Source organism: Lampetra fluviatilis, chromosome 60 (genome assembly GCF_964198595.1).
Source record: "Lampetra fluviatilis chromosome 60, kcLamFluv1.1, whole genome shotgun sequence".
In the NCBI taxonomy this organism is placed as follows: Eukaryota; Metazoa; Chordata; class Hyperoartia; order Petromyzontiformes; family Petromyzontidae; genus Lampetra; species Lampetra fluviatilis.
In genome coordinates this window covers 8,131,424-8,397,871 of record NC_136334.1, presented here as the reverse complement: position 1 = coordinate 8,397,871, position 266,448 = coordinate 8,131,424, and the positions used below count along the sequence as shown (strand labels likewise).

At 52.9% G+C, this 266,448-nt stretch overlaps 10 protein-coding genes, 1 long non-coding RNA gene and 1 other non-coding gene across 20 annotated transcripts in view; 6 read left to right on the top strand and 6 right to left on the bottom strand.

Annotated features, from left to right (window-relative positions):
* Window positions 1-1,427, bottom strand: part of LOC144951020 (uncharacterized) — a 9,540-nt gene extending 8,113 nt beyond the window's left edge. The window contains exons 1-3 of one of the 2 annotated variants that reach the window (XR_013640449.1): window positions 1,137-1,427; window positions 874-1,052; window positions 250-338 (exon numbers count right to left, since the gene is read on the bottom strand). This is a non-coding gene — a long non-coding RNA (uncharacterized LOC144951020). The other variant, XR_013640450.1, reaches the window with a different exon arrangement.
* On the top strand, window positions 261-14,699 carry RS1 (retinoschisin 1). 2 transcript variants are annotated; one of them, XM_078881249.1, is made up of 7 exons: window positions 261-346; window positions 2,841-2,881; window positions 5,264-5,381; window positions 8,605-8,746; window positions 10,255-10,450; window positions 11,906-12,050; window positions 13,061-14,699. In XM_078881249.1, the coding sequence occupies exons 1-7, from the start codon at window positions 301-303 to the stop codon at window positions 13,873-13,875; spliced, it is 1,503 nt and encodes a 500-aa protein (XP_078737375.1). In that variant the 5' UTR covers window positions 261-300; the 3' UTR covers window positions 13,876-14,699. The 2 variants fall into 2 exon arrangements, with proteins under 2 accessions (XP_078737375.1, XP_078737374.1); XM_078881248.1 differs by having other exon boundaries at window positions 2,838-2,881.
* Window positions 14,700-16,973: 2,274 nt separating this feature from the next.
* On the bottom strand, window positions 16,974-56,706 carry CDKL5 (cyclin dependent kinase like 5). The gene is made up of 18 exons (XM_078881138.1): window positions 56,664-56,706; window positions 52,451-52,660; window positions 47,491-47,525; window positions 32,764-32,809; window positions 31,454-31,590; window positions 29,418-29,538; window positions 28,301-28,360; window positions 27,621-27,711; window positions 26,970-27,159; window positions 26,331-26,411; window positions 25,181-25,332; window positions 23,190-24,285; window positions 21,938-22,018; window positions 21,187-21,304; window positions 20,458-20,548; window positions 20,063-20,189; window positions 19,656-19,853; window positions 16,974-18,703 (listed from the first exon to the last, which is right to left on the bottom strand). Exons 2-18 carry the CDS (start codon window positions 52,509-52,511, stop codon window positions 18,278-18,280), a joined length of 3,111 nt encoding a protein of 1,036 aa, XP_078737264.1. The 5' UTR covers window positions 52,512-52,660; window positions 56,664-56,706; the 3' UTR covers window positions 16,974-18,277.
* A 7,606-nt stretch (window positions 56,707-64,312) lies between these two features.
* On the bottom strand, window positions 64,313-68,346 carry LOC144951010 (uncharacterized). Its single transcript, XM_078881241.1, has 2 exons — window positions 67,074-68,346; window positions 64,313-65,741 (listed from the first exon to the last, which is right to left on the bottom strand). Exons 1-2 carry the CDS (start codon window positions 68,344-68,346, stop codon window positions 65,614-65,616), a joined length of 1,401 nt encoding a protein of 466 aa, XP_078737367.1. The 3' UTR covers window positions 64,313-65,613.
* A 616-nt stretch (window positions 68,347-68,962) lies between these two features.
* Window positions 68,963-81,120, bottom strand: LOC144950954 (uncharacterized). The gene is made up of 8 exons (XM_078881137.1): window positions 81,020-81,120; window positions 78,005-78,130; window positions 76,972-77,043; window positions 74,570-76,324; window positions 73,634-73,948; window positions 71,757-72,071; window positions 71,052-71,176; window positions 68,963-69,937 (listed from the first exon to the last, which is right to left on the bottom strand). The coding sequence occupies exons 3-8, from the start codon at window positions 77,021-77,023 to the stop codon at window positions 68,969-68,971; spliced, it is 3,531 nt and encodes a 1,176-aa protein (XP_078737263.1). The 5' UTR covers window positions 77,024-77,043; window positions 78,005-78,130; window positions 81,020-81,120; the 3' UTR covers window positions 68,963-68,968.
* A 4,946-nt stretch (window positions 81,121-86,066) lies between these two features.
* FANCB (FA complementation group B) lies at window positions 86,067-95,727 on the bottom strand. Its single transcript, XM_078881227.1, has 12 exons — window positions 95,674-95,727; window positions 94,266-95,360; window positions 93,655-93,807; window positions 93,432-93,530; window positions 91,844-91,972; window positions 91,141-91,209; window positions 90,557-90,657; window positions 89,796-90,026; window positions 89,211-89,509; window positions 87,492-87,792; window positions 86,777-86,967; window positions 86,067-86,310 (listed from the first exon to the last, which is right to left on the bottom strand). Exons 2-12 carry the CDS (start codon window positions 95,355-95,357, stop codon window positions 86,075-86,077), a joined length of 2,901 nt encoding a protein of 966 aa, XP_078737353.1. The 5' UTR covers window positions 95,358-95,360; window positions 95,674-95,727; the 3' UTR covers window positions 86,067-86,074.
* A 2,847-nt stretch (window positions 95,728-98,574) lies between these two features.
* On the top strand, window positions 98,575-113,804 carry MOSPD2 (motile sperm domain containing 2). Of its 2 annotated transcripts, XM_078881228.1 has the most exons (14): window positions 98,575-98,819; window positions 100,937-101,104; window positions 101,507-101,593; window positions 102,259-102,404; window positions 102,937-102,997; window positions 104,122-104,160; window positions 104,749-104,873; window positions 106,285-106,470; window positions 107,112-107,242; window positions 107,633-107,732; window positions 108,135-108,231; window positions 109,542-109,674; window positions 111,391-111,547; window positions 112,524-113,804. In XM_078881228.1, the coding sequence occupies exons 1-14, from the start codon at window positions 98,627-98,629 to the stop codon at window positions 112,707-112,709; spliced, it is 1,809 nt and encodes a 602-aa protein (XP_078737354.1). In that variant the 5' UTR covers window positions 98,575-98,626; the 3' UTR covers window positions 112,710-113,804. The 2 variants fall into 2 exon arrangements, with proteins under 2 accessions (XP_078737354.1, XP_078737355.1); XM_078881229.1 differs by lacking the exon at window positions 111,391-111,547 and having other exon boundaries at window positions 98,576-98,819; window positions 112,524-112,677.
* A 5,425-nt stretch (window positions 113,805-119,229) lies between these two features.
* TRNAP-CGG (transfer RNA proline (anticodon CGG)) lies at window positions 119,230-119,301 on the bottom strand. The gene has a single exon. It is a non-coding gene; the product is annotated as a tRNA-Pro (tRNA).
* Window positions 119,302-119,536: 235 nt separating this feature from the next.
* LOC144951003 (C1GALT1-specific chaperone 1-like) lies at window positions 119,537-126,270 on the top strand. Of its 2 annotated transcripts, none has more exons than XM_078881224.1 (4): window positions 119,537-119,564; window positions 123,688-123,748; window positions 124,628-125,403; window positions 125,962-126,270. In XM_078881224.1, the coding sequence occupies exons 2-4, from the start codon at window positions 123,718-123,720 to the stop codon at window positions 126,223-126,225; spliced, it is 1,071 nt and encodes a 356-aa protein (XP_078737350.1). In that variant the 5' UTR covers window positions 119,537-119,564; window positions 123,688-123,717; the 3' UTR covers window positions 126,226-126,270. The 2 variants fall into 2 exon arrangements, with proteins under 2 accessions (XP_078737350.1, XP_078737351.1); XM_078881225.1 differs by lacking the exon at window positions 119,537-119,564 and adding an exon at window positions 119,921-120,118.
* Window positions 126,271-131,695: 5,425 nt separating this feature from the next.
* Window positions 131,696-160,299, top strand: LOC144950953 (phospholipid-transporting ATPase VD-like). The gene is given in 27 exon segments (XM_078881136.1): window positions 131,696-132,498; window positions 140,768-141,031; window positions 141,933-142,127; window positions 142,479-142,683; window positions 143,790-143,875; window positions 144,585-144,691; window positions 145,176-145,307; window positions 145,818-145,893; window positions 145,895-145,949; window positions 146,366-146,618; window positions 147,028-147,233; window positions 147,475-147,685; window positions 147,977-148,281; window positions 148,284-148,642; window positions 148,935-149,089; window positions 149,563-149,669; window positions 150,059-150,185; window positions 150,368-150,552; window positions 151,029-151,092; window positions 152,518-152,796; window positions 153,119-153,195; window positions 153,414-153,539; window positions 154,302-154,502; window positions 155,284-155,364; window positions 155,610-155,714; window positions 155,973-156,160; window positions 156,268-160,299. Coding segments are annotated over 27 exon segments (4,407 nt in total). The 5' UTR covers window positions 131,696-132,493; the 3' UTR covers window positions 156,521-160,299.
* Window positions 160,300-174,141: 13,842 nt separating this feature from the next.
* Window positions 174,142-189,049, top strand: LOC144950968 (gamma-aminobutyric acid receptor subunit alpha-6-like). Its single transcript, XM_078881156.1, has 11 exons — window positions 174,142-174,195; window positions 174,344-174,492; window positions 180,743-180,846; window positions 181,577-181,704; window positions 182,685-182,752; window positions 182,972-183,192; window positions 183,644-183,726; window positions 184,503-184,646; window positions 185,567-185,719; window positions 187,006-187,406; window positions 188,374-189,049. The coding sequence occupies exons 3-11, from the start codon at window positions 180,791-180,793 to the stop codon at window positions 188,755-188,757; spliced, it is 1,638 nt and encodes a 545-aa protein (XP_078737282.1). The 5' UTR covers window positions 174,142-174,195; window positions 174,344-174,492; window positions 180,743-180,790; the 3' UTR covers window positions 188,758-189,049.
* Window positions 189,050-199,430: 10,381 nt separating this feature from the next.
* On the top strand, window positions 199,431-257,909 carry LOC144951009 (gamma-aminobutyric acid receptor subunit alpha-2-like). Of its 5 annotated transcripts, none has more exons than XM_078881238.1 (10): window positions 199,431-199,538; window positions 212,831-212,958; window positions 216,642-216,766; window positions 224,104-224,171; window positions 229,672-229,892; window positions 243,921-244,003; window positions 246,068-246,214; window positions 248,320-248,472; window positions 256,452-256,654; window positions 257,456-257,909. In XM_078881238.1, exons 2-10 carry the CDS (start codon window positions 212,870-212,872, stop codon window positions 257,885-257,887), a joined length of 1,521 nt encoding a protein of 506 aa, XP_078737364.1. In that variant the 5' UTR covers window positions 199,431-199,538; window positions 212,831-212,869; the 3' UTR covers window positions 257,888-257,909. The 5 variants fall into 5 exon arrangements, with proteins under 5 accessions (XP_078737364.1, XP_078737366.1, XP_078737365.1 ...); XM_078881240.1 differs by having other exon boundaries at window positions 216,639-216,754; window positions 246,071-246,214; XM_078881239.1 differs by having other exon boundaries at window positions 216,639-216,754.
* Window positions 257,910-266,448: the final 8,539 nt, after the last annotated feature.

Genomic DNA, 266,448 nt, shown 5'->3' with positions numbered 1-266,448 from the left:
AGCCTGGAGAGCCGCCGGTACGTGTGACCACCGCACGCAGCACGCACGCGGCACGCGGGCTGCGTGGCCCGGCGGCGGCGCGTGGAGGAGGCGCTCACCTTCAGGGCCCACGACATCGGACGGCGGTCCCAATCCGGATTAGCGGATGTCTTTGGGACTTAGCGTGCGGATGTCTTGGTGGCTTCTCTAATCTGCGGATGAGCGAGAGGTCTCCACGCTTGGCTGTCGCCGAGGTCGGGCAGGAGGTTCGGGCAGGAGGCGCGAGCAGCAGCAGCAGCAGCAGCAGTGGCGGCGGCGGTGATGGCGACACGGCGAGCGGTGGCGCTGGCGCTCCTCACCTGCGCAGGTGAGAGACGGCACGCGGTGACTTCGCCACGACACGGCAACGCCAAACTAAACTAAATGTTTATTTTATTTTAAAAAACTGAACCATGTCTATCCATATATAAATGTGTCGTTAAATCCGCCACCACCCGACACAGCCAACTAGTAAGGGCTGTCATCAGGCGACAGCCGGATTTGTGGTGAAATCCTCCTGTAGATGCGATGGCATCACTTATGAGCCCTTCTTCTTCTTACGTTTGTTTTGTTTGACCAGCTAAGGCGCCACTGAGCTGCGTAGCTCTAGAAGCGGCCTGGCCATCACGCGTGATAGTTCAACGGAGTAGCGCATTATTATGAAGTGGACATTTATAGCAGCAGCCAAATACTCCAAATAACTCTCAATTATAAGATACTAAAAATGTCGAGGGAAAAACCAGAGGACCTGGAGAAAAATCCACGCGAGCACGGCGAGAGAGACACGCAAACTGCAAGTATACAGCAGCAGGCGTTGTCCGGAGTGGGGATCGAACCCACGGCCTTCCTGAGTACCAGGCGAGGGAGTTCACTTCTCCGAGGCACCGCGGCGCCACTTGCACCGGTGACCTCCCCTGCTCGCCGCGTGCCGCGCGTGGTGCCAAGTTGCTGCTGGTGCCACCGGGGCGAGAGCTCGGCAGGCCACGAGAGAGAGGAGCCTCCGCTTGAAGCCCCCCCCCCTCCCCCGGGGTAACCTAAACGGCAAAACATAAAACATAAAGCGGAGCGACGAAGCCACCGATCCGTCTCGCGTGGGAAATTATAAATATTGCACAAACCTGCGGGCGGTGTTGAACAATCCCTTCCCTGCGGCGCGAGTTGGCTCGGGCAGACGACGTTCAGACCGATCGCGGCACGACTCGAACAAAGCTACAGAGACGTGGAGGTGTGGGGGCGACGGCGGTACGGACATGCCAAGGGGCGGTACGGACGTGCCAAGGGGCGAGGGGGCGAGGGTGCGCGAGGCGGACGCAACCGCGCTCGCTCCACCGCACCCACCATCGTGGGTTCGATGCCGTGCCCTGCCGCGGCTGTCCACCCGCAACTGTAAAAGTGGACGCACCCCACAGTCCGCGTGTCTGGCGAGCGTGGAAGAGTAGGCCAAAGGCACAGCGGTCGCCGGGCCCTGCGTTTGCTGCCGGCGGAGCGTCACGCGTCGCCGGCTGGCTGCGATTGGCGTGTGCGAGCGATGTGGACAGCCCTCGGGGCTTTTCTGCGTCATGATTCACGTCGTGCCAGCGAGGTGAAAGCGAATGGTTCCCTGTCGTGCCGAGCTGCGGTGGACGTGAACTCGCCGGGGCGGCCACGCTGCCTCTGACTTTCTGTGTTGGGTCGTGTCTATAACTTGGCGCGAGGGATTTGTGGAAAAAAACAACTTCGCACATTTGCGTGGAGACAGCTACCAGAGCAGTGTGGTTATTCTCTTTTACCTAACCAGAGCAGGGTCTGTCTAATATACTGACACCCTATTAGTCCAGTGTCTATCTCATATACTGACTCTATGAGAAGAGAGACTCTGAAGAGACCCGTCCTATGAGCATTGTACACAATGTATCACATTTATAACAATTATAATAGACACGCGTGTATCTGATCACGAAGAATACATCAGATCAAAGTGAGGTCCGTCAGCCTGGCGACCTTCCACACCCATTGTCGTTGCGTCGCGTTCACGGCCGACAAAACCTTTGGCGACGTGGGCGGTGTCCACGTGTTGTGGGAGATTGAGGCCTCAATCACTGCCGTGTGAGATGGCCGTGTCAGGGAGGCGATCCCATTGATTATCGGGGGCACGGTTTGGGGTCGAGCCGGTCATATACAACTCAAGCGGAAGGTTTTTGAGTTTCGGTTAACCACTTTAAACGATGAGAAATCTGTTTTAGATGTTTACCAGGTAAGACCCCGCTGAGCTCTGTATCTTTTCTCGGAAGTGACCCGGCTATGACAAATGATAGCTCAACGAAGTGGCTTAGTATCATGTGGAAATGTAGAGCATCCAAATGCTCCAAGCGCGTGTTTCTAAACGTGGAGGGACAAACCGGAGGACCCGGAGAAAAATCCACATGACCACGGGGAGAACACGCAAACTCCAAGTATACAGCAGGCGTCGTCAGGGTCGGGATCGAACCCACGACCTCCTGTAGACCAGGCGAGGGAGTTAACATCTCACCACAGAGAGAGAGAGAGACACACAAACTCCAAATATACAGCAGACATCGTCAGGGTCGGGATCGAACCCACGACCTCCTGTAGACCAGGCGAGGTAGTTAACATCTCGCCACCGCGGCACTCAACGGTTACAACCGGTAACCCAATCCAATCCGTTCGTTTCGGAGCGTGCAATTTAAAACGATGGTCCCGTATTTGGTTTCAGTTTCTCGAAAATGAGCGGTGAACACCGGGTCGCCTGAGTTGGTTCCCGGCTCCGGTGCAGCGTCACGAGCGATGTTGTCTCCCCGTCTCTCCCCGTCTCTCCCCAGCAGCGATCTGCCTCGCAGGAGCCACGGACACCTGGGACTCCCAGGTACGCACGAGCCCCCCGGCACTCACACGGCGACGTCCTCGTGAGGATACCGCCATGATGCAAACCTCGACCCGCACACGGCCGTTTCGTCACAAAGACAAAGATCCCCCGTGTAGCCTTGAACAGACTGTAGGGGCAAGTGCCGTTAGCGAGCACCTATGAAGGCCGGCACGGCACCCGAGGGGGTGGGTGGCCAACATCACGTCCGGTCGCCTTTGCCTCCCTGGTGACGACGTTTTTACGCACCGCACCGGGTACTCGTTTGAGGCTGAGTAGACCTAGGGAAGGCCCAGGACCGGTTTGGATAATCGTCACTGGTGATGGTCACGAGCGGGAATTGAACTCGGGCCGCCGGGTTTGTAGCGCAGTGCGCTAACCGCGACACCACCGCTCCCCACGCACGCAACACACAAACACACACACACAGACACACACACAAACACACCAACACACAAACACACCAACACACCAACACACAAACAGACCAACACACCAACACACAAACACACCAACACACAGACACACAGACACACGAACACACCAACACACCAACACACAAACACACACACAGACACACACACACCAACACACAGACACACAGACACAAACACACCAACACACAGACATTAGTTACGGGCGCTCCTCGACACACGCAAGTTTGGGTTGCGTCTTTGAAAACCTGAGCGTAAAGTGAAAAATCGCACCATGCATCGAAACGTGTTTTCCCACAAGGTCCCAATATACAACCTAAAATGCGTTGCTAAGAAAATATTTTCTGACTCAAAACCTACAAAACAGATATTTTCATGCATAAATACGGAGACTAATAACTCGGCCGGTGACTATAAACGAATGCTGTGGAGGTGTAACTTGATAGCCAGGCAACGGCAGAGCACCTCGCGTGCACGAGCTTCTGGGGGTGCACCACTACATCAGCATTGGTTCAGTCCAAGCAGACGCTGGGCCGGTTTCGACATTCAGAGTCTCATCGGGGGAGTGTTGGCTATCAACAACAAGGCAACTCCTATCACTAATTGGGAATGGGACGCAAGCGTAGGATTGATCACCCTGTCGCTGGCCGCCTTTGGGGAGGGTGTATAGTGTGAAAGGCCGAAACACCCTAGGAACCAAAGGTTCACTACTGACGATGCGCTCCCCAAATTTCACCAGGCTCACTGTTCATGAACTCTTGGAAGTGCTTGCACAAAGGATAGTAACATCTCATCCTGTGTTCTTGGAATCAATCGGGGCCGTCTTGCGTCAACACTGGGGAACTTCCGGGCGGTCTCCGTTCCATGCGGGTCCTCGTTTGACGCAAAACTCGCTGACACACAACACAGACTCGCCACTTTCGTCGTTGTGAGTATTCAAAGTAAAGCATCAGGGTCGTTACAATGAGGCTATTTGCATTACCGGTAACCGCTTGAAACATCGGCAATAGTTTATATTTTTTTTACCAGCTTGGCCTACAGATATAAGCGTGTGGTGACGAGGAGAATACGGTGACCTTTTGAACCGAGAGGCGAATGTTTAATAACAGCGCACCGGACTGACCATCCACACACAAGTCGGGGTTCGATCCCATCTCCCGGCACGGCAGTTTAAGGAACGGGGCGAGATTCTTGGATTCTGCCTCCCCACCCCACCGCCTCCCCACCCCACCGCCTCCGTCCACCCAGCCAGAGTGTAAAGACAACTTCACTGTTCTTATCTTACCAGGCAAGACCCACTGCGCTATGTAACAGCTCTTTTACAAAAGCGGCCTGGCCACCAATGATAGCTCAACGAAGTGGCTTATCACGTGTGCAAATGTATTGCAGCCACATACTCTAAACGTGTGATGTGGATTCTAAATGGGAAAGAAAAAAACGGACGACTCGGATAAACATCCACGTGACCACGGGGAGAAAGAGATACAAACTCCATAAATACACAGCAGGCGTCAGGGCCGGGATCGAACCCACGACCTCCTGTACACCACGCGAGGTAGTTAACATCCCGTCACCGTGATTATGATGAGAGAGATACACGCAAACTCCAAATACACAGCAGGCATCAGGGTCAGAATGGAACCCACGACCTCCTGTACACGAGGCGAGGTAGTGAACATCTCCTAGCCACCGTGGCGCCCAGTAAAGTCGATGATCGGCAGGTGGCGAGCGGTGGGGGAAAGTGTGGGGGATATCCCTCCCTCTTCCAAGACATCGGTACAACTTGGAAGAGTCGGGCCGAACACACAGCCCGGTCGAGGCAGGCTCCTGCGTCGCGTGCGCCGCGCCGCGCACGGACGGCGCCCCCTTCGGCACCGCGCCGCCGCCGCGGGACATGCCGAGCTCCCTCGGCACGGCGCCCGCCTGACAGCGAAACGTCGTCTTGCCTCAGGACAACCAGGTGGGGCAGCAGCTGGGAGACCAGGTGGGGCAGCAGCTGGGAGACCAGGTGTGCCAGTGCAGCTGCCTCGAGTCCGGATCGACGCGGGCGGCGCTGGACTGCATCCCAGGCAAGTTGCCAACGCGAGGGGGGCGATGACCTTCGGCCCCCGACCAATTCACGGTCCACACTCCCCCAACTGCGCCTGCATTTAGCGCGGTTGGCTACGCACGGCGCGAACCAGGTTGGGCAAACGTGCACACAAGTGAATTTGCTCAAGTGACAAGTGTCAGGCGGAGGTTGGGTGACCAAGTGAAAACCGCCGAGGGACTACAGAACCAGAATGTTGATTTGTAGTGGAGGAGGAATCCGATGAGCTATGAAGCTCTTTTCCACGGATGTCCACTAGGGGCGGTCCCAACAACAAGCAGCACACAACCACGATAGTAGTGGACAAGAAAGGTAAACAAATCACCCAAACACAGAATCGAAACTAAACCATCCCCATCCTACCAGGCAAAGCCCACTGAGGTATTAACTTGTTTTTCAGAAGCGACCCGGCCACAAATTATAGCTCAACAAAGTGGCGCATTATTTGGACATTTATAGCAGCCAAAATAATCAAAATAATATGAACGCATGTTTATAAACGTGGAGGGAAAAACCGGAGGACCCGGAGAAAAATCCACGCGGCAACGGGGAGAGAGACGCAGACTCCAAATAAACAGCAGCAGGCATCAGGGTCGGGATCAAACCCGCGACCTCCTGCACACCAGGCGAGGAAGATGACATCTCACCACCGTGGCGCCCCATTAATAAGTGAATAAAGCACATGAATTATAATTGCATCATCAATTCCCAAGCTTCGGAAAGGAGGCGGCAGTAAAAACAACAGCAACAACAGTGGCAGACCACACCAAGACAACACCGCACAGTCCCTCGATACAACATTGTACATTCAAATTGAGTCTCAATACCTTGCGAAGGATCACGTTTACAAATGTGGCTGTATCCTGGGGTGACCAAAATGGGAACACCAAAACAATGTAAACATAATAAGTATTGCTCAAACATACATCCACATGTCGTAATCATTTCCCTTGGAGCGTGCGTCGCCATGGACAGAACATATTCAGACTGATCACGGTACAATTACGTAACTAAGCTACGGAAACGTCTCTGTATCTAGATCGGCTCGCATTCCCCTCCAGTATAAATACAGATTCTGATTCTGACAAGTAAATTTATATTCTGATTCTGACAAGTAAATTTATATTCTGATTCTGACAAGTAAATACATATTCTGATTCTGACAAGTAAATATATATTCTGATTCTGACAAGTAAATACATATTCTGATTCTGACAAGTAAATACATATTCTGATTCTGACAAGTAAATATATATTCTGATTCTGACAAGTAAATTTATATTCTGATTCTGACAAGTAAATACATATTCTGATTCTGACAAGTAAATATATATTCTGATTCTGACAAGTAAATACATATTCTGATTCTGACAAGTAAATACATATTCTGATTCTGACAAGTAAATATATATTCTGATTCTGACAAGTAAATACATATTCTGATTCTGACAAGTAAATATATATTCTGATTCTGACAAGTAAATACATATTCTGATTCTGACAAGTAAATACATATTCTGATTCTGACAAGTAAATATATATTCTGATTCTGACAAGTAAATTTATATTCTGATTCTGACAAGTAAATACATATTCTGATTCTGACAAGTAAATATATATTCTGCTTAAGAGCTCAAGCCTCCCGTATATCACATGACCCCCGAGTGAGACTAAGGGATGCAGGGACAGGCTTGAGTCAAAAGACAAACTGAGAATGAGGAGGGGGTGATTTGATAGCAAGGGCGCCACGGTGGCTAGGAGATGTTGACTACCTCGCCTGATACGCAGCAGGTCGTGGGTTCAATCCCGACCCTGACGCCTGCTGTGTATGCGTGGAGTTTGCGTGTCTCTCTCTCTGTGGTCACGTGGATTTTTCTCCGGGTCCTCCGGTTTTTTCCCTCCACATTTAGAAAACACGAGTTTGAGTATTTGGCTGCTATAAATGTCCACGCGATGATTAGCCGCCATGTTGAGCTATCGTTTGTGATAGCCAGGTCGCTACTGCAACAAGAGCCACACAAGCAGCTCAGTGGGCCCTTACATAATAAAATAACAAAAATAAAAAGTTATGTTTAGTGACACGGATGTGGAATGACACAGACGAAGACGCAGAGATCGAGTGGCCTGGGCCCGGAGCCCCTCGGGGCCGTTGGCCCTTGAGTCGTTACACCGCACGCCAGACGGCCACGCCGCGGCGTGCAGGCGAGGGCCCCGAGGCGGCACATCACCGGCACATCACCAGCACGTCGCCGGCACATCACAGGCGCATCACCGGTGCATCACTGGCACATCACCGGTGCATCACCAGCACTCGGGAGCTTAGGGACCCACGCCTAGATAAAGAGGCGCTCGCTAATCCCGCTGAGCCGCTGAGCCGCTAAGCCGCCTCCTCCTCCGCGTGGTGAGCAAAGGGCACGGCAATTACCGCAACACAGCCACCTCCACCAGCGATGTCATCATCATCATCAACAACATCAACAACAACATTACAACCACCGCGGTTACCTAACCCAGAAAGCCACACAGAGTCTCGTTTTGGGCAATGGCCCCTTCTCCATGGCACAGGAATACACCACACACACACAACGCATGTGTGTGTGACATGATGTGTCACACCACACACACAGCACACACAACGCGTGTGTGTGACGTGATGTGTCACACCACACACACCACACACTCGTGTGTGTGACGTGATGTCACATCACACCACACCCGTGTGTGTGGTGTGTGACGTGTCACGTGTCACACAACGCGCAGCCGGTGCAAGCACGGGTGGGAAATTTGGAACTTCCACAATGAAGGTTTTTATTTTTATGGGTAAGATCACGTAAATATAAATGTGTCGTTAACCCATCAGCACCCGACACAGCCAATTAGTAAGCTTTGTCTGAGAATACGCAGTTCATGTTACAGGTTGGATTCTCAGATTTACATTAACCCCCGTTTGGGGGCGGGGCGGGGGGGGGTATGGCCAGCGTGGAAGAGTAGGCCAAACACCATCAAGTGGGGGCTCTCGATAGCTCCTCTAAGCGGAGGCGCTTCCGCCAGCGGTGGCGACGGAAGGGCTGTGCCTCTACGCGGTGCTCCGTGCCTCTACCCGGTGCTCCGTGCCTCTACCCGGTGCTCCGTGCCTCTACCCGGTGCTCCGTGCCTCTACCCGGTGCTCTGTGCCAATCGTCGCGTGTGTCTGCGTGCGCCAGAGTGCCCCTACCACAAGGCGCTGGGCTTCGAGTCCGGGGCCATGAAGGACTCTCAGATCTCGTGCTCGCACGAGGATCAGTACACGGGCTGGTACACCTCGTGGACTCCGCAGCGGGCCAGGCTCAACGCGCAAGGCTTCGGGTACGAGAGACGCCCGCCCGCTCGCTCATAAGCAGAGAAAGACAAAGATCCCCGGATAGACTTAACAGACTGTTGGGGCAAGTGCTGTTAGCGAGCACCTATGAAGGCAGGCACGGTACACGAGCGGGTGCGTGGCCAGCACCACGCCCGGCCGCCTTTGTCTCCCCAGTGGTGATGTTTTTACGCACCGCACCGGGTACTCATTTGAGGCTGAGTAGACCTAGGGAAGGCCCAGGACCGGTTTCTATAATCGTCACTGGTGATGGCCGTGAGCGGGAATCGAACTCGGGTCGCCAGGTTCGTGGCGCGGCGTAGCGCTAATCGCGACGCCACCGCTCCCCATAAATAGACAACACACACACCGACACACACACAGAGACACACACAGAGACACAGACACACACACAGACACACACACAGACACACACACAGACACACACACAGACACACACACACAGATAGACAACACACAGACCCACACACACACACACAGACACACACACACAGACACACACACACAGACACACACACACGGCCACGCGCCGAACCCCTGAGCGAGCGTCGGCTCCTCGTCTCTGAGACGCGGGATGTCGTAGACGGCGAAAGTGGCCTGCCGGTTTCCTCTCGACTGGCCCAATGCCTCCTTCATCATCCAGGTCCGGAGCGCGTACCCAAACCAGCCACAACAGCTGCATGACCCACACAGTCAGTCTTGAGTCAGTCTTGAACCTTACAAATTTCCCCTCGCTATGACAAGGCGGGTTGAAGGGCGGGGGGGCATGACAACCCCAGCTGCGGTGATGCAATTCTCGCGAGCAGCTTTCATCAGCCAACCAAGACCAGCGCATCGGGGGTTTAAATGAGGTCCTAGGTGGACGCCCACCACGGCGGTGGGAGAATGGCGAGCCCAGTGCTCAGTACGCAGATAAACTCCGCAGTTGAGTCCAGCAGTGTCAAGGGCCCTCACGGGCACTGGGCAATAGACACTGAGAGGCAGGCACATGCAGACGGACAGCGACAGGCACCATAACAGACTCAGGCAGTGGCCACGTGTGTGTTCTATGTCTGAATGTCTCGCGCTCTCGTCCCCCGTCTTCTCCTGAACTCGCCCTCTCACCTTCCCATCCTCCTCCCACACTTTCATCCTCCCATCTTCTCCTCTGCCCACCAGCAGCATCATCATCTTCCGTTCTCCTGTCTCCGCCCTCTCAACTCCACTCTCCCTTCTCCACGCTCCCCATCTTCCACATTCTCCTCTGCCCAACATCATCATCACCGTCATCTCCATCCTCTAATCACCTCCTTCCATCCACCGCTTCACCTATCCTCTCATCTCCACTCTCCCAAACCCGACCGTCCCTTACACCCACCATCACATATCATCGCAACAACCATTCAATCTCATCACCAACATCAACATTATCACAAACGTCACGACCATCACCACGATCACCATCATCATTCAATCACATCGCCACCACCGCCACCGCCGCCCTCTCTCGGCACAGCTGCGCGTGGCTCTCAAAGTTCCAGGACATGGGGCAGTGGCTGCAGTTCGACCTGCTCGAGGAGCGAGTCATCTCGGGCATCATCACGCAGGGACGCTGCGACACGGACGAGTGGATGACCAAGTACAGCGTCGTCCACCGCTCCCATGAGGCGCTCAACTGGGTCTACTACAAGGACCAGTTCGGCAACAACCGGGTAGGCCGGGGTTCACAACGGAACCCTTGTGGTGGTGGTGGTGGTACTCGTGTTGATGTTAGTGGTGGTGATGATACTCGTGTTGATGGTGGTGGTGATGGTGGTGGTACTCGTGTTGATGGTAGTGGTGGTGATGATACTCGTGTTGATGGTGGTGGTGATGGTGGTGGTACTCGTGTTGATGGTAGTGGTGGTGATGATACTCGTGTTGATGGTGGTGGTGATGGTACTCGTGTTGATGGTAGTGGTGGTGGTGGTGCTCGTGTTGATGGTAGTGGTGGTGGTACTCGTGTTGATGGTGGTGGTGGTGGTGATACTCGTGTTGATGGTGGTGGTGATGGTGGTGGTGCTCGTGTTGATGGTAGTGGTGGTGGTGGTGGTGCTCGTGTTGATGGTAGTGGTGGTGGTGGTGGTGCTCGTGTTGATGGTAGTGGTGCTCGTGTTGATGGTAGTGGTGGTGGTGGTGGTGCTCGTGTTGATGGTGGTGGTGATGGTGGTGGTACTCGTGTTGATGGTAGTGGTGGTGGTGGTGGTGCTCGTGTTGATGGTAGTGGTGGTGGTACTCGTGTTGATGGTGGTGGTGGTGATACTCGTGTTGATGGTGGTGGTGATGGTGGTGGTGCTCGTGTTGATGGTAGTGGTGGTGGTGGTGGTGCTCGTGTTGATGGTAGTGGTGGTGGTGGTGCTCGTGTTGATGGTGGTGGTGATGGTGGTGGTACTCGTGTTGATGGTAGTGGTGGTGGTGGTGGTGCTCGTGTTGATGGTAGTGGTGGTGGTACTCGTGTTGATGGTAGTGGTGGTGGTACTCGTGTTGATGGTGGTGGTGATACTCGTGTTGATGGTGGTGGTGATGGTGGTGGTGCTCGTGTTGATGGTAGTGGTGGTGGTGCTCGTGTTGATGGTAGTGGTGGTGGTGGTGCTCGTGTTGATGGTGGTGGTGATGGTGGTGGTACTCGTGTTGATGGTGGTGGTGGTGATACTCGTGTTGATGGTGGTGGTGATGGTGGTGGTACTCGTGTTGATGGTAGTGGTGGTGGTGGTGGTGCTCGTGTTGATGGTGGTGGTGATGGTGGTGGTACTCGTGTTGATGGTAGTGGTGGTGGTGCTCGTGTTGATGGTAGTGGTGGTGGTACTCGTGTTGATGGTAGTGGTGGTGGTACTCGTGTTGATGGTGGTGGTGGCAGTGGGTGGTGGTACTCGTGTTGATGGTAGTGGTGGTGGTGGTACTCGTGTTGATGGTGGTACTCGTGTTGATGGTGGTGGTGGTACTCGTGTTGATGGTTGTGGTGGTGGTTGTGGTGGTTGTGGTGGTGGTGGTACTCGTGTTGATGGTTGTGGTGGTTGTGGTGGTTGTGGTGGTACTCGTGTTGATGGTTGTGGTGGTTGTGGTTGTGGTACTCGTGTTGATGGTTGTGGCCGCGACCACTGTGTCACTGACGTCCGTGCCGCTGCCAGGTTTTCTACGGGAACTCGGACCGCTCCACGTCGGTGCAGTCGCTGCTGCGGCCTCCGCTGGTGGCGCGCTACATCCGCCTGCTGCCGCTGGGCTGGCACGTGCGCGTCGCCGTGCGCCTCGAGCTGCTGGAGTGCATGAGCAAATGTTAGTGCCGTCCGCTCCCCCCCCACGCCACTCGCCGCGTAGCCCCCCACCCCCCGCGCCCATCACCGGGGTCCATCGGCGATCATCGCCGTCGTCAGCGGCACCGGCGGCGTCGTCATCAGAATCACCGTCGTTGTCACGATTCACGTCATTGTCATCTCGATCATCGGCATCGTCGTCAACAGAATCGTCATGAATACCAAAACCAGTCGTCACTAGCGCCATCATTACCAACAACAACACCGCCAGCATCGCCATCGCCGCCATCATCATAATCACCACCAGCCCTACAAGCACGACTGGCAGCATCATCACCATCATCGCTATAATCAGCGCCATCATCGCCGCTATCAGCCGCACTCCAGGCATCATCTTCATTGTTACCATGATCATCATCATCATATTGTCGTCAGTGCTAACACCATCACAGCATCGCTGCCGGATCCTCCTCGCACAAGGTGGATCTGCATTTTGCGACCTCCTCAATCGCTGTCAATGTGGAAAATTGTTAAGACGGTCAAATCGCAAACACAACAGATGCAGCGTGTCCTCGAAACACCGCGCCCCTCACAAACACAGCGCCCCACACAAACACCGCACCCCGCGTGCCGGTACCCCCCGGGTGGACCCCCCGATGCCGCCAAGCAGCCAGTGCAGCGTTGGACTGGGCGCTCCACGATTGGCTTGTTAGTTGCGCTGTTCGATGGTGGTGGGTTTTTTATTTTTTACAACCTTGGTGCTTATTGATTTTTATATGTGTAGTGACTAAATAACGGGGTTTTGATAACAAAAACGGATATAGACCGGTGTGCCCCACGCCTACCCCCAGAGACGCACCGGCATTCCGAGGACACGCTGCACACCACCAACAGACACCCCTAATGTACCCGCGTTCTCATTCAAATAAAAGTCCATTAGTCCAAGCGCGGTAGCACTTGAAATGATTTTGTTGTTTATCTTACCGCCAGGCGCTCTAAGTTATTTTGACGTGGGGAATCTGCCCTCCTTAGGTAAAGCGGTTAAGAAACACGCGGTCTCGGACACCTCGCACTCAGTCGCAACGCTACACAGCCACCATCACGATCACGATGAGCGTCGGCAGCAGCGGCAGCGGGAAGCGGAAGAGCAGAGAAAGCGGGGAAGCGGCACGAGTCGCCCGCAAGCCGAGCCCGGCAGCCAGAACCTCGACCTCCAGACGGCCCAGATCGCTTGCAACTGCTCCGGCCGTCAACCAGTCTCCCGCGACGACGACGACGGCGAAATCCGCCGGAGGTTCGCGGAGGAGACGGCGGCGACGGCCCCTTACGAGGACGTCGCAGGCGGCGGCGACGCGGGCGGGTTCGCCGTGGACCCTCCCGGCGACCCTCCCGGTGACAACGCCGCCGGTGGCGGCGGCGAGGAGGGAGACCCGGTCGCCGGCGGCAAAGGGTCGGGGAAGAGGCCCGAAGACGGCGACGAGGGGACGCCGGCGGACGACGTCCAAGTCGCCGGCGCGGACGTCGGGCCGCGGCGGGAGACGTCGACGGCGGGCGGCGCCGCGTCGACGCCCGGCCGGGGCGTGGACGCCGACGGAGCGGAAGCCTCGACGACGACGACGGGGGAGGAGGAGGAGGCCGACGAGGAGGAGGGACGTGACGGGGACGCCGCCGCCACCGCCGACGAGGAGGAGGAGGATCGTGACGGTTTCCCACCCGACGGAGACGACCAGGAGATCCAGGTGGACGTGACCCTGAACCAAGACGGCTTCTTCGTTCAGGTCGACACGGACGACAAGGAGCTCAAGTCCATGTTGGAAGGCGCTCTCAAGCAGCCGTCTGACAACTAACCCGAGCCGTGTTCACGCCGTTATGTTGTCATCATTTAATGACGACCTTTATTTCATTGTATGCTTTAGTGGCGTTTTTAAAGTTCCCTCTGCCGGTTGAGAAAGCTTTGTGCGTGCGCGCTCAATATTCCCGTCTTCACCGCACAACAATAAATGTTTGTTGACGTGCGATGGCAATCGCTGCGATTAATCTGGCACGGGTAGTAGCCGGGGTAGGTCACGAGGCATTTTTGATGTTACTCAAACGTGCTTGGGCTGGCACTCTCCTATATCTGTGGCCCTGTACCCAGTTGAGGAAATTCCACATTCCCATGGCAAGAGCCATAACTTCTGTAGGACAACCATAAAGTGGTGATACGTGTTCTCCATCCTCGAGGTGATGACATTGATGGTGATGATAATAGATGGTTGATGATCCATGAATTATAAAGGTGATGGAAAACTATTGATTATAACGATGATCATGATCGATGGAATGGTGATTGATGATCAAGATGATCGTGTGATAAATGAACACATAAGTTACGTATCGAACGTGAATACTTTGCCCAGTTAATTAGTATATGGTCAAATTATTGATTCCTGATTAAAGGTGGATAAGAGATGATGATGACCAATGGATAACTGGATACATTTATGACAGTGATCTGATTATGATGATGAGAATCTGAAAACAGTGGTGGTTGTGGTGATAACATGATGACCATCAGATTATTGATTACAACGATGATCAGGTTACGAGAAGTGAAGATGATGATAATAAAAGGTCGCGTTTAACCCCCGAACGAAGCTTTGAACTGTGACCTTCCGATGGCGAGTCCGGGTCTCCCACCACGGCACCATCTGCCCAGACGTGCAATGGCGGCTTCCTAACTGTGGGGGGGGGGGTCCACGGAGAATGAAAAGAACGTAGGTACATTAACTCGCGGTAACAATTCAGTACAATGCGCTGTTGGCGCCGTGGGCCCGACAGCACAGGGCGATCGTGACGAAGGAGCTGGTGGTTTTCACGGAGCTTTAGCTGGAGAGGGCCGATGCTGCTGATACCGCGCGTGATCCCAATCGAGTAGTTTTGAGGTGCTCATTTTGATTCATTTCGCAAAAATTTGGACCGTGAGCCTGCACACGGCTGGGGGCCTCCTCATTTCGAATGACGTCGCCGGATGAATTTTTTTTGTCGCCTCAGCGTAGCAAGACGCCGCGGTAATAACCGAGGCGGCCTGCCAAGGTTCGAACCGCGGAGCTCTGCAACGAGCGGCGAGAACAAGGGGAGACGACATGAAAGGACGACTCAAAAGACGTCGTGTTACCTCGTAGAGACGCACACCTGGACCGGGTGTCCCAGCCTGTCCAACGCCGGTTCAAGTTACGATTAAGGTTAAAAAAATATATACTCCAAAGTTAGGGTCAGGAGACATCACCAGGATATTCATTCCCTAGGCGTCCACTACATTCCATGCACTCTCCCGGCGGACTCCGACACGGGACCACGTGCTTGGTACCGTATTCTCAAGATTGTACGGCGCTCCGGAGAGCGTAAGATTTACCCCAAACAGGTGCCCGGTGCCAATAAGTCGTCATAGAAATCTGGTCTCGCATGCACACGCATCGGATTATCAGATGCACCCTCCAACCTGTTCTTCAAAATATGGGGAGCACACAGTGCATCTTCCAAGAGGGAGAATACGGTAAATACTCCACACAGCACCTACCTGCAGATACAAGCTGATTGTGTCACTCCATCTCCCCTTTCGACGACACCTCGGAAGCGTTCCCACCTGACCACCCTGCGTGGCTGTCTGTGACCACCGCCCGTGACCACCCCAACTTAGCAGAGTGTGTCCCGTGGCTCTTGGCCACATGGGGCGTTTAGTTTGTGGCTCGTAGGAGTCACGAGCTTTGGCCACTCCCTGGTCAATAATAAAATGTGGTGAGTGCCCAGTGAAATCAACGTTTCCTTTTACAAACACCCACAAACAACCTCGCATTGGAAGTGAGCATCAGACACGTGGCATGTGTTTGAGTGTCAAGGCAGGTTCGGGTGAGCAACTCGTACGTTTGGAATGAAAACTCACAAGAAGGCGCTGGAGATGTAATCAGGAAAACGAGGTTGTGATGAGTGGAAGAGGTGTGCAGGGTGGCGGAGGAGGGCAGGTTACCGAGGCAAACACTCCAGAGGTTGCGATGCAAAGGGGAAAAGACAAAGCCAGATTGGTGGTGGTGGTGGTGAGAATCTGAGCAGTCTTTGAAAGGACCAAGAAGAAGACCTAAAGTCACACAGTGGCGACTGTAAAATAGCTGAATCTAGCAGAGGGTAGGAAGCGATGGTGAGGTGTGGTGACATCAATGGCATTGGCTGTCGATCGATTGTTTTGCTAATCAAAATGCTCATACGAACACAAACGCGCACGTGTGATTCAGAAACAACCAGCTCTTTAATTGCATGACGTCTTAGTAACGCTTTACAAAACAGGAGCGAAGGTATATTTGCTATAGTAACAATAATAGTTCTGCCAAGGTAAACATCAAAAGCTATACTTGAGTGCACTTAGATATTATTGCTGTTCAAAGTATCAAGTAGAACACAAAACAGCTCTTATGTTGTAGCCGCATGCCTCGGGGCCACGAGCCTGGGCTGATCCATGCACGAGATCGAAGCTTCGTTGTTGAGCAAACTTCGTTATGAAGATACCGAGGCAATGGTGGAGCAGCGACACCGCACTTGAAATGGCCGGCAAAGCAATATTCATCTCGTCACCATAAGCATCTTAGTTAGCCGCACTGATCGTGACCTGGGGGAGGATATTTTCAGGGCGTTGACAAGGCCCACTGGGCAAGCAGCAGCGTTCGCCGCTTGTTGAAGAGGTTCCCGGTTTGAAATTTGGCAGCCGCCCCCGGTTAATACTGCAGGGTGTATTCACTGCACAATACTACGTGCCGTCTGCCTGCTTCAGATCACGTGTGATGCCTTTTCGAAAACGGTCGGCCACTGCATGCCGGGTCTACACGGTCCAAATTTACAAATGTACCCACAAATTACTCAATTGAGATGAACCGCCTGGCAATATCGCCCCCCCCCCCCACCCCCACCCCTGTGTAACTACCGCAGCAGAACCGGCGGCGCCTTCCTTCGTGACAAACCCTGTGCGGTAAAAGCGAGAGAAACACCGGGGTCTCGTTTGACTCTCCAACACACCGGTTGTATGTTGGAGAGTAAACCTACATTTACTGAAATTGTAAATATTGTGGTGGGTTTACTCACTGACACACGAGCGGTGTGCTGACTAGTCACTAATTAGCATGTTCTGTTTACGTAACAAACCTTACTAATTGGCTGTCGGGTGGTGGCGGGTTTAACAACACATTTATATTTACGCCAACTATCCCAAAAAACCTCTACGATGCAGAATAAGAAGAGTCATGACCTGCAGTGCGGTGAGTTGTTGTGGCCTACGGCATGGTGGCTGAACACAGACAGCACGGACGGGACGACACGGTCACGCGATGCCACACAAACACACACGACTTCTCGGTTAACGACATTTCAAACGCCGGACGCACAGCCTAGACTCGTGGCTCCGCGACCCGTCCGTTTCGCGGATTGGTGCTTTCATTCGGTCAAACATTATTGCAAAAGTGCGTGCTAATTAAAGTGATAAACAAAAGATGGGACGAAACGAAGTACATTAAAAAAGGAGGGTAACAGCACACCGCATAAATAACTGTACGAAGAGGAGGCACACACGTGTGCGTGTGCGTCGCAGTGACAGGCAACACACGAAGCAAAGACGCGAACAAAAATTACCGCGAAAACCAAACAAATCTTCCCGTCGCGATATTTACAAGGATTATTGCAGAATATTTTTCAGAGAACATTAACGATTAAAAGCTTTTTTGCTTCTTAAGGTCGGACTCAGCGACTTAAATGATTCGCATCCTTGAGGAATGCAGTAATTGAGAGTTGATTATCATTGCATGCTTTAACGAAATTAAAGGAACAAAAACTCCAATATGTTCAATAAATGTTAAAAATAATTAAAAATAAAATCAAATTTTTTTTTTTTCAAACACTTGTGCCATGTGTGCGGAGTGGTGCTCATCTCCACAGCGGGTGCTGGGTTGGAAGGGAAAAGTCCACATTCCTATGGCAAGGACCAGTCTCCCTTTCGAGCACCCACTGCAGACTGCAGAGATTGGGGCAAATCATTTCATCTGCCCCTAAGGTGATGATGATGGGTAGATGGATTGATAATGATAATGATGGATTAATGATACTTCTCCTGCTGATCATTATTATTTGGCAGCTGCTGCTCGATCAGCCACTCTCGGGAGTCAATCCCTGCGATTGCAAAACACCAACCCCCACTGCCAATACTCTACAAATCACTCTCGGGCTCATGGCTCACAGCGCCGTCTCTCTGAGCTCGCTCACGCCGTGCCTCTTGTACTGGGCGCCGCCGGCAAGGCGGGCCTTCACATCCCACGGCTTCTTTGGCAAAGTTTCCGGCGCCACGGAGCGCTGCACGGGCTGGGCGCCGTGACTCCCGCCGCCCAGCGCCGGCGCCGTGGACGTCGCCAACGCCGGCCTCTGCGGTTTTGCGGCATGGTCGCCCCACGTCGCTTGCCTTAGAGGGTACGGCTGCAGGTGGCGCCGCTCGCTCCGGACTGGCTGCTGCTGCTGCTGCTGTTGATGCTGCTGATGAAGCTGCTGATTATGCTGTTGATGATGGTGGTGGTGGAGGAAAGGTTGTAGGCGGGGTTCTGGAGCCACGACGAGATTGGCGGATGCTGCCACCGTCGCAGAAGGTCGGCCCAGCAGTCTGATTGGCTGTTGACACGAGACGGGGGAGAGGATGAATCTTGAATCAAGATAACCAATTTGCTATTTTAAATACACATCTCTTCCCATTTTATTGTTATTCTTTTTCCTTAACTAATAAATGTTATGAGAAACTTCTGTTCCTCAATTAAGATCATAAATTCCCTTGGTTAAATCCCCGGAGAACAAAACCCACAGTGGAACCCCAGATGTCTGCGGTGCCAGCTCAGAGCGGTATAGTTTATCACAGCTCAACTCTGAATCGGCCTCTAACACTCAGGCGAGGCTCAGGCTGGAGCCGTTCTGGGTTGCTGTCTAAGACACACGAGCGGCTCAGCCGTGGATCAGCTCAGGCTCAGCTCATGGGATCCTGAGCACGGCTGGGACCATGCTCAGAGCCGGTTCAAATTAAGGGTGGTGGCTTTGAGCCGGCTCACTTGCGCTGGGAACCAAGCCTGAGCTGAGCCGTGACTCAAGAATGCGGGCATCAGTGTCTCTGCCCACTGATCCACCCAGGGTTATTCTTTGTTTAGAGATCCACTTCAGGGTGTGCGGGCAGGCAATCTAATATCATGGCTAAAATAAATATTTTTTTAATTGTTATTGCGAACCTTTGTTGTTTCATAAACTTTTTTTCAAGGCATGAAATATTTAATAAAACCGATATGAAAAACGGATATTCATGTCATGACGAATTTTAGAAAATCGGACGACCCGATAATCATCAGGATTTATATCGTACAACATAACCGAGTGTCGCCAAATCGCAGCAGCCCTGGTGCCTCTATTCGTGCCGGAAGCTCACCAAAGGACAAACAAAACGATTACAGAGTGAAGGGACACTGAAAGCGCGATAACCATCAAATTGTGAAACGTACGATTGTATCGTTAGAACCGACGCAAAGCCAACCCTAGTGCAGAGAGACGCGGGCGGCAGTGTCACCGCAAGCTGCGCACAGACCTGTGCGTGCGAGGTGGAGGAGGAGGCCGTGGAGGCGGTGGATGAGACCGAGTCGGCGCTGCGCTCGCCGTTATAGCGACGCATGCGTGGAGGTGGATCTGTCGAGCGGCACAACAACATGCTGCCGACGCCGCCGCCATCGCCACCGCCACCACGAACAGCAGCGCCTCTGTCCCTTAAGACATCCGGCTCAAGAACCTAATGCACGCAGGGGATTCAGAGACCGGGCGATTGTGAGTTTGTCATGGCCGATGGCAAAATCACCCAGAATCTATCCTGATCTCATCAGCTCTCGGAAGCCAAGCAACAAATACGCAAGCGAACAAATTCTCGCGTGAAAAATCAAGTGCCCAAACAGAAAAATGCGTTCACTCTTCGTGCATTTTTTTGGTGTAGATCTTCCAAACCTGGCTCTTAGTCTTCTTGCGGATGGCCTGCAGGAAGCCCAGCCGCTCCTCTTTGGTGCGGCAGACGGCGGCGGTGGTAGTGGTTGCGGCGGTGGCACCACTGCTTATGGAAACATCCAGTCCTCTCCTGCACACACCAATGGGCGGAGAGAGTCAGACTTGCAGAAGCCAGAAATGTTGATATCCATTCATCATCAGCCACGATCTATCCACTGCTGAATGCACCCCCCCCCCTCAAGCTAACGTCATCCCCCCCATGGCCCATTGCTGCTACCGCTGCATCTCGCTCCGGCACGTGAATCGATGCCGCGGCTCCATCTCCACGGTGGAGTCTCCAATGGATGCAAATACAGGATCTACACGGGAATTATTACCAGAGGGCGGCCCACACTCACCAGAGGTCAAAGGTAGACATCCGTTTGGGGCAGCCGTGCGCGTCCGAGTCTCGGCTTGTGATCCTGGTGGCACCATCCAATGCAGGCAAATCTGAAGGGGCGAATGAGTGAGCAAAATGAAGGGAATAGTAGGTAGGCAGGCACCGCCAGATACGCGCACTGGCGACTACGCTGCACATGGATCTCCATAAGAGTTTTTTCTTGGGTTTGATCGCGTAAATTTAAATGTGTCGCTAAACCCACCACCACCCGACACAATTAGTAAGGTTTGTCACATAAGCACAACGTGCCAATTAACGACACATTTATATTTACGCGATCTAACCCAAAAAAAACTTCTTACGGATAATATTGGTCGTGAAAGCCTATGTGTTAAACTGCACAAGGCATGTAATCTATGAGAAAGAAGAACTGGATCGGACACAATGAGAATCACAAACTTTATTTAAACTGCAGGAGGAATCCGATGAGACTATGCAGCTCTTTTTGAGAGATGACCAGTAAGGGCGGGAGACACAATGTACGAGGGGATGGTCCGGTGAAGGCATTTATTACATCGAAGGGAAAGGAACGAAAGGAAGGCCGTGGATCGTGATGTTGGAGGGGCTGAAGGAAGGGGTCGAGAAGAGAAGGATGATGATGGTGAAGATGAAGAAGGGCAGCCAAGGCCCTGCCCACTAAGGAAGGGTGACAAGAAGACGTAGAAGCAAAACAAAAAGTCCGCCTTGCCTGATCCGAGTTGGGGCTTGGATCTGTGAACCCCGTTGCTCGATTCCCGACACACCGGAGTATTCTCTTTGGAGGCTCCCGCCAACGCCAATAAATCAACGTCGCCCGGACAGGCCATCTGAAAATGACATCATCATCATCATCATCATCCACGAACAAATCCTCTGCTGGGTGAAGGCCTCCCCCCCAAACCGTCGCCAACTCTCATGGTTTCACAGTGTAGCAACCGGGAGAGAAATACGCGGATAAGCTTCGCTGTGGAAATATACAAGTAACAACAAAGCAAACAACATTGGGAAGGATGGCCGCACAGCCCTGTGCACAGCCTGCACACACGGCGTTATCTATTTTGTCAAGTGGGATAGGGCAGGACGATGCCCGCCGGTTGAGGCTGAACGACAGAGTGGCGGCCAAGCAGAGAATGCGCCCAAGAGGACGTCCACGACAGAGATGGAGCGACTGGAGCGGCTCGATGTGCGCCCATAACAGAAGGTAAATTATCACGGAGGTTTTCACAGCCAATATTAATATTCAGTAAAGATGTCTGGGATACTGGGTCTCGCCATGTTTGTGTAAAAAGACCCTCCTCCCCACCCGACAGAGCCAAACAAATCAAAGTGTATACAATAAAAAATCTAGATGAGAACCGCTTGCTCTTCAGGTTGGATCTGCCATTATTACCGTGGACTAGATTACAAAAAGTTCAGCGATCATTGTTATAAAAGGGGTGGGGGGGGGCTCTCATCCTCACTGTGTGTCGATGATGGGGGGCCCGCGCAGGCTGTCGAGACAGCACCCTCAGAAACGACGGCTTCACGCGCCTCTGCACAGCCTGCGTACACACAGCACAACGCAATCAAGTCTTGATCCCTCGCCGCTCCCCCCGTTCTGGGACTGCGCTCCCCCCATCCTAGAACCTCACCCAGATGCGGGAGAACGGTGGCCAACAGTGGAACAATGCAGACGTCCAGAATAAACGCCTCATTCGAGACCCCACACATCGTTCCTCAAAGACACCGGTGTAACTATCAACCGCAACAGAACAGCAACAGGCTTGATGCGCACATCCACTAAAGACAAGCCGCAGTAATGTGATTGTGGCCATACAACCCAAACAATGGACCGAATGGTAAACCACTGTAGTCTACACTGCTTCAGTGAACAGCAACATTAACCCAAATTGTCTCCTGAAGCCCTCTTGTGGCGAACATACATTGATGTAGTGACATACGACGTCACTACTGTGTTGGCTCGGTATGGATGCTGTAGGAGGGTGTCACGGAGGTCAGGTCAGGCCGTGAACCCAACAGGACACGTGACCGGAACAAAGGGGGGCTAGGGGCCCCAGGGCAGAGCTTGGGGGTCACGCCACGGCAGCTACAAGCGGGGTGTGAACAGAGCGCTGGGCTGTTCAACCCCGGGATGAAGACGCCATCAGCGGCCCTCGAGTCTCCGATCGTCGTTCGTGACCAGGCAGCCCGTCACCTGCCCTGGCCACGCTGTGTAGTACTCCCCGAGTGTTAGTGAGACTAGGAACGGTGGTCACCACCCTGTATATAATGTTCACGTTGGTTGTTATGCGTTAATAGTGTTGCCTCCAAGTTGAGTGTGCGCCTCAATTGAACCCACTACATTAGCATTTAGCTCCCGAACATGTTGCCATAAGAGAATAGCATATCCCATTGCCATGACTTAAACCATTACAATGCCCTGTAGCAGTCTCAGGGACCCACGGTGGCAAACATCTCTACGTGGCACGAGTTGTACATTGCACAGGCCTGCAAATGAGCAGTCTGCCAGTAGGGGGCAACGTTGCTATGTGAATTTCCCCATTTAAGTAATTGGCAGATAGTTTTTTTTTTAAGTTGGTAAAGTTGCCTAACCATGAGGCCAGCACACACAGCTATGATGAACCTCCTGAGAGAGAGAGAGCGAGACACCCAGCCCTTGGGCTCACACGCACGGCCCCAGCAGTGCCGGCTCCGTGTCTCCACGGCGACTACCTTCGCATCTCCCGCACCACAGTCGACGCAGGAGCAGGAACCGCCACCCGTCAGCGTCCCGACCGGCGCCTCGCACCGGCGCCTCCTCGTCCCCTCCCTCTCGCTCTCGGCGCCGCCGTACGAGTGCCGCGTGCCGGCCGCCGCCTGCCCCAACGCTCCCGGCGTCACCACCGCCACCGGCGCCGGCACCGCCGCCGCCGGTCCAGCATTGCGCCACCTCAGCAGCCGGCCCTCGCCAGCGACTCCCACCTGGCGCCCGTTCCTCACGGCGCCGCCAGCGCCCGTCAGCGGCGGCGGCGCCGCGGGTCGCCGGACGGGAGAAGCCACCGACTCGGCGAGGGCTCGCGGCTCGTCCCTCGGTTCGATCGGCACGTCGACCCGCAGCAAGCGCTCCTCCGCCGTGGAGCGGCCGTAAACGTCACGCCTCTGGCGCTGCCCGCTCGACTTAAGGTACCGGCAGCCGGCGCCGGGCTCCGAGCCTCTCGGCGACGTGGCGATCGACTCGGCGCTTTCCTTCCACAAACGGACGCCGGCAACGGCACCGGCGGGATTGGCGGCGGACGCAACCTCTGCGGCGTCGCTGCCGCACGAGAGACGCTTCTCTCGTCCGCCGAGGCTCTGCTCCGAGCCGCTGCCGGTCAGGGTTTTGGAACCGGTCGACGCAACCGGGACGGCGCCCAGCGAGCGACGCTTCTCGAGCGCAGGCGCACGTCGCGTAGAGAAGGGTAGTGGTGCGGTCGTGCCGTCGATCGGCGCTGGCTCCCCCGACGAGCCGTGGGACCGCCCGCTGGTTCGGAGTGACGGGAGCTCGCCGTTGAGTTGCTCGCTGGAGTTGGCGCTTTCGTGGTGCCGCGGCGGGTGCGTGCCAGGAGTGAATTCTGAACTGGTGCCACTGCCGGTGGTGGGAGGATGTGGCAGGGAGGAGGGCGATCCTGGGCAGCGATTGTTGTTGTCGCGGTCGTGGTTGTTGTTGTTGTTGTTGTGAGCGGGGAGAGTGGCGGAGGTGGCGCTGGCAGTTGTAGCCAGTTGTTGTGCTCCGCTCCTGGAGCTGTAATCCACGGAGGGGGCAGTCCCGGCATCCTCGCTTTCCCGAGGGCTTTAATAGCAAAGGAAATAAAATGAGAGTCTAAAATGAGAGAGAATAAACGATAGGTGCCTAACTATTAACCACCCCAGTAGCAAAGCGTGGTTGGCAGGGGCCCTGGAATAAAGGCTTAATAGCAATAATACATTTGGTGTTCTCGCAAGTTGTATAGCCCAATGCTATAACAGAGCGGCTATGTTTTGCAGACAATCAAGAATAGTTTAACAGTAGGGAGCGATAAAAAAAGACAACTTGAAAAACAATTATGAAGCGAAATTAAACCGTCAAAACTCATCTGGGCGATAATGGTTATACAGGACCTTTCTTGCCAGTATCAAAATATAAGAATAGGTTTTATCCGTTCTGGCAATAAAACAGTTGTGTTCAGATGTATATATTATCAGAGCGTGTTTTTGTTTGCATGTTCACCAAAAGTGCGTGTGGTTAATGCAGACAAGATTCCTTGCAAAAGGCTTCTGTTTGGTGTCTTTATTTGTACGTATTTAAGACCTCTTTTACTGCCAGAACGGGTAAAACCTATTCTCATATGACAATTGTCATATTGCAGAATGTTATTTCGTATCGCGGTCGATCGTGACATTATTACATCGCGGTAACAGTAGAAATGGGTCCCGCTGTAACGGAGATAACGGAAACCGCGACCGGTGCGTGCGTGCGTGTGCGTGCGTGCACGCGCGTGCGTGCGCGCGTGTGTGCATGTGTGTGCATCTGTGCGTGTGTGCGCGTGTGTGTGCGTGTGCGCATGTGTGCGTGTGGAAGTGCGCGTGTACGCGCGTGTGTGTGCGCGTGTGCGCGTGTGCGCGCGCGTGTGTGCGTGCGCGTGTGTGTGCGTGCGTGTGTGCGTGTGTGTGCGTGTGTGCGTGTGTGTGCGCGTGTGCGGGCGGACCTGTGCTGTGCGGGAGACCCGTGCTTGTGGCTGGGATGGGCGGGGGGGCAGTCCCGCGTTGGGCGGTCCAGCAGGCGCTGTGTGAGGAACGCTGGGTGGTTGAGACCGAGTCCCGCGTCGAAACGCTCCTCCGGGTCCAACCGCAGAAGGTTCTGCGTGCGCAGCGACACGGCGCGCACAGATGTGCAGACGCGCGTGCATATATAGGCACACAAAGTCAAACTCCGACCCATTTTATACGAGCTAATGACAATTAATATAATTCTAATGAAATAAATTTGGTATTCGTGCATAGTCCGAGCGCCCTGGGCTAGCACGAAGGCGCTGTGCTTTTTCTCTCCACTGGTAACTCTTTTCCTTATAAACACTTTCTGTGTTTAGGTTGTTATCCTTCCTCCCGCGCTTCTGATTAGCACGACTGGCTACGTACGGTGCAAAAGAACTCAAACATATAAATACAGGGTGCTTCAAAAATATGTTAATGCTTCGGATAATTTCCAACAATACCACAATGTGCCTCCGGTCTCTGGAGACCACCTGGAGAAGATTCCAGGCCATGTGTTGATGGTGAAGAAGTGGAGACTCTGACTTGTTTAAGCTATTAACAAACATTTGCTATCATGTTACAGTGCATCATCCGTTCTGTTTCCAATAAAAACGATAGTCCCATGTAAGTGTTAACATGTGTTTGAAGCACCCTGTATATGTTTGTCAGATCGATGTAGTCTGCCAGGAGGAAGCCGCGTTGCTGTGTGTAACCCCAATTGAGTAGTTTGCGGGCGATTCCGACACACAGACTGTTGGGGCTGGCGCTGTGAGCGAACGCCAATGCAAGCAGCCATTGCACAGTGGGGCGGTGTGACACGTGGTGACACAAGGGGGGTGGTGACACAAGGTGGTGGTGACACGTGGGGGTGGTGACACGTGGGGCGGTGTGACACAAGGAGGGGGGGGGGGTGGTGACACGTGGGTGGTGACACGTGGGGGGTGGTGACACGTGAGAACTCTACGCCGTGTTGGCCTTCATGAGGTGCTTGCAAAAAGCAACTGTCCCAACAGTCTGTTCAGGCTATAATGGGGATTTTGTTGTTGCTGATGTTACTGTCACTGTGGTTGTTGTTGTTGTTGTTGACTTAGCAAGAGCCATTACCTTAATGAGGTCGAGCATGACACCACTGAGCACACCGAGGTATCTGCGCTCCAGCGTTTCGGGATAGACGACGGTGGGGAACTGGAAACACAGAGACCGAAGAAGGGACATGAGTTTAGATCCCAGCCAGAGGTCAATTCATTACAGAATCAGAAGCGTTATTTACACTCGAGGAATCCCTGAGCTACGAAGTTCTTATTCACAGTTGTCTAGTAAGGGGGCGGGCCAGCAAGTTACGACAAACAATACAAAATTAATCAAACTCTTCATCGTTATCAAAGATAGCAAGGCACGGTTCTGCCCACACCCCCGTTTCGTGTATGTATCACCGTGGCGTACACACACACGTACACACACGTACACACACGTACACACACGTACACACAGCTCTCCGCACCTCCGATGAGCATGGCCGGCTACGTGCGAAAGAAGTTCAACATAACGTACAAAGATGAAGACCTCGTTTTACATTGGCCCCTGGCCCTGCTTGGCCCCGAGCCAGATTCAGACATCTTGTGAGGCCACAGCAGCACGGTTTGGTTCAGGCTCGGCTCGGCGAATAGGCCGCGAGGGCCCCTCCGTGCCATCCCGGTTCGGACTTGCCGGTGGAGGAGGGGTGTACGTGTGTGCGTCTCCCACCCTCAGGCCATGGAAGCGTGGGTTCCTGAGGAACAGCTGCCTCTGGTCAGGCAGCAGAGGTCCCAGGACCCGCTGGATGGTGTAGAGCTGATCGATTTCGCTCTCGCCGGGAAACAATGGCTGCCCGTCGCTCAGCTCGCCCAGGATGCAGCCCACGGACCACATGTCCACCGACTTGCCGTAGGGAGCGCTGTCGGATCAAATTAAAACCGTCAGTGCGGTGCGGTGGCGGCGCTCCTGCCTCACAGCAAGAAGGGCCTTTCGGTGTCAAGTTTGTGCGCTCTCCCCCTGTTCTTCGTGGGCTCCCCACCACCTCCCACACATACAATGTAACTTTTCTTGGTTTAACATCCAAACGCTGAAAAATTAGCTGGAAATTACTCAATTGGGATTACAGGTAGCAACATCGTCATTCTATGGGCAGGACTTCCGGGATAGACAAGTGTAATAACAAAAAGTACATTGACATTTGCGTCTTTGCTATCATAAAGGTGTGACGCTTCATAGATGAGTGTAGTTTGCAGTCGTTTCAAAGTAGCACGGCAATGTTCTTACGTGGAGGGGGTGAGGGGGGGGGCGAGGGGGTGGCGAGGGGGGGACGAGGGAGGGGGGACGAGGGAGGGGCGACGGGGGGGCGAGTGTGCGACTCACTTGAGCAGCAGCTCTGGGGAGCGGTACCAACGCGTGGCCACGTACTCGGTGTAGTTGGCGTTGCTGCCATCAGACAGGTTCCTGGCGAAACCTTGGAGATGAGAGGAGACGTGTTCTCATCCGTTTAGTCGTCATCGCTGGGAGGTGGCCGGCTGACATGAATAAGACCCGCGCTATAATGGCACATGAACGTGTGTGTGTGTTGCTGTGCATGTCTACGTGTCTCGGTGCCCGTTTGTATTTCTCCGTGTCTCTGTGTGCGTCTCCGTGTCTCCGTGTCTGTTTGCCCAACTGCGCATGCACGACCGAGGGAGCCGAGAGGGCCGGAGTGGGGGCCGACGGCTGATCTCTGCCACACTGCGCCACAGCCAATGGAGGGGGCAGTGCGGGAGGTGGGAGTTGGATGGGTCACTGAACACCTGGGACTTTGTTACGGCAGTCTACCACCTGTTGCAAATCACTGATCTACGTCATTAACAACTGATCTTAATTTGAAATTTTCATTCATCCATCCTTGGACCTCATTTTTATTCAGGGGACATGACTTGAGCCACGTTATATCGGGCTCTTACTGTACATTCGTCAACAACACTGTGGCCTTGAATGGAAAATTAAAATTCTAAAAATAACATTCTCAGTATTAAAATCACGTATCATGAGACACACAGATGAGAGCTCACCAAAGTCACACAACTTGAGGACGTCATCCAAGCCAATGAGGAGGTTCTCTGGCTTGATGTCTGCAACAGATTGTAAGAAAAATAGATGGGTTACTTTCCAAAACAAACTCAAATAACTTTTCAAAGACACATTCGTCAACAACACACAGAGACAATTGCGATCAAGCGACTAAAGTGAATGATAGTGATGGTCTGGAAGGGCTAGGAAGCTGACATTTGGACAACTGTAGAGAGACGTATGCCTCCCCTCAAACTTTGGGGAGGCCTTCATCCAGCAGCTGATTGTGGCAAGATGTTAAATACATCGCCTGGCATACAGGAAGTCGTGGGTTCGATCCTGATGCCTGTATATTTGGAGTTAGCATGTTCTCCCCGTGGTCGCGTGGATTTTCTCCGCGTCCTCCAGTTTTCTCCCTCCACATTTAGAAACGTGCGTTTCGAGTAAATTGGCTGCTATAAATTTCCACGTGATAAGCCACTTCGTTGAGCAATCATTTGTGGCCAGGTCGCTTCTGAAGAAGAGCTATACAGCTCAGTGGGCATTACCTTGTAGTTTTAGATTGCAAAACGACCACAAGAGGTGAAGGAGGGAATTGATGGTCAAAGGGTCACTGACATCAGCTCAGCGGTCAGGGTTAAGGGTCTGACGATGGCTGATGAGGGCAAAACATAAACATCTGAACTCTGTCACTTAAAATGTCCTTGGTTACGTTTTCAATCTAACTCACAATTTTCCACTGAGCTGTCGATTCTTTGTAACATCGCTCACATTTGACATGCATCCTTGTCTATTTTACATATTAGTACAATAGAGAGTGTCTGTTCCATGTTTCCGTAACTTAATTGACCGGTCAAAAAGAATCCGCCCAAGCCAACATATACGCTATGGGAAATGCATTATTTAACAATTGATTTGTGTTTATGTCCTCAAAGTGTCCTCAAGGTCAAAGTTATTTCCTGCTCAAATGACACATTGAGGGCAGTGGAAAATTTGGAAGAACCCTCTTGAAGAAGTCTTGAGGATTTCGCGGGTTAACCAAGCGCGGTAAAAAAATAATAAACAGGAAAGATAATCTCAGCTCCCCTGCTCTGCTCGCAGCAGAGGGGTGTGACTTGCCTCGGTGGATGATGTTGTTGTGGTGGCACCAGTGAATGGCCTTCGTAAGCTGGTAGATGTAACTTCGGACCTTCTCTGGTGGAACTCCGTTTGGCAACTCCTCCAGAAGTTGCAGCATATTCTGAGGACGGGAACGGTCGTGGGAGGGTCGGAGGTCAGGCAATGGATGCGAGTCATCATCAACCGTGATCAATCCACTTCTGGATGAAGGCCCCAGGGGGGGGGGGGGGGCAACCTGCCACAATCTCTCACGATCCTGCGATGCAACAATTCCGACATCTGATGAGATCGAGCACATCCCAGGTAATTTGGTCACGGACTATACAACAGTAAAATGACCCCTATTGTGATTGGTATTATTGTTGTTCCCTACTATAACGTGACAAGCTTGGTTACAAGGGGGCGAAGGAACAAATGCTTGTTGCCACGCTCAGCGGACCACACCGATGGCTCTGAATGCACTAACTCACCTGTTGAATATTTTCCTTCTGACTCAGAAGCAACACGAGGGCTCGCTGTGTAACACACACAGGCATCTTTTCAGAACTATCGTCAGCAAAGGAGAGACAGCTAGAGGCGCTGGTGTGTTTACTTTTAATTAGAAGTGTTTGGTCCTCATAGGTTGAAAAAGCCAAATAAGTAAAAAAAATGCAGAAAATGTAACATGAAGTGTTTTTTTTGTGTGCAGTGGTTGTTGCTCTGAGACCATCAGCTCCCCACACTTAATAACTCAGTATAATCAGAGATGGCCGAACCGCGGGCTTAAACCCAGCATCTCAATGATGCTCACAAGGATATAATGAACACCCTGAGAGTGTTTACAACACAGCTTTTATGAATCCTGTGAGTAGAAGACTCAGTTACCCAGGCCATACGCTTGGACGCAGGATCCCAGCAGTGCGAGCTCAGTATCTGACACAACCATTACGACGAGAGAGAAACACCCAGCTCCAGAGTTAAAACTTACGCACTCAATCGTGCCGACACGGCCATCATGAATCCAGCAATCCAGCCTGAACTCATTATTCCTGCGATGGAAATTCAGTGGCTCCAACACCACGTGGCCAGTATGAGCCCAATCAGCTGCCTTGCTACCTCCCATAATGAAAGACACCTTGTAAACCCCCGGGCCAAGCAGTCAAGCAGACAAAGAGGCCGATGTGTTTGTGCGCGTGTGACAGGCACAGTCACGCAACTCTGAGCTGCTATGAAATTAAGCGACGCGTCTCACACACACACACACACTCTCTCACGCTCACACGGCAAACACCTGCCCCCATGATTAAGAGTGAGCCGTTGTTCTTCGGCAGAGGTGGGCAATTTTTTGTCGCAGGCTGCCAAGTCAACAAGTTTGTGTGTGTAGGTGGGTCAGGGGGGCTGAGAGCCCTGCGGTTAAAACCTTCAGATTGGGTGTCTGTCTCTCAGTAGAGTAGTCGTGTTAGAGAAAATAGTGATGATTGTGGTGGTAGTTATGTTGGTGATGATGCTGCTGTTGATAAGTATTATTAATTAAAACAATGGCGGTGATGATAATGATGTTGTTGTTGCTGATTATGGAGATGTTGATAATGACTGATGTTGCTAAAGATGCTGCTGCTGATGATACTGCTGCTAAAAAAAATGCTGCTGCTTGTTATGAAGATTATGATGCTGTTGGTGCTGATGTTACTGCTGATGGGGTAGAGTCAACTCCCGATTATAATACGAATGAGCGACTGCGAGTCAATCACTCTGACTAAAGTGACATCCGGCCTGGTCTCTATGATCTCAAGGGGTTCGCAATGCATGTATGTCTCTACGTTGAACTTTCTTTCGCACCGTACGTAGCCAACCGTGCTAATGGGAGGAAAACAAGTATTTGAGACTCCGTGAAGATTTCCTGGATAATTAAGGACAATAGTACGGTGTACCCCTTTTTACAAAACCCCATCATTTACATCAAGGCCTACTTCATAGCCCTATTAAGGCTTCCCGTACACAGAGGGGGGACACGAGCAATCCAATGGATGTCACGGCGTGGAGCAGCGGCGTTTTACCTTCTCTACGTACTCGAAGACGAGGTGCAGCTTCCCTCGTCGCCGGAACGCCTCCCGTAGCTCGACGATGTTCTCCTGACGCAAGCGCCGCAGGACGGCCAGCTCACGCGCCGTCGTCGCCCGTACATCATCGCGGTCTGCGGCATAGCAGGGAAATATGGTGGGGGGGGGGGTTGATGGGTCGCAGAGGGATATTTCAGAAGGTGCAAGAGACTTCTGCTTTGCTCGCCCGTGAGTTCGGGAAGTAAGGATTCTGGCGGCCTGCGATTCAGCGAGTTGTCAAATTTTGATTCAGAGCGGCGATCATTTTATTTTGAACCACAGCTGCTGAGCCACGGGCCCAATAGGCCCAAAACGTCTAGCGGCGAACAACCAACAGCACTATCCAGGTTATAATAGGTAACAGTTATGAACACGTTTCTTGAATCCAGCAAGGTTATTATTATAAGAGCCTGGTGACAGAGACAACGGGAGGGAATTCCAAAGAGGGTCGCAGTGCGAGGAGATGGAGCGACGAGATGAGTGCATCATGTGCGGATGCCGCATGGATTGCTGCATGAACGAGATCACGGGGTCTGGCAGCGACTTTAGGCGGCCTTCATCCGCCAGTGTATTGATCACCGCTGAAGGTGAGGAATTCTCGAATCGAATCCTGTTTGCACCCCCCCCCCGACTCGTGACGATGAACCGAACTGTAAAAGGTGAATGGACACAAAGCTGTTTGACAAACTCCCAGCATACGTGAGCCAGCACAACACAAACACACACCCAGAGAGCAGTGGAAAGTGTAAGCAGTGGAAATACACCCACATTCCCAGGACCTCGGGGGGTTTTCAAGGCTCGGTCTATAAATAGTTATGGCGAGCTGCATTTCCTGCGTCAGGGCCTGGCTGTAATCGAGTCCCCATGTAGGTACGGCGCTGCTGTTCAGAATGCGGCCATGTGTGGTGGCGCGCCACTTGCGATCCAGCGCTTGGAAGGCAAGGGTTGGTGGATCACGTGGAGATTTGTGAAATCCACTTGGCAGCGAGGTGGTGGCCCAGAGGAAGGCGGTGCGGCAAGAGGGTTCGTGAGGCTGCGAGCGTTAACCCCCTCACATGCGCAGTGGGTTACCTCTGGGCTCTCTGGTTTTCTGCCACGCGAAGCCAAATTCTTGACGAATGGAATTGGCCAAACATCCCAATGTAGCAGCACCCTCTCGAAATAGTCAGTCTCGTGACTCGGTGAGGTTTTCCTGGGTGAACGAACGACAACTATGATGACAGAGAGTAGCAAACAGGTGTTGAATTATATTTAATAAGCACGGGTACCTTCACTGTCTTTAAACTTCTTGATAGCCACAATCTCATTGGTCTCCTGCAAATAAACAAAGCATTTATTAAATTCGCTTGATCAAGAATTGGTTTAATACGTAGGATTTCGCGACCAATATCATCCATAATACAGGTTTTTTTTGGTTAGATGGCGTAAATTTAAATGCGTCGTTAAACCACAAATCTGGCTGCCGCCTGATGATGCTGGTTATAATTACTGGTAAAACGTCGTACTCGGATTGAAAATGTTGTGGATTTTCTCTCCAACACACCGGTGTGCTGTACTAGTATACAACACTATACACTACACTATACACTACACTATACACTAGTGCTGTACTAGTGACGAATTGTCACGTTCTGTTTACGCGACAACCCTTACTAGTTGGTTGTGTCGGGTGGTGGCGGGTTTAACGACACATTGATATTTACTCGATCCAACCCATTAAAAATCTGCATTATGGATGATCAAGAATTGCGTGTCTTTGCCACAGCGACCGGGAGATATTAAAGAAATATATGAGTTTCACGTTTACTTTGTTTAACCAGGCGAGAGGACTCCAAGAGGCCGGGACGAGTTTTATTTTCAAGAGGGAGCTGGGGCAATAAAGGTTTAATGTGTTTGTGTGATTTGTTTACCTTTCTTGAACTTTGCGCTCCTATCGTGCTTTTGTATTGTTTGATGTTGTAACGTTATTACCCCGTGCCCCGACTGGACATCTGTGAAGAGCTTTACAGCTCATCAGATTCCTCCAGTACGAATACAGATTCGGATATGATTGCTTTGTTTAAATCCCAATTAAGTTACTTGCCGTGACATTTTCGAACGTGGCAAATTTGGACCGCAACGCCCAGGACGGAATGGCCCACTGTTGCGAACGACATTGGGGGATCTTTAACGTCCGCCGTGATTGAGACGGCATGAATCTTACAGTTTTTACACCTGCAGTCATGATGTACGTATGCATGTTGAACTTGCTTCGCAGACCGTATTTAGCCAACTGTGCCTGGGTCTTCTTGGGGGTTATTTGATCATTCAAGAGGCTGGCTAGTGTGGGTTTGGTGAGGCTGAGGAGCATAGACGTGGGAATCACAGAGTACAGTACAACAATTTATTTTATTGCACTGCCCTCTGCTGCCCGCCATCTAGGCCCACAAAGTGGCAGAACCATTGTAACGACCCAGATGGATGATAAGTATGATTACAATGATGGGCTGCGTCGAGCCCTGACCAGATTCTGAACGTATGAGTGTGTTCTCTAACAACAGCAGCATCTGGCAGATTTTATCTCAGGGAGCTCATAATGACCGTGTCAAAGCCACTGAGCCAATATCGCTAAGATCCACTATTTAAGCCATAGAGCTGAGTGTGCATGTCTCTCTCTCTCTTGCAGAGGTTCACAAAGGCCATGTCAAAAGTGCCGAGTAAACAATGCAGATAAATACTGAGGAATTCAAATACACACTACAATATAATAATAGGCAGGAATCCTGGAAGAAGTTGATAACAAACCAGTTCCGTGCTAATGATAATAAGCACACGATAACAACTGAAAGGGCCGCACAGATCGTCTTCAGCAACCCACTTGCTGTACTGTCATGTGCTAGACACTGCACAAAGTTGATTTGAAGCTTTTGTGATTGCAGGAATCCATACTCTTTCGGTAAAGTCACGTAGATATCAAATAAAATACCCACGTGACTTTACCGAAAGAACCAAAGAGATCTGCACAAAGTGTTTAACCTGAGCAAGCATCACCGAGTCTCGAGATTATTTACGTCCGAGGGGGATAACGCTCAAAGCGCCGCGCAGTTTCACAAAACCCACTTGCCCTGTCATTCCCTTGGCCACCATTCGGGAGTTTCACAAAGCTACGTTTTGCTTCCTCGCCAACATGCGTCGACAGCTTTAGGGCCATCTTCTTGGTTCTTTCGGTAAAGTCACGTAGAATGGAAATAATAAAATAATAAAAATAAAACATAATAAAATAATTCTCACGACGTTTCGGCCACAACGCAAGTAGCCGTCCTCAGAGTCTCCTCGACAGACCTGTTCTCCACCTGAGGACGGCTACTTGCGTTGTGGCCGAAACGTCGTGAGAATTATTTTATTATGTTTTATTTTTATCATTTTATTATTTCCATTCTATGTGACTTTACCGAAAGAACCAAGAAGATGAATCCCTGCAGTCACGAAAGCTTTAAATCGAGTTTTAGGGCCGTTGCTCGTGAAAGACCACCCAATCTAAACAGACACGGTCGGAGTTCAGCAGGTGCAGCGTTGCGAGTCGACAATTATTTAATTTCGTGCTGCCCTCTACGCGCGACCCCTGAAACCCCTTGAGATCCATTAGCGGAGGGCGCCCAAGAGGTGAGAGTCCCCAGTCTTTAATCAGCAACCCTTAACAAAGACGACGACGCCGCCGCCGCCAAACACAGCAGGGCCGTGACTGGTGGTGGCACAAGGGGATCCATTTCGATACTTAATACTTTCCAGCGGCGTAACAATGCACACGAAAAAAGAAGCGAACGCACTTCCCGGTGGCACAGTTGCTCCCTGGCAACCGGTTGCAGAGGCGTCCACACATACGATAGATTCAGTTGCACGCAACCGAGTTGCGCCACTGACTGCTCAGGCATGGATCCGGCCAGAGAGCACGAGCACTTCCACTTCTGCAACTCAATCCACATTGCTGGACATTGGAATGCGATTACAGTACCAGGATATTTGTAGTGATATTTATTTATTTTTACAGCGTTGCTCACATGTCCGGATTGCCACATTAATAATTTCTATAAATTGATGAATTCAAGCAGAATTTCACCTTTAATCATCACCATTATCCGTTCAGTCTACCAGAATGACCGTTTAATATACTGCGGCCCAGTGGATCTGGGAGTTTGTGAAAAAGCATTTCTTTTGCACAGATTTTTGCGTTTAGTTTTGTTGTCCTTTCCCCCACACGTCCAATTAGCACGGTTGGCTACACACTGTGCGAAAGAAGTTCAACATACGTACATCCATGCTGTGTTCAACCGCTATACTGTAGATTAACACGTAACACCCAGTCCACCACCCTGCAGGTCACCTCACTTATATCTACCTCGCCTGGTATGAGGGAGGCCGTGGGTTCGATCCCGGCCCTGACGCCTGCTGTAATATTTGGAGTTTGCGTGTTTCTCTCCCCGTGGCAGCGTGGATTTTTATCCAGGTCCTCCGGTTTTTCTCTCCACATTTAAAATCAACGTCACACGTTTAGAGTATTTGGCTGCTATGAATTTCCACGTGATGATAACCCACTTGGTTGAGCTATCATTTGCTGTAGTGAGGTCGCTTCTGAAAAAGAGCTGAATAGCTCAGTGGGCCGTACCTGGTCAAATAATAAGAGTTCAGTTGTCTGCTTCTTCCCTTGCACCGTTCCACACTTTTGGAATTCCCTCCCATCGGCTCTTCACCTCTCATGCTCTTTCTGTAAACTTGCTCAATTAAAAAAAAAGTGTTTACTCTTGTCTGTGACAACCCCGACACGCCGTTCGTTTCCGGATAATTTGACGCGTTTGGGGCCTTTGGGCAACAGTGTGACAAGGAATTGGTTTTACCCTTTCTGGAAATAAGTACTGTTCGTCTTTTGGCGTTCTCTGGTCTGACACTGGTGAGACTAGGACATAAGGAAGACTGTCTCTGGTGTAGGCCAATCAGTTTCACAGACAATGCATTTCTTACCAGAGCATGTTTGTTTGCATGCTCACCAAAAGTACGTGTGGTTTGTGCAGACTTGATTCCTTGCAAAAGGTTTGTATTTGGTGTTTGAACATCTTAACACCAGTTTTATTGCCAGACTGAGTAAAACTCCATTCTTATTTTTCTGTACTTTAATACCACCAACAAAGGCCCCACGGTATAGTGTGAAAAGGGCGGTTTTATGCAGTAGCAGTAGTAGTAATAATAACCGCTTCTGACTTGTGTAAAGTCCACAGACAGCCAATCACCATGCGAGGCCAGGGGCCAACGACAGCAGGATTGGCATGAGAGCTGTGTGTGCACGTAAAGAACGTGACATTATATCATCATTACTACTATTACGTTTGTTTACCCAGGAAAGTCTCAACGAGTCTCAAGACTCCTTTTCAGGACGCTCCTGCTAAATGTGTTTTTCAGTAGAGCGAGATGTTGCTCTCTGTAATCTCAACCGAGCCATTTGCATTGGGTTGCTTGGCCAATACCAGTTACATTGTGTACCCTCTCAACACACACACATAAACACAAAGATCCCCCATATAGCCTATAACAGACTGTTGGGGCAAGTGTTGTTAGCGAGCACCTATGAAGGCTGGCACAGCACACGAGGGGGTGGGTGGCCAGCATCACGCCCAGCCGCCTTTGTCTCCGCACCGGCGATGTTTTCACACCGCACCAGGTACTCATTTGAGGCTGAGTCGAACTAGGGGAGGCTCAGGACCGGTTCAGATAATCGTCACTGGTGTTGGCCATGGGCGGAAATCGAACTCGGGTCTCTGGGTTCGTAGTGCAGCACGCTAACCGCTACACTACCGCTCCCCGCACACAGACACACACTCGCTCACTCACTCACTCGCCCACTCGTTCACGCACTCACTCACTCACACTATGCACAACAGGGAGAGAACATACAATCCGCGTGCAGAAGGACGCCTGGACCAGGACTCAAACCCAGGTGGTTCTTGCTGCGAGACACGAGTGCTGCCACTGCACCATCCTGGTCTTTGCCCACAGATAAGAGAGATGACGGCGTTGCCCAGAAGCTTCCCGTTGGCTGCGTGGCTCAGGTAGTGGCAGTAACGCGATCCGGGGCAGATTTTACGCTCGACTTCCCCGCTTTTGACGCCCGTGTAGCAGTCGCTCAAGCGAGACGCAGCCAGGCTCCCGTTCCCAGCGCCCGGATAGTGAAAGTCTAACCCTGGCAACCACGCGCAGACGCTGCCCTCTGCCTGCGCTGTCGGAAAAGATGATGAACACCCTGTTCTGAAAGACCCAACGCAGATAGATCCCTGGGTTTAATATTCCACAAAGCACTATGGTCCACCCTAAACTATGGCCAATGCGGATGCCTGATGCAAAAATAGAAAATTTAAAACTCTTCAGGAGTAGTGCGACCATGGTCATCCAGAACAGATCGTACAACGTATAATGACGCAATGCCCCGATCCACAAACACGAAGGAGACGTGGCAGTGATGATACACTCCGCTGTCCCTGATGCGGTTATCTGGAATGAACGCCTGAATGTGAAATTGTAGTTGTTGCTTTGCATCTACATCAGCCGTACAAAAGACCAAGGGAGAAGGAGAAGGGAGATGAAGACGAAATGTGTCACGGAAAGTTTGTTTATTTCTTTCTCTGATCCAGGAGACTAAATGGAAAACAATTAGAAATTATATTTCGTAAAGTACAAATTTCCTAAAAGAAGAACATTTTCAACCGGTTCATATTCCCCGCTATGATGAGGATCAGAAACACAGATAATGATGAAGAATATGGAACACAAGTAAAAAAGTACGCGAAATATATTGCTTGCAATGACACCGAGAGCCAGGGGAATGGTGTAGATGAGACGCTATATAAATACATGAGGGGGCTTGAGTGGGACGTTGCGACAAGGGGCGATGGCCGGTGGTCGAGACAAACGATGGAACGGGTGTCAAAGCAGAGAATGCGCCCAAGAGGATTGTCAAGGAGACGGACCAATGAGACCAGCTCATGAGCATCAATGAGACGGGTTGTTGCATCGCGAGACCTTGAGAGGGGTGTCGCAGTGACGAGACGTTAACTACCTCGCCTGGTATGAGGGAGGTCGTGGGTTCGATCCCGACCCTGATGCCTGTTGTATATTTGGAATTTGCATGTCTTTCTCCCCGTGGTCGTGTGAATTTTTCTCCGCGTCCTCCGGTTTTTCACTCCATATTTAGAAACATGCACTTAAGAGTAGTTGGCTGCAATAAGTTTCCACATCATAATGCCACTTCATTGGGCTACCATTTGTGACGAGGTCGTTTCTGAAAAAGCACGATATTGCTCAGTGGGCCTTATCTGGTAAAATTAAAAAATGTTTAATATTTTAAATGGTTGACAGATGGCAATGCTTTGGGGAGGCCTGCATCCAGAAGTTGATAGTTCATGGTTGACGATCATAACAAAGTAGATGGCACTACAAATGTTAATCTAAGTTGCTTTAGTCTCTTCCACGCATCATTTCCGTACCCGATGGACACACACGGTTTAGATACTCAACTTAATAATAATTACTTACTGACCCAGGAAAGCCAGACTGGGCCCATACTCCACTTCAGGAGAATCCTGCAATGGGATGTTTGGCCAACACCAATAACATTGTATGCTTTATCAGCTATGAGAGGAAATAGGAGAACCTACAAAAACCCCATATGGAACAAGGCGAGAACATACAAACTCCACTCAAAAAGATGCCCCAGTCAGAAATCGAAACGAAGTTATTCTTGCTCCGAGCCACGGTGCCACCCTGTCTTGGTATATTCAAAGAACGGGTGCCCTTACTCATCCCCTACGTTAGCTCACACACGCTTCATTCCTACTCTTGTCCGTCATCCAAAACCAACTTACCAGCATGAGCTACAGCGGCTGGAACTTGAGGCATCATCAACAGGCCGCGTGCGCGCACGTACGCACGCAGGCAGGCACATAGCGATTGCAGCTGTCCGCCAATTGGTACGGGTTCAACCAGGTAAAGTTTAACTGTTGTGTTGGCCGACTCTCTGAGTTGCATTACATTTCTAATTTTGGACAGATGGGGCGTAACATCATTGTAAGACTAAAAGAACACCAAAGAAATATTAAACTATCTCAAACACAACTGTCGGCAGTGGCAGAACATGCTTGCCAACAGGGACACTCAATTGATTTTGATAACGTTGAAGTGTTGTGTAAAACTAATTACTACTGGCAAAGACTAATTAGAGAATCCATTGAAATTGAGAGAAACAGAAATAACTTTAATCGCTCAGACAGCTGCAGACTTAGTGCGGCCTGGAAGCGTATTATTAAATAATACATATTACAATTCCTTATAGGGGAAACAAACACTAATTAACTGATTACTAACGTAGCATATAATTACAATAACACACATTACAACTGATTACTAATCTACAACTCACATCGTAACAATTGCCTGATGACCAATCTAGTATATAATTCATTTTGCACATTCTTGTATGACATGTTTTTAGGTGTTTTTTTGTGTTTTAAATATTTACTATATGAATTTGGAATAAATAAACATTCAAATAGACAAAAATAATTATCCGACTTTAAAAAGTTACTGTATTTACTGTACCGTACTTAACACACCAATCCCAAAGACTCTGCATGGGGTGATGTATATGGTGCAGTATTTTCATTGTTTAAGTTATGTGTCGTGTATAATGTACCGTATATATTATTTGACACTGAAATCAAGCATGGATATTAGTTTTGTCATGCACATGGTGCCGATTGCCGGACTGGTTACAGCCTTTGGAGCGGTTTTGACGGTTTCGCCGGTTTCGCCGGTTTCGCCGGATCGGCCCGCCGAATAATTCTGGAAGCCAGATAATTGCGGGCCGGATAAGCGATGATCACAGCTGTAATTAAATTATCATTATTTTTCATGATTTTGAGCCGCGCGCGGCGAGCGAGACTGTTCCTAGCAAGCGCGGGGGTTCGATCTACGCTCGCGTGAGAAATACTTTCGTTGCAAAGGTCTCTTGTCACGGAAGCCAGCGAGGACAAGAAGGTGGATGAGAATGGAACGCGACGAATAATAATATCGCGCGGTCAATCCTCTCAATCCTCTCAGTCCTCTCAGTCCTCTCACGGAACGCAGCGGTCTCCGTTGACGCGGCCAGGGTTGTACCGCCGGCGGAAAGGTGAGCCGAGCGATTGAAATATGATTTATTCATGCTAAAAATACACGGACACCACCCCTGAAAGATCCTAACATGGATGCTCGCGGGCAAGAGTAAATATGCCAGGGGCTGCATTTGGCAGCGAGCTTGCGATGTTAATCCTGCCGGGTGGCGTTGTGCTCAGAGCACTCGACGCGCAAATTGAAAGGTCAGGGGTTCAACTCCTGGGTCAAGGCTTGACAGCAGCCAATCATTAAAATCATGATCACCATACAATTAGCAACATCAGCAGCAGCATCTTCATGATTATCCCAAAGATGTTGATAAATCGAGTAGCACCACCTTGTTTGGAAGTTTGTTATATGAAAGCCATGGTCCCATTGGCAAAAACTCATTGTCTTTGGCACAGCCATTTTGAACTAAGTGAGAGCGAAACCCAGACTCAGGACATAAACCTAGAACTCAAAGGTGCTGGCTCAATGTCTCCAAGACAGCATAGAGAAGGGAGGGCATAACTGTGGCCAAGAAGACCCAGACGAGAGGCTGGGTAGCTTCCACAAAGCATCATGCAGCTGATGAATATATGCCACTGCACTGATTCGGAGTGAGACCTTTGCTGCCAAACTGGAGTTAGTCATAAGCACACTGAATGTAAACTTCTGCACCCTCTGCACAACTGCCCCATAACTCATGGGAAGTTGAGGGGATCGAGTATTTGATGACATAAAATACACCGGCAGGTGCTTAGTTTTGGTGGGGCTGATGGTAAGGCCCATCTCTTAGTGGCATACTCCAGGTTCAGCAGCAGAGTCTCCAACTCCTTCTCAGAGTGAGCAGCAATCACCAGATCATCAACAAACGTAACATGGTTGACCAATAGGGAGCCTTTCCTTGACTGCACCCGGGCATCGTTCAGCCTCCCACTGTATTTGTACCAGATGTAAATTCCTCTGGTACAGCCATGAAAAGATTCTCGAACTACGTGGTCAAAGATGATGCCAAATAATATGGGAGCCAAGACATCCCTGACTCCCAGCTGTGCAGCTTTACCTGGGCCTACCCACAATCAGGGTCCTTAATTATCCTGAGCAAAGGGTCAGCGACCCTGAAACAATGAATAATAACCAAGTGCCCTTGCCTATTGATTGTATCATAGGCCTTGACCAGATCAGTAAAGCAGGGATGTAGCTCCCATTGAAATTCCCTACACATGCGCACATGAACACACACAAACACACAGCAACCGAGGCTTACGGTGCGAAATAAATTCAACAAGCATACAAACCCAGGATTTCAGCAGTACTGGCTCAGTGTATTGGGCACGGCCATTTGCGAGCCCCCTCGAGTAACTGCCAGCAAAGCTCATCACTCTCCATCTTCCACACAGGCACGTGTGTGTGGATGTTTGTCAAGCTGCCAGGGACGTCCTCTCAGGCAATTGACTCGGCAGCAATGGAGCTGCAAAGGCACGGGGGGAGCCTCCTGCTGCTGCTGCTGCTGCGCTCTCTCTTCAAGCACGGCAGGACATGGGGACGTGGGCATCCTGGCATTCAACGGCAATCCGCCTCCTCAAGGGCTCACCCCGCCACGCACCGTTACCCCCAGAGTAAATAACCGAGAGAGCAAACGAGCGTACGCTATAAACGAGTGCGTGTATTTGTGCGAAACCCAATGTGGGGGAGTGTGTGGTGTAGTGCTGCGAACCTGGCGGTCAAAGTTCGATTCCTGGCTATGACTAGGCCTCCCCGTAGATTTACTCAGCCTGAAATAAGTGCCTGGTGTGGTGTAAAAACATCAGCGCTGGGGAGACATAGTTGGTTCGGAGCGGTGCTGGCCTCGCCACATTCTCATGCTCCTTACCAGCCTTCATAGGTGCTTGCAAACAGCAAAAGTCTATGTTGGCTACATGGGGGATCTTTGTCTGTTTTTAGGTTAGGTCAATCAATTCTGAACCATGTATGTGTGTATATGTATACAGAATGAGAATAAAAATACGTATTTATACAATTGTAAAAACTATATATGCTTATGTTATTTGTGTATACAGTATGTTTGTGCGTTTGCCTCCGGAAGTATTAACGTGTGCACGTATATGTGCATATTTTTGTGTGTGTGCAGTGGTGAGCAGTAATTTAGCGGTTAGCGCGCTCCGCTACGAACCCGGCAACCCGAGATCGATTCCCACTCATGGCCAACACCAGTGACGATTATCTGTACCGGTCCTGGGCCTCCCCTAGGTCGACTCAGCCTCAAATTATTTATTTTTGCGGTTTGTAACCATGTCACTGGGGAGACAAAGGCGGCCGGGCGTGGTGCTGGCCACCCACCCCCTCGTGTGCTGTGCCGGCCTTCACAGGTGCTACTCGCTTACAGCACTTGCCCCTACAGTCTGTTACAGGCCGCTATACGAGGGATAGGTTTGTGTTTGGGTGTGCAGTGTATTTTGACACGCAGGTGGTGGGGGAGCAAAGTGGTGCACCTGCAATTACGTCAGTCGGTTAACCCTAACAACACCTGGGGGTCTGTCCCTCGACTTACTGCCAAAGAGGCTTCTACACTTCACGTGACGGCCTCAACGTGGAACTGGCCTGGCACGAGCGCCGTGGTGACATCATCGTTGCTTCGTGAATGGCGGTGTCTGCTGCTGTTGTGTGTGGGGCGGCTCAGTGGTTTGCGCACCGCTTTACGACTTGAGTTTGATTCTTGGCCACAACCAACATCAGCGGGCGAGTGGTAACACAAACTCTCCAGGACCACGCCTAGGTCGACTCAGCCTTAAATAGCTACCTGTTGTGATGTGTAAAATATTATCACTCGTGCACATTCTGACCTTAATAGGTGCTTAGCAGCATTACTCCCAATAGTATATATATGCTACAAAGGAAGATCTTTGTCTTTTCTATACATGTGCGTATGTGTTTATGTATCTGTGTCTGCATGTGTATTCATAGATGTGTGCATACGTATGTTTAACTTCTTTGCACCGTACGTAGCCAACCGTGGTCAGGATTAGGGCAAGTTCTGTCATGGTGAGGGATAGTGTCTAATAGGCTAGTTCGGTTAGGGTTAGGGCAAGGGACACTGTCTAGTTCTGTTAGGGTTAGGTGTTAGGGTTCGTTTGCCCGGTTTCAGAGTTAATGGTCGTGCTCGCATTACAACGGGTAGCGCCGTTTAGCCACACCACTCTCGCCTCTCTTCCTCCGTCACCGGGCACTGCACCCTCTTCGCCATCTGTTCCACCTATTGCTTGCGGCTTTCAGAGCGGCACCATCCATCGGTGTTGCTGCCAGCGCTGTAAGCCGAGCCCCGGAGCTCGCGGAGCTCACGGGCACAGGCAGAGGGTGAGGGGGGGAGGGTGTTGTTGACATTCCTCGTGTCGCTGTAGCGATGGCCCCCCTCACACTCTCCCCTCCGCCCTCACCCCTCCCCCACGCAGAGAGGTCACGCTTTGCAACTGTTGACTGGAAGTCAGGGGTCTCGTAACCTTCCCGCAAGGGTCATGGTTGCTTTTAATTAGTAAAGTCAACCGAAGGCCGGCCGCCCGATTGGTCGCTTAAAGCCGACTTCCAATCAGCAGCCGCAGTTCCAATGGGGGACAGGGAAAATTCAGGCTTGCAGTGTTAATTTTGTTTGACAAAATTCGTGATAAAAAATATTCATCCACCAAGTTGTTGTTTTATATTTTAGTCAATGGTGACTATGAGTGCACTGAAATCGTCGAGCGTGATTATGACTACAACTACCCATACACTCTCTGTCGACCAGGCTAAACATACATAAACCAAATCTACACGTCCAAGACCCGACTGAAACGCTGCACGCCTGTGATGATTCAACCCCTGCCCAGAGCGACCTGACGAATTGTCTCGATTCAAAATTCGATTATTCTGCCTTGTTTATATATTTGTGAATATGGCCCGTCACACGTTTGCTCCATTAGACCACATGTACATCGGCATTTTTACGTTACCAAGGTAAGGCCCACTGAGCTATCATAGCTCTTTCTCAGAAGCGACGTGGCTATCACAAATGATAGCTCGACGAAGTGGCTTATCACGTGGATATTTATACTCGCAGCCAAACACTCGAAACGCATGTTTCTAAAAATCACACGCAAATCCCATCTGTCAATTCATTGCTGGATGAGGGCATCCCTCACACACCGTGAGGGGAGTCGAAGTTATTTGAGCATACTTCACCACGCTGGTCAGTGCGGGCCAGTGCGTCAGGGACCACAATACAGTACAAAAAAAATATTCCTGCTGTTCACCCAGTTGTCGCTCCGCAGCTGCCTATAACAATCTGTTTCGCGAGCGGCGGTCGCTCTAACCAAGCCCGTCTCTCTCTAGCGTATGGCAAGTCTGTGCAAAACACACGCCCGAGTTTAAGTCTGAGCCACGCAATAGCTTCGGGAGTTGGCGCGAAAAATATCGCTCAGTCCGCCGGAGAGCGGGCGTAGGATGCAGTTGGTTTCGATATGGTGGCTGCGTTGTCTGGTTCGGGTGGGCCACAGTCACACTGTGGGCCATCCTTAATTCTCCCACTTGTGGAGGGGGGAGTGTGGGCACAGCGACCAGTTGGTGTTCTCAAGCGGTTAATGGAGCACCGTAGTTTTCGTGGCAGATCAAAGCTGTGCGGAGCAATGGTGAGGTCGTCCATGAGGATTTTATTTGGGGCCTCCGCAGAAATCCATATGAAAGCCTCATCGACGACCCTGCCATTGCAGTGACACAGCTTAATTCTGCCAAGCTTCCGAGACCTGGGCGAGTGTTTTTGCACGCAATATGCAACCGTGGATAATCGGCTGTCATATGCCCAAGTTGATGGGGTGTATCTATCTGACCGCGTGTCACAGTGGTGGGTCTCCTCCAACTCACAATTGGAGAGTGGCGAGGTAAAATACTGGCCCTGGGGGTGACTCGGCTCATCATTAACATCATCATCCCTATGCATTTTTTCAACAAGCCCAACTCTACTGATGAGACCCAGAAAGTTAAAACCAGCCCATAATCTGCCTGCTTTAATAAATTCTGCTTGGTAACATCGGTCTGGAAAGCCAAATAGACTGATCGTTTGAAACATAATTTTTTGGAAATGTGGAGACAGAACCGGATGTGCCACCCAGCTTCTATTTGCCATGCCCAAGCTTCCAATGAACTGCAATACTTTGTGCCAAGTCAACACTTCCCGTCCGATGTAAAGACCGGCTCCTGCTATAGGAATGTGGAATTTACAACGCTGGTTCAGACCCCCCCCCACCCCCCATGGAGATGAAAGCTACCCCACGCTCGCTTGAACAAGGAGACGCTGACTTTGACTGCCAGACCAAATGGTCGCATTGTATTACATCGATCCGTTCTGAAAATAGCCGCGGTGGCAAACAGACAGCTTGAATGTCCCTATGCTCTGTCACCGCAAATCGGGCTGCAAGGACATGAGTAGAGAATTAAAATATACTAATGCTGCAAAGACATTAGTTTAGAATTTAAATATACTAATGCTGCAAGAACATGAGTAGAGAATTAAAATATACTAATGCTGCAAGAGCATGAGTAGATAATTTAAATATACTAATGCTGCAAGGACATGAGTATAGAATTTAAATATACTAATGCTGCAAGGACATGAGTATTGAATAAAAATATAGTAATGCTGCAAGGACATTAGTATAGAATTTAAATTACGATGACGCTATCAAATGAAATCACTGTACATTTGGCATTCACACTACTCTTATAGCACTATTATGAAGGAATGTGCTGTCTCACAGACAATCATTTTAAGTCGTTTCATGGATATGGGTGGGGCAATGTTGCTATGCGTAATTCCAAATGCGGTATTTTGTGGATACAATTTCAAATTTGGCATATTTAGACCACGAAGCCAGCACACGATGAGCCAACTTTTTTTCCGATGGCATCACCGGATCTTTCACGTGAACCCCGAATCGGACAGCAGGCGGCATTAATGGTAAATACACACCAGTGTTAACCAGGGCAGTCGTTGCATCCCAACCGCGAACCTCCGTAACAAGCGACCAACGCGCTACCACCAGGACACGTCGCTGCCCCATCATCAGCGTGCCAGGGAATGCCCCCCCAGAAGACGACGTCACATAACTACTTCTGAGATTATTTCGACAGGCATCCCTCGCCCAACATTATTCGGGGCTCCGTACTTCTCCACGCGCCGTGCCGCAGAGACGCTGGTCACACGGCAGAGTCAAACCAACCGTGATGATTCTCACAACCAAATTTCATGGTCTGCTTTGTTGTGCAGTCAATGTTGGCCCGGCGGAGACCATCAACTGGCTACACTTGAATACCCGGTTCAATTATTACCCAGTCTACGTGATTCCACGCGTTTCTATGACACTGGTTTAAGTCTCTAGGCGAGTCTATGGATCTCTATTAGAGTCGATCGGTATATGTAAGTCTTTGGGCTTCTTTGTATGTCTATGGGTATCTACGCAAGTACATGGTGACTGGCCTGAGACCGCCAACTCACGATACACTTGAGAATCCGGTTTAATCACAACTTGGTCTTTGTGAGTCCATGGGCTTCAATAACAATCTTTACGTTTCACAATGAGTCCATGGGTCTCCATGGAGGTCTAAGGGTATCTACGCACGTAGCTGATGACCGGGTTGAAACATCGGCTCGCGAGACTTGAGAACCCAGTTTAATCACGGGTGACTAAAACCTGGATTCAAAGCTGGGCACTCGGTGGTGGCACCCCAGTGTCTCCAACACGGCCATTATGAACCCCTTAGCCACCCGTCATCCACGTTCGTATCAGGTCTCACAGCAGCGCGGGGCAACTCACCTTATGTCGGCATTTCATAACCACTCCGTAGGCACCTACGTGGGAGAGAATGTGAGTGTTAATTATCTCATAGGATACATCACCGACAAACTAACACTTTCATCGTACCGCGTGGGTGAATGCACAGATGAACCGTTGATCTCGACCCAATACTCACACCATGGGAGACGGGCAAGGTGATGAGGAAACTAACAAAGAGACGGGTCGTGGGGGTTACTCGACCGTACTTCACCACGCTGGTCAGTACGGGTTGGTGAAGGCCGGGAGGATGGATATAGATGTGGCAGCATAGAAGTACAGCAATGGATGTTGCTGCACCACCCTTTACTGGCCACCAATGCAGTCTCACAGCCCTACGACCGGAGCCGCCCTCTAGGGTATACGGCGAATCAGGTGCGACTGCCCTGGGCCCCGCGCTTTGGGGGGAGGAGGGGCGCCACGCTTTGACATCATGGTGTCAGACGTAGCACTTCTGCCTTAGTTTGAAAGCATCGGGCGGGGGCCTATACGGTGGAATTTTGTCCGTGGCACCGCACTCCCCCTCCTTATGGATGGGCCCTGCCTATGCAACCGGTGTGGACATGGCGGTTACCCGTCCAAAGCACTATACAGCCTCAAGCCTGATTAGCTGCTCAGACACGATGAGATTACAAGAAGAGGCAAACGCGGTCCCGCTAAAGCCGCGTCGGCATCCTGATGCCGTCGTCCGCAAATTATTACACTGGAAGAGGAGTTCCACGCCAATCGCGACCAAACAAAGATCCCCGTATAGCCTTAACAGACTATTATGGCGAGTGCTGTTAACGAGCACCTATCAAGGCCGACACGGCACACGAGGGGGGTGGGTGGCCAATACCACGCCCGCCAGCCTTTATTTCCCAAGCGGCGATGTTTGTACACCGCATCAGGTACTCATTTGAGGCCGAGCCGACCTAGGGGAGGCCCAGCACTGGTTCAGATAATCGTCACTGGCCGTGAGCGGGTATTTAACTCAGGTCACCCAGATTCTTAGTGCAGCAACCGCTACTACTACCAAACCGCCACATCAAGGCACGCGTTTTAGAAAAGACAAAAACCACACAAGGTAGTAATTCATCACGAAACCGCTCGTGGCAACCACAAAGCTCAAGCCGAATTTACAAGTGTCTTCGTTTCGAAACTGGACCGGAGAAGAGTGATGCTTTGCGACTCAGAATAAGTCAAATTAAACGTGCACTCAAGAGAATTACAGCGGTAGATGTATGACGTTTAATGCCCTGAAAGGCTTCTGCACTCAATTCTTGTGTCGTTAATTTGTCGCTTTTTTTACTTGCCCCAAGCTTCAATGGTTATCTCTGCATCATCATCATCATCATCCAATTTATATACACTGCTGGATGAATACCTCCCCTCACGGCTCTGCGACACCGAAATTCACCTCACTCCTGCACAACAGCTGATCTTGTCGCTCCATCCCAAAGATGGGTGTCAAGATTTTTACAAAACCGCTCACCGATAGGAAAAAACGTGAACCATGACAAACCGGCTAATTGTGTGGAGGTGTCATGGGACCTCCTTTGCCAGTGTCAATATATAAGAATAGGTTTTCCCCTTTTTTCTGGCAACAAAACAGCTGTGTTAAGATGTAAAAACACCAAACTGACACCTTTTGCAAGGAATCATGTCTGCATTAACCACAGATACGTGTGGTGAAAATACAAAAAACATGCTATAATAATAGTGTTTTTCCCCTTTTTTTCTGGCAACAAAACTGAAACCTTTTTACAAGGAATCATGTCTGCATTAACCGCAATACTTGTGGTCAGAATGCAAAAAAAAACACTGATAATATATGCATTGTCCTTGAAACTGATTGGTCCACACCAGAGACGGCTTTCTTTAGAGCCTCGTCTCAATTGGCGCTAGACCAGACGACGCCAAAAGGCGTACAGCTCAAAGACAATGCTGCACTATCAAAGTAATGAGGGCTCTGGGTGAGCAGCTACATAATGGGACCTCCTTTGCAAGTGTCAAAATAGCTGTCTCTGGTGTGGACCAATCAGTTTCAAAGACAATACATATATTATCAGAGGTTTTTTTTGCATTCTCACCACAAGTATTGTGGTTAATGCAGACATGATTCTTGTAAAAAGGTTTCAGTTTGGTGTTTTAACATCTTAACACGTGTTTTGTTGCCAGAAAAACGGGTAAAACCTAATCTTATATTTACGTGTGGAGGTGGTTCACTTTGTCCGAGGGGGTTCATAACGGGCTGCATTAGAGCCAGGACCAGTTCAGACGTTGCTTGCAAATTCAGATAAAACACCGGGTCGCCTCGGCACAGCCACATTAAATGGGTTAATCCACTTGCCAATCAGCAATCGGTTTATCCAACCGAGGGCTGATTTCACAGGAAAACCGGTGCCACAGCTGCCATGAACCCCACGCGCGCACACACTGTGAACAAACGTCCATCACAACGTTGGAAAAACGTCCATTACGGCGATGAGACGATCTCTAAACACTGGGTCACTTCCTTCATTTGATCCTCATGGCGGTACCCCGGGGTACCAAATAATACGAAATGGCCGAGGCAATTAAATATTTTATTTCTGGGACACTATTTTTTCCAGGGGTGTACTTAACCAATCAATCCGAAATCTGTGCCACTCTGCGAAGTCGAAACGCAGCGAGGACGATTGCGCTGAAACCCTGAACGCTCGTACGCACCGGAGTGATGCATCGTGCACAGCTCATCGAGATGAGTCAATTGCCGCATCGCCGACCATCAACAGACTAAACATGACTGCATCACGGACATTATGCGAGAGCCGGGGTACTATGGCACCCAAGGGTAACGCCACGAGATTCATTTGGGACAGGGTGACGGCTCGCCGTGCTGCCCGGTGGCAATCTGGCCGAGGGCTTAGACCCCGAAGCGTAAGGATGCGAGTTCACACCCCAGTCTGGGTTTAACTTGGGCTGTCATCATCAATCATCATCATTCATCATCATTCATCATCATCAATCATCATCAATCATCATAACCAATCATTATCATCATCATCAACATCAATATCATCATCAATATCATCATCAATATCAGCATCAATATCATCAATACCAGCATCAATATTATCATCATCATCAATATCATCATCATCAATATCATCATCAATATCCATTATCATCTATATCCATCATCATCATCATTAATCATCATCAATCATTGTCGTGGTCATTATCATCACTCCCTGGGTTTGTTGGTAGGGATTCGATGATTTGTGCTCTTCGTAACCTGAATTATAACTACAATAGGAAATTAGACTCTAGCGCTACTCCTAACGCCAAACGCACGAGTCAACCAGACCTCTGTCCTAACCCTATTGACGCCAACCAAGGAAACATTTTCTCCAAACATTATAGCCAACCACACCCTAAGTGCTACACCAGATCACACTAGCCAAGCATACACTAGCACTACCCTGAACTCGAATTTAACTCACCAACCAGACCCTGTCACAGCCTCCAACACTCACCTTAATACAACCAGACCCTATCACTTCCCATACCCCTCAACCTAACTAACCAGACTGTCACTAGGCTTACCAATCACTCAACAAGATCATATCACTACCCAACACCAACCCTAACGTAACTCTACCCCATCATATTCTTAGGTTTTTTCGGTAAAGTCACGTAGGTAAAAAATTAAAATTAATAGAAGTAAAATAAAAATAAAATCACGACGTTTCGGAGGCAACACAAGCTTCCGAAACGTCGTGATTTTTATTTTACTTTTATTAATTTAAATTTTTTACCTACCTGACTTTACCGAAAAAACCTAAGAATATCTACCCCATCACTCACTCTCCCAAACACTCTACCGCAAGCCTAACCTAATGCCCTACCCCAAACAGCCCCTATCACTATCCCTACCCCTAACCCAACAAACTCAACCAGCCCTTATCACCACCCTGACCCTTTTACGATGCCAGATTAGGCTTCATAAACCACACTGCTCCACTGCTGCCATTGTACAGGCTGCTGCTGCTCTGTGCATGCTGCTGCTGCTGCTGCCGCTGGCGTCGTCTTATGTGTGTCTGTGTGTGTGTCTGTGTGTGTGTCTGTGTGTGTGTCTGTGTGTGTGTCTGTGTGTGTGTCTGTGTGTGTGCCGACGCCGCGTGCTTGCCGCCGCGTGTTTGCCACTTCACGGGTCACCTGGGTCTACAGTGGGCGGTTTGCAGAGTCGCAAACTGCGAGCATCGCTTCTGTACTCGACGGTGACTTTTACCGTAGTGCTACACTGCCACTTATTTATTTCACCATTTGCCTCCGCGGCTGACGGGAGACCGGGCGAAGGGGGGGCGGACTTGAGCAACAACTGCCAACGCGGTTGCGCCCGCGCGGCCATTCCCGGACAAAGTTGGCATCTCAAATCATCCTCCTCTACGCCAACTCTCTCGTGCAGTTCTTCTCCGTCGCATTTGGGGTCCGTGACGCTGAGGACCCGAGCGGTAGCGCGTTCGCTGCCTGTTGCAGAGGTTTGCGGTTCGATTCCGGCAGGCTGCCCCGGTTATTACCGCAGTGGGTGTATTAACCAAAACATAGCATGCTCTGTCTGCTTCACAGTGAATATTAGAGATCCTGTAGCGTTATATGAAAAGAGAAGGCCGTTGTCTACCGGCGTCAATCTGCCAAATTAGAAAAAGTACACCGCAAGTTACTCAATTGGGATTACAAGCAGCACCATTGCTTCCTACTTTCAAACTCGTGGAGGTCATGTCTTTAAAACATAGCGCCTTCACGAGAGCCTTGCTCTAGGACGGGAACACAAAGTGTAGGAAACTATTGCGATTAAGCGGCGCATGCAGTCACGTCCGGGCACAGGTGAAATAATAAACGGTCTCCTTTCTGCCTCCCTTTGACGATCCTTCTTCTCTGCAACATTTCCCCACGGGTTCGCATCCAGTCAACTCACCTTCTCCCACGATCTGCAGGAACTCGTATTTATTCATCACATTACTGCCCGGCAGCTTCATGAGTCATCCGAGGAGAAGGGGGAGACGGTGGTGGCAGCGGCGGCAGCAGCGGCGGCGGAGCGACGGTGCCGAGCTGGTCTCTCTCGCACGGCGGCAGCGGCGGCGGCGAAGTCTCCCCCCCTCCGCTTGCGACACGAGACGTGGAGCAGCTGTTGGGGGGGGCAGTGTGGCACACACACAAAGAGAGTCATTCTCGTGCCGGTTGGCCCCCTACCCCCATTCACGGGCGCCGATCGGCAGCATCAGCAGCAGCACGGTGGTGTTGGTGGCGGCGGTGGTGGCGGTGGTGGTGTTGGTGGTGTTGGTGGTGTTGGTGGTGGTATTGGCGGTGTTGGTGGCGGTGGCGTTGGCGGTGTTGGCGGTGGTGTTGGCGGTGGTGGGGTTGGTGGCGTTGGTGGTGGTGTTGGCGGTGGTGGTGTTGTTAGTGGTGTTGGCGGTGTTGTTAGTGGTTTTGGCGGTGTTGGCGGTGGTGGTGTTGGCGGTGTTGATGTTGGCGGTGTTGGCAGTGTTGGTGGTGGTGTTGGCGGTGGTGGTGTTGGCGGTGGTGGTGTTGGCGGTGTTGGCGGTGTTCGTGGTGGTGATGGTGTTGGTGGTGTTGGTGGTGGTGGTGGTGGTGGTGTTGGTGGTGTTGGCGGTGGTGATGGTGTTGGTGGTGTTGGTGGTGTTGGCGGTGTTGGTGGTGGTGTTGGTGGTGATGGTGTTGGCGGTGTTGGTGGGTGTTGTTGGTGGTGTTGGCGGTGGTGGTGTTGGCGGTGTTCGTGATGTTGGTGGTGGTGTTGGTGGTGTTGGCGTGCCAACAGTCGTGGCGGCGAGCTGCTCGCCGTTCGTGGAGGCGGTGGGAGCCAATGCAACCAAAGAGACTTCAACTTGCAGCGCGTCGCGAAGTAAACCTGTTAAGCGTCGTGGGTTATGTGCGCCTCTTTATTTTTATCTAAATATTAGTTTGTTATTTATTGCGTTTCAACAGGAGCCCGGTACAGAACACAAAACGAGACGCGGTGAGGAGGTTACAGAAGATCCGCGAGCCTCAGTCCTGAACGCCGTGCACACCTCTGGGTTTAAAGCGGAGGAGGAGGGGGGAGTGGGCTCGCCACATTTTTAGGATTCGTTTTAACCTGCGGCTGAGCACAAGCCCACATGCCCAAAAACGGCAAGCAGCCAGCAACACATTTTGCTTCCGCCAGGTAAGGCCGACGGAGCTATGCAGCTCTTTGTAAGAAGTCACCTGACCACAAATAACAGCTCGACACACAGTGGCTTATCACGTGGACATGTCGAGCAGCCAAATAGTCGTAAACGCGCGACGTTCACTCGAAATGTGGAGGGCAAAACCGGAGGACCCGAAGAAAAATCCACGCGACCATGGGGAGAGAGACACGCAAACTCCAAATATACAGCAGCAGCAGGCGTCAGGGTCGGAGTCGAACCCACGACCTCCTGTAGACCAGGCGAGGTAGTTAACATCTCACCACGGAGAGAGAGAGACACGCAAACTCCAAATATACAGCAGCAGCAGGCGTCAGGGTCGGGATCGAACCCACGACCTCCTGCATACCAGGCGAGGTAGCTAACATCTCCTAGCCACCGTGATGATGATGATGATAGAGACACGCAAACTCCAAATACACAGCAGCAGCAGCAGGCGTCAGTGTCGGGATCGAACCCACGACCTCCTGCGTACCAAGCGAGTTAGTTAACATCTCCTAGCCACCGTGATGATGATGATGATGAGAGAGACACGCAAACTCCAAATACACAGCAGCAGCAGCAGGCGCCAGGGTCGGGATCGAACCCACGACCTCCTGCAGACCAGGCGAGGTAGCTAACATCTCCTAAGCCACCGTGATGATGATGAGAGAGACACGCAAACTCCAAATATACAGCCGCAGCAGGCATCGCTAGGGTCGGGATCGAACCCACGACCTCCTGCGCACCAGGCGAGGTAGTTAACATCTCCTAGCCACCGTGATGATGATGAGAGAGACACGCAAACTCAAAATACACAGCAGCAGCAGGCATCGTCAGGGTCGGGATCGAACCCACGACCTCCTGCGGACCAGGCGAGGTAGCTAACATCTGGCCACTGCGGCGCCCATCAAATCAAACGGCACCATCAGCGTTGTAGCGGAGAGGATTTAACACGTTTCTTAAACGGTGCAAGGTCGCCGTTGCCGTTTTTATTATTCAGAGAGAATTTGAGGAGGAGAGAAAAGAGAGGGAAGGGAATTTGCAAAGCGGAGGAGCAGTGGATGAGGTAAGAAGCAGACAGATGTGGAGACCGGTGACGAGGTGAGACTTGTAACGAGGTGAGTGAGACGAGGTGAGTGACACGAGGTGAGTGACACGAGGTGAGCTCAGTAACGAGGTGAGTGACACGAGGTGAGTGAGACGAGGTGAGTGACACGAGGTGAGCTCAGTAACGAGGTGAGTGACACGAGGTGAGTGACACGAGGTGAGTGACACGAGGTGAGCTCAGTAACGAGGTGAGTGACACGAGGTGAGTGAGACGAGGTGAGTGACACGAGGTGAGCTCAGTAACGAGGTGAGTGACACGAGGTGAGTGACACGAGGTGAGTGACACGAGGTGAGCTCAGTAACGAGGTGAGTGACACGAGGTGAGTGACACGAGGTGAGTGACACGAGGTGAGTGACACGAGGTGAGCTCAGTAACGAGGTGAGTGACACGAGGTGAGTGACACGAGGTGAGTGACACGAGGTGAGCTCAGTAACGAGGTGAGTGACACGAGGTGAGTGACACGAGGTGAGTGACACGAGGTGAGTGACACGAGGTGAGCTCAGTAACGAGGTGAGTGACACGAGGTGAGTGACACGAGGTGAGTGACACGAGGTGAGCTCAGTAACGAGGTGAGTGACACGAGGTGAGTGACACGAGGTGAATGACACGAGGTGAGCTCAGTAACGAGGTGAGTGACATGAGGTGAGTGACACGAGGTGAGTGACACGATGTGAGTGACACGAGGTGAGTGACACGAGGTGAGCTCAGTAACGAGGTGAGTGACACGAGGTGAGTGACACGAGGTGAGTGACACGAGGTGAGTGACACGAGGTGAGTGACACGAGGTGAGTGACACGAGGTGAGTGACACGAGGTGAGCTCAGTAACGAGGTGAGTGACACGAGGTGAGTGACACGAGGTGAGTGACACGAGGTGAGTGACACGAGGTGAGCTCAGTAACGAGGTGAGTGACACGAGGTGAGTGACACGAGGTGAGTGACACGAGGTGAGCTCAGTAACGAGGTGAGTGACACGAGGTGAGTGACACGAGGTGAGTGACACGAGGTGAGTGACACGAGGTGAGTGACACGAGGTGAGCTCAGTAACGAGGTGAGTGACACGAGGTGAGTGACACGAGGTGAGTGACACGAGGTGAGTAACGAGGTGAGCTCAGTAACGAGGTGAGTGACACGAGGTGAGTGACACGAGGTGAGCTCAGTAACGAGGTGAGTGTAACGAGGTGAGTGACACGAGGTGAGTGACACGAGGTGAGTGACACGAGGTGAGCTCAGTAACGAGGTGAGTGACACGAGGTGAGTGACACGAGGTGAGCTCAGTAACGAGGTGAGTGCAACGAGGTGAGTGACACGAGGTGAGTGACACGAGGTGAGTGACACGAGGTGAGCTCAGTAACGAGGTGAGTGACACGAGGTGAGTGACACGAGGTGAGCTCAGTAACGAGGTGAGTGACACGAGGTGAGTGACACGAGGTGAGCTCAGTAACGAGGTGAGTGTAACGAGGTGAGTCGCGATGTTTCGCGCTGCGAGTTGGCCGCCTCACAACGAGAAGCTTCGCTTTTAAAGGCGGCGGCAGCAGCCTGCAGCAAATCCCCGTGAAGAGGCTTTCTTGTACAAAGTTCCCACTTTATAAACAACAGCAGCAGCAAACACTCCAACAACAAGCACTCCAACAACAACAACAGCAGGGTGGCGCGAACCGGACGGCTGTCAAACTTTACACTCGCGTAGCGGGAGGCAAACAACATTACATTAAAATATAACGCCGCGTTAAATTACAAAACGAAAAACGTCCACAAGACGTGCTGGTTACTTCACGCGCTCGCCGCCTAAAAAGAGGAATTCATGTTTGCGAGTTTAATTGTTTTAAATCGTCGTTAAGATGTTTTGTTGTTTTACCTCAGCGAGCCCGGAGCCCACGGCTGAGGGAGTTCGCGTGTGGGGACGGGGGGGGGGCTACCCCGCGGTTCCCGCCATGCCCCGCGCGCGCCCCAACTCACGTGACCGGTGACGTCACCCGTGTGAACAGGAGGCGGGAAAGCGGGCATGGCGAGGCACGTGTCTCTGTCATTATGTCAAGATCGATACATTATGTCAAGATCGATACATTATGTTCAAGCTTTAGGCCCATTTGTGGAGTAACTGGGTGTGACTTTGCACATACAAGGACCACTGGAACGGGAATCGAAGTATTTGTAACGATCCAATGTCCGATGAAACGGGTATCGACCGGTTTTTAACGATACAAAATTGATCCATGCTCGAACGTATCGGCACTTGCATTCAAAATATCACAGCTTGATCCAATGCCCGAACACTGATAGGCTTATTTCTGTATTAACATAATTTTACATTCATTCTCTTGCGGATTCATTGTATCCTGTCACAGCGTACGTGTGCCGAGACATTCATTGCACGCGCCATACACGAATACAGCGCCGTATACTGTAATACAACAGATAAGCAGGCAATGTCTGTCTCTCTCAGCCGGTGTTGAGAGAGAGAGACAGACATAGAGGCCCTGCGGGCCACTGAGTGGCCTTTTAAGTGCAGCCCGTGATCACCCAACATCATCATCATCATCGTGCTGCCGTCAAATCCACTGAGATGGATTATCGGCGAAAGTTCCCACCTTTGAAAATTAGTGAAGGACACTCCTCTAAACATTAAAAATACATTGTCAAATTTCGATTCAAAGCTTTCGTGACTGCAGGGATTCATCTTCTTGGTTCTTTCGGTAAAGTCACGTAGAAGGGAAATAATAAAATAATACAAATAAAACATTGTAAAATAATATTATATTACTTTATTATATTATTGTATTATGTAACTATATTATTTCATTATTTTATTATATTATTTTATTATGTTTTATTTTTATTATTTCATTATTGCCCTTCTACATGACTTTACCGAAAGAACCAAGAAGAAAAACATTGTCAATTTTGTTTAAAGACACATCCTATCAGCTCCACGACTTTCCGGGAACGAGTGCTTCAATTCAGTAATTGTCACTGTACATGATGTCTATGCTGAGTGACGGGTGCGTGAAGGACGTGGTTTGCGGTCTCGGCTTTTTTATTATTTTATTTTGTGACTTTAAATGCCCCACGAGCGCGCTCCCGCTTATTTTGTGTCGAGTACAGGATGTGCTGGAGTGTGTTGAACGAGTTTACTGTGCACGCACAGTGGGTTAGGGGCCGGCCATAAATGACGTCACGTGATTTTGGACGATTTTTGACCCCCCCCCCTCGTCACACGGCGTCACAAAAAGTCAGACCCCCCCCTCAAATATGACGTCACAAAGCTGTACCCCCCCCCCCCCAAAACCTTATTTCCATTTTGAAAATAAAACATGCTTAAAATCGCTTTAAACTAGTGTCATTGTAGTGCGTATTTAATGTGGCGCTGCACTCTGATGTAAGAGTGTTGTTATAACAATTCTATATTTATTTAAAGTTGCGCATTTTTATGTGACGTCACATTTCTCACCCCCCCTCGTCACAAATGTCTGACCCCGCCCCCCTAGGTACGTGACGTCATTTATGGACGGCCCCTTTGTCACTCACACTACTTGGTGAAGGCTTGCGACCCACATCTAACAAGAGCGACGTTTCGGGCAATGGCCTATTGAGAGGCCAGAGTGGACGATACGAGTCAGTTTTTTTGTTTCGAAATAAGATGAATAGTTATCGAAGTTCACTAACGCAGTAGATCATCGAATATCCGGCGGCGCCGGATTTTCAAAAACGCCGGATAATCACTAATCACATCATAATTTAAAACAGCTTATTTTTGCACATTCTTGTATGGCATGTGTTTAGGTGTTACGTGCTTTTATGTTAATTATATTAAATTAGCATAAACGTTCAAATAGACAAAAATAAATATCCTACTTTAAAAGGTTAAAACGTTTACTGTGCCGTTCTTACCTCTCCAATCTCGAAGACTGCATGGGGTGCTGTATACACGTGCAGTATTGTCATTGTTTAAGTTGTATGTAGTGTATAATGAACCGTATGTAATATTTGACACTGAAATAAAGCGTTGCTACCTTTTTTTGTCACGAGCGCGGTGCCGATCGCCGGACAGGTCATGCAGCCGGTGTCGCTGGATCGGCCCGGGACCGCCGGATAATCGATGATCACCTCTAGTTATCGATACATCTCCAGTGAACCTTGATATCATGTGGCCAGGATGTCCGTATAGGCGTGTCCTTTACGTAACTTGTGAATCTTGTGTTATACTCCTATAAAAAACTTAAACATGTTACCGCATTCGTTCGTTTAAGAAGATGAACCATCACAGTTGAACGTGAAATTGAACGCTGAACAGATCACGTGCACCAGCGTGAACGCAGCCTTGCAGTGAAACAATGCAGCAGCAGCGGCCTCTCGTGGCCAGCAGACGTCGCTAGAAGAAAAGAATAAAATCTTGACTTAAAGCTTTCGTGAAAAATAATAATAGACACTACAGTATTAGGTTTTTTTTTCGGTAAAGTCACGTAGATAAAAGGTAAAATAAATAAAATAATAATAAATGAAAATAAATCACTGTTGACACAGTAAATTTAGCTGTGACGGTCCCACTTGAAGACGGAGACTTGTGTTGCCTCCGAAACGTCGTGATTTAATTGATTTATTTTCATTTATTGTTATTTTATTTCTATTACTTTTTGCCTACGCAACTTTACCGAAAAAACCTAATAGTATGAATCCTTGCAGTCACGAAAGCTTCAAATCCAGAATAAGAATATAATTAGTACAACCAACTTTCTCACTGGTCAGATAACAATAATCTTTATTTGTATAATCGTGTTCAATCATAATAAACTGAATCGTACGCGTGAACTCCTCGTTGATGTTTTATTTTCACGATGCACGGCATTGTGTTTGTGTGTTCATATCGATGAACGCTATAACATTTGCTTGTAGGAAACAACAAGAAAAACCTTGGCCGTTTCGTATGCGAGCGATGGGCTCGGTTCTTTTGTTTGGCTCGTTTAACGGGCTAAGGGATATTCATCTCGTCCTTGTATTGTAACACGTAGGCTTTCACCACCAACATGCAACAAAGTAATACAACCACTCGTGATAACGTTTTTTTGTTAGATCGCATAAATATAAATGGGTTTACTCTCCAACACACAAGCGGTGTGCTGAACTAGTAACTAATTCGCACGTTCTGTTTACGTGACAAACCTTACTAATCGGCTGTGTCGGGTGGTGCTGCTGTTTAACGACGCATTTAAATTTACGCGATCTAACCCCAAAAAACCCTTATTATGGATCACGCATGAGCACTGCAAACAGTAAATGCGACGTTTTTATAAGTCGAGTCAGAGGCACAAATTTTCGCTAAACATTGGACGAAAAATACTTTTTTCTCACACACGAATTCGGGTTAAATCGCGTAAATGTGCCGTACACAAATACGTCGTGCGGCGCCCGCAGATCCCTAGGGTTACAAAGCCCCACGAGGGCTGACTACGAATAGAATCGGCGAGCCCGTGATGGCAATCTTCCAGTTCGCCTTCAGCGGCGACTTGAGTCACGCGTGCACACGAGCGTAGAGGGTCCCCTGGCGGTGGAGGAGGAGGCGGCTGCTCATGGGAATAAAACTCTTTGGTACTTTCGGTAAAGTCACGTGGGTATAAAATAAATTAAATTACGACGTTTCGGGCGCAACACAAGCGTCCGTCATCAGGTAGGAAAGCATGGTCTGCTGCTGTTACATGCTAATTTCTCACATTAACATCACTAGCCCCGGCCACTTCTTTATGACCCTTAAAACCTTTTAAAACAGTCTGCATCAGCAGCAGGCCATGCTTTCCCACCTGATGACGGATGCTTGTGTTGCGCCCGAAACGTCGTGATTTATTTTCTACCTCGTGACTTTATCGAAAGAACCAAAGAGTATAGATTCCTGCAGTCACGAAAGCTTCAAGTCAAGAGGGGTAATAATTCAAATGTTTTATGCACTGGCTTCCAGTTTCACGTAGAACAGTTTAAACCATATTGTTAGCTTCTTATACAGCAGTGAACCACTTTGACCCAGCCTACATCACTGACATGGGATGCAGGTCTTCTCTGCAATCACAGGTCGAGGCTTCGGTCTATGGGTGACCGAGATTTTTCCCGTGTCGCCCCCAGGCTATGGAATGCTCTTCCATGAGGTATCAGCGATATCCGTGTTTGTGGACATTTTTTGAATCCACCTTAAAACCGATTTATACGCATCCTCTTGTTAAACTTTGTTTTATTTAGTAAATTATTCTTAAAGTGTATTTATATTATTTTTATGCTGAGTGTCTGCTGCTTCTGTGTCCTGTACCGCCCTTTGAGGTCCTTGGTGAAAAGCACTAAATAAATATAATTATTATTAGGGTCCTAATTCGCAATTCATGAAAAGCTGGAAACAAAAACAGAACCAGGACAACCGACCAAACTCAAGAAGGCCACTTTAAAGAGATGGGGTGTTCACAGCAGACTTAAGTATCTCTACCGACTCCGATTGCCTGACTTCAAGTGGCAAGGCGTCCCATCGCTTGGGTGCCACGCTAACAAAAGCCCGATCGCCAAAAGCGCGCAACCTGTAGACCTGGCGGTGCTGAGCAGTTGGAGATCAGAGATCTTAAGGACCTTGATGGAATATATACATGTATTAGTTCCTGCAAGTAATGTGGGGTGAACCATTTTAAAGCCTTATAGGTTAATAGTATTCTCTTAATAATAGCATTATCTTAATATTATCTTAATAATGCTATTCGAGTGCTTTTCAGGAGGTGGTCACAGGGTGCTTGTTTGACCACCCTCCACCAGACTGACCAGGACGGGTTGGTGAGGGGAGGCCCAAGGACTGGCTAAGATGCTGCTCGCCACTGATGTGAGCCGTGGAAAACTAACAGCCATGACAAGGAAAACAACCGCTTCTCCAAAACCCGGGACAAAATCGGCAAAACGATGTCCTGAAGCCTCCCGCAGCCTGCAACACCATCGGACGCGACGAGGTTGGAGGTTGGACGTTGGCTTCCAGTCTCCATGGCAGCCGGCCACGCGCGGCGTGGCGCGATGGACGCAATGATCCAGCGGGGATGGGGCAGGGTCGGGGGGGGTTGGTGGATCATGTCGAGATCGCCGTGATGTGCTGCCAAGAGGGCCAGGTTGGTGAACCCATCTGTGCGGACTTCTCGGTGCTGTCATGACACGGGCAGCAGGCGGGTGCCGTGGTGACGCTTGTGCCTCGCAGCAACAACGGTCGAGGTTCAATTCCCGACTCGCGCGACATTCTGTGTGGAGTTTGTGTGTTCCGCAGAGTGTGGGTGACCGTGAGTTCGTGGCTTGTGTTCTTCAGAGCGTGTGCGGACGCGTGCGTGTGTGTGCGTGTGTGTGAGCGGCTGTGTGGAGTTTGTGTGTTCTGCCCTCCTGTCCTGCATGGGTTTCCTCCGGGTTTTTCCCGTTTCCTCCCATAGCTAAAACACAAACAGTCTCATTCGTCCATAAGAGGTTTTTTTACACCCAAAAACGCCTGGATGCACATAATGTACAAACGTAATGTGCATGCATAATATGAATGTGTAATGTACACACGTTATGTACATACAATATGTACACATATTATGTACATGCATTATGCACATGCATTGTGTGTTGAATAACCGTGAATAACCAAACCAATTACAGATCATTTATATAATTAAAATTATTTAAATATCTTTTATTATTATTTTATTATTTCCATTCTACGTGACTTTACCGAAAGAACCAAGAAGATTAATCCCTGCAGTCACGAAAGCTTTAAATCGAAAGATAATTTATATTAAATAATTAACCCCCCCCCCCCTCTGGTCCTCGCACCTGATTGGCTCACAAGTGGCAACGTCACATTGATCTCTTGACTATTTAAGACCGAGGAGGCAGGGACATCTTCTTCTCTACAACTCTGGCAGTCGCCTGATGAGGTTGGTCGTTGTGATAACCAGAGAAAAGTCACGGTACTCGAATTGTAAATGTTGTTGTGGGTTTACTCTCCAACGCACAACCGGTTCGTGTGTGCTGCACCAGTAACGAATTTGCACTAATTGGCTGTGTCATGTGGTGGCGGTGTTTAACGACGCATTTATATGCATGCGATCTAACCCAACAAAACCTCTGTTACGGCTATTGGTCACGAAAGCCTACTGACTTAAAGCTTTCCTCCGACTACATGTTAAACTAATGTCATTCGTGTTGGCCAAACATCCCAAAGTGACAAGGCCACCCTGAGTTCAGGACCATGTGTGGCTTCCCTGGATGAACACCTCCCCGTGCCGTGGTGGGGTTGTTTGACCATACTTCACCACGCTCGGCTAGCGTGGATTGGCCCAGGGCCTGGTCCAGATGTCACTCGCCACTGACGCGGCTGGGAATCAAACTCAGGTCCGCCTGGCTCCTAGCGCGGCACGCCAAATCACTGTACGCCATCGCTCCGCCGATAATAAGTCAACGATGGAGCCACCGCGCCGGTTATTTACCCCAGAAGGCCTCATTGAGCCTCAAAGACTCCCTTTGTCAGGAGGGTGCTGCTACATCAGGATGTTTGCCCACGAGCTCCGTGAGTGATGAGAATGAGAATCTTTATTTAGACTGGAGGAGGAATCCGATGAGCTATGAAGCTCTTTGATCACAGATGACCAGTAGGGGCACGGGGTGAGAAAGTCACAACAACAATTAGTTTGATCATCTTGGTTCTTTCGGTAAAGTCACGTAGAAGGGAAATAATAAAATAATAAAAATAAAACATAATAAAATAATTCTCACGACGTTTCGGCCACAATGCAAGCAGCCGTCCTCAGGTGAAGAACAGGTCTGTCGGGAAGACAGCGTCTGAATTCAGACGCTGTCTTCCCGACAGACCTGTGTGGCCGAAATGTCGTGAGAATTATTTTATGTTTTATTTTTATTATTTTATTATTATTTCCCTTCTACGTGACTTTACCGAAAGAACCAAGATGATGAATCCATGCAGTCACGAAAGCTTTAAATCGAAACATTTAGTTTGCCTCCGAGGTTGGGGAGCAACAGGAGACAACCCAGCACGGCGGCGCACACTGCAAGTGCCGTCGAGCTGACAACATCCGGCAAGCCCTGGTCAGCTGACCGCACCAGAGCTCTGAGAGCGATCGCCGACGGCGCCTCAGGGTCGGAGACAGCCCCGGTTGACATTGGACACCTGCTCAAAAAGAGCTCCACGCCTCATCGGATTCCTTCCGGATGAACACAGACAACAAGAATTCTGATTCTGACAATGGACAGTGCGCACGATGGAGGCCGATCTTCACCACCGCCACCGCCAACAGCAGCCTTGGCCGGCACTCGGCGTGGCGGTGAGTGGATCGTGGGGCACCGCTACGCCCCAAGGGCTTCACGCCTCATGGTGATGATGAGCATCATCACCACGAAGCGCCTCCGGTTGGCATGGTTGGCTACGTACGGTGCGTGATGAAGTACTCACCAGTCTCAACTCTGCTTAGCTTCCAAGTTCCAGCAAGATTGGGCACATGCACAGTGTTTGTTCATGGGTTTATTCTTATGGTTAAAACCACTGGGCTTGTTTCCGCAGGTTCTGTCAATAGCGACGGACGCTGGGGTGCCTCTTACTTTCCAGAGCTTCTTATAATCGGGAGAATACGGCGAATATCCTAAGCCAAACGCAGAAGACTAAAATATTAATTTTTTGTTACTGGATACTCAGTGTTATTTTCTAATTGCTTACGTCTCAAAAGTACAGACAATGGCTATTATTCCCCACAAACTTTGCTTTTGTGACCAGGACAGTAATATTTCGAAATTTACCTATTTTCAAGCACTTTCAGCCAAAATTCAAACAAAAAGACAACTCTAGGCTCTAAGAAAAGCTGTCTCGGGTGTGGACCAATCAATTTCAAGGACAGTGCATTCATTATCAGATTTGTCTTTTTGTTTGAATTTTGACCGCAAGTGTTGTGGTTAATGCAAACATGATCCCTTGTATAAAGGTGTCAGTTTTGTTGCCAGTTAAAAGGGTAAAAACATATTACTCTTTTCTATACTTTTGAGGCATAAGCAATTAGAAAATAACACTTACTACCCAGGAACAAAAATCGTGTTACATAGTGAATCAGCCGTCCGCTGTAAAATGATGGAAACATCACAGACACGACAGAATTAGCGAGCGTCTTTCACTGAGAAACCGCCGGGGTTTGTGAAAATACGGTGAACGTTACCCGCGTGTTATTAAAACAAAACCGGGGCGGTTCTGAGTGACGTGAGATTAGTTGTGGGCACAGTGGCGGTGCAGCAGCACTGTCCCACGAAGCCGGCGACCCGGAGTTTCATTCCCGGCCGGGGCCAGCAGCCGTGGCAAGCGATGTGTCTGACCCGGTCCTGCGCCTCCCCCTTCTCCTTCCAACCAACTGGCACCGACCAGGATGGTGAAGTATGGTCAAACAACCTTCATCGGGAGGCCTTCATCCAGCAGTGGATTGAGGAGGGGCTGTGAATTGCTCGGGATGAAACAATGGCGTGAGTTTGTCATCCTCCCCGCCACCTCTGTCCACGGCAGTTGATGATTGGCGGGTCGCGTGTGGTGGTGGTGGCGAGGTAAATTGTGGGGAGCGGTGGTGTAGCGGTCAGCGCTACGAACCCGGCGACCCGAGTTCGATTCCTGCTCACGACCAACACCGGTGACGATTATCTGAACCGGTCCTGGGCCTCTCCGATGTCGACTCAGCCTCAAATGAGCACCTGGTGCGGTTTGTAAAAACACTCCCACTAGGGAGACAAAGGCAGCCGGGCGTAGTAACAGCACTTGCCCCAACAGTCTGTTAAGGCTATACGGGGGATCTTTGTACTCCCAGTTCTTTCCAAGACGTCAGGCCAGCGGCGAAGAGTAGAGCTGTCTCCAGCGGAGGCCGTCCGGCCGTCAGCGGCACGGGCACAAGCGGTTTCACGGCTGCGCCTGGACCACCACCGCACGTGCACATCGCGCGTTGATTTGTTGAACCGCTCCGACCGCACAAACGGGCGTGCGGGCGTGCGGCGTGCGGACGGTTGCCATTGAAACCTGAGGGCCGCGCCGCGTGGAGGAGCGGAGCGCACGCGCGAGTGGACGTGCGCGTGACACGGGCGCTCGTTCGCTCGCTGTGATTGGGACCCGGGGGAGTGGAAGTCTCCGCGCAAATTGAGGTGCCAATTACCCCCCCACGGCCTGAGGGCGCAGCCACTGCAGCCGCTCGCTCTAGAGAGGCCCTCTCGAGGGAACTTTGGCCTACTCTTCCACTCTGGACAGACATCATGGGACCTGCACATCGACCAATTGCGGTGAAGCCAATTACAATAATGCCAGGTGGACAGAGGCAGTGTTGGGAGGGGATTTAAGAAACTTTCCCAATTGTCTCAACTGCTGGATGATGGACTCTTAAATCTGTCAGTCATGGGGCTTGTTTGACCATACTTCACCGTACTGGTCAAGTGTTTGTTTGTTCAACCAGGTGAAAAGAGGGGCCTGGGGAATTAGTCTGCCGCCAGGAAAGGGGGGCGGGGGGGGGGGCGACGTTGCTGCATTTCGCGCGATCCCAATTGAGTGTTGAGTCATCTACGGTGTTAATTGTCGAATTTGGCAAACTAAGGACCGTGACTCCGGGGCACGATGGCCCGCTCTTGCGAATTACGTCACGGGATCTTTAGCGTCCGCTGTGAGCGAAGCAGACGGCGGCGTAGCAGTCGTCGCATTATTACGGCGATTACGCACGACGTGGTGATGACCGGGGCGGCCACCGGATCGGCGAATGCGCTAGGGCCGGGCCACCGCGCCACCGCCCAGCGTGTGTTGGTGAATCAGGGTGGCGGTAAAACCCGGGACCGGCTCAGATAGCACTCGCCACTGATGTTAGCCGTGACTGGAAATCGAACTCGCTTCGCCGGCTTCACAGCGCACTCGCACGCGCGCGCGCTCGCGGCCACACGCACGCGCGCACACACGCAAACTCAATCACACAAACACGTGATTTCACACGGACACACACAACCACAATCTCACGCGCACACACACACCGTCTCGCTCTCTCCCTCACACACACACACACACCGTCTCGCTCTCTCCCTCACACACACACACCGTCTCGCTCTCTCTCTCACACACAGACACACACACCGTCTCGCTCTCTCTCCCTCGCACACACACACACCGTCTCGCTCTCTCTCCCTCACACACAGACACGCATGCTCTCTCCCGCTCTCTCTCGCTGTGCACGGCCAGCATGCTGCTGACCGTGCTCTTCGTGGTGCTCACCGTCCTCGGCGTGTGCGGCAACTCGGCCGTGCTCGCCGCCTTCTCGCAACTGCGCCGCCCGTCTCCCGCCGACGTGGTGGTCATCGGCATGTCGGCGTCGCACCTGCTCTCGTCCGTCTTCAAGAACACGCCGTACGTGCTGGCGTCGCTCGACTCGCTGGCGCTGGGCGACGGCGCCTGCAAGGCGCTCCTCTACTCGGTCAACGTCCTGCGCTCCTGCAGCCTCGCCTTCACGGTGATCCTCAGCGCGCTGCAGCTCGCGCGAGTCAAGCCCCGCGGCCGCCCGCGCCTGCGCCGCCTCTCCGCCGCGCTCTCGCGCCTCCTGTCGGGCCGGCGCGGCGGCGGCGGCGCCCGCCTCGTGGGGGCCACGGGCGCCCTCTGCGCGTTGGCGTCGGCGCCGCTGCTGGCGCTCGACGTGCGCTCGCGAGGCGACGGGCGGGCCGGCGGCTTCCTGCACATCTCGGGCTGCGTCGTGACGCCCTCCGACGGCGCCGCGGCCTTCCTGGAGGCCTCCAACGTCCTCGACGTGGCGGCGCTCGCCACCCTCCTCGCCGCCAACGCGCTGGTGCTCGGCTTCGTGCTGCGGCACCGGCGGCTGGTGGCGCGGAACCGGGGCTGGGTCGGGGGCGCCGGCAACGCGGCCGCCCTCAACGCGGCCAAGGTGATCGCGTGCCTCATGGTCGTGGCGTTCGTCTGCTGGGGCGTCAACGTGTGCATGCGCTTCACCGTCGTGCAGAGGCTGAGCGCCGAGTGGACGAGCATGCAGGCCGACGTGCGCGCCTTCTTCACCTCCGTCTACTACTCCCTCAGCCCCTACATCATCATCTTCGGGCGCTCGTCCATCCGCGGGAAAGTCGCCCGCGCCGTCCGCAGGTGCCCGTGCGTCGGCCCGCAGCGCACGCGGGTCCTGCGGCTGGCGGTGGTGGACGGGGGGATGGGCAACAGGGTGTGGCCGGGGGTGGCGGCGCGCTGAGCGAAGGGCGGGCCGTGCGGTGGACCCGGCGCTATACGGCGAACGAAGACGGTTCGGGGATGAGGGTCGTGCGAGGTCGGGTAGCGCTTGACAGCCGGCCTTGCTCGTGCTGGGCCTGGCAGCTGCACGTCGCTTGATGGGCCGCAGGCAACGGGGCAGCGGAGCCGGGAGGGTTTTTGTCTGCGGTGTCAGGAGAGGAAATGTCTCCCTGGTAAAAACGAGTGTGGGGTGGCGATCATCTCTACTGGTGGGCCCCCCGGGCCGGTGGTGGACATTCCACATTTCCATGGCGGGGGCCATGACATCCACAGGACAACCACTGTTGAATTCACGCAAGTGGTCACTTGATCTAGCCGAGACGGACGGTGATAAAACTGCCGATGATGATGATGATGATAATGCTGCTGCTGATGATGATGTAAACGACACAGATGATTATGATCTTGCTATTAAAGATGATAATGAAATCGCTGATGATGATATTGAAAGTTATCTCGATTTTCACTCGCGACCGTCCGCGAGCCAAGCTCTCTCGCCGCAGTGACCACCGGTCAGATCTTTATCACCTCGGGCTGCACAGTGGCTGAGTCAGAGGCAATGAGCCGGCACCACCGAGACCCTATGTCCATTTCCTGGGTCTGGGTGTCTCTCTCCGTTTCTCTCAGGAGGTTCACAATGGCCATGTCATTGACATCCTAGGTTCAGTCTCTTCTCTATTTCTCTCATCGGGTTCATAACGGCCAGGTCTGGTCATGTCTCTCTCGCTCTCTCCGAAGGGGTTCACAATGGCCGGGTTAAAGCCACGGAGCGGTCACCGACACGGGGGCGAGGCTCTATTCCTGGCGCTGGGCCCCTCTGTTCCTGTCTCAGGGTGGGTCACAATGGCCCCGTCGGAGCCAGCCACTCGCCACACTCGCCACACTCACACCTCGCTGTGAGAGAAGCTGGGCCCCTCCAGCCTCTGGTGGATCCGGTGAAGCGGCGACCGCTCTGCCACCGATCCCTCCGATCCGGCGCTCGTGGCCGCCGCGGAGGATTCCGAGCCGGCGCCGCCAGGCCTTGCCGGCGCCCGCGGGAGCGGCGGCAGCCTCCTGGCGGCGCCTCTTAGGACGCCGCAACTGCCCTTCCTCGGCCGAAACTGCTGCTGCTGGTGAAGTGTAGCGCCGTCGACCGCGCCCAGCGAGTGTCTCGAATCGCCTCGGAACGCCGGGTAGATCGCCGGCGCCACAACCCGCTCGTCGTCGTCACCGTCGCCATCGCCGGGAAAGTACAGCGGTCGCCGGCACTCTCCGCAGAGCGGCGCCAGCCCAGCGGGGGCGGCCGCTGCCGGCGGCGGCGGGAACAGTTGCAGCGGCACCGCCCAACCGCCGGCCTGCCCGCTGACCGCCAACCACTGCGCCATCGGCACAGCCCCCCACGCTTCCCGCCACATCGTCGGCGGCGGCGGTGGCGCCGCCAGCGCCCAGCGGGCGTCGGCCAGCGCCGGGAGGCTCAGCTTGCGGTGGCCGGCGCCGCGGGACTTGCCCGGCGACGGCAGCGTGAACCCGGCGGCGGCGAACCCGGCGGCTCCGGCGGCGCCGTTTTCGGAGTCTTCGTCCGACGCGAGGCACGGGGCGCCGTTGGGGCCCGGCGGCGGCGGCTGGCGGGGCACGAGCCGGTACGTGCGCACGCCCTCCGTCTGCCCGTCGCGTCGCATGCGCCGCAGCTGCCGGTGCGCGAGCGAGAAGCTGAATGGCGGCGGCGGCGAGATCGCCGAGATCGACGACGGCGCCGGTGACGCCGGAGAAAGGGGAGACGGCGCCGGGAAGACGCCGGACGCGGAGGCCGAGACGTTTGTGGCAAGGAGTCGGGACGAGCCGTTGGGTAGTTCCGCGGCGCGTCTGCCAGGCGCCTGCAACAATTACAACTGGTTGAAGAGAACTACCGTGGGGGGCTACACTCACACACAACGTGAGTCACACCCCTTACTAACACAGGGTACACTCACATACAACGTGAGTCACACCCCTCACTAACACAGGGTACACTCAGACACAACGTGAGTCACACCCCTCACTAACACAGGGTACACTCACATACAACGTGAGTCACACCCCTCACTAACACAGGGTACACTCACACACAACGTGAGTCACACCCCTCACTAACACAGGGTACACTCACACACAACATGAGTCACACCCCTCACTAACACAGGGTACACTCACACACAACGTGAGTCACACCCCTCACTAACACAGGGTACACTCACACACAACGTGAGTCACACCCCTCACTAACACAGGGTACACTCACACACAACGTGAGTCACACCCCTCACTAACACAGGGTACACTCACACACAACGTGAGTCACACCCCTCACTAACACAGGGTACACTCACATACAACGTGAGTCACACCCCTCACTAACACAGGGTACACTCACACACAACGTGAGTCACACCCCTCACTAACACAGGGTACACTCACACACAACGTGAGTCACACCCCTCACTAACACAGGGTACACTCACACACAACGTGAGTCACACCTCTCACTAACACAGGGTACACTCACATACAACGTGAGTCACACCCCTCACTAACACAGGGTACACTCACACACAACGTGAGTCACACCCCTCACTAACACAGGGTACACTCACACACAACGTGAGTCACACCCCTCACTAACACAGGGTACACTCACACACAACGTGAGTCACACCCCTCACTAACACAGGGTACACTCACACACAACGTGAGTCACACCCCTCACTAACACAGGGTACACTCACATACAACGTGAGTCACACCCCTCACTAACACAGGGTACACTCACACACAACGTGAGTCACACCCCTCACTAACACAGGGTACACTCACACACAACGTGAGTCACACCCCTCACTAACACAGGGTACACTCACACACAACGTGAGTCACACCCCTCACAGGATACACAACGACGGTGGTGAGTCGCGCGAGCGAGTAGCGGCAGTAGCGACGGTGATGACGAGAGACCTCGGTGACGACGAGCGACGACGCTTCGGTGAAGGAGGTGGACGCCGGCACCGTCCGGCCGGAGGAGCGAGCGGCGACGGTCGACTCGGATTCGCGGAGCGCGTCCAGCTCCATCTCCTCCCCGGCTGCGCACCAGACAGACGTGTCAACCCCCGCCGCGTCCTGCCGGGGCCTTCCCTCGGGTCGCCTTAAATGAGTACCCGGTATGGAGTCACAAAGGTGGCCGGGGCGCAGTGCTGGGCACACCACCCCACTGTGCGCGTCAGCATGTCGCCGTGTCACTGCGGCTACCTCGCAGTGTCAGCGCGTGTCACTGAACCGGTAGTATCGTGCGTAACGAACCCGGCGACCCGGGTTCGATTCCCGCCCGCGGCCAACATCGGTGACGATTGTCTTAACCGGTTCTGCGCCTCCCCTAGGTCGACTCTGCCTCAAAGGAGTACCTGGTGCGGTGTGTAAACATCGCCAGTGGGGACGTGCTGCCCACCACCCACCCGTGTGCTACAGTGTCAGCAGCCTTCGTAGGTGTTCGCAAGCAGCACTTGCCCCAACAGCCTGCAAGGCGACACGAGGGGTCTGTGTGTTTGCGTGCGTGCGTGCGAGCGTGCGTGTGAGCGAGCGGGCGTGTGAGCGTGCGTGCGTGTGAGCGAGCGGGCGTGCGTGCGAGTGAGCGAGCGGGTGAGCGTGCGGTCTTAGCGGACGCACACGGCAGCAGTTGGGAGGATCGACCCGGGGCGACGCCCCTGCAGGCCCCTGCGACACTCAGGGCCACCCCCCCTGCTTCAGCGCCACAGCCACCGCAGCCATCACCGCCGCCGCCGCCGCCGCAGCCGCAGCCACCGCCGCCCGGCTTGAAGCGAGCCACGCATGCGCGTGCGGCGGCAAGGAGGGTCGAGACGACGACGCACGCACACACGCACATCCCAAACACCGCCACGGCGCTCTCCACCACGCCGTGTGGCGTCGACGGCGGTGCCGCTGGCGGTGCCGGCGGCGGCGGTGGTGGAGTGTCACGAGACGCTGTGCGGACAGGTGGAACGCACGGGAGCGGTGGAACACAGAGAGAGAAACAACATAGACACGGGGAGACACGTAGACATGCTTAGGATTCAGAGTAAAGCACCCGTTGATGCACTCCGGTCAATCGCGAGACATTCGCCTGCCTATCTCTCTTCTATCTCGACTACCATCATTACTGTTACCGTGAACTTGAGTTGTTGATTCCTCCACCAGGGGACAACAACAGTGGTTGTGCATTCAACCACCACACTTTAGGTCACAACAACTCACTCACGCGCTCACTAACCCACTCACTCACTTACTCAGCCACTCAGCCACTCACTCATTCAGCCACTTACTCAGCCACTCACTCATTCAGCCACTCACTCATTCAGCCACTCATTCATTCAGCCACTTACTCAGCCACTCACTCATTCAGCCACTCACCCACTCACCCACTCACTCATTCAGCCACTCACGCACCCACCCACTCATTCAGCCACTCACTCAGCCACTCACTCATTCAGCCACTTACTCAGCCACTCACTCATTCAGCCACTTACTCACCCACCCACGCACTCACTCTCTCCACACTGCAGTTCACCTCACTTCTCTTTCTGCATCTTCGCTCACATCGCTCCCCTCTGGATTTCCCTCCCATCGTCCCTTTTCCCCCAAGCTCTTAACAACAATAACTTTGCTCAGTTTAATACACGAGTCAACTCTTATCTCTTACAACTTTGATGCAAGTGTTGTTTGTCCCCTTGACGCTTTGGGCCTTTTGGGCCTTCTCAGCCATTGTAGTAAAAAGAAGAAAGTAGAATGTCCATTGCGTGCGCATGCACGTCTTTGTGTCAATCCACTGCTGGATGAGGGCCTCCCCTCGCTGCGTGGGTCACGGAGGTCACTTGACCATTCGTGCCGGGGTGGTGAGGGCGGGGGACAAAAGAATGATCCTGCTGCCGATGCCGCTGCTGATGGCGACGATGATTACGCACGTAGAGTAGACTCTCGATTATCCGCGTGCGGTTTATTCGATTTGCGGATTAACCGCGCAGCTGAGATTTTGACAAATTAGTCAAATAACTCATGGATTTTCCCTTAAGCTCCAAATTAATAATCTAAAAACAGTTCTACATTATTCTTGTAAAAGTTTTTTGCACGTGCTTAAACCGAACAAATATGTTGCTCCGGCTAATCCAAAATCCACGTGATCGCCTCTACAGTACAGTAGTTGCATATATTGACAACAGTGGGCGTAGCTCTGCAATCCACTTAGTGGGCCGAATCTTCTTCGTGGGATCAGGAAAATGTTGTTATCACTGAGCACGCACATTGATCGGTCGATCGTTTGTCTTTTAAATCGAAGGAGTATTTTCTTCACTTCACTTACATTTGTGGTGTTGGATTATCTGCGATTTTGCATTTTCCGCGGCCGTCCTCCCCGTCATTAGCACGGATTATAATCGAGAGTGTACTCCATGTTGAACTTCTTTTGCACCGTACGTAGCCAACCGCATTAATCGGAGGTGACTATGATGACGCTGACGCCACCGCCCCCGACGCCACACAACTTCACTCACCGTTGCGATCGTTCACTGCGGTGCTCACTCTCCTCCCTTCGTTCTCATCACCGACTCCGCCGCCGCCGCCGCGACACTCCAGCAGCGAGCACGGGGAGCTCTCGCGCTCCGACCACGGCGCATCCGGCTCTCCTCCGCAGGTCGCCGCAGCTCCCCGCTGCCCTGCCAGGGCGGCCGCCCCTTCCGTCGCGGCGACGGCGGCGGCAGCGCACGTCCGGCGGCGCTCTCGCGTGCCCTCCCCGCACGACGCCGAGCAGGGAGACCAAGGCGACCAGGGACCCCAGATCCCCCCCTCTAGGGGACCGGCGGTGGGCGCTGTGATTGGGTGGGAGAGAAGACGCGGGCGTTTGGGATAGAGCACGAGCCAGGGCCGCGCCTTTACGTCGGATTGCCTCTCTCGCACGCACGCAGCAAAGAAAAAAATCCCCCGTATAGCCTTTGACAAACCGTTGGGGCAAGTGCTTTTGCCGAGCACCTATGAAGGCCGGCACGGCACACCGATGAGTGGGTGGGTAGCGAACACCATGCCTGGCCACACTTTTCTCCCCAGGACAGATGTTTACACATCCCATAAAGTACTCATTTAAGACTGAGTTGACCTAGGGGAGCCCTAGGACTGGTGCAGATATTTGTCACTGTTATTGGCCGTGGGCGAGAATGGAACTCGGGTCGCCGGGTTTGAAGTGCAGTGCGCTAACCACTGGACTACCACTCTCCATATTTTGGAACACAAAAGACAAAGATCCCCGGCATAGCCTGAGCAGACTGTTGGGACAAGCGCTGTTAGCGGGTAGCACCTATGAAGGCCAGAACGGTACATGAGGGGGTGGGTGGCCAACACTACGCCCGACCGCCTTTGTCTCCCCAGTGGGGATGTTTACACACACACACTCAGTCACAAACTCGTGCACAAGTGTGCGTGATTGCAGCACTCACTGCCATTTGCCGGGAGATGCAATGAGGCCTGCACACACTTGGTGGCCCTCACGTCTCCTTCTCCACCTCCACCTCCTCCTCCACCTCCTCCTCCACCTCCTCCTTCCCCTCTTCCTGCATCGTCTTCCACCTCCGACGCGATTGCCCGGAAGCAGTAGAAGGTGGACGCAGCCTCGGCGGCGAACAGCGAGCAGTCAAACTCGGCCTCCCAGCTGCCCGCTCTCATCTCCTGCTCTCCCAACAACACCTCCTCAGCCACCCCGTTCTCATCACCATCGTCATCGCTCACGCCGCCTCGTCGCCCAAAGGGCCACGTCCTCGCAAACGCCGTCACCCTCCCGCGCGCCGACGGGCGACACAGCTTGGGCTCAAGCGCCGCCACGACCGTCCCCTCGCACCACCGCGGGCGGTGCCGGCGGGCGCCGCCGTCGCGCGGGGGGCGCCGGCCGAGGCGCAGCGCGTGGCCGCGCCGGGTTCGGTTCACCTCGACGACGCCGCTGGCGGCCAGGACACCGTCGCCGCCGGCGAGCAGCAGCAGCGCGCGCGCGCGGCCCGACCGGGGGAAGGGCGGGCACGCGAAGCTCACGTTCGCCGAGCGCCGCCGGTAAGGCGGCGGCGGCAACGGCTCGGACGCCACGACGGCGCCGGAGCCGAACGCCAGATCAACGCGCAGCCCCGGCGGGAGGGGGCCGTCGGACGAGACGACGGTCACGACGAGGGCGCCGCCGCCTCCGTCGTCGGCAAAATGCGACGGCGCCCGCAAGAAGATCGTAGACCGCGGCGGCGGCGATGGCGACGGTGACGACACCGGACGGTCGGCGGGTTCCCACACGGCAGCTGGGCTGTAGGTGCGAGCGGCCGAGGAGGAAGAGAAAGTAGGGCTGGTTGCCGATCCGGTCGTCGGTGTTGCCGGTGATGTTCTGCCGAGCGGTGACAGCGTGCCGGTGAGCGAGCCGTCACGTGCTCTTGTAGATAGGGCCTCCTGCGTTCCGCTCGCCGGCTGCTCAATATCCGGGGGTCGAGTGGAAGTCCCGCCAGATGTCCCGCCAGATGTCATACTGGGCGAGGTGTCTGTTGATCTGCCAGATATGATGGGCGATGTTCCAGCAGGTGGATAATCGGACGTTCTAGGAGGCGGCATATCTGTCGGTCTGCCAGATATCGTGCTCGGAGTCCCAGATGAGACGTGTTGTGTTCCACGAGATAAATGCAATATTCCACCAGATGGCAAACCAGAAGTTCTACTGAACGGGATGTTGGTTGCGTCTGGCATTCCACCAGATGTTCCACCAAAGGCAGCACTTCCCGGCGTAACAGACGTACCCAACGGAAAACGAGACATCGCGCCGGACGGGACATCCGGCATCTCGCTCGATACGCTTCCCAATAGTCCGCCAGCCTTACCATCAGACGTTCCGTCAGGCGGCGTATTCGACGGTCCACCGGATGAGCCGTCTAAGATTCTCACGGACGGGGTACTGGAAGTCCAACCGAGCGTGACACCGGGTTTCTCGCTAGTCGGAGCATCCGGCGGCCTACCGGATATTCCGCCCGTCATCCAACCGGGAGGAAAGCCGGCTGGCGCACCGGATGGGACGTCGTTAGATGTCCAACCAGACGGGGCGCCCGGCGTCGTAACGGACGGGCCGGGAGGCGGTGCGCCGTCGAGGGGTGACGCGCCCGAGGTCGGCGGCGACGTCGTCAGCGGCGGCGTCAGATGGCGCCCGCCCGCGGCATGCGACGAGGTGACGCACGCTTGCACACACACGCACGGCGGACAGACGGACAGACGGACAGACAGACAGAAGGACGGGGCGTTTTGTTGAACTGCGGTCGCCAAGGGGTGTCACGCGCAACGGATCTGCCGAACGAAAATTTTTTAATGCATTCCGACTGCAGGTATTGTGGTCAATGCAAACATGACTCCTTGTAAAAAAAGGTGTCAGTTTTGTTGCCAGATAAAAGGGTAAAAAACCAATTATCATATTTTGCTACTAGCAAATGAGGTTCCAATGATAAAAGTTTTTGAGCGGCACGGTGGCTCGGTGGTGAAGCTCGCGTCTCACGGCAAAGAGAGCACCTGGGTTAAACTCCCGACTAGGGCGCCTTTCCGCATGGACTTTCTACGTCCTCCCCCTGTTCTGCGCGGGTTTCCTCTGGGTGTTCCACTTTTCTGCCCATAGCTAAACACATCCCAGTGCCAAAATGTTTTTAATTTACATGAAAATTACTCAATTGGGAATAAACACAACATCATCTCCCCCGCTATACGGCGCGAGAGCGTGTTTAATGAGCGCGCGCCACCTGCTGTGGATGGCTTGGGGAGTCTTTTTATCCAAAAGTAGTCGTAGTAGCAGTCGTAATAATATTATCGTCAACAGAGAAACAGGGAGGTAACAAACCTGTTGCTAGGCACCAGAAGAGAAGGGCCTGAGCCGTGTCGATCGGCGACATGATGTACACCACGTTCGAGCCTGCAGGACGCACACAAGTTATTCATTCGCCGATGCTCTGTCCACTGCTGGGGTCCGAGTTCTTGTCCGATTCTTAAATAAGTGACATCTCGATGGATCTTGTGAGGTCAAAGAGTCATTCAAGTTCAGCAGACCAAGTCACCATCGCTCCCCAAGCACAGAGACGAAGACAAAGGTCCACTATGTGGCAAGTGTCGTGGGCAAGTGTCGTTAGCGAGCGCCTATTGAGGACGGCACGGAGTACAAGGAGAGGGGTGGGTTGGCTCGCACCACGCATGGCCGTCTTTGTCTCCCCGAGCGGTGGTGTTGACACACCAAGACCAGGTACTCATTGAGGGCTGAGTCAACCAAAGTGAAGCCCAGGGCCGGCTCGGACGCAACTCGCAAGTGACGTTAGCCGTGGCCGGGAATCGAACTCGGGTTTGCCAAATTCCGAGCGCAGCGCGCTAACCACTGCACCACCGCTCCTCAGCACACATACACTCAGCCGTACCCACGCACTCACCACACATCGTCAACCGCATCAGATACGTCGACAGGCCGATGCGCACATCCCCTTCATGGACCGCAAAGTAAACCCACAGAGACACATAGAGCTCCACAGAGATACATGGAGACCCATAGAGATGCACAGAGACCCATAGAGACACATTAAAGGCACAAACACAGCAGTGCGATATTGTCCGTGCAACCCGAACTACTGCGGTCTGCGCTCATTCAGCGGACGAGGGATAACAAAACGACACAGACTCTCTCTCCTGAAGCCCTCTCGTTGTGGCCAATAGACCTTGACATTTGGCATCTAACTCATATTGACATTCGCAAGAATACAACCACACATGCACACTAACCCTCTCTCTTACACTCACCCTCTCTCTCACACACCAGCCACACACACTCACTCTCTCTCTCACATCACACACACACTCACCCTCTCTCACACCCACACGCACAAACTCACCGCAATCCCATGCTGCCTCCACACGTCCCAACTCAAACTTCTGTCGTGCGAGTTAAGATTCGGCGCCCACCACCGCCGCCGCCTCCTACAACTCGTCCACCCTGTGGCCCACTGGCCATTGTGAACCTGTGCCAGGCAGGGAGAGAGACGGGCATAGCTCTGCGCCTGGGCACGTCTCCTCGGAGGCGGCTCAATGGGCCCGCGACGTCGCGTGGGGCAGCTCTGAAAGCGGCTGGCACGGGCGGGCAGGGAATTCCGCTTCCCTTTGCTTCCCTTTGTTCCCTCGCTCTCCTTTATTTGGCCGTTTATGCCGTGCGAGGTTCTCGTGCGAGACAGAGTGCGCGCGTGCGTGCTGGTGCGTGCGTGCTGGTCCGTGCGTGCTGGTGTGTATGTGCTGGTGCGTGTGTGTGTGTGCTGGTGTGTGTGTGCTGGTGTGTGTGTGCTGGTGTGTGTGTGTGTGCTGGTGCGTGCGTGCATGCTGGTGTGTGCGTGTCTGCTGGTGTGTGTGTGCTGGTGTGTGTGTGTGCTGGTGTGTGTGTGTGCTGGTATGTGTGTGTGCTGGTGTGTGTGTGCTGGTGTGTGTGTGCTGGTGTGTGTGTGTGCTGGTGTGTGTGTGTGCTGGTGTGTGTGTGCTGGTGTGTGTGTGTACTGGTGTGTGTGTGTGCTGGTGTGTGTGTGCTAGTGTGTCCGTGCTGGTGTGTGTGTGCTGGTGTGTGTGTGCTGGTGTGTGTGTGTACTGGTGTGTGTGTGCTGGTGTGTGTGTGCTGGTGTGTGTGTGCTGGTGTGTGTGTGTGCTGGTGTGTGTGCGCTAGTGTGTCCGTGCTGGTGTGTGTGTGCTGGTGTGTGTGTGCTGGTGTGTGTGTGTGTGCTGGTGCGTGCGTGCATGCTGGTGTGTGCGTGTCTGCTGGTGTGTGTGTGCTGGTGTGTGTGTGTGCTGGTGTGTGTGTGTGCTGGTATGTGTGTGTGCTGGTGTGTGTGTGCTGGTGTGTGTGTGCTGGTGTGTGTGTGTGCTGGTGTGTGTGTGTGCTGGTGTGTGTGTGCTGGTGTGTGTGTGTACTGGTGTGTGTGTGTGCTGGTGTGTGTGTGCTAGTGTGTCCGTGCTGGTGTGTGTGTGCTGGTGTGTGTGTGCTGGTGTGTGTGTGTACTGGTGTGTGTGTGCTGGTGTGTGTGTGCTGGTGTGTGTGTGCTGGTGTGTGTGTGTGCTGGTGTGTGTGCGCTAGTGTGTCCGTGCTGGTGTGTGTGTGCTGGTGTGTGTGTGCTGGTGTGTGTGTGCTGGTGTGTGTGTGTACTGGTGTGTGTGTGTGCTGGTGTGTGTGTGCTGGTGTGTGTGTGCTGGTGTGTGTGTGTACTGGTGTGTGTGTGTGCTGGTGTGTGTGTGTGCTGGTGTGTGTGTGCTGGTGTGTGTGTGTACTGGTGTGTGTGTGTACTGGTGTGTGTGTGTGTGCTGGTGTGTGTGCTGGTGTGTGTGTGCTGGTGTGTGTGTGTGTACTGGTGTGTGTGTGTACTGGTGTGTGTGTGCTGGTGTGTGCGTGCTGGTGTGTGTGTGTGCTGGAGCGTGCGTGCTGGTGTGTGTGCTGGTGCGTGTGTGTGCTGGTGTGTGCATGTGTCTGTGTGTGTGTGTGCTGGTGTGTGTGTGTTGGTGTGTGCTGGTGCGTGTGTGTGTGATGGTGTGTGCGTGCTGACGCGTGCGTGCGAATGAATGCGTGTGGCTGGACGTGTCTGTGCATACGTGAGCGTTGTAAAGTGTGTGTGTGTGTGTCTGCACGAGTGTCTGTGTACGAGTCTGTGTCTTTGTGAGCGTGCTCGTGTTGTGGGGGGGGGGGCGGCACAGTGGTGCAGCGGTTAGCGCGCTGCGCTTCGAACTCCTCCACCCGAGTTCAATTCCCACCCACAGCCAACGCCAGTGAAGATTATCTGAACCGGTCCTCAGCCTCAAAATTACTACACGGTGCGGTGTGTCGTAAACATCGCCCCTGGGGAGACAAAGGCGGTCGGGCGTGGTGCTGGCCACCCAACCCCCTCGTATGCCGTGTCGGCCTTCATAGGTGCTACTTGCTGTATAGAGGGAATTTGTCTTTGTGCGTGTGCTTGTCAGTTTCACACGTAGTAAGCTTTCGCGACAATATTATTCATAATAAAGGTTTTTGGGTTAGATTGCGTAAGCAAACGTGTGCTTGTGTGTTGGGGAGTGGAGAGAAGAGGAGCAGTGATGAGCACACTGCACTCAATACCTACCATCGTTTCTCACGTGATACAAAGACAAAGATCCCCCATGTAGCCTTAACGGATTGTTGTGGCAAACGCTGTTAGCAAACACCGATGAAGGCCAAAACGGCACATGAGCGGGTGGTGGTGTGTTTAGCACCAGATCCGGCCGCCTTTGTCTCTCTAGAGGTGGTGGTTACACACGGCACCAGATACAGTAGTAAATTAAGGCTGAGTCACCCTAGGGGATGGCCCTGATCGGTTCACGAATTCATCACCGATGTTGGCCTTGAGCAGAACGCGAGTGGCCGGGTTCGCAGAAAAGTGCGCGAATCAGTGCGCCACCACTCCCCACGAAGATTACCCCACACAAACATAGACACGAAGAAGCACACAAGACAAAGATCCCCCGTATAGCCTTAGCAGACTGTTGGGGCAAGTGCTGTTAGCGAGTACCTATGAAGGTGCACCTACACGCACACAGAAGCACACACACTTACATGAACTCACCTACACGCACAAAGAAGCACACAAACACACTTACATGAACTCACCTACACGCACACAGAAGCACACAAACACACTTACATGAACTCACCTACACGCACACAGAAGCACACAAACACACTTACATGAACTCACCTACACGCACACAGAAGCACACAAACACACTTACATGAACTCACCTACACGCACACAGAAGCACACAAACACACTTACATGAACTCACCTACACGCACACAGAAGCACACAAACACACTTACATGAACTCACCTACACGCACAAAGAAGCACACACACAGACACTTACATGAAGCCACCGTGCACCGACTCGCCGCCACTCGCTCTCTCCGGCGACGGGCGGCCTGGCTGGGTGGGGTGAAGCGTGGGGAGCAGCCGCCACGCATCCTGCCCCGGCGCCCCCAACGAGGAAACTCGGGGGTGGAACACGGGAACTCAGGGGGTGGAACTCGGGACCCACGCCCCCCGCCCCCCGAGCTCTGTTCCCGACTGTCTGTGGCTCGCCATCCCCCTGTGCGCACACAGAGACACAGGCAAGCAACACACGTGGTCAGCAGCTTGGTCAAGTTCACCGTCGTCCTCGTCATTGGTCATCGATCATCACTCCCATTGTCACCGTGTCCCGTGTTGAGGACTCGGTCTCGCTGACCGACTGCGCTGCGTCATCCGCATTGCAGGTCACAGCAACACACCAACTCACCCGCTCACTCACCCACCCACTCATCCAACCATCACACTGCAGGTCACAACACACCAACTCACTCACTCACTCACCCACCCATCAAACCACAACACTGCTTGTCACAGCAACACACCAACTCACCCACTCACCTACTCACTCAACCACTCACCAACCCACTCACTCTCCACACTACAGGTCACAACACACTAACTCACCTATTCACTCAACCACTCACCAACCCGCTCACTCACTCTCCACACTGCAGGTCACACCTCACTTCTTCTTCTACCTTTTCCCTCGCAAGGCTGATAAGAATAATAACCTCGCTCAATACAAAAAGAGTGCAACGCGTACTCATCCCAACCTTCACTGTGCTGTTTGCTGATAGCCACCACTGGACACGTTGGGCCTTTGCTCAGCAGCTGCGACCCCCACAACCCTGATTAGTATCAGTATGAGCCAGTCTATCCACTGTGGATGACGACCTCCCCACCCTGTCACTACATCCCCCACGGTTCTGAAATGCCACAAGCCACCTCCCTCCTGCATAAGAACACATCTAATTGCTCCACCCCATTAACAAAAATAATTAAATTTTCATATATTTCGGTTCATTAAACGTAATTTTGCTACATTCTGCGTTGCTCAGTGCTGAATTATACATCTGTACCAGATGGATGTTTCTCTGGTAAAACCGTGAAAAACTTATCAAACTAGGTGGTCAAAAACAAGTCAGTGTTGGGGCCAGAGGACATCCCTGCCGCTCCCAGGTGAACAGGAAATGGCTCCTACCCACGATCATGGAGTCTCCTGAATGATTGTGAGCAAGGGGTCAGCGACTCCGAAAGCACGAAGGGCAACCCAGAGCCCTGGCACACAAAGACACACAGATACCGCCAGATCGGCGCAGTGACACACCGATCGACACACTTTGAGATAGGTGCAGTGACACACTGACACACACTGCAAGCGAGGTGGGTGCACCCTGACACACGCTGGCACTGTTAGATAGTGACACACAGACACACAGACACACACTGACACACGCTGGCACTGTGAGATAGTGACACAGTGACACACAGACACACACTGTAAGCGAGGTGGGTGCACAGAGGCGTCGCACTCTGCCTTTGAAGCCCGGAGTGAAACAATTGCTGGACAGGAAACAACTCCTTTCCTGCACCAAACAGCCGGGATAGCCCTCTTTGCCACTTCCCCGTGTGAGCACGTGTGTGTGTGTGAGCGCGTGTGTGTGAGCGCGTGTGTGTGAGCACGTGTGTGCACGCGTGTGTGTGAGCGCGTGCGTGAACGTAAAGTGGAGGAACCTACGGAGGAAGAGAGAAGAGTTGGTGCTGGGGTGCCTGTCTGTGGAGTTTGTATGTTCTCCCCCCTTCTGCAAGGGTTTCTCTGCTTTCTTCCCATCGCAAAAAAAAACCCTCATACAATGTAACTGGTATTGGCCAAACGACATCTTCATACTAACAAAAAAATAACTGAAATTTGACTTCATTCTTGATTACACAAATCAGCAATGCACACCACCCCTACTACAACAATTTGGCAGGACCATCCTGAAGAATCGTCTTGAGACTCAATGAGGCTGTCCAGGGAAAACCAAACATGGTAATGTGAATATATGGGGCTAACACTCAAAGCTCAACAGAAACATCGTGGCGACGTCCTGCGCCTCCTCAACCTCTTTGTGACTTCAAAGGCCGATCAGGTTTGGGAGTCTCACAAATATACACGTGCTCTTTGGTTCTTTCGGTAAAGTCACGTGGGTGAAAATAAAAAATAATAAAAATAAAATAACTAAATTTAATTACGTTCCGGAAGCAACACAAGCCTCTGTCAACAGGTAAGACAGCCACAGCAAGAAAATAATTTGCTGGAGTGGACGCTGTGACGGAGACTTGTGTTGCTTCCGAAACGTCGTAATTTAATTTAGTAATTTTCATTTTTATATATATATATATTTTTTTTCATCTACGTGACTTTACCGAAAGAACCAAAGAGTATGGATCCTTGCAGTCACGAAAACTTCAAATCTAGAAATCTACATGTGATCCACCAACCCTTACCTCCAAAGCATTGGACCACGGGGGCGTGTGACGGTGCCATGTTGTGAGAGGCACAGATAAGCGTCAGCGTAGAACCGAGTCGGAGATACTGAGCCAGCGCCGCTGAGATTCTGTGTTCCAGCCCTTGCTCCGAGTGTCTCTTCCTCTCTGAGGGTTCACAATGAGATCTTGAGCTCAAGCCCCAGGGTCTGGGTCTCTCTCTCACACACACACATGGAGGTGTTTCATCATGGCTATGTCAAAATCACTTGTGGAGCACCGCTGAGAATCTGGGCGCAAGCCCTGGGTCTGGGTGTGAGCCCAAAGGTAGAGGGCATGCGCATATCATCTGGATCAATCCCTACACATGTGATGTCATTACATTTCCTGTTGATCATCAATTATCCGAGTATGAAAACAGGTTTTCCCCTTTTTTCTGGCAACAAAACACGTGTTAAGATGTTAAAACACCAAACTGAAACCTTTAACAAAAAATCATATCTGAATTAACCACAATACTTGTGGTCAGAATGCAAACAAAAAACATAATCTGATAATGTATACATTGTCCTTGAAACTGATTGGTCCACACCAGAGACAGCTTTCTTGAGCCTAGTCTCAAACGGTGTTAGACCAGAGGACGCCAAAAGGCGTACAGCGTCCTTGAGACTAGGCTCAAAAAAAAGCTGTCTCTGGTGTGGACCAATCAGTTTCAAAGACAATGCATATATTATCAGAATGTTTTTTTTTCATTCTGACCACAAGCATTGTGGTTAATGCAGACATATTTCCTTGTAAAAGGTTTCGGTTTGGTGTTAGCTTCATAAATTGTAATTACTAGCGAAACGTCGTGCTCAGATTGTAAATGTTGTGGCTTGGCTCTCCAACACACCAGTGTGCTGTACTAGTATACTACACTATACACTACACACTACACTATACACGAGTGCTGTACTAGTGACGAATTGGCCACGTTCTGTTTACGTGACAACCCTTACTAGTTGGCTGTGTCGGGTGGTGGCGGGTTTTAACGACACATTTATATGTTTACGCGCTCTAACCCAAAAACCTCTATTAAGGATGATATTGGCCGCGAAAGCCTACTGCGTGTTACACAGATAACGTAGTGATTATCCGCCGTTTTTTAAACCCGGCGCCCCCTCTCCTCCCTCGAAGCCGCCGGATAATCGATTATCTACTGTATCACAAGTCCAGTGAACACAAGAAACTTACATATTGCTTCCCCGCTGCTATAAAAATGTACAAATGTGATGAACACAATGCCCCATGCATCACATCCCCGAGTCGTACAAACACAAACGATGTACAATCACACAGAGGGGTTATTTATTTCACATCACAAATATACAGAGGCACCTATATACACGTACGGTATACTCTAGATTATCCGCGCTAATGACGGGCAGGACGGCCCGCGCATAATTCAAAATCGCCGATAATCCAAAAATAGAAACATTTTCCGCGGATCTCTTTGCGAAAAACCACGAATGTGGGTAAACGGAAGACAATACTCTTTCGATTGAGAACGAAGGCAAACGATCGACCGAACGATGAGCTTGCTCAGTGATAATAACTCTTTCCTGCTCCCACGCAGAAGACTCGGCCCACTGAGTGGATGAGAGCAGAGCCACGCCAATCAGCAAAATCAAACTGTTGTAAAGATATGCAACTACTGTGGAGGCGATCACGTGGATTTCGGATTAGCCGGAGCAACGTCGTTGTTCGGTTTAAGCACGTGACTTGTAATAAAGATTTACAAGTAATAACAGTAAGTTTTTAGATGTTTAAGTAAGTTTTTAGATGATTAAGTAAGATTTTAGATGATTAATTTGGGCCTAAGGGTACATCCGTGAGTTATACATTTTTGTCAAAATCTCAGGTACGCGGTTAATTCGCAAATCGGATTAACCGCATTCGGATAATCGAGAGTCTACTTTATTATAATTACCCCTGTCATAGGAATGTGGAATTTCCATCAAAGGCTCATGGCCATGAATGGACAGGAGCAACACCCCTCACCCAGTTACACTCAGATTTGTTTGTCTCTCCCCCACCAATTTCATCGCGATTTGTGCTATGGGCGTCACGTCATTCAGAACCCGTGCAGAGCAGAGAATGGCCTACGGAAGCGGATATCACAGAGCTACCTCCAAAATCCCTTCAAGTGACCGTTGGTCCACGCGGTGGATGGCAGAATTTCCCCAGCCACGCTGTCAGTGTTTGTCGCACGGCAGTCAAACTGAAATGTTTATTTTCCAGAGCTGGAATACAGGCAAAGTTCTTATAGCAACACATTTAATACCATGGGGTTTATTGTGCACTCACCAGTGACTGGGCTATGACGATCAACGCACTGCACATGAGAACCCAGCTTAATCACAGGCAGCTGAAACGTGGATTGGAACTCATCTCAGTATTGCAAGCGTAGATTATTTGCTCTGCCTCGTGTACCACCCATTGAATACAATCCCCTCGCGCCCGCTCCCGCGTGTCCCACTCCTGCGTTCCACCCGCTTGTGTCCCCCCTCCTCGTGTCTCACCCCTTCGTGTCCCACTCCCTCACGTCCTCCTCCTACCCGTATCAACACTGCCAGCGTGCAGCGCCGCGTCCGATCGTGGCCGCGAGCCGCGTGGCGATGGCGTCCGTTGCCGCGCGCGCCATCGCCGCCTTCTTCCTGCCGAGTCTCAGCCGCTCGGCCGATTCCTCCGCGGCGCCCCGTCCCGCGGCGCCCCGACGCCGCTCCGTCTCCCGGGCGAATGCCCCCCGCTCGGACTCCAGGTCACGTGCGACATCGCCGCCGCCGCCGCCGGCCCCGCCTGCGAAAGACGGGTTAAATTGTGACGCGAGACACCAGACGCGGTGGGATGAGTCCGGAGTGGATTGTTCACAAAGTCATCCGGGACGCACGAGCATTACGAGCGATTGTTACCTTTGGGCTGAAGGGATAAAAGAGATTAAACAAATGAGACAGTACAGACAAGACGCAACAGACAAGACGCAACAGACAAGATGGAACTGGAGAATAGGAACGAGACGGGCGTGATGAGAACATTTTTCAAATGAGACGAAACAAAACAAACGAGGCATAAAAACGGGTTAGGAAAAACCATGCACACGCATTGGTTATGCAACGCGTTTCTCTAATTAGCAGGCAACAGAGAGCTGCAGGGGCACAACACATTGGCATATTTGTAAGGAGTTTTAAGTCTCCAAGCACACGGGTGAGAACACAAGAGATAGGCTCCCTTAATGGACTGGCGTAGGGGGGCTTGTTTGTATCACCTCGTGGTTCTGGCGGGAGGCAGGGGCCCAGAATGAGACGTCCGTGAGCCAGGGAGGCGGTGATTTCCACGTCGAGGCAGCGCGAGAGCGAGAGGCCGAGACCCGGGGACGGATCCGGAGACGAGAGGTTGGCACCGCATGGCAGCGAGGACCTCACCGCAGCCATCAACGCGCACAGAGACGCGGACGAGCTGACGATGCGGGCATGGAGAGGTGGGGGCGGCAGAGGGAAGTGGTGAGGGGTGTGAAGGTTGGTGGCGGAGGTGCAGTGTCCACGCTCGTGCCCCACAGAAACAAGGGCCTGGGTTCGATTGCGGACTTGGGTGCCTTTCTGTTCTGCAGGTTTTCTATGGTTTGCTCTCATTGATGAAAAAATACAAATGTTTTAACTGGTATTGGCCAACATCCCAATGCTGAAAAATTACCCGCAAATCACTCTATTGGCATGACACTGAGCTATATAGCGACCTGGCCACAAATGCTAGCTCAATGAAGTGGCTTATCACGTGGAAATTTAAAGCAGCTAAATATTCGAAACGCACGTTTCTAATTGTGGAGGGAAAAACCGCAGAACTTGGAGAAAAATCCACGCGACCACGAAGAACATGCAAACTCCAAATATATAGGTGCCATGGTCGGGATCAAACCCATGACCTCCTGTATACCAAGCGAGGCTGTTAACATCACACCACCGTGGCGCCTTAAGACAGCTCACCGAGCAATGAACTCTAAACGAGCATCGAAGGGTCCCTTCTGGGTCCACAGCACGGCCGTGTCTCTGAGCGGCCCGTGGCGCCGCTGAGAAGTCAGAATGAGCGTGGGCCGAGACGATGATGCGGAAGCTGCTGCTGCCGCCGCCGCCGCGGAGACAGACGGAGGTGTCGCAGGAATGGCGCGGCCGAGCGTGGAGACCAGGGAAGAGAGGGCGCCGCCGAGAGCAACGTCGCGAGAGTGCAGGGACAGGGAGCCCCACGGCCGGACGGCCGACAGGGCCTGAACGTCGTGGGCGGCCTCGTCTGAACGGGACACGAGCGAGTGAGATTGCGAGCGTCAACTTTTATTTCACGGTCAAATCGGCGCCACGATCGTGGAGCAAATCACGAACCTTGTCCCCTCGCTTCTTTTGAGGAAGGAACGGAGCTTCACTCGGCGTCACCAGAAGCTATCTCGTGGCTCAGAACGACTCTTGAAAGGTTCATCAGAACTGGTGACCAAGAGAAGGCAAGAGCATCGCACTGCTGCAGTCCCCTGAACTCTGCATGAATAAAAACGTGAGGAGGACGTCACTGCAGTCGTGCCTTTGTTTCACTGCTGCCATTTAGAATGCCCACGAGTTCTCAACTCTGCGAGTCAGTGGTGTAAAACACGGCCACACATACAGTTCTTTGAGCTGTGGTCTGGACAAGGCCAAGAGCTTATTATTTACACACAATGCCGCGCACCTTTGTGCGTGGTTAAACCAGCCCGTTATAGATGGAACGAACAAATTAATAATAATTTACATTTGTAAGCCACATTTCATCCAAGGATCCCAATGCGCCGTGTATGAAAAGCAGGAAATAAGATAAGAGCCAGCGGAAAACGACCAAAACTATAGGGAAAAGGCCATTTTAAAGAGGTGAGTTTCAGGGTAAATATAAATAGCTCTAAATATTCTCATTGTCAGAGGCAACGCGCTCCATAGTCTTGGCGCTGCACTGGCAAAAAGCCCGAACACCCCAGGAACGCAGCCTTGACCTCAGAATACGGAGAAAGAGATGTGAAAATCTCAAGGACCTCATTGGTGGTGTATATAAGTGGATCAGTTCCTGTAAGTAATGTGGGGCTAACCCAATGACAGCCTTGTAGGTCAAGGCTGTCAATGGGTCATGTAACAATACAAGAGAGAATTGAGGAACGCACACTGCTACGGTCCCGTGGGCAGCATGGCACCAAACAGCAATCCCGAAATCGCAATGGCAACGATGCTAGCGGAAGGCAGCAGAGGATGACCGGGACAGAGATGGACTGATGGATCAGAGGAGGCACTTAGAGTGGAGAGGAATGACGTAGAAACATCAGCACAGACAATGATAATGATGACCAACAGTGGAATATTGCTGACGTTGACACAGACCCAGCACCCTCTGTAACACCGCTGGATGGAAGATGAAGGCTGTTAAACCCACATGCAGGAGTATGGTTGTTCCTGCCCTGTTCTGCTTGGGTTCCCTCTGGGTTCCCGGGCTTTCTTTTAGAGCAAAAAAAAAAACATGAAATGTAACTAACTGGCAATGCCGAAAATTTACCTGCAAATTACTCAATAGGGATGACACGTAGCAGCATTGCCACCTACTGCTAAAACTAGCCAGGACCCTTCAGAAAACGTCTTGAGCTTCAGCAAGGCTTTCCTGGGTAAACAAGCGTCATCATAATAATATGATGAAATGGTCACCTTGCGTCAAGTCCTCTTCCTCAAAGAGCCGCGGGGCGAACTTCCCGTCGGAGACGTCGCGAGCGCCTAGGGTCACGACGCCGCACGTCCAGGCCTTGGTGGCGTCTCCCTCGACCGACTCCCGTATCGCGCCGCTCCGACCATCGTCGTCGTCGTCGCCGCCTCCTCCTCCATCGGCATCGAGTGCCAGCAGCAACAAGCGACTGGCAACTTCTCCACCTCCTCCTCCTCGCTCACCGACGCCCGTGAACACGGGGAGCGGAGTCACAGCCACGACAGAGCCGCCGAAGCCGCTACCGCTAATGAGACGGCGGAACGTGGAGCAGATGCAATCAATTAAGTCAGGGGTGAAAGTGAGAAAGGCTGTGGTTAATACATGGCCCATCAGCTGTCTGATTTACTTTAATCATTCCTGGTGAACTGCCAAATCTTATAGGCTGAGAAGAAGCATTTTTCAAAATTACCCGTGACTTCAAGGGAGCATTCAGGTTTACTTCTTAACATACATTTCACTCATGCAGTGTCAAAACTATAGCAATAATCAACTCAAAATCTCAAAATTCTCATTCGGAGCACCAACTATACCGGTCAAACGTGGCTTCGCCCTGGATTCGCCGAGAGTCGGGGACTTGGCTCCTTTTAGCTGGCGGTGAGCGGAGACCAGCGGCCCCGGAAGACGGGGGTTGGATGAACGGGGGGACGACGGCGGCGTCGTCAGGAGGGTGCAGGGGGAGACAACGCGAGGAGAGGATGCAGCGTGGAGAGTGTGGAGAGGAGGATTCATCGAGGAGGAGCAGCCGGAGGTGACGGGGGCGGCTGCAGCGAGGCAGGGTGGGTGCGGCAGGGTTGGAAAACATTTTTACTGTTTTCAGCGACGTCGCTATTATCATCGTTGTTGTTGTTCAGCCCATCTGGATCGCTCGGGTAAGAAAACACAGAAGCCAGAAGGCAGCCACAAACCGGTACCATCCACTGCTCAGGCTATGAGGTCTACCAGTAGTGTTGGAAGCAATGACTGCTTATTTGTGAGATCCCAATTGAGTAGTTTGCAGGATCTTGCAAAATGTAGTCAAGTTTGAGCGTGACGCCAGCACACAATAATGACCCACTCTTTTTAAAGACGTGGTTAATTTTTTTTATTTTGGTCAATACAGCCATAGCATTAATCAGGGCGGCCGTTGGATTCGAACCGTGAACCTCTGCAGAAAAACGACGAACGCACGACTGCTCGGCCACGTGACCTCCTCAAGGCTTCGTCACCGTACAGAAGCGTCAAAGCAGCTTCTGGAGGTGCGTTAGCAGTGCAGCGACCTGGCGCAACGCAGCGCAGCAAGCGGGGGACCCACCGTTCATTCGTCCACTCCAGGTCAACGCCGATGACCCAGGAATCATCAATCACGCGCTGCCAGATTTGTTTCACCCGGACAGTCAGAGCAACAGCAGGCTCCTGCAACAGCCGAACGCACACACACAGCAGCACAACGGTGTTCTTCTTGCCAGCGGTGGAACCCCAATGAGGCCTAAAAAAAATGGCGTTTATTAGATATTTACCAACTATATAACGTTGAATATTTGTATTCTTATCATGAATGTATGGCCCCCTATTTAAAAAGCTTGAAATGTCAGGGACCACCAAAGCTTGCCCTCTGGGAAGATTGCAGATGATCTCAGCGTCTCAGCGGGGAGCCGTAGGGGCCTGCCGTGGCAACGGCGACGCTGAGATATGCATCGTGTGATGATCGTACCCGTCCCATTCGCTAAGGGGCATTATGGGTGTTCTAGTGCAGGCTGTTGTTGTGAGTGCTAGGAGGTTGTAGATCTGGGTGTAGTGGTAGTGCTGGGTGGTGTAGTGGTAGTGCAGGGTGGTGTAGTGGTAGTGCCAGGCGGTGTAGTGGTAGCACTGCTGGGTGTTGTAGTTATTGGGCGTTACTTGTAAAACATCTTCAAGGACACGGTCTTCGTTCCCCACTTCATCGTCAAACATCGACACCAACCCTGACTGCAAAGAAACACAAACAATCATGTCCTGCAATTACACGACCCGGTAGAGTCCTTTGGGATCACCCAGTGACTAAATCTCAGTAACCAAATGTGTCTAACAGCCGCACAGCCATTATCAACCCCCTGAGAGGGAAAGACACCCAGACCCAGGGCTTGAACCTCGAACCCAGGATCTCAGCAGTACCGGCTCTGTCTCTAACACGCCCATTATGAATCCAGCTCGAGGAGTTGAGCCGTGAATCTGGGTTCTTAGCGGTGCCAGCTGTGTCTCGAACATAGCCGTTGAGAACCAACTGAGACGGAGAGAAGCACCCTAGTCCGAGGGTTTCCACCTTAAACCCAGAATATCAGCAGTGCAGTGCGGGCTCAGTGTCTCTGACATGGCCATTATGAACCCCCAGAGAGAAAACGCTGGAGCGGCAGCAATCTCCAGGACTTGAACTCAGGTTCTCAGCGGTGCTGGCCAAGTGTCTCTGACAACAAGGCCATCAGCGTGTTGCCAGATTAACGCGGTTGGCTACGTACGTTGCGAAAGACGTTCAACATACACACATACTTGAACCCCCTAAACCACCGGGGCCACTTCTTACAGAACCGTTAATTTTCCCGCGAGCGAGTGAACCCCCTCTCACCGGCACCGCGGCGAGGCTCGGCGTGGAAGCGCCGTCCGGAATGGCGGCGACGGCACCGGCTGCCCGTCCGATCACGCGCTGCTTCTCCTGCGACAGCAGCTGTAGCTCCCGCAGCTCCGACAGCCCGACCTGCGTGGACAGCAAACGCGCACAAAAGTTAGCCCGCCAGGTAACCACGAGCGTCGACGGAGAGGAAAACAAGTAACGCGTAAGCAGGCAACACTCGAACCATGTTGGTGATTGGGTTGGCCCACGTGGTAGTGGCTTCATACCAAAGTTATTGTCGTGCCACTCCACCACCCGGCAAGATTGTCAGATTCACGGCACGGGTCAGTATTTGCAATTTGGGCTGAGCTGCTTTTAAATGTTTTTTTTTTCTTCAAAGCAATTAATCTCATTGGTCTACTTTAAACATGTTAATTATTTAAAACATATCTTTAAAATAAACTTTTCAAAAGACTTTATTTTTCCCATGTCTATCCCTCCCCAGAACATATTAATGTATTTTGTTACACATCTCATTGGCCACATGGCCTTCTGGGAGTTATTTTTTTTCCACTTGCATTGGTTGAATACAATCAAAACTCTGGGCCAGTTTCGACATTCAGTGTCTCATCAAACGTCAGGCAAACCTGATTAAACCAATGCTGGAGAACTTCCAGATCTGTCCTGAGTTTTGCTCGTATTAAACTAATGCTGCTGAAATGTTTTTTTTACTCCAAAAACAGCCATGTGGTGGATAAGATTTGTCAAAGAAAACGCCTGCATTCTTTCCGTGGGTGGAGGGACAGACATGTGAAGGAGGCGTGCTGTCAGCTTATTTTTGTTTCCCCCAGGGTTGCCGCGATGTCAATTCTTCACGACATGATATTAAAGGTCACGAAATGGCAAACATCACGATGGTCGGTTTCCTTAAACTTTGCAACTGCGTTTCGCTTTGCGAATCCACAATATTTCTGCTTTGCTCTACTTCACGTGCAAAATAACCGGCACTCGCCACTGTGAAGCGTGGTCAAACAAGCCCCCACGAATGACACACCGTAGAGGCCTTCATCCAGCAGTGGATTGCTAAAGAGATGTACAGTAGAACCCCTCTTAACGACCACCCCTGTTAATAACTAATCCCTTAACGACGGGCCTCAATAGAGCCAAATGTGTAGTGTATAGCGTAGTGTGTCGTGTATAGTAGTGTAGTGTATAGTGTAGCGTATAGTGTGGCGTATAGTAGTTGTAGTGCCTCCATAGAGCCCAATGTTTGATTACTGACCATTCCCCTGTAAACGACGGGCTGTTGTAGGTACAGTAAATATTAATGAATGCATTTATGAACCGTGTTTATTTAATATTATGCGTTTATAATGTTGTTAGTATTTTTATGTATAAATATCCATTGTTTCATTATTACACATTTTTCTTGGTGAAAAAGCCTTTAACGTGCATTTCCTGTACTCGCTTAACAACCGGTGTCGTGGAACCAATCACTGTCATTAAGAGGGGTTCTAATGTATACGATAATTATCATAATCATTTCAACGTTTATAATTATGTGCAGGGTAATTAAGAATGCGGATTGATTGGCGAGCGCCACCTGCAGTCTTGTCTCCAGAACTTGCACCATCTGCTCACACTTCTCCAACGAGGACTCCTCCATCGCCTCCTCCTTCACATCCTCCGCGCTCTCCACACTCTGCCAAAAGAGACAACATTCGTCGTCGTCATCTTCTTTCTTACGGCCCACGAAGGGGCAACCGTTTTTCGTGTTGCCCACCCGGCACAACTTGCAGGCGCGACCGTGCACGCGCCGGTCGTACCGTGTAAGCGACGGGGCCCAGGTCGGTGATGGTGAATTCCTGGAGTGGATTTCTCGGTGCGGAATCGCCGTGGAGCAGCATGGCCTGGTCGCACCCTGTGCCAGCAAAGTCTCCCACGAGCACGGCCCTCACGCCCTCCCAGCAAGCGGCCACCTGCTCTCAGGTTAGGGTTGGACACAGGATTGCGGCGTTGAGTAAAATCAATGTTAATGCAGTCATAGAAATTCGTCGGCCTATGAGAAAATCACCTTGAATACGTCCGATCTTGGCGGATCTAGAAAGCCAGGTAGGGTTGAGCCTGAACAACCGTTGGATGGCCAACTTCATCTAAACTGACAGGTGTTATAGGCTTCTGCGGGGCTAAGCTGTCAGCAGAGGGCTGATATATTTATTTCTCAGAGCTGGAATTTAGCAAAATAAACTGCATAACCAGACACAAAGTCACGTTTTTTTTAATGCAGTCATTAGTGCCCAGGCTGAGAACATTAACTCGCTATACCTGATAACCTGATTTAATTTTCTCGGATTCAAATCCAGGTTTTCAGGGCTGCTCGGTAGTGTCTCCGACACGGCCATTATGAACCCCACCCCCAGAGCAACCCGCCCCTCACCTGAAACGTCTCCCGCCAAACGGCGCACATGCCCCCGCCCTCCGACTGCACGAGCAGCGCTCCATCTCCACACCAGCCGCTCCGCATCTCAAAAATCCCTCTCGCATCGCCAAACGGCAAGGCACACATGCGCGGCGCTTTCCCACCGCTGGCAAACTCCAGCAGCTGTCGCGCGCTGGTGGCTATCACCACCACCACCATATCATCACGAGCATCAACATCATCACCCTTTGCGGCCACCACTGCCAACCCGTCCTGGCGGTCAGACGTCCACAGGCAGCGAGTGACGCCTGCGTATTCGTGGGGCACAGGCAGAGATGGCGGTACCGATGGTGGCAGTGAAGAGGTCTTCTGCAGAGGCACAGAGATCCACTCTGCTGATAAGACCCAGTCATTGCTGCTGATGATGCTGCTGCTGCTTGACGTACGGCCCAGAGCTGTGAGCTGCCCATAAAACTCGCCAACCCAAAACACATCCATCGTTGACAGCAGCTCAAACGTCTGCACAATCACATTGCTGCTGGTGCTGCTGGTGCTGTTGGTGGCAGTGGCCACGTAGATTTGCCCATCACGCCACCACACAACCGTAGAGCCGCTCACCAACGCCACGTCGGCACCACGTGGCCCCGACGGCGAATCAAACTCCAACCTCGTCTCAAAGTGGTCAGGGTGTGGGCTGCATCTCCCGGTCTCGAGTGACAGCACCACGTAGGACCGACACGTCCTCCTGATCCCCATTCTCCTTTCAGCATTGTCCACCTCATCAACATCGTCAACATCGTCGTCGTCGATGACGACTGGGACCTGCTGCACATGCAGCAGCACGCACGATCGCACCGCCCCCCGAACTGGCGAGCGGCCGCAGAACAACACGTCTAGGGTTCGAGTCCGGCTTGGGGCCACCCAGCGAGGTCCAGCTGAGCTCCATTTGAAGACATGGGTCCCTGGGTCGAACTTGGCTGCTTGAACCTCGAGGGATAGTCGCTCTCGCTGTCCGGTGGCTGTTGTGGCTGTTGTGAACAACACCACGAAGTTTCCGTGCGGCAGCAGGAATGGCCCCGCAGCTCTGGTGGCTGAATCTCCGATACTCATGCTCTGTGGGGTGGGGGGTAGAAAATAGAAAAGATGGCGGAAGCATTAAAGTGGTAGAATGGCGGTGGTGAGAATGGTCAAGAACAGCCTCTGTGTAGGCTCTAGAACAGTGGTTCTTAACCTGGGTTCGATCGAACCCCAGGGGTTCGGTGAGTCAGTCTCAGGGGTTCGGCGGAGGTTAAGACACACACCCGACTCCTATGATTGTGCACCAGTAAAAAATATACCTATGTTTTTAATTTGAAAAAATCATATTTCATTTTTACAATTAAGAAGGGTTCAGTGAATGCGCATATGAACTGGTGGGGTTCGGTACCTCCAAAAAGGTTAAGAACCACTGCTCTAGAAGGACGCTGATACTGGGCAGTTGAGGCAGTCGCCCTCCAACAACAACGAAGGGCAGAGGAGCGACGCTCACAACCAACGAGCGGAACGCCGGGCAGCAAAAATGCAGCAAGTTGGCACAGTAGGGGGTACAGCTGGTGGTGCATCGGGCAGTCATCTCAGTCAGCCAACCCACGGCACCTGCTGGGTCTGTCCCGAGACATCCTGCACCTAGCCTGGCACAGTAGGGGGGTACTGCTGGTGGTGCATCTGCCATTCATCTCAGTCAGCCAACCCACGGCACCTGCCGGGTCTGTCCCGTGACCTCCTCCTGCCACCGAGGCTTCGACACTTCACGTGGCCTCAAAGTGCACCTAGCCTGGCACGGGCTCCGTGGTGACGTCACCGTCACAACTCCAGCGACGATGATCTGAACCGGTCCAGGGTCTCCTCTAGACGATTCAGCCTCAAATGAGTACCCGGTGCGGTGTGTAGTAAACATCGTCACAGGGGAGACAAAGGCGGTCGGGCGTGGTGTTGGCCACCCACCCCCTCGTGTGCCGTTCTGGCCTTCACAGGTGCTACTCGCTAACAGCACTTGCCCCTACAGTCTGCTAAGGCTACACGGGGGATCTTTGGACTGTATTTGTTTGCAGTTGGGGGTGATGGTGAGGTGGTAGTGGTGGTAGTGGTGGTAGTGATGGGGAAGTGGTAGTGATAGTGAGGTGGTGGTGGTGAGGTGGTATTGGTAAGGTGGTAGTGATGGTGGGGTGGTGGTACTGGTGAGATGGTAGTGATGGTGGGGTGGTGGTATTGGCAAGGTGGTAGTGATGGTGGGGTGGTATTGGTGCTGAAGTGGTATTGGTACAGTGGCGGTGATGGTGAGGTGGTAGTGATGGTTGTGGTGGTGAGGTAGTGGTGATGGTGAGGTGGTAGTGGTGGTGAGGTGGTAGTGGTGGTGATGGTGAGGTGGTGATGGTGAGGTGGTGATGTGGTAGTGGTGGTGAGGTGGTGGTAGTGGTGATGGTGGGGTGGTGGTGAGGTGGTAGTGGTCAGGTGGTGGTGGTGAGGTGGTAGTGGTGAGGTGGTAGTGATGGTGGTGGTAGTGATGGTAAGGTAGTGGTGGTGATGGTGATGTGGTAGTGATGTGGTGGTGGTGGTGGTGAGGTAGTGGTGGTGATGGCGGTAGTGTTGGTGATGGTGAGGTGGTGGTGTTGAGGTGGTAGTGATGTGGTTGTGGTGGTGATGGTGAGGTGGTGGTAGTGAGGTGGTGGTGATAGTGGTGAGGTGGTGGTGGTGAGGTGGTAGTGGTGAGGTGGTAGTGGTGGTGGTAGTGAGGTGATGATGGTGAGGTGGTGGTGAGGTGGTAGTGGTGGTGAGGTGGTAGTGATGGTGGTGGTGAGGTGGTGGTAGTGATGGTAAGGTAGTGGTGGTGATGGTGAGGTGGTAGTGATGGTAAGGTAGTGGCGGGTGATGTGGTAGTGGTGGTGGTGAGGTAGTGGTGGTGAGGTGATGGTGAGGTGGTAGTGGTAAGGTGGTGGTGATGTGGTAGTGGTAAGGTGGTGGTGATGGTAGTGATGGTGAGGTGGTAGTGATGGTGAGGTGGTAGTGATGGTGAGGTGGTAGTGATGGTGAGGTATTGGTAGTGATGGTAAGGTAGTGGTGGTGATGTGGTGGTAGTGATGGTAAGGTAGTGGTGGTGATGGTGAGGTGGTAGTGGTGATGTGGTAGTGATGGTGGTGATGTGGTAGTGCTGGCGAGGTGGTGGTGATGTTGAGGTGGTAGTGGTGATGTGGTAGTGATGGTGCTGGTAGTGATGGTAAGGTAATGGTGAGGTGATGGCGAGCAGGTGGTAGTGAGGGGACTTTTCAAGTCTCCTCGCGCCCTCACTTCACGCGGAGTAACGCGGCCGAGGGAACGAGCCCCGTGGAGACGGAGCGATGACGAGGATCATCTCACGGTGTGTGCAGCTGCTGCTGCTGCTGCCGCTGGGTGTGGATTGTATCGCAGAATCGAGGGGGTCTTGAGGGGTCAGGCCCTCAGCCCGCGGGGGTCGAGCGCGGCTGACCATACCTGTAGTTACCTCACGTAAACAAAAACATAACTCAACGTAAAAGTTAATTTATTATGCACGCATCTTTGGCTCATGTGTCGATAGCGTTAACAACACAACAAACCTGGGGTTTAATGTACAACAAACCTGGGGTTTAATGTAAAACAACGCGAATGTGTTTACGTGCCGAGAGACGCGCATTTCCCGCCCTTTTCCCCCGCGCGAGGGTCACGTGATCGACTCGCCATTGGCCGCCCGCCGCCCCCACCTTGAGACGCCCCCCCCTCTCCCCCCTCCCCTCTCCCCCCTCCCCTCTCCCCTCTCCCCCCTCCCCCCTCCCCTCTCCCCCCCTCCCCTCTCCCCCCTCCCCTCTCCCCCCTCCCCTCTCCCCCCTCCCCTCTCCCCCCTCCCCTCTCCCCCCTCCCCTCTCCCCCCTCCCCCCTCCCTCTGAGTTGGTCTGTCATACGGTCGGGCACTGAACAGGAGGGGGGCATGGGGGGTGAGTGGGGGAGGAACAAGGGGGGGTGAGTGGGGGGGTGAGTGGGGGGGGGCGAGTGGAGGGGGGCGAGTGGAGGGGGGCAAGGGGGGTGAGTGGGGGAGGAACAAGGGGGGGTGAGTGGGGGGGTGAGTGGGGGGGGGGCGAGTGGAGGGGGGCGAGTGGAGGGGGGCGAGTGGAGGGGGGCATGGGGGGTGAGTGGGGGAGGAACAAGGGGGGTGAGTGGGGGGGTGAGTGGGGGGGGGTCGAGTGGAGGGGGGCAAGGGGGGTGAGTGGGGGCGGGGGGGGTGAGTGGGGGGGGTGAGTGGGAGGGCCAAGGGGGGTGAGTGGGGGGAGGTCCTGGCGGCCACGTGACGCGCGTGACGCGACGCGGAACAGCTGATCACTCGCCTCACCATGGCCGCGGATGGCGAGGGCGAGGCCTCCGACTCCTCTCCCGACTCCTCCTCGCCCCCGCCGCCGCCGTCGGCATCGTCGGCGTCGTCTCCCGGCGCCTCCCGCCTCTCGCTCGCCGCCTTCGCCCTCTGCCCGGACGAGGATCCGGCCGTGAGCCAGCTGAGGCAGAGGTTCATCGACGACTACGGATCCAGTACGTGGGCTGTGTGCTGTGGGGGCCCTCTCGCGGTGTGGGCGGGCGAGATGTTGACTACCTCGCCTGATGTGCAGGAGGTCGTTGTTTCGATCATCGCCCTGACCCCTGCAGCAGTATATATGGAGTTTGTGTGTCTCTCCTTGGCGAGATGTTGACTACCTCGCCAGGTGTGCAGGAGGTCGTGGGTTTGATTCCGACCCTGCCGCTGTGTAGTTGGAGTTTGTGTGCGCGTCTCTCTCCTCATGGTCGCGTGGATTTTTCTCCGGGTGTGTGTGTGGGTGAGTGAGTGTGTGTGGGTGAGTGTGTGGGTGTGTGTGAGAGTGTGTAGGTGAGTGGGTGAGTGGGTGTGTGGGTGAGTGTGTGGGAGGTGTTCACGCGTGTGGGTGAGTGAGTGTGTGGGTGAGTGAGTGGGTGAGTGGGTGAGTGTATGTGTGTCAGTGTGTGTGCGAGTGAGTGTGTGAGTGCTGTGCGCACACCAAGCTCATCATCGGCACGGACAGTACACACGAGTCGGACCGTACACGCGGGACAAATCAATTATCCGATCAGCACGGTTGGCTATGTACGGTGCGAATGAAGTTCATCATACAGTACGAGAGGTACAGTATACACGGGACGGACGAGAATATATCCTCGATTCGAATCTGGACGCCTCGCCAAGCCGTGGAGGAGGAAGTGGGATTGAGTCCTCCAGAGGCGCTGCCGTGTCAACACCGTGTCAGAACTCGGGTATTGTAACATCTCTCCACATGGGGGGTTGGCCCTTCAAATCATTTAGACATCATCATCATCATTAGCCATGGTCGATCCACTGCTAGATGAAGGCCTCTCCAAGCCGTCCCCACCTTGTTGTGATCCTGCAATGTAATCGCCCAGCACCTGCCCGTGAACTGATTTCATCGCTCCATCTCTTCCGCGGTCGACCCTTTCGGACGCGTTCCATCTCTAGGCCGCCACGCTGTTTATTAGTCTTCACTGTCGCCCATCGTGAGTGAGAATTGTTGTTCTCTAGCTCACCCACGGTGAGTGACATGGTGAGTGCTATGGTGAGTGACGTGGTGAGTGTGGGTGAGTGACATGGTGAGTGACATTGTGAGTGTGGGTGCGTGACTTGGTGAGTGTGGGTGAGTGACATGGTGAGTGTGTGGGTGAGTGACATGGTGAGTGTGGGTGAGTGACAGTTGAATTAGTTTTGGAGGCGTTGGGGTGTTGGAGGGTTCTTAACAACACAGATTTGGGCAGGATATTACCACGTGGCCTCGCCCTACAATCCACTGCGTCTCATTGCGGCTACTTGCCTTGCAGCGCGTGTTGTCGTCATCATCATCATCATCGCCGTGAGGCCACCACGGTGGCGAGATGTTAGCTACCTGGCCTGGTAGGGGCCATCCATTCAGTCCGTACGCGTGGAGGGGGGAGGGGGGGGTTAACCCAAATGCGTTCGCTTGCGTATGGGGGGTTCACTGACAATGTACGCATAGAAAACGGGGGGAGGGGGTGAAGCCTCGATAATAATTTGTCTACATTGGCCTCCAAATGAGATAGTCCGGCGGTGGACTATCTGTTTGCTTGAACACGTTAGTATGATTAATCTTTGATAGTTTCTGCGTGGATTAAATATATATCGGCCGTTCTATAGGATTCGGGGGGGGGGGGGGTGCGTCAAGCGTACGTACGTAGGCAGGTGGGGGGGGGTATAAAAGTCTGCGTGCGTACAGGGAGGGGGGGAGGAGTCAAGTTTTGACAGATTTTTGCGTGCATATTCAATGGATGGCCCCGTATATAGGAGGTCATGGATTCGATTCCGACCCTGACACCTGCTGTACATTTGGAGTTTGCGTGTCTCTCTCCCCTGTGGTTGCATGCATTTTTCTCCAGGTCTTCCGGTTTTTCCCTCCATATTTAGAATCATCATCACGCATTTAGAGTATTTGGCTGATAGAAATTTCCACATGATGAAAAGCCACTTGGTTGAGCTATCATTTGTGATAGCCAGGTCGCTGCTGAAAAAACATCTACATAGCTCAGTTCGCCTTGACCTGGTAACGTAAAAAAATTGTTTAGTCTGATTACTTGTCCCATGCAAAACGTCGTCGTCGATGATGATTTCCCAGAACCGGCGGAAGGGGGTGGCCCCCGGTACGACCCTCGTGACCTCGAGTTCGTGCGGACCAACGACGCCCTCCTACGCCGAGTGCTGCGCTCGAGGAACGGCTCGTTGGACGCGGCGGCCCACGCCCTGGACGACGCCTTGGTCTGGCGCCGCGAGTTTGAGATCAACGGTGAGAGGAGCGGGCGGGCAGGCGGGCGAGCGAACCGGAGCCCCCGGCAACCTCCGGGGAGCGACGTGGGCCCGGCGACAGATGCTCGTGATTCGCTTCCGGAAGGCCGCCCCTGGTTAATGGCGCGGGCGCGCATATTACACCGTAAAATACTACGAGCCGTCCGCTTTGCGGCAGACGTTAACAGTCCTGTGACGTCTTTCAAAACGATTTGGCCACCGTGTGCCGACGCCACCTGTGACGGTGACGCCTGCAGGATTAACCACAGTGGCTGCTGGTCTCATGAATGATTCCTATAATTTTAGCCCGTCGATTGTCCCTAACCGTGGCGTTGATTGGCCTTGTCTGTGACCCTTTGCCGGTGACCCCTGCCGGTAACCCCTTTCCGTGTGCCGCATGCAGACATCACGGAGCTGAGCTTCGACGCGGCGCTGCTGGAGCACGGCGCCATCTACCTGCATGGCCTGGACAGGGACTCAAATAGGATACGTGCGTCACGCTTACGCACGCTCGCACACGCACGCACGCTCGCACACGCTCGCATACGCTCGCACACGCACGCTCGCACACGCACGCTCACACACGCTCGCACACGCTCGCACACGCACGCTCACACATGCACGTTCGCACACGCACGCTCGCACACGCACGCTCGATCCGCTGTGTGCGTCTGTGTCGCTCGCATGTTCGATCTTTTGCTGCCGCACTGCAGCTTTTGAGTTCCGAAGGCATGAGAGTGACGCATATTCCGCCCAACCACTCACCCGCTCCGCTCACCCACTCACACATTCAACCACTCGCTCAACCAATCATTTATCTACTCACTCACACATTTAACCACTCATACTCCCACTCAACCACTCTCCCACTTACACACTCACCCACTCAATCATTTAACCAATTTTCTATTCCCTTACTCACCCACTCAACCATTCAACCTCTCTCCCACTCACTCAACCACTCACCCACTCAACGATTCAACCTCTTTCCCACTCGTCCACTCAACCATTCAATGACTCAGTCACTCACCCAATCACCCACTCAACCGCCCTCCCACTCGCGTAGCTACTCAACCACCCCACCTCTTCCCCCCTCCCCCGTTCTCATGGTTGTGTGGCCCCGTGTCCCTCCCCGCCCATGTGCCCCACACTCAGTGTGGCTGCACGTGCGCATGGGCGTGAAGTCGCACCTCGACAAGCGGCGCCTCGTCGCCTTCTGGGTGGAGCGGCACACCCAGCGCGACCCCAACAAGAAGATCACCGTCATGTTCGACATGGCTGAGACAGGGCTCTCGAACGTGGTGAGCCGCTCGCTCGTTCGCCCCCTCGCTCAACCACCCACTCGCTCAACCACCCACTCGCTCGTACAATCGCCATGTCGACTCACACACTCGGCCAGCCACTCGCATAACCAGTCGCCCCCCGCCGAATCATTCAACATCTCGCGCTCTCAACCGCCGACTCGCTTGTCCGCTGTCCCCACTCGCGCACTCATCCATCCACTCACTCACTCGCTTGTTCTTGGTTATTCACTTTCCCACTCGCTTATCTCCTCGCCCACTCAAATATTCAACAACAACAACCGCCAGTGGTGGTGACGTCACCACGGCGCTTATGCCAGGCTATGTGCACACTCGTCCACCCACTCATCTACTCACTCACGCATCCACTCACCCACGCAAACATTCACCCGCTCACCCACTCACTCACTCACTTGTCCACTCGCCCGCCCAGCCACTCAACCCGCCAGCCACTCAACCCGCCCACACATTCACCGAATTTAAGTTTGTCTTAATTGGTGGAAACTGCCCCATTTGCCTTCTCCCCACCTAGGACTTGGACTTCATTCGATTTGTGATCAACTCCTTCAAGATCTACTACCCTGGACTGCTGGGTGAGTCCCCGGAGTTTGGCAAATCCCGGTTAGGGCCCCGGGCCATGACGCGGCCCAGAGGCGGGCAGGCGGGCGGGCGGGTGGGCGGGCGGCGTAGGCCGCTATGCCCTAGAGCAGTGGTTCTTCTTAACCTGGTGTTCACACACCTCCTGGGGGTGCGAGATTCCCTTTCTGGGGGTGCGAGACATGGCCAGATTTTTTTAGAAGGTAAATCATCGAAAACACAATTAAGCATGGGCACGTAAGTACAACCACTTTGTTTCATCAAACCTATGTGTTTATTTTTACACGATTGTGAGCCAAAGGGGTGCATGGCTGCAGTAAAGGTTATAAGAAACACTGTCGTAGAGGTTCACCATGGTTCAAGTCTGGCAAGCCACCCCCCGGTAAAACCGCAGCGGTGTGAATCGTCCGCGGCAGTTTTACGTGCCGTCTGCTTCATCAGAGATCCGCGCGACGTCGTTCGCGGAGAGTAGGCCGCTGTTTGCGTGCCAGCCTCACGGTCCAAATTTTTTACCAAATGTTGACCAAATTTGAACCGCAAAATTACTTGTTTCGGATGGCACACAGCAGCAACAGCGTCCCACCTGGGCAAAACAAGCACAGCAATAACTACCTATGCACTGCTGGATGAAGTCCTTTGCAAGCCATTGTCGGCTCTCACGGTTCCGCAATGCGATGCTCCTAAACTAAACAAATTTTATTTTATTTTACCAGGTAAGGCCCACTGAGCTATGTAGCTTTTTTTCAGAAGCGGCCTGGCCACAAATGATTGCTCAACAAAGTTGCTTGTTATTGTGTGGAGATTTACAGCAACAGCCAAATACTGTGAATGCGTGACGTTGATTCTAAACGTGGAGGGAAAAACCAGAGGACCCGGATAAAAATCCACGCGACCACGGGGAGAGAGACACGCAAACTCCAAACATACAGCAGGCGTCGTCGGGGTCGAACCGACGACCTCCTGTATACAAGGTGGAGGTAGTTAATATCCCTTAGCCGCCGTGGCGCCCTGCGCGCGAGCCAGTTTCATCGCTCCGCCTCCGCGTTGGAACGCCGCTGGGTGAACAATTGCGACAATGAACGCCGACGGTGACGTATGTTTGTTGTTTATTTCCTCGCAGCCAAAATCATCGTGTTTGAGATGCCCTGGATCATGAACGGTGAGTGAGGCTGCCCCGCACCCCATCGCACCCAACGCACTGTGTGCGTCAGTGATGGGCTCCTTCTTATGTGAGAGGGCTCATTGCCTTTCTGGTGTGTAGGTGTGTGTCTGTCTCCGCGCTACAGAACCCGGCGACCCGAGTTCGATTCCTGCTCACGGCCAACACCAGTAACAATTATCTGAACTGGTCCTGGGCCTCCGCTAGATCAATTCAGCCTCAAATGAGTACCTGGTGCGGAGTGTAAAAAAACATCGCCACTGGGGAGACAAAGGCGGTCGGGCGTTGTGTTGGTCAACGACCCCCTCGTGTACCATGCCGGCCTTCGGTGGTGCTTGCTAACAGCACTTGCCCAGCAGTCTGTTAAGACTATACGGGGGATCTTTATCTTTGTATTCACGTGGCCTTGAATGTGCATCTGGCCTGGAACAGGTGCCGTGGCGACATCACCGCCACTTAGTGGCGAATGGTGGCTGTTGTATTGGTGTGTTTGTACGTGTGTACGCATACGTTTGTGTGTGCGCTGGCTGATAGCACTTGCCCCCAGCCGTCTGTTTAAACTTTAGGGGCGCCTTTGTCTGTGTTCAGCGGCGTGGAAGATCATCAAGGGCTGGCTGGGCCCGGAGGCCATACAGATCCTGAAGTTTGTGTCGCGCGGAGACGTACAGCAGCACATCGGCGCCGACTCCCTGCCCCCGCACATGGGCGGCCTGGTGAGCCCCCCCCCTGCCCTTCTTCATTTGCCCCCCCCCCCCCCACCGTGCGCGCTCACTCGCTTTACCTGCGACGGCCTCGCTCCCCGCGGAGTCTCGAGGACCGAGGACTCGGGAGGGGTTCCTGCCAGGTTCAGGCAGCGGCGGCAGCGACAACAACAAAGACAACAAACGTCAACGATGTCCTAACTGGACATCTGTGTGGCGTGACACCTGGCACGGTTGTCTTCAACAACAGAAGTCTTTAGTTCTTCCTGCATGAGGCACACATGCAGTTCTTCAAGGATTCCCTTCCCTCCAAGCGTCTTAGAGTGAAGGGAATCTTGTACATCCCTCAAGGCCCTTTACCGAAAGTTCCTTGACCTTTCACCTTCTCTCCAGCCAATCACCTTCCACTGTCTCTCCAGCCAATCGCCTTCCACTTTCTCTGACAGATCCCAACCGTCCTTCCTGTCACTCATCCTCCGTTTCCCGCTCTTTACATTTTAGTATTTCTCCTGCACTCCCTTCGATTTCCCTGCCTCTAACCAATCCCCTTTCAGGCCCCGTTAAGTACCAGTCAGAGGGGCTTTGTTTTTACTTCCTGATTATGCGTGTCACGTGGTGTCCACCACGTCGGGTGAGTATCATTGGTAGTGACACAATCTCTTCATAGCTCATCGGATTCCTCCTCACATTCTAAAAAAAGATTCAGATTTTGAAACGAGTTGGTTTTTTTTAACGGTCGTAAACGAAGGGCACTTGAGAAACTTTACTTTAAATAAAACTGTGCGAACATGACGTTGAGAGCCAGTTGGCGCCCGAAAAAAACAACGCGTCAGGTGCAATTAAGCTCTTTGTTTGAGTCTTAACTTGACTATAAACACACGTGAATGGAAGAAGATAAAACTGGAGGAATCCAATGAGCTATGAAGCTCCCCTTGACATGCGTCTAAGTAAGCTGGGTTACAGCTGCGAGGAAACTTTGCATTCTAGGCAGTTAGTCTGCGATGGCGGACAACTTTCTAATCGCCGCAGTGGCTAGGAGATGTTAACTCCCTCGCCTGGTATACAGAAGGTCATGGCTTCGATCCAGAGCCTGATGCCTGCTGTATAGTTGTAGTTTGTGGTGTCTCTCTCTCTCTCCCTGTGGTTGCGTGGATTTTTCTCCGGTTTCCCCCCTCCACGTTTAGAATCAACGTCACCACGCGTTCAGAGCATTTGGCTGTTGCTATGAATTCTCACGTGATGAGCCGCTTTGTTGAGGTGGTATCGTTTGTAGGACCAGGAGCTACACAGCCCAGTGGGGCTTGCCTGGTAAACAATAAAATAGTTTAATCGTAAAATAGAAACCGTTTAGTCATTATATAATCGCGTAAACGTCTGCATGCGTGCGCCCCCCCACCCCCACCGCCCTCCCACACGTGCGCAGGACAAGTTCCGCTACAGCTACCCGCCCCTGCCGGAGGACGACCACTTTGAGTGTCCGGTTCCGTCTCCGGAGGACGAGGAGCCGGGCGACGCCAAGGAGGCGGAGGAGGCGTGGACCATCGCCCCGCTCACTCAGGCCGCCCCCCTCACTCAGCCCGCCGCCCTCGACGCACCGATGCACCGCCAGGTTCCTAACGGCACGGGGTCGGACGAACGATCGGGTTTTCGTGACGGGTTGACTTGCCCCCGCCCCCCCCCCGGCATCTCAATGTTGTAATTTACACCACCGACTCGGAGATTGTAAATACAAAATATATAAAAATATAAATATTTTCGTACCAGGTGAAGGCGCCACTGAGCTATGGAGCTGTGTTTTTTCAGAAGCGAGCTGGCTGCCACAAATGAAAGCTCAACGAAGCAACTCATCATCATCATCATTGTGGAAATTTATAGCAGCAGCCGAATACTCTAAACGCGTGGTGTTGATTTAAATATGGAAGGAAAAATCGGAGAACCCGGAGAAAAATCAACGCGACCACATGGAGAGAGACACGCAGACCCCAAATATTCAGGGGTCAGAGTCGGGATCGAACCCACGTACGTCCTGTATACCAGGTGAGGTAGTTAACATCTCCTAGCCACCGTGATGATGATGATGGTGTAACCCACGTACCTCCTGTAGACCAGACGAGGGAGTCAACATCTCGCCACCGTGGCACCAAAATAAAGTGTTTCCGCCCCGTTCCGAACCGGGGAATCTTTTGCGTGCGAGGCGAACGTGATAACCATTACACTACGGAACCTACTTGCTGTACTGCCTCCACTCAGGTGTCGTTTGCGGACGACGTGGATGCGAGGTCGCTCTCAGCGGAGCCGAGCGAGGCTCTGGCGGGAGAGGGCCGGGCCAGGAAGCTCAAGCGGCCCGTGTCGATATTTCGGGGGCCTCTGCTCAACATCAGGTACCCATGGCGACCGAGTGGTCCCCTGTGCGTCTCCACGTTGTCTCCACGTTGTCTCCGCGTTGTCTTCGCGTTGTCTTCGCGTTGTCTCTTGCATGTCCCACTGTCACCTTGTCTCCATGTCTCTGTGTTGGCCCCATGTCTCCCTGTCTCCATCTCCTCACGTATCTGAATGTCTCTAATGCCTGTGTCTCCACCTCCTCGTGTCTCTTTAACTCCTCCCTGTCCCCGTGTCTCCCCGTGACTCCCCGTGACCCCCTGTGTCTCCCCGTGTCTCTCCGTGTCTCCCCGTGTCTCCCCGTGTCTCTCCGTGACCCCCGTGTCTCCCCGTGTCTCCCCGTGACCCCCTGTGTCTCCCCCGTGTCTCCCCGTGTCTCCCCGTGACCCCAGCCCGGCGGAGGAGCTGCAGTTTGGTTCCCGCGAGAGCGGCGGTGACACGAAGTGTCTCATGGTGCTCACCAACGCCACGCAGGCGCCAGTCGCGTTCAAGGTGGGAGGGGGGAACCGAGGAAGGAACAAATGAGCAGACAAATGAATGAATGAGCGAATGCGTGGTTGACCTGCCAAGTGAGGGAGCGCCATGGATGATCTTGGTCGCGAAAGCCTTGCAAAACGAACGAGCAAGTGATTCAGTGAATGAGTAGACAAGGCAATGGAGTGACTGAGTGAATTAATTGTAGAGAGAGCGAATCAATTAATCGGCAAGTGAATTAATGAATAAGATAGTTAAAGAATGAAAAGGTGTGCGAGTTAATGAAGCACGGTCAAAACTATTGAGCGAGTGAATGAATGAGCAAGCATGCGATGGGCAGAAGACTGAACAAACGGTGGCGTGCGGATGAACAAACGAACGAACGAAGGAGCGAATTAATTTCCCGTCCCCTCCGCGCAGGTGAAGACCACGGCACCAGAGAAATACCGCGTGAGGCCGAGCAACGGCAACCTGGAGCCGGGCGCCTCCTGCGACGTCCAAATAGCCCTGCTCAGCAGTGAGTGAGCAAGCGGGCGGGCGGGCGCTGCCACCCCAGCTCTCCGTGCCGCCTGCTCCCCTCCGCTCCCCATTTGACTCCACGCTTTGCAGCAACAGAGGTCCGGCTTTGATTCCCGACTCTGGCACCTCTCTGCGCGTGGAGCTTGTGTCTTCTCCCGCCCTGTCCTGCAGAGTGCGTGTCAGAGTGTCACGTGATTTGGCACAGTTGGGGGAACAACAGGTGGTGCATCTCCCAGTCGTCTCAGTCAGTCAACCCGTGGCACCTGCTGGGTCTGTCCCGTGACCTCCTGCCAGCGAGCCTTCGACGCTTCACGTGGCCTCAAAGTGCTCTTGGCCTGGCACGGGCGCTGTGGTGACGTCACCGTCCCTTAGAGGCGAATGTCGGGTGTTGTTGTGAGAGTGTGACTGAGTGTGAGCGTGTGCGAGTAAGAAGGTGTACGATTGTGTGGATGCGGGTGAGCTGTGGTGCAGCGGTTAGCATGCTGCGCTACGAACCCGGTGAGCCGAGTTCGATTCCCACGCAAGATCAGTAAAAGTGCCGAATATTTAAACCAGTCCTGGGCCTCGCCTAGGTCGACTCGGCCTTTAAATGAGTACCTGGTGCGATGTGTAAACATCACCACGAGGGAAACGGGCGGCCTGGGCGTGATGCTGGCCACCCACCCCCTCGTGTGCCCTGCCAGCCTTCATCGGTGCTGCTCGTTAACAGCACTTGCCCCAATAGGCTGTTAAAGGCTATACGGGGATCTTTGTCTTTGTGTGGGCAAGTGTGCGAATGAGCGAGTGAGTGGTTGTGGCCTGCGGTGTGGTGGTGGATGCAACGTGACTGTGTCTGCTAGGGTGAGTCCTCAACACGAGTGGAGGAATCTACGAGTTTGAGTCGACGGGAATAGCCCACCATGGCGGTAGCGTGAGCGATAGCGGAGGGTCAGAACGCCATGCAGTTACGAGTGAAGGCAAACTCGTTTTTTTTATTATTTGGCTGTTAAAAATTTCCACGTGATAAACCACTTTGAGCTATCATTTGTGGCCAGGTCGCTTCTGAAATATAAGTTAATACTTGGGTGGGCTTTCCCTGGTTAGATAAAAAATAGTTTAGTTTTATTTGTATATTTTTAAGTGCCTTGTTTATCTTGCCTATACTTTGCACTCCTGTCGTCTTTTTTATTCTCTGCTGTTGTAACGTTCTTACCCCGTGCCCCCTACTGGACATCTGTGAAAAAGAGCTTTATAGCTCATTGGATTCCTCCGGTATGGAATAAAAGTCTTCCTCTTCTCTTGTTCGCGATGTTCCGTGTGTGGGCCTAGGCTACGAGGCGTCGCAGATGGACAAGTTCCAGGTGATCGCGGCAGAGGTGAAGGAGGAGGTGGTGGGAGCGGTGCCTTTCGACCTCTCCGCGTTCTGGAAGAACGTGCCAAGGCAGAGCCTCGTGGAGCACAGGTAGTGTGTGTGCGTGTGTAGTGTGTGTGGTGTGTGGTGTGCGTGTGTGGTGTGCGTGTGTGGTGTGCGTATGTAGTGTGTGGTGTGCGTATGTGGTGTGTGGTGTAGTGTGTGGGGTGCGTATGTGGTATGCGTGTGTAGTGTGTGGGGTGCGTATGTGGTATGCGTGTGTAGTGTGTGGTGTGCGTGTGTGGTGTGTGTGTGGTGTAGTGTGTGGTGTGCGTATGTGGTGTGCGTGTGTAGTGTGCGTGTGTAGTGTGTGGTGTGTGGTGTGCGTGTGTAGTGTGTGGTGTGCGTGTGTAGTGTGCATATGCGATGTGTGTGTGTGGCCTTCATGTATGTATGTTGAACTTTGCACCGTACATAGCCAACCGTGCTCATCGGAGAAGGTGCAGCTCACCAAAAGGATTTGCCCCGACAGTCTGTCAAGGCTTTACGGGGGACCTTTGTCTCTTGCGTGTGCGTTGGCCAATTAGCTCCTCGAACGGACGCGTTCCACGCCGGTCCATATTTAGCTCGCCACTGACGTCAGCCCTGGCCTGGAGTCGAAGACAGGTCACTGGGTTCAGGGGATGCAGCTGCGGTGGTGTCACGGTCCGTGGCAACACCGGACTTGCAAACGCCGAGGTCGCCGGATTGGGTTCCACCTCCGTGCGTGGCAGCTGGAACCATGGGGCACGTTCACAATCCCCCCCCCCCACTGCCCACCTCTGTCCACGCAGCGGAGTGAATGGGTTTCACCGCAGTTTAACACGTAACACGTAGGAGTAGCAGTAGGCTTTCCCGACCAATATTATCCATGATAGAGGTTTTGTTTTTTGGGTTAGGTCGCATCAACATAAATGTGTCGTAAAACACCGCCACCACCCGAACGGGTAACAGATATCCCTTGTAATTTATACGAACACATTAAACCTGCCCCCTGGTCCCTCGCTCCTTATTGGCTCACAAGTAATGACATCACATTTATCCCCCGTCCATTTAAGACCGAAACAGGAGGAGGATTTCTCCACATATCTGGCTACTTCCTGATGAGCTGGTTGTTGTTGTTGTACTTCCCGGCGAAACGTCACGGCCACTCGAATTGTAAATGTCGTGGGTTTACTCTCCAACACACAACCGGTGTGCGTTCTAAACTAGTAAAGAATCGGCACGTTCTGTTTACGTGACACAACCTCACTGATTGGCCGTGTCGGGTGGTGGCGGGTTTAACGACACATTTATATTGACGCAATCTAACTCAAAAAAAACTTCTACGATGGGCTCACCGCAGTCCACGATCGTCAGTTTACGCGCGGCCGCGGTGGTGGGGTAAAGTGTGGGTGCTGCATGATGTCAGGCTAGCGTGGAAGAGTAGACCAAGTACCCCATCTAGTACCCCATTTGTGGATGGAGGCCGCCTGTGCCAGCAGTGACAGGGCTGCTGCTGTGCGCGCATTTATCTGCCTCGTCAGAGTGAATGTGAGCGGTGTGCACAAGGGAACGCCTCGCCATGACATTTTGATGATCGGGGCTGTTTGACCATACTTCACCGCGCTGGTTAGGGGCGGGGGGGGGGGCAGGGCGGTCGGTGATGGCCCGCGCCAGAAACAACGGAGGTTTTTTTCTGGGACGTTGTGCCGAGAGGCTGGCGGACCGCCGGATGATTGCGTCGTGGAGGTCCCAGTTCGGCCAGCGATCTCGCACCGGCGCGCCCCTCGCCTCCCCTCTCCGCAGGCTGCGATGCCGAGTAGTTGCCGAGGCCCGTAACGGAGGCTTGAGCCGGGGGAGGCACAGGGACAGCCCGGGCGCAGGAGGAGGAGGAGCAGGAGGAGCAGGAGATGGAGGAGGAGGAGGAGGATTGAGAGAGGACAGGGATGAGCTCATGGCACAGGTACAGGTGATTGTAATCAGCTCTCTGTGTCTCCACGTAGCGATCAAATCGACGCTCGCACCGTCGCCCTGGAGGCTTTGCAGGTCAATGCCGTCGAGCGGCAATTTTTTTTTAGCAAGCCAATATCCGGACCGGCTTCGACCTTCGTGGGTCTCATCAGTAGAATCAGGCTCGTTGAACAACTGCTGCACCGGGTTGCCACGTGCGTGTCTGTGGGTGGCTGGCTGGGAGACGAGCAGGGCTTGAACCCAGCACCTCGGCAGGATTTATTCAATTCACGATTAACGGGCACAGGCCTGAGGCTCCCTAAACGCCAAGCGGGCGGTAACAACCAGCGCCGGTGGTGGAGGTCTTGGAGGATGGGAGTTGATGTGTTTCGTGATTTGAGCCAGGTTATTGATATTGATATTCTTGTTATTGTTGTAAGAGCTTGGGGGAGAGAGACGGTGGGATGAGGGAATTGTAGAGTGGAGCCGTGGGAGGGGACAATGCAGAAGTGGCGAGTGAGTGGCTGAATGGGGGGGAGGTGAGTGCGCTGTTGTCACCTGCAGTGTGGTGGTGGTGCTGCTGGTGGTTGAACACAGAGTGGTGGATCCGCCAGACACAGTCCGTGTCTGGCAGAACCGAGTCCTCAACATGGGCGGAGGAATCGACGAGTGAAGTCCGGGCGTGGTAGCGATGGAAGAGTGATTGTGAAACACAGCTGTGCCGCTCACATGTTCCACTCACGTGTTCCGCTCACGTGTTCCGCTCACATGTCGTGCTCACATGTTCTGCTCACGTGTTCCGCTCACGTGGTCCTCTCACATGTTCCGCTCACATGTTCCGCTCACATGTCGTGCTCACGTGTTCCGCTCACATGTTCCACTCACATGTTCTGCTCGCATGTTCCACTCACGTGTTCCGCTCACGTGTTCTGCTCACGTGTTCCGCTGACGTGTTCCGCTCACGTGTTCCCCCCCCCCGACCTCCGCAGATGGCCTCTGTGATGGGGTCGATGCAGCAGCTGCGGCTGTCAGTTCGGGAGCTGAGTCAGCAGACGCAGCGCGTGCTGTGGCTGCAGAAGCTGCTCGTGCTGCTGCTGCTGCTGTCACTGCTGCTGCTGCTCTGGCTCGACCGCTCGCCCGGCACGGGGGACTCGGCAACTTCGCACGACCTCTGATGGACATCTGGGCTGGGGGGGGAGGGGAGGGGAGGGGGAGGGCGTGAAGCGATGGGACGGCGTGTCGGAGGACGGTGATGGGGGTGCCGACTGCTCGAGACGGCGGCTGCGGCGTTGGTGGTAGCGGTAGCCGAGAGAGGGGGAGGAGACGGAGCGACGAAGGGAAAGTGGCCGTGGTGACGTAGGTCGCTGTAACAGAGAGACGGGGAGAGATCGATTGTAGTGACGATGACCGTGATGATAGCAGCAGCAGCAAAGAGACAAGGAGCCAACAGACAGGCGGACAGACCGATGGTGAAAGTCTGCGTGCGTAAACTCACCGATCGGTTTCCGCGCACCTCCGATTAGCAATGCTACGTTCGTTGCCAAAGAAGTCCAATGTACGTACACACGTACACACGTACGCACGTCCTCACCACGTACCAACTTGACGTCACGCGCGGTGAACGAGCGGAAAGACGCGCGTGTAACGATGAAAACGATTCGCCCCGTTTGGCCCAGATTCGGATGCCTCCTCGTGAAGTCACCGTATCCTTGGCCAGACGGCTCGGCACCGGAAAAATCACCCCGGTGGGAAAAGTTCACCGTGAAGGGTGCCGTGTTGGCTCGGCTCGAATGCGGCAGTGGAAAAAGGCTATGTGGGGGGGCGGAGGGCGTGTAGCACCACGGTGGCTAGGAGATGTTAACTCCCTCGCCTGGTATGCAGGAGGTCGTGGGTTCGAGCCCGGCCCCAATGCCTGCTGTATATTTGGGGTTTGTGTGTCTCTCTCTCCCCGTGGTTGCATGGATTTTTCTCTGGGTACTTCAATTTTTTCCCTCCACGTTTATAAACAACATGACGCGTTCAGAGTATTTGGCTGCTGCTATCAGTTTCAACGCGATGATGATCCACCACTTTGAGCTATCGATTGTGATCGCCAGGTCGCTTCTGAAAGAAGAGCTATACAGCTCGGAGTGGGCCTCACCTGGTAATATAATAAAAATTGTTTAGTTTCTAGTTTCACTCTTTGGTTCTTTCGGTAAAGTCACGTATAAAGAGAAAATAATAAATTAAATACTAGCATACGACGTTTCGATTGCAACACAAGCAATCATCATCACGTATAAATGAAATAGAAACACAAATCTAGTATACTCTGTTGTATTACATTACATTTCTAAGTATACTAGATTTGTGTTTCTATTTCATTTATACCTGATGACGATTGCTTGTGTTGCAATCGAAATGTCGTATGCTAGTATTTAATTTATTATTTTCTCTTTATATGTGACTTTACCGAAAGAACCAAAGAGTAATTCCTGCAGTCACGAAAGCTCTAAATTAAGTTAGTTTCTAGTTTAGTCGTGTGAGCAGGGCTGGTTTGCGCCGGCCCTGCGATGCAGAAAACAACTCGCGTTCCCAGCGCACCGCATCCACATCACCCCTGACCGTGGCTACTCGGTCGCATTCCTATTCCGGTTTACCAGAGACCCGGACAAATATAATCCCTGATGAATGAAGCCCTGCTCATGAGCTTTGTGGGAGCTTGGGGAATGCGTTCCAGTTGACGTGATGTATGTGCCTGTGTGTTGAAATTCTTTCGCAGCGTACGTAGCCAGCCGTGCTAATCGGAGGTGCGGGGGAAGGATAAACTAAACGCAACAAGCCGTTCTAAAGGAATGAGCTTTAAATTTAGAAAGTGTCTTGCAGAAAGAGAGAGCAGTCGGAGGCATGGACAAGTTGAGATTAAACACATTTATTGCCGATGGGCTGTTAGTTGGGGATATTTTTGATGGACATTTCCCATCACAGAGATTTATTTTTACCAAAAGTCTGGGCATACTTGGCCGTGGAGCCAGTGGTGTAAATTCCACAGTTCCTTGGTAGGGCCCAGGACAACCACTGGTGACCTGACACAAAGTGGTGCTACCAATTGTATTGATGTCATAAAGTTGATGATTATGATGATCGATTGACAATGATTGATGGTGATAAAAATGGACTGATGGTGATGAATTGTAAGCCAAGCAGTTGACTCCTGAGCAGGATTTGAACTTTTGTGTCACCTTCCGACTTGGAGTCAGATTTTGTCTACTAACGCTCTGGGTACCGAGGGGGATGACATTAAACGGTTTCGCAGTAAATCGATTTATTTTCGTTGATATATTTCAGATTTCAAAGCTCGATTCTATCGAATCGATTGGTCGTTATTTAGCCGGGTTAAGAGAACTCGCTGAGATCTGTCGATGCAAGGGAGCCCCCGCCGGTGAAGTGTAAGCCAGGGAGGGTTTGTTCCTCACGTTTTGTTTCTAACAGTTCAGGGACGGAGTTCTGACTAACCACACAGAGGTAACGTGCTCAGGGTGACGACGCTTTTGAGTTAAGGGCCCCGGTAACTCATAATTAGGAGGGCGTCGCAGCACCCAGCGTGGCGATTGCGTTCCGCTTGATCATTTTGTTTTCAAAGCGGGGGGGGGGATGGTGTCGAACGACCCCCGCTCTGGCTACAATACAGCGGCTGTCGAGACACTGATCCTATACTGTACCTGACACGGCTCGCGAGCGTTGTTAAACGAAAACCGGTCGACTATTCGGTGACTCTCAAAGTCGGTCACCGGTTCCGAAGGTCAGGCACCGGTCACCGATTCCAGTGGCGTTACACTCGCGACTGCACCAATTTCATAAAAAAAATGTGCCCCATTGTGTCAAGCGTCTGCGCCGGTGAGGTGGAACCTCACCCCGGCCGCCCCGGCGTTGCAGGTTCGCCGTGCAAACCATGACACCGTTGTGTGGCAGCTCCCTTCCTTGTCTTTCAGTTGACGGGAAGGTATTTTTTTTATATGTAAATAGAATTTCTAATATGTGCGGCAAACCAGTGATGGGGGTTTTTACCGGCTTGATTCCCCCCGCCCCCCCCCTCCCACCATACGATCTTAACCCGACTGCTGCTGACCCAGCGGCATCAACATGGGGCAGAGAGCCGAGCACGTTTCTGTGAGGCTCAACCGGGGACGCGTGGTGGTGGTGACGAGCCGGTGGTGACCCCTCCCTCCCACCGTCTCGTTCTGTTGTTGGCCCTCGCTTGGTGTCGTCTTCGCGCGTGGTTTTGGGGGAAATGTGAATGTTCGTGAACCCTTTGGCGGTCGATGTCGCGGAGCAAAAACAATGGGAGAGTGATCGGGTTTTTATTGATCCACTGCTGGATGAAGGTCCTCCCAATGCTCGTGCCGTGTAGGTCGCGAGGGTTGTCCAGCGAGGAAGTGGTGAAGGGAGTTGATGGAGGATTTCTGCTGCTGGACCACTTTAGATTTCGCAGAGGAGATCGTCTCGAGATGGAGCTCCGGGGTGTCCACTTTCCTGGGCCATCCTCTGAACGCGAAGGGGGGGGGGGGGGGGTTGCACCGAATGGGATCCTTAGGCTTGTGATGCCGTGACCGCCGATGGTACAATCTGTAAAAAACGAAAAACCTGGGTGGGCGGGCTCAGTCGGGGGACGACGGCGACAAGCGGTGGAGACTCGATGGAGGGGGAACGTCCATCGCAGAGACGTCGGAGCGGCGACATCTGCTCGTGCGCAGGAGCTTGGGTGATCATTTGCAATCCCGAGGGGCTTGACATCGTGGCGGGGATGGTTTGGCTCTAACTATTCGTTCCAGCAGTCGATTGATCGTGGCAAATTAAATATTGCCCGTGCTTATACGCGTGCACACACAGACACACACCTACGTGCATATCCACTGGGGGTGGTGGATGGGATTGTTAATTAAACACGTGGCAAAAGTTCAAGGTTACATTTTTGGCAAAAGCTCAACATTTTTTGCACTCCCTTTTGTGTCAAAGAATTGTCGTGAAGCCAAAGAGTGGTGTAATTTGAGGCCGGTTTAAATCCAGTACCGTTTTCTCCTGGTCATAAGGACGCCCCCCCCCCCCTGTAATTTAGAGCTCAAGTTTGGGGTGTATCCTACAATCCTGTAGGTGCGTGTGTCTCGGTGGGGAGCGGTAGTGTAGCGGTTAGCGCGGTGCGCTACGAACCCGGCGACCCGATTACGATTCCCGTTCACGGCCAACACCGGTGATGATTATCTGAACCGGTCGTGGGCTTCCCCTAGATCTACTCGGCCTCAAATGAGTACCTGGTGTGGTGTGTACACATCGCCACTGGGGAGACAAAGGCGGTCGGGCGTGGTGCTGGCCACCTACACCCGCGTGTACCGTTCCGTCCTAAATAGGTGCTCGCTAACAGCACTTGCCCCAACAGTCTGTGAAGGCTACACGGGGATCTTTGTGCGCGACATTAGGTTGGTGGAACTTGATCGGCAGTGGGCACGAGTTGAGGGACGCATCTTATTTTTACTTCCCAGAGCGTCTTAATAATGCTGGAGAATCCGATCGTTGGATAAGTTTACAGAAATGTGAACTTCATGTACCATTGTTGTCTCCTTTTCAATAAATGTTGGGACTTTGCAGATTCATACTCGGACTGGTCCTTGTGCGTGCATCAACGTAGACAGAGATGACTATCGATGACACACAATTTCAGCCACCTGCACCACATCCCTGGCACCGCGTGATTGGCAAGATGTCTTGGTGAGTGGGCCCCCCATTTCAAGACCGCCGATTGCAACAACGACGATGATCGGAGCATCTCATACGAAAATGATGAAACCATTTTTATATTTTACCAGATAAGGCCCCAACTGAGATGTTTAGCTCTTTGTCAGAAGCGACCTGGTCATCGCAAGTGATAGCTCAACCAAATGGAGTATCATCATCGCGTGAAAATGTGTAGCAGCCAAATACTCTAAACGCGTGTTTATTAATGGGGAGGGCAAAACCGGAGGCCCCGGAGAAAATCCACGGGAAGAACACGCAAACTCCAAATATACAGGCGGCATGCAGGGTTTGGATCGAACCCACGACCTGTACACCAGGCGAGGCAGTTAATATATCTCGCCAAGGTGGTGAGATGAGCGGGAACTAATCCTTGCCAGGAGAGGTCCTGGCAGGTCCAGGAGAGGTCCTGGCAGGTCCAGGAGAGGTCCTGGCAGGTCCAGGAGAGGTCCTGGCAGGTCCAGGAGAGGTCCTGGCAGGTCCAGGAGAGGTCCTGGCAGGTCCAGGAGAGGTCCTGGCAAGGATTAGTTCTCGCTCATCTCACCACCTTGGCGAGATATATTAACTGCCTCGCCTGGTGTGCAGGAGGTCGTGGGTTCGATCCAAACCTTGCATGCCGCCTGTATATTTGGAGTTACCAGACACGCGCTGAGGAGGAGAGGCTTGCGGAGCCCCAATGGCTGGTGGTGTCACACCTGGTCGCCACGTTGGGTTCGCCTGCTGCAGCAGCGGTGTCGGGAATTCCTGCCAGGTTCTCGCAGGAGGGAGGGTTTGGTGATTGCCGTGTATATTCCATTCTAGATTTGAAGCTTTCGTGACTGCAAGGATTCACATTCTTAGGTTTTTTCGGTAAAGTCACGTAGGAAATAAATAAATAAAAAATAAATATTATATAAATAAAATAATAAATCACGACGTTTCGGAGGCAACACAAGTCTCCGTCATCAGGTGGGACCGTCAATTCCCTGGAGTCTATACATTGAGTTGCATCTGTGGTGATTCTTACATTGGGGAAACGAAACGTCATGTCTCCGATCGTGTCCGCGAGCACAAGTCAGATCTGAAACACGGCAAAATTGAGTCTTCCGCCGTTGCCGACCATTGCTACAACGCTATGGGCTCTCATGATATTGTCTTTTCCGAAACCAAGGTGCTCTGCAAACCTTCTGGCTACCATCAAAGGTTTGTGCACGAAGCCATCGAGATATACAAACACAGACATAACTTCAACCGTGATGATGGGTACACACTTAGTAATCATTGGAAAGATGTTATTAACCATGCAAAAAAGATTTAACTACACATATTTGTACCGTCTTATTTGACAGGTACTATTCTACTTTACCGAGTGTTGACATCCCCAGCGTTTACCAGTGTTGCTTTCTTGTATTTTGGTTATCAGCTAACACCGGCCACAACCCCGAGTCGATGTACACCAATTGTTCCCTTTTAGCTTCCCCCCCACCGTTCCATTCCCTGGCTACCACGTTCAGATAAGCCCCTCCCCCCTCCCCCCTAACTTGTAATTAAGAGCTTGTCTCTTGCATTTTGCCTCACTTGATACAGTAAATCTAGCTGTGACGGTCCCACCTGATGACGGAGACTTGTGTTGCCTCCGAAACGTCGTGATTTATTATTTTATTTATATTACTATTTATATTATTTTTATTATTTATTTTTATTTTTACCTACGTGACTTTACCGGAAAAAAACTAAGAGTGTGTATATTCCAATCAAGTAAATTTCCAATTTTATTTTCAAACGTCAACTGATATTTTAAAAAAAACATCGGGAAAAGAATAATTGGGGCTCAAAAGTGTAAAGAAAAATAGGATTTTTAGCATATTTATTAAACCAATTAAATGGAAACATCTTAACCGATGTGGAATTTCATATGGAATAAATGTTTTTGAAAAAAATTCATACTCTGGGCTCGTCCGGGATTTGAACCCGGGACCTCTCGCACCCGAAGCGAGAATCATACCCCTAGACCAACGAGCCGCGGATACCACCACCTCGCCGGGTCTCCCTCTTAACGCCACGATCTCGCTCGCAGATCCCTTCTTCAGTATTGGCCGTCGAATTTAAAACGTGTTGATGACAAACAAATAAACAATAAATTTACGTTTCATCGTTTTATTTGTGTAGAATTGTAAAAATAGACGGCTGTGTTTATGTGTTTAATAATAAATATATAACTCGGGCGCACTCCGCGGTGACGTCACGCCGCCACAACCCGGAAGTGACAACGTGGCAGACGAGCGGTGAGTGACCCTCGCTCTCACCCTCACCTCATCCTCACCCTCACGTCCACCTCATCCTCGCTCTCCCCTCACCCTCACCTCATCCTCACCCACGCTCTCCCCTCACCTCATCCTCACCTCCACCTCATCTTCGCTCTCTCATCCTCCCTCTCCCCTCGCTCTCACCCTCACTTCCACCTCATCCTCCCTCTCACCTCGCTCTCACCCTCACCTCATCCTCGCTCTCCCCTCACTCTCACCCTCACCTCCACCTCATCTTCGCTCTCACCTCACCCTCACCTCATCCTCGCCCTCACCTCGCTCTCCCCTCACCCTCGCTCTCCCCTCACCCTCGCTCTGCTCTCACCCTCACCTCATCCTCGCTCTCCCCCTCGCCGTCACCTCACCCTCACCTCATCCTCGCTCTCCCCCTCGCCCTCACCTCACCCTCGCTCTGCTATCACCCTCACCTCATCCTCGCTCTCGCTCTCTCCCCTCACCCTCACTCCCCCCTCAATTCTCGACGAGTCCCAACTGCGGCCTGCGCTCGAGGCGCCGCTGAGATTCGAGGCGAGGTGAAAGCGCCCCCCGCGTTGTGCGTGGTGGTGGTGGTGGAGGTGGTGGAGGTGGTGGAGGTGGTGGTGGTGGAGGTGGTGGTGGTGGTGGAGGTGGTGGTGGTGGAGGTGGTGGTGGTGGAGGTGGTGGAGGTGGTGGTGGTGGAGGTGGTGGTGGTGCTGCCGCCGCTGTTCGGGATGTATCGGCTGCCTCGTATCTTGTCCAGGGAGGCCTCCACTGACGGGCCCTGCCTGTGTGTGTGCGCCTGCCAGTTTGTTGTTGTTCTTCCTCCGCACCTCTCATCAGCACGGCTGGCTACGTACGGTGCGAAAGAAGTCCAACATATGATAATTGGTTTTTTACCCTTCTATCTGTCAGTTTTGTTGCCAGATAGAAGGGTAAAAAAACAATTATCATATTTTTACTGGCAAATGAGATTCCCAAAGTCCAACATACTATACATACAGTACATACAGGCCTCCGCTAGCAGGCCCAGCATCGTCACCACGAGTGACTCTGTGTGCGTGTGTGTGTGACTCTGTGTGTGTGTGTGTGACTCCATTCTGCTCATTCAGAAGAGGAGTTGGAGACGCTGCTGCTGAGACTGGAGTGTGCCACTAAGAGGTGGGGCCTTACCATCAGCCCCACCAAAACTAAGCACCTGCCTGGGTATTTTGTACCATCGGGCACTCCACCCCCACAACTCCCAATCGGTGATGGGGCAGTTGTGGAGAGAGTAGAGAGTTTCCCATACCTGGGCAGTGTGCTCATGACCGGCTCCAGTTTATCAGCAGAGGTCTCACTCCGAATCAGTCGAGCGGCAATATCTTTTCATCGGTTGCGTAACGCTGTGTGGAAGCTACCTGGTCTGTCGCTCCGCACGAAGCTTCAGGTCTTCTCGGCCACGGTCATTCCCTCCCTTCTCTACGCTTGCGAAACGTGGACCCCCCTAGTGGAGCATCTTCGCCGGTTGGAAACATTTAGGCTGGCCTTCCTACGATCCATCCTGGGTTTAACCAGGCTGGATTGTGTGAGGAGCTCACAAGTCCTTGAAAGATCTGGGCAAAGTCCCATCAGTGAGCTCCTCCGGCAGGCAAGGCTGCGTTGGCTGGGTCATGTAGCCCGCATGCCCAGCCACCGCATGCCTAAACAGCTTCTGTTCGGCCGGATCGAGGGGGCTAAACGGGCGCGGCACGGGCTAGAGAAGAGATGGAGTGATGTGGTACAGGAGGACGTGGAGCTGAGTGGACTTGCCGATGACTGGTACCAGCGGTGTCAAGATCGGCCTCAGTGGAGGAGGCTCGTGAAGGACGCTACTGGGCAGTTGGAGGCAGTCGCCCTCCAACAACAACGGAGGGCGGAGGAGCGACGCTCACAACAACGAGCGGAGCGCCGGGTGGCTAAAGCACAGCAAGTTGGCACAGTAGGGGGCACAGGTGGTGGATCAGCCAGTCATCTCGGTCATCTCGGTCAGTCGACCCGTGGCACCTGGGTCTGCCCCGTGACCTCCTGCCAGCGGGCGTTCGACACTTCACGTGGCCTCAGGGTGCACATGGCCTGGCACAAGCGTCGTGGTGACGTCACCGCCACTTAGTGGCGAATGGCGGTTGTTGTTGTTGTGTGTGACTCTGTGTGTGTGTGACTCTGTGTGTGTGTGTGACTCTGTGTGTGTGTGTGACTCTCTGTGTGTGTGTGACTGTGTGTGTGTGTGACTCTGTGTGTGACTCTGTGTGTGTGTGTGACTGTGTGTGTGTGACTGTGTGTGTGTGTGACTCTGTGTGTGTGTGTGACTGTGTGTGTGTGACTCTCTGTGTGTGTGTGACTGTGTGTGTGTGTGACTCTGTGTGTGTGTGACTCTGTGTGTGTGTGTGACTCTGTGTGTGTGTGTGTGTGTGACTCTCTGTGTGTGTGTGACTCTGTGTGTGTGTGTGCCACTAAGAGGTGGGGCCTTACCATCAGCCCCACCAAAACTAAGCACCTGCCTGGGTATTTTGTACCATCGGGCACTCCACCCCCACAACTCTCAATCGGTGATGGGGCAGTTGTGGAGAGAGTGGAGAGTTTCCCATACCTGGGCAGTGTGCTTATGACCGGCTCCAGTTTATCAGCAGAGGTCTCACTCCGAATCAGTCGAGCGGCAATATCTTTTCATCGGTTGCGTAACGCTGTGTGGAAGCTACCTGGTCTGTCGCTCCGCACGAAGCTTCAGGTCTTCTCGGCCACGGTCATTCCCTCCCTTCTCTACGCTTGCGAAACGTGGACCCCCCTAGTGGAGCATCTTCGCCGGTTGGAAACATTTAGGCTGGCCTGCCTACGATCCATCCTGGGTTTAACCAGGCTGGATTGTGTGAGGAGCTCACAAGTCCTTGAAAGATCTGGGCAAAGTCCCATCAGTGAGCTCCTCCGGCAGGCAAGGCTGCGTTGGCTGGGTCATGTAGCCCGCATGCCCAGCCACCGCATGCCTAAACAGCTTTTGTTCGGCCGGATCGAGGGGGCTAAACGGGCGCGGCACGGGCTAGAGAAGAGATGGAGTGATGTGGTACAGGAGGACGTGGAGCTGAGTGGACTTGCCGATGACTGGTACCAGCGGTGTCAAGATCGGCCTCAGTGGAGGAGGCTCGTGAAGGACGCTACTGGGCAGTTGGAGGCAGTCGCCCTCCAACAACAACGGAGGGCGGAGGAGCGACGCTCACAACAACGAGCGGAGCGCCGGGTGGCTAAAGCACAGCAAGTTGGCACAGTAGGGGGCACAGGTGGTGCATCAGCCAGTCATCTCGGTCATCTCGGTCAGTCGACCCGTGGCACCTGGGTCTGCCCCGTGACCTCCTGCCAGCGGGCGTTCGACACTTCACGTGGCCTCAGGGTGCACATGGCCTGGCACAAGCGTCGTGGTGACGTCACCGCCACTTAGTGGCGAATGGCGGTTGTTGTTGTTGTGTGTGTGTGTGTGTGACTCTGTGTGTGTGTAACTCTCTGTGTGTGTGTGTGACTCTGTGTGTGTGTGACTCTGTGTGTGTGTGTGACTCTGTGTGTGTGTGTGACTCTCTGTGTGTGTGTGTGACTCTGTGTGTGTGTGTGTGTGACTCTGTGTGTGTGTGTGTGTGACTCTGTGTGTGTGTGACTGTGTGTGTGTGTGACTCTGTGTGTGTGTGTGTGTGTAACTCTGTGTGTGTGTGACTCTGTGTGTGTGTGTGACTCTGTGTGTGTGTGTGACTCTGTGTGTGTGTGTGACTCTCTGTGTGTGTGTGTGACTCTCTGTGTGTGTGTGTGACTCTCTGTGTGTGTGTGTGTGTGACTCTGTGTGTGTGTGTGACTCTGTGTGTGTGTGACTCTCTGTGTGTGTGTGTGACTCTGTGTGTGTGTGTGACTCTGTGTGTGTGTGTGACTCTGTGTGTGTGACTCTGTGTGTGTGTGTGACTCTGTGTGTGTGTGTGACTGTGTGTGTGTGACTCTGTGTGTGTGTGTGACTGTGTGTGTGTGTGTGACTCTGTGTGTGTGACTCTGTGTGTGTGTGTGACTCTGTGTGTGTGTGTGACTGTGTGTGTGTGACTCTGTGTGTGTGTGTGTGACTGTGTGTGTGACTCTGTAGGTAGCAGCATCGACCTGTGAATCCGGCACCATGTTTGGAGATTACGGATCCTTCTTTAAAGGTAAATCCTGCCACGATCTACAGGTTAAATCCAGCCATGAACTACAGGTTAGACCCAGCCATGAACTACAGGTTAAATCCAGCCACTGCATGGAGGTCTCCCCTATCTGTTGGCATCTATCGCAGCGATGTGATGGTACGAACCACACACCGTGAGCTGAATTCATCGCTCAATCGCCGTGATGGTGGAAGAAATCCTCCTCCCACGGATCACCGCTGGGCACCGTCCCTCGTCGTAGTGATGAGTCATGCTCACCGACCTTTCTTGGGCATGCACCCCACGATGGGTCAGGCTGTTGCCAGGATGTAAATTAAAAGAGCGTCTTGGCCGTAAATGCCATTCTATGGAAATTTCTGTAAGCCTCTGCAAGTAAAATGGGTCTCTGCGAGTCCGTTAAATTCAACAGGGCCCCGCGTTGGCGAGATGTTAACTACCTCACCTGCTTTGCAGGATGTCGTGGGTTCGATCCCAACCGCGACGCCTGCTGCTGTATATTTGGAGTTTGCGTGTCTCTCTGTCTCCCTCGTGGATTTTTCAGCGGGTCCTCCGGTTTTTACCTCCACATTTAGCATCGACATGCGATCAGAGTATTTGGCTGCTATAAATTTCCACACATGATGAGCCACTCCGTTGAGCCATGATTTGTGATCGCCAGGTCGTTACCTGGTAGAATAAAATTAGTTGATAGTTACGTAGCCTTGTGTCTAAACGTGACTGAGTCGCAATAAACCATTCACTCACCCACCCACCCACTCATCCAACACTCGCCCACCCACTCGCTCACCCACTCATCCAACACTCGCCCACCCACTCGCCTCCGCATCACCTTTCCATCGCCCGCCCCGGTGAACTCGTGCCCCCCCCCCCCTGCCCCGGCAGGCCTGCTGCTGGGCGCGCTGTGCTGCGTGCTGGCCACGATGGTCGGCAACGTCATCCACAGGAAACCCACGCCGGCCGAGCGCCGGCACGCGGATCACCCGCACGTGCCCGAGTCGGAGTCGTCCGAGTCTCGCGACCACGGCCACCGCCACCACGACGGCCTCCCGCCGCCGCAGCAGCCGGAGCAGCGGCGGCGGGAAGCGAGCGAGGCGCTGCGCGTGCTCTGCATGGTGATGACCAAGCCCAAGACCCTGAGCCACTGGGCAGCCGCGCGAGAGACTTGGACGCGGCACTGCGACGGCACCGTCTTCTACAGCCCCGAGGAGGTGAAGGCCTACAGCTCGGTGCCCGTGGGCGCCGGGGACACGTGGTCGCAAACGGCGCGGGCGCTGCGGCACGCGCACGACGCCCACGTCGCCGTCGCCGAGGACGGCGAGGAGGGCGCCGGCGAGGAGGGCGGCGACCGCCGCCCCTTCGGCTGGTTCCTGCTGGTGCAGGACAGCACGTTCGCCATCGTGGAGAACCTCAAGTACTACGTGCACCGGCAGCAGCGCTTCCGGGACCCCGAGGAGCCGTTCTACGCCGGCAAGGTGGCGTCGGCCGGGGAGCTCAAGTACGCCGAGATGGCGGCGGGGCTGGTGCTGAGCCGCGGCGCGCTGCGCCGGCTGCGCGCCGCCCTCGACGACCGCGAGCGCTGCCCCGAGAGCGGCGGCTTCCTCTGGAAGACCACGGCGGAGAAGCAGCTGGCGACGTGCCTGCTCAACGTCGGCGTGCAGGTGAGCCGCGCGGGGACGGCGGCCGCGGGTCGGAGGTCGGGCGGAGGCGGCGCCGCGTGCGGTGGTGACCCTCCGTGGGCTGCCTGTGTCCGACCCCGGCCGGACGGACCGACGCGTCGGTAGCCCCGTGCCCGTGGCCCTGCTTGGCCCCGAAACGGATTCGGACGTCTTCTTCTGCGGGGCCAACGCGCCACGGTTTGGTTCCGGTTACGGACTCGGCTCGACCAACGGCGGGCGAAACGAAAAGAGCTCCCGTGCCGCGTCGACGCCGCGCTGGGAAAGCGCCGATCGGTGCCAATCTCGGAGACCAAGTCCCTCTTGGCGTTCATAGGAGGGAGCAGCTCTATCAGAAATATTTATCGTCGTCACCCGTTGTTACATCTCTCATCTCCCTCCTCTCATCTCCCTCCCTCTCCTCCTCCCTCCTCTCATCTCCCTCCTCTCATCTCCCTCCTCTCATCTCCCTCCCTCTCCTCCCTCCCTCCTCTCATCTCCCTCCTCTCATCTCCCTCCTCTCATCTCTCTCCCTCCCATCTCCCCCCGCGCTCCGCTCGCCAGGTGTACAACGCGGAGGACACGGAGAAGCGGGAGCTGTTCAGCTCGCAGCACGTGGACGTGCTGGTGAGCGCGGCGATGCAGCGCGCGTCGCAGCGTGGGGAGCCCGCCGAGGGCTGCTGCTCCGACCTCGCCGTCACCTTCGGCGGCGTCTCGCCCAACCAGATGCGCGTGCTCATGTACGGCGTGTACCGCCTGCGCTCCTTCGGCCGCTCCTACGCCGACCAGCTCTACTTCCTGCCCGTGCCGGGCGCCGATAACGACTGAGGTGCGGCGGCGGTGGTGGTGACGACGACGATGATGGTGGTGGCGGTGGTGGGGGTGATCATGGTGGTGGGGGTTGGGGGTGGTGGGAGTGGTGACCATGATGACGATGATGGTGGTGGTGACGATGGTGACGTTGATGACGATGATGGTGGTGGTGATGACAATGATGGTGGTGGTGACGATAGTGGTGGTGGGGGTGATGATGGTGGTGGGGGTTGGTGGTTGGGGGTGATGATGACAATGGCGGTGGTGGTGCGGTTTGGGGTAAGAATGGGATGGGGTTGTGGGAAAGAAAAGAGGTTCGTTGTGGTGGTGGTGCTGCCGGTGATGGTGATGGCAGTAGTATCAGAAATACCGTCAGCAGCATACACTCATCAGGGAGGCCCAGGGGCCGGGCTAGGAAGGGGCGTGGGGTGCCAGTGGTCTCCATGCGAGTCTCTGAGTATCTGTTAGTCTATGGGTCTCTATGTAAGTCGATGGGTCTCTGTATGGGTCTCTCTGTGAGTCAATGGGTCTCTGATTCAGTGGTTCTCTATGCGAGTTTCGGAGAATCTGTGTGAGTCTATGGGTCTCTGAGTGAGTCTTTAGGGTCAGGTTTACAGGTTTCTGTGTGGGTCTGTATGCATGTTTACGGGTCTGTCAGTTTTACGGGTTTCTGTGCGAGTCTATGGGTCTCTGTGTGAGTCTCAAGGTTTGCTGTGCGAGTTTAAAGGGCCTGTGTGTGAATATGTCTCTGTGTGAGTCTGGGTCTCTGCGAGTCTCAAGGATCGCTGTGCGAGTCTAACGGTCTGTGTGTGAGTGTGTCTCTGTGTGAGTCTGTGGGTCTCTGTGAGTCTATGGGTCTGTGTGTGAGTCTATGGGTCTCTGTGTGAGTCTATGGGTCTCTGTGTGAGTCTATGGGTCTCTGTGTGAGTCTATGGATGTGTGTGAGTCTATGGATCTGGTGTGGAGGGGGTGCAACTACACCAGGAGAGAGCCCCTGCAATGCCAGCCACGCGCTGCGCCGCCGCTCCGAGCCCAGACTGCACGGCGCTAGGTCTGGGTGGCGGATGGCAAATCTGTCCCCAAGTGAAGATTCGCTCTCCCGTTAAAATCCGCTGGTGATCTATTCTATTCTGATCCAATCAATGTATTTATTTTACCAGGTTAAGGCCCACTCAGCTGCTGCAACCCCCACCGTGTGGGACAGCTGGCACGTTGCGCGGTTTGTGGCATGGTTACCCGCCGCGCTCGTTCACTCCCTCTCCTGGTAAGCAGCAGGTCGTGGGTTCGATCCCGACGACGACGCCGCCACCGCCTGCTGTATATTTGGAGTCTGCGGTGTCTCTCTCCCCACAGTCGCGTGGATTTCTCTCCCGAGTCCTCCGATTTTTCCCCTCCACATTGAGGATCGACGTCACGCGCTCAGAGTAATTGGCCGTTGATAGACATTTCCACGCGATAACAAGCCAACTCCGTTGGTTTGTTATCGCGTGGTTGCTTCTGAAAAAGAGCTTTCCAGCTCAGTAGTGGGCCTTACCTGGTAAAATAAACATGGTTTAGTTTACTTGACAGTTTTCTAGGACATCTTTTCCGTGCCCTCGTGAACGTCACACAATCGTCCGTCCGCCAATTTCTTCTCGTCGTGCAACCCTCCGACGCGTTGCCGGGGGGTCGCACCCCCTGCTCGCCGATCGGCACGACGTCCAGCGTTCTCCGGCTCCACGCGCCGGCCGGAGCTTCGGGACTGGACGCTGAACGCGGAAGTCATTTTGGTGAAAAACGATTCTTCTTCGCGGGGTTTTTTTTTTGCCGTTTCCCGTACGCGGCCCCCTGCGCATCGACGATCCGGGGCGGGGCGGCCCCGCTCGCCGGCCCCAGCGTTCTGGGCCCCGCGTCCTGGGCCCGGCATGACGCAGGTGATGGTGGTGACGATGTCGATGGCCCATCACCTCCCGTCTATCGGCACTTGCGGAAACAAAGTTGAGACTTCCCCCTCCCCTCCCACCGCAACTGTCGCCGTGTGATCCGACTGATCGGGAAACAGAGCCCGGTCATCTGTAGAGCAACACTCAAGTGGTCACACCGGGAGGTGACTGCGTACGTGGAGGCTCCCCAACTGGACCACGAGGCCAGCTTGTTGTGGCCGTCGTTGTGGTCGTCGTTGTGGCCGTTGTTGTGGTTGTTTTTGTGTTTTTTTTGGGCGGTCGCCGATTCCAAAGATTTGTTTGCGAGACACTGGAGCACGGCGGTGCGTTGTTTGCCACTCGTTCGGTTTAAATTATGCAACGGCTCGGCTCGCCTGCGACGCCGACGCGATGTTAACGTTCACGGCGTGACGGTGGTTGGCTTCGCCGCGACTCTTCAAATCGCGCCTCTCGACTTGCTTGCGTTTTGCGCGCCTTTGGCCGTGACTCGCTGCTGCAAATGTAAAGGGCGCCGCCTTCACGCCACCGTGCGGGGGGGGGGGGGCCCTCTTATCGCGCTCTGCAACGCACGCGGCTTCCCGTCTTACGAGGTGCAATTATAAAATATTTAATTACCTACTAACAGCAACTAGAAGCTACTTGATTCGTGGGCCTAGGCCCGGCAATGGGGCGCCAGCGTGTCGAGATGTTGACTCCCTCGTCTGGTATACAGGAGGTCGTGGGTTCGATCCCGGCCCTGACACCTTCTGTATATTTGGAGTTTGCGTGTCTCTCTCTCCCCGTAGTCGCGTGTATTTTTATCCCCGGGTCCCTCCGGTTTTTCCCTCCACATGTAGAATCAACGTCGCACGTTTACGAGTATTTGGCTACTGCTATAATGTCCACGTGGTGATGATGATGATGATGCTATAAGCCACTTCGTTGAGCTGTCATTTGTGGCCGGGTCGCTTCTGAAAAAGAGCTACACAGCTCAGTAAGGGGCCTTACCTGGTAAAATAAAAACAGTTAATAGTTAGTACGGGACACAGTGTTGCCTCCTTGCACTCCTGGGGTTTCTCCGACACGTACAAACGCTCATGAATTGAGAGCATCTTAATATATAGAGGATGGCAGAGCCGCGTTAAAAGTTATTATGTAACCCCCAAGCCGTCAATTACTCCAGCTGTGGGATTGGTAGTGGACCTTTAATTTACAAATGGAATAACTGTCCTACAAAAAATGAAGTACTTTTTAAAATAAATTACAAAAAATTTACTGAAAAGTAATAAAATATTCAACGAGAATCACGGGAATGGTATTTTACAAATCGGGATGATACAATCGTCGCGGGTCGGGTATCGTACGACGCGGGGTTATCGTACGAAGCATCCTCGGGTACCTCGCGGTTGGATGAATGATCGACGCGGCTCGCGCACCGGTGCGGAATGGGCGTGCGCACGCGGTGCCATCGAGCGTCCGGTCGCAACGTTCACGAGCGCGGGATCGCGACGAAGATTCACACTCGGCAGTCGATTAAAAAAATAAAAATAAAGCACTTCTGTGGTGAAATTTAGAATAATTATTGATGTGCACATTTATTTTGTTCTTGTTTGACAAGAGAGTGGTAATTGCAAAAACCACGAGTTGTATAATATCGTTGCCCTCGATTGGGGGGCCGTGTGCCGAGTTGTGAAACTGAGAAGACAGCTTTGTGGACGTGCTTTCACGATGTTAATAAAATCGTGAAATGCCACCGAGGTGTGAAGTTTGTCGTTAGCGTGGTCGCGATTTCCGCCGTTCGCCCGGCAAGAGCCCCTGGCCGAGTCCCGCGAGAGTCTCTTTCCAGGAGGGTCCTGCCGGAGTGTTCGCGGCCGGGGGCGACGGTGCCCCGAGCGGGGCCCTAACTGAGCAAACTGCGGCTCGTTGGGACCGTCGTGAACGCCGGCCACACACACGCACACACGCACGCACACACGCGCACACGCGCACACACGCACACACACACGTACACACGCACACGTGCGCACACACGCACACGCGCGCACTCACGCACACACGCACACGCACACACATGCACACACACGCACACACACGCGCACACGCACGCACAATCACGTGTTCTACATCACAACCACGTGGTCTACATCACAACCACGTGTTCTACGTCACAACCACGTTCTACGTCACAACCACGTGTTCTACGTCACAACCACGTGATCTACAACACAACCACGTGGTCTACATCACAACCACGTGTTCTACGTCACAACCACGTGTTCTACGTCACAACCGCGTGTTCTACATCACAACCGCGTGTTCTACATCACAACCACGTGTTCTACATCACAACCACGTGTTATACAACACAACCACGTGTTCTACATCACAACCACGTGGTCTACATCACAACCACGTTCTACATCACAACCACGTGTTCTACATCACAACCACGTGGTCTACATCACAACCACGTGTTCTACATCACAACCACGTGTTCTACATCACAACCACGTGTTCCCTCGTCACAACCACGTGTTCTACAACACAACCACGTGTTCTACATCACAACCACGTGTTCTACAGCACAACCACGTGGTCTACATCACAACCACGTGTTCTACATCACAACCACGTGTTCTACATCACAACCACGTGATCAACGTCACAATTATGTGATCTACGTCACAACCACGTGTTCCCTCGTCACAACCACGTGTTCTACAACACAACCACGTGTTCTACATCACAACCACGTGTTCTACAGCACAACCACGTGTTCTACAGCACAACCACGTGGTCTACGGCACAACCACGTGATCTACGTCACAACCACGTGTTCTATAGCACGTGCTGACCGAATCGCCCCACGGGCGAGGTGGTTAACATCTCCTCGCCACCGTGATGATGATGAGAGACGGAGACACGCAGACTCCAAATGTACAGCAGCAGCAGCAGGCGTCAGGGTCGCGATCGATCCCGCGAGGTGTTTCCCGAGACGACTCGCGCGCTCCGAACCGGCTTGACAGGAATCCCCGGCTCACAACGACGAGAACGATGACGAGAAGACGCGGACCTCCTCCTCCTACTCCTCCTCCCTCTCTTCCGAGAGCGCGCGCAAGTCGCCGTATCCTGTAGCCGATCGCCCCGCAGGATACCCGAACAGACATGCCGTCCGGCAGCATTTGTAGAAGCTCGCAAGCAAACAGTGCGAGTTGGAACCTGCACTGCAGCCTTGCACCCCGTTGGTTCTCAATGGGTTTAAAAAAATTCGTCGAATGTAAAAAAATACACGAGGGTTCGATTAAACAAAGTAGCTGCACCGACGTTCCCGTGCATATTTGTTTATGTTTCTGATGATTTACCTCTTAAAAACATCTGCGTGACGCGCCCCCCCGCCACCCCTCCCCTCCACTCCACCCCCACGCCCCCCCCCACTCCCACGCCCCTCCCCCTCCAACGCCACGCCCCTCCACCCCCACGCCCCTCCCCCACCTCCCCCACCACTCCCCCACCACTCCTCCCTGCTAACTTGAGACCAACCCCGGATGTGTTTATTGCTTCCATTCCCAACATCATCAGCGGCATCATCAACAGCAACAACATCATCATCAGCGGCATCATCAACACCAACATCATCAACATCATCAGCTGCATCATCAGCGGCTGACAACCGAATTGACGGTCGTGCCGCGTTTTCATGCGCGATCCAGAAGCCACCGGCACCTCACGTGGACTTCGCCGCTCGATCGCCACCACCACTACCTCCACCACCATCGCCACCTCCACCGCCTCCACCACCATCGCCACCACCTCCACCATCGCCTCCACCTCCACCACCACCACCGCCTCCACCACCATCGCCACCACCACCGCCTCCACCTCCACCACCACCTCCACCACCACCTCCACCACCATCGCCACCACCTCCACCACCTCCACCACCAGGCGCGCTGAGACAACGCCGCTCACCCGCACCGCCCGCGTCTCTCTCTCTTAGCCGGCTGGCTTCATCGCCACCACCATCAACCACCACTACCATCACTACCACTACCATCACTACCACCACCACCACTACCACCACCACCACTACCACCACCACCAACCACCGCCACCAGCATCAAGCAGCGCCAGCATCGCCAGCGCCATTTCCTCGTTGTGCGAGTGGCGAGGATCTTCCTCGCCACCCTCCTCACCACCACCCTCACCACCCTCCTCACCACCCTCCTCACCACCACCCTCACCACCACCCTCACCACCACCCTCACCACCACCCTCACCACCACCCTCACCACCACCCTCACCACCACCCTCACCACCCTCCACCCCGGGGACTGCGCGGGCACGAATCGCCTGCCGCTGATGCCCCAAGTGTCTGCCGAGACATGCAGTGAGTGTGTGTGTGAGCATGTGTGTGTGTGATGGTGTGTGTGTGTGATGGTGTGTGTGTGTGATGGTGTGTGTGTGTGAGCATGTGTCTGTGTGTGATGGTGTGTGTGTGTGAGCATGTGTCTGTGTGTGATGGTGTGTCTGTGTGTGAGTGAGTGTGTGTGTGTGAGCATGTGTCTGTGTGTGATGGTGCTCGCTAACAGCACTTGTTCCTACAGTCTGTTAAGGCTATACGGGGGATATTTGATCTTTGTGTGTGATGGTGTGTCTGTGTGTGAGTGTATGTCTGTGTGTGAGTGTAAGTGTGTGTGTGTGTGAGTGTCTCTTGGTGTGTCTGTGTGTGTGTGTGTCTGAGTGTGTGTCTGTGTGATCTGCATGTGTGTGTGAGTGTGTCTCTTGGTGTGTGTGTGTGTCTGAGTGTGTGTCTGTGTGATCTGCATGTGTGTGTGAGTGTGTCTCTTGGTGTGTCTGTGTGTCTGTGTGTGATCTGCATGTGTCTATGTATTTCGTCTGTACTGTAACATCGTGGGGAGCGGTGGGACAGCGGTTAGCAACTCCGTCACGGACCCGCCGACTCTCGGTTCCATTCCCGGCTCTCACGGCCAACATCAGTGGCGACGAATATCCGAACCGGTCCTGGGCCTCCCCCTCCGTCTACTCATTCTTAAAGGAGTACCCGGTGCGGTGGCGAGTAGTGGACATCGCCCCTGGGGAGACAAAGGCGGCCGGGAGTGGGGTGGTGGATCTTTGTCTCCGTGTCGCCTCGTGCCACGGCAACATCTCTCGCCTATCTTCTTGGTTCTTTCGGTAAAGTCACGTAGAAGGGAAGTAATAAAATAATAAAAATAAAACATTAAAATAATTCTCACGACGTTTCGGCCACAACGCAAGCAGCCGTCTTCAGGTGAAACGTCGTGAGAATTATTTTATTATGTTTTATTTTTATTATTTTATTATTTCCCTTCTACGTGACTTTACCGAAAGAACCAAGAAGATGAATCCCTGCAGTCACGAAAGCTTTAAATCGAAAAATCTCTCGCCTACCTCACCGGTTTCTTCTCGCCGTGGTTGTCCCACCTGATGACGATTGCGATCGAAACGTCGTGATCGAAAATTTTTCTACCCACGTGACTTTACCGAAAGAACCAAATAGTATGATGGATTCCTGCAGTGACGAAAGCTTCAAATCAAGATTGTCTAGATTTTGTTATTGTTCCGCAAATTACATTTAAACAACTTTTTCATCTATGTATTGTCCAGGGTAAGTCCCCATGGATCGACTGCCGAGCTCATTGCGTCTCAGAATCGCTCCTTTGTTATAACGGGGCCATAAATAAATAAAAACACGTAAATATTAAAACACGCGCATTTTTTTACTTGCACAGTAAAGTAATTGTATTTTTTCATTTGCTATACAGCCAAATAATACGACAAATCGCTCACCCAGTCGTTCGTAAAAGTTGAAGGCGGTATAGTACTATAGTAATAGAGCAAGTGCAGAATCACTGAACCGGAATTGACGGCTTTGAAAGCATTTAGCGCGGGGCCCTTGAAAATGCGGGGCCCGTGGTCACATGCGTAGCCGCTTGTGCTACTGGGACAATCCGGCACTGATGATAGCCCAAGGAAGTGGCCTCATCGTCATCATCGTCACGTGGGAATGAGTCTCAGACAAATACTCTGAGACCCGTGACGTTGATGCTGAACGTGGAGGGGAAAAACCGGAGGACCCGGAGAAAAATCCACGCAACCACAGGGAGAGAGACACGCAAACTCCAAATATACAGCAGCAGCAGGCGTCTGGGTCGGGATCGAACCCACGACCTCCTGTACACCAGGCGAGGTAGTTAACATCTCCTAGCCACCGTGATGATGAGAGAGACACACAAACATACATCAGGCGTCGTGAGGGTTTGCATCGAACCCACGACCTCCTGTGTACCAGGCGAGGGAGTTAATGTCCATTAGCCGCCTTGGTTTGGGGGGTGCGGAGAGTGGAGTGTTAGGGTTATTCACTCAGCCCATAAACCCTCTCCGGGGTCGATAAAACATTTGTATCGCCGTGTTGTAGAAGGGTGGGAAGTCGACAGTGGACTGACCATCATAAAGGTTTTTGGGTTCGGTCGCGTAATTATAAACGCCTCGTTAAACCCGCCACCCATGGGGGACGCGGGGCACTGGTGCCCGTGACATTCGGAGCGCGAGTGTCAAATAGCGCGACCGCTGATCCCGGGAACTCGCCAAGAACTCGCCTGACACTCACCCGCCTCCTGGAGCGGTCAGCCAGTCGTCGTCGTCGCTACGATGAGTTCCCACGCGAGGTGACCGGCCCGCTTGGTTGAGCCGTCACTCGTGATGGGCCACGAGACCCATAGCTGAGTGGGCCCTGCCTGGGCAAGTCGACACCGTTGCAGAGTTGTACTGCACTTCTAGCGCTCCCGCCGTAGTTACTGGACCCGTTGATTCGCTCCGATCACTCGCTCGCCCACCCACTCGCTACAAAGACAAAGATCACCCATTTAGCCTTGACAGTGTCGGGGCAAGTGCTGCGAGCGAGTAGCGCCGATGAAGGTCGGCACGGCACACGAGGGGGTGGGTGGCCAACACCACGCATGGCCGTCTTTGTCTCCCCAGTGGCGATTTTTTACACACCGCACCTGCTACTCATTTGAGGCTGAGTCGACCTAGGGGAGGCCAAGGACCTGATTTAGATAATTGTCACTGGTGTTGGTGGCCATGAGCGGGAATCGAACTCGAGTGGCCGGAGCTCGTAGCGCAGCGCGCCAACCGCAATGCCACTCACTACACCCACACACTCGCATGCCAACTCACTCGCTTGCCTACTCACTCACTCACCCATTCTTTCGCCCACTCCCCCCCACCCACTCCCTCCCTCCCCCCCTCTCTCACTCTCCGACTCACCCACTCTCCCACCCACTCCCTCACCAACTCTCTCACTCTCCCACTCACCCCCTCGCCCACTCTCTCACTCTCCCACTCTCTCACTCTCCCACTCACTCACCCACTCTCCCACTCACCCACTCTCCCACCCACCCACCCACTCCCTCACCCACTCTCCCACTCACCCGCTCTCCCACTCACCCACTCTCCCACTCACCCACTCTCTCACTCACCCACCCATCCACTCCCTCACCCACTCTCCCACTCCCTCACCCACTCACCCACCCACCCACTCCCTCACCCACTCTCTCAGTCATTTACCCGCCCATTCCCTCTGCCCACCCACCACCCACCGAGCCTTGGGGGGGTTGCGTGCCGATGCCGACGACGGCGACTGCCGGCAGCCGGGTTGAGAAGTCACCGCGAGGCGTGTGGATTGAACGCCGCTCCGCCGAGTCCGGATCCACGCGGCGGCCGCGTGTGTAGCCAGTACACCCACACGCGTGTGTAGCCAGGACACGCGGTGCGTCACGTGAGTCTCATGTGACCCGGCATCCTTTATTTAACCACGTGAACACCCACTGAGTCTCATCGTCTCTTGTGACCCGGCATCCTTTATTTAACCACGTGAACACCCACTGAGTCTCAACGTCTCTTGTGACCCGGCATCCTTTATTTAACCACGTGAACACCCACTGAGTCTCAACGTCTCTTGTGACCTGGCATCCTTTATTTAACCACGTGAACACCCACTGAGTCTCATCGTCTCTTGTGACCCGGCATCCTTTATTTAACCACGTGAACACCCACTGAGTCTCATCGTCTCTTGTGACCCGGCATCCTTTATTTAACCACGTGAACACCCACTGAGTCTCATCGTCTCTTGTGACCCGGCATCCTTTATTTAACCACGTGAACACCCACTGAGTCTCAACGTCTCTTGTGACCTGGCATCCTTTATTTAACCACGTGAACACCCACTGAGTCTCATCGTCTCTTGTGACCCGGCATCCTTTATTTAACCACGTGAACACCCACTGAGTCTCATCGTCTCTTGTGACCCGGCATCCTTTATTTAACCACGTGAACACCTACGGAGTGTCGCGAGCGGTGCCCGTGGGGTTGCTGTCATCACAGTTGCCAGGCAGGGTCTCTCCCGGTGGCATGGCAGAGACGGTGGGAGGGAGGGGGGGTGCAGAGGCTTGCGGAGCCCCAATGCGGTTTCACCAAGGGGGGTCCTGCACAGATGCCATATTTTCTGTCCGTCTGCTACAGCAGAGGTGTAGGGAAATCCAACATGACCTACATCTCTGCTTTATTCACCTGGTCAAGGCCGATGATACCATCAGTAGGTCTCGGCTCTGGGTTGTTCTTCGTGCTTTCGGAGTCCCTGACCCTCTGCTCACGATCATTAAGGACCTTCATGATGGTGAGCAGGCCTGGGTAAAACTACGTGGCCGGAAGTCAGAGCCATTCCCTGTACACCTTGGTGTGCGACAGGGATGTCCTCTGGCTCCCACATTATTTAACATCTATTTTGACCACGTAGTTCGTGAAGCCTTCAATAGCTGTCCGGAGGAATTTACATTTGGTACAGATACAATGGGAGGCTGATCGATGCCCGGGTGCAGTCAAAGGATGGCTCCCTATTGGTCAACCACGTTATGTATGCCGATGATATGGTAATTGCAGCTCACTCAGAGGAGGAGTTGGAGGCGCTGCTGCTGAACCTGGAGCTTGCCACCAAGAGGTGGGGCCTTACCATCAGCCCAACCAAAACTAAGCACCTGCCTGGGTATTTGGTACCATCGGACACTCCACCCTCACAACTGCCAACCGGTGATGGGGCAGTTGTGGAGAGAGTGGAGAGTTTCCCATACCTTGGCAGTGTGCTCATGACCGGCTCCGGTTTAACAGCAGAGGTCTCACTCCGAATCAGTCGAGTGGAATTATCATTTCATCGGTTGCGTAACGCTGTGTGGAAGCTACCTGGTCTATCACTCCGCACGAAGCTTCAGGTCTTCTCGGCCATGGTCATTTCCTCCCTTCTCTACGCTTGCGAAACGTGGACCCCCCTAATGGAACATCTTCGCCGGTAAAAAACATTTAGGTTGGCCTGCCTACGATCCATCCTGGGTTTAACCAGGCTGAATTGCGTGAGGAGCTCACAAATCCTTGAAAGTCCCATCGGTGAGCTCCTCTTGCAGGCAAAGCTGCGTTGGCTGGGTCATGTAGCCCGCATGCCCAGCCACCGCATGCCTAAACAGCTTTTGTTCGGCCGGATCGAGGGGGCTAAACGGGCGTGGCACGGGCTAGAGAAGAGATGGAGTGATGTGGTGCAGGAGAACGTGGAGCTGAGTGGACTTTCCGACGACTGGTACCAGCGGTGTCAAGATCGGCCTCTGTGGAGGAGGCTCGTGAAGGACGCTACTGGGCAGTTGGAGGCAACAACGAGTGGAGCGTCGGGTGGCTAAAGCACAGCAAGTTGGCACAGTAGGGGGCACAGGTGGTGCATCAGCCAGTCATCTGGGTCATCTCAGTCAGTCGACCCGTGGCACCTGGGTCTGCCCCGTGACCTACTGCCAGCGGGCGTTCGACACTTCACGTGGCCTCAAGGTGCACATAGCCTGGCACAAGCGTCGTAACCGCCACTTAGTAGCGAGTGACGGTTGTTGTTGTTGTAGCCTCTAACACCTGGGAATCCGTCACCGCTTGTTTACTTGTTTACATGTTGTTGTCAGCCGGTGGCTTCCCACTGCTGGGCACAGCCCTCCACATTCTATTCCACTTCTCCCGTCTCAGTGGGTCTCGGTGTGAGTCTGTGGGTCTCTGTGAGTCTGTGGGTGTCTGTGTGAGTGTGTGGGTCTCTGGGTGAGTCTGTGGGTCTCTGGGTGAGTCTGTGGGTCTCTGGGTGAGTTTGTGGTTCTCTGTGTGAGTCTGTGGGTCTCTGTGTGAGCGTGTGGGTCTCTGTGTGAGTCTGTGGGTCTCTGTGTGAGTCTGTGGGTCTCTGTGTGAGTCTGTGGGTCTCTGTGTGAGTCTGGGTCTCTGTGTGAGTCTGTGGGTCTCTGCGTGAGTATGTGGGTCTCTGTGTGAGTCTGTGGGTCTCTGTGTGAGTCTTTGGGTCTCTGTGTGAGTCTGTGGGTCTCTGTGTGAGTCTGTGGGTCTCTGTGTGAGTGTGTGGGTCTCTGTGTGATTGTGTGGGTCTCTGTGTGAGTCTGTGGGTCTCTGTGTGAGTCTATGGGTCTCTGTGTGAGTCTATGGGTCTCTGTGTGAGTCTGTGGGTCTCTGAGTGATCATGGTAGTCCACGGGAACCGACCGCGTTTCCTGTTGACGCTCTGCATAAGTTGGGCTCGGCAATTTAAACAAACCCTCTTCACCTGAGCCTTGCCTCTGACTGCAAGGCACCTGTGGAATGCCGCAGTTCCTGTCCACCCGCATTGCGAGCTTTGCTTTGCTTTGGGGTTCCACCTCGCAGCTGCCACCTTTGCCACCTTTGCCACCTGGTCACATGCAGACGTACGTACCCTGTGACAGTCGGTTGTAGGCAGTGATGGGTAGGCAGTGGTGGGTAGGGTGTGATGGGTAGGGTGTGATGGGTAGGGTGCAGAGGTGTGGACTCGAGTCATGTGACTTGGACTCGAGTCAGACTCGAGTCATGAATTTGATGACTTGCGACTCGACTTGGACTTGCATAACAATGACTTTGTCCCACCTATGAGATGTGGACTCGAGTCATGTGACTTGGACTCGAGTCAGACTCGAGTCATGAATTTGATGACTTGCGACTCGACTTGGACTTGCATAACAATGACTTTGTCCCACCTCTGGTAGGGTGTGATGGGTAGGGTGTGATGGGTAGGGAGTGATGGGTAGGGAGTGATGGGTAGGGAGTGATGGGTAGGCAGTGATGGGTAGGCAGTGATGGGTAGGGTGTGATGGGTCGGGTGTGATGGGTAGGGTGTGACGGGTAGGGTGTGATGGGTAGGGTGTGATGGGTAGGGTGTGATGGGTAGGGTGTGACGGGTAGGGTGTGACGGGTAGGGTGTGACGGGTAGGGTGTGACGGGTAGGGTGTGATGGGTAGGCTGTAACGTGTAGGGTGTGATGTGTAGGCTGTGGCAGCAGACTGACGCCCCGGCTCACTCTTGCCAATGAGACTCCGGGCCTCCTGAGTGCTCGCCTGGCCACACTCGAGCTGGACGCCTGCCACATTGATGTCCGTCGTGTTGACGTCTGTGGTGTTGATGTCTGTGGTGTTGATGTCTGTGGTGTTGATGTCTGTGGTGTTGATGTCTGTGGTGTTGATGTCTGTGGTGTTGATGTCTGTGGTGTTGACATCTGTGGTGTTGACATCTGTGGTGTTGACGTCTGTGGTGTTGATGTCTGTGGTGTTGATGTCTGTGGTGTTGATGTCTGTGGTGTTGACGTCTGTGGTGTTGACGTCTGTGGTGTTGACATCCGTGGTGTTGATGTCTGTGGTGTTGACGTCTGTGGTGTTGACGTCTGTGGTGTTGACGTCTGTGGTGTTGACGTCTGTGGTGTTGACGTCTGTGGTGTTGATGTCTGTGGTGTTGATGTCTGTGGTGTTGACATCCGTGGTGTTGATGTCTGTGGTGTTGACGTCTGTGGTGTTGACGTCTGTGGTGTTGACGTCTGTGGTGTTGACGTCTGTGGTGTTGACGTCTGTGGTGTTGACGTCTGTGGTGTTGACGTCTGTGGTGTTGATGTCTGTGGTGTTGACGTCTGTGGTGTTGACGTCTGTGGTGTTGACATCTGTGGTGTTGACGTCTGTGGTGTTGACGTCTGTGGTGTTGATGTCTGTGGTGTTGATTTCTGTGGTGTTGACGTCTGTGGTGTTGACGTCTGTGGTGTTGACGTCTGTGGTGTTGACATCTGTGGTGTTGACATCTGTGGTGTTGATGTCTGTGGTGTTGACATCCGTGGTGTTGACATCTGTGGTGTTGATGTCTGTGGTGTTGACATCTGTGGTGTTGATGTCTGTGGTGTTGACATCTGTGGTGTTGACATCTGTGGTGTTGATGTCTGTTGTGTTGATGTCTGTGGTGTTGACATCTGTGGTGTTGATATCTGTGGTGTTGATGTCTGTGGTGTTGACATCTGTGGTGTTGATGTCTGTGGTGTTGACATCTGTGGTGTTGACATCTGTGGTGTCGACGTCTGTGGTGTCGACATCTGTGGTGTCGACATCTGTGGTGTCGACGTCTGTGGTGTCGACGTCTGTGGTGTCGACGTCTGTGGTGTCGACGTCTGTGGTGTCGACGTCCGTCGTGTTGACGTCCGTGGTGTTGATGTCCAGCGTGTCGACGCGGCAGGTGACCGCGACCTCTTCCGTCTCCTCCCATGGACAGGGCGTCGGAAACCTGTCGAAGCGTCCTGTCCAGCATCTCCAGCCGCTTCGCCGGGGACCACCACCCGACTTCCGTCGAACCTCGGCTCGACCACCACGAGCAGCACCACCACCACCACCAGCACCGCAAGGTCGTGCCGCGGAATGGAACGCTCGACGCCGAGTGGGAGAGGCTCACGAAGCGCTTGCCGGGGAATGAGATCCGCACCACCAAGTACACGCTGCTCAGCTTCCTGCCCAAGAACCTGTTTGAGCAGTTCCACAGGCGAGTGCCGGTCCGGTCGTCGTGATTAGCCGGGCGGAGGGCGGCGGTCCGGCACGGACGTTGCGCGTCGAGGAGGAGCCGTGCCCTTGGCTCCGTCGGGAGAACCGCAAACAAAATGTGGACTCTCTCTGTACGGGGCGATCGAGCGTTTCCCCCTCGCACGCGTGGGTTTCTCCCCGGGCGCTCCGGTCTCCTTCCCGCGTGTAAAACTTCATAAACGGAGGAACCGCGGAGCACGGGCAAATGTTGGTAGCGGCGGCTCACCGCCTGGCGGCGGCTGCTGCTCCTGCTGCTGCGGCTGCTGCTGCGGCTGCTGCTGCGGCTGCTGCTGCGGGTGCTGCGGGTGCTGCGGCTGCTGCTGCGGCTGCTGCGGCTGCGGCTGCTGTGGCTGCTGCGGATGCTGCTCCTGCTGCTGCGGCTGCTGCTGCGGGTGCTGCGGGTGCTGCGGGTGCTGCTGCTGCGGCTGCTGCGGCTGCGGCTGCTGCGGCTGCTGCGGCTGCTGCCTTCCCGTCGGTCTGTGGTGCTCCTCTTCCTGGCGCCTCCGAGTCGACGTCCGCCCTTCTCTCTTCCTCTCAATGAGAGCGGCGGCGGTGCCGCGCTGCAGGTTGAGGTTTTTAATCTTCTTGTTCTTGTAATTCTTCTTCTTGTTCTTCTACTTGTTCTTCTTCTTGTTCACCTTCTTGTTCTTCTTCCATATGGCGCTGAGCGACATCCGAGCAACATGTGCAACTTTGCGTTCCAGCGGTCACGCCCATACCACCGCGCGCGGGGGCAGCGGTCGCGACAGGTCGTTTAGCGACGACGGTTTTGGCGAGCCGCCGAGGTCCGTGGCACCCTCCCCGCGCGGCGGAGCCGGCCCGGCGGGTCGCTGACTCCTACCGCCGCCCCCCGCCGATCGCAGGTTCGCCAACGTCTACTTCCTCTTCCTGGTGGTGCTCAACTGGGTGCCGCTGGTGGAGGCGTTCCAGAAGGAGATCACCATGATCCCCCTGGTGGTGGTGCTCGGAGTCATCGCCGTCAAGGACGGCCTCGAGGACTTCCGGCGCTACGCCATGGACCGCCTCGTCAACAACGCCGGCACGGCCGTCTACGAGCGGTCAGTGTGCCGGGCGGCGGTGACGGTGGTGGTGGTGGCGGTGGTGGTGACGGTGGTTGTGACGGTGGTGGTGACGGTGGTTGTGACGGTGGTGGTGGTGGTGAAGGTGACGGTGGTGATAGTGGTCAAGGTGACGGCGATGGTGGTGAAGGTGATGGTGGTGATGGTGGTGAAGGTGGTGATGGTGGTGAAGGTGACGGCGGTGACGATCACCGTGTGGATGTATTCTCTCCGGCCCGCGTCAACTCGTGAGGGCCTACAAAGCCTGGGCCTACGTAAAGCCCTCGGGCCCTCGGCCTGCGCCGCCCGCGAGGGTCCTGACCCCCCCCCCCCCTCCCGGCTCGGCCCCAGGTGCTCTGGCACCTTCACGGAGCGCGCCTGGAAGTCGGTGCGCGTGGGCCACCTCGTCCGCCTGCGCTGCAACGAGGCGGTGCCCGCCGACGTGCTGCTGCTGGCGTCCAGCGACGACGCGGGGATCTGCCACCTGGAGACGGCCACGCTGGACGGGGAGAGCAGCCTGAAGCAGCGCCACGTCGCACGCGGCCTGCACACCGCGGTAGCCCGCGGAGAGAGCGGGGCAGGGAGAGCGGGGCAGGGAGAGCGGGGCAGGGAGAGCGGGGCAGGGAGAGCGGGGCAGGGAGAGCGGGGCAGGGAGAGCGGTAGGGAGTGGGAGAGAGAGAGAGTGGTAGGGAGAGGGAGAGTGGCAGGGAGTGGGAGAGAGTGGTAGGGAGAGAGAGAGTGGTAGGGAGTGGGAGGGAGTGGGAGAGAGAGTGGTAGAGGGAGAGAGAGGGGTAGGGAGTGGTAGAGAGAGAGAGAGTGGTAGGGAGTGGGCGAGTGGTAGAGAGAGAGAGTGGTAGAGGGAGAGAGAGGGGTAGGGAGAGAGAGGGAGTGGTAGGGAGAGGGTGGGGTAGCGGTCGCGGTGGCTGGGACGGTGGCGTCGGGGATCAAACACCCACAGCGTGACGCACGAGGTCACCACTGGGGGTCACCGCTGGGGTCACCACTGGGGTCACCGCTGGGGTCACGACTGGGGTCACCGCTGGGGGTCACCGCTGGGGGTCACCGCTGGGGGTCACCACTGGGGTGTGCGTGCGTATGCGTGCGTACACGTGTGTGTGTGCGTGCGTGCGTGCATGTGTGTGTGCGTGCGTGTGCGTGTGAGGTGCTCGCTAACAGCACTTTCTCATACAGTCTGTTAAGGCTATACGGGGGATCTTTATCTTTGTGTGTGCGTGTGTGCGTGCGTGTGTGTGTGCGTGTGTGCGTGCGAGGTCCTCGCTAACAGCACTTGCTCATACAGTCTGTTAAGGCTATACGGGGGATTTTTCGATTTAAAGCTTTCGTGGCTGCAGGGATTCATCTTCTTGGTTCTTTCGGTAAAGTCACGTAGAAGAGAAGTAATAAAATAATAAAAATAAAACATAATAAAATAATATAATAAAATAATATAATAATATAATAAACTAATAAAATAATATGCTAATATTATAAAATAATATAATAATATAATAATATTATTTTATTATGTTTTATTTTTATTATTTTATTACTTCCCTTCTACGTGACTTTACCGAAAGAACCAAGAAGATATACGGGGGATCTTTATCTTTGTGTGTGTGTGCGCGTGCGCATGTGTGTGTGCGTGTGTGCGTGCGTGTGCAGGGCCGCCTGTTTGACCCGCGCTCCTTCACCAGCAGCGTGGAGTGTGAGAGTCCCACCAACGACCTGGAGCGCTTCCGTGGCTTCATGTGAGACCCAAAGACAAAGATCCCCCATGTAGCCTGTAACAGACTGTCGGGGCAAGTGCTGTTAGCGAGCACCTATAAAGGTCGGCACGGCACGGCACACGAGGGGGTGGGTGGCCAGCACCACGCCCGGACGCCTTTGTCTCCCCAGTGGCGATGTTTACGACACACCGCACCAGGTATTCATTTGCGGCTGAGTCGACCTAGGGGAGGCCCAGGACCGGTTCAGATAATCGAACCCGGTTCAGATAATCGTTACCGGGTTCGTAGCGCAGCGTAGCGCTAACCGCTTCACTACCGCTCCCCACACACGCACACACAGACAAATATCCCCCGTATAGCCTTAACAAACTGTAGGGGCAAGTGCACACACAGACACACACGCACACTCTTCCTCCCTCCACCACCCTCCCTCCTCCCCCCCCTCCTCCCACCCCCCCCTCCTCCTTCTCCCCCCTCTTCCTGATGGCAATGATGATGACGAAGATGACGATGAAGGTGGATGGAGATGATGGCGATGATGGGGATGATGATGATGATAGCGTTGATGATGATGATAGCGATGATGTTGATGGGGATGACGGTGATGGGGGTGATGATGATGATGATAGCAATGATGTTGATGGGGATGACGGTGATGGGGGTGATGAAGATGATAGCAATGATGTTGTTGGGGATGACGGTGATGGGGGTGATGGGCGGCCGTGTGCAGGATCCACGTGAATGGCCGCAAGGTTGGGCTGAACAAGGAGAACCTGCTGCTGCGGGGCTGCACGCTGCGCAACACGGAGGAGGCCGTGGGCATGGTCATCTACGCCGGTGCGCCGTCGCCGCGAGCACCACCGCCACTGCCGTCACCGTCACCACGATCGCCACCGTCACAATCACCACCAGCGCCACCACCGTCACCATCACCACCATCACCGTCACCACGAACGCCACCGTCACAATCACCACCATCACCACCATCAACGCCACCATCACCGCCACCGCTCCCGCCGTGCCGTGGCGTCTCCCCGTCTCGTGGTTCTTTGTGCGCGTGTCGAGCCTGCGGCCGAACCGGTTTCGCCCCGGCCGGCAGCGGCAGCAGGGCCGTTCGGTTTCGCCCCCGTCGGGGATCGTCGGCGCGGCACAGCCGGCCACCTTTAGACGGCAGCGGCGAGGCGGCCGTGCCAGTTTCACCGTCGTTGGGAATCGTGGGCCCGGCGCGGGCGATTTGAGACGTCCCCTCGCGGCGGGCGGCTTCGTGCTCGTGGGGCCTCGTCGGCGCGGAGTGCGGAGAGCGCCGCCCGTCTGCCCGCAGGTCACGAGACGAAGGCGATGCTGAACAACAACGGGCCACGCTACAAGCGCAGCAAGCTGGAGCAGCGCATGAACACCGACGTCATGTGGTGCGTGCTGCTGCTCCTCGCCATGTGCCTACTCGTCGCGTGCGGTGAGAGCCACGGCCCGGGGGGTCGCGTGGGGTGGGTCACGTGGGGGGTCACGTGGGGGGTCACGTGGGGGGTCGCGGGGGGTCACGTGGGGGGTCACGTGGGGGGTCGCAGGGGGTCACGTGGGGGTCATGTGGGGGTCACGTGGGGGGTCACGGGGGGGGGTCACGGGGGAGGTTTGTGGGACCCGGCGAGAGCGACTCGAGAGATGGGGAGGAGTTGTCACCTCCATGTCCCCTCCTCCTCCTCTCCTCCTGCAACTCCCTCACATCGCTGGCATCTTTCGATGTGAAGCTTCTTTCGTGAATGCAGGGATTCATCTTCTTGGTTCTTTCGGTAAAGTCACGTAGAAGGGTCAGCCCTGTTCTTCACCTGAGGACGGCCGCTTGCTTTATTTTATTATTTTATTATTTCCCTTCTACGTGACTTTACTGAAAGAACCAAGAAGATCGCTGACTTCACTCGCTGACTTCACTCGCCCCACTGTGCTCCGTCCGTGGCGTGGCGTGCAGGGCACAGCGTTTGGCTGGCGACCTACGGAGACGTCCGCCCCCCCTTTGACGTCCCCGACCGCCAAGGGGATCACCTGCCCCCCCCCCCTCGCCGGCTTCTACATGTTCTGGACCATGATCATCGTCCTGCAGGTCCGTGCCGCGCCGTCCGGCTCCCCGGCTACGTCGCTCGCCCGCCGACGCCGAGCGTGGCCTCCGGTGCCGAGAAGTCCGTCTGGGGCCCGATCGCCCGCCCCACCCTCGGTCGTGTCACCGGTTTCGCCGAAGAATACATTTTTTTTAATAAATGGAATCCGATCGCTGATCGGCCAACAAATAGCCGCCGCGTCAGACCGGAAGCGTCGCCGGCGGATGCCGCGACGTGGCACCGGTCCCGGGGGGGGGAGGGTGAGGGGAGGGGGGGAGGGTGAGGGGAGGGGGGAGTGAGGGGGAGCAGTCATCTCAGTGACACTGCACAGCATCCACTCGGCCTCCACGTTCAAATCCACCGGTTGATCCGCCCTCCCTCCTCACTCCCCCCCCTCCCCCCGCCCCCCCGCTGCCCGCAGGTGATGATCCCGATCTCGCTGTACGTGTCCATGGAGATCGTGAAGCTGGGCCAGGTCTACTTCATCCACCGTGACGCGGCGCTCTACGACGAGCGCAGCGACGCGCGGCTGCAGTGCCGCGCATTCAACATCACCGAGGACCTGGGCCAGGTGCAGCACCTCTTCACCGACAAGACCGGCACGCTCACCGACAACAAGATGGTGTTCCGGCGCTGCGCCGTCGCCGGCACCGAGTACCCGCACCGGGAGAACGGTGAGCGGCGGCGGCGGTACCGGAGTGGGGGAGCGGCGGTGCGGCGGTTAGCGCTACCCGGTGCTGTGTGTAAACATCGCCACTGGGGAAACAAAGGCGGCCTGGCGTGGTGCTGGCCACCCACCCCCTCGTGTGCCGTGTTGGCTTTCACAGGTGCTGCTCGCTAATAGCACTCGCCCCACAGTCTGTTGAAGGCTACACGGGGGATCTTTGTCTTTGGTCCCCACGCCCCGTGTAGCCCGCGCGGCGCCGTGAGCGAGCGGCGGCACCCAACGAGGGCCGGCACCGCGGCGCACGACGGGGGGTCCGCACCGCGCCCGGCCGCCTTTGTCTCCCCGGCGGCGACGTTTACCGCGCCCGGTACTCAGCCGCACCCCCCCCCCCCCCCCCCCGCTGCTGTCGCTCGCAGCTCTGCGGATCGCCACGCGCCACGACTCCTCGGACTCCTCCGACTCGGAGGCGGAGGAGCGGGGGGAGCGCGGCGGTGCCGACGTCACGGCGCCGGGCGCCGGGCAGCGCGTGCGCCGGAGCCGCAGCTCCCGACTGGCGCCGGCGTCGTCGTCCAGCCTCACGCGGCACGAGCGGTCGACGCACGCGGCGTTCAGCAGCCCGCTGGTGAGCGTGGGCGGGCCACTGAGTACGGCGGTCGGCGCGCTGCGCTCGTGAGCCCGGCCACCCAAGTTCGAGTCCCGCCCACGGCCAACGTCGCCGCCCCCTAAAGCGGCACTTGCCCCGGCAGTCCGTCAAGGCTATAGGGGGGATGTTTACTTTTGTCTTTGTGCATCCGCCTCTCTCCCCTCCCCTCCGCCCCTCCCCTGTCCCGTCCCCCCCCCCCCCCCCCCCGTGCGGCTCTCAGGAGAAGGAGGTGACCCCTGACCCGCGGCTGCTGGCGAGGGTCGAGTGCGGCGTGGCGGCCCTCGTCTCCGCGGCGACCGCGGTGGCGGCACCAGGGGGTGCGGGGGCCGCCCCCCCCTCCCCCGGAGGGCGACGCCGCGGCGGACTTCTTCATCACGCTGGCACTGTGCAACACCGTGCTGGTGTCGTCTCGCGGCGGCCCGCCACCCGAGGTGGGCACCCCCCGTCGCTGGGCTCACGCGCCTTGAACGTCTGTCGCACCGTACGTAGCTGTACGTAGCCGGCCGGCGCCCGTCGGAGGCGCGGGGGAAGGGACGCCGGACTCCCGACCCGCCGCTCGCCGCTTCGATTCCATCTACCCCCCCGGCTCCTGCGGCTGAAACGGCGTGGGGGGCGCGTCGCTTAAATTCCGCCGGAATCGGTTTGGTTTCGCCGGTCCGCCGATTCTGGCGACGGTTGCCGTCCACCGGCGCCGAACGTTTCCTCCCCGCGCTCTCCCGCAGGCCGGCGTCACCACCGAGCAGCGGTTTTCGCTGCGGAAGATCGAGGTGCTGCTCAGGAAACTCAAGAAGCGGGAGGGCGGCTCGTCCGGCACGGACTCCGCCCAGGGTCAGAGTTCGACTCCGCCGGCATTTGCCGGGGAGGCCGCTCCGGAAGGAGGCCTCGACGCGGAGCGCGGCAACGCAAACGGCGCGCCGGCCGCGTGGGAAGCCGTCCCTGCGGAACGCCGCGGGAGCGCTGCCCGGCCTGGACAAGACGGCGACCGCGGCGACGAAACCGCGGCGACCGCCAATTCGGAGACGGCGGCGGCGGCGGTGGCGGGCGCGACCGGGCGGCGGCGCAGCCCGGAGCGCGGAATGCGGAGAGACGCGGTCCGCGGACGACGACGACAGCGGCGACGACGACGACGTGATGGACCTGGAGTACCGGGCGGAGAGCCCCGACGAGGCGGCGCTGGTGTACGCGGCGCGAGCCTACGGCTTCACGCTCGTGGCGCGCAGCCCCAGGAGCGCCACGCTGCTGCTCACGCGCTCGCAGGCTGCAGGGGGAGGTAGGCCGCGGTCGGATGCCTCGCCGGCCTCGTGGATCCAGGCCCCTTCGCTCTGCGGCCTAGCGGGCCCAGGCTTAGGGTTGTGGAGTGCCCCGGTAGGCCCAGGGTCGGCCTCTCGGTGAGGAGGTCGCTGCTGCCGTGCCGAGACATCGGTCGGTTTTGCCAGGATGGTCAAAGTTGCTGTTGGTCGCAAGATGACAATAGTAGGAATACAATGGCACTCCGCTCGCGACGAGTCTGCACGCCGTACGCCCCTCGTGTTGATTGTCCCGCGCTCGCTCTCCGAGTAGCCCACACCCTTTGACGACGACGACGACGATGATAATTCCTCCCTTTGCTCAGATGCGGAAATCCTCGCCGGAGGTGGAAGAGGAGGGGGAGGAGGGGGAGGTCGAGTTGGAGGGGGGGGGGTGCACGCTGACTTTCGAGGTGCTGCACGTGCTCGGCTTCGACTCGCTGCGCAAGCGCATGTCGGTGGTGGTGCGGCACCCCCTCACCGGGGCCGTGGCGCTCTACGCCAAGGGCGCCGACTCGGCCATCCTGCCCACGCTGCGGCCCCTGTCCCGTGCGTGCCGCACGCACCGCCACCCGCACCACGGCCACCATCGCCACCCGCACCACGCCCTTGCACCACGGCCACCATCGCCACCCGCACCGCCACCTGCACCACGGCCACCATCGGCACCCGCACCACGGTCACCATCGCGATCCCAGTTGAGCAAAGTTGCGGTGGAACCATTTGGAACTTTTGCGAAGTCGGGGCTGTTACACGCGACCGGCCCCTGCTCCCTTCGCGAACGACGTCACCGGACACTGTGGACGTCCGCCGCTAGCGCAGCGGATGGGGCGCGGTATTTAACGGTGAACCCTGCACCGTATTAACCAGGGGTGAACCCTGCCGGGTTAGAACCGCGAAGCTCTGCCGACGCACTCCCGCTCGGGCCCCGCCGCCACCGCCGCCACCGCCGCAGATGTTGGCTGTTGTTGGATATTGTTGAACGTTGTGTGAACGTTGTGTGAACGTTGCTGTTGTTTCAGGCGACTCGAGGCTGGACAAGCAGCAGCAGAAGATCCGAGAGAAGACGGAGTTCTACCTCAACTCGTACGCCCGCGACGGCCTGAGGACACTGTGCATTGCCAAGAGGGTACGGCCCTCACAGCACCACGGCCAGCACCACTGCCACCACCACCACCACCACGGCTACCACAACCACCACCACCACCACGGCTACCACCACCACAGCTACCACCACCACCACGGCCACCACCACCACCACGGCTGCTGCCGCCGCGGCAGTGCAACGTGGAGTTGCCCCGCTGAGTGCCAGTGCCTGTGTGTCCGTGTGTGTGTGTATCCGTGTGTGTGTGTGTGCGCGCGCGTGTGTCCATGAGCGTGCGCGCGTGATGGTTCTATTTATATTTGTTGTTTACGCGACCTGACCCCACGACCACAATACCGGCCGCCCGTTCAACTCACGCAGCGCTCCCCCCGCCCCCCCCCGCCCCCCCCCCCCGCCCCCCCCCCCCCACCCAGGCGCTGAGCGAGGAGGCGTACGCCGAGTGGCGGAGCGGCCACATGGAGGCCGAGGCGGCCATCGAGAGCCGCGAGCTGCTGCTGCAGCAGTCGGCGCAGAGGATCGAGACGGAGCTCGAGCTGCTGGGTCCGTGCCGCTCGCCAACAACTTGCCCCCACACAGTCCGCTACAGGCTGCCAGGGGGAGTCGGGGTCCTGACCCCGACTCGAACTCTAACCCCTGACCCTAATCCCGTTCCCCTAATCCCGTTCCCGCTCCCCGCGACCCTGACCGCGACCCCGTCCTCGACCCCGTCCTCGACCCCGCAGGAGCGACGGGCGTGGAGGACCGTCTGCAGGAGGGCGTGCCGGACACGGTGTCGGCGCTGCGTGCCGCCGGGCTGCACGTGTGGGTGCTCACGGGCGACAAGCGCGAGACGGCGGTGAACGTGGCGACGGCGTGCCGCCTCGTGTGGCCCGGCGACGTCGTCTGCACCGTCAACGCCACATCCACGGTGAGTGGGGGGAGGGGGGAGGAGGGGAGGGGGAGGGAGGGAGGGAGGGTGGGAGGAGGGGAGGGAGGGGAGGGCGAGGGGAGGGGGAGGGGGGGAGGGGTGAGAGGGGGAATGGGGAGGAGGAGGAGGGAGAGGGGAGGGAGGGAGGAGGGGATGGAGGGAGGAGGGGAGGGGAGGGAGGAGGTGGGGGTGAAGGGGGAGGGAGGGAGGGAGGGAGGGAGGGAGGGAGGGAGGGAGGGAGGGAGGGAGGGAGGGAGGAGGGGATGGAGGGAGGAGGGGAGGGAGGGGGTGGAAGGAGGGAGCCGTGCTGGTGGTGGTGGCACTGCTGGTGATGTTGGTGATGTTGGTGATGTTGGTAGTGGTGGTGATGTTGGTGGTGGTGTTGGAGGTGGTGGTGATGCTATTGCCCCCCCACCTCGCTCACCCCCCCACCCTCCCGTGCGTCCCCCCACCTCTCTCTGTCTGCGTGTGCTCAGAGCGGCTGTGCCGAGCAGATCGAGCGGCTGCTCCGGAACGTGCCGGACGACACCGCCGCCGCCGGTCCGTAGCTCCGTAGCTCCGCGCCAGCGCGCTCGGCACGCCTGGCTAGACGACGCTCGTCGTACCGAGTCGCGTAGCCGCTCACGGTGGACAGACGCTTCACAGGAATGATCCATAAGGGGCCATCCATTTAGTACGGGTTTTTTAATGGGTTAGATCTCGTAAATATATAAATGTGTCGTTAAACCCGCCACCACCCGACACAGCCAACTAGTAAGGGTTGTCGCGTAAACAGAACGTGACAATTCGTCACTAGTACAGCACTAGTGTGTAGTGTATAGTGTAGTGTATAGTAGTGTATCGTGTAGTAGTGTATAGTGTATTGTGTAGTAGTGTATAGTAGTGTAGTGTATAGTGTATTGTGTGTAGTGTATAGTGTAGCGTATAGTACTGTAGTGTGTAGTGGAGTGTAGAGTAGAGTAGTGTATAGTGTATAGTGTAGTATACTAGTATAGCACACCGGTGCGTTGGAGAGCCAAGCCACAACATTTACAATCCGAGTACGACGTTTCGCCCGTAATTACAACCAGCTTCAGACATCCTCCTGTCTCGTTCTTGAACAGAGGGAGGGCTGCGATGTCGTCACTTGTGAGCCCCTCACCTGCCGAGGCCAGAGGGGGGTTAACGAGAACAATGAATCCGTGACGATTGCTCTTGTGGCAAATGCTCTGTTGGTCAGAGAGGGCGAATTATCTAAAATAACATCAGAGAAAAATTAAACACTCCCAGATGCAACTGTCGGCAGTGTCAGAACACGCGTGCCAACAAGGACACTAGGTTGATTTTGATGTTGTTGAAGTTCTATGCAAAACTAGTTACAACTGGCCAAGACTAATTCGATGATCTATTGATGTTTACACACCGCATCAAGTCCTCATTAAAGGCTGAATCGACCTCGGGGATGCCGTGATACCGCTTCAGATAATCGTCACTTGTGTTGGTGGCCCGGCACACGAACCGCTACACCACCGCGCCACTGCTCACGCACACAACAACAACAACAACCGTCATTCGCCACTCATTTCGATATGCTAAGGAATGGTGGCGTTTGTGCGCAGACTGCTTTATGTGACATCATAACAACAGTCTGGACCACTGGACGGGTTCCGCAGGATTGGAAGGATGCCCTGGTGGTCCCCCTCTTTAACAAGGGGGACCGCACAGACTGTAACAACTACAGGGGCATCTCACTCCTCAGTGTGCCGGGAAAGAGGCTTGCGGTTTCAGGCCAGGGCGGTCCTGCACAGATGCCATATTTTCTGTCTGTCTGCTACAGCAGAGGTCTAGGGAATTCACGCACACACACACACACGTACTTTTGAATGTTGAACTTCTTTCGCACCGTACGTAGCCAACCGTGCTAATCGCACTCACTCACTCACTCGCCCGTCTCCGAACACCAACCTGCAATTCCCATCCCACCAGACGGAGGCGTCTCCCGCACCACCGCCCCGGCTGAAGCGTCGTTGGACTTTCGCCACCTTGACCACCACCAGCAGCAGCAGCAGCAGGGCCGCCGGTGCTGCATGGTGGTGGAGGGCCCGGCGCTGGCGCTGGTGATGGACGACGCGGCGCTGCAGGGCCGCTTCCTGGCGGCGGCGAGCGCCAGCGCCGTGGTGATCTGCTGCCGCGCCACGCCGCTGCAGAAGGGCCAGATCGTGCAGCTGGTGCGCGACCGGCTGCACGTGCGCACGCTCGCCATCGGTGAGCCCCCCCCCCTTCAACGTCGGCGGAACCAGCGGGGTCGTCGTCATCATCATCGGTCATTGTCAGGGTCGTCATCGTCATCGACGCTCCGTCTCTGCGGTGGACATGCCCCCGGGAAGAGCCCGTCCGGTGGCGGGCACGGGTGTGGGTGTGGGTGTGGGCACGGGTACCGGTGCGGGTACCGGTGCGGGTACCGGTGCGGGTACCGGTGCGGGTGCGGGTACCGGTACGGGTACCGGTACGGGTGCGGGCACGGGTACCCGGTACGGGTGCGGGTGCTTCCACGCCAACGAGAGTAACGTCGCCGTCTCTCCCGCAGGCGACGGGGCGAACGACGTGAGCATGATCCAGGTGGCCGACGTGGGGATCGGCATCTCGGGGCAGGAGGGGATGCAGGTGACCCCCACCGGCCCGCCCCACTTGCACGGCCACCACCACCACCACCATGCATCTCCACCACCACCATGCACCTCCACCACCACCTCCACCACCACCACCATGCACCACCACCAGCAGCAGGCACCGTCAGGGTCGGGATGGAACCCACGACCTCCTGCATACCAGGCGAGGTAGTCAACATCTCCGTCGTCATCCCCCCCCCCCCCCCCGCGCAGGCCGTGATGTCGAGTGACTTTGCCATCGCGCGCTTCTGTCACCTGCGCCGGCTGCTGCTGGTGCACGGCCACTGGTGCTACACGCGGCTCGCCAACATGGTGCTCTACTTCTTCTACAAGAACGCCGTACGCCTCGCACACTCACTCACTAACACACCCACTCACACACTCACACACACTCACACACCCACTCACACACTCACACACACACTCACACACTCACACACTCACACACTCACACACCCACTCACACACTCACACACACACTCACACACCCACTCACACACTCACACACTCACACACCCACTCACTCACACACACACTCACACACCCACTCACACACTCACACACTCACACACACACACTCACACACTCACACACTAACACACTCACACACTCACACACACACACTAACACACACACACACACTCACACACTAACTCACACACTCGCACACTCACACACTCGCACACTCACACACCCACTCGCACACAAACACACACACTCACACACTCACACACTAACACACTCACACACTCACACACTCACACACTCACACACACACTCACACACTCACACACTAACACACACACTCACACACTCACACACACACTCACACACTCACACACTAACACACTCACGCACTCATACACACACCCACTCACACACCCACTCACACACTCGCACACTAACACACCCACTATCCCACCCGCCCACCAATCCACCAGCCCACCCACCACCCACCGTTCCCGTTAACTCCGCTTGCCAGCCCTGAGAAGGACTGTGGGGGGGGCGGGTGGGGAGACACCCCATCATCATTATTTATTTATTTATTCAATTTTAAAATATTTTCTCCCCCCGCCCTGCTCCCCCCCCCCGCCCCCCCAGGCGTTTGTGTTCCTGCTCTTCTGGTACCAGTTTGTGTGCGGCTTCTCGGGCAACTCCATGATGGACCAGTGGCAGCTGGTCCTCTTCAACCTGCTCTTCACGTCGGCGCCGCCGCTCGTGGCGGGCCTGCTGGACCGCCACGTGCCGGCCGCCACGCTGCTCGCCCGGCCACACCTCTACCGCGCCGGCCAGGACTCGGCGGTGCGCCCCCCCCCCCCCTCGCCGCCCTCACCCCTCCCTTCCCCCCACTCCCCACCGGGGACCTCGCCACCACCGCCGCCACCACCACCGCCGCGGCGGCTGTGCCGGGCGCCGCCGCCGCCGCGCTGGGAATTCGAAACGCTCGGCTCCTGGGACGGCACCGATGGTCTGGCGCAGTGCGTCCTGGCCTCTGGGTGTCTCTGTCTCTGTCTCTGTGTCTCTAGGGGGGTTCGCAGTGGCCCTGTCGGAGAGACGGTGAGATGCGGACTGCTGGGTTGGTGCCCTGGCCTCTGGGCGTCTCTCTCTCTGTCTCTCTCTCAGAGTGTTTGGCTGCTGCTTGACATTTCCACACGATGATGATGATCCACCACTTTGAGCTATCAATTGTGATCGCCAGGTCGCTTCTGAAAGAAGAGCTATACAGCTCGGAGTGGGCCTCACCTGGTAAAATAATAAAAATTGTTTAGTTTCTAGTTTAGTCGTGTGAGCAGGGCTGGTTTGCGCCGTCCCTGCGATGCAGAAAACAACTCGCGATCCCAGCGCACCGCATCCACATCACCCCTGACCGTGGCCGTGGCTACTCGGTCGCATCCACATCACCCGTGACCGGGGACCCGGACAAATCTCATCGGTGGTGAACGAAGCGCTGCTCATGAGCTCCGCGGGAGCTTGGGCAACGCGTTCCAGTTGACGCGTTCGGGTTTGTCGAAGGTGCGGCCGCGTGCGTCGGACTCCACGGGGCAGCTCGGTCTGAGGCTCGCTGTGCTCGCTGTGCCCGCAGGAGTACACGCCGCGCTTGTTCTGGCTCACCATGCTGGACGCCGCCTACCAGAGCGCCGTCTGCTTCCTGCTGCCCTACTACGTACGTGCACACACGGGGGGCGGGGGTGGTGACGGTGGTGGTGGTGGTGGTGGTGGCGGTGTTGGTGGTATTGGTGGTGGTGATGATAATGGTGTCTGGTGGTGGTATTGGTAATGGTGGTGGTGTTTGTGATGGTGGTGTTGTTGTTGACAGTGTTGATGGCGTTGTTGTTGACGGTGTTGACGTTGTTGTTGTTGACGGTGTTGACGTTGTTGTTGTTGACGGCGTGTCTGTGTGCGGTGCAGGCGTACGCCGACTCTGATGTGGGGGTGTTCACGTGGGGCGCCCCCATCACCACCATCGCCCTCTTCACCATCCTCGGGCACCTCGCCATCGAGACCAAGACATGGGTGCTCCTCCTCACCACCACCGCTCCTCACCACCACTCCTCACCACCTCCTCACCACCTCCTCACCACCTCACCACCGCTCCTCACCACCGCTCCTCACCCTCTCACCTGCACAGCGCAGAGTGGCGCACGACTCTCAACGCTGAGCCATCGTATAATTTGTAACTGTGCACAACACATCTCATCTCTCTCATCTCTCTCTCTCCCGTCTCTGTCTTTCTCTCCTGTCTCCCGTTGCCGGCGCCCCTGCCCACCCCAGACGGTGTTCCACTGGCTGGTGACGCTGGGCAGCGTGCTGCTCTACGCCGGCTTCTCGCTGGCGTGCGGCGCTCTGTGCGTGCGCTGCAGCCCCCCCGCCAACCCGCTGGGCATCGCGCAGCGCACGCTGCTGGAGCCGCGAGCCCACCTCGTGGCAATCATCACGCCCGTCGCGGCGCTGCTGCCCAGGTGGGGGAGGGGGCGCACGGCGGCAGTGACGGCGACGTCGGTGACGGAGGTGGCGGCGGCGACGGCGACGTGACCGACCGTGTCTCCCCCCCGCCCCCCCGCGGCAGGTTCCTGTTCCGCGCCCTGCAGGGCTCCGTCTTCCCGACGCCGGCTCAGCTGGCCCGTCGGCAGCGCCCCCCCGGCGTGGCGGGTCGTCCCGCCGACGACTCCCAGCGCAGCACGGCCTCGGAGACGCCGCTGCTGCCGCCCGACGGGCCTCAGGAAGCGCCCTCCGTGGAGCTGGAGCGTTCGCTCTCCTCCTCCGAGGTCACCGTGGGCGGCACGGCGGACGGGCGGTGCTCGCGCAACAGCATCATCTGACCATCGCGGTTTTTTATTTTTATTTTCTTCCCGAACAAAGTTCACGCCGGTCGCCCGTCGGCGTCCCGGGAGATTCGATCGGGAGAAAAAAAAACTTTCGCAGGGCGGCAACAACCCCCCCCCCCCGCCCTGCCCCCCACCCCCTTCCTCCGAAGTTGAGCGGTGGCCGTAGAAGCGGACGTCGAGGAGCTTCAGCCGACCCCCCCCCCCTCCCCTCGGTCCACGCGCACGGCGGGGTGCGGTGGAGTGACGCGCCACGCGTGGTCAAACCGCCCCGGCTTTTAATCCCCTCTGAGCTGGAATTTAACCAAAACAAGCGCAGAACTGAATTTCATGACCAGGCTGAGATAGCGTGCATCGCTGCATTGAGAACTCTGTTCACGCGAGTGTGTGGGTCTCTGGGTGAGTCTGTGGGTCTCTGTGTGAGTCTCTGGGTCTCTGTGTGAGTCTCTGGGTCTCTGTGTGAGTCTGTGGGTCTATGGGTGAGTCTGTGGGTCTCTGTTTGATTCTGTAGGTCTCTGTGTGAGTCTCTGGGTCTCTGTGTGAGTCTCTGGGTCTCTGCGAGTCTGTGGGTCTCTGTGTGAGTCTGTAGGTCTCTGGGTGAGTCTGTGGGTCTCTGCGAGTCTGTGGGTCTCTGTGTGAGTCTGTGGGTCTTTGTGCGAGTCTGTAGGTCTCTGGGTGAGTCTGTGGGTCTCTGTTTGAGTCTGTGGGTCTCTGTGTGAGTCTGTGGGCACTCTACAAGCCGCTGGGCCCAGAAAAAATGCCGAATCTTGCCGCCTCCTCGTCCTCCCGCGTGACGCCGCCACCGCCGCGCTCGGACCGTGGCCCTGGTGGGTTGCGTGCCGCGGCCGGGGAATCGAGCGTGTCTCCTGTGCACTTTTGGTGTGGCGCCCCCCTCTGTCCCCGTCGCGAATGTTTTGGGACCAAGCCTCTGCCGCCACCCCCCGCGGAAGGAAAGAGAGGAAGCTATGACGATGATGACGATGACGACGATGACGACAAAGACGACTAATGATGATCGCCAAAAGAGGAGGGGGTCGGAGAACGGAGTCGAAACATTCCAGAAAGATGTGTTTATATATTTTTAAAACGCTCCACATCGGCGACAGGACGCGGTGTGCGTCGTCGGATTCGGAGTTCCGGACACGCGTGCAGTTTTGTTGAGGAGGCGTTCTTTTTTAAGCGGTGCCGCTTGCAACGACGGATCGTCGAGTTGAATCCGGCCAATGAAGTCTGAAAGCTTTCAATGCCACGCTTGTTGGTAACAAAGTCGGGCGTTCCTATGTTTTGCCATTTTATTCTTTTCAACCGAGGTCAATCGGGCTGCGCAACTCAGTTGCATGCAACCGCGTCCCCACGCCTGATGGGTCGGGGAGTTTCCGCCGTGGCGACGCTTTGACTCGCCACCACGATCGCCCGTCGTCGTCAGCCTGACGATTTAAGACGCAGCAGCAGCAGGAGGAGGCTTTCGCGAACAATATTATCCATAAGAGCTTTTTGGGTTAGATCACGTAAATATAAATGTATGACTATAAGTGTATTTACGCGATAGAACAAAAAACCTCTACAGGGACTCCTGTACTTACGAACGAGTTACGCTCCAGAGGTCTGTTCGTACAGCATGTAGATGCCACTGGTCTTCATGTTCTGTAGATGTAGATGCCACTGGTTGTTCAAGTTCTGTAGATGTAGATGCCACTGGTTGTTCAAGTTCTGTAGATGTAGATGCCACTGGTCTTCATGTTCTGTAGATGTAGATGCTACTGGTTCAAGTTCTGTAGATGTAGATGCCACTGGTTGTTCAAGTTCTGTAGATGTAGATGCTACTGGTTCAAGTTCTGTAGATGTAGATGCCACTGGTTTTCATGTTCTGTAGATGTAGATGCCACTGGTTGTTCAAGTTCTGTAGATGTAGATGCTACTGGTTCAAGTTCTGTAGATGTAGATGCCACTGGTTTTCATGTTCTGTAGATGTAGATGCCACTGGTTGTTCAAGTTCTGTAGATGTAGATGCTACTGGTTCAAGTTCTGTAGATGTAGATGCCACTGGTTTTCATGTTCTGTAGATGTAGATGCCACTGGTTTTCATGTTCTGTAGATGTAGATGCCACTGGTTCTTCACTTTCTGTAGATGTAGATGCCACTGGTTGTTCAAGTTCTGTAGATGTAGATGCCACTGGTTGTTCATGTTCTGTAGATGCCACTGGTTCTTCACGTTCTGCAGATGTAGATGCCACTGGTTCTTCATGTTCTGTAGATGCCACTGGTTCTTCACGTTCTGTAGATGTAGATGCCATCACCGCCATCGATTGCACGGCGGTCCGAACGGGCAACTGGACGTACGGACCCGGTTTGTTCGTATCTCAAAAAGTTCGTTAAGTCGAATGTTCCTAAGTGGAGGAGTCCCTGTCCAGAAATTATCCTGACGGTTTTGTGCGGAGGAAGAGGGGGCGGAGCTAACCGGCGAAGGGGGCGGAGCTAACCGACGAAGGAGGCGGGGCTGGGGAGATTAGCCCCGCCCAAGGCACCATGCAACTTCTCGCTCGCTCGAGGGCAGTGGACAAAGAAGCTGCTGCTGGTGCCGCTGCTGCCGGCGGCGTGAAGTCGCCGTGCGTCCGTCCGTCGTGGTCGAGAGGCGTTCGCGTGGCGGCGATTTCTCACAGCAGAGCGACCCCCCCCCCCCCCCGGTGATGCCTCGGGAACGCGCAGAAGACGTTCGGGCCGCCCCCGTCTTGTTGCGGTTGTTGTTTTAAGAGAAGAAGAAGTCCACGACTTGAATTCGCTGCGCGAGCGATTGCGGCAGCGAGCACGCCCGTGCCTGAACCGCCACCCACGGTTTACAGATTTCATTCCCCGCCTGCCGATGTCGCGACTCGCGATCGGCGTCCAACCCCCCCCACCCCCCCCGGATCGCACGGAACAGTCGGCGAGAGCTGCGTCGAGGTGTTCACACGGGGGGGGGGCGGAGGGGGGCACGGTGGCTGAGATGTTGACTACCTCGCCTGGTACACGGGAGGTTCGTGGGTTCGATCCCGACCCTGGCAACGCCTGCTGCTCTGTATTTGGAGTCCGCGTGTCTCTCTCCATGTGTCTCTCTCCCCGTGTGTCTCTCCCCCCGTGTCTCCCTCCCCCCCGTGTCTCTCTCTCCCCGTGTCTCTCTCTCCCCGTGTCTCTCTCTCCCCGTGTCTCTCTCTCCCCGTGTCTCTCTCTCCCCGTGTCTCTCTCTCCCCGTGTCTCTCTCTCCCCGTGTCTCTCTCTCCCCGTGTCTCTCTCTCCCCGTGTCTCTCCCCGTAGATTTGTCTCCGGGTCCTCCGGTTTTTACTTCCACATTTAAGACTAGACGTTTACGCGTTTAGAGTTTAGCAGCCGCTATGCATTTCCACACGAGGGCGACGGTGGTGATGGTGGTGGTGTTGAGCCAATTTGTTGAGCTGTCGTTTGTGATGCCTTTGTCTCCGTGTCTCGGTGGGGCCTTACCTGGTGGTGGTGAAATACAAACGAGTTTAGTTGTAGGGAGTGCGACCTTTGGTGCGTCAACCTCCACCCCCCCGAGCGTTGCCGCTGCTCTGCCGGCACAAGCGGAGAGAACCTCGGGGGGTCACGTGGAACCAGGTCACGTGGAACCAGGTCGCACCGGGTGAAAGCGTCGGCCCCCCTTTTAGAGCGGACAGTTTAGCGAGTGAACGCGAAGAAGAAGAATAAAGAGCACGCGTGGCTTATTTTTTAAACTTGAAAGTGGCGCGCGTGACGGTGTGAAGTGTCGATGTAAATAAAGTGGGTGAGGCATGTCCCCCCGGTTTTTACATCGCTGCGTGTGGGTACAGCGCGGCGTGCCTGGGCCTCCTTCCCCTAGGTCGACTCGGCCTCAAATGAGTACCTGGGTGCGATGGGTTGGCAGACTGCGATGACCGGTATATGCACACCAGCTGTGCCCCCTACTGTGCCAACTCGCTTTATTTTATCCACCCGGCGCTCCGCTCGTTGTTGTGAGCGTCGCTCCTCCGCCCTCCGTTGTTGCTGGAGGGCGACTGCCACAAACTGCCCAGTAGCAGCAGCAGCGTCCTTCATGAGCCTCCTCCACAGAGGCCGATCTTGACACCGCTGGTACCAGTCCTCGGCAAGTCCACTCAGCTCCACGTCCTCCTGTACCACATCACTCCATCTCTTCTCTAGCCCGTGCCGCGCCCGTTTAGCCCCCTCGATCCGGCCGAACAAAAGCTGTTTAGGCATGCGGTGGCTGGGCATGTGGGCTACATGACCCAGCCAACGCAGCCTCGCCTGCCGGAGGTGCTCACCGATGGGACTTTGTCCACATCTTTCGAGGATTTGTGAGCTCCTCACACAATCCAGCCTGGTTAAACCCATGATTGATAGTAGGCAGGCCAGCCTAAATGTTTCTAACTGGTGAAGATGCTCCATTAGGGGGGTCCACGTTTCACAAGCGTAGAGAAGGGAGGGAATGACTGTGGCCGAGAAGACTCGAAGCATCGTGCGGAGCGACAGACCAGGTTGCTTCCACACAGCGTTACGCAACCGATGAAAATATATTGCCGCTCGACTGATTCAGGAGTGAGACCTCTGCTGTTAAACTGGAGCCGGCCATGAGCACACTGCCCAGGTATGGGAAACTCTCCACTCTCTCCACAACTGCCCCATCATCGATTGGGAGTTGTGGTGGTGCAGCGTGGGGTGAGGCTGTGGTTGGTGGTGGTTGGTGATGGTGGTGCAACGTGTGGTGAGGCTGTGGTTGGTGGTGGTGGTGGTGGTGCAGCGTGTGGTGTGGTTGGTGGTGGTGGTGCGGCCACAGGGCTTGACCCACGAGCGAGGGCGAGGGATGGAGCATTACAAATTCTATCTGCCGGTTGCCATCCATCCCATGAATACAGAACACCTCAATCTTCAGCACGCCTCCTGTGCAGTAAATGCAAATCATCTCTACTACGAAGTAGCCCCCTACCCGCAATGCAACATACAGCCCAGCCAATGAAAATATTCAACCAAAATAAACCAGCGTCGTGACAAGTCGGTTTGACGGTGCAATACTTTAAACCGTAGCCAACATTTCGTTGGTTTATACTCGGCGTAAAGTAAATATGCAGTGCGGTTATCTGTAGTGGCGTTCACTTATACTTTATAATTATACACCCGTTTTATGCATTGTACTGGTAGGAACCTCCTGGTTACACCAGCCCACAGGGGATTATTGTGTCCGTCCGTCGTGCATCCAAAACACCCACCCACACGCTCACACACACATTCTCACACACACCCACACACTCACGCCCGTGTATGCTATATGCAGACAGATACAGCTTATAATATATTTATACCCGCACAGACAGCCGTATACGTAAGGCACAAGTCACGAACGTTGTGGTGTATAGCACAGTGTATATATGTGTGTGTGTATATGTGTGTGTGTGTATATTAACAGCAGAGGTCTCACTCCGAATCAGTCGAGCGGCAATATCTTTTCATCGGTTGCGTAACGCTGTGTGGAAGCTACCTGGTCTGTCGCTCCGCACGAAGCTTCAGGTCTTCTCGGCCACAGTCGTTCCCTCCCTTCGCTACGCTTGCGAAACGTGGACCCCCCTAATGGAGCATCTTCACCGGTTGGAAACATTTAGGCTGGCCTGCCTACGATCCATCTTGGGTTTAACCAGGCTGGATTGTGTGAGGAGCTCACAAATCCTTGAAAAATCTGGGCAAAGTCCCATCGGTGAGCTCCTCAGGCAGGCAAGGCTGCGTTGGCTGGGTCATGTAGCCCGCATGCCCAGCCACCGCATGCCTAAACAGCTTTTGTTCGGCCGGATCGAAGGGGCTAAACGTGCGCGGCACGGGCTAGAGAAGAGATGGAGTGATGTGGTACAGGAGGACGTGGAGCTGAGTGGACTTGCCGATGACTGGTACCAGCGGTGTCAAGATCGGCCTCTGTGGAGGAGGCTCGTGAAGGACGCTACTGGGCAGTTGGAGGCAGTCGCCCTCCAACAACAACGGAGGGCGGAGGAGCGACGCTCACAATAACGAGCGAAGCGCCGGGTGGCTAAAGCACAGCAAGTTGGCACAGTAGGGGGCACAGGTGGTCCATCAGCCAGTCATCTCGGTCATCTCGGTCAGTCGACCCGTGGCACCTGGGTCTGCCCCGTGACCTCCTGCCTGCGGGCGTTCGACACTTCACGTGGCCTCAAGGTGCACATGTCCTGGCACAAGCGTCGTGGTGACGTCACCGCCACTTAGTGGCTAATGGCGGTTGTTGTTGTTGAGTGTGTGGGTGTGTGGGTGAGCGTGTGGGTGGGTGTGTGAGTGCATGCGTGCGTGCGTGAGTGTGTGGGTGAGCGTGTGTGTGGGTGTGTGTGCGTGAGTGTGTGGGTGTGTGGGTGAGCGTGTGGGTGGGTGTCGACCTCTATCGCTACTCGCTAGCAGCACTTGCCCCAACGGCCTGTTAACGCTATACGCCGGTGGGGTGTCTTTGTATCGGGGAGCGGTGGCGCAACGGTTAACGCACTGCACCACGAACCCGGCGCGTGTCCGAGTCCGATTCGCGAATCTCCAAACCGCTTCTGAGCTCGACTCGGGCTCCGAAGTGAGTGGGCACGCGGCCCGCTGCCAGTTTATATTAAAAACTAAAATCAGCAGCAGCGGTGAGACAAAGGCGGCCGGGCGTGACGCCGGCCACCGACGCACATCGCAGGTTGCGCCGCCCGCGACTGCCTTCGTCGGCTGCTCCACGCTGAGCGGGCACTTGACCCCGGGCTGTGGAGGCTACCCGGGGGAGCTTTGTCTGTGTGCGTGTGTGGGGGGGGGCAGGTGGAGTGCAGAGGAGCCCCCCCCCCCGGCCCCAGGGCACCAGGAATCAGCGAAAGAGCAAAGTGAAAACTTTCTCTGACAATATAAATATATAAACGAATCGTTTCATATTCTATTTTTAGAATAAATATATAAAGATTATGGGGGGGGGTCTTTTTTGCGGGCATCTCTGCAGCAGCGTCATCGCCTAGCGCAGGGTGACAGCTACACGGGGTGACAGCTACAGCTACAACGTCACGCGCTGAGAGTGATTTGGATGTCGCTATAATTGTCCACGTGATGATGATGACGATGATCCACTTCGATCGAGACATCATTTGTGATGGCCCCGTCGCTTCTGAAACGAGCTCCTTAGCCCAGCGGGGGCCTTGCCTCGTTAAACACTTTCCTCCTCCTGCGGAGGGAGCTGGTAGGAACGTTGGGTTGCTCGGTTAATGGCCAGGGTCAACGGCGGCGTGGTGTATTCCGCAAATATGGCCGACTGTGAGGGCGGGCACAAGCCGGCGTGGGTAGGTTAAACGTTGAGTTTTATAAGGGCACCACGGGGTGACCAGCCCCTCTCCACCCAGCCCTACCCCTCCCACCCCCCACCCAGCCCCTCCCCACCCCCCACCCAGCCCCTCCCCACCCAGCCCCACCCCTCCCATTTTTGGATGCACGACGGACGGACGGACACAATAATCCCCTGTGAGCTGGTGGAACCAGGTGGTTCCTACCAGCACAAAACAAAGTTCCACTATCGACACGCGCAGCGAGGGAGTCGTCATTGGTCGTCATTCCTCCGCTGTCAAACGGCAGCAGTTGATTGTGTTGAGTGCGAGGAAGCGATCCGTGGGTCACACGCAGAGAGCGCGTGGAGACAAATCGCCTCATATCGCATAGAGGGAGAGAGGGAGGCGCGACACGCACCGAGGTGGCTGCGGATCTCGACGGGAGGTTCGCGATGACCGTGCCGCAGCTGAGGGCCTGGGGCTGCTTCCCTCTCTCTCCTCTCTCGCTCAGGAGGTTCACGATGATCGTGCCAGAGACGCAGCGGGTGTCGCCGAGGTTCTGGGTTCAGGGCCTGGGGCTGGTGGTGCCTCGTTCCGTCTTCTCGGGGGAGCGGGCTTCATCATGGCCGTGTCGGAGCCACCGATTCAGCCCTGATGAGTAACGCCTCTTGCCGCCCGGGATTAAATTGCGACTCTCAAGGGCGGTGAGATGCTGGTCACAGTCAGGCCCATCAAGGACTTACACAGAGAGCCGTAGACTCTGCATGGAGACCCACCGGCTCACGCAGAGAACCATCGACTTCACGCACACCACGCAGTGTGGAGCCAATGGGAGGACCCATTTCTCACAGAGAGTGAGAGGGGGTGTAGGCTATAACACGTCGTAGCTTTCGCGACCAACATCATCCACAACACAGGGGTCAGGGTTAGATCGCGTTATTTTAATGTGTCGTTAAACCCGCCACCACCCGACACGGCCAATCCGTACAAAGTGTGTCACGTGAACAAAACGCCAACTAGTTAGTTACTGCTTCAGCCCACCGGTGTGTTGGAGAGTGACTCCACGACATTTACAATCTGAGTTGTACGACGTTTCGCTGGTAGTTACATCCAGCACCTTCGGGCGATTTGCCAGTCTGAAGCCCTCCACCACGTGATCCCGGCGTTAAATAGTGCAGGGTGACGTCACCGCTGTTGAGCCCCATCACGATTAGCGATCAGGGGTGGGGGTGATGCAATTATGTGATAGATCAGCAATCAGCCACTTAGCATGTGACTCAACTGTCAGGAATTGCAATGTGTGTTGTGTGTTACTTCATAATACGCGTCCAGGCGGCGCTGAGTCTGTAGCGATCGCAGCGGTTGAAACATTCGATTGATTCTCTAATTAGGCTTGGCCCGTAGTAATTCGTTTTGTATAACACGTCAAGGTGATCAAAATCAATTGAGTGTCCTTGTTGGCGAGCGTGCTGTGCCACTGCTGACAGCTGAGCTTGAGAGAATTTGCTGTTCCTTTCGTGATCTTTTAGTCTTACGCTGATGTTACGTCCCGTCTGTCCAATATCGCATCTGCCGCATTAGCACTTGATCCGATATCGAGCATTGAATGGTTTGACATTCGATGCTCTGTTAATTTGAGCAGTCGAAGGACTGAATGGCTACAATGATGCTCAAATTCACGGAGCATTGAATGCCAAACCAAGACCCATCAACAACACGGCTGAAAGTGATCAGATTATCTAAACAATTACTGACAAATTAGCCCGCGTTTTGCAAAAGCAAAACATTAAAGTGAGATTTGGTGCGGTGCACAAAATTCAAAAACTGGTGTCATGTAGATCGGATCAATTGCTTATGCGGTAAATCCACAGCAGGCGAGAGGGGAGGGGAGGGAGGGGAGAGGGGAGGGAGGGGAAGGAGGGGAGGGAGAGGGGAGGGAGAGGGGAGGGAGGGGTGAGAGGGGAGGGAGGGGAGAGGGGAGGGAGGGGTGAGAGGGGAGGGAGAGGAGAGGGGAGGGAGAGGGGAGGGGAAAGGGCGACGGATCCCAACATCTTCAGGGGCTGGTCAACGTGCTCGTCGGCTACGCCAAGCTCGCCATTTACAGGGCGAGGAAGGTGGCCCTGGAGGGGAAACGTCCGGCCAGCAGCCTGGGCATCTTCCGCGCTCTGGTCGGAGCCAGGGTGTGGCTGGAGTTCCGCCATGCGCGGTTGACCCACGCCGTGCCGGCCTTCATGGAGCAGTGGGCGATGGAGGAGGCCGTGTGCTCCGTGGCAGATGATGGGGAGCTCTGCATGCTGTTATGAGCTACCCGTCGGAGGCCGTCGGACTGCGAGGGGGGCGGCGTACATAACGAGAGAGTGAGCGAGAGAATGAGCGACAGAACGAGCGAGAGAGAGAGCGAGTGAGAGAGAGAGAGCGAGAGAGTGAGCGAGAGAGCGAGCGAGCGAGGGCTACATAAAGCCCCGTTTAAAAAAAAAAACATTTTACGAAATGATGAACGAAACAAAGTGCCGAATACACCGAGCATCTTCTTGTTTCCACTGATCGTAAAAAAAAAGGGAGAGGGGAGGGAGAGGGGAGGGAGAGGGGAGGGAGAGGGGAGGGAGAGGGGAGGGAGAGGGGAGGGAGAGGGGAGGGAGAGGGGAGGGAGAGGGGAGGGAGAGGGGAGGGAGGCATTGATCCTGCAGTGGATCGAGCGCGTGGCCGATGACGGCGATCCGAGTCGGCTCTTGAGCGGCAGGGATTGCCGATGAGAGCCGGAGTCAGAATGAAGAACAATGACGTCCTGGCGCTATTGTTACGCGGATCGATAAAAGAGCCCTCCGCTGATAATCTGGTCGGAAAGGACTCGTTCTTGTTTGTCTGCGCGCGGTGGTTTTGACGATCGCGCGCGACGTCTCCCTCCCTCCCTCGGCTCTGGAGTTTCGAGGCTGGCTGGGGGTCGGTGCCGTCTCGAGCCTCGCCCCGAGGATCTGTCCGGCACCCACAATGATCTCACGGCTTTAACTTAAACATCGCTTCATTGGCTTTGCATTTCATTTCAGTGCACAATGTTGTGATACCCCCCCCTCCCCCTTGCGTTCAAAATAAACACGGTTGAGGGTTTGCAATGCCAAGCCCCCAAGCGGCAAGCGGTGATGCCGCTTTCCCCTGGAAACCTTCATCAGACAGCCGAGACGAGGCGGCCGTGCCTTCGAATGCAGAGCCCCAGATGGACTGCCCCACCAGCAATGGGAGCCAGAGCCTGGGTGCTGTTCCGTCACGATGCGGTTCAGCGGATGTTCTCGCTCTGACCCGGCGTGCACCGTCATGTTGTGTGGATGCTTCCCGCGTCAGAACAGCGGGCTGCGTGATTACCATCCTGCACAGACTTCATGCAGGGGCCGAGTGCTCGTCGCTAACACCCTGGCAGCAGCATCCGTGCTGTGGCACAAGACCAAGGCCCTCCAGCCTCTTGCCTGGCTACTCTTTATTCTCTCGCTCTTATCTCTCCCTTATCTCTCTCTCTTGTATCTCTTATCTCTCGGGGTAGTGCTATGGGTAGTGATAGGGGTTGGAAGTATACTTGGCGAGTAATTGTCAAGATGAGTCTGTGAGGGGGGCGATGGCTCCGAGGGGTGATGCGGTTGATGAGTGAGATGAGAGATGGAGGCTTCGAGGCGGGTTTGTGTGTAATTGTCGTGAATGTTTCGTGGTGTGCTATTGCGTGTTGTGTGTGTGCGTTTGTGGTGATTTATTGTTGCTGGCTTCTTGCCAGCTTCCCCAAAGAGTGTTGTGTTTGTACCTGGTTACATAAAGGTGAAATATAAAGACAGCAAGGGGCAGAGAGCGATCCGCTCACCAGAATGACAAAAACAGAACGTGACATTTCAAATGAACAGCAAACCAAAGCGAATGGAAACGAGGAACAAAACATCGTCACTGAAGAGCAGGAATCGTACAAAGTGCCGAGGTCTGACTCCTCACTGTCCCCACACGCGGCCCCAGTTCGTCACGGCGCCATCGGACAGGATCGAATCAGCCGTGAGCTTCATCGATCTAAGCCATCGCAATATTTCGCATTCATTTTCCGTGCAATTTAAAGAAAACAAACACCCCCACATGCCTGCACTTTAATCAATGTTTAATTTACACATTGTTTATTATTTTAGGTTGTGTATTTATAAAATACACACGTGTGTGTATTTCTGGGCTACTGTTAGACAAGAGTCACTGGGGAGCTGAACCTCATCTCGCATATTCACAGAGCCGGGCTTCCCGATTCGCAGCGGCTGTCATTCAACGCCTCAACCATGAAGAGTGGAACCACGAACTGCAAAATACACGGGGAGATGCATGCTGAGAATAGCACTCCGGAAACACAGAGACACGGAGAGAGAGAGGAACACGTAGATGAGAGAACACACGCAGGGTCCAGAGGGTCAAGAGGAGTGAGTTTCACCTGGGCAGGAGGCACCGATGTCTCGAAGGGCCGATGGGCCCTCTGGGTCGTGGTAGTCGGCACAGGGCGGGCGGGCGGGCGCTGGCGCCGCTGGCTGCCCAAGGCTGGGAGGCTGTCGACCGGTTCTTTCGGTAAAGTCACGTGGAAGGGAAACAATAAAATAATAAAAATATAAAACAATTAAATTCTCACGACGTTTCGACTGCAACACAAGCAATTATCATCAGGTGTCAAAAACACAGAAATAAATTTTAAAAAAGTGGTGTTTTTCACACCTGATGATGATTGCTTGTGTTGCAGTCGAAACGTCGTGATACATTTATTTTTTATATATTTTTTTCTTTTATTGTTTACCTTCTACGTGACTTTACCGAAATAACCAATGATATCTTTTACTTTAGTTTGAATATTTCGATTTCAGATGCACCTCTGTGATCTCCACTCCCGCGGACCGGTCCCTAACGCGCAGGGAGTCGGCGGTGCTGTGCGACATGCCCCAGTTGAGAGCTGACAGCACGGGCTGGGAATGTGAAAATAAATAAGTGATGGTCATAAGTGCTGTGTGGAAATGCATGATTTGTACGTGATGTGATGGTTTCTAAAGCGATGTAATAGAAATCTATACCCCCCCCCCTTGCTTATCTGTAATGTTAAACACAAATCTCTCCCCCTTGCATTGCTGTGATGTGCGTGTGTGTCAGTGTGTGTCACTGTGTGGGTGTGTGTGTGTCAGTGTGTGTCACTGTGTGTCACTGTGTGTCACTGTGTGTGTGTGTCAGTGAGTGTCAGTGTGTTTGTGTGTATGTGTGTGTGTCAGTGTGTATGTGTGTGTGTCAGTGTGTATGTGTGTGTGTCAGTGTGTATGTGTGTGTCACTGTGTAGGTGTGTGTGTGTGTCAGTGTGTATGTGTGTGTCAGTGTGTTTGTGTATGTGTCACTGTGTAGGTGTGTGTCATTGTGTATATGTATATACGTGTGTGTAGGTGTGTGTGTGTCAATGTGTATGTGTGTGTATATAAGTGTGTAGGTGTGTGTGTCAGTGTGTAGGTGTGTCTTTGTTATTGTCATTGTGAAGGTGTGTGTCATTGTGTAGGTGCGTGTGTCAGTGTGTGTCATTGTGTCGATGTGTGCGTGTGTCAGTGTGTAGGTGTCAGTGTGTGTGTGTCACTGTGTAGGTGTGTGTGTGTCAGTGTGTGTCAGTGTGTGTATGTATGTGTGTCACTGTGTATGTGTGTGTCAGTCTGTGTCACTTATTATGTTTTATTTATATTATTTTATTATTTCCCTTCTACGTGACTTTACCGAAAGAACCAAGAAAATGAATCCCTGCAGTCACGAAAGCTTTAAATCGAGACTTGAGCTGGTTTAGATTGCTAGAGATATATGGATGGGATGGGTTCAGAGTGGGGGTGGCTACACATAGGCCACGTGCTTCACGGGAGGTTTAATCCAGTTTAGAGAAGGAAGAGAGAGAGAAATGTAACGGCCTCCTCGCTCACTCGACGGGACCAGGTCCCCCACGTGCTCTGTGCCCTTGAGGGGCAACGCTTGGAACGGATCGACTCTCCCGCGGAAACAAACCTCGCGTGCCCGCTTCTAATGGTCTCATTCCTCTGTGCTGTGCATTGTTTTCGTCTCTACCCCCATCTCCCCTTCTTTCCGCTGGCGCAGCACAAAAGCGCCACCCGGCACGACGAGATGAATAAACATCCCTCACTTCACTTCCCCACAACCTCGAATCCACGCAGCGCCCCTGCACACACGTCATAGACTTGCTGCCAGCAACCGGCGCCCGAGGCGAACCACGCCATCGGTTCCCCCACCCCCGAACCCCACGGGCAAATCTAGGCTGAGCTTTCTGGTAAACTGGGAAACATTTTGCCACTATTTTCCGTTTAATGTTTTTTAAGCGTATTTTTTTTTTTACAGAGGCATCATTATTCAGTGTGTCCGTCCATCCGTTTGTCCAACAAATACATTCTCAGAGATGTTGAGAAGTGAATTATAATTCATATTCCCTCTGTACGCGCACAGGCATTTAAATAATGACATCTTCGTTATTTGTATTTTTTTTATTAATGTGTATTTTTTTCGTCGGATTTGGCTATATGGACGAGCCGCCCTGCATGTGTGGATAGCGCGTGTGTGGTATGTATGCATGTAGAGGATTAATCGCCGATTTGGAAATGATAAAATAAAATAATTATAATAAATGAACTCAATACCCATGAAGTATAATGAACTCCAGACTCGTGAATTGTAATACACTAACTCAATATAAGTGAATTATAATAACTTAGCTATAATATATTGTGTGAATGCAAATACATTGTAACGAATGAATTTGGTTTAAATGAATTAACACACTAAACATAGTAATACATCACACAAATGATCTATCTCAAAGCCGTCTTCCCATGGAAGACTCATATATCACAAGCACATTAGCTCTAACTTAGCACGTCTGTGAACGTAATATTTAACGTCTATTATTTGAACCCTTTATGCGCGCAGAAATTAATTCACTGCACTTATTACAGCGATTGTAACCACTATAAAACTACGCTATTACAAATTCCCCATACAATTCTCACAAATCACCTTCTCTACCCAACGATGTCATTTCTAACTCAATCATGTGAATATATAAAACCCTTGATGACAATTAAGACTGTTTAAAACTTTTAACAGGGGGGCCTCTTGACCTCATGGCCCACTCAATCGTTTCCGTTGATACTTTAAACTCACCACTTTACGACTCTTATACACCACCCCTATTAATTGTGACATAATTTTAACGGCGCCCCAACATAAACACCGACACACGCACGTGGCCGTTACAAACAAAAAAAAGCGCGCCTTCACTGGACGCCATTTTAAACCAGTCACGTGGCAAGTGGTGGGCGGAGCTCCCTGCGTGACGACCCCCCCCCCCACCCTTAAGCTGCCCGTAAGCAACTAAAGTCGCCTTAAATGGACAAACCGCGATGTTTAATACAACAATATTACATTTATATTCCATAGCACGCCTACTACATTGAGATATATAAGATGAGAGGGGAGGAATTAAAATCATCGGAAGAATCACAATATGTATTTATACTGGAGGAATCCGATGAGCTATGAAGCTCTTTTTCACAGACGTCCAGTAGGGACGGGTAAGAACCTTCCCACAACAGAGAATAGAAACACACGAAAGTAGAGTGGGAGTGGCCGTACAGACGTCACGTGATTTGCAGGAGGCTTGACACAATCGGTGGTACGAATGGGTGCGTCACGGCTGGTCGATCGGCTGGTCGCGTGTGGTGGTGGTGGTGTTGGTGGGGTAAAGTGTGGGTACTCACACCTCTGCCGAAGAGGCCTGCCAGCATGGAAGAGGCAGGCCGCGGTACCCCTCCTCCTAGCAGAGTCCCACTCGTGGGACGTTTGGGACGCCGCTTCTGGCAGCAGTGGCGTGGGCAAATCCATTGCAGGGGCTGCGCCTTTAAGCATGAACTATTATCATTAATTGTTTTGTAAAATAAAAAATAAAACATCTTATCCAGTAATTAATCATCTTTAGCTTCAGCAGCAGCATCGTCACAAAGTATCGGAATGAACGACCATGATCATCATCATGACAGATCCTCACACATACAACAGCTACAGGGAAATGAGACGAGTTCAACACGCAGTAGGAGGCTTTCACGACCGATATTGTCCATAAAAGAGGATTTTTTGTTAGATTGCGGAAATATAAATGCGTCGTTAAACCCGCCACCACCCGACTAGTAAGGGTTGTCACGTAAACAGAACGTGCCAATTCGTCACTAGTACAGCACTAACCGGTTGTGTGTTGTAGCATGCTAGTTATAATTACTCGAGTTGTGAATGTTGCGGTGGGTTTACTCTCTAACACACAACCGGTTAGTGCTGAACTCGTAACGAATTAGCCACGTTCTGTTTACGTGACAAACCTTACTCGTTGGCTGTGTCGAGTGGTGGCGGGTTTAACGACACATTTGTATCCACGCGATCAAACCCAAAACACCTCTCTTATGGAAATGAATGCATTTTTTAGGCTTCTTCACACACACAATGACAAAGGGATGTCGTATATAGACTTGAACAAACTGTGGGGGCAAGTGGTGTCAGCGAGTAGCGCCTATGAGGGCCTGGCATGGCACACGAAGGGTTGGTGTGGACAGCCTTGGCGTCCCAAGTGGTGATTCTGTTACACATCGCACCAGGTACTTATTTAAAACGATGTAAACTACACGGTCTATTTGTATTTTACCAGCTAAGGCCCACTGCGCTGTGTAGCTCTTTTTTCAGAAGCAACCTGGCCACAAATGACAGCTCAACGAAGTGGCTTATCACGTGGAGATTTATAGCAGCAGGCAAATGCTCTAAACGCACTGTGATGCTCATTCTAAGCGTGGAAGGAAATACCAGAAGACCCGAAGAAAAATCCACGCGACCACAAGGAGAGAGACACCGCAAACTCCAAATATACAGCAGCAGGCGTCAGTGTCGAGATCGAACCCACGACGTCCTGTAGACCAGGTGAGGTAGTTAACATCTCATAGCCACCGTGGCGCCCATTAAAGGCTGAGTCGACTTCGGTGAAACGATTGCACCACCGCTCCCCACGCATACTCGGGCCTCCCCTGGGGAAATGAATCAATTTTGCATAATCGCACACACACGCGCACACACACACACACGAGCGCGCGCACACACACACACGCGCGCGCGCACACACACGCGCGCGCGCACACATACGCGCGCGCACACACACACACGCGCACACACACACACACGCACACACGCGCACACACACGCGCACACACACACACACACACGCGCGTACACACGCGCGCGCACATACGCAGGGGCACACACACGCGCGCGCACACACACTGGTGATAGGGAATTGAATGCAATTTGCATGGTTGCACAGAGAGGCACACACACGTGCACACGTGCACACACTTATACACACTTATACACTTATACACAGGTACAGCCCACACACTTCCAGATACAAAAACAAAGATCCACCGTATAGCCTTTATCGTGATGTTGGGGCAAGTGCTACCCGGTGCTGATGTTTACTCGTGGCGCGAGATAGTCACCGGGTATGATTTGAAACTAATTTAAGGCTGAGTCGACCTAGGGGAGGAGGCCTAGGACCCGGTTCGAATATTCACCGTCACCGATATTGGTCGTGAGCAGGAATCGAACTCGGGTCGCCGGGTTCGTAACGCAGCGCGCTAATCGCTACACTACCGCTCCCCACAAACACACCCACTCACACACACACCGTTACACACACACACCGATTCACACACACCGATTCTCACACACACACACCGACTCACACAAACACACACACTCACACACACTCACCGACACACACACACCGACTCACACACACACACACACAAACACACACACTCACACACACCGACACACACACACCGGCTCACACACACCGACTCACACACACACACCGGATTAAACACACACCGATTATCACACACACCAACACACCGACACACACACACCGACTAACACACACATACCGATTTACACACACACACACACCGACTCTCTCACACACACACTGACTCTCTCACACACACGCACTGACTCTCTCACACACACCGACACACACAGTCACGCACCATCGCCAATAAGCGTCACCCACTCGCATTCGCGCTCCGAGCGCGCGGCGAAATCTGCATCAATTCAGCCCCCTCGCTGACGGCGTTCACCATAAATAGCAGAAGCAGCAGCAGGAGCAGCAGTAGCAGCAGCAGCAGGAGCAGCAGCAGCAGCAGGAGCAGCAGGAGGAGGAGCAGCAGTAGCAGCAGGAGCAGCAGCAGCAGGAGCAGCAGGAGCAGCAGCAGCATCAGCAGGAGCAACAGTAGCATCAGCAGGAGCATCAGTCCGGTAAGAGTGATTTGAATGCACACGTGTAAGGTAGCATTGGCGGCATCATCATCAGCATCAGCAGCAGCAGCACGCTTACGCACGCCCGGTGCGAGTCGCGAACCGTCGTCTTAGCGAGCGAGTGCGCGTGTTTTTGATCTGTGTCGAGGAGCGGTGGCGCAGCGCTTAGCGCACTGCGCAGCGAAACCCGGGGCGAGCCGAGTTCGAGTCACGCTCACGGACGCTTGCAGCGAACACCTCATCACTGGAGCGGGTCCTGGGGCTGTGCCTCCCTAGGGTCGACTCAGCCTTAAACGAGTGAGTACCTAACGCGCGGTGCAAAACATCGTCAGCGCCGGGGAGATAAAGGCGGCCGGGCGTGATGTTGGCCACACCTACCGCTCTTCACAGGTGCTGCTCGCTAACGGCACTTGCCCCAACAGGCCGTTGGGGCTACCCGGGGGGTCTTTGTGTGTTGGTGTGATGCGTTAAAGACGCTGATTACGATGCTGCTGCTGATGATGATTGTGGACGTGTCGCTTTTGATAGTTTTGACACGGAGTGACGCTGCTGCTGCTGATGCTGCCGCTGCTGTTGCTGCTGATGCTGCTGATACCGCTGCTGGTGCTACTCATCTTCCTGTTGCTACTGCTGATGATGCTAATTACGAAGTTGCTGCTGCTGATGATGATTGATTTTTACGCTGATGATGATTCCACTGCTGATGACGATTGCTTTATGACACCGCGACTGATGATGCTGTTGATCCTACTGCTGCTAATTACGATGATTGCTGCTGCTGATGATGATACTGACGCTGCTGATTGCGGTATCGCTGTGCTATTGTTGGCGGCCGATGGTGACACAGTCGGCCTTGCCTTGACAGACACAACCCACGCGCGCACTTATGTGAATACAAATGTGTGGTTTATATAATAATATATATACACAAGATTATATCACGCTCTCTGTGTGTGTGTGTCAGAGTGCATGTGGTGGTTAGCGCACCGCGCTACGAGCGTGGCGACCCGAGTTCGATTCCTGCTCACGACCAATAACTGATCCCGGGCCTCCCCTAGGTCGACTCGGCCTCAAATGAGTACCTGGTGCGGCGTGTAAACATCGCACTGGGGAGACAAAGGCGGTCGGGCGTGGTGCTGGCCACCCACCCCCTCGTGTACCCGTTCCGGCCTTCATAGGTGCTCCTCGCTAACTGATTTGAGGCTGAGTTCACCTAGGGGAGGCCCAGGACCGCTTTAAATATTCGCCACTATTATTGGTCGTGAGCGGGAATCGAACTCGGGACGCCGGTTTTGTAAAGGCAGTGCGCTAATCATTGCGTCACCGCTCCCCACACTATCATTACTACCACCAACACCACCACCACTACAATCACCAATACCACCATCAACACCATCACCACAACCACCAATACCACCATCACCACCAGCACCACCAGCACCACCAGCACCTGTCAGTGAGTGGTGAGTGGTCGTTAATCACGCCGTGGTCAGGGAAGGCATGATTAGTTAATTAGTTAATTAATTCATTTGAGCCTTGCAGGGATCTGCTCGAAGTCATGGGCAAGGGCGATTGATTGCTGCGCCAATCAGCACTCAACACACACAAAGATAAAGACAAAGATCCCCCGCGTAGCCTTAACAGACTGTTGGGGCAAGTGCGGTCAGCGAGCACATCTGAAGGCCCACACGGCACACGAAGGGGTGGGTGGCCAGCACCACGCCCGGCCGCCTTTGTCTCCCCAATCGCGATGTTTACACACCGCAGCAGGTACTCATTTGAGGCCGAGTCGACCTAGGGGAGGCGCACGACCAGTTCGTCACTGGTGTTGGCCTTTAACGGGAATCGAACTCGAGACGCCGCGTTCGTAGCGCAGCACGCTAACCACTACACCACCGCTCCTCCGTCTCACACACGCAGACACAGACACGTACACGCATGTAAACACGCGTGTACATCCGTACATAGACAACGCTTTCCCCGTGAGGCCTGCACACAGTTGTCGGCCACGTGCTGCAAGTGAGCAACGATGACAGTCAACACACACACACACAACACTCCACACACACCATACACACACACACCACACACACACACCACACACACACCACACACACACCAGACACACACAACACACACACACAGCACTCCACACACACACCACACACACACACCACACACACACACCACACACACACACACCACACACACAACACACACACAACACTCCACACACACCACACAAACACACACCACACACACACCACACAACACACACACACCACACACAACACACACACACAACACAACACACACACACCACACACACACCACACACACAACACACACACACACCACACACACCACACACACACACCACACACACACACCACACACACACACCACACACACACACCACACACACACACCACACAACACACAACACACACACACCACACACATACCACACACACACACAACACACATACCACACACACACACCACACACACAACACACATACCACACACACACTACACACACACTACACACACACTACACACACACCACACACACAACACACACACCACACACACCACACACACAACACACACACACAACACACACACACACACCACACACACACACCACACACACAACACACACACATAACACACACACACACACACCACACACACACACCACACACACACACAACACACACACACACACACCAAACACACACAACACACACCACACACACCACACACACCACACACACCACACACAACACACACCACACACACACCACACACACAATATACACACACCACACACACACAACACACACACACAACACACACACAACATACACACACCACACAACACACACACACAACACACACACAATACGATGCATTTATCATTTAATCATGAGAGCATGTGTGTTTGCATGCCCACCGTGTGTGGCTAATGCAGACTTGATTCCTTGCAAAATGTGTCTATTTGGTGTTTGAACATCTTAACACACCCGGCTTCATTGCCAGAAAGGGTCAACACCTACTCTTATTTGTCATACTTTGATACTGACGAAGGGGTATCCCATGATACGACACACACCTATTTACATTCCTAAGCACAGTTACAAAACAACAACAAAGATCCCCGTGTAGCTGTACCAAACGGTTGGGGGCAAGTGCTGTTAGCGAGCAGCACCTATAAAGGCTACCGGCACTGTGGCACACGAGGGGGTGGGTGGCCAGCACCACGCCCGGCCGCCTTTGTCTCCCCCAGTGGTGATATTTACGCACCACTCCAGGTTACTCATTTAAGGCCGAGTCGCCCTAGGGGAGGCCCAGGGGCCGATTCGGATATTCGTTAACCGGTTGGCCGTGATTGGGAATCAAACTCAATCGCCAGGATCGCAGCAGAGTGTGCTAACCATTGCATCACCGCTCCATGCACACACGCATACACACATGTAGCATATAGCGTGATGTGCTTTACACACAAGTACTATATACAATATGCATAACATATACGGAATATCATTATCAACATGAGCCATTATAAATCCACTGATGGCTACCAAAGCCATCGCAAATGCAATGATCGTGTGGATCATTGCATCATCTGGGGCAATGATCCACCCATCATCTGGGGCAATGATCGATCCATCATCTGGTGCAATGATCGATCCATCAGCTGGAGCAATGATCCACCCATCATCTGGGGCAATGATCCACCCATCATCTGGGGCAATGATCCACCCATCATCTGGAGCAATGATTTACCTACCGTCCGGTGCAATGATCCACCCAGCAGATGGATGAAATAATGCATTCACCATCTGGTGGATGCAATAAACAATCCATTGCTCCGTCTCCTGGGGGGCGTCCTCTCCAGGGGGGTGGGGGCACCTGGGCTTGACCACCAGAATGTGAAATTGTAGTCGTTGCTCTGCATCTACATCAGCAGCCGTAACCAAAAGAAGATTACCAAGTATGAATTTGCTCACAAACGCCATTATCATCCGAGCTAGACAAACACCCAGACCCAGGGCGTGCACCCAGACATCATCAGTGCCGGCTCAGTGTCCTGAACGCGGCCACTACGAACCCCCTGAGAGGATAGATAGAGACCGGGACCCCGGGCTCTCACCCAGGATCTCAGGTCAGTGGCTCTGACACGGCCATTATGAACTAAACTATTTTTTGATGTAACCAGGTAAAGCCCACGGAACCACGTAGCGCTTTTTCAGAAGCGAACTGGCTGTCACAACAATTACAGCTCAACCCAGTGGCATACCGTGTGCACATCTAGAGCAGCCAAATATCTAAATGTGGACGGACAAACCAGAGGACCTGTAGATAACATCCTTTGACAACGGGGAGAGCGCGCACACTTCAAATACACAGCAGCAGGCATCAGGGTCGGGATTGAACCCACGAACTCCTGTATACCAGGCGAGGTAGTTAACATCTCCTAGCCACCGTGACCCCCCTTCCTTCAAGCAGAGACATCCAGGGCTTGAGCCCAATAACCCAGCAGTCTAGGGCTCAGCGTCTCCGACACAAGAATAACGAACATCTGATGGAGAGAGACCCCCAAATTCAAGTTAATTTATTAGGTATAGCCCTGTGAGCCATTCGTCTCCTGAATCGGGTGCAACCGCAGCAAACCAAAAACAAAAACATGAACAAGAAAACATCTTAAAGTGAATATGTAACTAAGTGCAAACAGAAAATCCAAGAAAAGACAGCAAAATATCGCAGACAAAACACCGTACACCAACGCTGTATGCAAAAATCCCAGTGGGATGCAAGTCAAACAACAACAACCACAAGACAACTTAGATTAAGGCCATCAGTCTAACTCCGTACTACAACAAACAAACATGGCCAAACCAAAAAACTTTTCGAAATCACCAAAATAAAGCCATGAAAGCAATGAAACAGTGATCATAGAAACTGTGACAGAATTTTCACAATAAACGACATAAACAATATGTAGTACCAAAACCCTGCAGCCATAGCTGGCTGCATGAGTCACTGCACAACAGCAGCAGGAGCATCAGTAGGAGTATCATAATTTTTCACTGCACCTTTAAGATCAGCACACTAAATCAAAACAGACCCAGGGTTCCAGCTCAGCTGACGGTAGTCATCAGGAAAAGCTTTTCCTGACGACGACCGCTTGTGTTGCGATCGAAACGTCGTAGTTTTTTGTTATTTTCTTTGAACCTATCAACGTGACTTTACCGAAAGACCCAAAGGAGAGGTGCTCGCTGATTCAGTGCGCTGCGTGCGCTTTGTGCCGCTGCTGGGGTTCGATCCCAGCCCTGACGACCCCTGACGACCCCTGACTGACGACCCCGACTGAGTGTTCGGAGTCTGCTCGGATGTTCTCAGGGACACTGCACCAGGTACTCATTCGAGGCTGATTAGACTCAAGTTTCAAGTTTCATTTATTAGGTGTAGCCCTGTGAGCCATGCGGCTCTTAAGTCGGGTGCAACCGCAAAAAACAAAATATGAACACAGAACATCCCAAAGCGACGACGCGCAATAGAAACATCCTGGAATAAACCAGCAAAAAATTCCACACAAAAAAAAACGCATTAAAACGCTGTGTGCAGAAATCACAATGTGGTGCAAGCCAACAACAACAACAACAACCATCAGACAATTTAGATTAACTCAGGACAAGGCTCAGAACCGCGTCAAATATTCGCCACCGATGTTGGCCGTGGGCGGGAATCCAACTCGGCTGACCGGGCTCGCAGTGCAGCGCGAAGCCACCATAAGGGACGGGTTCACATCTCGCCACGGTGGCTGGGAGATGTTGACTACCTCGCCTGGTCTACAGGAGGTCGTGGGTTCAATCCCGACCCTGACGCCTGCTGCTGTATATTTGGAGTTTGCGTGTCTCTCCCTCTCCGTGGTGAGATGTTAACTACCTCGCCTGGTCTACATGAGGTCGTGGGTTCGACCCCGACCCTGACGATGCCTGCTGTGCATTTGGAGTTTGTGTGTCTCTCTCTCTCCCTCTCCGTGGTGAGATGTTAACTACCTCGCCTGGTCTACAAGAGGTCGTGGGTTCGACTCCGACCCTGACGCCTGCTTCTGTATATTTGGAGTTTGCGTGTCTCTCTCTCTCCCCGTGGTCGCGTGGATTTTTTCTCCGGGTCCTCCGGTTTTTCCCCTCCACATTTAGAATCGACGTCGCGCGTTTAGAGTTATTAGGCTCCTGCTATGATTGTCCACACGATAAGCCCACTTGGTTGAGCTATCATTTTTGGCCAGGTCGCTTCTGAAAAATAAGTTAATACCTCGGTGGCCTTTATCTGGTAAAATAAAAAAACTAGTTTAGTTTTATTTGTGTATTTTTTTAAAAGTGATTTGTTTTCCTTTCGTGTTTGCGAGGATTGTGTCTGTCGTGGTAACTTCCTGACCCCGTGCCCCTACTGGGACATCTGTGAAACAAAGAGCTTCATAGCTCATCGGATTCCTCCGCCAGTCTCAATGCTCTGATTCTGAATCTCTCTGCAGGTGATGGATGTGGCACGGCAGGCGCGGCTGAGCGGTGTCTAGCATGGCATGGCCAGCACCATGATCCACGAACGCCCCTTGATGCTCACCTGCGTGGCTCTGTGGTAAGTGACAAAGACCCCTCCCACCGTGTCGCCTTCACAGACTGTTGGGGCGAGTGCCGTTAGCGAGCAGCAGCACCTGTGAAGGCCGGCACTGTGGCATACGAGGGGGTGGGTGGCCAGCACCACGCCCGCCCGCCGCCTTTGTCTCCCCGGTGGCGATGTTCACGACACACTGCACGAGGTACTCATTTGAGGCCGAGTCGTCCTAAGGGAGGGCCAGGACCGGTTCAGATAATCGTCACCGATGTTGGTGGCCGAACCCGCTGGGTTCGTAGCGCAGAGCGCTGACCGCTACACCGCCACTCCCCCCCCCCCCCCCCCCCCCCCGTATAACACACGCACAGTCACAGTCAAAGATCCGCGTATGGCCTCTAACAGACTGTTGGTGGGGCAGCGCGGGGTTACGGCAGTGTGGGGTCACGGTGGGCGTGGGGTCACGGTGAGCGTGGGGTCACGGGGAGCGTGGGGTCACGGTGGGCGTGGGGTCACGGTGAGCGTGGGGTCACGGGGAGCGTGGGGTCACGGGGAGCGTGGGGTCACGGTGGGCGTGGGGTCACGGTGAGCGGGGAGCGTGGGGTCACGGTGGGCGTGGGGTCACGGTGGGCGTGGGGTCACGGTGGGCGTAGGGTCACGGCAGCGTGGCCACGGTAGGCGTGGGGTCACGCCAGTGTGGGGTCACGGCGAGTTTCCGCGTTCACTTTGCCGCTGTGCCCCCCCTCCCCCCCCGCAGTTTGTGCAGCGGGGTCCAGCGGGCCGAAGGGAAACCGACCGAGGAGCGCATCTACCCGGAGAACATCACCAAGATTCTGGACGGGTTGCTGCAGGGATACGACAACCGCCTACGGCCGGGATTCGGAGGTGACCGGGGGCGGCGCAGACAGGAGGGCGGGGGGGTCCCGGGTGGAACGCGAAGGGAGACGGAGCGGGAAATGAGAAGCGAAGAAAGGATGGGCAGAGCGCGTCCCCTTTTGGGCAGTGGTTCTCAACACGCAGGAGGTTTCCGCGACCAACATGACTCAGAGTCAAGGGTTTTTGGGTTAGATCACGTAAGTATAAATGTTGTCGTAACCCTCCACCACCCGACCCGAAGCAGCCAATTAGTAAGGGATTTGTCACGTGAACAAAACGCCAACGAGTTACTGCTTCAGCCCACCGGTGTGTTGGAGAGTAAATCCACAACATTTACAATTTTGAGTAGTACGACGTTCCGCTGGTAATTACATCCGGCATCATCGGGCGATTTGCCGGAATAGTGAAGCCGTCCACCTGCTTCCCATCTTAATAGAGCAGCAGCAGCAGAAGCGGGACGACGTCATCACTGAATACGTAACTAATTGGCGTCTTGCTCACGTGACAAATCCCTGACTAGTGGGCCGTGTCTTACCCAAACACCGTGACTGTGAGTGGCTCCTCACCTTCACCGCAGCCTTTGGTCCTCAGTAAGTGAACACACAAAAATCACAGCGCCAATAGACACACACACAGGGGCTGATGAAACAGCGTAGTCGCACTCACGTGCCCGTGCATCATTTGCGTCTTCGGTGATTTACCTTCTCAACAAATCTGCCCACCATTGTCATTGAGCCTGCGATTCGAGACAGCCACACGCAGCAGCAGCCGTCGCCCCCTGCTGGGCACCGAACTGAACTACGTCACGTGAACACGTGACAGCCTCTCGCGACCAATAGCATCCATCATACAGGCGGGGGGGGGGTTTGATTGCGTAGATATATAAATGTGTCGTTAAACCCGCCGCCACCCGACCCCCTGGCTCTGTCCGGGCCCCGAGTGGACCCTCCTTCCCTCCCTCCCCACCTGCCTCTGATGTCCCCTTACAGGCCCCGTCATGGAGGTCAAGACCGACATCTACGTGACGAGCTTTGGGCCGGTGTCCGACGTTAAAATGGTAACGAGGCAGCCTCGCGCAGGCCTCATTGCGCTCGCCGGCAACACAGAGTCATCATCATCCAAATCATCATCATCCTCATCCTCATCATAGTCATCATCATCCTCTTCCTCATCAATCATCCTCATCATTATCATCCTCATCATCATCATCCTCATCATCATCCTCCTTATCATCATCATCGATCGCTCATCCCCTTCTCTCTGGTGTGCGCTTCAGGACTACACCATGGACGTGTTCTTCCGACAAACGTGGGTGGACGAGCGGCTGGAGTTCAAGGGCCCCATCGAGATCCTGCGGCTCAACAACCTCATGGTCAACCGCATCTGGACGCCCGACACGTACTTCCGCAACGGCAAGACGTCCATCGCGCACAACATGACGGCCCCCAACAAGCTGCTGCGCATCATGCAGAACGGAACGATCCTCTACACCATGCGGTGAGCCGGCGGGCAGGCGGGCCGGGTAAGGCAGGGGATGGTCGGGCGGTCGGACGGACAGACGAACGGACGGACTGTCATATGGACAGACGAACCGACCGACGAATGGTCGGATGGTTCGACTGTCAGACGGACAGACGAACCGACGGACAAACGGTCGGACGGTCCGACTGTCAGACGGACGGACGCACAGACGGTGGGATGGACGGCCGATCCTCCATTCATTCCCCATCCTTTGCCCCCATCTCCCAGTTTTTCTCTTCCCATTTCCGTTCCTCACTCCTTCTCGCCACCGTGGTGAGATGTTAACTACCTCGCCTGGTCTACAGGAGGTCGTAGATTCGAACCGGACCCTGACGCCTGCTGCTGTATATTTGGAGTTTGCGTGTCCCTCTTGTCTCCCCGTGGTCACGTGGATTTTTCTCCGGGTCCTCCGTTTTTTCTCTCCCAGGCTGACGATCAACGCCGAGTGCCCGATGCGCCTCATGGACTTCCCCATGGACGGACACGCCTGCCCGCTCAAGTTCGGAAGCTGTGAGTCCCCTGCGAGCATGAATTGGCGACAACGGTCTGTGATCGCGACGACGATCGGCGAGATCGCGAAGATGGTGGCACCAGCAGCGCTCGTGCCTCAAGTCAAGAAGGGTCTGGGTTCAATACCTGACTGTGTCGAGTGTGTATGTTCTTTCCCGCTGTTCTGCAGAGAGTGTGAGCGTGGTGCTGGCCACCCACCCACCCCCTTGTGTGCCGTGCCAGCCTTCGTAGGTGCTCGCTAACAGCACTACCTCGCCTGGTCTACAGGAGGTCATGGATTCGATCCCGACCCAGACACCTGCTGCTGCTGTATATTTGGAGTTTGCGTGTCTGTCTCTCCCCGTGTTCGCGTGGATTTTTCTCCGGGGTCCTCCGGTATTCCCCCTCCACATTTAGAATCAACGTCACAGCGTCATGATGAAAAAGAGCTACACAGTCGCTCAGTGGGCCTTACCTGGTAAATAAAAAGCGTTAATAGTTTTAGTTTATCCATAATAGAGGTGTTTTTGGGTTAGATCGCGTAAATATAAAATGTCATCACTACTAGTACTACGACTACTACTACCACTACTACTACCATTCCTACTGCTCCTACTGCCACTACTACTACCACTACCACTACTACCACTACTACTACCACTACTACCACTACTACCACTACCACTACTACCACTACTACCGCCACTCCTACCGCCACTCCTACCGCCACCACTACGACCACCCGGTGCCGCAGTGAGTTCATGTTGAGGGCGATTGGTGCGGCGTGGTGCCCGCAGACGCCTACCCCGACAGCGAGGTGCTCTACAGCTGGACCAAGGGCGCCAACAAGTCGGTGGAGATCCCTCTCGAGTCGTCCAGCCTGCTGCAGTACGACCTGGAGAGACACACGGCCGCCAGCGAGCTCATCAAGACCAACACGGGTACCGCCACCACCACCACCACCACCACAACCACCAACATCATCAACACGGGTACCGCCACCATCACCACAACTACCAACACAGCCACCAACATCATCAACACGGTTACCGCCACCACCACCACAACCACCAACATCATCAACACGGTTACCGTCACCACCACCACAACCACCAACATCATCAACACGGGTACCGCCACAACCACCACAACCACCAACATCATCAACACGGTTACCGCCACCACCACCACAACCACCAACATCATCAACACGGGTACCGCCACCACCACCACCACCACAACCACCAACATCATCAACACGGTTACCGCCACCACCACCACAACCACCAACATCATCAACACGGTTACCACCACCACCACAACTACCAACACAACCACCGATATGGCCACCGCCACCAACACCACCAACACAACTACCAAAATAACAAAAAACTAAGACGTTCCGATCCAACACAAGCGGTCTTCATCAGGAGAAAAAAGAGCGGGAAAGCTGCTGACACAGGCTGTTTTAAAGGTTTGAAATGGGTGTAGCCCAAGGGTCATGCCCCTTTTTAAAAACAGCCTGCCTCAGCAACTTTCCCGCTCTTTTTTTCTCCTGATGACGACCGCTTGTGTTGCGATCATAACGTCGTAGTTTTTTGTTATTTTCTTTTAACCTATCTACGTGACTTTACCGAAAGACCCAATAATATAATTGATTTTATTGTTCTTGCGATTTAGTTTTTTAAAAATGTTTTATTTTACCTGTACAGCACTTTGAATTGCATCTTTTGCACGAAATTGTTCTAAAGAAATAAAAGACTTGTTTGATTGATCACGTGACGGCCGCGTGACGATCACGTGATGGCCGCGTGACGATCACGTGACGGCGGCGTGACAATCACGTGACGGCTCCCCGCAGGCGACTACGTGGTGATGACCGTGTACTTCCACCTCAAGCGCAAGATGGGCTACTTCATGATCCAGACGTACATCCCGTGCATCCTGACCGTCATCCTCTCGCAGGTCTCCTTCTGGATCAACAAGGAGTCGGTGCCGGCCCGGACCGTGTTCGGTACGCTGAGCCGGCTCGCGGGCCGCACGGCGGCGTCACCGTAGCCATCGTCACCGCGGCCCAGTCGCTTTAGCCGGGCGGTGGTGGTGGTGGCGGTGGTCGTGGCGGTTGTGGTGGCAGAGGTGGTGGTGGTGGCTTTGGTGGTGGTGGTGGCAGCGGTGGTTGTAGCGGTGATGGTGGCGGCGGTGGTGGCGGCGGTGGTGGTGGCTGTTGTGGTGGCAGTGGCGGTGGTGGTGGTGGCGGTAATGGTGGCGGTGGCGATGGCGGCTGTGCCGGTGGTGGTGGTGGTGGTGGCGGTGGCGATGGTGGTGGCGGTGGTGGCAGTAGTGGCTGTGGCGGTGGTGGTGGTGGTGGCGGTGGTGGCGGCGTTGGTGGTGTTGAGGGTGGTGGTGGCGGCGGTGGCAGTGGTGGTGGTGATGGCGGCGGTGGCGGTAGTGGCGGTGGTGGTGGTGGCGGTGGCGGTGGCGGTGGTGGTGGCGGTGGTGGTGGCGGCGGTGGCGGTGGTGATGGCGGCGGTGGCGGTAGTGGTGGTGGTGGCGGTGGTGGCGGTGGTGGTGACGGCAGTGGCGGTGGTGATGGCGGCGGTGGTGGTGATGGCGGCGGTGGTGGTGATGGCGGCGGTGGCGGTAGTGGTGGTGGTGGCGGTGGTGGCGGTGGTGGTGGCGGCGGTGGCGGTGGTGATGGCGGCGGTGGTGGTGGTGGCGGCGGTGGTGGTGGTGGTGGTGGCGGTAGTGGCGGCGGTGGTGGTGGCGGTGGTGGCGGTGGTGGCTACACCATACAGCAGCGGTGAGGGCTGTGGATCACCGCACGCACACAGAGCGAGAGCGAGAGGTGTTGTGCAAAACTCCCACCTCGTGGGTGGTCGTCGGGGAAGAAGCCGTACCGGGCTCTGCCAGGAGAAGGCGGCACAGCATTCATGTGGACTCGGTTGTGTCGGTTGTTATTTTTGTCCTGTTTGTTGTCTTGACGTTCCGACCCGCCCCTACTGGACATTTGTGAAAAAGAGCTTCACAGCTCATCGGATTTCTCCAGTGTAAATAAATATTCCGATAGGTCTGTGTGGTAATAGAGCGTTTCCCCCTCGCATACGTGGGCTTTTTTCTCCGGGTGCTCCATTTTACTCCCATTGGCCAATCGCACCTTGATATGCGGAGGACCACAGAGCTTGGGCAATTGTTGGGTGGTTGGGCGGACGAGCGAGCGAGCGACTACTTCGGCAGTAGCCGTAGATGAGCGACGTTCGCCCGTGACGACGCCGACGACGGTGTCGTCGGCGCGGCCGCCAGATATCACCACGGTGCTCACCATGACGACGCAGAGCATCAGCGCGCGCGGCTCGCTGCCCAAGGTCTCCTACGCCACCGCCATGGACTGGTTCATCGCCGTGTGCTTCGCCTTCGTCTTCTCGGCGCTCGTCGAATTCGCCGCCGTCAACTACTTCACCAACGCGCACGCCGAGCGCGCCGCCAAGAGGGCGGCGAGGATGGCCGCTGCCGTCGCCACCGCCGCCGAGATGGCGGCCGCCGCCGCCGCCGCGATGGCGGCGCGAAGGAACGTGGCGCTCAGAGCGGCGGCGGCGGCGGCGGCGGCGGAGAGTCGCCCCGAGCCATCGCCGGAGCCGGACGTGGCCCGGGAGCGGAGCCCTCCGCCGGCGCTGGCCGCCTGCCCCCGCAACGAGGTGCTCTCGGTACGCCGCCCCCCCCCCCGCCCCCCCCCCCACAAGAGAGGCACCATGGCGAGAGGGACGCCACGGTGGCTAGGAGATATCGACTACCTCGCCTGGTATGCGGGAGGTCGTGGGATCCATCCAGACCCTGACGACGCCTGCTACTGGATATTTGGAGTTTGCGTGTCGCTCTCTCTCCCCGTGGTCGCGTGGAGTTTTCTCCGGGTCCTCTGGTTTCCCCCCCTCTCCCCACCCCACATTTAGAACCAACGTCGCGCGTTTACAGACGCGGCTTCTTTGGCTGCTACGCATTTCCACGTGATACGCCACTACGTTGAGCTGTCGCTTGTGGCAGCCAGTGGCTTCTGAATAAGAGCTACAGAGCTCAGCGGGGCCTTTGCAGGTACAATTCTCGTTTAGTTGTATGATCCGGCTGCGCCACCGCCACACAGAATCCGCTTATCGCTCGCGTCGGGAGAGAGAGAGGGGGGGGGGGGAGGGGACGACTCGGAGGCGCCAGGAGGAGAAACCCACAGACAGGCAGCGGCAGCAGCGGCACCAACGATTGCCCGAGCTCTGCGATCCTCTGTACACTCAGCGGTTAGCGGCCAATTAATTAGTGCCATTCCCAACATCCAAGTGGCTTAACTCCATCCTCCTTCCTGCACACTACGCGTCCCACCCATCACTGCACACTCGACCCATCTCGCACAACAGCAATAAAAGAAAATAAAAAACCCACAGTGTAACCGGTATTGGCCAAACATTGCAATGCTGAAAATTTGACTCAATTGGGATGGCACACACACAGCAACAACAGCAGCAGCAGCAATGTCTTTCCCTGACCCTCCTGAACACGAGCGAGGCTTTCCTGGGTAAACAAACGAACGAGCTAAATGACGATCTCGTGATGAACTCTTCTGCCTTGCCCATCCTCCCTCACTGCCCTCTCCCTCCCCTCCACCCCAACAAACTCCGCACACGACAGAGCCCCGACCAGAACTGCACGCTGAAGAAGCGGATGAACGTGGCCACTCAGTACCGGGAGGAGGCCTCGAGCCCCCGCCGGTACCGCGGCGCCGAAGCGGCGGCGGCGAGCCGGGCCCCAGCGCCGTCCTCGCCCAGCCAGGCCCCGTGCCTCAAGGCCTTCTCCTTGCTGCCACCACCGCCGCCACTGCAGCAGCAACAACAACAACCACCGCAGCAGCAACAACAAACGCCGGCACCGCCACCGCCGCCGCCGCCCATCGACGGGACGAGCAAAATCGACAAATACGCACGGATACTGTTCCCCGTGTCGTTTGCGGTGTTCAACATGGTCTACTGGGTCGTCTATCTGTCCAAGGACACGATGGAGAAGATCGAGCTGTGAGGGTCGCCGCGTTCGCCGTCCGTCGCCCGCTCCAATCGTCGTCACAGTCGAGCCGCGAGTCATCGGCTGCTGGACGAGGTGGCGGTTGTTGGCGCGGTGTGGCCTGGAGCTCGGGTGCCATGAATTCCCTCCACGGTTCCCAATTGTGCACCCGCCCACTGTTCCTAGCACCAGGGCCCCCACACCTGCCCATAGGCCCTCACACCTGCCCGTAGGCCTCACACCTGCCCGTGGGCCTCCACTCTGCACCATGGGCCCCCACTCTGCACCATGGGCCCCCACTCCGGCCTGTGGGCCCCGGTGCAGTTACACTGCCTGCACACCCGGTAGCTGCCCTGATGGACCCTGTGATTGATATCTTTGATTCTTTGTTGGCAGTATTTGAAATGTCACTGATATTGATATTGGCCAGAATATCAATATTGACATAGGTTAACAATATGGCCACAGTGCCGAGATGTTAACTATCTCGCCTGCCCACGTGGATTTTTCTCCGGGTCCTCCGGTTTCCCCCCCACCGCCACATTTATAATCGCATATCACCACGCGTTTGTATAGTTATGTGGTTGCTGCTATAAATTTCCACACGATGATGATGATGAGAAGCCCACTTTGTTGAGCTATCATTGGCGATGGCCAGGTCTCTTCTGAAAAACATGAGCTATGTAGTGCCTCGACGGGGCCTTACCTGGTAAAAATAAAATAGCTTTGATAGTTCAACTCATCGCACTGCTGTGCAGCATCAGCAGCATCACCCCCTCCACCTACTACAGAAACCAGGACGGAACCCTCTTGAAAAAAACGGGGGGGAAGGGGCCTTTGAGACTGGCTGAGGCTTTCCGTGGGCAAGTGACTGTACATCATCTTTTATATTCACCCTGTAAATAATGCACCTTGCAGACTACGCTGATCATGCTGGTTAAAGAATGGTGCTTGACGGCGGTGGGTGGGAAGGAAGGCGCAGGTTTTGATCAGATGATCACACAGTGGCCTAACCCAAAAGTCAACTTTGAATCACAACGGCTGATTGTTTTGCTCACAGTCTAATGTACGTGAAGATAGTAAAATATTTTGATTTAAAGCTTTTGTGACTGCAGGGATTCATATTCTTGGTTCTCTCGGTAAAGTCACGTGGAAGGGAAACAATAAAATAATAAAAATATAAAACAATAAAATTCTCACGACGTTTCGACTGTAACACAAGCAATCATCATCAGATGTGAAAAACATTTTTATTATTTTATTGTTTCCCTTCTACGTGACTTTACCGAGACAACCAAGGATATTAAAATCGTACGTGGAATATTGTACTGTGCTCACTCCCGCTGCGGGATGCTTATGTTTATGTATATTTCGGAAAACGTACAAAACGGAATCCACAACAGATGAACATTCGCTTGTCTGCTTTAGCGCCGTGACGTGCACCAGCGGTGGCGCATTTGCCGCAGAGGGTTCCGCGGTGCGGAAACCTGCCGGCCGTCCTGGTTAATACCGCAGCGTGGGATTAAGCACGAGATGATACGCGGTGCCGTGTGCTTCTCAGCGTGACGGCATTCCAATGCGGGGCCGGTGTCACGCTTCAGTGCCCCAAGGGATCGCACCGCAAAGCCACCCAGCATAATGATTAGCCCGCTTGCAGGCCAGATGCTGCATACAGCCATGTGCCACACAGAGACAGCTGTTACCAGAGTGTCCCACTGGGCTGTATACAGCTTTGTGCCACACAGAGACAGCTGTTACCAGTGTCCCACTGGGCTGTATACAGCTTTGTGCCACACAGAGACAGCTGTTACCAGGGTGTCCCACTGGGCTGTATACAGCCATGTGCCACACAGAGACAGCTGTCACCAGGGTGTCCCACTGGGCTGTATACAGCTTTGTGCCACACATAGACAGCTGTCACCAGAGTGTCCCACTGGGCTGTATACAGCTTTGTGCCACACAGAGACAGCTGTTACCAGAGTGTCCCACTGGGCTGTATACAGCCATGTGCCACACAGAGACAGCTGTCACCAGGGTGTCCCACTGGGCTGTATACAGCTTTGTGCCACACAGAGACAGCTGTTACCAGAGTGTCCCACTGGGCTGTATACAGCCATGTGCCACACAGAGACAGCTGTCACCAGGGTGTCCCACTGGGCTGTATACAGCTTTGTGCCACACAGAGACAGCTGTCACCAGAGTGTCCCACTGGGCTGTATACAGCTGTGTGCCACACAGAGACAGCTGTCACCAGGGTGTCCCACTGGGCTGTATACAGCTGTGTGCCACACAGAGACAGCTGTCACCAGGGTGTCCCACTGGGCTGTATACAGCTGTGTGCCACACAGAGACAGCTGTCACCAGGGTGTCCCACTGGGCTGTATACAGCTTTGTGCCACACAGAGACAGCTGTTACCAGAGTGTCCCACTGGGCTGTATACAGCTGTGTGCCACACAGAGACAGCTGTCACCAGGGTGTCCCACTGGGCTGTATACAGCTGTGTGCCACACAGAGACAGCTGTCACCAGAGTGTCCCACTGGGCTGTATACAGCTTTGTGCCACACAGAGACAGCTGTTACCAGAGTGTCCCACTGGGCTGTATACAGCTTTGTGCCACACAGAGACAGCTGTTACCAGAGTGTCCCACTGGGCTGTATACAGCTTTGTGCCACACAGAGACAGCTGTTACCAGAGTGTCCCACTGGGCTGTATACAGCTTTGTGCCACACAGAGACAGCTGTTACCAGAGTGTCCCACTGGGCTGTATACAGCTTTGTGCCACACAGAGACAGCTGTTACCAGAGTGTCCCACTGGGCTGTATACAGCTTTGTGCCACACAGAGACAGCTGTTACCAGAGTGTCCCACTGGGCTGTATACAGCTTTGTGCCACACAGAGACAGCTGTTACCAGAGTGTCCCACTGGGCTGTATACAGCTTTGTGCCAGACAGAGACAGCTGTTACCAGAGTGTCCCACTGGGCTGTATACAGCTTTGTGCCACAGAGACAGCTCCTAGCGAGGGTGGGATGCTCCCACTTTATCAGACTGCAGCAGAAGTGCATTGAAGTGGTTGAGATGGGACGGGATGCGTGGAAGGCGCTCCCGAGTTTCTGGCGCAACGCGAGTTGGCCCGTGCATGTTGGACGTGCCTGTAAGTTGAACTTCTCTCACGCTGTATGTAGCCAACCGTGACAATCGGAGGTGGGGGGGAAGGAATGCAAACTAAACACAAAAAAGCACAGAGGTTTTTTTGGGTTAGATCGCGTAAATATATAAATGTGTCGTTAAACCCGCCACCACCCGACACAGCCAATTAGTAAGGGTTCGTGTCACGTACACGGAACGTGGCCAATTCGTCACTAGTACCCGTGTGTAGTGTAGTGTATAGTGTAGTATACTAGTACAGCACTAACCGGTGTGTTGGAGAGCCAAGCCACAACATTTACAATCCGAGTATGACGTTTCACCAGTAATTACAACCAGCTTCATCACTGCTGCGGCGACCTAACCCCAAAGAGAGAAAGTAGATGATGATAATAATAATAACGACGTTGGCGGTGAAAGGCGACCTGCGCGTGTTGAAGGTTTGCAGTGCGCGCTCATCACCGAACGATGGGAAGGTTGTCTCTGTACCGCTGTGAAGGCCACCTTCAGTGTGATTTTCTCTGGGACGCTTCTCTTTTGAATTTCGTACCGCACTTTCGAGTTGATTTTGAATTGAAATGTACTTTCTTATTGTTTACAATCTACAGGGTTTAATAAAACTCACGCAATGACGATGCTCATGATGCTGCTGCTGCTGCTGCTACCACGTGCTCACTACCGCTACTTAGCTTCCACGATCGAAGCCACGATGACTGTCTCAGAAGCTTGGAGTCGGTGTCTCATCAGCGGTCAGGCTCGCTTGAACCAATCATTTTTAACTCTCGTCGAGAGCGAGAGAGACTACTAAAACTAAACATGACACCACCTAAACTAAAACTATTAAAAACATCTTATTTTACCAGGTAAGTCCCACTGAGCTATATAACGATTTTTCAGAAGCGACCTGGTTACAAATGATAGCTCGACGAAGTGGCTTATCACGTGGAAATGTATAGCAGCCAAATACTCTAAACGCGTGATGTTGATTCTAAGTGTGGAGGGAAAACCCCGGGGGGAAATCCACGCGACCACAAGGAGAGAGACACGCAAACTCCAAATATACAGCAGGTGTCAGTGTCGGGATCAAACCCACGACCACCTGTATACCAGGCGAGGTAGTTAACATTTCCTAGCCACCGTGATGATGATGATGAGAGAGAGAGACACGCAAACTCCAAATATACAGCAGGCGTCAGGGTCGGGGTCGAACCCACGACTTCCTGCACACCAGGCGAGGTAGTTAACATCTCCTAGCCATCGTGATGATGATGAGAGAGAGAGACACGCAAACTCCAAATATACAGCAGCAGGTGTCAGTGTCGGGATCAAACCCACGACCACCTGCACACCAGGCGAGGTAGTTAACATTTCCTAGCCACCGTGATGATGATGATGAGAGAGAGAGACACGCAAACTCCAAATATACAGCAGGCGTCAGGGTCGGGGTCGAACCCACGACTTCCTGCACACCAGGCGAGGTAGTTAACATCTCCTAGCCATCGTGATGATGATGAGAGAGAGAGACACGCAAACTCCAAATATACAGCAGCAGGTGTCAGTGTCGGGATCAAACCCACGACCACCTGCACACCAGGCGAGGTAGTTAACATTTCCTAGCCACCGTGACGCCTCAGAGGTGCTAGGAGGACGATCAAGTCGAGAAGCGTCACGTGGGAGGGGCGTCACGTGGGAGGGGCGTCACGTGGGAGGGGCGTCACGTGGGAGGGGCGTCACGTGGGAGGGGCGTCACGTGGGAGGGGCGTCACGTGGCGACGGTGGCACACCACGAAGGGGTCTGGGCAGGCGCCGTTGTTCAGCGACCCGCAGCGGATTGGCCAATTCCATCTCCCTGCTGCTTCTGCTGCTGCTGCTGCTGCCTCTGTCCCACCCAGTGAAGTTGGGACATGCTATGATCCTCGCCTGGCCTACCGGAGGTCGTGGGGTCAATCCCGACCACGTTGCACTGCCAGGTCAAGGCCCCGCTGAGCGGTGTAGCTCGTTTCTTTTCTTCAGAAGCGGCCCAGCCATCACAATTGATGGCTCAAAGAAGTGGCTTGTCAGCACGTGGACATTCACAAAAGCCAAATACTAATACGTGCAGTTTAACACGTAAGGCTTGGTGCTTTCGGTAAAGTCACGTAGAAGGGAAATAATAAAATAATAAAAATAAAACAATATCATTTCCCTTCTACGTGACTTTACCGATAGAACCAATAATATGAATCACTGCAGTCACGAAAGCTTTAAATCGAAACGTAGGCTTTCATGACCAATATTATTCATAATAAAGGTTTTTGAGTTAGATCGCGTAAGTATAAATGTGTTCATCTTCTTGGTTCTTTCGGTAAAGTCACGTAGAATGGAAATAATAAAAAAATAATACAAAATAAAACATAATAAAATAATTCTCACGACGTTTCGGCCACAACACAAGCAGCCTTCCTCAGGTGAAGAACAGGTCTGTCGAGAAGACAGAGTCTGAATGACACACCCCAGGCTTGGAGCGTCTATTTAAGCTGGGATGGAGGGGGAAGAGCGCCTTGACAAAATAATTTGCACATCAAGAGGAATTTAGCATATTTATGGATAGCATTAGAAGAAGTTACAGCAGCAGAGGTTAGTGTAAATGCGATTGGTATTACCTTAGAGTCGCGGCATCTCTTCAGAAAGGTGAGAGACTCGATTAGCTGAGCCTTCTTATCCCGGAGTTTGTTGAAGGGTCTTAAATAGATGGCAATTCCAAAACTAGCCGACCATTGTCTACATAACACATGGAAGACTTTGAAGCAAGAGCGCTTGATTCAAAGTACATTAAAACCATCTTTTTGGTTTAGATATGTAGATGACACTTTGGTTGTCTGGCCACTTAATGAATTTCTAAATCATCTCAATTCGCAAAACCCGGCCATCCAGTTCACCATGGAAATGTAGGTGGCTAACACACACCCATTCCTGGATATTTTGCTCGGACGTGGCTTAAATGGTAAAATAACAGACAGTGTTTACCGAAAGGGAATGCACACTGATGCCTATATGAATGCAGATTCGTATCATCACCCCGCACAGAAATCCTCGAATCAAGACGCTCATACATCGGGCTAAAACAGTGTGAGATGGTGAACGTCTGAGGATAAAGATTAAACATGTTAAAGAATGGCGACAATCATGCTCAAATTAACAGAGCATTGAATGCCAAACTAAGATCGAACAGCAATACTGCTGAAAGCGATCAGGTTATTAAAACAATTAAAATACCATATTTTGCGGGAGTAATTGACAAATTAGCTCGCGTTTTGGAAAAACTACAAATCAGAGTAAATTTGACACGGCACACAAAAAAAAATAGTATCTTGTACCAAAGATGAATTGCCTAAGTTATCAACAGAAGGTGTGTTTCGGATTATTTGCTTTAGTGCCAGATGCTATATTGGACAGCCGGGACATAACATTAGCGTAAGACTAAAACAACAGCAAATACATCATAAATACTCTCACACGCAGCTGTCGGCGGTTGAAAAACAAGCTTGCCAACAAGGAAACTCATTTCATGTTGATAACGCTGAAGTGTCGTGTCAAACTAATTGTTACTGGCCGAGACTAATTCGAGAATCCATTGAAATTGAGAGAAACACAAATATTTTCCACCGCTCTGACAGCTACAGGCTTAGTGCGGCCTGGAAGCGTCTTATTAAGTAATACATCTTACAACTGCATTACTTAAGGAGGAAGCACATGCTAACTAACTGATTACTAATCTATTATACAATTACAATTCCCCACCCCCCCCGCCTCCTCCTCTGATCTCTGCACCTGACGTCCGGCTGCACTATTTAAGACCGGACGCAGGTGGAGGGCGTCACTATTCTGGCAAATCGCCCGATGATGCTGGATGCAATTAACAGCGAAACGCTGATGATGATTGCTTGTGTTGCAATCGAAACGTCGAATGCTAGTATTTAATTTAATGTATTATTTTATCTTGATACGTGACTTTACCGAAAGAACCAAAGAATAATTCATGCAGTCACGAAAACTCCAAATTAAGTTTGAAACGCATTCAAATTGTAAATGTTGTGGATTTGCTCTCCAACACACCGGTGGGCTGAAGTAGTGAACTGTTTGGCACGCGTTGTTTACGTGACAACCTTTACTGGCTGTGTAGGGTGCTGGAGGGTTACGACACATTTATACTTTTGCGATCGAAGACAAAAAGCTTTATGATGACGAATAAATGCACGTGGATTCTACATGTGGCGGGAAAACCGGAGGACCCGGAGAAAAATCCACGGGGAGAGAGAGACACGCAAACTCCAAGTATACAGCAGCAGGCGTCAGGGTCGGGATCAAACCCACGCGCTCCTGTGTACCAGGTGAGGTAGTCAACATCTCCTAGCCACAGTGGCAACATGCGTAGCCCTCCAATTGCATTGCTCCTGAAAGCCCAAAATAATTCAATCTGAAACGATGATCAAAAAGACAAAGACCCCCCGTATAGCCTGTAACAGACTGTAGGGGCAAGTGCTGTTAGCGAGCACCTATGAAGGCCAGAACGGCACACGAGGGGGCGGGTGGCCAACACCACGCCCGGCCGCCTTTGTCTCCCCAGTGGCGATGCTTACACACCGCTACACCAGGTACTCATTTGAGGCTGAGTCGACCTAGGGGAAGGCCCAGGACCGGTTCAGATCATCGTCACTGGCGGTGTTGGCCGTGAGCGGGAATTGAACTCGGGTCGCCAGGTTTGTAGCGCAGCGTAGCGCTAACCACTACACTACTGCTCCCCACAATAATCGCACACACACACAGACACACAGACACACAGACACACACACAGACACACACGTGGCCTTTAGTGAGACCCCTGGTGACCTTTAGTGAGGCCCCTCCTCATCATCATCATCATCACCTCCCCATCATCATCATCAACACCTCCCCATCATCATCACCATCATCGTGCTGCTGTCAAACCCCCAATGGTTTCAAACGTGTGGCGTCCCTCGTACCGACGACGTCTTCCCGGCGCAAAGTGGCCGCGCCTCTCTGACAATTAGCGAAGGGCGCTGGGGTCCCAGTTGGACACGACGTTACATCGTGACACACAACTCGCCATAGCCACGAGCGTCGTTGTGGAGAATGTAAATAATGGAAGAGATACGTTGACGACGCGACACTGTTGAAACCAGCCAAGGTGGTGTTGTGGTGGTGGGTCAAGCCCTCTCGTCACACGGCGTCACAAAAAGTCAGACCCCCCCCCCTCAAATATGACGTCACAAAGATTTGCCCCCTCCCCTCCCAAAATTAAAACATGCTTCAAATCGCTTTAAACTATTGTCATTGTAGTGCGTATTTAATGTGGCGCTGCACTCTGATGTTGTAGGAGAAAACATTTATAAAAAAAAGTCTATTTAATTAAGTAGAACGTGTTTTCTATATTTATTTAAAGTTGCGCATTTTGATGTGACGTCACATTTCTCAAACCCCCCCTCCCTCGTCACACATCGTCACAAATGTCTGACCCCCCCCCCCCCCAGGTGCGTGACGTCATTTATGGACGGCCCCTAATGAGTGATAAGACCACCTCGCGCCTTGTCACACACCAACAGCAACTTGGATACTCGCAAAACTCTCTCTTCTCTCTCGGGTCTGCTGCCTATAATCTGTGCCGTCTCGCACGGGGAATCTGTCAATGTCATTTACGCTTCGCCCTTGCTCAGCGGTGGCGAGATGTTAACTACCTCGTCTGGTACACAGGAGGTCGTGGGTTCGATCTGACCCTGACGATCTGAATATTGGGGATGCCACGATGGTGAGATGTTAACTACCTCGCCTGGTACACAGGAGGTCGTGGGTTCGATCCTGACCCTGACGATCTGAATATTGGGGATGCCACGGTGGTGAGATGTTAACTACCTCGCCTGGTACACAGGAGGTCGTGGGTTCGATCCTGACCCTGACGATCTGTATATTGGGGATGCCACGGTGGTGAGATGTTAGCTACCTCGCCTGGTACACAGGAGGTCGTGGGTTCGATCCTGACCCTGACGATCTGAATATTGGGGGTGCCACGGTGGTGAGATGTTAGCTACCTCGCCTGGTACACCGGAGGTCGTGGGTTCAGTCCTGACCCTGACGATCTGTATATTGGGGATGCCACGGTGGTGAGATGTTAGCTACCTCGCCTGGTACACAGGAGGTCGTGGGTTCGATCCTGACCCTGACGATCTGAATATTGGGGGTGCCACGGTGGTGAGATGTTAGCTACCTCGCCTGGTACACCGGAGGTCGTGGGTTCAGTCCTGACCCTGACGATCTGTATATTGGGGATGCCACGGTGGTGAGATGTTAGCTACCTCGCCTGGTACACAGGAGGTCGTGGGTTCGATCCTGAACCCTGACGACCTGCCTATTGTCTTCGGAGTTTGTTCTCCCCATGGTTGGGTGGATTTTTATCGGGGTCCTCCGGTTTTTCCTTCCACATTTACAATAAGCACCCGTTTAGAGTACTTGTGCTGCTGGTGTGCATTTCCACACACAGGGTGAAAGTCGCTTCGTCAAGCCATCATTGGTGATGGTCAGGTCGCTTCTGAAAAAATAGCTAAACAGTATCGTATAGCTCAGTGGGGCCTTACCTGGTAAAACAATTAAATTAGTCGTTTTAGTTTATAATACAGGTTCTAAAAAAACCCCTGTGTTATGGATGATATTGGTCTAGAAAGCCTACGATGTGTTCCACAATGTTAGTTTAGTTCAGCGAGGCAACACCAGCCCTACCCGGCAGGGGTCGTGCTACAGTGAGATCTCTGTAATGTCATTGGTATTCACATCAGCAAGTCGACTCGCGTTCCTGATTGCCTCGCTGGGGCTGAGAGAATTACGGTGTTGCGGGAGGCAGCTTGCCAGCACAAATCCACAGGTTTGATTCTATCTCCCGGAGCGGCAGCTGAAAACGACGGTGCAAGTGCTGGGCCATCCCTCACGTCGAAGGGCGCCCTCGCCACCCCCCCAAAGCGCGGGGCCCGGGGTGCCCCCCCCCCCCCGGTTAATCGTTACCCTAAGGGACGGCTCTGGGGTGGGTGCAAGTGGTCAGAAACCCTACCCCACAACTGCCTCTGTGCACCAGGGCAGTGTGGGGGCTCACTCTCAACCACCTCTCCCACCAAGACGTCGGGCCGGCGTGGAAAAGTAGACCAAGGGTAACCTCGACTAGAGGCTGCTGCTGCTGCTGCCTTAGCAAAGCTCGCTCACTCCCAGTGTAAGCACCGCACGGGTGTGAACTTCTTTCGCGCCGTACGTTGGAGGGCTCTCTGCCTCGCAAGATTCAACGACTAATCGCTGCCCCCCCCCCACCACCACTCCCGCCTCGCGTTGTCGGGAGAGCGCAGAGCGCTCGGCAGCAGCAGCAGCGGCAGCAGCAGCGTCAGCTCACCACGGCACACAACGCAACGAAAAGAACCGTCTCTTTGTTTTTTTTGCAACAAAATTCGTTAAAATAAATACCGGCTTGTCTCGGATTTTTTTTATTTTTATTTTTACGTCGCTTCACGTCCACCACGGAAATATCTTTCGTATTTTGTCGTCGCTGCATTGTTTGGTTGGCGTCGAGCGGCGCTGGTTGCCACGTTCGACGCGGAGCCCGGACAAAGCCGAGAGAGGTAAAATCAACGCTGCCACCACCACCACCGCCGTTAGTTTTCTCTCAAATATCGCGGGTTTTTTTTAAACGAACGGAACTCTTCTCGCGCATTGCGATTTTATTTCGTGCGTTTTGTTTTTAGGTTGTGAAGGGAATTTTTTTTTAAATGAAATTGCGCGGAAATTCGTTCAGCTACGCATGTTGACTATCAATGGCAACAACTGTAATGTTACGCATGAATATATATTACATTTAAACAAATGTGTATTTTTGCGTTGAATATCCTTTTTGTGTTAAGTTTATTCAATTGTTGTTGCCATTATATATTTAGCAATGTAAGATGGAATTTATAAGGATATTTTTAAAATATATTTACGTGGTGCGATTTATGCGGCTGTGCCCTTTAAGGGTCCAGATGTGGTGACCAGCCCAAACCCAGCCTAAAATTCCAATGTCATGAATACAGATGATTTAACGATTAATATATCAATTGATATACACTACGAACAACAACTGCATACAATGTTTGTATTTAATCATTTACAATGATAGACGCACATTCGCATGTACATACTACTTTTTACTATTTTACGTTGCCTTGATAATTGGCACACATCTTTCGTATGATTGGCACTTATTTGCATACGATCCATATATTGCTCCCAATTTCGAGGCCTCGCTTACAGCAAGATGGCTTAAGATCATTGCGTTAATAAATGCGTAAAATAGATGGCAATTCAGCAATGTTGTGATTTAAAGTAACACAATTGTGTTTCTTGAACAATTTGTCAGAAATTGAATGGGGGGGGGGGGGTGTTAGGCTTGCTGGGTTGGGTGTGGGATGAGAGGGCCCTGTGTGTGTCTGTCTGTGTGTCTGTGTGTGTCTGTGTGTGTGTCTGTATGTCTGTGTGTGTCTGTCTGTGTGTGTGTCTGTGTGTGTGTCTGTCTGTGTGTGTGTGTCTGTGTGTGTCTGTGTGTGTGTGTGTCTATGTGTGGGGAGTGGTGGTGTAGCAGTTAGCGCGCTGTGCTACGAACCTGGCGACACGAGTTCGATTCCTGCTCACGCCCAACACCGATGACGATTATCCGAACCGGTTCTGCGCCTCCCCTAGGTCGACTCAGCCTCAAATGAGTACCCGGTGCGGTGTGTAAACATCGCCATTGGGGAGACAAAGGCGGTCGGGCATAGTGCTGGCCATACACCCCCTGTGAAGGCTATACGGGGGGTCTTTGTATGTCTGTGGGGCAAGCTGGGCCATGTAGCCCGCATGCCCAGCCACCGGATAGAGAGGGGGCAAAACTGGCGCGGCACGGGCTAGAGAGGAGATGAAGTGATGGGTGTGTAGATGAGTGGCACGGGCTAGAGAGGAGATGGAGTGATGGGTGAGTGAGTGGGTGAGTGGCACGGCCTAGAGAAGAGATGGAGTGATGGGTGAGTGGCACGGACTAGAGAAGAGATGGAGTGATGGGTGAGTGGCACGGGCTAGAGAAGAGATGGAGTGATGGGTGAGTGGCACGGGCTAGAGAAGAGATGGAGTGAGGGTGAGTGGGTGGGTGAGTGGCATGGGCTAGAGAAGAGATGGAGTGATGGGTGAGTGGGTGGGTGGGTGAGTGGGTGAGTGGCACGGGCTAGAGAAGAGATGGAGTGATGGGTGAGTGGGTGAGTGAGTGACACGGGCTAGAGAAGAGATGGAGTGATGGGTGAGTGGCACGGGCTAGAGAAGAGATGGAGTGATGGGTGAGTGGCACGGGCTAGAGAAGAGATGGAGTGAGGGTGAGTGGGTGGGTGAGTGGCATGGGCTAGAGAAGAGATGGAGTGATGGGTGAGTGGGTGGGTGGGTGAGTGGGTGAGTGGCACGGGCTAGAGAAGAGATGGAGTGATGGGTGTGTGGGTGAGTGAGTGACACGGGCTAGAAAAGAGATGGAGTGATCTGGTACAGGAGGACGTGGAGCTGAGTGGACTTGCCGATGACTGTTACCAGCGGTGTCAAGATCGGCCTCTGTGGAGGAGGCTCGTGAATGACGCCACTGGGTAGTTGGAGGCAGTCGCCCTCCAACAACAACAGAGGGCAAGAGGAGCGACGCTCACAACAACGAGCGGAACGCCGGGTGGATAAAACGCAGCGAGTTGGCACAGGAGGGGGCACGGGTGGTGCATCAGCCGCTTATCTCAGTCAGTCGACCCATGACACCTGGGTCTGTCCCGTGACCTCCTGCCAGCAGACGTTCGACACTGCACGTGGCCTTAACATGCACCTAGCCTGGCACAAGCGCCGTGGGGACGCCACCGGCACTTCGTAGCGAATGGCGGCTGTTATGGGGGAAGCGTGCGTTTGTGACTTCTACTCACTCTGTTACGTGCAGTTGTGCAAGAGATCTCCATTCTAACTCATTTCTTTAGAAGCGCTTTTTGTGTGCGTTTAGTTTGTTGTCCTTCCCCCAGAACCTCCGATTAGGGACGGTTGGCTACGTACGGTGTGAAAGAAGTGCAAAGTACATGCAATGCATGCATGTTCAAGACCGAACCAGGAGGAGGATTTCTCCGACAACTCTGGCTGCCGCCTGATGAGGCTCATTGTAATTACCAGCGAAACGTCGGACTCGAATTCTAAATGTTGTGTGTTTACTCTCCAACACACCGGTTAGTGCTGAACTCATAACTACGTGTTGTTTACGTGACAACCCTTACTAATTGGCTGTGTCGTGTGGTGGCGAGTTTAACGACACATTTATATTCACGCGATTTAACCCACAAACCTCTATTATGGACATGCATATGGGCACATGCTTGCCTTTGTGTGTGCGTGTCTGTGGGCATGCGTGTGATGAGTGCACTGCGCTACGAACCCGGCGACCCGAGTTCGATTCCCACTCACTGCTCACAATGACGAATATCTGAAATGGTCATAGGCCTCTGCTAGGTCGATTCAGCCTTAAATGAGTATCCGGTATGGTGTGTAAAACATCACTGGGGAAACAAAGGCGGTCGGGCATGGTTTTGGCCACCCACCTCCTTGTGTGCTGTGCCGGTCTTCATGAATGCTTTCTGACTGCACTGCCCCGGCAGTCTGTCCAAGGCTACACGAGGGGTATTTTGTCTCTGGTGTGCATGTCTTTGCCTTCTTGTTGAGGTGTTTAGGTGGTTTGACATCTCCACTATAATTCCACCATTCGGAGTTTGATGAATATCAGTGGCAATACAAGTGACACGTGACACGTGCTGTCAAAACCACGAACCTCTTCTGAGGCCTCACCCTGGGTCGTGAGTTCATAGCTGCTCGCTAACAGGACTTGTACAACTAAACAGCTGAAAGTTGTGATCATTGTCTATGTGACACCAACTTAAACATCGGCCACGACCAACCCACCGCTGGGTGAAACTCTGCCAACACCGTCGTCATCACTCACGACCCTGCGATGACACAATCCACCGCAAGGCCACCGTGGGCCACTGGAGGCCTCAGGTGGCCTTGAGGACGGCCCGTGACACGCGGGCCCCGACAATACACAAATGTGACAACACCCTCATCCATCGTCGTGCTGCCAAATGTGTGGCGGCCCTCACAACTGATGATGTCTTATCGGTGAAAGTGGCGCCCCTCTGAGAATGAGTGAAGATCACTGGGCTAGCAGCGCCTGCAAACAAGCTGATTCTGTCGCTCCGACTTGGCGGTGGACATCCTCTCAGACACCATCGTCTCTGTGACTGGAGGGAAATCGAGGTTCATCTGAGTCGACTTCCAAATTCAATTTCAGTTTTTTGTTGGTTAAAAATTCGTCGCTAACGATTTTTTACCGGAAGTATTCGGGGAAATCCTGGACCGTTCTTAACCCGAATGTTAACTTTTAACCTCGGCGAAAGCTTAAGCAATGCTCGTATTAACCCACGCACGTATTCAACCGGGAGTCAAATGTAACCTCAAACCCCCCGTGAGCAACCCCACAAAGTGTCCCGAGTGATCAAATGACACGAGGGTGACAGGAAGAGTCACCCTCGAACGCCGCTCACAACAATGAGCAAGAGCGCTGGGCGGATAAAACGCAGCATGTTGGAATAGTGGGAAGCCATTAGGTGGTCAGCCGGTCAACCCGTGACACTTAATTCTAGATTTGAAGCTTTCGTGACTGCAAGGATTCATGTTCTTAGGTTTTTTTCGGTAAAGTCACGTAGGTAAAAAAATTAAAATTAATATTTTTTTATTTTACTTTTATTAATTTTAATTTTTTGCCTACGTGACTTTACCGAAAAAACCTAAGAATATGAACCCGTGACACCTAGGGTGGGGTGGGGGGTCTGTCCCCGTGACCTTGCTGCCAATGGGCATTTGACACTTCACGTGATGGCCTCACAAAGCACCGTGGTAACGTCACTGCCATTTAGTGGCGGAACGACGGTCGCTGTTGTTGCAAATATTCCGTTTGCCTGCGCGAGCATAGCACGGTCGTGTCCGTGAAGTGCTCGACTTCACTGCGATATTTGTGGTTGTTTTCAATAGAAAGGCAAGGTGAATGAATCATTGGTCGGCAACCCTGTGTGGGAATGAATGTGAGTTCGTGTGCATGGCGGCGAGGTCCGTGTGTGTGTGTGCGATCTAGAAATGTGGGGAGCGCTACGAAATCGGCGACCTGGGCTCGATTCTCACTCACGGCCAACACCGGTGACGATTATCTGGTCCGGTCCGGGGCCTCCCCAAGGTCGACTCAGCCTCAAATGAGTACCTGGTGTGATCTGTAAAAAAAAATATCGCCACGAGGGAGACAAAGGCGGCCGGGCGTGGTGCTGGCCACCCACCCCCATGTGTGCCGTGCCGGACATCATAGGTGCTACTCGCTAACAGCACTTGCCCCAAAAATCTGTTAAGGCTATACGGGGGATCTTTGTCTTTTTATATTCTAGAAATAGGAGTGAATGCAAACACAGCCTTAACAACAAGAACCGGTCTTTGTTTCTTAGCCCATCCACCGTTCGTTCGTGCTGATGCTGTCTGTTAATTATTCAGTGGCAGTGAGGGGACTTACATGTCCATCCACGCAGGCCAAGTGTTTGCTACGCATGCTGCCACAAAGCCTCTGTGGCGACAATATGCACAGAGAGAGATTAGAGAATGCGAGTGCGTATGGGCCTTTGTATGCGTGTCTCAATGTGTGTGTGTGTTTGCGAGTGTCATTTTGCCTGTGCGTGAGTAAGTATTGGGGAGTGATAGTGGAGTGGTCAGTGCACTCCACTACAAGCCCGGCCACCCGAGTTCGATTCCCGCTCACGGCCAACAATGGTGACGTTTATCTCAACCGGTCCTGGGCCTCCCTTAGGTTGACTCAGCCTCAGATGAGTACCTGGTGCAGTTTGTAGTCCATCATCACTCGAGAGACAAAGGTGGTTGGGCGTGGTGCTGTCCATCCCACCACCCCCTGGTGTGCCGTGTCGTCCTTCGCAGGTGCTCGGAAACATCACTTGCCTCACGAGTCTGTTATGGGGTCGTCCATAAATGACGTCACGCACCTAGGGGGGGGGTCAGACATTTGTGACGATGTGTGACGAGGGGGGGGGGGGGGGATGAGAAATATGACGTCACATCAAAATGCGCAACTTTAAATAAATATAGACGACACTTTCTACTTAATCAAATAGACTCTTTAATAAATGCTTTCTCCTACAACATCAGAGTGCAGCGCCACATTAAATACGCACTACAATGACAATAGTTTAAAGCGATTTGAAGCATGTTTTATTTGGGGGGGGGGGGCAGAGCTTTGTGACGTCATATTTGAGGGGGGGTCTGACTTTTTGTGACGCCGTGTGACGAGGGGGGGGGGGGTCAAAAATCGTCCAAAATCGCGTGACGTCATTTATGGACGGCCCCTAAGGCTATATGGTGTATCTTTGCCTTTACCCCCCCGATGTGTATGCGTCTGTGGGGGATGATGTTGCCACTGGATCAGACACTGAATTGCAAATCTATATATCAGGGTCTCAATTCCACAACCAAACGCATCACTGCTGGGCAAGCGGCGTGTGAGGGATGCAGGTCGACTCAATTAATTGAGTCGACCTATTGCAGATTGTCAATGGCATCAGCACTGTGAAGACAAATGGGCACAGTGCTGATCACACCACCTTGTTATTGAGTGCCGTGTCAGCCTTAATAACGGGAGCTCGCCAACAACAGCCCTCGTCCGTATCGTCTGTACAGGTAAATGTGTGTCTATATGTGTGTCTGTGTGTGTGTGTCTGTGTGTGTGTCTGTGTGTGTGTGTCTGTGTGTGTGTCTGTGTGTGTGTGTGTCTGTGTGTGTGTCTGTGTGTGTGTGTGTCTGTGTGTCTGTGTGTGTGTGTGTCTGTGTGTGTATGTCTGTGTGTGTGTCTGTGTGTGTGTGTCTGTGTGTGTGTCTGTGTGTGTGTGTGTCTGTGTGTGTGTATGTCTGTGTGTGTCTGTGTGTGGGGAGCGATAGTGTTGTGGTTAGCGCGCTGCGCTATGAACCCGGTGACACGGGTTCGATTCCCGCTCACGGCCAACACCAGTGACGATTATCTAAACCGGTCCCAGGCCTCCCCGAGGTCAACTCAGCCTCAAATGAGTACTTGGTGCGGTGTGTAGTAAACATCGCCACTGGGGAGACAAAGGCGGTCGGGCGTGGTGCTGGCCACCCACCCCCTCGCGTGCCGTTCCGGCCTTCATAGGTGCTCGCTAACAGCACTTGCCCCTACAGTCTGTTGAGGCTACACGGGGTGATCTGTGATCTTTGTCTGTGTGTGTGGGGGGAGCGGTATTGCAGTGGTTAGCGCGCTCCGCTACGAACCCGGCGACCTGGGTTCGATTCCCGCTCACGGCCAACATCGGTGACAAATATCTGAACCGCTCCTGGGACTCCCATAGGTCGACTGATCCTCAAATGAGTACTGGTGCGGTGTTTACACATCGCCACTAGGGAGACAAAGGCGGTCGGGCTTGGTGCTGGCCACCTACCCCCCCGTGTACCGTTCCGGCCTTCATAGGTACTCGCTAACAGCACTTGCCCCAACAGTCTGTTCAAGGCTACACGGGGGATCTTTGTCTTTTTGTGTGTGGGAGATTCCACGTGGCCAGTCGAAATGGTTCGTGCACTGCGCTACTCACCTGACAATCCTCGTTTGATTCCTGCTCATTTACAACATCATTGACGAATATCTGAACCTGGTCTTGGGCCTCCCCTAGTCTGGCTCGGCCTAAAATGAGTATCTGGTGTGGCGTAAAAAACAAACCAGCAGGGGGGATGTTTGTATTTACTACCTTTGTCTGTGATGTGTGTGTGTGCAATCTGTAATTGTGTGAGGGGTTTGAGTTGTAGACGTGTCCGTGTTCAAGGTAGCATGATTTCCTCTTTTCCAGCACCAATTTATGACGTGTCAAAATATAAATAATGAAACCAAAAATACTACACAGGACAGTAATTGGATGCCTTAAATAATAGTTTCTCTTTGCGACCGCGGCTGAATTTAGCAATTAAAATGCATATTACCATGCTTCACGAGTAACGATTCCAAAAATACGTATCCTGGGGAGATGGAGCGATGGAATCAGTCGGCTCCTGTGCAAGGTGCTAGGTGGATCATCGCATAGCAGGATACATGAGAGATAGTGGTGGCTTGCGAGGCCTGAGCACAAGCTCAAATGCTTAGCCCACCAAGTGCAGCAACAAACAGCACTATTCCACTTCACGATACATTTTTGGGTGAGACCACTTAAAGATCTGGCCAAATGTTTGTCGTGTAACCCTCCACCACCCGACAGCCAAAGAAGTTGAATTGCCACACCTGCACAAGCGTTCCATGATCATGATGACAAAAATAGATCCCACTCCAGGCCACGGCATCAGCCGATTGCCAGCGGACACATGCTCATTTGCTAATGGCTGTGCATGATAGATGCCACTTCACCGTATTACGTGGGCCCCTCGGTAAGTTATGCTTATGCACAAATCCTGAATGACTGTAGGGGGGGGGGTACATCATAATAATGACTCATAATGGATTACATTTGGTATTCGCGCCGTTCGTATAGCGCAAGGCTCTCGTGAAGGCCGCTGTCTTTCTATCTGCCGTGGGTTCACAGCCGGCGTGCGATGTTACCGTGTGCATTTCTATTCTAGTAAATTGGTGCTGTACATTTTCAAATCAGGCAAACTTGGACCACGATGCCCGCACACGATGGCCGACTCGTTTCGACAAACGTCAGGGGATGTTTTCACGTCCGCCACGAGCACAGGAGAGGTTGCCGAGTATTGCGTTGGTGAATACACACCATGGCATTAACCAGGGCGGCAGGTCGGTTTCGAACCGCGAGCCTTCTGTAACGGCCGTTACTGCTGGGCTGTGTCACGGGCCCCACGTGACGGCTGAAAATGTCAGTACGAAGCGAAACTATTTGTGTTTCGCGTGTGTTGTAACGTTCAGCGCGCCCTCCCCTTCGTTTGTTGCATCGGGGTTGCATAAAGCGCACACGCCCACGTACTGCTGCGTTTGCAACCAAATCGTATAGGTTCGGTGTGCGGAGATTGGAAATCCAAAGCCGCTCTCTCGCATCGTACCTGTGTTGCACGCGCGTTCGTTCCCAGCTGCTGGCTCGGCTGCAGAGCAATCGGCTCGCGATGACCCAGCCCATCATCCCCTCCATTCGTCCGAGGTCAATCAAATATTGTACTACTTTGTATGGAAGGCAGTAGTGGTCACAGTAGAAGTGTAGTTCCCACCACTGGCTTGGCAAGGTTTTTAACGGGGGGTGAGCATTGATGCCTCCGTACTCATCTGAGCTGGAAACCACTTTGGCTTTCTAATTAACTGCGTTGTTTGATGAAAACAAATGCATGAATGTGCTGCAGGCCATAAATGTTTCTTTTGATATGCAAAGCGCCATTGATTGTGCTCGTGCGACCTGATTACACGTACGAGGATGTGCTCTTGTGAGACATATACATTGTAAACGAAACAAGTGTCAAGAGCCATTGGCAAAACGACCGATGCATCAACAGTATATTCTTATTCGGTTACTATGGTTTCCAATCACGAGTCGGGAAAAAAAAATCGCATCCTATTCAAAGCAGCGCCTGTCCAAGCAATGATGACGGAGTAACGCAAACCGAGGAGATGGAGCGATGAAATTGGTCTCGTGCGCAGGTGCCGTAGGGGTTGTGATTGTGAAACATGCTGAAGGCTTGGCAAGTCCTTGGTCCAGAAGTGGATTGACCATGGCCGATAATGTTGATGATTCATATTTTAAAAATGCACCCTCATCCATTTTTCTAAATATTAATATCTATCTATATTTTCCCTTCAGAAGCTAAGCGGGCTTTGAGCCTGGCTAGCGCTTGGATGCGTGACCAGTATACACAAACGGTGTGATAGGCTGCTGTGGCAAAATCCATTGTTGTGCTGTACATCCGCGCTCCCCGCCTTCACCAACCCGCACTGACCGGCGTGTTGAGGCCTCGTCAAATAATACCCTGGACCCACGTGGTGTGCGGATGCACTCATCCAGAAGTGGATGGACAAATGGGCTGTGCACGGACAACATTTGTTCCCTTTATTAGCCACTGCTGTTGTCATGTGATGGCTGCTCACGAATCTCTTCATGGTTTGTTCCTCATTCCTGCTGTTTGTAATTGGATGGAATCTGTGACGTGCAGATTTTTACCAGTTTAATATCGATTTATAGGGTGGCAGGGTGGTGCAGTGGTAACAACTCCTGCCTCACAGGCAGAAGTCCCCTGGTTTGATTCCTGACTCGGGCATCTTTCCGTGTGTATGTTGAACTTCTTTCACACCGTACGTAGCGAACTCTGCTAATCGGAGGTGCGGGGGATGGACAACAAACTAAACACCAAAAGCAGTTTTAAATAAATACGTTTCCATTCTATATTGAAAAGTGCATAGTTGCAGCGGCTTCCTAATATCGGAAGGAAGAGAGTTCCAGACGGCCACATCTGAAAGCGCACGATGCGGGGGTCACCGTCTTTGTTCGATGACTCGCCAAAAGCCGCTGCGGGGATGAGCGGAGTTCGCGTGATGATGATGGTTTATGTTCCTTGACGAGATCAGCGAGTAATTGTGGTTCATTAGTATCAAGCACTTTGTGTGTCACGAGTGCGACCTGATCACGTATTCGTCCAGCAACCAGAAGCCAATACAGCTCAGCGAGCACTGCACGGGCACGGTCGGATCTTGCACTGTCTGTCACGACACGTGCCAAATCATTTAATACACGCCGCAGCTTCGTAATAGTTTTGGCAGACGTCCCATAGAGTAGTGAGTTGCAATAATCGAGCTTTGTCGATACTATGATGTACGCCACTCTGTGTTGGCTATGTCGTGTGCTGTTTGTCTATTCTCCCCCGTGGTTTTCGTGGGTTTCCTCCGGATTCTTCGGTTTCCTCCTCCCATGAGCTAAAAAAACATCGCAATGCAAAAAATATAATTCCCTTGCAAATTACTCAATTGGGATGTACACGTTGCAGCAAAGCCCCCTGACTGCAAAACACTTGGTAGGACCCTCCTAAAACAAGTAGTGAGGCTTTCCTGGATAAACAAGAATAAATAAATACATTATTAATAATAAGAACAACAGGCTGCATCCATAATGGATTCATTTAAAAAAGTGAATCAATCCCTGTATTGTTCACAATCAGAGTGATATTTTCTTGGAGGGGCACGTCCATTATGATCTATCTTCTTTGGTTCTTTCGGTAAAGTCACGTAGGTAGAAAAATAAAAATAAAGTGATTACAAATATCACGACGTTTCGATCGCAACACAAGCGGTCGTCATTAGGAAAAGGCGTTATCCTCATTTAGCCATCTCGTCTCTTTTTGATTAGGTCATCCAAGAAAGGTAGCATGCCATCCTTTTCTACCTCCATGGTGAATGTGATGGCTGGGTGTATGGAATTGATGTGGTTGAGGAATTGGTTTAGAGCTGGTCGGCCATGTGGCCAGATGACGAACGTGTCATCCACGTACCTCTTCCACAAGGACGGGCGTAGAGTGAATGCCTGGATGGCGTCCGTCTCAAATTTTTCCATGAAAATATTGGCTACAACCGGAGATAAGGGAGAACCCATTGGGGTGCCTTCAGTTTTTTTGTTGAATGTTCCATTCCGTGAGACAGTGTCTCACCAGGGCCGGTACATCAGCATTCAATCCTTGTTGGACCAAATCTTCAATGATTGCAATGGTATCGGGCACAGGAACTTTGGTGAACAAAGAAACTACATCGAAACTGACGAGTAAATCACCTGGGGACAGTGAGATGTCCTTAATTGACGATACCAAGTGAGCTGAGTTAAGAACAGAAGAGGTGGTCTTACCAGTGAATGGCTGCAAGGTCTCCGACAGCTATCGGGCCAGTTTGTAGGTGGGTGAGCCAATGGTGGAGACGATGGGATGAAGGGAAGGGGTGTACCTTCTTTATGGATGTTTGGTAAGCCATACAATCTGGGTGGTCTAGCAGCAGAAGGTTTTAATGAAACCCGTTTGGTCTGTTGAATTAATGAAGCTGAGTCAGTGGTGATCCTGTTCGTTTTTGTCACGAGGCTGTTGGTGGGATCTCTTTTAATGTTTGTGTAGCTACCATCATTAAGTATCCATCTCCATAATTTTCTGAATACTTTGTATTGAACAATCCTGTTGGCGTATCTGGGGTGGAACACCCAGTTCCCACTTCGCTTTGCCAAATAAGATTGAACACAGAGCACTTGGGTTGGTTTATGATCTAGCGCCGACTGACTCACTCCAGCCACTCACTCATTGGCGGTCAGTCGCCTCCTCATCACTCCTCCATTGATACTTCCATGGTCACCGTTTTCATGAGCTTCACTCAATGATTTCTCTACAAATGTAGAGGACTCGGTCTACCAGATTCATCGTTTCGTCCTAGATTTGAAGCTTTCGTGACTGCAAGGATTCATACTCTTAGTTCTTTCGGTAAAGTCACGTAGGTAAAAATGAAATTAAAATTAATAAAAAATAAAAACAATAAAATCACGACGTTTCGGAGGCAACACAAGCTTCCGTCTTCAGGTGACACTACATATTTTTTGCTGTGACAGTTTCACCTGAAGACGGAAGCTTGTGTTGCCTCCGAAACGTCGTGATTTTATTGTTTTTTATTTTTTATTAATTTTAATTTCATTTTTACCTACGTGACTTTACCGAAAGAACTAAGAGTATGATCGTTTCGTCTCATCTGCAGGACACAACAACACAACAAAGATCCTCCTGTGGCCTTAACAGACTTTGGCAGCAAGCACTGTGAGCAAGCATTTATAAAGGCTGGCATGGTACATGAAGGGGTGATGTGGACTGCACCATCTGGGCCGCCTTTGTCTACCTAGTCATGATGTTTACACATCGGCTGAGTCGACCTAGGGGAGGCCCAGGACCGGTTCAGATAATCGTCGTTACCGGTGTTGGCCGTGAGAAGAAGTCGAACTAAGGGTCGCCGAGTCCGTAACGCAGCGTGGCGCCAACCTTGACACCAGCGCTCACCAACAACACGCCCGCTGACTCACTCACTCACTCAACTCGCTCAGCCACTTAACCCCCAACACACTCATCTTTCGAACCTCTTCCCCAACACTGGTGCACATTGATTTCAATCCCGTCAGCGCCTTCCCCAAGATTTTATAGCCTCGCTCAATTCAAGAATTGTGTAACTGCCATCAATTACCCCTTCGATCATGCCGTTTTGTTCCTGGCCACCCAGCGATGGAAAAAACAGCGTTGAAGAGTGAAATTGTAAACATGAGACGTGACACATTTTTGCTCGACTTTTCTCAAATCGTGGTCAAATAAAGCGGAGTTTATTACCCCAAAAAAACTCTATCATGAAGCAGAGTTCCATCCAAGACAATCGAGTCAAACTGAGTTCCCGCTCAAATGAGCATTGTGGCATTGGTACTGATCTCCTGTTTAAAGCCCTGAGCCATTGGCGGGTTTATCCATAAGATAATCGTCATTGACTTCCCCACAAAGTGGTGCTTCTTTTATTAACCCTAGAGGCGGGATGATGGGCTGGGTCAACCCGAACCAGGATTTGAACTCGCAACCTTCACATTGAACATTTGCAAAGACAAAACGCGCCGCTGCAAATCGTTATATAATCCGCACCGTTCTGCGTCAATCCCTCTGCCACACGTCGTTGTTTTCACTTCACACTCTGACTCGATGTTGTCCTTCTCACAACACCCACAACCTTCGTGTGTTTCTCTTCGGAGCGCCTCCCAATTTTACGGTGCGCTGTTCATGAATATGTCCGCTCGTGTTTTTTCGTTGTTGTTGGCAGGCGCGTTGGGACGAAGTCTTGAACCGAGAAATCTCCACGATGATGTCTGCAGCCTCGCCGGTGCTCGCTCTGGCTGCCCGAGGCCTCTCATCCATCTTCATCTGCGTCTGCCTCGCCGCGATAACACGGTGCGCTGCCCCGGAAGCTTCGTCCGTGGGCGTCGTCCGTTCGCACGTGCAAACCACCACCACCACCACCGCCGCAGCACCCGTCTCAGCGCACGCATTGTGTGTGTGCGCGCGCATTGTGTGTGTGCGCGCGCATTGTGTGTGTGCGCGCGCATTGTGTGTGTGCGCGCGCATTGTGTGTGCGCACGCATTGTGTGTGTGCGCGCGCATTGTGTGTGTGCGCGCGCATTGTGTGTGTGCGCGCGCATTGTGTGTGTGCGCGCGCATTGTGTGTGTGCGCGCGCATTGTGTGTGTGCGCGCGCATTGTGTGTGTGCGCGCGCATTGTGTGTGTGCGCGCGCATTGTGTGTGTGCGCGCGCATTGTGTGTGTGCGCGCGCATTGTGTGTGTGCGCGCGCATTGTGTGTGTGCGCGCGCATTGTGTGTGTGCGCGCGCATTGTGTGTGTGCGCGCGCATTGTGTGTGTGCGCGCGCATTGTGTGTGTGCGCACGCATTGTGTGTGTGCGCACGCATTGTGTGTGTGCGCGCACGCATTGTGTGTGTGCGCGCGCATTGTGTGTGTGCGCGCGCATTGTGTGTGTGCGCGCGCATTGTGTGTGTGCGCGCGCATTGTGTGTGTGCGCGCGCATTGTGTGTGTGCGCGCGCATTGTGTGTGTGCGCGCGCATTGTGTGTGTGCGCGCGCATTGTGTGTGTGTGCACGCATTGTGTGTGTGCACACGCATTGTGTGTGTGCGCGCGACCGCCAGCTCGTCACCAGCATCTATATTCATGGCGGATGAATCACGGAGGAGCGGTGGCTCGACGGTGAAGGGCGCTGAGCTACGAACGTGGCTGTGACTGCGGATCGATTCCCGCTCACGGCCACCGGCAATACCGGTGACGACTATTTGAACCGGTCCCCGCCTAGGTCGACTCAGCTGTGTATACATCAGCACAGGGGGAAAAAATGCAGCCGCGCGTGGTGCTAGCCAAACCAGCGCCATTGTGCGCCGTGCCGGCCTTATAATGTGCCCGCTAACAGCACTCGCCCCAACAGCCTGTTAAAAGCCGTACGGGGGATCTTTATTTTTATATTGTAAGAGCGTCTACTGGAGGCCATGCTCATAATATATACACGCTGGCATGCACGCATGCACACGGTGCATACACAAAGGCAAACATAGACACAACACATATATGTACCTGTGAGTGTGCGTGTGGCTGGATTCACAATCCACGCACGCATGAATGTGCACACATGGACATGCATGAAGGTGCAGACAAGCACATGCATGCATGTGCACACATGCACATGCATGAATGTGCAGACAAGCACATGCATGAATGTGCACACATGGACATGCATGGATGTGCACACATGCACATGCATGAATGTGCACACATGCACATGCATGGATGTGCAGACAAGCACATGCATGAATGTGCACACATGGACATGCATGGATGTGCACACATGGACATGCATGAATGTGCACACATGCACATGCATGAATGTGCACACATGGACATGCATGAATGTGCACACATGCACATGCATGGATGTGCACACAAGCACATGCATGAATGTGCACACATGCACATGCATGGATGTGCACACAAGCAACACGCACATACACCCACACATATATATGCACCGATAGATGCACGTAATCACAGACAAAGACAATCATCATCAGGTGCGAAATCTGATGATGATTGCTTGTGTTGCAGTCTAAACGTTGTGAGAATTTTTATTGTTTTATATTTTTATTATTTTATTATTTCCCTTCTACGTGACTTTACCGAAAGAACCAAGAAGATGAATCCCTGCAGTCACGAAAACTTTAAATCAAAATTTAATCAAAGAGTATGTAAGCAAATCACCCAAACACTACACAAAAAATAAAACTAAACCATCCTCGTCCTATCAGGCAAAACCCCACCGAGGTATTAACTTCGTTTTCATAAGCGACCTGGCCACTTCACACGGTGAGGTTTTCCTGAGTGGACATAATCATAATAATTATACAACCTGGAGAGGTGTTATACGTGCGGGTTTGCTGCTAATCTGCATGCTTAAAAAAAGACTCCACACTTGCAAAGGGTGCAATGCAATTTATATTTTTTGAAGTCTGCCGTCATTCACGTGTACACGTCCTCTCAGCGTGTGTGCGCGACGGGGGACTGCTCACGTGCTCCTGCAGCCTTCTGGGGATGATTACGATGGCAATGGTGGCGGTGGCGGTGGCCACGATGATGACGACGATTAAATTTAGCACAATGCGGTCATTCAGCATCATTTACAACCAATGACAACGATGGCAACACGCTCGCCGCTTGATGCAGAGATTCAGAGTTCGAATGCTGAAGGCGATGAGTATTAACCCTAGCAATACTACGCAACCGTTTTTCTTTCACAGTGGACATCAAGAATCCTGTGATGCCATCGTGTGCCAGCGTCACGGTGCAAATTTCCTAGAATCTGAAAAAATCTACGTTGCAAATTACTCAATTGGGATTACACGGAGAAACCTGGCCCCTGACTGTGCAACTACTGCAGACCGTGAAACCAAACACCGCCTTCCTTTATGATAGCCTTGCACAATTAGAACGACGCAAAAACTCTAAATGTGCTCAATTGTTATCACGATGATGATTAATTATAACTCAACGCAGCCATTCGCAGCCGCAGCACAAAGTTGGCTACATTTGAATCGATGGCTGGCTGGCTTGTTTTGCTGGCTTGCCGGCTCGCTGGCTGCCTGGCTGCCTGGTTTGCTGGCTGACAATTACCCATAAAACAAGTGGCGTCTCCTTCGCAATAGGCCGTCAAGGTCCCGTCACGTCATTCGTTACGGGTAGGCAATCGAGTGCTAGCGCCATCATCCACGTTTGCAAATTAGAAAAATCACAACAAACCTCTCGACGGGGGCTGCACGTAGCAGCTATTGCTCCCTACTGGCAGGCTGATGGCCGCTTGCAGGGCCGGTGCCGAGTCAGTAATGCGCTCACAGGAACAGCTGCCACAGGAGGTGCCCTTCTCAATATTTTTGAGATGAGATCCGAGGCGTAACTGGCTAAACACGTGTCATATTTTGCTGTCTTTTCTTGGATTTTCTGTTTGCACTTAGTCACATATTCACTTTAAGATACTCTTAGTTCTTTCGGTAAAGTCACGTAGGTAAAAAATTAAATTAAAATGTATAAAAATATTTATTAATTTTAAAGTCACGTAGGTAAAAAATGAAATAAAAATTAATACAAATATTTATTAATTTTAAAATTAATAAGTTAATTAATAAAAATATGTATTAATTTTAAAATTAATAAGTATTTTTTATTAATTTTAATTTCATTTTTTACCTACGTGACTTTACCGAAAGAACTAAGAGTATGAATCCTTGCAGTCACGAAAGCTTCAAATCTAGAATTCACTTTAAGATGTTTTCTTGTTCATGTTTTTGTTTTTTGTTTGTTGCGGTTGCACCCGATTCAAGATCCGAATGGCTCCTCACAGGGCTACACCTAATAAACGAACTTGAACTTGAACAAAAGTGCTCTGAGACGACCGGGCGTAATGCGAGCGGCTCCATCGTCGTCGCCGCGATCGCCGTTCATCCCTCGCGTGCCCGTTCCTGCCCGTCGTCGTGAAACTTCCTTCGTCCGTCTCCCTCCTTGTCGTCTTCTTCCCGCCGCAGCAGAGTGCAGGGCCAGACGTTGAAAACCCCGTCCGAGACCAACATCACCCTGTACACGAACATCCTGGATGTTCTACTCAAGGGCTACGACTACCGCTTGCGGCCAGGCCTGGCCGGTGAGTGGCCCGGTACTGCTCCGCACCAGAAACACGCACCTACACCCTTGTTGACGTGGCTAAGTGGCCGTGCGTTCACCGTTTATAGGCAAGTTCTTTTTTTTTCGTACTCTTAGGTTTTTTCGGTAAAGTCACGTAGGTAAAACATAAAATTAAAATGAATGAAAGTAAGAATAGAAAAAAAAAATATTAAAATAATAATAATTAATAATTGTTATTATTAAAATAGTAATTATTAAAATAATGATTTCAATTGATAAAAGTAATAATCATAGTAAAATTAAATAATTATATAATAATTCTTATCATTAATAATTTTTATTATTATAATTTTAATAATAATATTTTTCTTGTATTTCTATTATTACTTTTATTAATTTTAATTTAATTTTTTACCTACGTGACTTTACCGAAAGAACTAAGAGTATGAATCCTTGCAGTCACGAAAGCTTCAAATCTAGAATTCTTTTTTTCCCTCTACGTCCCAGCGCGGCTGCCCGCTTGTTCCAATGTTATTGGTTCGCATTTGTAGCAATTCCCTTCAGGTAAAGCGTTGACTGGCAGGCACTTAGTACCCCGCCTGCCAGAACCCTCCCTCCCCCCACCCCTCTACCCAAAATCATCGCCCTCTTATTTTTTGAACTCGGACGAGCTACAGCGAGGGAGCTACAGCCATCTAAATACAAATATAAAAATTCTCAATTTTTATTGACGCATAAAGAGCCGTCAAATTAATAAGGAGCTGCACGTCTAGCCGCGTGGCAGATTTGTCGAAATGTTGTGGTCGTTTCGTACTCCCAATTGCCCGCACGGTGCCCCCAAAGGGTTCGCTTTTGGCCTGGTGAATGTGGGTCGGAAGAATTGCGGGGTTCCGCCTGGCACGCGTGTTGCTCTACGCGTCTTTGGCAGGTTCTTCCATCACGCTGTGGAGAGTCATGCGCCAGCGTCGATAAACGGGCGGGAAGGCGTCGTCTGCTTGATTTGCGGGGGTGCGAAGCCTCGCAGATTTCTGTTGACGCTCTGACACCGGAGGAACCCTCCTCCGGTAATCACGAGGTCGTGGTGGTGTGGCGAAATGGGATTTAATAAATAGACAATAAGGGCTATTGCGAATATTGTGTCGGTATTGAGTGTAGAATAGGGGGAATTGTGGTTTGACCCATGAAACACCCCCAACGAAGGGCATGGAAATGGTACGACCCACATTGAGTACCTGGTCACCTGGTCACGGGGAGAGGAACAATTGGAAGAGACTGGAGCGGCCGTTTTGAGCAGAGACGCGCCGAGGTCTTTAGTCAAGGAAAGTTGAAGCCTTGAGGACAGCCAATGAGAGGCTGGAGAGGAGGTGGATGAGGTGGTGACCGCTCAGAGCGTCGTCAGGAGCCCACAAGGTCGTGCCGGAGGACTTCAAGAGGGCTGCAGCCAACGCTGCCTTCCCTCGCGTTTTTCGAAACCGGGAGGAATTGCCACCATCGGGCACAATCATCCATAGCGTGATCGATTGCAGGGCGCGTGAAGCCACATACGCTGTGGGTCGGAGCTCATGACGTTTCCAACCCACATTTAGCGCGCCAAGCGACCTCTTGGGTACCGTACGGGAATTGGAGCACAACATGAGAACGATATTTCGTTAATTCGGCCTCGCGGCTAGGCATAGAGTTTCTTATTAGCTACGTACAGCTTCTTATTATTAGAAACTATACGTCAATACAAATCTAAAATTTAAATGTTTTAACTCTGATGGCCTTAGCCCTCGCTGCTCATCTTCGGTACGCCAAAAGACCGATCCAACTCTTGCAAAATGTGGGCTGCATTTGTAGCTACGTCCGAGTTACAGAGACTGAATTTCGATTTAAAGCTTTCGTGACTGCAGGGATTCATCTTCTTGGTTCTTTCGGTAAAGTCGCGTAGAAGGGAAGTAATAAGACAGCGTCTGTCTTTCCGACAGACCTGTTCTTCACCTGAGGACGGCTGCTTGCGTTGTGGCCGAAACGTCGTGAGAATTATTTTATTATGTTTTATTTATATTAATTTATTATTTCCTTTCTCGTGACTTTACCGAAAGAACCAAGAAGATTACAGAGACTGCTCCAAACATATTTAATTTGACCATGTAAGGCCCACTGAGCTACGTGGCGATTTTTCAGGAGCGACCTGGCCACAAATGATATCTTAACGAAGTGGCTTATCGCATGGAAATGTATAGCAGCCAAGTGCTCTAAACGCGTGTTTCTAAATGTGGAAATCCACGCCACCACAAGGAGAGAGACACGCAAGCTCCAAATATATGGGCGTCAGTGTCGGGATCGAACCCACGACCTCCTGTATACCAGGCGAGGTAACATTAATATATCCTAGCCACAGCGGTGCTTCAATAGAAGTTGTAAGACTCTCCTTCTGTGTGGACTCACAGCAGAGCAGCCGACTTTACAAGCAGCGGAGTGTTGATGATCTCTCTCTCTCTCCTACAGATAGGCTTGATGTACATGTTTTATCCCGCGGTGTTTCTTGATTCCTATTGTTCATGCTTCGTTATTTTGCATATGGGATATGAAAAAAGCGGCTTTTGAACTCGCGTCCACCCTTCTCATTGATCAGACCATCAGACACGCCCGGCTACAAATGATTCCACTCCGCGACTGGGGGTGAGAGGTCTTGGAATCGTGGTGTCCCGGTGGCTCTTCCCGCCCAGAGATGACAGCGTGCAGCTCCACGTTCCACGCGGGGGGCTGTTTTAGCTTCCCGGCAGCGAGTAATCGTATATGGAGTGCTCGCATCCACTAGATCGTGGACTGCAGAAGCACTCGTGATTGATTATGCAGCCCAAGGTAGCTGCAGTTCACTTTGCTTGAGTGCGTGCCGCAGCGGGAACACGGTCGGGGAATATGCGGCGTCAAAGTTGTGAGTTTCCGTGTGCATTAGGCGCTGCCACGTGCTCGGCCAAGAAGGACCCCCCCCCCCCCCACAGAGGAGGGATTGAGAGCTCGTTCCACCGGAGCGGCATCTGGGGCCAGGGCACGCAACGTGCCGTGGGAATTATCTTCTTGGTTCTTTCGGTAAAGTCACGTAGAAGGGAAGTAATAAAACAATAAAAATGAAACATAATAAAACAATTCTCACGACGTTTCGGCCACAACGCAGGACGGCTGTTTGCGTTGTGGCCGAAACGTCGTGAGAATTGTTTTATTATGTTTTATTTATATTGTTGTATTAATTCCCTTCTACGTGACTTTACCGAAAAAACCAAGAAGATGAATCCCTGCAGTCACGAAAGCTTTGTGTCGTGGGAAGTCGTTTGCAGGGTGGCGGGCATCTATGTCGCCGCACACGTTTCATCAAGCGTCACCTCTGGTTGGCTACGTACGGTGCAAAAGAAATTCTTCCTCGGATAACGCTTTTTCGGTTGACGTTTCACCTCCAAAAGGAGCCCCATGGTTTCCACTAAAGTTTAAATTTTGATTCGCGGTACGTTGACGTTATGGAGGCGGGCGCCAATTTCGGCCAATCAGCGACGCCCATTTTTGAGCATTTAGACCTCGTCTGGCTTTGTTCACATTTATATATTTTCTGTTTTGGCAGTGGACACGGCTCTCTTGTAGACTTATTTCTCAACTTACAAGTGAATTCGATAAACAGTTATTTCGGTTGACGGTAGTTTTTGTTGAGCGGATTAAAACCGTCCACCGAGGGACGACGGTGTGTCTACACACATTGATTGTCGCATCGAGTCCTTGGCTTTGCAGGACGCCTGCTTCGGGAGAAGCGCTTCCGTCTGCTGCTGTTTAAGCGAGCGGCCTCTCCTTCCTCTGGGTGCCGGCTTGAGGTATCGTTGCTAAATGTTAGCACTAACATTGGACCAGTGGGCAAGAGGCATGGGACGCAGAATAAGTCAGGTTTGGTAGTTCGGGGTGGAAAACATTTGTGTGGCTCGTCCGTGCCGCCCACCCACGTGGCCTCCCTCCCATCCGACCGCGCGATTGGCTACTCCCCTCGTGCTCTGTCTGCTGACGAGACACCGGACGTTGAAACCGGCTCGGAGTGTTGCTTCTGTTGAACCATCTTCTTGGTTCTTTCGGCAAAGTCACGTAGAAGGGAAATAATAAAATAATAAAAATAAAACATACTAAAATACAATTCTCACGACGTTTCGGCCACAACGCAAGCAGCCGTCCTCAGGTGAAGAACAGGTCTGTCGGAAAGACAGCGTCTGAATGAACACCATCAAGCTTGGCAGCGTATATTTAAGCTGGGTTAGGGGAGGAAGGGCGCCTTGACAAAGGAATTTGCATCTCAAAAGAGGAATTTAGCAACAGAGGATGTTTTTTTGTGTTGAACCAGTGCTGCCGAATTTATGGATGCCCCAAAGGCCGTGGGTGCTGATGGGATGTGTTAAAAAAAAGCACGAATTTTTTTTTTATGCGGAGGCACGGATCTATGCAGGAGACGATTTGTAAGCGTATTTATTTCGTTACTTATACTTTCCAAAACAATGCAAATAATTTGTGTGTATATATATATTAAGGGGGCTTTTTTGTGCAGTCATAGGTGCTGAAATCATCTACGAGCTACACTCGAGAATCCAGATAAATGTGTGGGCGTCTGTACCCTGGATTCCAACCCAGGGTCTGGGCGCAGACGTGGTACTACCCCCCAGAGCCCCACGGCTCCGTCCGTCTGCAACGACACACCTCCTTGTCTGCGATGTGTACACGCATTGCGCAGAGAACAACACCACAGCTGTTTCCAGCACTCTGAATGAACCCTGTTCACACGCAATGCTGCAGCAGCAGCAGCAGCAGGAGATTGTGGAGCATGACGTGTTTGTCCCTGAAGACGACATGGCCTACAGCGTGAATAACGGAATGCTGTGCTGGCTGAAAACTGCATTGCTCCATTGCCAAGCGAATGCATGCGAGTGTGAGAGAGAGAGAGAGACATTTATACAAGCAGAGACAATAAAAACTATTACAGTATTCTCCAGATTATTGTGAAGCATGGTATTTTCCCCATAGTATAAAAAAATGGGCAATGCGTCTTATGACCCGTAGATGAATTTGCTTTCTGGAAAGCACGCTTTAATCTCAGCATCGTCGTCCATGGTCAATGTGGTCCTGGGTGAAGGACCCTTCCCTCCAAGGCACCACAACCTCTTCACAATCCTGTGATCTTGTAATCCACCCAGCCGCCCCTCCTCGCACATTAACCGATATCGTTGCTTTAATCTCGTTGAATTATCTTCCTGAAGACGAATCTCCATGGCAACGGATGACCACCCAGAGGACAGAAGACACCTGCCAGCCTTTCAGAATCAACTTCCAGCAGACATCTCTCCCCATTGTCGAGCAGCGCACTCATAAACATCTTTTGGAAATTGGCTCTCCATGTCCATTTCGGATTTCATAGCAATGAGGTAAACCAAATAAGAATAGGCTTTACCCAATAAAACAGGATGTGTTAACACGTTCAAACGCCAAACGGACACCTATTGCAAGGCATCACGTGCGCATCGACCACACAAAACATGTGTCGGGGTGTCAGGGGAAGGATTCCCAGCAATAGGAGGGTTAATGGGACGATGGCAGGAGAAGGGGGAGGGGCGATCGAGGAGATATCAGGGCAGAACGGGCAGGAAGAAGGAGCTGTTGGCAGTAACGGGATTGGGAGGGCTGGGGACAGCCGTGGATGGGAGAAAATGATTAAAAGACGAACCCCCTGCAACCTTGTGTCGGCTCTCCTTCACACTTGCAAACCAACGTGCTCTGCCAAGATGCGCATTGAAAGCGATTTGCCGCCACCAGAGAGACATCCCCTCTCCCCCCGTGGGCCTGTCCCACCCGTGCCGGACCAGAGGAAGGCGATTAGCGCAAAGGCAAGGCGAGTGTCAACAGTATGAAAAGCTCGTGTTGGGCACTCGTACCGATAGCTGGTACTCCGAGGTGTCGAGGGCTCGCTCCACCACCGCGGTGGCGCGCTTCAGCAGGACATCTGGTTGGACAGCGACCTGGGCGTCGTCGCGTGCGTCTTGCCGGGCGTTACAGGTTGGATACTTGAGCTTGTTTTCAGCATGCCTCCTTTCGTGGAGTGGATCTGCCTTCTGCCCTAATGAGCAGCGGGTGTACCTCTCCTCCAGTCAAGTCACCAGCTGGGAAACTATTGCGAGCTCGTTAAGAATAGCGAAGTGTCCAGGGACGGCGGCACAGGCTGTAAAACACAAGCGGTTTTATTTTTGTTACCAAGGTACAAAACCATTAGCGTCATTGTGGAGAATGTACGTAACACAATTGATCAGCTTTACAGTGTACGCTTTTGACACAAGCCATCACCCACACGGCCTCCTGGGAGTGCATCGTTTCAGCTGCATCGGTTCAACACAAGCAAGACTCCGGGCCGCGTTTCCACCTTCAATGTCTCATCAGCGAAGTCAGTTGGGGTCAGAGGTCGCAATCGGGTACCCGATACCCGTACCCTACCTGATACCCGGCTACCCGTACCCGGCCGGGTACGGGTACCCGTTTGCGACCCTGGTGCGGCCGGGTACGGGTAATGAATCAAACCCCGTTTGCGACCTCTGGTTGGGGTGCGTCTCGTAATCCACTGAATGTGGCGTCACGTGAAAGGGTTTGGCCAGAGTTGGTTTTGATTGCCGCAAAGATTGGCGAAATTCGACCCAGCAGCTACGTAGCAACGCGCTGCTCTCTGTAAGACTTGGCACACCACGTGTGATTTGGGGAGGAAAAAAATAACACGGCACACTACGTAGCACAAAATAAATCGGAAGCGTCATTGTGGAGACTACTGGAAGCACAATAACGTTGCTTGTGTTCCGTATGTTCCCTTGAGAGCAATGGGCTATTAACTGAACAATCACTAATTTGTGCAGCACCACTTCCTTTTGTGTTTCAGGCTATAGACATTTTCAAGCATCCACTTTGTGTGCGCGCGCTGCAATTTGCGGGGAATTCATTTCCACGAAGGCCTTCATCAGTCACCCAAAAATGTGCCGCCTCGCTAATTTGCTGATTAGACCATCATAGCCGGGTGATATTTCTTCAGAAAATCATCATCATCATCAACATCATCGTCCAGTTCCGTTGGCTTGATGGCGATGTCTGGCCGCAATCGTCACGGAGCGCAGTGGCGATGCAGAGTGCAGTGGTCAGCGTTTTGATTCCCCGTTAAAGCCGTTGAGCGTTAATGGAATTGCAAACACGGGCAGTGTAAAGTGGGGCTGGCTTTTACAAGAGCGTTTTGTTGTTGTTGATGCTACGGAACACCGTACGATGTGCACACTGAGCATAAAAGACCGAATGCTGTTGGAGATTGCTATTTTTTTTTATTCTTCTTCACAGAATCCATCACGGAGGTACAGACTGACATCTTCGTGACCAGCTTTGGCCCCGTGTCCGACACAGAAATGGTAAGTGATGTTCTGATTAACCGCCGACGAGAAACCAAACCCCCCGTGAGAGCTGTGACGAGGTTGAAGCGGCACTTCAAGAAGCCGTCCGCGTGGTGCAACCATCAGCACACCGCAGTTACCATACAGGGGTCACCCGGTAACATTCCATCTCCCGGTGAGACCGGTAAAATATCGGTGCAAGTTTCTGCATGCCTCCCCCCCCAGCCCACTACCGCTGCCCACCCATATACCATGGAAGAGTAGACCAAATACCCCTTAGAAGAGCCCTCCGTAGATCCCTTTTCAGTGGAAGCCCTTCTGCCACCAATGGTGTTTTAGCAAACAATTGCAGGGCTGCCCCTTTTCCTTTGCGACACCTTAGAGGCAGATTGTGCCGTGATGAAGATTACGTATGCAGTGCTAAGATGTGCGGTGTGTAGTGATGACATAGAGTGTTTATCAGGACATCAGTACCTGGTCCTGTTTAGTTTAACAGTGTGTGTGTGTGTATTATTGAAGCAGTGTGTGTGTGTGTGGATACTGCCTAGTGCGTAGTGGAGGTGCAGTGGTCAGCGCACTGCGCTACGAACCCCGAGACCCGAGTTTGATTTCCGGCCACAGCCAACATCAGCGGCATTTATCTGAACCCGTTCTGCGCCTTCCCTTCGGTCGACTCAACCTGGACTGAGTACCTGGTGCCGTGTGTACAAACATCAGCACGGGGAGACAAAGACGTCCGGGCATGGCGTAGCCCACACCATCCACTCGTGTGCAATGCCTTCCTTGAATGCTCGATTCATCCCCGGAGTTTGCGGGGGGGGGGGGGGTACGAGGGGGCAGTGCCCACCCCCCCAAACTGGACACCCTTATTCATTTATTTTCAGTAGTTTACAATTGAGATTAAAAAAAAAGTTGTATTAATTATATGCACCCGCGGCTCCTAATGTGACGGACAAAGCGAACTCCCCCCCACCCAATATAGAAGTCATACTCAACAACATATGGATTAATAGCGGCAGATTAAAGATGTCATGTTAGATGTCGTTTTCCACTCAATTGTCTCTTCAGAAGCAGAGTGGATCTCGTCCATGCCTCCTTGGTGAACACCGCAGCAGCGGAGTGTTCACGATGCGGTCGATGGTTCGGCATTCGTGTCCGCACTCGCAGGCTGCTGCATCTTTAAAGCGACATTTGTGCATCGGGTGGCCACAACGGCCATGCCGCCTGGTCCTGATTCGCTTGACGGTCGACCATTGTCGCAGTGGAAGGTTGAACCCGGGAGGTTCGACGGTAGGGTCCTGAACGAGACGTTTCTTTTTGACGTCGGCCGCAGTCCAGAATCTCGCTTCCATCTCCCGCTTTCATTTGTGGCGTGGAGTGAGGCTGTTTTGATCCAGAAGTGGAGGCATGCCACCACTCGCGAGAGCTCTAAGAGAGCCCCTCAGGAGGGTGTTTAGTCTGCTGCTCTACGCTGGCCAGATGTCTTGGAAGGTGGTGGGAGTGACCCAACACGGCGTGACCTGCCGATCGACTCGCTGGGCTTTACCCATTTTTATACTGGTGCGTGGACAGGGGCGGAGGGAATTAAGAATGCTGCACCATTGTATTTCAACTGCCGCACCAGGAGAAGGATTTGAACCGGTGACCTCACTCGAGTGTGCGTTTCTCATATTTGCTCTCCGTATTTCAGGCGTTTACCGATAACACAAACAAGATTTCGACAACGCGAGTTTATTTCTGCAGTCATCGGTGACGGGGCTGAGGTCATCAACTCACTGCACTTGAGAACCCAGTTGAAACTAAACTAAACTGTGAACTATTATTATTTTACCAGGTAAGGCCCACTGAGCTATATCGCTGTTTTTCGGAATTGACCTGGCCACAAATGATAGCTCAATGAAGTGGCTTATCATGTGGAAATGTATCGCAGCAAAAATAACAATGAATGCACATTGATTCTAAATGTGGAGGGAAAAACCGGAGGACCCGGAGAAAAATCCACGTGTCTACGGGAAGAGAGACACGCAAACTCCAAATCTACAGGCGTCAGGTCGGGATCAAATTTACGACCTCCTGTATACCAGGCGAGGTAGTTAACATCTCCGAGCCACTGCGGTGTCCACACGGGTGGCTAAAATGCTGATTCAGGCCCAAGGCTCTCGGTAGTCCTGGCCCAAGGTTTCTGACCTCAGAGCCACCCAGCCATCTCAAGGATTGATCTTAATCGATACACTATTACAACCCCTCTATCACCACATCATTCATTGTGGAAGTGCATCATCGCTTTGTACAAGAGGGCATTACAAATCCCAGTTCCTTCTCCTGTGTGGTCCATCACAAAGATTTTCAGAGTTAGGTTCAAATGCCCCAGGCTGGACACCCAAACCAATGAATGCTGTCAGGAGAAAAATGAAAGACATACGGTTCAATGAGCATCTCACAGAAAAAGTGGAAATAATGCACATCGAGAGAAAAATATATACGATTTGTTCATCATCGGCAGGGCAATTATTTCCCTTTTCTGACAGCCAGAGCAAGGGGAGACCATTGCTGCTCATCCGAGCAACATTTGTCTCGGGAATAGCTTGCCTCGAAAGGCCGTATTGTTTTACAGTGTAATCACTGGCTAACAAATGTGTAGTAACACCCCACACAGAAATCTTCAACAATAGGAGTCTACCACTATGAGACCTCCTTTGTCAGTGCCAAAATATAGTAATAGGTTTTTACCCTTTCAACTGGTACAAAAACTGACACCTTTATACAAGGCATCATGTTTGCAATAACCACAACACAAGCAGTCAAAATGCAAACAAAAAGAAACAACTCTGATAATGATAATGATATGCACTGTCCTTGAGTTTGATTGGTCCACACCCGAGACAGCTTTTCTTAGAGCCTAGTCTCCATTGGTGTTGGACCAGATGACCCCAAAAGGCGTACAACTCAAAAACAGTGCACTATCAGAGTATTGAGAGCTCGGGGTAAGCATTTACACTATGAGACATCTCCTTTACCAGTGCCAAAATATAGTGATAGGTTTTTACCCTTTCAACTGGTACAAAAACTGACACCTTTATACAATAGGAGTCTTTATTTCTTCCAGCACGAGACACACGCATCTTCAAGGATTCCCTTCACTCTAAGTGTGCCGAACCCTCTCGCTTCCCCTTCATACATCCCTTCAGCCCCTTTCCTGGACCTGCTTTCCCCCCATACAATCACCTTCCACTTTTTCTAAGAGATACCAACCGTCCTCCCTGTCAATCATCCTCCATTTCCCGCTCTTTCCATGTTGTATTTCTCCAATCCCTTCAATTCCCTGCATCTAACCACTCCCCTTTCAGGCCCCATTAAGTTACAATCAGAGGGCCTCGTTTTACCTCCTTGACTGTCCGTGTCATAATGCATATCGTGTCCATATCGTCGGCTGGGCATTTTGGTTTGTGATTGAATCACTACAGATGTACGTTACTAGGGTCACGCCACTGCCGCCACGCAGCGGTGCGTTAGGGCGCAGTCGCTCGCGTGGCTTGGGGCAGTTTCACGGCGACTCGGCCGGAGCGGAGGTATCGGATCTGGCAGGTCGCCCCCCCCTCCCCCCCCGTCATTACTTGCCGGCGTATTCACCGTGAAATACTATTCCACGTCCGGTTCCCAGTGGACTTGGAGGCTACGTCTGTGAGACGTAGCAGCAGCGGCGCTTTCGCGACAATGGCGCGAACGAATGTGAAATGCGATAAATTTCCATTATTATTCCGTGTCACGTTTGGACAATATAATGAGTTACATGACCGATCAGAGTTGATCATCTGCAGCCAGGGAATATATCGTGTCAGCACTCATATTCAACGTGATCGATTGATGCGTTGGTGCCCATATCCTGTTTACAGCCATAAGTGGTCAATGGCCAGGGTCAACGGCGGCGTGGTGTATTCCGCAAATATGCCCGACTGTGAGGGCGGGCACAAGCCGGCGTGAGTAGGTTAAACGTTGAGTTTTATAAGGGCACCAGTGGGTGACCAGCCCCTCCCCACCCAGCCCCACCCAGCTCCACCCTCCCCACCCTCCCCACCCTCCCCTCCCCACCCAGCCCCTCCCCACCCTCCCCACCCAGCCCCTCCCCTCCCTCTCCTCTCCACCCAGCCCGACCCCTCCAATTTTTGGATGCACGACGGACGGACGGACACAATAATTCCCTGTGGGCTGGTGGAACCAGGTGGTTCCTACCAGTAAAATCTATGCATAGGGCAATGGCTGTTAACTTCCCCACGAGTGGTACTAATTTTATCTCCCTGGGAGGAATGATGAGCTGAGTCAACCCCCAACCGGGATTTGAACTTGCAGCCTCCCGTTGACCCAAGCAAAATCTGCACCCGGTTCGCCCTTCTGGGTCTCATCAGCAGAGGCATGCTCATCAGCAGAGGCATGGCTTGCTCAATGCCGCTGGGTTACCAGATGTGACTGGTGAGAGAACGGCATGTAAACCATGAGGTCCTGTGCAACACAAGAAGCAATATTGTCCACATCCATTGCTATTGTGGAGGATGATGGGTAAACACACATATATACACAAAAATAAAAAATATATGTTATTATCCATAACGCTGCACAGCCATGCATACATACTTTGTTCACAACATTTCTTCTCCTGTTTACAACTCTGAACCAGTGGTGGAAATTCCACATTCCTTTGGCGGGGTCGATCCTATTTCAGCAGGGTCCTGCCAAGGTATCACAGTGGGGGGGGGGGGGGGGGTTCAGCAACGATTGCTCCAAATAATCCCCATTGAATAATTCGCAGGGAGTTATTCAAGTTGAGCAAATTTGTACGATGATGCCAGGGACGCAAATGGCCGATTCTGGCAAACGACTTTCACAGGGATCTTTCACGCATCGCCGCCAGGCGGACGGAGCGAACTTTAATGTTCAAACGCGCACGCCAAGAACCAGGGTGCCACCTTGAGTTGAACCGCGAGCGTCGCATCTAACAAATGATAACAATTCACATTTGTAAAACGGGTTTCATCCAAGGATCCCAATGCGCCGTGTATGGAAAGCGGGGAAATAAGACAGAGCCAGCAGTAAAACGACCACAACTGGGGGGAAAGGCCATTTTTAAAGAGGTGAGTGTTCAGAGCAGATTTAAATGTCTCTAAAGAGTCTGTCTTATTATCAGAGGCAATGCGCTCCATAGCCTTGGAGCTGCACTGGCAAAAAGCCCCATGACCCCCAGGAACGGAGCCTTGACACTCGGAATACTAAAAAGGAAATGGAGCTCATTGGTGGTGTTTATAAGCGGATCAGTTCCTGCGAGTCATAAGGGGCTACCCCATTGTGGCTGCCTTGTAGGTCAATATCAGCACCTTATAACCAATTCGATATTTGATTTGGTAGCCAATGCAAGGACAAGAGAACGAACGTGATGTGCTAACGAAATGGTGTTCGCGTAAACATTCTAGCAGCATCATCATCTCTCTCTGTGCTCCCTCACCCCCTTATCTCTGCCTGCACACAGGAATACACCATTGACATGTTCTTCAGGCAGAGCTGGAAGGACGAGCGGCTCAAGTATGAGGGTGCCATGCAGACGCTGCCGCTCAACAACATGATGGCCAGCAAGATCTGGACTCCGGATACCTTCTTCCACAACGGCAAGAAGTCGGTGGCTCACAACATGACCACTCCCAACAAGCTCCTCCGCATCGCAATGGACGGGACCCTGCTCTACACCATGAGGTGAGGGGGTTCAACGACGACGATCGCTCGTCGTCGTCGTCGTCGTGGTGACTATGCGCGTGGCCTGTAAGTACAACTACTTTTACACCATTGGAACCTCATTTGCCAGTAAAAAAATATGATAATTGGTTTTTTACCCTTCTATCTGGCAAACAAAACTGACACCTTTTTTTACAAGGTGTCATGTTTGCATAGTTTTGTTGCCAGATAAAAGGGTAAAAAACCATTGATCATATTTTCTTACTGGCAAATGAGGTTCCAATGGTGTAAATGCTTACCCCGAGCTCTCATACTCTGATGGTGCATTGCCTTTGAGTTGTGCACCTTTTGGCATCATCTGGTCCAACCCATGTGAGACTAGGCTCTAAGGAAAGCTGTCTCGGGTGTGGACCAATCAACTTCAAGGACAGTGCATATATTATCAGAGTTATGTTTTTTGTTTGCATTATAGCTACAGGTATTGTGGTCTATGCAAACATGACTCCTTGTAAAAAAGGTGTCAGTTTTGTTGCCAGATAGAAGGGTAAAACAACAATTATCATACAACTACTTTGTTTCATCAAACCCCTGTGTGTTTATTAACGCAATTTTTTTAACGAATGAGCACCAAAGGGGTGTAAGGCTGCAGTAAAAGTTAAGAACCATTGCTCTAAACGCACGTCGATTCTAAATGTGGAGGGAAAATCCACACAACCACGGGGAGAACATGCAAACTCAAATATAGAGGCGTCGGGGTCAGGATCGAACCCACGATCTCCTGAATACCATGTGGAACTTCTTTCGCACCGTCCGTAGCCAACCGTGCTACATATCGCAAACAAAACTTGTTCTAGAGAAATTAGTTCGTCAATCTTCATTATTTGAAAGTGCGTAGCTCCAATGTTTTCCTTATATCGGAAGGAAGAGCGTTCCAGACGGCCGCAGAAGCCCATCTGAAGGCGCTTGACGCAGTGACTGACTTTGTTCGATGTCCAGCAGCCAAAATCCGCTGCGAGGATGAGCGGAGTTTGCCTGGTGATGGTGGTCTATGCTCCCTGACGACATCAGCGACGTGTTGTGGTGGTTTGTGGTGAGCAGAGTGTGTGTGTAATGAGTGCATGGGTTTCCTCCGGGTTCTCCGATTTCCTTCCTTCCAAAATTAAAATAAACATATTTGGCCCATTAACACCCCGTGACCTGCACATTACCTAACTGGGATTACACACAGCAGCGACGGCTCGCCGCTACTGCGACAACTTGGCAGGACCCTCCACTATCTTCTTGGTTCTTTGGGTAAAGTCACGTAGAAGGGAAGTAATAAATAATAAAAATAAAACATAATAAAATAAAATATTATTTTATAAAATATTATTTATATAAAATATTATATTTTATTATGTTTTATTTTTATTATTTTATTACTTCCCTTCTACGTGACTTTACCGAACGAACCAAGAAGATGAATCCCTGCAGTCACGAAAGCTTTAAATCGAGACCCTCCACTAGTCTTGAGACTCAGTGAGGCTTTCCCGGGTAAACAAGCGTGTAAAGCATATTATGTCGGGTGGTGGAGGGTCTTACGACACAGGTTTGACAAAATCATCATGTAGTCTAACCCAACATTATTTATAAATAATTTTTTATTTTACCAGGTAAGGCCCACAGAGCTATATCGCTATTTTTCCGAAGTGACTTGGCCACAAATGAAAGCTCAACGAAGTGGCTTGTCACGTGGAATTATATTGTAGGCAAATACTTTAAACGCAAGTTTCTAAATGTGCAGGGAAAAACCGAAGGACCTGGAGAAAAAACCACGCGACCACGGGGAGAGACACGCAAACTCCACGTATACAGCTGGCATCGTCAGGGTTGGGATCGAACCCACGGCCTCCTGTATACCAGGCGAGGTGGTGAACATCTCCTAGCCACTGTGGTGCCCCCACGGTGTTGATACAGTCAGACACAATTATGATCATGTCTGATTGTGTTGGTGCAGACGGGGCCTGCTGATTTTGGCCTTTTCGTGTCTCTGGCTCACACGGTGTTTGCCGCTGGGATTGAAGTTACTTTTGCGCATTTTATCTTCACACTAAGAAGTAAAAAAAAAAATCCCTCTATTTTTTGTCAGTTTTATTTTGTCCACCCACCCGCTCACTAAAGCTATTTCAGTCTTTCACAAAATCAATTCCCAAAAGGCATTGTCAATATTGAACCACTTAGAGACACTATTATATATTTTTTTGTACTTTGGCACACTCACAAAATGCGATTGTGATGAAATGTTTAAATGTTGTTGACTGAACGTCGGTTGTCTGTAATGCGAAGTGGTCTACTTATGCTGTTTTGTATGACCGGCAGTCTGTCAGCAACGTTAGTATCTCCGTGTCGAGGTTAGCGAGTCGGTGAGCTAGTGGATGGCTTCAGGAGTAGCCCATCGAATATCTGAAATGCTTCCGATGATTGATTGAATTGGGCTGTGGCATTACCGTGTGATCCACGGTGTGTGGTAGAGTTGCATTGTGATTTGTGGGACTAAAATCGAGAGATACATTGACTTACATTAAGACTTCTTAGTTTATACTGGTAGGAACCACCTGGTTCCACCAGCCCACAGGGGATTATTGTGTCCGTCCGTCCGTCGTGCATCCAAAAATGGGAGGGGTGGGGCTGGGTGGAGAGGGGAGGGTGGGGAGGGGCTGGGTGGGGAGGGTGGGGAGGGGCTGGGTAGGGAGGGGAGGGTGGGGAGAGGCTGGGTGGGGAGGGTGGGCTGGGTGGGGGGTGGGAGGGGTGGGGCTGGGTGGGGAGGGGCTGGTCACCCCGTGGTGCCCTTATAAAACTCAACGTTTAACCTACTCAGGCCGGCTTATGCCCGCCCTCACAGTCGGCCATATTTGCGGAATACACCACGCCGACGTTGACCCTGGCCATTGACCGAGCAACCCAACGTTCCTACCAGCTCCCTCCGCAGGAATGTGTTTTAGAGATCCGTAGACTTACGTAGGCGCGTAGAGATGCATACAACTTTAAGACAGAGATCACCACTACATCTACACCGCTTTCATGTAACATGAAAGCGGTGTGGATGTAATGAGGAAGAAGAGGGTATTGTGATGGGTGGGACGAGTGGTGTGCAGGTTGGAGGAGGAGGATTGGGGCCAGCTACTTGGAGGTTGGGAATATAAGTATGAGGTAGTGATGGGTGGGACGTGCGGGCGTGATGGAGTAGGGGGCAGGTGTAAATAACAATGTCCTTTATTCATCTTGAATTTGAAGACGTTTATGCTGGAAGGTCCTAAATTGAGACGTTTGGCCAATTCCGTTAACGTTTGGTGGGCTTCACGTGGGAAGAAATTGATTACACGGAGACAGCTCGCCACACACGCGAAGGAATAAGACGTAACTAACATCAATCACGATTTATTTTCCATTACGAATTTGCCGTTTTTGATCAAATGCATGTTTCTGCCTCGGCACTTCCTCCTCTGCACAAAACAAAGGGCAGCGCGTGTTTGTTTTTTTGCCGGCATTTCCATCTGCGTGAAATTACCGCGAACATTTTTACCACAACAACACCGTATTAGTGAACCTGCTGAAGGTCTTGCTTTCCAGACATAACGTGCACTGATGTGCATTCTTCGCTAAAGGCCATAGATTTGATACGATTGGACGTGCGCGTGTGTCTGTGTTTATGCCAAATTATTATTGCGTTGCGTTTCATGCTGATGTTTAAAATCGTGTTAGTCGCATCGCCCTTGATGTGTTAATATGAATGATTGAAACATCTATGGGTGTGTGTTTTTTTTAGCAAACACAATTGCTGAGCACAGTAGGCCCGAAGGCCACGGACGCAAATTGGCACCGCAACAAAGAGCACTGTCCAAGTTGTTTCAGGAGAAGTATAATAACGTGTTCCTTGAATTGAGCGACGTTATCATCGGCAGGGTCGGATTCAGGTTCCTGTAGGCCCCAGGCATTTCTCCTTCGTAGGTCTTCAGTGAAAACCTTCTGCTGCCCGAGACCGCCACTGTCACTTGGCTTCGTCCAGCCGCTAGACAGATGCTGTGACTGCCGACACGTTCACCGATTAGCCTGAGCCCTCATTCGATGAGAGTGTGCTGTGTGCCGCAGATAAGCAGATTTTATTTAAAGCACTGTGCCCGTCCTTGCTATGCAATTAAGTTCATTCGGGAAGATATCTTGGTTGCAATTTATTTATCATGCAAACAAAAGAACATCGCCAAATTATTTTTTTCGTTGGCCCTTTGTACCATGCGGCCCTGATTATACGAGCTCTGTGAAAAGACAACATGGGAGGAAATTCGAAACGAGAAGTGGCCGAACACCGGCTATCACTACCCCAACCCCTCTCACTACGCCTACCCCATCACTACGCCTACCCAAACTCCTATCACCACCCCTATCACTATTCCAATCCCTATCACTACCCCTATCACTACCCCAACCCCTATCACTACCCCAACCCTTCTTACTACGCCTACCCCAACCCCTATCACCACCCCTATCACTACCCCAACCCCTATCACTACTCCAACCCCTGTCACTACCCCAACTCCTATCACTACCCAACCCCTATCACTACCCCTATCACTATTCCAACCCCTATCACTACCCCTATCACTACCCCAACCCCTATCACTACTCCAACCCCTGTCATTACCCCAACTCCTATCACTACCCAACCTCTATCACTACCCCTATCACTACTCCAACCCCTATCACTACCCCTATCATCACCCAAACCCCGGTCACTACCTCTATCACCATCCCAACCGAAAAAAATGTCAGGAGCCGGCAGTGCACGTGAATACGATACGATGGTCTGAAATAAATAAATAGCGTCTCGAAACAGCAGTCCGCAACGAGCCACACGCGGTTCCAGAGCCGCAGATTGCTGATCCCTGCCCATGGTAAACTGGACTTCCATGGTAAACTGGACTCCCATGGTAAACTGGACTTCCATGGTAAACTGGATTTCCATGGTAAACTGGACTTCCATGGTAAACTGGACTTCCATGGTAAAGTGGACTCCCATGGTAAACTGGACTCCCACAGTAAATTGGAATCCCACGGTCAACTGGACTCCCACGGTGAACTGGACTCCCATGGTAAACTAGATTTCCACGGTAAGCTGGACGAATTTCATGGTAAACTGGACTCCCACAGTAAACTGCACTCCCATGGTAAACTGGACGAGTTTCATGGTAGACTGAGCGACTTCCAGGAGGTCGGCAACTAAAATAACAAGAAGAGACATTTTTTGTTTCGAATTTCGAGAGCCGCCACTGCAGTCCCATAAAGAGGCGCCGCGTGCCGATCTCGAGCCGCGGGTTTGGAGACGGACCAAGCCTCTGCCCGCGGCAAGCGGTGTGCCGACGTGAGTCCCGTGGGCAGTGACCCGGCGCATGCCGATTTCATTGCGGTCTGCCAAAAAAAAGAATGTTCAGCTGAAGAAGCGCACCCACGCGCAGCGACATGGCCGTTTAATTTTGTTGCGTGTTTCCTGGAAACATAGAAGCAGCATGCCTGCCAGACGACTTTTCTCACGTAATGCGTTATTCGTACTTTGCCTGTTGCTGTTGCAATTAAGTGCTTAATTTGATATCCGAACGAAAAAATTGCCTTAATGATGCTTCTGTCTAATGTGGCACGCACGCATGGGAATCTAATCTTCTCGCAATTATCTACTCTTGCATGCCAAACACAGTGTGCGTCACCAATTTTAACGAGTCCCGCAAAAAATTATTTGACGAATTAAAATAAATGTTCTGAAGGTACGATTTAGGAGTGTGGTTATTGGGGCATAAAATGTCTCCGGAATGAGTGACGGCCAAAGGTCCGGAAAAATTAACGAGTGAGTTGCTGTCTAAGGGAATGAAACCGCGTCCGAGAGGTCGTTCGCAGGGGAGATGGAGCGATGGAATTGGTGGTGTGTAGCAGGTGCGGGGTGGATTGTCACATCGCGGGTTCGTGAGAGGTGGGGAGGCCTCTGTCACTTTTGATAAGATACGGAAAGCATTCGAGACTCCGTCCAGGGACGCCACGGTGGCCGCGAGAATAGGTTTTCCCCTTTTATCTGGTAACAAAACAGCTGTGTTAAGATGCTAAAACACCAAACTGAAACCTTTGTACAAGGAATCATGTCTACATTAACCACAATACTTGTGGTCAGAATGAAAACAAAAAACATATTCTGATAATATATGCATTCACCATTGGAACCTCCTTTGCCAGTAGCAAAATATGATAATTGGTTTTTTCCCCTTTTATCTGGCAACAAAAGGCATCCCTTTTGGCGTCATCTGGTCCAACACCATGTGAGACTGGGCTCTAAGAAAAGCTGTCTCGGGTGTGGACAAATAAATTTCAAGGACAGTGCTTACATTATCAGAGTTGTGTGTTTTTGTTTGCATTCCGACCGCAGGTATTGTGGTCAATGCAAACATGACTCCTTGTAAAAAAGGTGTCAGTTTTGTTGCCAGATAAAAGGGTAAAAAACAATTATAATAAATACATTGTCCTTGAAATTGATTGGTCCACACCAGAGTATGTTTTTGTTTGCATTCTGACCACAAGTATTGTGGATAATGCAGACATGATTCCTTGTAAAAAGTTTCAGTTTGGTGTTTTAACATCTTAACACGTGTTTTGTTGCCAGAAAAAAGTGGAAAACCTATTCTCATATTTTAGTACTCTTTGTATTTTACCAGGTAAGGCCCGCTGAGTTGTGTAGCTGTTTTTCAGAAGCGACCTGGCCACAAATGATAGCTCAACCAAGTGGCTTATTACGTGGACATTTATAGCAGCAGGCAAATACTCTAAACATGAGTTTCTAAATGCGGAGGGAAAAACCGGAGGACCCGGAGAAAAATCCACGCGACCACGGAGAGAGAGAGACACGCATCATCTTATGTACATCTTCATGGTTCTTTCGGTAAAGTCACGTATAAGGGAAATAATAAATAATAAAAATAAAACATTATAAAATACAATTCTCACAACGTTTCGGCCACAACGCAAGCAGCCGTCCTCAAGAACAGACTTGTTCTTGCGTTGTGGCCGAAACGTCGTGAGAATTGTATTTTATTATGTTTTATTTTTATTATTTTATTATTTCCCTTCTACGTGACTTTACCGAAAGAACCAAGAAGATGAATCCCTGCAGTCACGAAAGCTTTAAATCGAAATCGTATGTACAATTTCATATTTGCTGCAAAGTGCCTTGGAATCAGACGCTATATAAATCCACATACGTTAAGATAAAATCATCATCAACTATGGTCAATCTACTGCTTGATGAAGACCTCCCCATGCATCTCCTCTGTCGCCTATTCTGTCGAATCTCACTCAATCTAAATTAGATTTTAAGAGCTGAAGAAAGATTAAAAAAAAATCCAATTACACTTTTTTAAAACCTGAAAACACTCGCGGCATTTTTTGCTGTTTTGATTCTGAACATATCTCTCACCCCTAAAATAAAAGTGGAGGAGAAATGGGACGATGGAATCATTATTCGAAAAAAGCCGTTCACAGTTTAGAGCGTCAGGAGGGGGAACTCCGTTCTCCCGTCACGCGATGGCATTCGCTTTTAAATTGCGTTGACGCAGAAATACGCGGGCTGATAATTTCCGCACGTGATAATCCCGCGGAATTGAATTACGTTTGATACACCTGCTTTCTCAGTAGCCGTAATGCCGCTAATTGATCATGCGGAAACTCCCATGTCGTGCTGTTACTTTTTCCTTACGACTCAAATTGCTTTTATAGATTGTTCCATCTAATTGGATTGTGAACGAAGACAAACATATATATTCCCGTCAATTAATTGGTCCCCCAGGGTCGACCTGGGTGCCACGGTGGCTATGAGATGTTGACTACCTCGCCTGGTCTACAGGAGGCCGTGGGTTCGATCCCGACCCTGACGCCTGCTGCTGTATTTGGAGTCTGCGTGTCTCTCTCTCTCCGTGGTGAGATGTTAGCTACCTCGCCTGGTCTACAGGAGGCCGTGGGTTCGATCCCGACCCTGACGCCTGCTGCTGTTTTTGGAGTCTGCGTGTCTCTCTCTCTCCGTGGTGAGATGTTAACTCCCTCGCCTGGTCTACAGGAGGTCGTGGGTTCGATCCCGACCCTGACGCCTGCTGCTGTATTTGCAGTCTGCGTGTCTCTTTCTCTCCGTGGTGAGATGTTAGCTACCTCGCCTGGTCTACAGGAGGCCGTGGGTTCGATCCCGACCCTGTCAATGATTCCGATGCTGAGGTTCCTGCGAAGTGCTGCAGATGGGTTGGTGGGGGTGGATGCTTCCTACCGCTCAAGTTACAGGTTGTCCCCGACTTACGATGGAGATGCGTTACGACGACCCCATCGTAAGTCGAAAATAACGTAAGTCGAAGATGGCCTATAGCCTACCCAGGAGTCTTAAAGAATGGTGATAATTTAGCAAAACAGAGCATTTACAGTACCGTACTGTATAGGCCATATACTGTATTTACTAATTACAATACATGTTTTTTTCACTAAAATTGGGCTTTAAAACACAAAAAACACAGAAAAAACTGTTACGTCAAATCTATGGGCATCATGGTCCACATTTGAAAGATTACTACATTGGGAAACACAGCAACATCGGAACCTCCTGGCAGACTAATGCAGACTCTGTGTGGGTAAAGCAGCACCTGACTTCGCGATAGCCTTGCGTTATAAAACATTGATGAATGCCGAAGATCTTAAATGATGTATTTCTATTTAATACAAAATGCATTGGACTTACATTCATAACAGCCCGGCACTTCCAAGCAAAAATGTATTCAGGTTGTGTGCGCATATTACATTTTATATCACATCCATTTGGAATTCAAAAGAGAGCCACACATCTCACTGAGATTTGGAGAGGCTATATGGGCAATATTCTTTCCCTACATCACATAGACAGTCATAAAGCCAGACGATATTGTCGGTACAGCACAACGGAGCTGACATTATTAAAAGCGCAGGCACACGCTGACGTCGGTTAATTTCCCCTGGATTATGTGCTTCACCATTAAATCCAGCCCTGACCACGACTCCTAACTCGAACTAACCCTCTGAGGCGATCGCCTTCGAAAGGGGTTATTGTTGTTAAAAAATACATTACAAGCCGTTGAACACCCCTACGCATACATCACGCTGGTCTGGGCGTCAGCGGCTCTGCGTTGCCACGTGAACCACGTGAACCACGTGAACCACGTGAACCACGTGAACCACGTGAACCACGTGAACCACGTGAACCACGTGAACCACGTGAACCACGTGAACCACGTGAACCACGTGAACCACGTGAACCACGTGAACCCCACCGCGGCGCCCCTACCTATAAAACACGCGGTCTGCCTCACAGCCAATCCCCCGCACAGGAAAACATCTGTACATGGAAGACTTTGAAGCAAAAAGCAATAGCTTCAAGCACACTAAAACTTTCTATTTGGTTTTTAATGAATGACCCAACCGGTAATGAATATCCATTGCAATTTATATTAATATATTAACCCCCACCCCCCACCGCTGGTCACCTCGCACCTTATTGGCTCACGAGTGATGACGTCACATTTATCCTCGTCTATTTAAGACCGAATCAGGAGGAGGATTTCTCCACAACTTCGGCTGTCGCCCGACGAGGCTGACCGGTTGTTGTAGTTACCGGCGAAACGTCTCGGCTACTCGAATTGTAAAAGTTGTCGTGGGTTTACTGCCCAACGCACAACCGGCGTGCTGAACGAGGAACGAATTGGGCACGTTCTAATTTCGATTTAAAGCTTTCGTGACTGCAGGGATTCATCTTCTTGGTTCTTTCGGTAAAGTCACGTAGAAGGGAAGTAATAAAATAATACAAATAAAACATAATAAAATAATTCTCACGACGTTTCGGCCACAACGCAAGCAGCCGTCCTCAGGTGGAGAACAGGTCTGTCGAGAAGACAGCTGACGACTGCGCCGGGGCGGCAGGATCTGACTGAAGGGGAAGGGAACGATCGATGGAGAGGCACGGAGGCATCGACATCGTTGCCCCGTGTTGATCGACCTCCGGGTCTTGATCAATACGCATTATTACGTCTACACGGTGAACCCACGCAACCGCACGGCTTCCTCGGCGGCGAGGTTTTCGTGGGACACCCTTCCACAAAATGGCGTCCACTCGGTGGTTGATGTCAATGTAGAAGTCCCGACGTGAAACGCATTTGTCCTGCAGCCCATGTTCACTGACACGCGCGAGACTAAGATCCCCCGTGTAGCCTTAGCAGACTGTTGGGGCCAGTGCTGTTAGCGAGTAGCACCTGTGAAGGCCAGAACGGCACACGAGGGGGTGGGTTTCCAGCACCATGCCCGGCGGCCTTTGTCTCCGCAGTGGTGATGTCTACCCACGACACCAAATACTCATTTGAGGCTGAGTCGACCTAGGGGAGGCCCAGGACCCGATCAGATATCACTGATGTTGGCGATGAGCGAGAATTGAACTCGGGTGGTCTATTTTGTAGCGCAGTGTGCTAAGTCCTACACACCAATACCGACTCACGCCATTCGCCACTAAGTGACTGTGACATCACCACAGCGCCCGTGCCAGGCCAGGTGCACTTTGAGGCCACGTGAAGTGTCGAAGGCTCCGTTTCATTTATTAGGTGTCCCCCTGTGAGCCATTCGGCTCTTGAATCGGGTGCAACCGCAACAAACAAAAACATGAACAAGAAACATCTTAGAGAAACATCTCATTCACGCTCGCTGGCAGGAAGTCACGGGACAGACCCGGCAGGTGCCGTGGGTTGGCTGACTGAGATGACTGGCAAATGCACCACCAGCAGTACCCCCTACTGTGCCAGGCTAGGTGCAGGAGGAGGTCACGGGACAGACCCGGCAGGTGCCGTGGGTTGGCTGACTGAGATGACTGGCAAATGCACCACCAGCAGTACCCCCTACTGTGCCAGGCTAGGTGCAGGAGGAGGTCACGGGACAGACCCGGCAGGTGCCGTGGGTTGGCTGACTGAGATGACTGGCAAATGCACCACCAGCTGTACTCCTTACTATGCCAACTTACTGCATATTAGCCCCCCGGCTCTCCACTCGTTGTTGTGAAAGTCGCTCTTCTGCCCTCCGTTGTTGTTGGAAGGCGACTTTTGACATCACTGATACCAGTCTTGGGCTCTCAGCTCCGCATTCTCCCGTACCGCATCAGTCCATCTCCTGTCCAGCCCGTGTCGTGCCCATTTAGCCCCGTCTATCCGGCCTAACAGTCCTACACATTCTAGATTTGATTCTAGATTTGAAGCTTTCGTGACTGCAAGGATTCATACTCGTAGGTTTTTTCGGTAAAGTCACGTAGGTAAAAAAATTAAAATTTAATTTAATAAAAGTAAAATAAAAAATCACGACGTTTCGGAGGCAACACAGGTGGAACCGTCACAGCAGGACTGCTGCATCAAGTAAGAGAAATTCCAAGAAAACAGTCCTTGTATATGTACTGGGTGAGGGTGGGAGGAGCCATTGTGAGGTTCGGTGCGGCTGAAGCACGCTGCTAGGAATGAGCCTTTGTTGTGTAGACTGGTTGAAATGGGGGGTTCCAAGAGTTGTTAAGGTGTGTTACCTACGTGACGTTACCGAAAAAAACCAAGAATATGAATCCTTGCAGTCACGAAAGCTTCACATCTAGAACCTAACCTGAGTGTTAGGGACCGTTCGTGTTTCTACCATGATGACGGTCGCTTCTGTTGCGATCGAAACCGCGTAGTTTTTTTTGTTTAATATTTTTTGAACCTATCTACGTGACTTCACCGAAAGACCCACAGAAATATGAATTCCTGCAGTCACGAAAGCTTTTAAGTCAAGATTTGAGTGTTCGAGGCCGAGCCATAGCCCCGACTAGGAACCCAGTCCTGTCCACGCCTAAAATACTTTGATTATGCAAAGCCGATGAATTATGCAGTTTGCCAGACTTTTAGTTTTTACCTTTTTTTTCATTTTTGGGGATTTATTGCCACTAAAAGCTTTCAGATTAATCTTGGGTAAAGGGACCCCCATGGGAGATGGGCGATGCTGAGACTGATCTGACAGTTTTTGTTCCAACCAGTTGCAAACAAGCGACATTGCTCATGCGGGCATGATGCAGGCGGTGCAGATTTGAATGCGCTTTGCTTTTCTGTACTTATTATCTCGACTGCAAAATTCGGAAATTATGCACTCCCAAAAGGCTGATGTGTGTTAAAAATACATTTTATTGTTTTATGTGGAGGGACAGATTTGTGAAGGAGGTGATTTGAACGGCCCCCGAACTTGACGTCTGAGAAAACAAAGAGCTTCATTGCTCATCGGATTTCTCCAGGATAGATACAGATCCCGATTCCGATCGTCTGCTTACTGATTCTGCGACTCGAGTCTTACTCTCTGGTTCTTTCGGTAAAGTCACGTAGGTAGAATAAATAATAAAATAAAACACGACGTCTCGGTCGCAACACAAGCGTCCGTCTTCAGGTGAGAAACATGATCTGCTGTTGTGGCTTTATATCGGCACGGGAGGGGGGGGGAGTTTGGCTGTGGAAGTTCACAGGAGGGAGGGGGGAGGGTTTGTGGCGTGCAGGGACGGGTGGGGCTGGAGAAATTAGCAAGTTAATGGACTTGAATTAGTAATCGGACAACAAACACACGGGTGGGTGAGTGAAAATCATAGCAGTTAAAACTTGACGCGGTTGATCACAACCTTCCAATGACTTCTCAACCTGAATCATCTTCTCGGTTAAAGTTTTGTCTGTGTTTGTATATCTGGATGGCTTCATGAACAAATCTGTTGGCCCGAGGGTTAGTCTTCTCCACAACAACGATGGTCATGATTTTTCCCCATGAGATCTTCCGGCGCCATTGTACACTAAGGTCACAATTTTTAAAGTTTTTTTGGGGGGGGTATCCTCCGTCAGACAAAAGCTTGAGGTATCCTCCGTCGGGGTGGAAAGCCTGGGAAGTCTGACCTACCCCCGCGTGCATTGCGTCCGCGCGGAAAGTTGGAATCGGCCAGGCTTATGGGCTGGAGATGGGGAGGTGTGACGGTGGGCAGGGCGGCCACTGAGTGGCCGTCGGCAAAAGCCTCGCAATCTTTATTTGGCCCGGAGGAATCCGCTGAGCCGACGAATCTCTTTCATGAAAGAGCTGGTGAAAGGGGCCTGAACAAAAACCACGTTTCTCCTTTGAAGTCTCTCCTGCAGACCTGGCGAGTGGCAACAACTTGCCGTCTTGGCGCTTACACGCGCGTGCGCACGGACGTCGTGATTTTCGATCGGATCGTAGTCACCGTTCTCTGAGGTCGTCGTCTGTGGTATAAAAAAAAAAAACGACCTCACCAAGTGTTGTCGGAATTGGTGCCAATCTTTCTGCTTCGTACGTACTCATGTAGTCACGTGCGTATGTACTCACGTACACATGTTGAGCTTCTCTCGCACCGCATGTAGAGCCAATCGTGCTGATCGGAGGTGCGATTCGCTTCGCGCTACGAACGGTGGGAGAAAAAAAACCCGCCACTTTTTTGTTTTGAGCACCGACGCACTCTTAAGCAGCGCTTCTCCTGCGGGTCACGATAATCGTGTGTTGGTACGAATTTAACGTCCAACTTTGCGTTGTTTCTTCTTCGGCACCAGCAGTGCGTTCATCTCTCTCTCTCCGTGGTGTATTCGGTGAGCGCACACCGGGACTGGCAACCCAAAGGTCGCCGGTTCGGTTTGACGGAGCAAGTTTCTCAAATCCCCCCCCCCCGCCGCCCCCCACTGCCTCAGTCCAGCCGACACGTGAACGGGTCCACGACATCTTAGCCGACGACTGGCCGCTCGCGTGTGGTGGGGTCAAGTGGGGAACTCCCACATCTCCCAAGACGTCCGAACAGCGTGTGGCATATTCTACAGCGGCCCTCTCGAGTCTCTCCCCCCGCCCTCTCTCTCTACCGAGGCCCCTTTCACCGGCTCCGGCGTGAGCACTTGCAGGGCTGCGCCTTTATTTGCCCTCTCTTCCCCCGTCTACGTTCAACAGGTTAACGGTGAAGGCGGAGTGTCCCATGATCCTCGAAGATTTCCCGATGGACACCCACGCCTGCCCGCTGAAGTTTGGCAGCTGTGAGTATTCTGTTTCATGTTCACTTGCTGGGCGCGTGACCGATGCTGTCAATTATTTATGATGTGAAAACAGATGTAGACACGGTGTCAAACACGCTGCCGTGACACGGGATTGCACGAAGACAAAGATCCCCCGTGTAGCCTCAACAGTCCTTTCGGGGCAAGTGCTGTTAGCGAGCACCTGTGAAGGCCGGCACGGCACACGAGGGGATGGGTGGCCAGCACCACGCCCGGCCGCCTTTGTCTCTCCAGTGGCGATGTCTACTACACACCGCACCAAGTACTCATTTGAGGCTGAGTCGACCTAGGGGAGGCCCAAGACAGGATCCGATAATCGTCCTTGGTATTGACTGTGAGCAGGAATCGAACCCGGATGGCCGTGCTCATAGCGCAGTGCGAGAACCGCTCCCCACCGGGTTGCAAGGCAACGCACACACCCACCAGACGATAAGATGCACCCCAAATGTATAGATATTGTTTAGGTGCATCGTCATGAAAAAAATAACCCAGAGAGAAAAGGGTGCGTCATATTATCCAGAGAATAATATGCGAGAGTGACTCTGGCGAGGTTATAAAACAGGACGGCTAAATATACAATCTAAGTAAGGCGAGCTAAATATATACACGCACACTCTACGTTATCATCATTAAACGCTAATCCAGTTGAGTGGTGCCCTGGTTACATCACTTGACTCGCAATGCAAACGTTACGAAAACATCTCATGCTCATTTATCCAGGGGAAAGCTCATCGAGTCCGTTTAAACAATGGGCGTTTTACATCGTACGGCAGGAATCGTGGAGAACTCGGAGTAGAACGCACCATGCAAAAGATTCGTTCGAAGCAACGTGACACGCTGCTTCTGATGCTTTGTGCACGGGGTGACCCCATAGCCGTGGGTGTTTGTCACGCAATCCTCTCGCCTTATGAAGAAGGAAGATTACACCTAAAAGCGTCGCCTACTTCTGCTTCAGGTCCGCGGTGTTCTTGACGTGCGTGTCAGCGAGTCGTTACGAGCGCGGTAGTCGTGACAGCTACGAGAACGTGTTCCGCAATAGAGACCGCCGATCTTTTACCCCCGGGGCGTCTGGGAGTGCGTTCGACGCGCGTCTCGCGGTGCACCGCCTCTCCTCTCGTCTCGACGAATTCGTAAGGGGCCCCGCCACACAGGCAGCTGTCCTCGTGCAGAGCTCGACCCGAGCTCTCAGTGCTCTGACACGTGCATTGACTTGGTGCTGTTCGCCTGTTGGCGTTCTCTGCTCTGACACTGGTGAGACGAGAAGGCTGTCTCTGGTCTAGGCCAATCAATTTACAAGATCAGTGCATAGATGATTATCAGAGCGTGTTTGTTTGTATGCTCACCGCTAGTCCTGTGCGTGCTTAACGCAGTTCTTGATTCCTGGCACAAAGGCGTCTATCTAGGTGTCGAAACGTCTTAACACCTCCTGTTTTTACACCATTGGAACCTCATTTGCCGGTAAAAAATATGATAATTGTTTTTTTACCCTTCTATCTGGCAACAAAACTGACACCTTTTTTTACGAGGAGTCATGTTTGCATAGACCACAATACCTGCATGTGAGACTAGGCTCTAAGGAAAGCTGTCTCGGGTGTGGACCAATCAACTTCAAGGACAGTGCATATCATCAGAGTTATGTTTTTTTTTGCATTATGACTGCAGGTATTGTGGTCTATGCAAATATGTCTCCTCGTAAAAAAGGTGTCAGTTTTGTTGCCAGATAAAAGGGTAAAAAAACAATTATCACCTCCTGTTTTATTGCCAGAAAGGGTTAAAGCCTCTTCTTATTTTTCATTCGTCGATACTGGCAAAGAAAGGTGCCATGGCACTTCCGTCACCGCCCTGCGCCATGGGGTTTGCGATCGGCCGGCCGGCATCACCGCGGTGAATGACAACCGCGGTGAATGACAACCGTGGTGAATGACAACCGCGGTGAATGACAACCGCGGTGAATGACAACCGCGGTGAATGACAACCGCGGTGAATGACAACCGCGGGGAATGACAACCGTGGGGGTTGCGGTGGCTGTGACTGATGCACGCTCAGCAGACGCCTACACCAACAAGGAGGTGATCTACAGGTGGAAGAACGGCGCCAACTCTTCGGTGGAAGTGGCCGAGGACGGCTCGCGCACCAACCAGTACCAGCTGATGCACTACACGGCGAGTACCTCCAACATCAAGTCCAGCACAGGTTCGTCGTCTGGGTGGAGCAGCGCGCGCCTGCGTTCCGCTGCCACTCTCCGTAGTTTGGTTTCTTTTTATTGACTCTTGTTTTACGCGGAAAATCCTTCCCTGTGAACTGGACAGGAGCGAGTCTGTGTGTTTTTTGGACGGTCCCAGTGCTTTTCAGCAGTGGTGGGGCGACGTTGACGCTGTGTGTGCGATCCAAATTGAGTCATTTTAAGGTGATTTCTTTATTATTTTTCTAGCATTGTGATGTCTTGGTCAATACCAGCACGTCGAGAAGCCAGAGTGGAGTGCTCTGAAGAACGGCCCATTGCCCCGAAATGAAACATCTATTTATCAGACCACGCATTGTTTACTGACGAGCGTGTTTCGAGCGACCTCGTAGCCATTAGTGCCCTTGCACCGCTGCCCACGCAACGACGTCGCCAAATGATGACCGAAAAAACAACGCTCGCTCGCTCGCTCGCTATTATCACGATGACGTGGCTTTTTAGGAGTTCCAATCGGTCAATTTGTGACACCGATAGCCCAGTGGGTACGAAACTGGCCGAACAAACTATACACAGGGAGGTAAACCGAAGAGGATATCGCGTGCTTTTGCAGTCGTTGTCAGCCACACTCCGGGCAGCGCTCACAATAGCGGCCACTCGTCACGGCGACAGAGCGGAGACTCGCTCTCCACACACGCAGCCAGCGCACAGCGGCCAGGTCATTGGAAAAGACACTGGGACGTGAGTGAGTGAGTGAGTGTCAGGAGAGTGTGCGCGCAGTGGGCGGGGGGGGGGGTATAGGTGAGGCACCTTGTCAGCAAATTACTCCGGGTCTGTGAACTCGTAACGTCTGGGGTCTCTCCCATTGCCACACGTGGCATCAACGGTGCACCTAGCCTGGCACAGAGCACAGTCGCCAAGTCATGAGCACGTGGCGTTGTCACGAGCGGCGTGGCCTCAGGGACAGACGGGTGGCACAGTGCAGGTGGTGCGTCTGCTGTGTCGTGCCCGTTAACCAATCGCGTCCGTGTCTTGTCCCATGGCCCACGTCACGTGTCGTGAAAGTGCCCCTGGCCTGGCCACCGTCGTTCTGTGCGAATGGCCCCGCGTCGCTCAACGTGCCGCGCTACAGACCCGGCAGGCAGGCCGGCCGGGTTTAATGTCTAAAGCCGGTCCTGGGTCTCCCCTAGATCGACTCGGACTGAAACGAGTAGCTTGCGCGGTGTATGAACATCGGCGGCTAGGCATGGTGCTGGGCCGCTCATCCCCTCATCTGCCGTACCGGCCTTCGTACGTGTTCGCTAACAGCACGTGCCCGCGACGGTGTGTTGAGGCTTTGTGTATGTGTAGTGACATCGCGGATGTCACTGTGTAATGCCGGCCCTAGAGAGATGTATCGACATCGCGGGCACCACGAGGATGTGGGTGCAGTACCGGCCCTAGAGGGGCTCGGTGAGCGCTGACTGGCAGCGCTGAGTGGCACCACGCTCTGCGTGCAGTGCTGACCCCTACAGGATAGTGCGCGAAAGGGCCGGCCATGGGAATGGGGTTACTAAGGGCCGTGGCACTCTGGCTGACCCCGAAGGACACATGACCGGTAAAGTCTACACAGGGCCCCTAGGTGGGGGCTAGGGGTGGTCACGTGTCAGGGCCGAGATCCTGCTCGAGGGTTCTAGAAGGTGGGCGTGGCTAAGGCCGGAACCAGCCCCGCCACGGAGGATACAAGCCGGGTCCCCCATAGGGACCGGCTGCTGTGGTTACCCTGAAGAATCTACGTTCTACGTCCCAGAAGAGTCACCCACACGTGGAGCTGGACCCAAGTTGGGGTCCTGTCTGTTGTAGCTACTCCCAGTGTCATTAGTGTAGCTAGCCTGGTGGTCCACCACTATAGTGTGTAGTTAGCCTGGTGGTCCACCACTATAGTGTGTAGTTAGCCTGGTGGTCCACCACTATAGTGTGTAGTTAGCCTGGTGGTCCACCACCATAGTGTGTAGCTAGCCTGGTGGTCCACCACCATCGGTTGTTATCTGGTGAAGGGGCAGTTGCCCCTTTGTGTTGGTATCAATAAATGTGTTGTCTGCGACTCAGTTGAACTCACTACACATGTGTGCACTTGCAGGGGAGTACGTCGTGTTGGTGACGGAATTCCACCTGAAGCGGAAGATCGGATACTTTGTCATCCAGACGTACCTGCCCTGCATCATGACCGTCATCCTCTCGCAGGTCTCCTTCTGGCTCAACAGAGAGTCCGTCCCAGCTCGGACCGTGTTTGGTGAGTGGACGCTTGATGACCAAACTTCACCGGTGCGTTCTCATTACCACGATTGCGGGGTGCGGGCCCAAAAGGCCCCAAAACTGCACACAGCCAGCAACAAGCAGCACTATTAACAGTTACTCGAACGATTGATGGGTTCACCACGACCTACGACTCAACCCCTAAAAGTCTCGCGACTCGTAACGTCGTCAGAAGTCACGACGTATGAAGGTGGTCGTTTCCGTCGCCGTGGCCGGCACATCCCTACAAAACCATGGGGCAATCTCACGCTTCTGGGGATTACACTAGAACGAATATCTCGCCTTAGAATGATGTCATGTGAGCGAGTTCATCTGGTCTTACACTTACCACCTACGTCTCATCAGGAATTGCATAGATCAGGATGTCGCAAATCAGAGTCGCAGTCTTTATTTAGACGGCAGTAGGGATGCTATGAACTACGAAGCTTTATGTTCAGTCTCTTCTCCACATGGCCTCGATTGTGTCCATGGGAAGAGGCACAGCTGTCAACCCACACGGTTTACCCCGTGTTCTTGTTCAGGTCCATACGGTCTACAGCCGTTTCTATGCGGGCGACATTCTTTTGGTCTATTTGTTTGTGTTTCTCCCTTGTGATGGGACTTTGTAGGATGAACGTTGAGATGTATAAGGAGCACGGGGTGACCAATAAGGTCTGAGTTGGTCTGTAATAAGGTAGGGCGCTGGTAAGGGGTTGACGGCTGTGAAGAGGGCGGGTTGTTCCTCACGTGCTGTGCTCTCAGCCAGCGAGGCTTGTGGGTTGGAGATGGGGATGTGTCACGATGGGCAAGGGCGGCCACTGAGTGGCCGTCGGCAAAAACCCGATCTCGGAATCTTTATTTGTACCGGAGGAATCCGCTGAGCCGACGAATCTCTTTTATGAAAGAGGTTGAAGTTCTTGAGAACGCCGTAGAACTTACAGAGGCCTGAACAAAAACCACGTTTCTCCTTTGAAGTCTCTTGTGTAGACCTGGCGAGTGGCAACAACTTGCCGTCTTGGCGCTTACACGCGCGTGCGCACGGACGTCGTGATTTTAGATCGGATCGTAGTCACCGTTCTCTGAGGTCGTCGTCTGTGGTAAGTAAAAAAAAACGACCTCACCAAGTGTTGTCGGAATTGGTGCCAATGTTTCTGCTTCATACGTACGCTCGTACGTACTCACGTTGAGCTTCTCTCGCACCGCACGCAGAGCCATCCGTGCTGATCGGAGGTGCGATTCGCTTCGCGCTACGAACGGTGAAAAAATATATAAAACCGCGACACTTTTTGCTTTTGAGCACCGACGCGCCCCATAAGTCTTAGGCAGCGCTTCACCCGCGGGTCACGGCGATCGCGCGGTCACCCGCGATAACCTTCGCAGCTCTTCTTCGCAGCAGGGGCACGGGCTCGAAAAGTTCCAACAAACAAAAACAATTCCTAAAGCACACAATGTGCAAGTGCAAAGTGTCGGACAGGTGAGCAAATCGCGACAAAATGAACACGTAAAATAGAGAACTTCACAATGTTATAAGTTCGCCAATTCATAAGCTCGGGCAAGGCAGCAGAACAACAACGGCAACAACAACTGCCAGAGCGCAGGGCGACGACACGATGCGTGTTCCGTGTCAGGACGAGCGAAACATTGATGCATTGATGCAGCAAATCTGTCTGTGACGGTCCCACCTGATGACGGAGACTTGTGTTGCCTCCGAAACGTCGTGATTTTTATTTTATTTTTTATTAATTTTAATTTCATTTTTTACCTACGTGACTTTACCGAAAGAACTAAGAGTATGAATCCTTGCAGTCACGAAAGCTTCAAATCTAGAAAAAAAGTACGGTAGTTACAAAGGCACAAAACCTCGTTTATTTGGTCGCAACACTCGTATTGATCATTAACGGTTGAATTGACATTGGTGATTATCACAAACACCCAGTGAGTTGTGATAATTGCTTAGCCCGTGGATGAGGCTGTCGTGTCAGAGTGACATGATTGAAGACGCCGCCTACCGTTATCAGTGATTTACATTTGTTATAATGTACTAGCTTTATTACCCGGCTTCGCCCGGGACTTGGATCCACCACGCCCGGCCGCTTTTGTCTCCCCAGTGGCGATGTTCACACACCGCACCATTTAATTGTTTGAGGCTGAGTCGACCTAGGGGAGGCCCGGGACCGGTACAAATAATCGTCACCGGTGGGGGCCGTGAGTGGGAATCGAACTCGGGCCGCCGGATTCGTTGCGCGGCGCGCTACCACTACGCTACAACGCGTTACGCTTCCACATGCGCGGGTCACGTGACAGATGTGACGTCACAGCTCACTTGCCGTGCAAAAAATATATGCATTATTGAGCTCCCCCCCCCCAAGAAAAATATAACAAAAGTGTATTTTTATAATTTTTGCATGGTGTACAGTCTGGAAAGTACCCACATGGCAAATTTCCAGTTTGTTGCATATCGGGAAGTACGCTAAACAATTTGAACAGACACACACATTCACAACGTTGCCTTTTATATATTTGGAGATAAAATTAGCAAAGACTGTGCGTCTCTCTCTCTCTTTGATTATGCAATTCGCCACAGGGCTTGCGTTAAAGTGAACCATGTGCATCAGTGGCGGCGGATTGCAGACGCAGGGAGCACTGTGCGTGATAATACTTGTCAACAGAACTCCATTCTGGCTCATAAATATAAATAAAAACAAATCTGCTTTATCCCGTCAGCCCGCTGGCTCTCCAGAACCAATATTGTCTCGCACATGGGTCCTTAACCTGGGGTGCATTACGCACCCCGGGGGGTGTGAGACATGGACATCTTTATTTAGAAGGTAAATCATCGATAATGCAAACACCGGCACGTAAGTAACAACTAATTTGTTTAATCAAAGCCTCTGTTTGTATTAACATTCTACATTGTTTTTACGATTGAGATCCAAAGGGGTGCAAGGCTGCAGTAGAGGTTAAGAACGACTGGTCGAGCGACATCATTTGCAACATGCAAACTTTGTGTGTGAAAGCAACGATGCTTTGCCCTATAGGGAGACTTCTCCCCCCACCACCCACCGCCATAGGAACGTGGAGTTTCCACCACTGACTCTTGCAGCGTGGCTATAAATAGGAAGAGCGCGAACGCAGAAATGCTCATTCGAGCAACGGGAGATGACGACCACGTTTATTTTTGTCCTACTCGGAGCACGGATGAATGTGTTTTGCACACGCCGATTATTCTAAAAGTCCCGAGAACGGCTGACGGGATGACATTGTCCGGTGCTTCAACACGGGAATCGCCGTGCGTGCAGGCAACTCAAGCGGCACCTGAATGGTCTCGCCCCCAGGCAGCGGGAAGGGAGATCTTTTTTTAAATAATCGCAGCCCGGAGAAGTGTACGGCTGCAAGTCTACCGTGCGCTCGGCACTTTATCCGTTTAAAAAATTCATCATGCCAACGCATGCTGGAAGAGGACTTTGAAAGATTTTTGTTAATAGCTGCGAGGCACGGCATCTCGGGCTTTTAACTCGGTCATGCTTCGTTAGAATTGGTTGGTGGTGGTTCACGCGTGGGATTTAGGCATAAAAATATCTCACGGTGCACTGCGGCAGTGGATGATTGTGGTTAAGGAACGTATAAGAAGCCGGCAGGAAGTCCGTTTTAAAGATAGATATGATGTTATAACAAAGGGCTTCATGAGGCCACTACCTCGCCACCGCAGGCGCCACCACGCATGGCTCAATTGTGACAGCGAAGACGCGCTTGGTGTCAAAACTCTCAAATCGATGAGGGTCAGCGCTGTCGGTCTGACACCAGAGATGCAGGCGATATCCTGAGGGGGGGGGGGTCATACAATAACCTCCCTGACCTCTTCATTGCTGGAAAATGTTGAAGCCCCTGACTTCCGCCATCGATCGCCCCTCAGAGCTCACGGCTGGCTGCCAAGGCAGGAGACAAACGGCCTCACCTCCCGAGTCAATTTCACATCAGTTTTACAAAAACGCAGGGATAGCGGCTGCCACGCCTCGCGGTCCAGAGGTCGCCGGTTCAACTCAATCTCTCGGCACGGCGGTCAAAAACAAATTGATATGAATAAAATATATATATATATCCATACTGAGGGATGCTGTCACAGTGGTGTGTAATGGTCAGCATGTTAGACTCGGAATCCAGAGGTCGCTGGGTTTGATTTGGTCTCCCAACGCGGTAGTTAAACAACGGTGCAAGTTTCTTAAATCCCCCCCCCACTCCCTCGCACTCCCCTACATAAATCGTGGTCCGGAATCATAATAAGTAATTGAACGACTGTATCCTGATCCATGAGAGGGTCTCTCTTAGTAGAGGTGGCCCCGATGGGCTGGGAATCGGGCACCTGGCACCACTGAGACCCCCCCCCACATTCCAATCTGTGAGCAGACCGGGTTCCCACGCGAGTTTGACGACCTGAGAGTCCTGCAATCAATGAGTGTGCAAAAACCCCAACGCGTCCAATTACATGTTACACTTAATGTGGCAAAAAATTGCTTCTGTGCAATTTAAAATGGCGATAATGATGATGATGGCTTGACCGCCACGTGGTGGACTTCGATGTGACGTTACGTAGGAAAGTGCTGCCCCCTCGTGGATGTAATAAGAAGTCACTTTGGATGTAACTGAAGTAATTCTGCCATATCACATTGAGCGGGCCGTTCTCTAACACGGTGGGGGGGGGGGGTTATGCAGTGCCCGGTGAGAGATCCAAATAGACGCCACATCGCGTGAGATGAAGACGTAATTGGAATAAAATTGGGGAAAAAGTACAACTACAACAAACACGAAAGTGAAAAAGCCCACAGCCACGTTGGTGCCGTAGCCGGCACGCCGCTACGATTCTCTCTCCCGGCACGGCAGATGGCACGAGTGGGGGACAAGTTTCTGAAACCCCCATCCGACCTCACCGCCTCGATCCACCCGGCGGTGTAAATGTGCTCGGCACAGCGAAGTCGTTCCCTGGTGTCATTACCTCCCACGTTACGTGGCCAACTGTGCTCATCGGAGGTGTGGTAGGGGGGGGAAGGATAAACTAAACACAAAAATCAGGCTGTGCAGCGCCACGGTGGCTAGGAGATGTTGACTACCTCGCCTGGTCTACAGGAGGTCGTGGGTTCGATCCCGACCCTGACGCCTGCTGCTGTATATTTGGAGTTTGCGTGTCTCTCGCTCTCATCATCGTCACGGTGGCTAGGAGACGTTGACTACCTCGCCTAGTATACAGGAGGTCGTTGGTTCGATCCCGACCCTGACGCCTGCTGCTGTATATTTGGAGTTTGCGTGTCTCTCTCTCTCCCGGTGGTTGCATGGATTTTACTCCGGATCCCTCTGAATCTTCCCTCCACGTATAGAATCGACATCACGCGTTTAGAGTATTTAGCTGCAAGACATGTCCATGTGATGAGCCACTTCGTTGAGCTCTCATTTGTGGCAGCCGGGTCGCTTCTGAGAAAAATCTGTATGGCTCAGTGGGCCTTACTCGATAAAATACTAAATAATTTTGTTCATAGTTGAGTGTAAAAGGTAGATTTGGAGTTGAGTGTAAAAGGTAGATTTGGAGTTTGCGCGTCTCTCTCTCACTCTTCCCGTGGTCGCGTGGATTTTTCTCCGGGTTTTCCCTCCGGGTTTTCCCTCCGGGTTTTCCCTCCGGGTTTTCCCTCCGGGTTTTCCCTCCGGGTTTTCCCTCCGGGTTTTCCCTCCGGGTTTTCCCTCCGGGTTTTCCCTCCGGGTTTTCCCTCCGGGTTTTCCCTCCGGGTTTTCCCTCCGGGTTTTCCCTCCACGTCTATACTCCACGTGCGCATTTCGAGTGTTTGGCTGCTTTCAATTTCCCCGCGATGATGATGATAAGCCACTTCGTTGAGCGATCATTCGTGATGGCGGGTCCCTTGCTCAAGTGGGCACTGCACCTGGTCAGGATTAAACATAGTCTAGAAGTAGGGGCCGCTTGCGTAACGCATTGACCCACTTGCGCACTCGTGTGCACCAGAGCGCAGACGCAGGAATAGCCCGGCATTGTTGCCATTCATTCTGTCATCCTCTGCGTCATCATCATCATCATCCACAATAGTGGTTTTTTTACGGTTAGAACGCGGAGATATATAAATGCGTCGCTAAACACCGCCACCACCCGCCACAGCCAATTAGTGAGGTTTGTTACGTAAACAGCACGTGCCAAATCATTGCTAGTTCAGCACGCACTCGTGCATTGGAGAGTAAACCCACGACATTTACATTTACAATGCGAGTAACGTGACGTCTCGCCGCCAATTATAACCGGCATCATCAGGCGACAGCTCAACTAGTAACGAATTGGCTGTGGCGGGTTTAACGACACATTTATATTTACGCGATATAACCCAGAAATATATTTTATGTATAATATTGGTCGTGAAGGCCTACGTGTTAAACTGACAATACAAAAACATGATGGTCGTGCGAGAAAAGTAAACAAAAACATGCAAATAAAACTAAACCATCCCCATCCTACCAGGCAAAGCCCACTAAAAGTATTTTTCAGAAGCGACTTGGCCACAAATGATAGCTCCACGAAGTGGCTTATCACGTGGACATTCATGGCAGCAAAATAATCTGTTGTTATTATTATTGCTGCTACTGCTACCACCCAGTATAGCGTCAAGATGAATTTTGTTTTCAGGAGAGTCCTGCCAAGTGCCGGCAGGAGACGGGGCCGATGCGGTTGGTCACGTGCACTCTCAGTGTGCACGTGGTGGTTTACAGCGGCGGTCTCCAACCTTTCTGGCACCAGGGACCGGTTTCGTGGAAGACAATTTTTTCACGGACCGGGGGTGGGGGGGGTCCATCATTGGGTCTTTCCCCCTTTTCAAAGAAGCTCTCCAGCGACGTTTGTGTTTTACCCATGTTGGCTACTAGGAGTTAGAGCGTGTGGGCTCACCAAAACCGTGGCTGAGACGAGTGCGCAGTGCGGGAAAGAGGCGCGGATGGAAGTGTTGAATAATAAAACAATGGGAGCGGGTTCCACGCGCGGACTCACCGCCCTCACCTCCTGCTGCTGTGCGGCCCGGTTACTTACAGGCCACGGGCCGGTACCGGTTCCCTGGCTCACAGGCTAAATGTGTTTTTGTGTCGGTGTCAGCAGAGCCGCGTGCGTACGGCCGCTTGGCGCCTCGGGCCTCCGGGGCTGAGCTCGACAGCTGCGTGCAGAGTGGTCAAAGAATCGCCGGTGGCATCTCCGAAATGTTGTGGATGTCTCAGAGTGTTGGGACGTCCACGACCACCCCACATCCGGTCACTGTCCTTTTCTAAGGGTTACTCGGTTATACGTAGATATAGTCACGTGAGAAGTCGTTTGAATGTAACTCGCAAGTAGTTCTGTGATATCACCTTCAGCGGGCCGTTCTCCAACACGGGGGTTGGGCAGCGCTCTGTGAGAGGTCCAAATAGACACCAAATCTCGTGAGGCGAAGGCACGAGGTGAATGAAATAGGAGAAAAGGTGCAAAAACATGAAAGTTACGCAGATATTTGTACTTGGAATGGCACGCACAATTTACCTTCACTAACCGAGCCTCGTAACACGTGGCGCTGTATTCACGCACCGTTACGTTCGAGCTGCATTCGCTGAACTGAAATGCTTTTGATGAAGAAAAAATAAATGTATTGTTCCTAATTGGTAGCGGCGCAAGCCTCCTGGTTTACCCTCCCTGATTCAACCTGGCAAAGTTCTCCCTGGTAAGGTTCACCCTGGCAAGGTTCACCCTCGCTGGTTCACCCTCCTGGTTCACCCTGGCAAGGTTCACCCTGGCAATGTTCACCCTCTTGGTTCACCGTCGCCGCCACGTGCGTCTCGACGTGTGTACGGCCCCTCCCCCCACCGTGCGCTCGTTCAGTAACGACGACGTTGTCGATGTTGCCGCCAGCGACGACGGTGACGACGTTTCTCCCTTCCCCCCCCTGCCCCCCCCCCCCCCTGCCGTGCCAGGCGTCACTACGGTGCTCACCATGACGACGCTCAGCATCAGCGCCCGCAACTCGCTGCCCAAGGTGGCGTACGCCACCGCCATGGACTGGTTCATCGCCGTGTGCAACGCCTTCGTCTTCTCGGCCCTCATCGAGTTCGCCACCGTCAACTACTTCACCAAGCGGGCCTGGGCCTGGGACGGCAAGGCCGTGGTGAACAAGGAGGTGAGCCTGCCCCCCCCCCCGCCACCTCCGGGAGGGGGCCCCTAAGAATATTATCCCCTGCAGAATAGGGTGGCTTGATGATTATGATGTTAATGGTAATCAATGACGAGCCGTAATAGAGAGGGGGGGTTTCTTTTGGGTTAGATCATCGCGTAGATATGAATGTGTCGTTAAACATGGCCGCCAGCGAACCCGACGGCGGCCAGTCGGTGATGTTTGTGTCGCGTAAACTAAACGTGCCGATTAGCGGCGAGTTCGGCTCGCACACCGGTCGTGTGTCGGGAGAGTAAATGCCACGACGTTTGCAATTCGAGTAGCCGTGACGTTTCGCCGGTAATTACAATAACAACCACGAGCCACAGTTGTGGAGAAATCCTCTTTGTGTTTCGGTCTTAAATGGACGAGGGATAAATGCGATGTCGTCACTTGCGAGCCAATCAGGTTCGGGGGACCAGATGACGACGATCGTCATTATGTACCCAGGAAGCCACAAACCGGGTCTCACACCTCCGGTTAGCACAGTTGGCTACGTACGGTGCGAAAGAAATTCAACACGCGGGAGGTGCATTCATACGAATGGGAAGTGCGGCCAGAACCGGCGCCAACAGTCGCCCGAGTTCTGTGTCCCTACTGTGCAATGATTGGCCAACCCCCGCCGACGAGCGTTGCACGCACGAAGCCTTTCATTGGCAAGTGCCTCCACCCGACGTGACGGCCTCTAATTGGCCGTCGAACCGACGGGCGCCGCTTGTCCGAGTTTCCCGTCGCCGTCGTTCTCGTTTGCCGTGTCTGCGCCCTCAGAAGAAATCGAAGCGCGCCGTCGCCCGCAAGAAGAGGAGCACTTACAGCGTCGGCGCCTCGGGCTACGCAGGCGGCCCCGTCGGCACCGCCAGGCGCGGCGGCGGCGGTGGCCTCTCCACCGTGTCGCGGAGCGTCGGCGTCACGGGGCCGGGCCGCCAGCCTTCCGGCGGCGGCGCGACGACGGCGACGGCGTCCTCCTCCTCGGCCGGCGGCCCGGCGGGAGTCGGGGCCCGCGGGCAGGCGGGCCGGTCGGGCGACAAGCCGGCGCCGGCCGCCGCGGCCGACAACAAGAAGACGTACAACAGCGTGAGCCGCGTGGACAAGCTGTCGCGCATCGTCTTCCCCGTGCTCTTCGGAATCTTCAACCTCGTCTACTGGGCCACCTACCTCAAGAAGACGCCCAGGAACAAGGGCGCCGTCCACCTGAACTGACGGAGGAGGGCCGCGCGTGGGCCGTGGGACACGTGCGTGGAGGCGGGTGGAGCGGGCGGCTTTGGGAGGCGGGTGGAGCGGGTGGCTTTGGGAGGTGGTCTCGCGCGCCGCTGCGGTGGCGGCGCGAAAGAGGTCGCCGCGAAGAAGAGGGTCGCGAGACGTGAAGAGGAAAGTTACATTGGCAAGTGGCCGGGTTTCACGTTGTGAAGGAGCCGATGTGAAACCGCCCCTCCTCGGTTTGCCGCGTCATGGGCGGCTCGCGGCGACGTTGCCAAGTTTTTGGCAAAAAAAATCTGACAGGAAGGAACATTGTCCAACAGAATCGTAAAGAATCTCCTGACGCGGTACACCACTCTCACCACCACTACCGATGTGCCCGTAACGCGCATGCAATCGGCCGGTTGGGTTTTGGGGACACAGCGTTTACCTTTTGCGTGTGTCGTTTACGCTGCACGCATGAAGACCTGCCCGCCACCAACGATCCCGTCTCTGGGAAGCACGCGTGTGTGTGTGTGTGATCCGTTTGTGTGTGTGATACGTGTGTGCACGTGCGTGCGTGTATGTGTTGGCGTGGCGCGAGTGAGCACATTCGTTTTTTGATATCGCCGCATTTCACTCACACACCCTCGTGGGTTCAAGCCGCCGGCCGTCCGCGCCTCGTACGGTCAGAAGAACGTCGAAGAGGAAAGCGAAGAGTGTGGGGTCGTGCGTGACGAATCGAGGGCACATCGAAAGGACGCAGTTGGGGCAAGAGCTAAATCGCCAGACGTATCCGGATTCCGACCTGCGGGTCGGAAAACTTTGTGCATGCGACAGCGCGCAGGGCTTTGTCGGAATCGCCTCTCATTTAATCGCAGCCGCCGATACCTGTGAGCCACACATATCACGCTCGTGTACATTGCTGCATGTGATCAGCACTCCGGCGTTTGCCGTGCGCACGCGGAGGCGACGCTGGGTTATCCTCACGGTTGTCGACGGATCGCTATAACGCCGCGCGGACTTCCAAAACAAAGAAAATAGAAACGTACTAGAAGACTCGTGCGCCGAAGCGCATGACGAAAAAGTCGTCTGCTCTCCTTTGAGAACAAAAAAACCAATGTGAACACATCGGAGACCCGAGGAACGACTCACTCCTCGACAAGCCATCTTGCCCCCCCCCCCCCTCTGGATGACTAAGCCACGAGACGACCACTTCGCGGGCCGTCCCGCCGCCAGACCTCGGCAGGAGCCGTGCCGGCTTGGCCAAGACGCTCGGAGAGAGAGAGAGGCGCGAGATTCGCGAGGCCGTCGCCCCCCGTGGCACGGGCTGGCGAGGGCGGCCACGAAGCTTTGGTGCCGCGCCGAGGTGGACCGGGGCACCTGTAACGCGGGCTCGTGCGCGGGGCGAGAGGCGAGCCGGGATGCGTTCTCTCTGCGCCCCGACCGGCACGGAGCGGCGTGCCGGGTCACGGTGGCGCACGTCCACCCGGCCCACCGGGACCCCGACGCAGCCGGACTTGTCCCCGGTGGCGCTTTCGACGGCAAAAAAGGAAATTCGTCGTTGGGATTCGTGCCGCGGCCCTCCGAGGCAAAGTCACTCGACCCGTACGTCGACGTGCGGGGCGGTTCCACCCGCGGAGCCGTCCACGAGCGCTGAGAATTCGAAACGAGACAGAGGAGGGTTTTTGCCCTCCCCACCCCGCCCGTGCGTTTCAAATTGTCGTGTCGCTTGAGAGAGGCAGGAACAACAGCAGCAGCAGCAGCCATATATCACACGTGGTAATGTTTCACTGTGCTTACTGATCAGCCATGTCGGTGTTCGTCGTTGTTGATGTGTATAAAAAAAAATGTTTGAAAGGGCACCGATTGAAGCCACGTCTTTTGAATATAACCCCCCGTTTTTGGAGATGGCCTACGGTCAACGGTGGAGAGGTGAACACGTCCGTGTCAGAGCTGCTGGTTTGTGACAGGCTGACGTGGTCCCACTGACCGGGGCTGAGTGCGTGACTGCACGGCACTTGAAGCCAAGTCGTCACCCGAGCAATCGGTTGCGCAACTTGGTCGCGCGCAACCACATCCCTTGCACGTGGGCATCTCTGCAGCCGCCTACCGCTGACCACGGTGGAGACAGCAGAGTCGACTGGCAGGCGACCTGCTCGGATATTTGGGGCGACGTTTTTCATCTTTGCGAGCTGTGAACGGTCGTCACGATCCCGGACACGGTGTTGGATTTCCTCGTCACGCAACCGATTGCTCAGACGTGGACAAAGCAGCCACGGGCGACGATTGAGTTGCAAGATTCCGAGAGCGGTTTGGTTGTGCAACTGATTGCTCAGGTGTGTGTGTCCCAGCTTCAGGGCAGGCTACAATACGTGGAGATTCAATTATGGATGTACCAGTTTAACACATCCATAGCAGAGGTTGTTTGGGTTAGATCGCGTAAATATATAAATGTGTCGTGCCAATTCGTCACTAGTACAGCACTATCCGGTTGTGTGTCGGAGAGCAAGGCCACAACATTTACAATCCGAGTACGACGTCTCGCCAGTAATTACAACCAGCTTCATCAGGCGACAGCCAGACTCGTGGAGAAATCCTTCCGAGTCGTTCATTGAAAAGAGGCGTGGGTGTGATGACGTCACTTGTGTGCGCTTCTTGCGCGACGTGGAGCGGAGTCGGTCATCAATGAATGCGTATTAATGTCTGAGTAGCCACTGCCGCGTGGGTTATGTAAATGGTCATCAACGTACATTGTGCGTGCGCATTGTGCAAGCCCACCGGTTAGTGCCGTACTAGTGACTAGTTGGCAGGTTCTGTTGAGGTGACACTAACCCTGACTCGTTGGCCGTGTCGGGTGGTGGCGGGTTTAACGACACATTCATACATTTACGCGATCTCGCCCAAACAGGAGCCTGTACTGTGGATGGATATTCCGCACTCGTTTTAAATACTCTTCTTGACTTTCCTCTGGGCGGCTGATTGGGCCGTGCTGTGGAAGCGGAGACTCGGTGCCCCGCAAGGGGAGGGAGCGCACGTGATGCAATGCGTCGCCTCGCCATCGGCGGGAGAGACGCGTTGAGGCTTTGCAATCACGGCGGCTGTATTCTTTCCCACCGCAAATGTTACATCTCCTGGTATTGTAGCCGGGGTATCAATAGATGGATCGCCCCGTATATTATTATAAAAGTAGGACATTATGAGTATCGGTGCATTGTTAATGTTTCAAGGAGAACGCTTTCCCAAGAGACCAACGGCTCTCATCTCCCGGTCGTGTCGTGTTCAGGTCACGAAGGGAACAATCCACTCCGAACTGGCGGAGCAGTGCAAAGCCTTCGTGTTAGAGAGAACGGCCCACTGATGCGGATATCACAGAACTAGCTCTGATATTCCCCATCCTTCAAAGTGATCTCTGGTCCACACACAGAGATCACACCCCCCCCCCCCCCCCCACTATGCCACGTAAGAGTGAGATTTCGTCGCACAAACAGTCGGACCGAATATTATGAAAGTCTAGTACCTGCGATTTGAACCGAATTAATCGCAGAACCAAATTTATTTGTGGAGATTTCTTTCCGATCTAGAGCCGAGGCCAGTCAACTCGGCATCACGCTCGGTTTAGACGCAGGCGGCTGCCTGGATTGGAACCCGGGTTCGTCAGAGGCTGTTGGCTCAGCGGCCAGAGCTCACGAGCGAAACCTTGAGACCCCGTGGAGGGCACTGCCCAGGGAAGGGATCGACAAGAGCTGGTGACTGTGTTCACGATTTGTGGTTGTCAGTGGAGGGTGGTTGGACATGTGACATCTCAGAGGATTTCTCGTGCTCCTTTGTAATCGTGTATCCCCCGTCGTCGTTTTGTTGTTTTGTTATCGTCGTCGTTTTTTGGTAGACACGAAGTTTAAAAGTCAAAAGCGGAAGCATTTGTACAACAACAAACGTCAGCCATGAAGTTGACGAGCCCATTGGGTGGTATGCGAAAGAACCCAGTAGTGTTTTTTTTTAACAAAGACATTTGAAACTTGGTAAAAGGTGCGTTTCTCTCGCTGTTGCTTTCAGATTAGGTTTCACGATCCTGGCACTGTAGGTTAACATCGCACACACACGATGTATCATTTAGATTTGGGTTAGGCCATGTAACGATATGGACACATTTGTGTCGTAAGACCCTCCACCAACGAACATATTTGTATTTTACCAGGTAAGGCCCACTGAGCTGCTCAGCTTTTTCTCACAAGCGACCTCGCTATCACAAATGAGAGCTCAACGAAGTGCTTATCACGTGCAGAAGTATAGCAGCCAAATACTCTGAACGCGAGTTGATTCTAAACGTGGAGTGAAAAACCGGAGGACCCGGATACAAATCCACGAGACCACGGGGAGAGAGAGACACGCAAACTCCAAATATACAGCAGCAGGCGTCAGGGTCGGGATCGAACCCACGACCTCCTGTATACGAGGCGAGGTAGTTAACATCTCACCACGGAGAGAGAGAGAAACACGCCAACTCCAAATATACAGCAGCAGGCGTCAGAGTCGGGATCGAACCCACGACCTCCTGTATACGAGGCGAGGGAGTTAACATCTCCTAGCCACCGTGGCACCCGACACAGCCAAACAAATTAAATAGTCACGCAATTAACAATAATTTACATTTGTAAGGTGACGCATTTCATCCGTAGACCCCCACCAATGCACCACCAGCGTGTATGGCAAGCGAGGAGATGAACAGAACCCACGGGGTGCACGGCCAAGACTCGGTGGTGGGTAAAAGGCAGTTTTACAGAAGTAAGTTTTCGAGACGGCACTTTAGTGAATAGCGAACGGCTCCGATCGTCGTGTTAGCAAAGGCACAACGCGTTGTTCCAAAGTCTTGGGAGCTCGCACTGCCAAAAGTGCGATCGGCCCCGCAGGAAGAGACAGCCCTTGACCTCGGAGTGCTGAGAAGACGGCGTTTAATGACGCGCCAGTTTCTAACAATAATAATGATAATGATAGTTTACATGATCAACAATGGTTTATATTTGTACGGTGGCGCATTTCATCCGTAGATCCGCACCAATGCACCACCAGCGTGTATGTCAAGCGAGGAGATGAACAGAACCAGCAGGGTACGCGGCCAGGACTCGTGCAGAGCTCAGTGCCAGTTTACAGAGGAGAGTTTTCAAGAAGGGACTTTGATACATTTCACGACTCTGATTGTCTCTCTCTCGACAAGAGCGTTCCTAAAGTTTGGGATCTGCGCTGGCGAGAAAGCCATCGGGAGTCCGCGGCAGACGGCGAAGATCTCGGGGGGATCTCACCGGCGAGTTCACGAGGAACAAATCTCGAAATCGCCCGTCGACTCGACCAGGGCGAGCGGAGCTGTGAGCGATGCGATCACCGGCGTGTCGTTTGGCCCTGTCGGGTGGTGGAGGGCTCGTTCACAACGCACGTGAGGCCGGATCGTTACGTCACGCAAACCACCCCCACCACCCCCACCACCCCCCCCCCCCCCGCAAAAAATATATCAATCGTAACATTGGCTGCCAAAACCTATATATTGAAACAATATACACGTGCAGATTTTGACATTCAACAAGTTAATCAATCTGACCTGCCCATACAATTTTCACAACTCCGCGAAATCATTATTATGATTAAGGTCGCATCGGCGTGTGAGTTTGTGTGTTAACTCCGTGTGTGCCACACGTGTGCCGAGTCTAGACTTCGTGTGCAAACTTCTCTCCGCTGTACATAATCGGCTTGTTCGATGTTTCACACGCGATGTATCCACCACGTCTTTCTTTTGCTGATATGCTACCGATGTTAACAACAGTCTTTGACATTTAAACTTTTCCATATATAAAAGTAATTTATCATACTGCTATTAAAAAAAAATTACGTACGCCTCGAGTTTCCTGGCTGGATGCTGGCTGGGCTCCTTTCCACCCCAACGATAACTCCGTTTATGAAACAACAAGAATAGGTTTGACCCTCTGCAAGGAATCAGGTACTGCAACACATCCCTGCTGCGGAGGGAGCTGGTAGGAACGTTGGGTTGCTCGGTCAATGGCCTGCAGGGTCAACGGCCAGGGCGTGGTGTATTCCGCAAATATGCCCGACTGTGAGGGCGGGCACAAGCCGGCGTGAGTAGGTTAAACGTTGAGTTTTATAAGGGCACCACGGGGTGACCAGCCCCTCCCCACCCAGCCCCACCCCTCCCACCCCCCACCCAGCCCCACCCTCCCCACCCAGCCCCTCCCCACCCTCCCCACCCAGCCCCTCCCCACCCTCCCCACCCAGCCCCTCCCCACCCTCCCCTCTCCACCCAGCCCCTCCCCACCCAGCCCCACCCCTCCCACCCCCCACCCAGCCCCACCCTCCCCACCCAGCCCCACCCTCCCCACCCTACACCAGATACAACAGCAGCCTTCTTCATGACCCAGTCTCACCACCAGTGTCAGGTCAGAGATGTGTGTATTAGGTGTTTAAACACCTGAACACCGGTTTTATTGCTAGAAAGGGTAAAACATAAACCTATTCCTCATACTTTGATACTTGCGAAAAGGTATCCCATGGGAGTACCTCGCTTCGTCCGAGCGTGTGGACCTTCGCCACAGAAGCTAGTTGAGTAACTGGCTCCACGGGATTTTCCGAGTAAAAAAAAAATTTGAGTGGAATTGAAACGTCGGAAGAAGTTCAGAAGACGTTTAATAACAGACAGTAACACCGACGAAGTGGCATTGGGGGATGAAGTATGTGTCTGTGGAACTTTCTTCGCACATCGCGTAGCGAACCGTGCTAACTGGAGCTGAAGACTGGCAGTGCTCATTTAAAATCGCTCAACCCCATTTTCTCCAATGTCGACGCTTATTCATAATCGTTTAATTACTTCGACAGAAAGGTGCGTTCAATCCGAGCGAATTTACAACATCCGAAACACGACACCAGAACTTGCCGTTGTTTATTTATTTATTATCACACACAAGAGCAGATGACGAGGTCGGCCACTGCTCCGAGTTGGCAGGAGGGTTGTGAGAGTCGAGGAGAGGAATCATGGCAGCTGTCTCTCTCTCTCTTTAATTTGCGTTGGTGGAGAAATGAAACAAAACATTCCTGCGGAGGGAGCTGGTAGGAACGTCGGGTTGCTCGGTCAATGGCCAGGGTCAACGGCGGCGTGGTGTATTCCGCAAATATGCCCGACTGTGAGGGCGGGCACAAGCCGGCGTGAGTAGGTTCAACGTTGAGTTTTATAAGGGCACCACGGGGTGACCAGCCCCTCCTCACCCAGCCCCACCCCTCCCACCCCCACCCAGCCCCACCCTCCCCACCCAGCCCCTCCCCACCCAGCTCCTCCCCACCCTCCCCTCCCCACCCAGCCCCTCCCTGCACGACGGACGGACACAATAATCCCCTGTGGGCTGGTGTAACCAGGAGGTTCCTACCAGTAAAAACTAAACACAATCGCATAGCACGTTCCACTTCACCTATCCAGGTGTGCACTTGCAGGGCTGCTCCTTTATTCAGACTGGGAAAGGAATCTGATGAGCCGATGAAATTCTTATTTATTTTTGTGACATCAGACTCGCTTCCCAGTCTAAATGAAGATGCTAGTATCTCTCTTCGTTACACAGGGTGGGCCGAAAGTCAGGGCACAGCGCTATTCAATCATAATGAAGACTTTTGGGGGTGAGATTGCGTAAATAGAAATGTTGCGTGAACCCGCCACCACCCGACATAGGGTTGTCGCCGAAACAAAACGTGTCAATGAGTCACTGGTGCAGCACACACCGCCTGTGTGGGTGTGTTGCCTGTGTGTGTGCTGCCTGTGTGTGTGTGTGTGTGTCTGTGTGTGTGTGCCTGTGTGTGTGACTGTGTATGTGTGTGCTGCCTGTGTGTGTGTGTTGCCTGTGTGTGTGTGTGCTGCCTGTGTGTGTGTGTCTGTGTGTGTGTGCCTGTGTGTGTGTGTGAGACTGTGTGTGTGTTGCCTGTGTGTGTGTCTGTGTGTGTGCCTGTGTGTGTGTGTGTCTGTGTGTGTGTGTGCTGCCTGTGTGTGTGTGTGCTGCCTGTGTGTGTGTGTGCCTGTGTGTGTGTGTAGCTGCTCATTCAGAAGAGGAGTTGGAGACGCTGCTGCTGAGACTGGAGCGTGCCACTAAGAGGTGGGGCCTTACCATCAGCCCCACCAAAACTAAGCACCTGCCTGGGTATTTTGTACCATCGGGCACTCCGCCCCCACAACTCCCAATCGGTGATGGGGCAGTTGTGGAGAGAGTAGAGAGTTTCCCATACCTGGGCAGTGTGCTCATGACCGGCTCCAGTTTATCAGCAGAGGTCTCACTCCGAATCAGTCGAGCGGCAATATCTTTTCATCGGTTGCGTAACGCTGTGTGGAAGCTACCTGGTCTGTCACTCCGCACGAAGCTTCAGGTCTTCTCGGCCACGGTCATTCCCTCCCTTCTCTACGCTTGCGAAACGTGGACCCCCCTAGTGGAGCATCTTCGCCGGTTGGAAACATTTAGGCTGGCCTGCCTACGATCCATCCTGGGTTTAACCAGGCTGGATTGTGTGAGGAGCTCACAAGTCCTTGAAAGATCTGGGCAAAGTCC

Bases quoted from the DNA above. Each gene is read 5' to 3' on its own strand.
- RS1 (XM_078881248.1), top strand. From the start codon at position 301: ATGGCGACACGGCGAGCGGTGGCGCTGGCGCTCCTCACCTGCGCAG. The intron at 5,382-8,604 runs GCAAGTTGCCAA...TGCGTGCGCCAG, and splicing joins GGCGCTGGACTGCATCCCAG to AGTGCCCCTACCACAAGGCG. The intron at 12,051-13,060 runs GTTAGTGCCGTC...TGCCCTCCTTAG, and splicing joins GCTGGAGTGCATGAGCAAAT to GTAAAGCGGTTAAGAAACAC.
- CDKL5 (XM_078881138.1), bottom strand. From the start codon at position 52,511: ATGAAGCTGCCGGGCAGTAATGTGATGAATAAATACGAGTTCCTGCAG. The intron at 31,591-32,763 runs GTACCCGTGCTT...GCTATGCCGCAG, and splicing joins GAAGTTTAAAGACAGTGAAG to ACCGCGATGATGTACGGGCG. The intron at 20,549-21,186 runs GCAAGGCGGACT...TCGCCCCTTCAG, and splicing joins CAAGCCCCAACTCGGATCAG to ATTTGCCTGCATTGGATGGT.
- LOC144951010 (XM_078881241.1), bottom strand. From the start codon at position 68,346: ATGGCCCCCGCCATGGAAATGTGGAATGTCCACCACCGGCCCGGGGGG. The intron at 65,742-67,073 runs GTGAGCACCACG...GTGGTGGTCCAG, and splicing joins TGCCGCACACGCCGAGGACG to GCGCAGCCGTGAAACCGCTT.
- LOC144950954 (XM_078881137.1), bottom strand. From the start codon at position 77,023: ATGTCGCCGATCGACACGGCTCAGGCCCTTCTCTTCTGGTGCCTAGCA. The intron at 76,325-76,971 runs GTTTGTTACCTC...TGTGTGTGCAAG, and splicing joins CTTCTGGTGCCTAGCAACAG to CGTGCGTCACCTCGTCGCAT. The intron at 71,177-71,756 runs GTGCGTCCGCTA...TCTGGTGCGCAG, and splicing joins ATCCTCCCAACTGCTGCCGT to CCGGGGAGGAGATGGAGCTG.
- FANCB (XM_078881227.1), bottom strand. From the start codon at position 95,357: ATGAGTATCGGAGATTCAGCCACCAGAGCTGCGGGGCCATTCCTGCTG. The intron at 93,808-94,265 runs GTGAGGGGCGGG...ACCTGAGAGCAG, and splicing joins TTTGGCGGGAGACGTTTCAG to GTGGCCGCTTGCTGGGAGGG. The intron at 87,793-89,210 runs GTGACCATTTCA...TGTCCCGTTCAG, and splicing joins GGAAGAGGACTTGACGCAAG to ACGAGGCCGCCCACGACGTT.
- MOSPD2 (XM_078881228.1), top strand. From the start codon at position 98,627: ATGGCCGCGGATGGCGAGGGCGAGGCCTCCGACTCCTCTCCCGACTCC. The intron at 98,820-100,936 runs GTACGTGGGCTG...ATGATTTCCCAG, and splicing joins CATCGACGACTACGGATCCA to AACCGGCGGAAGGGGGTGGC. The intron at 102,998-104,121 runs GTGAGTCCCCGG...ATTTCCTCGCAG, and splicing joins CTACTACCCTGGACTGCTGG to CCAAAATCATCGTGTTTGAG.
- LOC144951003 (XM_078881224.1), top strand. From the start codon at position 123,718: ATGTTTGGAGATTACGGATCCTTCTTTAAAG. The intron at 123,749-124,627 runs GTAAATCCTGCC...CTGCCCCGGCAG, and splicing joins TTACGGATCCTTCTTTAAAG to GCCTGCTGCTGGGCGCGCTG. The intron at 125,404-125,961 runs GTGAGCCGCGCG...TCCGCTCGCCAG, and splicing joins TGCTCAACGTCGGCGTGCAG to GTGTACAACGCGGAGGACAC.
- LOC144950968 (XM_078881156.1), top strand. From the start codon at position 180,791: ATGGCCAGCACCATGATCCACGAACGCCCCTTGATGCTCACCTGCGTG. The intron at 183,193-183,643 runs GTGAGCCGGCGG...TTTCTCTCCCAG, and splicing joins ACGATCCTCTACACCATGCG to GCTGACGATCAACGCCGAGT. The intron at 185,720-187,005 runs GTACGCTGAGCC...CGCGGCCGCCAG, and splicing joins GCCGGCCCGGACCGTGTTCG to ATATCACCACGGTGCTCACC.
- LOC144951009 (XM_078881236.1), top strand. From the start codon at position 212,870: ATGATGTCTGCAGCCTCGCCGGTGCTCGCTCTGGCTGCCCGAGGCCTC. The intron at 212,959-216,638 runs GTGCGCTGCCCC...TTCCCGCCGCAG, and splicing joins TGCCTCGCCGCGATAACACG to CAGAGTGCAGGGCCAGACGT. The intron at 248,473-256,451 runs GTGAGTGGACGC...CTGCCGTGCCAG, and splicing joins CCCAGCTCGGACCGTGTTTG to GCGTCACTACGGTGCTCACC.